Here is a 216,704-nt window from a genome sequence, read left to right as displayed (position 1 = left end):
CTATCCAGTGCGCAGTGCATGTTTACAAGAGTTCTGGTGAGGGGTGCCTGCGCTAGCTTCCTGGCTGCCTCCTGCTAATCTGGCTTAAATGTCTGCAGGTCTACAGGTCTTGTCAAGCTGTTGAGGGGACACCTCTCGCCAGGACAGTAAAGATCAGGAGAAAATGACCTGACTGTTGGCTTGGATTAGAAATAGTTTCTTGATAAATTGACCAAAAAAAAAAAAAAAAACCTGTGGTTTTTCACATGGATGCCAATCAGATAACTCTGTTTTGCTTTCGAATGTGAAGATAAACTCTTACTGATGGGATATCTGTCATTTTCACGATAACAGTTTAATTTTTCGTTGAGGAAACATAGTGGGGAAAAAACAAACACCACCCAGTCCCAGGTCTCCAGCAGACTCCAGGGCCACAACCCGTGTGATGCTCCCACCTTGAAGTCCACCCAGAGGATTTGGACTATGAAGGCAATGGCAGAGAGCAAGATGAGCTGTGCATCCACACTCCAAATGCAGCCTAACCCTGCACGTGGAAACAGCATGCGAGAGAAAAGGGAAACAGTAACACGAGGTGTACTCAAACTGTGGTCACCTGTGCCCACTCTGTTCTGAGCCCAGCTGGAGTCCGACCTAGAGAATGACCTAGAGAGAAATGCAGCCTCCTTTCCTGGGCTGCTTGGAGGCAGAGCTATACACACAGCTCAGGATGAGAGCAGGGAATTCTGCTTCCTAGTCTAAAATCTGCAACGGAGCACCCCGTGGGCTCCGTTTCTGATGAGCCTCCCTTTCAGGAGTAAGGCAACAGCTGTAGCAGCTGAGTGCCCAGTGAGGGGGAGAAACCCAGGACTTTGGAGCCCTTCCCAAATCAGAAATCTGCCGCGGATAACCAGGGGACTGTGGAGTTCTCTCATTAAGGCAACCAGCGGGGTCTCCAGATGCATTCTGGGTATGTGAGGTTCAGAGTGTGCACACTGTGTCCCAACCTTCAATGACCCAGAGAAACTAACTACATTTGAGCGGAGAGGGCCCTGGCCGCTGAGCTCCAGCACTTAGCAGCATTCGTTCCGTGCAGGAACATGAAGCCAACTCTGTGCATTTGTTATGCAAAGAACAGAAAGGAACTCTCCACTTTCTTCATCTTTCAACACATCCTGCATCCACAGGCCAGAAAAGCACGTGATGGGAGAAAGTTTGTAAACAGAAAGCAGGGCCAAGATCTGGGGAAAGGTCAGCTGTGACCTGGCCAAAAGCCACTGAAGTCACTGTGGGGTCCCGCACGTAGGTAGAAGAAACTCAGGTTGAACCCCCACATATAGTTCTCCGGGTGGTATTGCGGGCTTAATCAAGAGGCTTAACATTAGTGTCTTTTGTCTATTGTTTGCTTTCTTGAGATAGGTTCTTACTATGTAACCACCTTGAGCTTACAATCCCCCACCTCAGCCTCTCAGACAGTGGGATTACAGGCTGCACTTGGCTGGCATAGATAGATAGAGATGGATGGATAGATACATACATACATACATGGATGAATACATACATAATACATACATACATGGATGGATACATACATACATACATACATACATACATACATACATGGATAGATAGATAGATAGATAGATAGATAGATAGACAGATAGATAGAGCTAGAGATCTGACAGAGATCTGATATAGATCTATTTATCTATCTATATCTATATGGATACAGATTAGCTATATACCTAATATATGGATATAGATCTGATATATAGATCTGTCTATATAGATATAGACAATATAGATGTAGATATAGACATATATATGGATATAGATCTATATAGACATAGGCAGACATAGAAATAGACAGACATAGACAAATAGATATAGATTTTGTTTTTTTATTCCAGTTGGTCTTTCATTGAAAGCTCATACCTGCCTTGAACCCTTATGAAGTGTGCTTCATTGTTGTCTCAGACCACTTTCTTGGGCAGATCACGGTGTGCGCTCCTGTGCGCACTGGTGTGCACACTCGTGTCTGTGTGTCTGTGTGTGTGTGTGTGTGTGTGTGTGTGTTGGAGCATGTGTGCCATAGTGTGTTTATGGAGGTTGCAGGCCATCTTTATGGACTTGGTTCTCTCCCTTCCGTGCTAAGTGGCTTCTACATGCAGGTCGCCATGCCTGCACAACAGTACCTTCACGCTCTGATGAAGTGGTGATTTCTGGTTTCTTTGGAGACTCAGTTGTGTCACGCGATATTCTTCTGGAAACTGTCTTATGAGAGGATGTTTTACTGAGGCAGACACTTGAGAGGACACGTGATGCTTGGGAAGAGTAAAAGTAGAACCCAACAGCGCCGTCGCATTGGCTCGCCTTGCCGTGCTTTGCGGCTCTTCACTGATCTTTCCTTGCGGTGACTTCATGGAGAGAAAAGTGCCAAAAGGACTTACCATGGTCTTCCAGATGCTTCTTGCTGCTTCCTCTGATCGAGCTGCTGATTTGTGTTTGGTGTTTCAAACTGGACTGCTGAGATCCTGACAATGAAGATTGATGTCAACCCCGGATAACTACTTCTAGACATATCTACATCCCCCGTGTCCTATTAAACATCTCTCTCCCCTCCTTTGGTCGGTGGGCTAGAAGGAAACCTTTAAGAACCCTTATCAAGGTAGGTTTTGGAAACTCTAAGCCTACACTCTGATCTGTCTCGCCAACCCCACTCCTTCGTCTTTACCACCCTGTTATGTTTTAGCTGCTGAGATAACCTTTGGTTAGCAAACAAAGTGATGAGCTTCGTCCTGACATTTTCGTACATGTCTGTCTTTCCACTTTGCTCATAGTCACCTTCTGGAACCCTCTCCTGTTCCTACCCTCTGCCTGCCAGTCATGCCTAGAATGCCCTCTACTCTGATTTCATGTCCTGTTTGTTGTGTATATAAGAGAATTATGGATGCCCCCACCCCCATCTTTGCCCTCTCTTATTCCCACTCCACTTAGCCCACATCCATGGTCCCTGGAGGCCTCCCTGCCACTTTCATGACTCATGTTCTTAAAACCTGAATTCTGCACGTAAGAGAAAACACGCACAATGGTCTCCCTGGGTCTGAATTATTTTGCAAAGCAGGAGAATCTGCATTTCTATCTCTTCCCTGAAGATGACAGAATCTTATTCTTCTTCACAGCAGAATAATGTTCCCTTGTGTATGGGCCACATCTTTTCCTCCTCTTCTGTTCACACACATTCAGGTTGCTTCTGTATCTTGGGTATTTTACACAGTGCATCTGCAGACAGAGAGGTATCAGTATGTCTCGAGCTAACGGAGATCTCCTGGTGTGTACACCCAGGAGTGGAACACCTGGGTCATGGGGTAGGTCTGCTTGGGCTTTGTTGTTTTCGTTGCATTTTGTTTGTTTGGGGAAGCCCTCCATGTTGGTTTCCATACGGCTGCAGGAGTTTGCATTCCCAGATGCTGTGCAGGAAGGCCCCTCGTCTTTACTCTCACCACTGTCTGGGGAGCGAGATTAAAAGCATGTGCACCAGATAGCAGAAAGGTGTGTTTTAAAAACTGCCTCACAGACAGAAGACTGACAGAGAAGCTTGAATGGGAAGAATCCCCAGGCCTTTCCCACCAACCTCCCTCTAGGGTTCAGCAAAGCTTTTGCTATGGTAACTGATTTTCTCTCTATTCTAGGCAGAGGGCCATAAGTATTCCTTATCCAAGAGGAACCCATCCCAGATTCTCCAAGGGAGATTGTAACTGAATATAATACCAGACCATATATACTCATACACACACACACACACACACACACACACACACACACACACATGCATTTCTTCTATGAACATTCCTATGATGCAGCTTAACTTAAACTTTTGATGCAGTAAGAGATTCATAACAATACCTGACAATTATAGCGTTCTTGACGTTGCTACATTGACCCATCTTGGGATGATGGGATGACAGTCATAGGAAGGACCTGAACTACCAGCCCGACCACACTGACGCTTTGGAGCTATCACTAAGCAAGATAAGAGTTATGAGAGCTCAAACTATTGAGCCTCCAACTGGTGGTAGCACATACAGTGCAGATGCTTTAAACAAAGATGCAGCTCATGTCCTGGGTACAGCAGTGCAAGATGCCATTACCACACTAAGAACACCATGAAGCGTAGCAACAGCACCTCTCTACTTCTGGAATTTTCCACTTGGATCACACTACAGAAGTTCCTTTAAGCTTTTCTCTACCACCACTGCCCTGAACCTCAGCTACAGAGGCAGCAGAGTCTTGTGGGGGAAATTCCAAGTTTTGCTGGGAGTATGCATGGGACGGGGGATGGGGGAGGTGGGGAGTGATGCCTAAGAGGTAGATGCTTATAGGGCCTTAACTTCTGAACAGCTCATTTGGAATCATGGGTTTTAAGCATCAGAGAGACATTGGAGTGGCTCGAGGGTGAAGAAAGAGTTCCCTGGTACTGTCTACCCAGCCTCATGTTTGGGAGCCGAGAGCAAGATGGCACTGTCCATAGCGGCTGTCTATTTAAGACACCTCCCACAGACACTCTTAGGATATAGCTTGTCAGGATGGATGTCCCTGAAGGTCAATGCTGGCACCTCAGCCATCTTTAGCATACATTTGCTGGGGCTGTCCTTCAAAGTTCCCTAAGCTCCTCCTCTGCAGATCCAAGAGCAGGCAATCAGGCAAGTTGGTGGAGAGAGGCCATTAGGAATGAAACATTGTGAACATTCAGGAGGGGTCAGGAAGGACTGTGGTACTTCCCTAAGTGGGAAAGGACAACAACTCTCATGAATGTCAGGCAGCCTGGACCCTGCCTTGGAGAAGAGACACATTCCATAAACTCTAACTCTAAACATGTTGTCTCCAGGGACTCGTGTGTGTGTGTGTGTGTGTGTGTGTGTGTGTATGTGTGTGTGTGCACGTGTGCGTGCATGTGCACTTTAAAAAACTGGCAGAAGGTTTAGGATTTCCGGAAACTGTCAGCTGTCCCCAGCAAAACATCCAGTGCCAGCTGAGTGGCTGAGCTCCCTTCACGCAGTAACCACTTTCCATAACCACCAAAGTTCTCTCAGACATATCTAATCCATCTCTCTGAGTGACATGTTTGTCATGTCCATACTGCATTTCAAAATGTTTCTATTGCTTCAGGCTAGCCACTAAATGAGGGAAGTTGGGTAGTCATCTCAGCAGCCCTCCCCCAGCCCACCCCATGTAAGTGATGGTAGTGGAGTTGGCCCTGAAGAGACTCTCTTCTTCACACCCCCAGGCCCTGGGTCTGAAGACTCCTAGGCAGAAGCAAGGCTCTGGTCGATAGGTGAACTTCAATTGATTCCATGCTCTATGTTAAAGCTTTGTCTCAGATATGAATCCTGGTGTGATGGCTATTCCTGGCTGTCAACCTGACGATATCTGGAATGAACAACAATCCAGAATTGGGGGGGCACACCTGCAATCCAGATCTTGAGGCTGGGAGAGACAAGCCTCTGACCTAGTTCTTGGCATGGAGATCTTAAGGCATTAGTGACCATGAAAAGTTTAGGCCCAGGGAAGGTAGTACATGCCTTTAATCTCAGGAGATCTCTGAGTTCAAGGGCAGCCTGGGATAAAGCAAGTCCCAGATCCAGGCGTGGTGGTGCACACCTTTAATCTGAGCCACACCTTCTGCTGGAGACCTACATGAGGACATTGGAAGAAGGAAGATTCACTCTTCACCTGCTTGCACTTACCTGCCAGCACATCTGTTGGAACCTACTACTAGATTCTCGGGCTTCCCGTTCGCAATTGCTCATTGTTGAGTTAGTTGGACTACAGACTGTAAGTCATCACGATAAAGTCCCTCAGTATAGAGAGACATTCCATAAGTTCTGTGACTCTAGAGAACCCGACTAAGACACCCGGGAATCTGTGCAAACAAATAACAGATGCACAGCCTTACTGGCCACGCCCATCTTAAAAATCCTTAGCACTCTGGAAGCATCCATTTATGAAACGTCCACTCAGGGCATTCTTGATCCCTACTGTTAAATCCCTCATGGATGCATGAGCTATCAGATTGCTCACCGCTGGACAAGATGACACAGCGTGAAAGTCTTTAAACTTCCAAAGCTGATAGTGAGTGGAGAGAAACCAGAGAGGCCACAGCTATGTGCGTCTGGCACTCCCTTTCCGGGTTTTTATAGTATTAGCTGTGTAGTTCTGCAGCAACGGAAGCAAACTAGTGAAGTTAAAAATGGTGTTAGGTCAAATAGCAAGGTCAGGAAGCCGGAGGAAGGGAAACAATGGGGCTTGCAACTGAGTATGAGGTAGCCACACTAGGATAAGAGAAACAAGGCTGTTAGCAAAACAGCAAAGCTGTTCTTGGCAGGCTCCCACTGACCCTCACTAAGCCCCCATGAGGAAAATACACAGCAGCATGTCTTTACAACAGCAACAGACTAATTATCTGTAAGGGTGATTTCTAAAATGCCTCCACCTGGTCCGGGAAGGAGCTTCCCTTCAGATCACCCTGTGGACAAGGAGTAAATACAAGGTAGGTACCCCAGGAAAACTGCAGATACATTGGTAGCTTCAACAGGAGTTAGTTGCTAGTTCCCCGTGTCCAGAAAAGGCACTAGTCCAAGGTAAACTACCAGGTGGTCATGTAAAGGTGAGAACAAAGAAATCATGGTTTAATTAACATCTGTAATACCTAGCCAAGTTTCAGAGCCAGCAGGCTCTGCCAAGATCAAGGGCTAGCAAACTTAGCCAAGGTCAAGAAAAAAATGAAGGGCGAACATGACTTAGAATTAGTCCCTGTTAGGGTATCCAGCATATAATCATCACCTTGGTTAGGCCAAGGCAACATACAAAAAGTATGTAGGCCTACCATTGGCTCTGCCTATGATACACCTACAGAATTAACCAGAAATCACATCAATCTTTGCCCAGTTTCTGTCATGAGTCTTATTTAAAAACTCACAGGCAAGGAGCTTGGTGTCAACTTCCCCAGAAACCTTCCCAATATGGAAGCTTCAGTCTCTCCTGACTTATTCTTAATAAACCAGCTCCTGCCTGCTCACCACTCTGTTTCCACTCTTTTTGTTGTCTTTGTTTCTCGTCTACATAAAGTAACAAACTTGAGAGGCTCCATCGCTCTCAAAGATCTGCATGGTTCCAACCAGCAGTGGTGTCCTGGGCTGAGGTTTGGCATACCGTCCAAGAGATCTAAGCTAGTCATTGCCTCTCCACTCCAGAGACCTGTGCCTCCAGTTACTTCACTTCTCTGGGCCTCCATTTCTTCCATGTAAGCCAGAACGGATGGGACAGTGTGTGAGTATCCTTATCTTTTTCCAGTATGCACACGGCCGTGAGTATGAATAGACGGGGCCAGGATTCTGAACACAGCAGGAGACATCACAGTGGCCCTCTTATCTGTGGTCTCGTGTTCTGAGGTTTTAGCTGTTCACAGTCAGCAGAGGCATCGTCTCTTCTGACAAGTGGGATCAGGATCGATGAGAACAGAGAGTACACCACCACATAAATTTGTAACAGAATCTATTACTAGAAATATTTGATTTTCCTTTCACTATTGTGAACTTGTTTCTAAAGTATGCATTACATACAAACATTTAGAAAATCGTGCCATATACTGAATTTAGCATAGCCACGGTTTAAGGCACCCACAGGGAGGTTTTGGACCAACTCTACTGCTGATAATGGAGTTTTCTGTGCCCCAGTAGACTTGAAACTCATTTACGACACACTAGTTGGGGATCTCTAATAACGGATCAAACATAACTAAAACTCAAGGGGGCTTTTCCCCAATTAATCGTTATGAAGAATCCAAATGACTCACTTTCTGATCATGGCCAACCACTGAGACTCCTGTAAAAATTGTACCGTTACGTGTTTTATAAATACAACAGTAAAAGAGTTTGGGGTGTGGATCCTATGGGCATGCCGTAAATCTCAATGAAAGGCTGTAAGAACCCCATCTACCTCCAAGATGGTAGGCACTTGTAGGTTGCTCTCAAAAACAAAACAAAACAAACAACAACAAAAAAAAAAACCCTAAAACTAAATGACTTTTATCAAATTATCAGAATGGAGTCACTGTTGGAGAAAGTAGGGCTCACAGCTGTAGCTTGACCCTTGTCCAGCCCTAAAATATGGGTCTCTACTCTCACAAACCCCACATCAAAGCAACTGCCTACAAACAGGAGTGTATTCAACTCCAGAACCATGTGCCCAGCATTCAAACACGTGAGGTGACAACTCTATTGAGCAAAGGAGCTCTCCTGATTTATTAAAATATACTTTATTAAAAATGTCAATGTGCTAATATAACACACTCACATATTAGTGTGCATAATACATCTCCAATAAGTTTAAGCAAAAGTTTAAGACATGTTGGCAAGAGGAAAGCTTTCTGACCAAAAAAGACAATTCGGTTTAAAAAAAATCAGATGATCGGCCTCACAGAAGTCAGGGATTTCCGGGAAATATTTACTTCAAATGAGTTATCTTTCCTTTCTTGCGACAGCCTCAGCTAATAAGTGTGGCCAGAACAAGGGAAATGAACGCATCACCTCTAAAAAACACATTTTCTAATATTAGTGGTCACAGGTGTGTCGAGGAGAATCATAGAGAAGACGCAGGGTGATGTCTCCCTGCTACTCACGTTGCCTCATGAATTTTTTCAGAGGGAAATGACCAAGGAAGTAAGAGTCCAAATTTAAATGGGGAGAGATGCCCCCACGTTCTCACCAAAGGACCCAATGTTCATCACTTTGCTAAAAAAAAAAGTCCAGATTGTACCGCCTGGAAGTCAAACAGGCAGATAGGTTACCGTTGAGCAGAGTGGAACCACCCGGGGTGTCCTGGCCCGACTAGGCAGGCTCTGTGTCCTGAGCTCCAAAAAAGAAAGGCCAAGTCCTGTTAGTTGGCCCTGCCCCTAGGGTTCACCAGTACTGCTGGCAATTTCCAGGAATCAACCAGAAGCAAAAGCCCATGCAGGGTGAGGAAGACAGAAGAAGGAGCCAGTCGGTGACATCCTTGGAAGCAACAAACGCCTTACTCTACCTGAACCCCCAAATCCTCTGTAAGAAGCTTCAATTCCCATGGTGCAAAGAGAAACTGAAAAGCAAAACTTACAAGCATGAGATTGAAGGGGCCCTCAGTGAGCTCATCACCCTGCAGGCATGAAGGGAGTCTGTGCTCCTCTCCGTGCGCTCATGAGGAGGGGGAAAAAAATAAAGAGAAAGAAAAAAGAAGAGAAAGACAGAGTAGTGATAATAATAATAAAAACCAAAGGTGAGTCCGTGGATGAATCTTGAGGAACTCGAGGTGTATGAAAGAAGCCAGTAGTAAAATGAGAAATGGTGCACGGGTGTCTCTTACTCCAATTTCCTAGAATAGTCAGTTTCACAGGGGCTGGGAAGGAGGGAAACGGAGACCATTGGTCCTGATGACATCTAAGCAGCTTGTAGGGGCATCGTTATTGTTCCATGGTTTGGGGGATGTGGAGGTCAACTCTATGAAGGAAAAAGTGGGTGGAGAGTGAGGTGTCAAAGGCTCCTGCGACTCCTCAGAGTAATGATTTGCTGCACACGGCACTAGATCCAATGTGGCTCCTGGAGCATCCGTGAAGCAGCAGAAAAGGAACCCGGGTCAGGGCGGAGGCTGCTTCCTCCATCTTCACGGAAGTCCTAACATGTAATGATGCTCCCCATCCCTACTCCTTCTGAGTTACCTCATCGGGCAGGGCTTTCATTGGGGCATGGTGATGGTGTAGCAAGATATGATTGGCTGAACATCTAGGGCCTGGGATTGGCTCGAACGCTGTAAATACTACATAGTGCTGCGCAATAAACTCAGAACGCACCCTGATGCTAGTCTCCAGAGTCTGATTTCCCAGGATTCATCGCGTGACTCTGTCACCTCTTTCTTCCCCTCAACCCCCAGTCCTCGGTCCCGTTCCCACAATGGTGAGTTATCTAAATGCGATAGGAGAATGAAGGGGATTCAAATGCAGTCTACAGTGCCTGAGGACCAGAGCCTGGTGAACCCTGTACAAACACAGACATTGAACTACTGCTCTTTCTGGTCTTCCCCAAGGCTGGCCACTTGGCATCCTCAGACTGCCCAGCCTCCCATCCCAAACCAGGACTAAGCATCCTGGTCACCTGATCTGTCATCCTCAAGATCTCGCTGATATGGAGGCCCAACATGATAGCCACCCATGCTCAGGGGAGTCTCTGGGGATTCAGGAACCATGAAGCAAACAGGAGTAGTACGAATCAGCTATGACTAAAAGCATACAACAAACAAACAAAACAAACAAAAAATCAAAATATGACGTGGCTAAGGACGAGGTCGCTCACAAGCACAAAAGAGCAAGCTACGGGGGTAGATGATCCAGAGAGGTTGTAGTGCGAGCCACCACACACTAACCGCTCTTAAGGAGTTATGAGCCCCGTGGCGGTGGCACTGCACTAGCCTGGTATGCGGGGTGTGTGTCCTAGCAGCTGGACGGGGGGAGATGCCGGGTACCTCCTGGGTGGCATATGATATCTCACTTTCTTCCAGAATTTCGTCTTGGCGCACTGTGCCTGCTCTGTGAAGTCCCCATCCCACTGGATGGCCCCGTGCTTCTGTCGGATGTACTGAATGGACTCGGGCATGGTGCTGTAGTCCTTGACTCTCTCCAGTTCAATCAGAATGACCTTCATGCCGTCCTGGACGAGGGCATTGTAGACAGCGATTTGTTCTTCAGTCAAGTTCTTCAGAAAGCTGAAGCTGGATGTCTCTGGTGCCACGAGGACCATCAGCCTCCTACACAGCTTAATGTTTTCATCAATGACGCTGGCCACAGCTGGAATCGGAGAAGAAGGATTCATTAGACCCCGCATGGAAACACGAGGGCTGTGATGCTACCAGAAACGGGAGAAAGTGCACCAGGTAAAGGAAAGGGACTTTCACATAGACAGGACTGATGCTCAGAGGGATGAGCATTCGCTCCCATTGTTCTGCGCTGCATGTGCTCCAGTCCCCTGTAGTCAACTGTGTTAGCATTTTGTCTAAGCTCCACCCCACAGTTACCTGGCAACAGCCACGAGTGCCTGACTCACTATAAAAGGGACTGCTTGCCTCACCCCCTCAGCTCTCTCTTGCCTTCTTGCTCTCTCCTTGCTCTGTCCCTTCCCTCCTCTCTCTCACCATGCTCATGGCTGCCCTCTACTCATTTATTCCTCCTCCTCCTCCTCCTCCTCCTCCTCCTCCTCCTCCTCCCTCCCTCCCTCCCTCCCTCCCCTCCTCCTCCTCCTTCCTCTCTCTCTCTCTCTGCCTTTCTCTGTCTCTACTCCCTTCTCAACTCCTCTCCCCATTCCCTGAATAAACTCTATTCTATGCTATATATGCCATCGTGTGGCTGGTCGCTGAGGGGGAAGGGATACCTTGGAATGAGTCACCCCCTTCCCCCACACATGACTGCACATCCACCAAACTTACTCCTTCTCTCCCTTATCTTTTTATAAAACACAACAGTCACCTCTTGTTTGTTTCCTTTAGCGGCTCCGTGTGTCCTGTTACTCATTGTTAAGTCTCTTTCCCCAAGCCTGTCTCATTACACCGCATTCCTGGAGCAGCTGAGTCTTAGGTAAGCTACATAATAGGTGTAGTTTTAAAATTTATTTTTAAAGAGCAAAGAACGTCTCTTCTGGTTCTTTATAGTTAGTTAAATGTTCAAGGTTAGCATGGCTAATTTTGAAGACAAACAATGCACCATGATGGGAAGAGGGAGGAGCCCATTGGTATTAACTCTACACATTCTAGCTGGCTGGCAGTTGCCTCCTGTGAGGGGTAAAAGGAGGTGGGGGGGGTGCCATTTCTAAGGGCAGTTTCTTTTCAGTCGGTTTGTGGTTTTGTATTTCTACTATAAACTGCCCAGTATTTAGAGATAACAATACATATCCATTAAATCATATTAAAAATTGCTTTTCCTAGTGAGAAGAAAGGGGTGCTTATTTTAGTATCCAATTACTCTGCTGTGTGCTCTTCCAAGATGGAGAGCAAAGAACAGGAGGGGGTTTGTGTAAGACAGCCCTGTGATGGCATTTACAGGTCTTTTAAGCCAGGAAAACATCCATCTATTCCTGTCTCACCCATGCAAACGCTGCTGTTCGTGAACTGCCCTAAACTACATGCCTAGTGAACAGAAGTAAAACAACTATTTATCTTATTTAGTCAGTGGGTGCCATGGTTTGAATACGAGATGTCCTCCATGGGCTCTTTGTTTGAACACTGGTCCCCAGCTGGTGGCACTGTTTGGTATAATGGAAACTTCAGGGTGTGGACCCTGAATGGAAGAAGTAAGTCTTGAGGGGTGGACTTTTAGGTTTTTATAGCCCCACTTCCTATTCTCTCTCTCTCTCTCTCTCTCTCTCTCTCTCTCTCTCTCTCTCTCTCTCAGCTTCCCATGCAGGTATGAAATATGATTCGCTGGCTTCCTGACTGCCGCTGGCCTCTCCTTCCTGCCGCTAGCTATGCCTTCCTCATTGTGATGGACGCAGAGGAGGAGTGGTTTATACAGTCAGCTTTAAACGATAGCATTTGCATATCCAAACTAATGAGAAAATATATCGAAGTCACTCTCAGTGACTGTAAAGCGAAGGACTTGACTTTCTTCAGTTTTGACCAAGGCTGCTGCCTGACTGTTCCCATGACTGTATCCTGATGCTGAGGAGACGGACACTATTGAAACCAGGATTCCCTGACACTGAGTTCTAACAATAAAGCCTAATGAAGCAAAGACCTCGATTCTGATATAAGGGGTAATGAGACTGGGAGTCTCTCTGTGTGCATAGACATTAAGCAAACAATTATAACATAAAAGAGAGGAGAGGAGGGGGAAGAGGAGAGGAGTGGGGAGGGAGAGGAGAGGAGGGGAGAGATTTTCTCTTTTTGTTGTCGTCTGTTTGAGATAGGGTCTGTACGTACAAGCCCAACTGGCCGTTCAGCCAGTTCACCCTGGTTCAGCATTCCCAAGGCTCAGGTTGCAGGCCTGGTCCTTCTCTTTTGTTTTCTTTTTTTTAACCTTTCCCATTTATTGTATAAAAGGCTCAGTTAGAACATACCTTGTCCAGGGAATTCATCCCTGCCAAATATGAATAACTTATATCCACACTGTTTCTCCAGCACCTCGGGCAAGATCTTCAACACCAGTGTGTCCACATCATGGCCCTGGCTTTCTCTTGGGTACTTGGGGTATAAGACATAGGCATCATACAGCTTCTCGTCTGAAAAGGAAAAGAGACTAGCTCAAGAAATGATTCTACCAGATCCCTCAAGTTAACAGCGTGAAGCCTGGGCCACTGCTATGATATACTGCAGGCTGGGCCCAGTGACCTCCATGTGCCCTGCTGGTTGATGGGACATTCTATGCTATGTCAGTGCATTCTCACAACTGAACTGTGAGAGACATGCCAGTCCTCACTCAGTATAGAGGAATAAAACCAGACTGAACAGGTCTGCAATTCCTAATTGAACCCAAAGTTTCTCTCTACCTCTCACCAATTGCAGATGTGGGCAACTGAGACCTGTACTAACTATGCCAAGCAAGACCAGTTGAGTGTCTCCTAATCTAGCATACCAGAAAAGCCATCATTTTAGTGACTCTTAGTCTGTCCCATATCATTGAAAAGCCCGGCACTATAACACGTGTGGTCAATGTGTCCATCTGAACAAGACACACCATAGTACTGCGCATGCCACTCACATATGCAAAATAAGATGATAAACAGTATTCATAGAAGGTGTGTAACAGCCCCCGGGTGTGAAAGAGTGGAGAGATCAGGAAAAAAGTAAGGATCTAAGAGTAGAGATTACTACAGATGTGAGAAAGAAGCTAGCATACCTGTAAGAGAGAAGCCAGAATACATGTGAGAGAAAAGTCAGGATACATGCGAAAGAGAAGCCAGAATACATGTGAGAAGTCAGCACACATGTGAGAAAGAAGCCACCATACATGTGAGAGAGAAGCTAGCATGCACGTGAGAGAGAAACCACAAGTCAGCACACATGTGAGAGGGAAGCCAGCACCAGTGTTTCTGCCTCCCTGGCCACTGCCAGGCAAGGAAAGTGCTGTAGACCTTGGGACCTGGGGAGAACCCTGTCAGTGCTGACCAAACATCTTAAAGGAGTTTGACAATAAGGTCCATGGTACAGGAAGAGGAGGGGCTGGGTCACAGGCATTCAGTTTAGGGATCGTAAGTATGTACTGAGCGGGGAGCAATTGGTGTTTGAAGACAACCAAACCCAATGACTTTAATGTTAAAAGATGGCTTTCCAAAGTTCAAAAATATTTTATTGTTATTGTTGTTGTTGCTGCTGCTTCCTGAGAGTGAAAGAAAAGAATAAAGAGACAGACAAGTGGAGAGCTCATAAGCTCTTATTTCTTGGCTGATGGAGAAGGAATTGAGCCTTCCCATGTAAAGATTAAGACATGTTTAGATTTAAGTCCTCAGAAAGCCTTGATGGTCTGGTGCCCGGTTTACAGCAGGGAGCATCCTCCTTGGAAAGTGCAGCTCCCAGGTTAGCTAGCACCCAACCTTATACCCACGCCCAGCCCCAGGCACAGCCACCACTGGTATCTCTGCTCCCCGCTGGCTTTGCTTAAATAGAAAACAAAAGAAAATACATTTGCCAAGTGGTTTCTTTTTTGACAGAATCCCAGTCCTCTTTCAAAACAAGGCATCTGAGGACACAAGTTCTCCTTGTTCTCCAACTTTCTATACTTGGAACAGATGGAGAGAGATCTGGTAGCACAAAGCCCCACATATTCTGAAAACTCAAACAAAACAAACCCCCAAGTTATATGTCTTTTTTTCTTCTAAGCTTGTTTTCTTTCCTTGCTGGAGGCCAAACCCAGGCTGGTGAGCATGCTTGACCATTGGGCTCGCTGAGCCACCAACCCTCAGACTAAGATCTGGAGCTCGGGTGCAAAGGTATCTTTTAAGGACTTGTTCATCACCACTTTAGAAGACACATTTGCAACCCACATTTACCTTTTTTGGCAAAGCCCTTCAATTTTTAAAAATTATCATTTCATATGTGTGGACATTTTGCCCAAGGAGGGTCAGAATAGGGCATCAGACCCCAGGAACTGGAAAATATAGACAATCGTCCCCTGCAGTGGTAGTTTTGAGAATCAAACCAGGGTCCTCTGGAAGAGCAGTCACTACTGCTAATCTCTCTAGCCCCAAGTCCTCTGATGTTTTAAGGACAGGATCAGACAGTAGCATAGGGCGTTTTCAGATAAATCTCTCTCTCCCCTCTCCCTCTCTCTTCTCCCCCTTCCCCTTCTCCTCCCCTTGCCCCCATCTTTCTCCCTCTCCCTCCCCCCCCCTCTCTCTCGATGTGACATTTCAGAGCAAATCAAGCAGTTGATAGAGGAAATTTGAATTTTAAAATGTACTTTGTCATGTCCTTTGCCAAGTTGCCTGAGGACTGGTGCACCCGGCCACTCCAGCACTCACAGAAAGCATTGACGGAACCCACGTTACACACAGGGAAATGCTAAAGGCCCCAGACTCCTTACGTGGTAGTAGCACTACCGTAAACAGGGGACTCTCCACAGGAAACTGTCTTTGGAAATGAGCCCCAGAATGATCTATGTTATTTCACAAACCACAGAAACATGTATGGAGAAATACGAAATGAACTGGCTTGGCTTCAGTTGTGAAAGCAAATTTACCTTTAGAGACCAAGACCTCTCACCTACTCTGCACTGGTTAGTTCTAACCATTCTGGTCCATGTGCACACTGCGCTTAAGTCTGGATTGAATAAAGACAGCAGTGCACCTAGCTGTCAACCAACCTGTGGCTGACCATTCTTTTTAGTCTTGCAGATATTGGCGCACCTAACAGGCCAGTTCTGACATCACCTGGGCGCGGCATAGAAATATGAAACTCTGAGCTTGTGAGTGGCTGTCATATTGTATCATGGGGAGTCCATTATCTTATGTGTGGCAAAGCTTGACCAACTGGGTTAGGGTGAACTTCGCCAAGAAGGACATAATTTCTCCTCTCCCACATCCATGTTCACTATACTGTATATGTTCCAGAATATTCTCCCAAGAATATTCAGGCTGTCAGCAGGATTTGTGATCAACCTCAGAAGCTCCTCGCTGCTCATTTTAGACATGATGTTGATATCTGTCGAAGCTATCTGTCTAAGCTCCACCCCCACAGCTACCTGGCAACAGCCAGGTATGCTCCGCCCCACAGTTGCCTGGCAACAGCCAGCTGTGCCTGATACTATATAAGGGGCTGCTTGGCCCCTCCTCGCTCACTTGCTCTTGGTTCTTCTTTTCTTCTCTGCTCTCTTGCTCTCTTCCCTCTGTCCCCTCTCTCCCCTCCCCACCCCCTTCCCTCCACTTGCCCGTGGCCCCGCCTCCTTTGCTCCTCCCCTCTTCTACTCTTCTTCTCTCATTAAACCTCTCCGCTTGGAACCATGTTGGCTTGGTGTGTTCTGTCTGGACTCTGGCCGAGGTTTCAACCCCAACACACATCATTCAAAGTTCTAGCACAGGGATGTTCGAGTAGGTGGGGAGGTGGGGAGGTAGGAAAACCGAAGCACTCACTTTCCAGAATTAAAACACAACAGCGAAGACATGAAGTTCCCTGGCTGGTTGTCAGCACCAATCCCGACAGCCTCCACCCCTGGCTGTGCTGATCTGGGGGAAAGGGGTCCTGATGTGTCACCTGGTGGGTTCCCCTGTTCTGCAGAGTTGAGTCACTCCTCCTCTGTCTCTTGCTGACAAAACTCAACCTCTCAGCCAGTCAGCTCTATCAGACTGTGTAACTAAGGCAAGGTAGTAGTCACACTTCTGGGAGTTAGAGTGAGTCAGAGGCACGAACACCAAGGGGCCAGCGGGGCCAGAGCTTCCAGAAACACCACACGAAATAATGTCACGCTGTCTGAGTCAACAGAGAAAGAAAGAGGAGCACTCCTATCTACTCCAGAAGAAATAAGTGGTGTGGTCTCCTCACACAGGGTCAGCCAGGGAAAAAGGCAAGCACCTCAGAGTGTATTGGGCTGGCCAGGCAAGGACCATGGCTATACCTCACCACTGTTAAGTGTCAAACCCAGGACAAAGGGCTGAGGTACCTATCAAAGCTGGCCGTCAGGTTCTCCCTGTATCCCTCAGTCCCTACCTGTCGCAGGATTGTCCTGACTGAACTGGTATACCCTGCCCCCAACCTGAACTCTCCAAGGGGATGGACTGACCTCTCTCCAGCTACCCTTCCCTATAAATGCCAACTCTCTTGGTTACTTGGTCCCTTTGCCTACTCTCTTAGCCCACGCTGCCCTCTTGGTCAGCAGCTGCTCTCCCCTCTCCTCAAGGCTTTGGATTCCCCCTGATGTCCCTGCCTAGCCCCTCCCCCCACCACACACATTATGCTCCCCTTTTATCTACAATACATTTTCTCCTCCACCGTATGGAGGAGCTGTCACATTCTTTTCTATTTCTTTCTTCCTTTTCATTTAGCCATCAACACTGGGCTACACCCCGGCCTCTGAGTTACCAATTTTTGAATTCTGACATTTAGCTAAATACAGTTTGAATTATAGCATCTGTGTTTTATCAACCACGAGTACACAATAATTTGCGTGGTGACTTTTGGCACAAACAGCTGCTTAGAATGAACGCCTTTTCTTTTTCTTTTGATTAGCTGCTCTGAATGTGTTTGGACTCTGAGTTCCTCCATTCTCTTGCTCCTGTTCAAGAAAGATGTTTGGCCTAAAATGATATGCATTTACTCATCCCAATGCACATGTCATCTGTATAGATTTCTCTTGTCTTTTTTACTAGTCTTTACAGGCAAATAAGGGACATCAAAGCAGATTGAATGGTTTGTTGGGTTTGTTTGTTTTTGTTTGTTTTCAGGGCCTCACTAGATCCCATTCATTCTGACACTTTTTAAAAAAACTACATCGTGTTCCAACCTGAATGGAGAGAAATGCTGGTTCTGGAACACACGGAGACATTTCTGTGTCAAACAAAATGGTGGCAAGACAGAGACACAGTGAGGGCACCCAGCAGAGCAGGGGAAGATAGGTTTGACCTTCAGAGCAGGCTTTGACCTTCAGAGCAGCAATGAAGGGCCCCGTGGTGCCTCAGGTTCCTGCTGAGCACAAAGAAACAGGTTCCTTCCTTTCCCTTTGTCCCTCCTGTGCCTCATTCCCTCCCTCTCTCCTTTCCTTCCTCTCCCTCTTTATGACCCTCCCCTTCTGTAGCTGAGAGAAAGATTAAAACATCTTTCTCACCTCACCCAACCACCCAGTGGAGAGCTCTGAGTAAGTTCAGGCAGGTCTCATTTGGAAAATGAGATGTAAATTACCTTAGGTACCAAGTGCAAGTTTTCCCCGGAGGAGAGCATCCACTGTATGACCCATTGAACTTTAAGGGGGTTGGGGGATGAACAGTCTGCTCCAGCAGACATCTTACTTCTCATATGTATGCATCAAGGAGGAGGATGGCCCACTGGCTCCTAGAGCAGGGTGGGCCACTGACACCCTCTGCTGCCACCTAGTGACTATTTCCTGGGTGCTACCTGCATTCCAGCCTATTGGCGAAGGAGTCTGATAATCACAGGCAAATCTCTTCTCTGACACACATGAAGTCCTGCTGAGACACAGCACACTAAATTTTCCATCCAAGAAAAAGGATTACTCCCATATAACAGTAAGAGAAGAACATCTAAAGAGGTCACTCGGGTGGGAGGGCAGCAATTTTGCGGCTCTCCTCCCAAGGACCACCACACACACTTACCATCTGGAGCCTGGGCAGTGTGGAAGGTACTCCTATACCAAAGCACGATGTCGACCTTAAAGGTGTTGTAGATGTACAGAATGGACACGGCCAGAAGTAGGAAAGCCATGAGACCTCCTATGAGGTAAGCCCGGAAGTCTGGAGCTACAAATGACAGAAGTCAGTGGCCAAAGGTTAGTTTTAGCTCCACACTTACAGAGCTCTTAGTCAAAGTCAGGTAGGAGACACGAGGATGCTGTTTGAATCTGTCTCTAAGTTTCCTTGTGAGCATATGAGTTGGATAAGTTTAATTCCCACCATGAAGGTTGGGTCTCCTTGAAAACCGGGAAACCCTGGGCATTGATACAGGAACAACAGGACTCCGGGCTGCATGGGAACTGTCTTAGGGCGTGTGGGTCCAGGTACCTTCGTGGGGTACAATCTGACTGTATCTAGAATGTCCCCCAGGGATTCCCCCTGGAGAATCTGGATTTCAGTCCCACCATACTGCTTTCCAAGACCCTCAGAGCTGAGCAGAGGGACTCCTAGTAAAAAATGGTAAATACAAGTGGCCCTCTGCTCAGAAACCGGCTGGGCTGGCTCCACAGGACAGTCCTCATGCAGCCCTCCCCAGGGCTCCTGAAGTCAGGGCCACTGTCTGTCTGAGAGTTCCTGAAGTGGTGCTCCATGCCTGCCCTGCTATGAGAGTGTGCTGCACAGCGTCCTGATGACAGGCGAGGGAGCAGACCCCAGGGGGGAGAATCAGTTACTCCAGAAGGGAAGTCCTGGTTGCTTCCCGAACAGCTCCTGAATGCCACAGAGAGGAACCAAGCAGCACCCTAACAAGCCACAGCCCAAAAGGGAGCTGCCAGAGGAGCGGTGCCTAGGAATGAGGGAAGAGAAAAAGCGAACCTGCCACATAAACCACTTCCCTCATCAGGCCATTCAGGTTCTCCACTCACCCTGGAAGGGGGGTTGTGGGTTGGGTAGGGCGAGGGAGAAGTGTTTGAGTCTCCCATGGCGGAGAAGTGCTTCCGGTTTATAAAATCTTCAAGAAGTAAGTTATCAAATCCTTCTCAGGCCACACATACAGTAAACATCTGAGGGCCTAAGATTTCCTGCATATTGTTGCATTCCTTTAGATATAAGAGCATGATAGAATACAAAGACAAAAGACATACTTGGTACCGCCCCACCCCAAATCAGTCCATTGAGCAAGTCCCTCTGCAGCCAGTGGACACTGATCTGCAGGCCGTTGCCCAATCTGGCCCTCCCCCATCTTTATAACCTTTGTCATCTGCCTTCTAACCATGAGATGGCTTCTCCCCTGTGTCTATCCTCTGCTCATTTTTGCCAGCTCTTATCAGACTTGTGTGAGCAACAGTGTCTCTCCCTTTGGGAGGATCTAGTCTGGGAGAGTGTAAGCCCATGATAGCGATCTTGGAATTATAAACTGTGATATGACTATTCCATGACTAAGCCCACAGAACTTAATGAGATTCAAAGAACCCTTGGCAGCCGAAGTGTGGTCTGACTGTTCCTTGCACTGAGTAGTGTGGACATGTTTGGCTCTGTGAACGTGCTCAAAGATGATGACATGGAATTGTCTTATTAGCTAAGAAGCTCAGATGAGTAGAGACTTTGAAGTGGAAATAAACGTAAAGCTCACTGCTGGTATACCAAATACTCTTATTAAGAATAGGATTTGTATGGGCTCAAAAGATGGTTCAGAGGTTAAGAATACTGGCTGCTTTTCCAAAGGACTTGGGTCCAAATCCCAACTTCTTGTAACTCCAGTTCCAAGAGATCTGATGCCTTCTGATTTCCATGGGCACTGGGCATTCACATGGTGCATGTATATATGTGCAAGCAAAACATGCATACAAGTAAAATCTTAAATAGAATGGGATTTGTCATCTGAGCTCTCAGACCATCCATCAGCAGCCTCCAGACATGAGAGTGTAGGATAAATGGTGATTAAAAGACACAGAAGAAGAAGAAGAAAAGTAAAAGCTTTCACGGAAACCATTCTAGTGATCCAGCTCCTAATGAATCAAGTAAGACTCAAATCTGCAGATATCTTCAGAAGCAAAGAATTTGAGGAAGTCAAATGAAGAAGCCGCCAGCGTGCAAACCAAGTTTAGACTTAAGAGGGCGAGGTTCCTAAGAACTCAAGGCAAACAGAACAAGGTATGTGTGACCAACCACTGAAAAGCCATCACGTGGGGAGATGGAGTGAGCACCTGGAGAAACCAAGATAAATTTACCAGGAGTTTCCTAAGAAGGGTCCAAAGAGAAGGAAAAAAGAGGGCCTTCTGCTCCCCCATGACTGGCAGGTCCTAGTTTGGTTTTTCTTCTCCTTGTTGTTGTTTTTGTTGTTGTTGTTGTTGTTGTTGTTGTTGTTGTTGTTGTTGTTGTTGTTGTTGTTCCTTATTCTGCAGCTGGACATGATAACTGGGCCAATGTGAACCCTGACCACTGTGCCCTGGGCTTCCCAATGGCACCAAATAGACCTGTCTGGAGCCTGTCAGCCCCATCGCAGGGCAATTATCTTGCTGATACGGATGACATGGGAAGGGTGGAGCCTCACCCGGATATGAAGGCCATCCTCTCCACAACTTTTTACCATGTACTTGTTGCCACAAATCCGGGCAACCTCCAGTGATTCAAAAGAAAGCTCTTGCGATTCATCTGATGGTATGTGGCCACAAAGTGGGAATTCATCCACTTTTGCTTCCTTCTGTCCCAACTCAAAGACATGGATCTTAGCGTCAGGGACACCATGGCAGAAAAGAGACTTTGGGTATGGCTTGTTCTTACAATACCAGTAACATTGGACTCTTCTGGGGTGTCTGAAGATAGTGACAATGTACTCATATACATACAATAAATAAATTGCTCTCTCTCTCTCTCTCTCTCTCTCTCTCTCTCTCTCTCTCTCTCTTTCTTGCTCTAAGTGCTTGTCCCCCACCTCTTTCTCTCCATAATGACTTCCCTGGCCTCAATCCATGGGTCAAATAAACTCACCAACCCAAGAGCAGCCTCCCAATAAACTTGCCTATCCATATTGTATTTTTAAAATGCTCTTTTCCTCTGGTGTACTACTGATGATCCTACTGAGGTGTTAACTTGTTAATTGGTAACATTAGCCCCTCTGAGCCTGGACTTGGCCTCAAAATCCTCCCAACATAGTGCCTCCAGGTAGTTAGCCTGAACAAAGCCTGTCTTGGCTCTCTCGGGGTTAGGTAATGAGGGACCAGATCTTGGGTTCAGGTCCATCTTAGAGAACCTGACCTAAGGTTGAGCTCTCTAGCACCAGTTTCTAGGTTATTCCCCAGCAAACCTGTGCTTCCAGGCTATAAGCCCCACTCCAGGCACTTCACTTCCTAACAACCAACAATCAGGGGGGAAGCAGAGGTTAAGTTTATGGTTTGGCTCCCAGCACCAGCCGAGCAACAAGATTCCGTAATAGCCTCCCTATCAGATGTGTGCCAGGTTTGAGACTTCCTCACTTGCTTGCCATTTCCTATAAAACCTCGTTAGGTTAGAGCTTAGGCTGTCACCTTCCCTCTCTGCTATGTCAGAGACTGCATTGTGGCCCAAGCTGACTCTTGAAAAAGAGACCCTGGTCTGACTGCAACTGAGTCGACTCCTTAGTGGTCTTTTGGTGCTCGAGAGTGAGGCCCAAAAGTAATGGAATAAATAAGCAGTCAAGCTTACATATTAAATTAGATTGAGACTGAAACCATGTTAGATATCACGGAACGTCCCCAAAGTGTGTCCTACAGTGAGATTTTTCTCTCTTCTCTGGGGTTGACCCTACATCACTTTCTCTGACCTTTCTAAGACGGGCCTGTTTTTGGCTCAAAGCTGAGAACCTGGAATGTCTTCAGGTTCTTCTCTGCTTCTTGGCTGAGAAAACATATCCTTACTAGATTAAAGTCAGCTACCTCATCAAAATATGGCACCTTTGGAAGGGGCTTCTTTGGTCTGACTGTGATCTGCAGGGCAGACAAAGAATATGGCTGAGAAGCTAGTGAGTGGAGTTCTATAAGGAAGGCCCAGAATGCCAAGCCAAGAATGTCTCTTCTATCTCAGGAAGAAATTAAGTGTCTCTAATGTCGAGCCAGGGAATGGTAGGGTTTCCCCTATCCTCAGAGAAATAACTTATACTGGACTAGAGAAAGTTCTCCAGTCAAGGACATCATTTGGAAAACTAATACAATCATCCAAACAGCACACAACACAATAATGGCCCAAACCATACTAGTACCAACTATAGTAACCCATTATTTTAGACCTCGCTGGTTGCCTCGGTTTGCTTTGCAGAATTATCTCACTTGATTCTCTTACTCTCTGCTTTGTGGGGAGCGAGTATGAACTGGTACAGTTACCACGTGGCATGATAAGGCATCATATAGTAAAGCTGATGCCTGACCAGAGTTCATTGAGCAATTCTACTCTAAAAAAGTATCATAAGGAATGCTCCCACGTGGGGCACACAGGAACTTTCACAGTGTTATTACTTGTCCCAGTCTGGAAACAACCCAAATGACCACATATTTTTTATGCAACCGGTGAAAGGCGACCTGGTTGTTGAGTAGAGTAAGATTCAGATGGGAAAACAGTGACGTGCTACGTTATCTATGCACCAACATTTCCCAAGTATCTCAGGAAAGAATCAAGCCACAGAAGAAATAATGCCATCTAACACTCTTAATATAAAGCCCCTAAGCAGGCAAAAATATAAACTATTTTTAGGGAAATCAACAAATATCACAAAGGGGACAAAAAAAAACAACTTTCCTGCAAGCGGGAGGTATACAGGTCAAAGCAGGAAATAGATATTTCACTGAAGAAGTGCATGGAGTCCTTTCCAGCTCCATGTTCATCCCTTGTCCCTAATGCACATGGTAATCTCATTTGAATTTCATTGGCAGTGTAACCGTTGTGTGTATTTTGTGTGTATATTATGTTTGACAATAAAAAAAGAAAATTCCAATTTGTTCTCAAAACGTTTTCCCCACTGTCCAATTACAGGTAAGAGGACTCAGATACTGGGTGATCAATCACACAGTCCCCCTAGTGCTGAAGCCAGGGCTTAAACACAGAAACGTTAATGTTTATATCCTAGATTGGAAGCACCCCACCATCTAGCCAAATAGTTGAATGGGCATGTGGGACAGATGTAGCAGGCAGGCCTGTAGAAGATGAGACACATTAGTCAGCCATTATCACAAGAAAGGGTCAAGATGACACCAGATTCTGATCCTATAGTACATGGGAAATATGGGGGTCTATTTATCAAAGGTAAGAAAACAAAGTTAGGACGTTAAATATATTCTTCATCTTGTTTCTTAAATCTGTAGAGTAGTAAAGAGCAGGTAAGGCCACGAAGTTGCCATGAGGGAAAAGAGAACACAGTTGGATACAAGAATGTATTTGCATCTACCTTTGGGTAATGGAAGCCACAGAGAGAAGAAGGTTGCCAGGGGTGAGGATGGAGAGGTCAAAGGGGTGCTTGTCAGTGAATTCCTGAGAAAAGAGTATCTTGAAAAGCCAGAAGGACAAGTAGGTAGTGGACACAGACAGGCTTAATGCTCCTTCCACCCAACCCAAGCACAAGGGACCCCAAGAGATGGAGACAAGGAAGCCAGTACTGTATGTCTACTCATACTGATGTAACCAGAGAGAGAATGAGCCTAGCCCAAGGTCATTAGAGAGAAACCATGTATACTTTTCTGGAATTTCAGTGTGAAAAACAAAAACAAAAACAAAAACAAAAACTCAATGATGATGAAGATGGGTCAGCCTAAACCACACTTTGATAGAATCACAGCTTTATCCCAAGACAGCTATCTGACCCAGCACCATCTTAAATGAAATGGTGTGCCTGAGTTCTCTATCTTGACTATCAGATATTTTATTTTTAACGTAGGGGTGCACCAAGTTCTCTATTTGGTACCCCCTGTTGCCTCCTACTGAAGATATGACATCATTTGTCATTAGTAAGCCTTCCCTAGTCATGGATTTCAATGCTCTGAGCAGCAGGTGAGACACTGGGCTTTACCTGGGCGTTTCAGAATGATGTAGGCTGCGGACACGCCAGCGTGGCATGTGAAAGGATGGCCGTAGTCCTCCATTTTCACTTCTAAGAATGTTATGTTCACTGTGTACAGAATGTGATTCCTCAGAGACAGATTGGTTCTAAGGAAGAAAGCCATCCATTAATACACAAGCCATCACCCAACGTAAGGTATAGTTCATCTTCCACAAATAATTTGTTGGGTTTTTTCCCTTACAGAACTCTCTGGCCATTGTTTTACTCTAAGAATACGTATGAGAGTGACTGAATGCATAGAGATTCTGTAGATGTATTTGCATTTTCTCCTGGACAGTCATGAGAAAGGGTGGTTCTGCTAATGACAGCCCCATGTGCAGCTCTTACGGGCATGTTCTGTTCCCCACACTATATCCTAATGTGTCCACACAGCAAGCCTCACCCTGAGCACGCTGAGGACCTTAGTCCTGATTCTGTTGACATCACATATAATCATAGCACCATAATTTGTGCTTAAATACCACTGACTATGCACCGTCTCCCACAAGAAACTCTGCAGTGATCTTCATGTTGCTAACTCCTCACTGAAAGCCACCAACTCGCAATGTCATTGGATGGGACAGGCTGGATTTGAGTGGAAGCTGACACACATAGGCTGTTTCTCTAAGTTAGAGTTCATATTGCGCTGACATTGATTCGTTCAGAAACATAGACATCTTGCATTTGCCCAAACCAGATGCCTGGTGACACACAGCACACACTGATCAGTAAAAGACAAGAGAAGGGGCTGGGGATTTAGCTCAGTGGTAGAGCGCTTGCCTAGCAAGCGCAAGGCCTTGGGTTCGGTCCCCAGCCCTGGAAAAAAAGAACCAAAAAAAAAAAAAAGACAAGAGAAGAAATGCCAAGTCTGGTGGAACCGTCCATCAAAAGCAGTGGTACTGGCGTTTCCGTACAGGTAGAGTAACTCTTACACCTACTCGATTCCTTCCTGGATGCGTTTGGAGTCGTTGTAGTAATCGTCCACCAGGGTGTTGTTAACTCGCCAGCATCTGAGGTTCGTATTCTCCTTCGTGTCTGTTATATTGCAGTCCACAATGAGGGTGGAGCCTGGAGCGATCAAGTTTACAAACACTGACTGGAAATGCTACCAACTTCTCAAATTGTCAAGACTTCTCAACATTAACAACATCTTGTTAACAAATATGCTTTGTCTTTGAGCCTGACATATCTTAACTGCCATAGCATTCCCCCAGGTTGATGGCCATGTGGCTGATTCTCCTTCTGCATAAGATCCAGGGAGAGCAAGGAGAAGCCTTTGTGCTGCAAAGAGATCTGCACACACTGCCCAACAGCCACACCTCTGAGGAAAGTCTCCCACAGCATGAGACTCACATAATACTTCATCGACCCCCACAGACGACTGCATAGTCCTTTATTGTCTACCCAGTGTTCCCTGCTCATTTCCCTCCTGGTCTGTACTGGGGATCTTTGAAATAATTGAGCAAAGCAGAAAACTAGAAGGTAGTTCTTGTGTGTCAGATGAGAAACTCAGGTTCAGACAGACAGAGTAAATTCCTGTAAGGTGACACATGCTTTGGAGGGAGTCCCTTACCCTATGTCTACACACATCCCAAATCATAATTAATAAATTTAATAAATATATCATTCAGTTTAATGAGGTCCACTTCATCTTTCAAGAGGAGTTATTTTTCATATATGGTATTTTATAATTTATTCTAATGTATAACATGTTTAATAAGAACCATGATTATAGCTAAATATCTGTGGGTTATAATAAACTAAACATTCAGAAGAAAACTATATTTTGAGAATTCTGGAGTTTCCCACATTGCATTTCCTTCCTTTAGTTTGCACTGAATGCACATTTATCCCCAGATTCTGGCTCCTGTTGCTTACCATTTACCTTCACAGGCCCGTCTTTGCTGTTTCACAGTGGAATACATACTTTTCTTTATTTCTTCTAAAATCGAGATCTACTCATTTGTGTTGTATTTATTTCTCATATTTGATACTTGATTGAGAATCTTCTTGGAACTCTCTTATGCATGCTTCCTGAGGCTAACATGAATATATTCTGTGTGTGTGTGTGTGTGTGTGTGTGTGTGTGTGTGTGTGTGTGTATGCATATACTTCTGTGCATATGGTAGGTATGCATAACCTCCAGCATTGTGGTGGCTACATCAATAGTCAATTTCACAGGATTGTGAATTATTTTTATATTGTGTACTAGAGGGGTCAAGTTTCATTTTACTCTATATTAAATCTAATAGGCAAGTACTATTTATTTAAACAGTTTTAATTTCCCAGTTCAGTATGATAGTATACATCTATAATCCTAGCACTCAGGGAGATGGGGGCAAGATCAGGAGTTCAAGACCAGCCTGGGCTACGTGTAACTCTCTCCTTTTAAACATTATAATTTATCGACTTCTCTGTAATCTTTATAAAAAAAAAAAAACAAAAGCCTGGTGTGTGTGAGTCTACCTTTGATCTTTTTCTTCAATTATATAGACTGTATAAATGTTTTAGCCTCCTAATACATCTTGAAACCATTAGTCTTCCAATCTAGTTCTTAATCATTTAAAATTCTTGGATTCTTATAAAGCCAAAACAAGGTCAGAAAGTTATGGAAGAGAACACAGTAATCTGATTTTTTTAATCCATTGAGAGACCTATAAAAAGGTCAATACTTGACTGTGAACATTGTTCCTCTGTGTGTACAAGTTTTTTTTTTTTTTTTTTTTTTTTTTTTTTTTTTTTTTTTTTTTTTACCAGCCTTGGCTACGTAGTGAACTTAAGACCAGTGTAATTTTTTTTCTTTTAAATTAACTTTTATTTGATATTTTTTTTATTAACTTGAGTATTTCTTATATACATTTCAAGTGTTATTCCCTTTCCCGGTTTCCGGGCAAACATCCTCCTCCCCCCTCCCCTTCCTTATGGGTGTCCCCCTCCCAGCCCTCCCCCCATTGCCGCCCTCCCCCCATAGTCTAGTTCACTGGGGGTTCAGTCTTAGCAGGACCCAGGGCTTCCCCTTCCACTGGTGCTCTTACTAGGATATTCATTGCTACCTATGAGGTCAGAGTCCAGGGTCAGTCCATGTATAGTCTTTAGGTAGTGGCTTAGTCCCTGGAAGCTCTGGTTGCTTGACATTGTTGTACTTTTGGGGTCTCGAGCCCCTTCAAGCTCTTCCAGTTCTTTCTCTGATTCCTTCAACGGGGGCCTATTCTCAGTTCAGTGGTTTGCTGCTGGCATTCGCCTCTGTATTTGCTGTATTCTGGCTGTGTCTCTCAGGAGCGATCTACATCCGGTTCCTGTAGGCCTGCACTTCTTTGCTTCGTCCATCCTCTCTAATTGGGTGGCTATATATGTATGGGTCATATGTGGGGCAGGCTCTGAATGGGTGTTCCTTCAGTCTCTGTTTTAATCTTTGCCTCTCCCTTCCCTGCCAAGGGTATTCTTTTTCCTCATTTAAAGAAGGAGTGAAGCATTCACATTTTGATCATCCGTCTTGAGTTTCGTTTGTTCTAGGGATCTAGGGTAATTCAAGCATTTGGGCTAATAGCCACTTATCAATGAGTGCATACCATGTATGTCTTTCTGTGAATGGGTTAGCTCACTCAGGATGATGTTTTCCAGTTCCAACCATTTGCCTACGAATTTCATAAACTCGTTGTTTTTGATAGCTGAGTAATATTCCATTGTGTAGATGTACCACATTTTCTGAATCCATTCCTCTGTTGAAGGGCATCTGGGTTCTTTCCAGTTTCTGGCTATTATAAATAAGGCTGCGATGAACATAGTGGAGCACGTGTCTCTTTTGTATGTTGAGGAATCTTTTGGGTATATGCCCAAGAGAGGTATGGCTGGATCCTCAGGCAGTTCAATGTCCAATTTTCTGAGGAACCTCCAGACTGATTTCCAGAATGGTTGTACCAGTCTGCAATCCCACCAACAATGGAGGAGTGTTCCTCTTTCTCCACATCCTCGCCAGCATCTGCTGTCACCTGAGTTTTTGATCTTAGCCATTCTCACTGGTGTGAGGTGAAATCTCAGGGTTGTTTTGATTTGCATTTCCCTTATGACTAAAGATGTTGAACATTTCTTTAGGTGTTTCTCAGCCATTCGGCATTCCTCAGCTGTGAATTCTTTGTTTAGCTCTGAACCCCATTTTTTAATAGGGTTATTTGTTTCCCTGCGGTCTAACTTCTTGAGTTCTTTGTATATTTTGGATATAAGGCCTCTATCTGTTGTAGGATAGGTAAAGATCTTTTCCCAATCTGTTGGTTGCCGTTTTGTCCTAACCACAGTGTCCTTTGCCTTACAGAAGCTTTGCAGTTTTATGAGATCCCATTTGTCGATTCTTGATCTTAGAGCGTAAGCCATTGGTGTTTTGTTCAGGAAATTTTTTCCAGTGCCCATGTGTTCCAGATGCTTCCCTAGTTTTTCTTCTATTAGTTTGAGTGTGTCTGGTTTGATGTGGAGGTCCTTGATCCACTTGGACTTAAGCTTTGTACAGGGTGATAAGGATGGATCGATCTGCATTCTTCTACATGTTGCCCTCCAGTTGAACCAGCACCATTTGCTGAAAATGCTATCTTTTTTCCATTGGATGGTTTTGGCTCCTTTGTCAAAAATCAAGTGACCATACGTGTGTGCGTTCATTTCTGGGTCTTCAATTCTATTCCATTGGTCTATCTGTCTGTCTCTGTACCAATACCATGCAGTTTTTATCACTATTGCTCTGTAATACTGCTTGAGTTCAGGGATAGTGATTCCCCCTGACGTCCTTTTATTGTTGAGGATAGCTTTAGCTATCCTGGGTTTTTTGTTATTCCAGATGAATTTGCAAATTGTTCTGTCTAACTCTTTGAAGAATTGGATTGGTATTTTGATGGGGATTGCATTGAATCTGTAGATCGCTTTTGGTAAAATGGCCATTTTTACTATATTAATCCTGCCAATCCATGAGCATGGGAGATCTTTCCATCTTCTGAGGTCTTCTTCAATTTCTTTCCTCAGTGTCTTGAAGTTCTTATTGTACAGATCTTTTACTTGCTTGGTTAAAGTCACACCGAGGTACTTTATATTATTTGGGTCTATTATGAAGGGTGTCGTTTCCCTAATTTCTTTCTCGGCTTGTTTCTCTTTTGTATAGAGGAAGGCAACTGATTTATTTGAGTTAATTTTATACCCAGCCACTTTGCTGAAGTTGTTTATCAGCTTTAGTAGTTCTCTGGTGGAACTTTTGGGATCACTTAAATATACTATCATGTCATCTGCAAATAGTGATATTTTGACCTCTTCTTTTCCGATCTGTATCCCCTTGATCTCCTTTTGTTGTCTGATTGCTCTGGCTAGAACTTCAAGAACTATATTGAATAAGTAGGGAGAGAGTGGGCAGCCTTGTCTAGTCCCAGATTTTAGTGGGATTGCTTCAAGTTTCTCTCCATTTAGTTTAATGTTAGCAACTGGTTTGCTGTATATGGCTTTTACTATGTTTAGGTATGGGCCTTGAATTCCTATTCTTTCCAGGACTTTTATCATGAAGGGGTGTTGAATTTTGTCAAATGCTTTCTCAGCATCTAATGAAATGATCATGTGGTTCTGTTCTTTCAGTTTGTTTATATAATGGATCACGTTGATGGTTTTCCGTATATTAAACCATCCCTGCATGCCTGGGATGAAGCCTACTTGATCATGGTGGATGATTGTTTTGATGTGCTCTTGAATTCGGTTTGCCAGAATTTTATTGAGTATTTTTGCGTCGATATTCATAAGGGAAATTGGTCTGAAGTTCTCTTTCTTTGTTGTGTCTTTGTGTGGTTTAGGTATAAAAGTAATTGTGGCTTCGTAGAAGGAATTCGGTAGTGCTCCATCTGTTTCAATTTTGTGGAATAGTTTGGATAATATTGGTATGAGGTCTTCTATGAAGGTTTGATAGAATTCTGCACTAAACCCGTCTGGACCTGGGCTCTTTTTGGTTGGGAGACCTTTAATGACTGCTTCTATTTCCTTAGGAGTTATGGGGTTGTTTAACTGGTTTATCTGTTCCTGATTTAACTTCGATACCTGGTATCTGTCTAGGAAATTGTCCATTTCCTGAAGATTTTCAAGTTTTGTTGAATATAGGTTTTTATAGTAAGATCTGATGATTTTTTGAATTTCCTCTGAATCTGTAGTTATGTCTCCCTTTTCATTTCTGATTTTGTTAATTTGGACACACTCTCTGTGTCCTCTCATTAGTCTGGCTAAGGGTTTATCTATCTTGTTGATTTTCTCAAAGAACCAACTTTTGGTTCTGTTGATTCTTTCTATGGTCCTTTTTTGTTTCTACTTGGTTGATTTCAGCTCTGAGTTTGATTATTTCCTGCCTTCTACTCCTCCTGGGTGTATTTGCTTCTTTTTGTTCTAGAGCTTTTAGGTGTGCTGTCAAGCTGCTGACATATGCTCTTTCCTGTTTCTTTCTGCAGGCACTCAGCGCTATGAGTTTTCCTCTTAGCACAGCTTTCATTGTGTCCCATAAGTTTGGGTATGTTGTACCTTCATTTTCATTAAATTCTAAAAAGTTTTTAATTTCTTTCTTTATTTCTTCCTTGACCAGGTTATCATTGAGTAGAGCATTGTTCAATTTCCACGTATATGTGGGCATTCTTCCCTTATTGTTATTGAAGACCAGTTTTAGGCCGTGGTGGTCCGATAGCACGCATGGGATTATTTCTATCTTTCTGTACCTGTTGAGGCCCGTTTTTTGACCAATTATATGGTCAATTTTGGAGAAAGTGCCATGAGGAGCTGAGAAGAAGGTATATCCTTTTGCTTTAGGATAGAATGTTCTATAAATATCCGTTAAGTCCATTTGGCTCATGACTTCTCTTAGTCTGTTGACATCACTGTTTAATTTCTGTTTCCATGATCTGTCCATTGATGAGAGTGGGGTGTTGAAATCTCCCACTATTATTGTGTGAGGTGCAATGTGTGTTTTGAGCTTTAGTAAGGTTTCTTTTACGTATGTAGGTGCCCTTGTATTTGGGGCATAGATATTTAGGATTGAGAGTTCATCTTGGTGGATTTTTCCTTTGATGAATATGAAGTGTCCTTCCTTATCTTTTTTGATGACTTTTAGCTGGAAATTGATTTTATTTGATATTAGAATGGCTACTCCAGCTTGCTTCTTCTGACCATTTGCTTGGAAAGTTGTTTTCCAGCCTTTCACTCTGAGGTAGTGTCTGTCTTTGTCTCTGAGGTGTGTTTCCTGTAGGCAGCAGAATGCAGGGTCCTCGTTGCGTATCCAGTTTGTTAATCTATGTCTTTTTATTGGGGAGTTGAGGCCATTGATATTGAGAGATATTAAGGAATAGTGATTATTGCTTCCCGTTATATTCATATTTGGATGTAAGGTTATGTTTGTGTGCTTTCATTCTCTTTGTTTTGTTGCCAAGACGATTAGTTTCTTGCTTCTTCTAGGGTATAGCTTGCCTCCTTATGTTGGGCTTTACCATTTATTATCCTTTGTAGTGCTGGATTTGTAGAAAGATATTGTGTAAATTTGGTTTTGTCATGGAATATCTTGGTTTCTCCATCAATGTTAATTGAGAGTTTTGCTGGATACAGTAACCTGGGCTGGCATTTGTGTTCTCTTAGGGTCTGTATGACATCAGTCCAGGATCTTCTGGCCTTCATAGTTTCTGGCGAGAAGTCTGGTGTGATTCTGATAGGTCTGCCTTTATATGTTACTTGACCTTTTTCCCTTACTGCTTTTAATATTCTTTCTTTATTTTGTGCGTTTGGTGTTTTGACAATTATGTGATGGGAGGTGTTTCTTTTCTGGTCCAATCTATTTGGAGTTCTGTAGGCTTCTTGTATGTCTATGGGTATCTCTTTTTTTAGGTTAGGGAAGTTTTCTTCTATGATTTTGTTGAAGATATTTACTGGTCCTTTGAGCTGGGAGTCTTCACTCTCTTCTATACCTATTATCCTTAGGTTTGATCTTCTCATTGAGTCCTGGATTTCCTGTATGTTTTGGACCAGTAGCTTTTTCCGCTTTACATTATCCTTGACAGTTGAGTCAATGATCTCTATGGAATCTTCTGCTCCTGAGATTCTCTCTTCCATCTCTTGTATTCTGTTGGTGAAGCTTGTATCTACAGCTCCTTGTCTCTTCTTTTGGTTTTCTATATCCAGGGCTGTTTCCCTGTGTTCTTTCTTGATTGCTTCTATTTCCATCCTCAATTCCTTCAACTGTTTGATTGTGTTTTCCTGGAATTCTTTCAGGGATTTTTGTGTCTCCTCTCTATGGGCTTCTGCTTGTTTATTTATGTTTTCCTGGAATTCTTTCAGGCATTTTTGCGATTCCTCTCTGTAGGCTTCTACTTGTTCTCTAAGGGAGTTCTTCACGTCTTTCTTGAAGTCCTCCAGCATCATGATGTGTACAAGTTTTTAAGGCCACCCTATATTAAGTATTTACATATTCAAAAATGAAATTTTGTCATCACACCTCTACTGGCCTAATAATAAAGCTTTTGCCTTAATATCTGTCTTGATATCAACATATTTATACCAAAATTCTTGGAAAAGGTGCTCTTGGTGCATCAGAGATGGGTGGCAAAGGGGAGTGCCCAATGGGACAAACATTTGCCAACACGTAATCCTCTGTAGTACCTCTGTCCCCAAGAAAACAGTCTGGCAGAGTCATTTACACAACAATATCGTGTTAATATCAAGATACTAGACTAGTAATTCAAAGGTGTAAAACCGGCTTTGAAGGTTTTATTGTATCAGAAGAGTCTTAAAGTAAAAATACTAGTTATTATGGCATTTTTAGATCATTTTCTTAGAATAGTTACATAGAAAAAAATCCTTCAACATGATTATGCTTACCCTCCTTCTTAAAATCTTCACTATTCCTGCCTCTCATGTGCATAGTGTGTATATGTATGTACATTGTGGGTATAGGTATGTGTTTTGGTAAGTTTATATGTATGGGGGATGTGTTTGCATGTGTGTATGGCATGTGAAGGTGTCATCCCTCAGAAACTGCCCATGTTATTTTTTTTTTTTAGTTAAAATTTCTCATTAGCCTGGAACTTACCAAATAAGCTAGGCTAGTTGACCAGTAAGCCCCAGGGATGTACATGTTTGTACCTTTCCTATAAGTATTTGATACCACACACTGCTTTTTTACATGGTTTCTAGCAATCAAACTCTGGACTTCATGCTTACTCCACATTTTGCCTGCAGAGCTGTCTGTCTAACCCAGTAGTTCTCAATCTTCCTAATGCCGAGACCCATTAATAGAGTTTCTCAGGTTGCAATGAACATCAACCATATTTTTTTTATTTTATTGCTACTTCATAACTGTGACTTTTTTCCAACTCTTATGAACCATAATGTAAATATCTGATATGTGACCCTCCCAATGGAGTCACAACCCACAGGTGTAGCCCACTGCTGTAGCCCCTGCAAGTTTTTTAATTTTCTAAATATATTGGCTACAAATTTCAAAAGAAATGGAGAGACAAAGTTGATTAAATTATTAATAGCTAGTCTTCGTAGGTGTCTGTGAAGTCTGTGTGTGTCCACATGGCAAGGAAGTCAGTACACCAGTGTGCTGTTAAGATTTCAGAGCTCTCCAACCATTTTAAAGAGCGTCTAAAAACAATCTGACCTGGGCCTTTCAAGCAGATTTGTTTGTCCTTAGCACTGTTTTGCAGATGTTCACATTTCTGAGTCTGCTATTTGGTGTTTGAATTCCTTGGAGGTTTAAGTCCTTCCTGTCACAGCCACCGGCCTTCCTCCTGAACCTGCTCTGAGACCTGTTCCTCCACTACCACCATTAGCAGAAGCAGTAAATACATTGTTTCTACTTTCACCTTTGTTACTTAGTTGCTGTTTAGAAAGAAACCTAAGTGTTTTGATTATTCCTGCACTTAATTATAATGGTATTAAAAAACCAATATCTTTTGGGAGCAGCACTGGCCGCGTGCCACTACATTTGATTGGCAGTGTCTCACTGGCAGTATTTTGTGAATGGACTCTATGACTTTACTTCTAACCAAAAAAGCTAATAATTAGAAAATGTGGTTTGTTTAACTTTTCTTTCTTTTAGATTTTTAAAATTCTAATTGAAAAAAATAGGAATGGTATATTTTTAAACAGTACAACATGATGTTTCTATGTGTTTATGTGTTTACGCTATGGAGTAACTAAATCATGCTATCCTGGCTGGTTTTGTGTCAACTTCAAACAAGCTACAGTTACCTGAAAGGACATAACCTTAATTGAGAAAAAGGCCTCCATGAGATCCAGCTGTAGGGAATTTTCTCAATTAGTGATCAGTGGGTGAGGACCCAGCTCATGATGGGTGGTGCCATCCCTGGGCTGATGATCTTGGGTTCAATAAGAAAGCAGGCTCAGCAAGCCATGAGGAGTAAGCCAGTAAACAGCGCCCCTCCATGGCCCCTGCATCAGCTCTTGATTTCATGTTCCTGCCCTGTTTGATTTCCTATCCTGATTTCCATTGATGATGAACAGTGCTATGGAGGTGTAAGTTGCACAAACCCTTTTCTCCCCAACTTGCTCTGGTCATGGAGTTTCATTGCAGCCATTGTAACCCAACTAGAACAAAGCTAAGTAACTAATGGGCTATCTCACATATCTAACGGGTGGGCTTTTCATTTGTTTTGAATTTAGTTACAGGTTCCCAGATGCTACACTGTAACTGTACAATGTCCCCTCCTCAGGTGGCGTCTCCAATCCATTGGGTTTTCACCTGCCTAATAAACTTGGCAAAGCTTCAGTTATATCAAGGTTCCCTCTTAGGTAGAGACAATTGTCCTGCCATGTTGTATTCTTGTATTTTCTAAGACTTTTAGCTTTACATAGTTGACACATGGTGGCATAAAAATTCTATTTTTCTAGGCCTGGTAGAGCAGTACGTTGGGAAACTGAGGCAGGAAAATGAGAAATTCAAGACCTGCCTGGAATAGAGAGTGAGTTAAATTTAGTCTCAAGACAAAGAAGTGAAAGGACCCAGGATAAACCCCTGTGGTACACTGCTTGTCCGGTATGTGTGAGGCCATTGATTCAATCACCAGTATCAACACCAAAGCATTTTGAAAGGCACTGCAGTGAATAAAGTGACTCACTTTGTTATTTTCTCATTGGGGTCTTTCTTGAAAGATTATCAGATTGAAACACCCAGACTGTTTTTTATGATGATTTTTGTAAATCATACCTTCTTAGTGTTATTTTTAATCTTTTGGGCCATGAACTTTTACATGTCTCTTTTGGAAAAGGATGCTATTGGACCAATAGAACCCTAACTGAAGTATGACATTGACTGAGTCTGAGGAAAGTGCTCTCAGTACGTTTATCTATTGGCACTGCCTCTACATTAAGAACATGTGAGGGTCTCTGTTCTGAAGCATTGAATTTTTGGTCTTTTACTGTGTACATGAAGGCTGTAATGTAGCTATTTCCCTTACTCCTTGAATGTACTTTCCTGTACAAGATAACGTAATCCAGAATTCCCGATCTAGATTATTTCGTAGCTGGAGTTTCACACTTCATGTCTGTTCTCATTGCCTTTGCATTCACAGAACTCAGTGAGACTCCCCTGGTGAGCTCAGAATCACCCAAGTTGGAAATTAGCCTTGTAGAGGAATTGTCTCTACCTTGATCTTTGAATGCATCCACTGAAGTAGTAGGTGCAGCGAGCATTACCCATGGTAACCGGACAGCTCCAACAGCTTCTCACTTACCAAGTTGAACTTCAATGGAGTTGTTTTTTGGATACGTGATGTTAGGGATCCTTCCTCCAGACCCAACTTCCTCTGATAAGAAATCACACCCACAAGAATTGTGTCAGAACCACAAAAACCTAATGCATGGAGAGAAGACCTTCAAAAACATTGGTCAAGAAAAGTTAAGTGTGTGACATCAGGATGACCGAAATATCACCACGTTCTATAAAGCTCTTCAGTTTACTATTCATGAGTAGAGCCAGGTAGCCAATGATCACCATCTACTAGGTCACACACATCAAACCAGGAGATCACTCCAGTCAACCACTCTCTCACTGTCCTCCTGAACTTCTACCCCACACAGCGTAACACACTTAGCCTTCTAACGCTTCCCAATCTGCTACTCAGTCTTTACTTCTGAACCATCTGTCTTCTGTTCTCTACTCTATCTTATCTGCTCACAGCTTGAATTGCCTTCCGAAAGACAGTCCTCAGGAAGTCTTAACTCCAGAACTCGCTCTGAGTTCCAGACCGACAGAGGTTATGACCTATTCCACTTTCCCTGCATGCCTTGTGCTCAACTTGCTGAAGACCAAATTCTCCAACACCTACTTTCCCCTTGAGCTGTCTCGTTTCATTGGCTAATGTCACCTTCCACCCAGCAGCATATGCCCGAAGGCCTAGAACCCAGGACCTCTCTTCCCTTCTGCTGAAGTAACACTAAAAGGTGTTGGAGATGCTTTACAGTAGCTGTATCTTCCCATCATCCATGTTACCACGTGCCTATGCTTGCATGATGTCTCACCTGAACATCTGCACCCGGCCCCTAACCCCTGTCCTGATGTTCCCTCTGGGGGACAGCCAGATACTTCCAACATTAAAAGCATACCGAACTGGCGGCTCTCAGGCCATCAACCCCACTGGGTGCTCACCATTGTTCTGAGAGTCTAGATTTCAAACTCCACCTACTCCTCACTCCTGACTGAGTCTCTAACCTCATTACCTGCCATGATCTCATCAACCCAACCCAACCTGTCTGTCTTCTATCCCTCAGACACAACATGGTTCCTCTTATCCTAAGGCCTCCACAGCTTCTTGTCTTCTGTCTGTAGGCACCTAGGCTGTTTTATCAATCAATATACTACTTTGGAATATCTGCAAGCAATTATCTCCTCTGTAATGACGCGTCTCGTAGTGGATTGTCTAACATCTGTCTCTGATTCCCCCGCCTTCAGACGGCAAGCTTTGTCATGGCATGACACAGCTTTTTCCACCCCCATCACTTCCTCTCTACCTGGCATAGGGCCTGTTCCCTAGGCCCTCCATGAAGAGTCACTAGATAATCACTGTACTCAAGCCCAGACTATCAACACTCTTCTGGATTGCTAATGTATCCTAGGGGGTCTACCAGACCCTAGGCTTGCTTCAACTTCTCTTTCTTCAAAACATCCTGTGGCAGGTTTCTCCCATCAGAAACCAGCCTCATACCTCATGACGGTACATAAATGTTGATTCTATTGATGTGGCTTGAGGACTCTTAGATTCTACAGCATCGCATGAATTTAACCTTTTAAGAAACATCCTTAGCTACTCATATAAGACTAAGCATTGTGGTGGTCAACTATTCAGTCAATGAATGGATCTGTTCCTAGGAGAGAGTGGGGGCTCTAAATAGGAGCAAGGTGAGGGGCTTCCAGAAGATGCCATCAACAGGAAAGATCAAGAACTGGACTATCACAAAATCAGCTACAACCTGTTTTCTTAATGACAATGACAAGGTAGAAAATCAAAAGTGAAGAGTATCCAAAAGTATTTAAATATTTATATATTAATTATATATAAAATTCTAAACATATTATATACTTACATAATATATGATCATATATTATATTATATAATATATAGTCATAGATCATAGATCATCATATATCATAGATCATATATATCATAGATCATATATTATATGATACATTATATATTATACATTATATCATATGTCATATGTTATAATGCATATTTATTTTATTATATTTATATATTAAATATTTTATTTTGAGTACTCATTATTTTATACAGTATATTAAATTATATAAAATATTATATATTAAAATTATATCTTAAATATTTAAATTTCATAATTTCAGCTAAGAGCAGTGCAGGATAAGCCAGAAAGAACTGTGATACAGGAAGAACAAGGCTGAGATACAGAAAATGGCAGGATCTCTGACTATCCACCCTGATGCTTTCCGGAGCAGCCCAGGTAAGCAGCAAGAAACCACCAAGGGAGCAGATGGTCCAACGGTACAACTCCATTAAAGAAAAAAGAAAGCTATGTTGTGGCTGGAGAGATAGTAAGATGGTAAGACGCAGCCACTAACTGACAGACCCTGGGTTCAGTTCCCAGCACCTACATGGTGACTTACAAACATCTGTACTCCAGTTCTAGGGTATCTGATGTCCTTGGTCACAAGGCATGCAAGTGATACACAGACATGTATGTAGGCAAACATAGACACATGTAAAATAAAAATAAATCTGAAAGAAAAAGAAAGCTGTATTTCCTTAAGTGTAGTAATAAACATGAAGGCCCTAGTGGAAGAACCATCCAATAAGAGATGAATTCTTCACTCAGTGTGTAGAGAAGAAGGAAAAATATTTACCTGGGTATCAAAGGCCACAGTTCTGACCCTGATGATGCTTCTAATGATCTCTATGGTTGTTGAAAAGTCGCTCCTTCTGCACTATGTAAGAATTTGCTCCAGCTGAGTATTTGAAGCTTTTTCGGCTTCATCTAAGGCACTCCCTTACAGTCTGAAGACTATTATGCATTCAAAGACAATGGGTGGCGGTGATAGGGCAGTGACATGACTACTCCCAAAAGGACTGGCCTGACACAGTAGGTTATCTAAGGACCCTATCCACAAACCCTGAACTCCAAAGATTCTGAGGCTGCGGCAGGACCAACCCTGGAAAGATCCAGCACAACACTCACCCAGCAGAGATGATGGGAAACAGTGTAGTATTAGCACTATCTACCTTTTGTTGAACGCCAACACTTTGCTAGGCAGCCAGGAAATTCCCCTGTTACACGATCTCTTTCATGATCTCCAGCTAAGAGCTTTGAATGTTCTGTTTTTAAAGTAAAGTCAGCTGTTTGTGCCCAGCCATTTCTGTCCATCGGTCTTAGTCTCTGGCCCTCTGATCTAACACGGCTGGGGCTCTGCTACTCTTCCGCAAAGTCAAAATCCAATCTCCAAAACCTGAAACAGGAAGTCATCTGGCTCCCGTAAAGCTGAGAACCAAGCAACCATATTTGAAAAAAAAAAAACTTACTGGTATTCACAGCAATGTAGTTTCTAACCGTGAAGATTCTCCCCAAGTGTGTCAGTCTGGCTGAGCATGCATAGCTCCCACTATCCTCCACGTCGATGTTGTTAACAAGAAGCTTTGTTCCTGTAGGGCAAAACTTCTTGCTCACTTTAATCTCTTCACAACCCTAAAGGCACACACACAAGAAGGGAGTGAGTGCTGGCAAATTCTAGTCACTCTGTTAGCATCACCCCATGAAGTGTGGGGAAACACGTCTATATCGCTGTTTCTCAACCTGGGGGTTGCAGCCCCTTGTGGTCATGTATCAGATATTCCCATTACATATGATTTATAAAAGTAGCAAAATTATAGCTATGAAGGAGCAGCAAAATAGTTTTATGGTTGGAGGTCTTCACAACATGAGGAACTGTCTTAAAGGGTCACAGCTTCAGGAAGATTGAAAGCCATTGCCCAATATCTACTTAGTCACTTACAACCTAAATCTTAGATATTAACCATCTAACCAGAAGATAATGCATGAAATATGACAGAGGTGATAGATAGATAGAAAGGTAGGTAGGTAGATAGATAGATAGATAGATAGATAGATAGATAGATAGATAGATAGAATAAGTGACAGACAGATACATGGATGACTGGATGGATGGATGGACAGTAACTGGATTAATGGACAAAAAGATGGAGGTTACTGTGCTAGTCACATTTTGTCACTTTATCAAAAACACTTGACATGAACAACTTAAAGAAGACATGATTTAATGTACTTGTGGCTTCAGAAGTTGGAGAAGTGTGGGGCGGGGCATGGGAGAACATTCCGAGGCCAGGATTAGAAAGAATGACAGCAGCAGGCTTTCTCTTTTGTCTATTTGTTTCATCTGGAGCATAGACTATGGGACGGTGCCACCCACATTCTGGGCAGGTATTTTCCTCTTATTAGTCTTCACTGAAAATACCGTGACAGACACACCCAAAGGTGTTCTTTAAATTCTTTGGTACTTCTCAATCAATTCAAGTTGACAATTGACATAGAGAAAAAGGAGTGTGGACACTCATCACTTAGTCTCTCTCTGTCTCTGTCTCTCTGTCTCTCTGTCTCTGTGTGTGTGTGTGTGTGTGTGTGAGAGAGAGAGAGAGAGAGAGAGAGAGAGAGAGAGAGATCTTTTATTTCTATCGCAAGAAGACTTGGTAAGGAATATTTTACACACTAAAATGGGTGATACAAACACTAAGTCCAATAGGAGTTGAGAAGAATGAAACATGTGTAGTTTTGAAGGTTTCATGGAGAACGGCTACAGCTGAGGAATGTTCTCCACCTCAAGTCCCATCTCTCCCTGCAGACTCCCACCCCATGATGCCAAGTGCCTTTGCCAGCATCACAAGCCCAGGTGAAATGGATAATGACTGCTTCAACCACACAAGAGACTCGACTCCCCACTCATGAGAGAGTTTGCTTTATAGAATCCAGGGTATAACAACTAATAGGAGACCTAAGTGACCAAAGAGAGCATGCATCAGTCTACAATGAGAACACCTCATAGAATTTCTTCAGGACTGACACAACTACCAATCATTAGTCTATGAAACACCTTTCTCTCTTGTCATTCCAGCAACCACAGACAATGAAAAGTTCCCATTTATGTGTCTTAGAAAAGGCTTACACACCCCTCCAATGTGTATGTGTGTGTGTCTGTGTGTCTGTGTCTGTGTCTGTGTGTGTTATGTGTTTCTGTGTGTGTGTTGTATGTGTGTATCTGTGTGTCTGTGTGTGTTGTGTGTGAGTCTGTGTTGTGTGTAAGTCTATGTGAGTGTGTCTGTGTATGTGTCTGTGTGTGAGTATATATGAGTGTGTCTCTGTGTGGTGTGTGTGTATGTGTGTGTGTGGTGTGGTGTGTAAACGAGACATAGACATCAGGTGTTTTTCTCTGTCTCTTTCTACCTTGTATTTGGAGACAACACTGACTTGACTGGGCTGACTGGCCAACAAGCCCCAAGGATCTGCCAGTCTCCTGTGCACCTCCACATCCAGCCTTTTTTATGTATTTATGGGGAGAAAACAAGGTCCTCATGCTTTCAAGACAAGCATCTTGCCAAATGAGCCACCTTCCATCTACCTTCCCTGCTCTAGTAACTCACTGTATCCAGCTAATCGCCTTTACCGCACACACCCACTTCTCACACTTGTCAAACCTGTCCCTTCCTTTGAGGAACTCCACTCCACGGTGAGACTGCTTGGCTAGTCGAGTACATTTTTTATTCAAATATCTGAGTTCCTATCTTTTCCAGCACAACGAGAGGCTTTGGCCATGCAGGAATTAGATGCATTTACTGTCCTCATGAAGACCACAACTTAATAGTTAAAACAGATAAAATTCTAATTCAATAAACATGTAACCAACTCAGTGGTACATCCTCTCATTACTTAGCCTGTCACAGAGGAGTGAGTCCTAAATCTCCACCCCAGAGAAGGAGAATAAATCCACTCTGCATGGGCAGGTCATGAATAATGTCAGAATGCTCATTTACAACTTGTCTTCCTAAATTTCTTATAAATTGCTTCAATAGATACTGTGTAAAGAAACAACACTAGTTACCATCTGACAACTGCTCACCAGTAGATGGGACCTTCTATTAGGGATTGGGTGGATAAGGTATCACTCCTCACAATAAAATTAGCATTTTGAATACAAGAGGCATTCAGAAGAGTGTTGGAGAATGTATCTTCAGAGTTAGATATATCCTATAAAATAGGGGAGTGGTGAGACATATAAATTTATATGGCACCTTGGGCTTAGATTATTCACAGTATGTATTCATTAGACACTTTAAGGCTGACCTCAGGAGTACCAAAACGTGTCTGTCACATTAATGGAAAAAAATCCAGCACTTAACCCTTGGATTGATTTGACCCAAAGCAAACTCACATCTGAATTCTCTTCTTCCCACCTTGTTTCTTCTGTCTACCTGTGTTCTATGGTGTGGGGTTTGTCTTTAGTTTGCTGTTGTATGAGTTTCATGATCTACTTCTTCAGGGGTTCAGAGTCACAAGGCTTGAATCCTTAGACTTGGAAAACTTCTCTCCTATGGGCTTAACTGAGAAGTTCCCAGCGAGGCACGATCTGTGCTGTGCTTCACGGTTGAGCAACTGCAACTCTGACTCATTGCCTCATCCAATTATCCACATGACCAATCACACTAACACCGACCTTGCTGTATAAGAATCATCCCGCCCCTTGCAAGGACCGGAAGTGCCATTTTCCCAATCTACTGGAGGGTACAAACTTTCCACTGGTTTGATTTTTTTTCTTTTTTTAATTCCAAGTGGGGATAGCTCACCATCGAGATTTAAAGCATAAACAATAACAACGAGGGCAGCCATCTATAGCTTTCCAGTTAGATTGTTATGGAGAGGCATTATTACGAAAATGGGTCTTATTTCTGAGAGACTGGAACTTCTGTTAGGCCATATAGCCAAGTTGCTATGCACCTTAAGATCCTCTCAAGACTTATCCTGATCTCTTGCTGTGTGCTCAGCCTGGTTTTAACCTACCTTTAAGAGAATCACACAACAGCCAACTTTACTTGCCTTGGATTCCCCATGTGTCAGTCCCAACGTAAGTTAGTACATACCTGTAAATTTAAATTACATACTATTCCACTTCCCTGCTGCAAAGAGGAATGTGTGCATGTATGCATGTTATGGTAGTAGATCCCGAAAACATCAAATGGGTGTAAGGTGATCTTACATACAACCGTCTACCATAAATATTGGGTACAACATACAGATATAGTTTGAAAATGGTATACTTTTTAGAACTGAGTGCTTTGGGATCAGTTGGAGTCAGTGACCTAATCCCTTGTAAAACTCTGTTGAAAATTTGTGTAAAGTAGCCCTCATTCCTGTCCCATGGGATGCTACAATGTTCAATAAATACAGAACAAAAACACTTAGTTAGGGACACAGAGCAAGAGACAGTAAGTCACCAAACAGGTACAAATAAATACAGGCACAAGGACAGATTGAGACTCAGCAAAAGACAGACCAATGAACAACCCCCAAACCACAAACTAAGACAGACAGATGGACAGAAGACAGACTCAGCAACAAATAGACTATTGACAACCCCCAAACCACAAAGGGTTTCTGAGGGTTAAAACCTGGCCATTCCTGAAGACCAGGGGTTTAACAGCAGTGCAGGGGACTTCCTCCATGTCTAGATGCATTATGAAAATGACAACTACAAATTACATGAAAACATGAGGACCTTGCTTTCTCCCCATAAACTCATAAAAAAAAAACCGCTGGGTGTGGAGGTACACAGGAGACAGGCAGATCCTTGGGGCTTGTTGGCCAGCCCAGTCAAGTCAGTGTTGTTTCTAAATATAAGATAGAGACAGAGGAAATCACCTGTTGTCTATGTCTCGTTTACACAACACACACATACACACACACACCACACAGAGACACACTCATATATACTCTCACATACAGACATACACACAGACACATACACAGACACACTCACATAGACTTACACTTCCCTCCTCTCCCCTCCCCTCCCCTCCCCTCCCCTCCCCTCCTCTCGTCTCCTCTCCTGAGTAGCCGGCTCGGTGCTGTAAGTGCTAGCTCCACAAGCTTGAGGGCCAGAATTTGGATCTGTGGAAACCCAGCTCAATGCCAGGTGAGCACGGCCACCACCTGTCATTCCAGCTTCAGAAGGCAGAGACACGGAATCCACAGAGTTAACTTACTCGCAACGTTGGCCACATGGTTAAGTGCTGGGTTTAATTAAGAGACCTTCCCTCAAGAATGAGGTAGAAAAGCAATTGAGGGTGAATCTGAACAGGCACCAACTTGCTGCACACACTTGCACACATGCCCATACACATGCAAAAATATCCACAATACACACATGCAAAGTGGGAGAAGAAAAACTACGCAGAGAATTGAAAATTACAATAGCTAAAATTAAGCGAATGAATGGATTTAATAGACAGTTTTACACACCCAAGAATAAAAGGTTGGAAAGCAAGCCAGGAAGAAATTCCCACTTAGGCAAATGCACACAAAATCCTAGAACAGGAAAATGCATGTGAGAGTCAGAAAACACATTTCTTTTTTAAAAAAAATAAAGGATTTAATATGTATTTAATTAGAGTTCCAAAGAGGACAAAAAGAAAATAAGTATTTACGAAAATACAAAAGAAAGGAGTAACTAAGAAATAATGGAGAAAAACACAATACACTATATTTCAAAAGGCATTCGCAAAGTGGATGAGAAATCTCTCCTAACTCATCAGAGTAATACTACTAAACTCCAAAGTCAAGGAGGGTAATTTTAAGGAGTTCATAGGTTCAGGCATATTACCTTCAAAGGGGGCAGAAAGACAGGAATGGAAAAGTCCACAGAGCATGAAAAATACAGGAAATACTAAACTCTTGAATGGCTTGAAAGCGCAGAGCAAAAATAAACGTCAACCCATGAAGATAGTTTACAAAAATATCAAAAAAAATACAGGTAGGACAAATAAAAACATTTTCAGAAAATGAGATAATTTGCACTAAGAAAATTCATAAATTTTCTAAGGGATGTTAGTTGGGCACATGAATATTACATGGAATCATTCCAAGGGCTGGAAAGAGGCCTCTCAGGCTAAGACTTAGGAGCACTTGTCGCTCTTTCAGAGGACCTGGTTCAGTTCCCAGCTCCCACTCGGGGACATAATCATCTGTAGCTCCTGAGATCTGATGTTCTCTTCTGGTCTCCGTGGGTAGTGCCTCTGTTACACACACATTCATCCAGAACACTGACACACATAAGCTGGAAATAAAGAGATCTTTAAAAAAAAAATGATTCGAGACACAAGCTTGGAGATAATGGCTGGACTACAGAAGAAGGTAAAATTAAATGTGTAAAGAAAAGCGAGAAGAGTTTCAATCACCTGTAACCAGAATGCCTTTGGTGTTTCCATCGTCAGAAAATTAAAATCAACAGCTATAGTAGCACATAAGCCAAAATCCTGCTAGAGAGAGTTTAAAACTCTAAAGCCCCTCATTTCCTCAGAAGGCAATAAGTACTATTTCATATAGAACTGCAGTAAGTTGAGGTTGACTGTGGATGAAGTAACCAGCCAATAGTAGTTGAAGATATCCATCGTGAAATTCATAAAAATAAACATGAATAGTAAATGCTTGATTCAAAGCAACAATAAGAAAAAGATAGGAAATGAGTTCGGAACCAGAATGACTGATGGGAAACAGCAGCAAAAGGGTTAAAAGGTCACAGAGAAAATACGTGGAGTAAAGAATCCCAGTCCAGAGCTTTTAAAAACCCAAACACCTTCTACTTAAAAGTAAATATGCCCCAAGACTACACAAATACAAAGAAAAAAGTAAAGGTAAAAACAGAGAAAAAAAAAAAGATTCTGCATCCCACCACCTACCACAAAAAAGCTGGTATTACTGTATCAGTACCAAAGGAGGCAGACTTCTAGAAAAATCAAAAAGGCTTCAGAAGCTCAATGCAGCAGGAAGCCAGGGTAACTTAAAATATCCCTGTAAAGAATATCTCAAAAGCAAAGTGCAGACATTAATAATGTCAGATGTACAGCGAAATGAATAACTACACTAATTTACGTTAACACTTTTCTCTCACTGGCTTGCATAACACCATCTACGAGCCCGACTTTCAGTGTTTACATTCTCTTCAACACACAAGACACGTTTACAGAGGTTGAATACGTGCTAGTCCAAAAGCCAGCCTCAAATTTCAAAGTTCTGAGATTATTTGGAATGTGTTCTCTGTCATGCTGCCATCTACCACAAACAGGAAAGTTATTTTTAAAAATACCCAAACACTGCTACATTGGCAAATAAAGAAGTCCTTCAAAAACATCTAGAGTCAAAGACGAAATTACCAGGAAAATCAGAACGACTTGAGTGGATTGCTTATGGAATGATAGATCAAAACCTGCAGAGGTCAACCAAGATGCGGCTTAGAAGGAAGCCATGACCTTAAACCTATATATCAGAAACTTGGGTTTAATGAGAGAAGATTCTATCTCACAGTGTTCATAAAAATAATAGCAAATTAAAACCAAAAGTCAAACAAAGGAGTGAGAACCAGACAAGAACAGAAATTGATAAATCAAACAACAAACTAATAAAAACGGATTTATAAGGTCTTCAGTTAATATTTCCACAACATCCTTAAGATTCACAAACTCCTGGAAAGAGTAACAAACTAACAAACAAGACAGGAAGTTGAGCTGCTAGACAGGTAGTCGAGCTACAAGACAGGAACCCTCCAAGGTTATTAGATACAAGGCCAATGTACAAAAAGAAATTGTATTTTCCTATAGTAGCAACACACAGAGTAGGAAAACACAACCACACTGAGACAGTAGTATCAGTAAACACCAGTTCACCAAGAATAAATTTAGCACTAGCAATGTATGTACACAAGTAATTTTAAATGGGAGAGAATGATATGTCATAGCTTAAAAGACTCAAAGTTGTAAAAGCTATCAATCTTTGATACATTTCTGAGTGCCACCATTTAATTAAAATCTAAGATATTATACAGTTTGAGCAGGTTATATTTAGGAACATATGTATATACATATACGCATGGATACATATACATCTACTGATGCAATAGCAATTAATGAAAGAAGAGGCCAGGAACTTGAGGGAGGGCAGGAAGGTTATATAGTCAAATTTATAAGAAGAAAAAATAAATGAGAAAAATCCTGTAATTATATTAATCTTAATTTATAATTAAAAACAACCTAAGATTATTTTGTGAAAGTGAATGCACTGATTTTAAAATCCAGGTAGGAACATAAAGTACTTCAGGAGACTAGAGGGGCTCAAAGGAGAACACGGAAAGGAACCCTGCCATATTTTCAACACGGTAAGTCCAGCAAAAGAGGAGCTAAATTCCAGAAAGCTTGCTGCAAAAACAAGCGATTTGATTATGAAATTGTGTACCCATGCAGGTGAATTTTTACTCTTTATCACAGGAGAATGTTAAGGCTAGAGGGTTTGTAGAGAACGGTCCAGATGGGACTACTGTCACAATAAGTAAAAGGTAAAGAGAGCGTGCCACACAACAAAGTGCTCAGAAACAGGGGTTCACACAAATATCAGACTGACTAAAGGCACAGTGGGCATGCAAAACGAGGAAGAGAAGATAGGTGAGCCATGAACCCACATAGAGGAAAAAGTAAGTCAAATGTGGCCCCAACGAACACTCTGCTCTTTAAAGAAAAACCTCAACAAAGGACTGATGATAAGGCTTATCAGTAAAGAGGCTTGCATCCAAGCGTAGAGACATGAGTTTGAACCTCAGAACCCACATGGTGAAGGGCAAAAACTGAGCCCCGCAATTACCCTGACTTCTACATGCATGCCATGGTAGGCAGGAGTACACATACACACACTCACACATATATACACACATATACACACATATACACACATACACACACACATACATACACATACACATATACATACACACACATACACATACACACACACTCACACATATATACACACACATACACACATATACACACATACATACACATATACATACACACACACACGCACACACACACTCATATACAATTACCAACAAGCAAACTCAAGAGGTACCACCACTATCAGTCATCAGGAAATGTAATAAAGACAGAATGGGACAGTCTATTCTCTGAAAAGCCAGCACTTCAAGGAACAGGTTTCTAGGGAGCTGGGCTGCAGTGGCTGGGCTACAGGGACTGAGTTGCAGGGAGCTTAGTGCAAAGTCCTTTCTCAAGTTTCATCCCCAGCACTGAGGGATGACGGGAAAAGAGGGAGAGTCAGTTGACTACATCCTTCCCTATCAGATACAGAAACATTAGAATTCTAGCACTGACCATATTCTCTATGACCCAACTGCTCCATTCTTCTGCAGAATGTCCTACAAAAATCTAAGCATGTGTGACCCAAATGGTGTGCCCACAAAGTGGTGTGCCCAAGAAGTGGTGTGCCCATGAAGTGGTGTGCCCATGAAGTGGTGTGCCCACAAAGTGGTGTGCCCACAAAGTGGTGTGCCCACGAAGTGGTGTGCCCATGAAGTGGTGTTTGCATGAAGTGGTGTTTGCATGAAGTGGTATGCACAGGAAGGTTCCCACCAGCTTTACTTGTAACTGGAAACAGCTCGAGAGTCTAACAGTGAGAATGCAGTGCTACATACCAGTTCACATGGACCATTTACTGGAAGTACAGACTGCAGTGTGGATGGTTCTCACAGGTTCATTATTGGTACAAAGAGGCTAACCACACACAGATAATTTGAACATGAAGTTCAGAAACAGACAGAACATCCTCTGAATTAGGAAAGCAGTGATCTGGTGATCCAGTGATCCTGGGCATGAACAAAGCACAGGTCTGGTTGGTTGGTTGGTTGGTTGGTTGGTTGGTTGGTTGGTTACAGTTATAGAGGAAGTGTTTGGAGCTATTGGTAATAGTTAATCTAGACCTTGGTGGTAACTGCAATTAAACATATGTTCACTTTCTGACGATCCTTGTCTACCTATAGGTCATTGATCTATTTTCTACATATACATGTTAAGCGTCAATAAAAGTACTTTTAATGCATGTCAGTTGTTTCTTAAGGCCTTAAAGAGATGTGTAGAATCCCCTATAAGCTTGCAGTAAAGCAGGGAGAAAAGTTAACAGAGAAATGCAGCCAAAGACATGGGTCCATCTGAAGAGGATTCAGAAATGGACAATCAACTCAACAAAGGGCAAATGGTCAATCCGATAGCTAATCACAGAGGATAACTAAACTGCCCAATTCATGCTCACAACACTGATTTGATTTCATTCTGGCTTTTGTTTGCTTGTTTGTTTTTTTGTTTTGTTTTTTGGTTTTTGGTTTTTTGTTTTGTTTTGTTTTGTTTTTGAGACAGGGTCTCTCTGTAGCCCTGGCTGTTCTAGAGCTCTCTCTGTAGACCAGGCTAGCCTTAAATTCCTAAAGATCCACTTGCTTTCCTAATTTAGACAATTTCACATTAGTTCTGCTTCCCAGGTCTAACTGATTTTGTTTACATACAAAGTTATCTTAAGCTTGCAAGAAATAGGTGATAGTCCTCCTGAGTCGAACTAATGTAAAGTTTTGGGACCAGTCTGTGACATCAGTGGAACCGTGAATTCTTTATTTGCATCTTTAGCACCTGGCAATTCTAGGGGGTGGTGATCAAAGCACCCTTGAGAGCCTTACACTCTGTCACAGATGCACAAGACAGGTGTTAAGGATGCTCCTGCCCACACGCGCCACACAGAAAGGCAAAGACTACAAACACAGAGCAGATAGAGATGATCACCAAGAGCCGAACGGGCTTTCTGAGAAGACAGAAGACTTTGTCTAGAAGGACAAGCTGCTTGTGCAAAGGGGCTTGGGTTAGGGAGACAAAGATGAGAGTCTACCCTGTATTGAGAACCAAACTCGATCTCCTCCGAGGAAGTAGACAGACAAGAAGAGATGAAAAATAACTTACAAGGACATGTGTCATCCCCTAGGAAACGAAATCCTACCGAAGTTCAGCACAGGAAAAAGTAAGAAAGTAAGACTGTTGACTAATCCTGAACCACAGAAGAAATGGGGGAGGGGAGCAAAACCCTTAAAGCAGCAGCAGGGGTTCTCAACCTGGGGGTCACGACCCCCACAAGAGTCACAAATTACATATTTGTGTTATAATTCGTAACAGTAACAAAGCTACAGTTATGAAGTAGCAATGAAAACGATTGTATGGCTGGGGCATGTGGAGGGGGGGTCACCACAACCTGAGGAACTGTATTGAAGGGTCACAGTGTTGGGAAGGCTGAGAAGCACTGCCTCAAAGGAAAGTCAAGGCTGGACTGGGACAAGGAGAGCTCTAACTGTGCCTTGTGGAGACAAAGCCAGGTCAGAGTGAAAACACGATGAAGAAAGAAGGAGCATGGGAAGCTCTGTTTACATTTCAATGGGAACGGCTGGGATACAACTGAGTTTTCAAATACAGCCTATGTGAGACTGTGTGTGGCAGGAGTTGACAGCAGCAGCCTGCCATTGCTGGGGTAAGGTTTGGTGAGTAACAGAACAGAGACCCCAGGAGTCTTTCTTAGGTGTGAATTTGTGTCCTTTGTAATTTTCAAAGCACCGGATATCAGAGCCATTCTAACAAACCAAGGTGAGTGACAAAAAGACAGCAGGAGCTTGAAAACTGGGTAATCGTGGGTATAGGGAAGGTATAACCACATTTCAAAACAGTAAAATTGTTTAAAGTAATTATCAGGATTACTAACACTTGTCTCAGGCCACCTCCATACCAAACCTGCCCTGAAGGAATCTGGCTACCCTTGGGGTGGGAAGGTGGAGAAACACTATCAAGAGAGGATTTGGCTGTCGTTTTGTTTTTTAGCTTTTTACCTTATACCACTTTATTGAATCCAAAACACAGCTCTCTGGGAAGTAGAGATGGCACGTCAGACTGCCCGATTTTCCTATGGGTAACCATTGCTGGTACTCATCTGAGGAATTTATGGAACTCTCTTCGTTGGAAGAGTCGCACCAGTGTTTTCTAAAAACGGTTAGGTTTATAGCTATTCGGTAACAGCTGTGGGCATCCCTGGAAAAGAGGAAAACAAGCAAAACAACAAACAAGCACAGCAGGACACAGCCAATGAACTCTCAAGCAGTCTCAGAACTCGGGTAAGCCATTTTCACATCTTTTCTAATTATTTTCTAGACACTGTACAAACCCTTTGCCTCCCATGAAGTAAAGAGTAACCTGGAAACCATGCATTACCCAAGGGTCAGTGGTATTCATACAGAGTAGACACTGGCAAGGGTCAGTGGTATTCATACAGAGTAGACACTGGCAAGGGTCAGTGGTATTCATACAGAGTAGACACTGGCAAGGGTCAGTGGTATTCATACAGAGTAGACACTGGCAAGGGTCAGTGGTATTCATACAGAGTAGACACTGGCATCTCAGCATGGCCTAGGAGGAGCTGAGGGTCTCCGTGAGCCTCATGAATTATTTTTTCTGGAGACTCCATACAGTGCTTACACTTCAGTTTGGCTATAAAAGTCACTTACACCTTCTCACGAAGACACATCTGATAAACCAAAGGGTTGGTGAAATACGAAACGACTGCCTGTGTCCCTTAAAACGATCTTCGTGATACCTAAGGGCTGAGAGCTGCTCCAGATGAGCAGAGATTAAAGACTGATGCAGTGTGCCCAATTTACAGGTGGAAAAGTCAAGATGTAGAGAGATCACATAATAAATTGTTGCCAGTCAAGCCTGTGTGGAAAGTCAGAATTAAAATTCTCTGGCCAAATGTGTTTTACAGGTAGGTTTTACTGGAGTCTTGAAAAATCTTTAAAAACTGAAAAGGAGAAGGAGAGGAAGAGAGAGGGGAAGGGCGAGGGGGGGCACTAGAGAGAGACAGGCAGAGCAGCAATATACATATACACACAGGGGGAGGGAGGAAAGAAGAGCCTTTGATGGGATATGAATTTTCCAGCAGACTCTAGTACCCTCCAAGCAAAATTGTTCTCCATGGAAATAGCTCACTAGTCCACCATCACTCAGAAACATTACCTCTAGCACAAGGATTCGTGTAGACTCTAGAACATCTCCCAGATTTGCTAGCTTTTAAAGGTCTGCTTTAAGCAGATTCCTTATCAAAAGTGTTCGAATAATCCATTTGGGTCTGGATCAGCCAGTTTAAAAACAAAAACAAAAACAAAAACAAAAACAAAAAACAAGCATCTTCAGGAAATGGCAGCAATCCGTATGCTGGTCTGGCCCAAAACTCTTCTGCTTCCAAATGTGCTCGCCGGAAGCCATCTCACAGCAGTTTAAGGCCATCCTGCATTTGTGTATCTGCTGGTTGTGGTGGTTCACATCTGTCATTTCAGTACTTCAGAGAACATTTGGAAACTTGGTCCAGACTATATAACTAGTCTCAAAATTAAAGGTCAACAATACCCATCTTCTTAAAAGACATGTTTAGAAACGGAGTCGGAGACACGGGAATTAGTTCTACTATAAATGGAGGACTTACTTTATAACACATTGATAGATGCCTGAGTCCTCCAATGCCAACGGAAGAAACAAAATCCAGGACTGGTCCTGGTGAATTCTAACGTGTCTGTTGATGGAGATTGGGCTCTTACTGGGTGTTCTATGCCATGTCAGATTCACTGCCCCGTTTGTTACTGGAGGGTATGTGCAGTTGAAGGGGAAAGGCTGGCCCTCTGAAATCATCTCATGGTGCATATAGACATCAGTACAGTTACCTAGGGAAGGAAAGCAAATAAATAAATAAATAAATAAACAAACAAACAAATAAATATAATTTTTAAAACAAAAAATCACTATTCTTCTTAGGAAATATTCTGCTCTGGGCAATGTGAAATTTTATTTAGTGGTTTACTTTGGTCGTTTCCTCAAATGTGTCCACTCACTTAGAAGCATAATACTAAGACCTTCATATTTATATCGAGGACAAGGCTCCCCCAGGTCCCTCTGCAGAACAAAGGCCCATGTGTCTGAATCTGTCCACTATTCTGCCCTTACTCTCTGTCCCAGCACAGATCCAACCTGGTCATTTACCTACCTATAGTTGTGGTCAGATGTCCCCTCATCCCACACAGTCCTTGGTTTTAAAGACAGTTTCTTTTTAAAGCCCATTTCTACCAAGTTAGTTTTCCTTAGAAACGTGTACTCTCTGGTAGCTTTGGACCATAAAATAACCCTTTGTATGAAATAGATGCCATTAATAACCCTTCTGTTTAAGCAATGGAACTGAGTCTGCTGGAGTGAGGACTTCTCTGTACCACCTAAGTTAGATCGAAGTTCCAAGGTGACTTTTGGGGTTCCGAGAACTTGGGAAGTATTTTTCCTATTCCTCCCCCACCCCAATCCCCAACTCCCAGCCACGCCCTTTTGACTCACCCTGCTGGATCATCTAGAGGAAGAAGTGACTTAGTTGACACCCCTGAAGGTGAGCCAGGGGCATGGAGAAGAATGACAAAGGATGCTGCCAACAAGGCAGTAGGTCCCTGGGATGCAAGAACTCTCAGACCCACAGTACTTACCTGCTGCCACAAAAAGTGGAAGCACGAAAGACACCCAACAGAAGAGCAAGGGTGGCATCCCCATTTCGGGCTACATGGGAAAAAGAAGACAATGGCAAAAGTAAGGGATGCTGTGAGGCTAACACCTTTTGCACACAGTGGGGCACACAGTGGGACTCAGACTTCTGAGAACCCAGAATATCAGTTCCAATCCAGGTCACGGGACTTCCCCTCTGCATGGGGAGCCCTCCACATCCGCCTCTCCATTTCAAGGCGCCTCTCCCCATCCCCACTCTATTTTGCTTTTCTGCCCAGACCCTCAGAAGCCAAGGAACTCAGTCTGGCCTGTGAATGGGGACTGGTGGGGAGTCGGGGAACAGGGCCAGATTTAGTGGCGCTTGGATCAAGCCAGGGCCAGGAGATCCTACCGAAGCCGGAGCAGGCTATGGACCCGCCCAGCCCAGCGTGCGTCTGGGACCGGCCTGGGTCTGAGGGGCTCCCCTGAAATCCCAGATGCCCGCTGGCTTCATGGTGAGCGCGGGACCACCTGGGAAGGGCAAGGGTGAGCAGGAATTCCAGAGTTTGACCCAAGTCCCAGCCCACTTTCCAGAACAGAGTCGGTTAGCCGCCCAGTGAAGATCGCTAGCTCCCTCCCCCTCCCCTAGCAAGTATGCCGCTCCCCAAGGCTGCTCCACCTGTCTATGAGGTCTCAGAGCGCCGGGTCTCCTAGAGCAGAGCTGGAACCACGCCAGGGACCGGATTCAGCAGCCTGGGCATCGCCTCTCCGCCACGGGCGGGGCAGACTCACCTTCCCCAAGTGGAGCTGTACAGAAAGAGTCCGTCCTTAGAAAGGCGTTCAGCCTTTTCTTGCCTGATCCTAGGCCAGCACGTTCATCTAGCAGGAATGTCGGCTTAAATATGCCCCAGATCATCGCTAAAAAAAATTATCATTTCTTTCCAAGCACTGTTTGAGCGGTTCTTAACATGCCCAGCATTGCCCTAATATGGACTATTCCAGATGTGGAAGCCATTCCACATGGTTTAGGATTAACCCTCTAGATCTTCAGTAAAGCGGACTCCCGACAGGTTGAATGCTGCAGTTTAAACTTGCCATAAAGCGATGCTAGCCCGGACCTGTCTTCCTGCCCCAGAGACACGGGAAACCCCACTGGGCACTAGGAAGTGCAGAGATAGCAAATGCCATCAGACCAGCAGCTTCTAAGTGGGCCTTCCTGGTGGTCTTTGTGGATTAGAAACTGTAAGACTTTCTAAACAACCACAGGGCCAGTCTGACTAGCTGTCCCAAGTTCACAAAGTTAAGATGGATAGGTGTCTGTCCGGGCACTGTCCCTTGACAGAAGCACTCTGCCTTACGCTTCCGGGATGATCTGTGTTGAGGAAACTTGTTGATGCATGAGGAATCAATCATTAGGTTTGGATACAGAACAGATTTGAGGACTGTGAGCTTTTCGGTTACGGGGTTGGGGGTGGGGACACGATGCTAAGCGGAAGAAGAAACAGAAGAAGCATACATAAAGTTCTGCCTGTACGGAAATTAAACAAGAAACTAAGATGTAGAAGAGAGATTACAGGGGGTGAGGGGGTGGAAGAAGCCTGTAAAAAGAGGCTGGGTTCAATCAGTGCACACCAAACCTCAGTAATGTATAAAATTAAGATGAAACTGATAAAAGTTTTAAAAATTAAAATACAAAACTATCACATATTTGCACGCAGAACCTCCCAGAGAAACTAAGGAAGGAACTGAGCATGTACTTACAGAGAGGTCCGTAGGACAATTTTAGCTTTGTTTGGAGTAGCCAGAAGAAACCCTGCTTTGGTAGAAACTTAATGACTTCATTTTCCTTGCGTGAACCCCTCTCCTTCTCACTTTCGTATCTTTAAGTGCATGCCACACAGTTGTCAAGGGCTACATAATTCCAAACAAACTATGTCACGTAAGCAACAAACATCAGAAGGAATCTTCTCCTGGCTTCCCGTGTCTGTCCGCCTATACCCAAACTCCCAGTCTTAAACTTGATGCTTATTTTCTTCCCTCCCCTCCCTTTGTGTGTGTGTGTGTGTGTGTGTGTGTGTGAGAGAGAGAGAGAGAGGGGGGGGGGGAGAGAGAGAGAGAGAGAGAGAGAGAGAGAGAGAGAGAGAGAGAAAGGTCAGAGAGGGATAGACAGAGGAAGTTCCTTAAGCAATATAAGGTATTACATAAGTTTTCTTAGTCACTGTATAAAATTTACTATACTGTGCACTTATAAAACTCACTTTTTAATAAAATCATTATACTTTCGGGATTTAAACATTTGAAGTGTTGTCCTTCTCAATAAAGGCTTGCTGCTGTAGAATGTCCCACCGTGTGAGTCTAAGTAACCGGTGTGTCTCCCTTAGCCATTTTGGTTGCTCCATTTTTAGATTTTGCTATTTATCATACATAATGTCGCTTTGGCAATTCTGACAATGTCTCTTACGTGTTTAAGAACAGCTCCAGGATCATTAGGTAAGCGTGTCTTCTCCTGCATTGGCAAACCTCTGATGGATTGTTTGCGTGATACCATTCTCTGGAGAAGGATTTCAGTGCCCTGTGTTCTTGCCAAACACTAAAGGCATCTAAATGTGTCTGATGACTCACTAAGTGTTGTCAAGGCAGCTTAGAGACATGCACCCTTCTACAGCTTATGGCCGTTGATTTTCTGGTAAATAACTTTTTTAAAAAAAGAAGATATTCAACTATTAAGAAGCACAGAAAGTATCAAATGCAGCGACAGAAATACAGATAGACGGAAAGGTTGTGATAAGGCACAGCCTTTCTCCTGAGCAGTGGCCTGGAGCCCAACAGGCAGATGTCTGGGAAAAGAGCTCTCTCTTTCTGCTTTTTAAGGTTTATTGTTATCATGTTTAATTATGTGCATATGTCTGTATCAGGTATGTGCATGTGACTGCAGGTGACCAGGGGTCTGGAAGAGGGTGTCACTTCCCTTGGAGTTGGAATTACGGGTGATTATGAGCTACTTGATATGGGTGCTGGGAAGCTCGCTCTAGTCCTCCACAGCATCCTCTTACACTTTTAATTGCCGAGCCATCTCCTGTAGAATAAACAGGATAGAGTTTGGGACACTCAGAAAAAAAAATACTGAAATGAAGGAAGAGTTGTTGCCACACAGCAGAGGGGAGAGTTGGGTAAACTGAGGTATGGAAGTGGGTGTGGCTAGATGACATGGGGCCTGGGAACGACAATACAATGGCTGAGTTTATTATAGGCAGAATTAACAGGATTAGAATATTTAAATCAGGAAAAACATAATCTCACACTCATTGTTTCAATGGCACCCTTACCACTAAAGAACTCCCGAAGGGCTGAGGACTAATGGACTCCATAGGTTTTCAAAACCAGGAGCATGTAAAGTTGGGGAGGAATGGTAGGGTGGAGGCATAGGAGAAGTGGGAGGAGGAAAGGAGTAGAAAAGGAGTAGTCAAAGCCAGGGATGGTCAGTGCAAGCGGCTGAACTTTGGAATGGTGTGTTCCCTCGTAACACAGGGAGTGGGGCTTGGGGTCTAGACCAGCAAGTTCTTCTTCAGTAACAGGGTCCTGAGATAGAGAAGGGGGGAGCAGGAGATCAGAAGGTGAAGAGGAGAGAAGGTTTTTTAAAAAGTTTTAATAAGTCAAGCAGTCTTATTTTTAAAAAAGTACAGCGTTTTATATTCTATTTCAAGGGGGAAAATGAGACTGTCCAAAGAAGCTATCCTACAGTGGGACAACAGAGTCAGCAGGAAGCTAATTAAACAATGTTGCGTGAGGGGAAGGACATGCATACAATGGCCTTTGAGACTGCTAACATAACAGCTCCACACAGTGCTAAGAGTTGAGCTCTCAGGATCTGACTTCACAGCTCCCCCAAGGCCCTGGCCCCAGACCCTTACTGGCTCTGCCAAGGTATTTCTGATTTAAAGAAGGAGCTCTGGGTCCTGCTAAGACTGAACCCCCAGTGAACTAGATTGTTGGGGGGAGGGCGACAAGGGGGGAGGATGGGGAGGGGAACACCCATAAAGAAGGGGAGGGGGGAGGGGGATGTTTGCCCGGAAACCGGGAAAGGGAATAACACTCGAAATGTATATAAGAAATACTCAAGTTAATAAAAAAAAAAAAAAGGAGCTCTGTCCTTTTCCATACACTAAGGCCTCAGGGAAGTCTTGGTTGGTCAGTCAAGCAAGCTCTTCATAGATACCAGAGGGAGATGCTCCCCTTAGGCCTCTCTGATTTGATCTATATGCTTTGATATAAGTCTCAGCTCTCTCTCGGTTTCAGTCTAACATGAAATTCAGAGACCCACAAACCATGCATCGGAGTAGAATGTAAAGTCTGGATATACGTTGGGTAGAGCAGCAAATGCATAGGGTGCTGCCTGGAACAATAACCAGCACCACAGAGCCTCAGAAGCTAATAATTTACTTACTGTGTCATTATTTAGATTCACAGCCATGCACGCACACATTCAGGAGTCCTTCCACTTGGGCTTGAAGAAACCCACTGCCTCCAAGAGACCCCACTACAAACTTCCCCTTCTAGAAAAAGGAAGCCTCGTTGTGAGGCTTTGGTTAGGGACTCTTGTTCCTCTGGGCCCATAGAAAAAGGAAGCTAGTTTTCAGGATGGCTGTTTGCCTACCTAATCTTGCTATGATTCCTCGATGACCCTTCTCTCCAGATCAAGAAATTAGAGTTAGAGGTGCAAACAGGTCTTCAGGACACTCACCTGGTAGTTGGTAGTTGATGTCTCCTGGTCTCTCCAGCCTGGCCAACAGGGAGCCATCTGTCCCGACACTCTCCAGGTGGTACTGACTCCTAATCACGGGGCCCAGGAACTGCTAGCAAGTGTGGGCTCCACCCAGCACCGCCATTCACTCTGCTTGTTCATTAATGCCCTGAATTCTTTCCCACTCTTGATAACCCTGGGCCACATTTTCCAACTTAGCTAAATGGACTTGCATTTATCCCTCATCAATGTCAACTAGAGAAAGTGGGTGGTTGGGAAGAGGAGCTAGTCATCCGGGAGTTAGAGGACCTGGCTCCTATCTCAGCACACTTGGCCATTAATGAGGGCTGGCGTGAACCTGGAGCAAAGGCCCAAAGCCCAGGCACTCCTAAGTAATACTTTACCGACAAAGAAATGATCATTTCAAAGGATATCAGTTTTGACTTTCAAATTTGCAATGATTCCTAGATGAGTGACCATTCCCACTGCGGCCCTCCTGTGAGAGAGCCGTGCAGTCTCTGCAGAATGTAGTTAGCCAAGAACAGGAAGAGCTCCTGCCTCTCTGCAACCATATGTAGTAAGGGGAACAAATTACTTTGGAGAGGGTGGTTTGGCTCTGCCTATCTAAAAACTAAGGGGGATGGGTGTGGGTCTAGACAGCCAAGAGAAACAGAAAAACTATCCATTGACAGCCTGAGTATTGACTTACAGAGCATTCTTCAAATACAGTGGCATGAACAAAGATTTGTCCTAAGTTTTGTACGTGGGTGGATGTGAATGTGTGTGTGTGCATATAGGAGTGTGTGTGCACATATGTGTATGTGTGTGTGTGTGTGTGCATATAGGAATGTTTGTGTGCAGATAGGTTTGTGTGTGCATGTAAGGGTGTGTGTGTGTGTGCATATAGGAGTGTGTGTGCACATATGTGTATGTGTGTGTGCATATAGAGGTATGTGTGCACATATGTGTATGTGTGTGTATGTGTGTATGTGTGCATATAGGAATGTTTGTGTGCAGATAGGTTTGTGTGTGCATGTAAGGGTGTGTGTGTGTGTGTGTGTGCATATAGGAATGTTTGTGTGCAGATAGGTGTGTGTGTGCATGTAAGGGTGTGTGTGTGTGTGTGTGTGTGCAGATAGGTATGTGTGTGCATATAGAGGTGTGTGCCCACAGGTATGTATATATGAATTTGTGTGTGTATGTGTGTGCACATGGCATGGCACACAAGAAGTCAGATGATAACTTTGGGGAGCCAGTCCTTTCTTGCCATTTTAACTCATTTCTTTGGTTAGATAGTTAATCGTCATCATCATTATTATCAGTGTGTGTGTGTGTGTGTGTGTGTGTGTGTGTGTGTGTGTGCGCGCGCGTGCGCACACGCACACACATATGCTATAGGATGAAGAGTACATGTGCCAAGACACATATATGAACATCAGAGAACTTTGTGGGGTGGGTTCTTCCCTTACATCTTTACAGGGTTCCAGGGATTGAACTCAGGTCCTCTGGTCTGCAGGAAGTCCCATTAGCTGCTGAGCCGTCTCACCAGCCAAGCACCTTATTTTGAAGCAGGATTTCTCTGATATTTTCGCTCTTATGTAAGCCAGGCTAGCAGGCCCTGGTGTTTTCCCCTATCTCCCTGTACTCTCTCCTTTAGAAATGCCAGGAGTACAGCTATGTACCACACACCCAGCCTTTACATGGACTCCAGGGCTGAACTCGGGTTGTCGGGATTGCATGACAAACACTTTGTCGACTGAGCTATCTCCCTAATCCTTATGGTTTTGAAAGGTAGAGTATTAAGTTATATATATGATCTAAACCACCTCACGAAATGGCAATAAAATATTAATAAGTAACCAGGCTGTGAAGTTACAGGTGACTTTTTCCTCCTTACATATTTCAAAAAGTTCAGCACCTTTTCAAACAGCATTGCTTCTACAAAACAAAGGGGATTTTTCTAGTTTATTATGCAATGAATATTTTTAATTCTATCTACTCACAGAAATTGCCATGGTCACTGCCTAATGGCTTTTATCGCTCAGCATTTGTTGTCTTAAGCCGGAGAAGAGAGCCTGTGCCTACTACACAAGCACACTAGCGATCCACTCACACCTCCACCACGTGGTTTCTCTAGTGTCATCATGCAACCCTAACCAATGGCCTCTGACCAAACCTACTCCATAGGTTACAGTGAAAACACTTCAGGAGGAAAAACAAGACACTTGATCACGCTGACATGGTGAAGGGGAGCCCACTGCTCGTTTTGGCACTGGTCAAATCTCAAAAGTTGCTATTGGTGTTGATGCTGGATTTTTAAGATCTTATGGCAAACACCGTAAACACTCCTGATGAGTTTCCTGTAGGCAAGTAAGGATGTTTAGGGAGAGGTCATGTGACTGCCTGATTTGCTACAACTCCATCAGTGCTGTTCTGGCTGCCTTCAGGAAATGGGCAGTCGGTTGCACAGTCAGCCTGACTACGCTTAGGACAACATTGGTCATTTCAATTGCTCTGGCGGATGCTTTGAGGAAGCCCTCCACGTTCTCCACGGACTGTGCAAGCTCTTGAAGTCATAGTCTCAGCGGGTCAGTTTCAAACAATCCGTACTAGATTTGTTGCTGCTTTGGGCCTCAGTGAACTCCAAAGAATGTTGCCCACTCTCCCACCCAGGCCAGAGAGGGAACACATACCCTGGTGGTCTAGTACAAAGATGGCCTTCTGGAATACAAGTGATAAATGTCTGTAGAATCTACTTGCATGTGAAGTGCTCTGATTGGAATCGACCCCTTTTTCAGCTGTCTTAGCATTCTGATCAGACTCTCAGCTGGGGCACCCTTCTGCCCCTCTTCAGTTGCAACACTAGCTCACTGAAAGTGGCAGGGCTGGCTGCATGACAGGAAGAGGAGTTCCGAGCCAGTGACAGGTCAAAGCCGCCCAAGTGGAAAAGTGCCTGTTTGTCTAACTGTTGTACAGGAGGGGAGAGATCACATCTCCTGTAATTTTCCCCTTCTCTAAAACTTGTCTGGGTACACATACATGCACACATACGCACACACACATGCACACACTCAGGCATGCACGTACACACTTAATTCTGTCTTAAAAAAACAAACAAACAAAACAAAACAAAACAAGTATTCTTGTATTCTGACACCCGAAGTTCAAGATAACAGCCAGGGGAGGAAGAAGGATGTCAGGAGACAGGATGGCCACTAGTGTTGACAGAGGGAAGACTCCTGTACAGAGGCAGGGAAGACAAACTATGGTTTTGGTGTCTGGAGAGTGCCCGGAAGCTCTCAGGTGTTCAAGGCCAAAGAGCAGCGGTGTCAGACACCTAGGCCTGGCAACTGTAATGCTGTCTGCTGCCAAGAGCTGAGGAATCCTGGTGTCCAGCCTGCTGGTTGCTATGTAAGAGCTGTCATCCTGGCGAAAGCAAAGGCTGGACCCTGGCTGCCTGTGAAAGAGCAGCAGCAGGTGCCGCTCTGGCCCGCCTGTGCCACGGACGCCATCAATCACACAGGGCTGGACAAGCATCTGAAGGCCAGTACATGACACGACTTTTTCTTCTTCATAGCCTTCTCTCTCTCACTGGATTCAAGCTTCTTCCTTCCTTATTTTCTCAGCTAAGCGCAAGTTTAATACTCCTAGAGTATCGACTTAAGCTTGACAGCAGACACATTTCCTCTGCATCGAAATCCAGATGGGGTTTATTTTTTAATCCACTTATTATGAAGAATTTCCAAGTTAAACATACATATGTACACACACACACACACACACACACACACACACACACACACACACAGCTAGATTGTCATGGCAACTCACACAAGCCCTGGCCCAGACCAGAGGTCTACCGGTCTGAGTGGCCTTCTCTACACACAAGAGTTGCTCTGAAGCGCACCACTGTGGATTGTACACCTTCACTATCAATTGCATTCCTGTGCACTTAGCCACCCCAAGGAAATGAGAAACCCGTGACATAACTAAACTAGACAATTAGCCTTATATTCTCTTTTATGACCCACGCATTCGGTCCTTGCTCACAACCTGATATTTACCCTTTGCTATTCTTCTTATTGAATATTAAACTGTACACATGCATGCTTTTATATGTGCATATAATATAGTACAGTTATATAAACCTGTATATGTTAAAGGCTAGGATTAGCAGCATTCCTTCCAAGGATCCTCCCAACAGTTACCTAGCAACCACTTGCTATCACCTAGCTTGCTATAAAAGGGACTGTTTGGCTTCCCTTTGCTCTCTCTGACCTCTATCTATCTATCTATCTATCTATCTATCTATCTATCTATCTATCTATCTATCCATCTATCCCCTTTCTCCCTCTCTCCCTTTCCTGCTCCCCGTGTGTTCCTGCTAGCCTCTTCTCTCTCTCTCTCTCTCTCTCTCTCTCTCTCTCTCTCTCTCTTTCTCTCTCTCCCTCTTTCTTCCTTCTCTTTCTCTGTCTTTACTCCATTCTCAACTCCCCTTCTCATGTCCCCAAATAAACTTCATTCTATACTAGACCTGTCCTATGGCTGATACCTGGAAGGGGGGGGATGCCTCAATATGGGCCCGCCAAGGCTCCTCCTCCCACAGCACCACACCATGCTCTACAAAGCACATCATTAGCTTTACAAAACACATCAGTTAGGATCTGTGTATGAGGGAGAACACAGTTTCCTTCTCTCTGAGATTGGGTGACTTTGACTAAATGTTTCATGTTTAAGTCCATTCATTTTCCTCATAATTTTGTGACTTTGCTTTCTTCTTTAGGACCGAGTAGGATTTCTTTTTCTAATTTAAAGCACATTTCTTTTTATTATTCACCCATCTTGATGGACAGCTAGGTTGGTCCCATTTCCTTGCTATGGCAAACAGAGCAACAGTCAGTACTAGGGTGCAAATACCTCTGTGGAAAGATATGGAGTCATCTGGTCAATGCTCAGGAACAAAACAGTTGGGTCCCATGAGAGTTCTATTTTTCAAGTTTCAGGGACCTTCAAACTGATTTCCATAGTGACTGTATTAAGTTGTACTGCCCCTGGTGTAGAATAAGGCTTCTCTTAGCATCTTCCCAACATTCGGTGTCAGATTTGTTAGTGACAGCCATTCTCATGGAGGGGAGAGGTTACATCTCAGAGTACTTTTAATTTTTATTTCCCTGATGACTAGGGATGTTGTACACTTTAGAAAAAATATTTATTGTCCCTCTGTGTTTCCCTCTGTGAAATCTGCCTGTTCGACTATTTGCCCATTTGCTGACTGGCCATCTTGCTTTCTTAGTGTTTGGTTTTCACGGTTCGTTTTAGAGTCTGGACATTAGCTACGTGGATCGAATTGTGCAGGAAGCACAGGACTCGGGGACACTGAAGCAGAATGGAAACTCGGTTAACGACTGAGTGTTCAGGAGGGACTTCCGCTGGCTGTCTGCAGCCCCAGGTAAACGAGGGGCTGAATCTGACTCAGGTGAAGCAGAACGAGTAAAGATGGCTGAGAAGGGGGAAAATAATCAGGAGCCAGACAGAAATAAGCTCCTGACAAAACCAGAGGTGAGAAGCAAGCAACACCTGCATCAGAGAAGTCCAAGGAGTTCTTCTCAAGACACACCGAGTGACTGACAGACAGACAACCAGCAAGCCCTAGACTCTCCCTAGACCAGGAAACAAGCCCAAGTGACACCAGCAATCCATTCTAGGTAAAAGGTCCTTAAAAGGTTAAAGGGATCTGGCTCCCAGCTGGCTGGGATCCTAGCAGTTGTCAACAGGATCCTACCAGTCTAGCAAGACAGGCCCGACTGGTCCAGCAGCTCCCCGGCTCAGAGAGGTGGTGTTGGTATTTCATCTTCAGATTTAAGATGAATTAATAAACAGGACTTAGCTGCCTGAACCAGCTAAGTCTTCCTCAGCAGACCAGTGAGCAGCCTGCATCAAGAGGAGCATGCCTTTGTTTGGAAGACTGGTGCTCATTTTAAATGGGTGTCATCCATTTCCTGTAAGGTTTCCCTTCTCCAAAACTTACATGGCATGTGTTCACACATGCAAACACCCACTCCACCCCCCACCCCCCCCGCCCCCCCCCACCCCGGCACACAGAGGACTTAATTCTGTCTGTAAAGTAAATATTATGACACCCCCAAATTCCTCTCCCATCTCATCTTACCCGTGGTTTCTTGCATAGACTCTCCTCTCCCATGAATCTTTGCTGCTGTATTGTTTCATCTCTGCATTTTATTCTAGTGAACGTGAAAAAGACTGTTCAATGTGTCGTTCACTAGCTGCTAAAACTGAGCAGCTTTATGGCAGATTTATTTCAGCACCTCGCTCTTTTGTCTGAGAGAGATGGATGGTTACCCATAAAGGCTAAAGGGGTCAATTATAGTAACAGTAATGGTAACAATTACAGAATAGAAGAGTTACGTGTGTTTATCATCCGTTTAGTGCCGCGTTGGAGATCAAGCCCAGGCCCTCAGCTAGGCAACTGGTTTACCACAGAGCAACAGCCTAGCCCTTAATCCACACCATAAACAAAGGAACTGATAGGTCTAAGTAAGGGAAGTTGGGGTTCACAGAACTTCCTGTTTGACCATCAACCTCATACCTTGTCTTAGTTGGAGTTATCATGGTTGTGATAAACACCATGGTCAAAGGAACGTCGGAAGAAAGCTTTATTTGGCTTTTTGGCTTTTATCTCCATATCACTGTTCATCATTGAAAAACTCAGTACAGAAACAGGGCAGAAGCTGAGGCAGAAGCCATGGAGGGGTGCTGCTTACTGATTTACTCCCCCACGGCTTCCTTTCTTATAGAATTCAGGACCACCAGTCCAGGGGTGGCACCACTCACTATGGGCTGGCCTCCCCCATCAATCGCTAGTTAAGAAAATGTTCATCAGGCTCGCCTGCAGCCCCAAATCATGGATGCCTCTTCTCAACTGAGGCTCCGTCCTTGCCCATGACTCTCACGTGTGTCAATCTGACATAAAACTAACCAGCACAGACCTCACTCCCCCACTCCCAGAACACCCTGCAAAAGGCCACGTCCTTTATAGCAGGCCTTGAACCCATGTGAGACGAAGAAAGGACAGAGAAACCAATTTTCAGTGATACTCCAAGGAGGCTTTAACAATTTATTAGAAAACAGGTTCGGTTTATTGATCCGTCATAGGCACTGTACATAAATTATGTGGTTTGTGATTACATAATATTTGGCATCTGTTGCAGAACTATAAAATCAAGTTCTTCAATAATAAAAAAAACACCCTTCATTATTGACCAGTATAAATATATATTATTTTTAAAAAGTCACTAAAAATGGCTCAATACTTTCTCTATCATAAAGTAAAATTCAAAAGGCAGGAGAGAGAAAAATATAAATTCTGCTAAACCAGTTTTAAACACTGGCAATTAATACACGGTTGCATGTGCAAACTTCTGCAACACTTGGCCTTTTTAAAAAAAACACCACCAGAAAGTACGGTGAAATCTAAGTATTGGGCAAAGCGTGATCCTCAGCTGACACCAGACACTTCTGGGGTGGACGGGGAGAAGTCTCAGAAAGTTTCCTCTGCCCTTACGTGATGTCTCATCCTCTTAGATGGCCCCTGGGAACCAGCAATGACCCTACTTTCTTGTTGAGGGGCTTTCTCGGGACAGATTCTATTTCCCCCTCAGTGTCACAAGATCTGTGGCTCTCTGTTCTTCCTCTCCCCCTTATACTTTCTGGCCAAGTTTCCATTAACACTCATTCACACATAATAGACATGCACGCCAATACATTTTCTGGGTGACAGACAAAAACATTATCAGCAAGCTTAAACCTTTAAAACATCATGAGTCAGGATATCACCTCGGTCCATCAGACTTCTGGCTGCAGTGTGGGGCAACCTTTCTTTCTCTACCCCAGCAGTCCATTGATCAATCTGCTGTAAGGTTGGGTCTGTGAGAAATGAGGTCAAAACTCAAGAGTCACAATCCCAAATTGTGTGTTTTTGTCAACTTTTATGTAGGTGAGAAATGCCTTTAAATAACGTTTGTCCCCGCCCACAGCAGACGTTCAAAGTCTGATAGACAGATGGATATCCCCGTATATACAACCCTTAAAACTGGGTTTGTTCTTGGCATGTGAACTCGGGTTTTTTCAACCTTCCAGAACTGTGAGGACTACTCTGAAGACAGTCATCAAGTTAAAAATAAACAAACAAAAAACTTCTGTACCACAAAAAATTTTTTTCCTCTTCTTTCACTTGTAGTTGGGAGAAGAAATGTTGACCTTTAGGGAACAAGTATTGGAAAATCTAAAATATCTAAGGTAGGTGTTTATAATCCCAACACTGAAAGGGACTGTGGGTTCCTGTCAAAACATGCCTCCACTCAATTACTTCCCAAAGAACACCCAGGTCTCTTCCCATGAGTATTGAGTAAGTACTGAGTACTGAGTAAATACTGAGTACTAAGTACTGAGTAAGTACTGAGTAAGTACTGAGTAAATACTGAATACTAAGGTAAGTACACAGGGCTAGACCTGAAATCAAAAAGTCAGAGCATACTGAAAAAAAAAAAAAAAAGTCAGAGCACAGGGACAGAAACCAGAAAGTTCAAGGTCCAGTAGGGTTAAAAGTGTCCTTTTGTTAAATGGGTCAGTCCCTTTCTATATAAAATTAGAACAATTTCAAATTTAAATATGATTATCCAAGATGACTTTATAATAAAGGCCTTAGGAAATCTATACCATCTGTTTCCATTTCGGAAAGCAATGAGCAAAGAGACACTCACTACTTCTCCCTCAGAGGACTGATTTATGCGAGTAAAGAAACAACCTTTTACAGAGAAGCAGCAGAGATGGACTGACAGACAAGGGGGCTGGCAGCTTGAGTGGAAAAGTCTTAGAGTAAGCAGAGATTGGGCGGATGGGGTTTAGCATTAAAATGAACTTTAAACTGTAGCAAACTCCTTGTCAGGTGGAGAAAACGCCAAGAGCGAATTGTGGGCACAGGAAGTGGACAAAGACAGAGCGGCGGCACTGTGTGGAGAACAGGTACAGAGAGGATCCAGAGGTCCTTCTGCAATCACACAGCAGGACGGTGAAGAGGGGGCTGACTGGAGCCCTGGGACCAGACAAGAAGGGGAGGAGCTTAGATTTCTGCTTCTGCGAAAGAAGTATTACAGCCCTAGCCTGGCAGTGGTGGGTGGGGTAAGAGCAGAGTCTCTTGAAGGTAAATCTTCAGACTGTGCCTGTGACAGGACGGAGGGAGGAGGCACCGCATTTATTTCCAGAGAAGCAATGAGCCCTGCAGAAGGAATATGGTGTGAGAGCCATTTAAGGGTGGAGACTTGAATAGAAGAACCTGGAGGTGGGTGGCTTCCTCCTACAGTTGATTTAAAATCCAGAAAGCTTAGCTGACTGCAGGGAAGGGAATCCCAGAGAATCCTTCTCACTGAAAAAGGCGGTTTTCAAGCTCTACACAATAGAATTTAGTCTTTGAAAACTATGTTTGACAGCCGAGTTGTCTGGAAAATTCAGGGAAGAAATGCCTTCCACTGATGGGTACCAGTAAACTTCACCTGCACTGAGGCTTAGGGGAGGCACTTTTTTGACAATGACCCCCAAAGTGTCCTCAGACAACCATAATCCCTCTGTGAGACTCCACAGAATCTAATTTAACCACCCACACATGTGGCCATTTCCTGAAGCTTCCTCCTCCCAGTTCACTGCCTCGATTGTTCCCCAAACATCCTGAGTAACGTCCCAGAGCAACTGTTACTCTGGGGCTTCCCAAGCTCTCTGCTCAGGATGGCCTGGTCACCAAGTCTTGTTCTCTTCAAAGCCAATTCCAGGTGACCTGGGACAAGGGACTGCACTGGTTTGTTTCATGACTGTTTTACTGGGAGGCAGAGCCCAGCTGCAGCATCTGACGACAGGAGGCACTCCAACAGTCTTGGCCCGCCCGCCTTTCCCACACTAGCCAAGTGGTAAGTGTGTCTCCGCCTGCAGTTTCTCCTTAGTGTCCAGCACAGGATCCAGGGTTAGTAAGTGATGTTTAGACAGTGGTGATCGCCGTTGGGCTGGCATCTGGTATCTTAAGTTTTTCCAGAACCTGGTCTTGGCAGACTGCGGTCTTTCTTTAAAGTCTCCTGACCAGCAAATGGCCCCATGCTTCTGCTTAATGAATTGAATAGATTCTGGCATTTTCTCATAGTCTTGGATTTTCTCCAACTCGAGCAGGATGATTTTAATTCCTTCCCGGATGAGGGCATCGTATATTGCTATCTGCTCTTCAGATGACTGGCCCAGACAGCTGAAGCTTCCCATATCTCTCACTAAAATGATGATCAGCCTTCTGCTTCTCTTTACGTTTTCATTAGTAACCTCGATGGTATCTGCAGGATACAGAGCACAGTGCACTCAGGCAATACATTGTTTCCCGAAGTCAACACACAAAGAAGCTCTTCCCAGACTCTTTCCTATGTCTTCTGTTGCTTCTTCCTTGCCTTACTTCATGTTCAAAGACAATTAAAACTTACAAACTTACAGACCGGCTCAAAAACTGGCCCACGAAAGATAGACTTTGCTCTGGGAACCTGGAAAACCCTCAGTCAAAAAATTTTAAACTTCTTGGTAAATTGATTGATCTATAATATTCCCAGTCTATTAAAGCGGTTGTTGCGGATGATTTGATCTAACTAGTCATTTAAATTTTCAGAATAATAAGTCACCATTGACCCAACAAACTAAGAGAAAATTAATACTATACACCCCTGAAGATATTCTTCTATCTTCAAATATGTACAACGATGCCAACCTTCCAGAATCAGAACTCAGCAACTAACTTCACAAGGAGCATTTACGTACCTTCCCCAACATAGTCATCCCTTCCACAAATGAACAGTTTGTATCCAAACTGTCCCTCCAAGACCTCCGGCAACAGCTTAAACACAAAAGTATCCAAGTATGCAAAGGATCCCTCTCCGTAGGTCTTGGGATAAAGAACATAGGCATCATAGGTCTTTCCATCTGAAGCTAAAGGGGAAATAAAATATATTTAGAGCCGCGATGGAAAAGGGATTTGAAAAATCAATACCACAAACATTCATGGCTGATGGAAAGAGCAGTACAGAAAGTCTAAGGCTGCTTTAAACACAAGAGAGATTGTAGCTTTCGTTTCCATACTCCTTAGAGAACAACTCGCCTTCTCACGTGTTTTTTAAGTATGCATTTAAGTTTTCCTCATATATTTAAATAGTCCCCACATTAGTTTTTTATCAGCTTGACACGGCTTGTTGTTTGAGAAGATGGAGCCTCAGCTGAGAAAGCTCCCACTAGACAAGCAATAAGGCATTTTCTTGACTGATGACTGATGTGGGAGGGCCCAGCCCACTGTGGGCAGAGTCATTCCTAGGCAGGTGGTCCTGAATGGCTTTAGAAAGTGTGTTAAGCAAAGTGTAGGAAGGAAACCAGTAAGTAGCAACCCTCCATGCTCTCCTGTCAGTTCCTGCCTCCAGGTTCCTGCCCTGATTTCCCAGTTTTGGACTACAAACTGTAAGGTAAAAAGATACACCCTGGTTGGGGATTTAGCTCAGTGGTAGAGCGCTTGCCTAGCAAGTGCAAGGCCCTGGGTTCGGTCCCCAGCTCCAGAAAAAAAAAATACATCCTTTCCTCAACCCTTGGTTATGGTGTTTTATAAGAGAAATAGAAACCCTAACTAAGACAAATACTTACAGAGGCTATAATAGACTGTAACTTTTGACTATTAACAAAAACCTATCATTCTATTCTTTTGAATGTATAAAATATAACCTAAATAACAGAATTTTATATACACTAGCATTAACTTTTAAAACACAAATAATCTATTTCAAAATTATAATTTATCCATTCCTTGTAAACTTCATACATGTATTGAGCATATTCTGATCATATTTACCTGTCTCTACTCTACTCTAACTCCCAGAGCCCTCCTCTGAGTCCTCCACCCCCCACTTCATGTCCTTCCCTTAGATTCCTCTGAATCCAGTTAGTGGCCTTTGTACCTGAATCAGCATAGAGCCATCTTCTGGAGCACAGGCAGCCTACCAGGGGACATAGCCCCAAAGAAGACTGACTGTCCCTAGCAGTCAGCAGCCATCCAAAGCTAGGGGTGGAGCTTCATGAGCTCCTCACTCTCCATGGCTGGATCTTTGAAGGTAGCCATAGCTTCTTTTCTACCATTAGCAACATGCAAACTGATCCAATTTTCCCTTGAACTTGTACATTTTTTACTTCCCCTATAGAGTATTGTTTGTTACATTTGCAAGTTTAATTTCACTTCCTGGAAACAAAAGTTGCATGTTGAGATTTCTTTTTAATGTCAGCTTCTGTTTTCAGTAATACATGTCAACTCTAAAATAGCCATGTGTTTCTTTGTGACATTTTCACCTATGTGTATAATTTACCTGGGTCAGCCTCGCTACTCTTTCTTTTTGCTCCCCTCCCACAATACCTTTTTAAAATCCTTATGTTTTACTACAAACTTGCCCTCATGTAGCATTTACTGCCCCCTATCTTCACACAGTATGACCAAACCTTTAATACCTTTGTTTATCCTAGTGTCTAAATACCTCGAGCACTACATTCTACTTATTCTTCTTCCTATATTCGTTTGATATGACATTGTGATGTTATACAGAAAAGGGGACTTTCCTCAGGCACGAAAATCTCTATTTCATTTAAATGTGGGTCACAGAGTCCATAGGGCACATGCAGCATAGAGCATGCCCCAGTAATGGATTCTGGGTAACTAACTTACAGACAGGTGCTCTAAATACCCGCATGTCCTGCCAATATGAAAGCTAGGTTGGTAACTTAGCTATGAGTGGTACCATGGTTTATCAGTTATGAAACTAAACAAGAACAAATGTTCCTCTTATGCAAACCAATGTCATCGTTAAGAGCCTTCAGTACAAATATTATTCATCATCTTCAACTGCCCAGAGAAGACATTTCGTGGAATGTAAAATCATACCTTTTGGGGGAAGAAAATCAGAGCAGGAGTCCCTGTACCAAAGCACTATATCAACCTTGAAGACTTTGTAGATGCAAGCACAGAACACGGCTGTAGCTGTGAAGATGGCAAAGCCCCCGATGAGGTAATTCTTGAAGTCAGGAACTACCACAGAAAAGAGGAGAGAGAATCATTAGAACTAAGAAGAACAGAAACTCTTGGCACAGCAATTTGAATGAGTTTACCACAAAGTGTATTCAAAGACCACTTTGCCAGACCCACGACTGTCTGTTTAGTATAATTGATACCAATGGCCACTAATGAGCTGGACAATGAATTCTATCAAAAATTAAGGTGCATTCTTTTACATTTCCACCTAAAGCATGATGTGCCGTAAGAGAAAACCCAATGGAAACCACAGAGACAGAGTTCATGGTGGCACAACGGAAGTCAAAGGCCTGCAGGATTCTTTGAGTGGGGAGAGCTTGTCAGAAAGAAACAAAAGATGGAGGCTAGAAAGGCAGGAGTGTGGAAAAGAATCCAGGAGAGGAAAAACAATGAAAGCATCTTTCCACAGCCAAGACGTGGGTAGTATCCAGGGAAAACCTAAACTCTTAATGATTTTACTTCTCTGTTTTATTTATTTTTGTTTACATTTGCATACATTTTTAGTCAACTACAGAGTAACCAATACGTCACATTTGTACACATGCCCTGTTTTTCTTAGCCAGCTTTAGAGAATTTAAACAATATTTCACAATCATTGTCAGGTTTTTTTGACTGCCAATTCTCGAAAGCTAGTGGTCTCAGACATCCTTGTTATAAGCAGGATATGTGTGCTTTCTATACATGGCCATCTTGCTTGGTCATGTGTGCTTAAACGTATTCATGGGGGGCTTTCAATGAAGAAAATATAGGTAGCTATTGGCCAAGGAGAAGAAGCAGAAAGAGGTGGAGAAGAAGAAAAAGAAGAGGAGGAAAGGGGGAAGGGAAAGAGGGGAAGGGGAAGAAAGGAAGAAGGGAAAGAAAGGGAAAGGGAAGGGGAAGGAGGAGATGAACAAGAAGGAAGAGGAGAGAGGAGGAGAGAGGAGGAGAAAGAGAAGGAGGAGGAATAAAAAGGAAGAAGCAGGAGGAGGTGGGAGGGGGAGGAGGAGGAAGAGGAGGAAGAGAAGAAGAAGGAGGAAAGAGGAGGAGGAGGAAGAAGAGGAGGAGATAGTGGTGGTAGTAATAGTAGTAGTAGCAGTAGTAGTAGTAGTAGTAGTAGTAGTAGTAGTAGTAGTAGTAGTGGGGGGGGGCTCCTGTGCCTGTGATATAGCATGTCTCTGAAGTGATACCCAGGCAGAGGCAGGCAGAGAGGTTCAGCCACTGTTTCCAGCCACTGGGATGGAAAGATCAGAGAATTCAGCACAAGAAGCAAAGTGGATGGGAAGTCATAGCTGAAGAAGGGGTGAGGGACATTCCAGGTAAAGGAGCACACACTGGAATTCACCAGGCCATGCAGCTGTCACGTTAAGCAAGTGTGCATTACTCACCTGGGTATACTAACCGTACGTGTGCAGTCTCCAGAATATGAGTGTTCTTAACGAAGCAGATGAACGGATAGCGATAAAACTGGCTTTTGACCTCTGAAACGTTAAGTGTTGTAATGAGAGTGTACTTTCTTTTGGCTGAAGGGTGTTCCAAACTGTTCAAGAGAAGGGGTTGGAGAGGGGGTTAATAAAATAGAGTTGGTAAAATGCCTCAACACGGAGTAAGACCTACAGGCCCAGTTAACTGCTTTATTTGTAACATATATTATTACAGCTCACATAATCACCTTCCCAAGTCATGTGTATAACAGTTGTTGTCAAGATAAATCTGAAACTGTATAACCTCAAGGTCAGGATCACTCAGTAGCAAAGAAATCAACATGAATTAGGAGTTTGGAAGGAATAAAAAACAACACCCCCTTCTCTCTTTCACACCCCCCCACACACATTCTCTCTCTCACAAACACTCTGTCTTACACACTGTCTTTCACACATACACATATGCACTCTCATACACGCACTCATACATACATGCACATACAGTCTCTCTCACACACACAATTCTCTCTTTCACATACACACATAAACACACACTCTCACACACACACATGAAAGCACACTCACACACGTACACACTCACACAAATATTCTCTCACACACACTCTTTCATTCAGATATACTTTCACACATACACTCTCTTTCACATACACATATACACCATTTCTCACACACAAATATGCACACTTTCTCATACACATTCTCTCACACACACTCTGACACACATTCTCTCACACACACACATACATCCCCTCTCTCTCTCTCTCTCTCTCTCTCTCTCTCACACACACACACACACACACACACACACGCCTGTGACAGGTGACAAAGAGTGTTGCATATGAAGGAACAAGAAGGAGTTAACTGAAACCCCAGAGATCTTCATCCATCCCATAGAGACAGAGGCCGAGCCTCTGACTCTTGATTCCCTCCACGGACCTTTGCAGACTCTACTTAATATACATGAGTAGCACCTCGCCACAGTGCTGTCGCAGCACAAAACGGAATGGAAGAAAGGGGCTTTATACCAGTATGGAATTTGTACAGTGACATGTATTTTTAACAACAACAACAAAAAAAAAAAAACCAAAAATACAAATTCTCACAAAATTGTCTATCACTTAGCAAAGCTCAAAGTGGGCAGCAAAGGGCTAGGAGCAGCCAACCTTCATCTCTCCATCTTAGAGTCAAAATGAGCACAGGTGTGTCACAGAATGTAGCATCAAAATTGATTGGCAAACTCACAACTGATAGTCTTCGGCTAGGATTGGATCGTCCCATTCAATTTCCGACCCATTCCACTTCCAGTAGACAAGGTCGGTGAACTGGCCCGTGACGTTGCAGATCAGTTGTATCGTGGATCCTGAAAAACAATGTGTTTGACTTCCAAGGCTGTTGCCTTTGTTACAATCTGTCTATGTGTGTGTCACTGCTGAATAACAATGTTAAAGTATAGAAAAGCAGAATGAAAAAGGAAAAGTGCCCTAATCCTCATCACCCAGAGATGATTCTTGGGTTCTTTACATACCCCAGTCTTGGTCTTTCTCTTTAGACAACACCAATCTGTGAACAGGATCTTATTGTCTAGTAATTTGTAATTATTGTGGCTGGAAGCTTCAGCCTCCGTGATTAATGCTCAGAAATACCCCGTTGCTGTGAGACAATTTAGCGTTTCACAATCTCATTAAGCACTAACCGGCATGGATACTGTTGAATGAAATTTCTAAAATTTCATTCTTATGATTAGTATTTTAAGGAATATCCCCGCTTATATATTACGGTTTTCACAAATCTGCAAGCATCACTTAGAATGAGAACCCGGAAGCAGAATGTTCTTGTAGTGGTGGGACTCAAACCCATGCCCTTGCTGCATCTCCGGTCCTCACAAAAAGATATAGTTTCAAATCCAAACTCCAATCAGGTAAGGCTCTACCAGAGCAGCATGTGAAACTGTCATCTCACATGGACCCCAGAAAACAAGGGTTATTCAGTAAGCATTGTCCACCAAGAGAAGAAAAATCAAGCTCAATTAAATATTTTTTCTTCCATGAGTGCTCTGGAGTGGGAACTGAGGGCCCAGAGTACACTAGCTATGGTCTTCATCACAGCCCAGCCCACATGCATCTCTTTTTTTATTACTTACTTTTTTATTTATTTCACACGCATGAGTGTTTTGCCTGCAGATAGGCACCATAGGCCTGGTGTCACAGAGGCCAGGGGATGTTGGATCCTCTGGAGCTGGTGGTTGTTGTGGGCTGCCGTATGGTTGCTGGGTACTGAACTCAGGTCCTCTGGAAGAGCAGCCAGTGCTTTAAACCACTGAGCCATCTCTCCAGCCTCTCCGGCCTATACTTCTTGAACTACCCAGGTTTCCTAGGTTACTATTCACTGGCCTCTAGATGCTCCTCACAGGTAGGATACATTGTTTAGGCCACTCCATGTTCCTCGCACTTAAGATACATTGTTTAGACTCTGTGAGAATGAGCTCACTGAAGTCTAGCTGCTCTTTATCAATCAAAGACACCGCCTCGTCATAGACAAGAAAACTTCCCGGAAAGATTTCCAGGCTAGCTGTCTTTAACTTTGTTTATGAAAGTTCATTGATGTTTATTGTTTGTCTTTTCATAGCCAAACTTTACAAGAGGTATTCTTCACAGTATCTCTCTTCATTCACATTTGTTTTCTAAAAGCCCTCTCCACTACCAAACCAGGGAAGAGTAGAGGCACAGATGTGTGCAGGCATCTGATAATTCCATTGCCTTTTGATCCTGAAGCCTTCTGGGATGCAATGCACTACCTTCTGGGCTATCTTGAACACAAAGTATTGATCCAAGCAGTTGATTTAATTCCAGATCATTGTTGATAGGAAGTTTCTTTTTAAGTTATGTTACCTTCATTGTAGGGTAACTTCTCTTCTCATTTATCCTTTACTTTCTTAGTAAAAGTAAGTACATGTGCCTATATTCATCACCCTCCTTGTTTGTGTGTGTGTGTGTGTGTGTGTGTGTGTGTGTGCATGTGTATGTGCCTGCATGCCTGTAAAGGTACAGGTGTACCTATGTATGTATGTGTATAAGTATGCAGGTGTGTGTGTGTGTGTGTGTGTGTGTGTGTGTAAGAGTTCAGGTGTATCTGTGTATGTGTGTAAGAGTATAGGCATATCTGTGTGTGTAAGTGTGCAGTTGTACCTGTGTTTGTGTGTGTGTATCTGTGTATGTGTATGTATATTAGAAAGAGTACGGATTCATCTGTGTGTAAGAGTGCAGGCGCATCTGAGAGTGTGTGTGTGTGTGTGTGTGTGTGTGTGTGTGTGTGTGTGTGTGTAAAGGTGCAGATGTATCTGTGTATACGTGTGTGTGGAGGCTCAGCAACAATCTTAGATGTCCTTTGAGATGGGTTTCCCAGGGACACAGTAGAGTTCACCTATCACTCCAGACTGGCTGGCTATCCAGCCACATGTCTGCACTTGTCTCTACCTCCCCAGCACAGAGATTACAGATGTTCATCGCCACACCCAGTTCTTAATATGGATGATGCAATCAAACTCAGGCCCCCACAAGACTTTACTGGCAGAGTCACCCCTCCTCTTCCTGTTTTATTCTTTTTAAGACAGAACCCATTTGCAGTCAAGGCTAACCTCAAGCTCACAATCCTACTGCCTGGACTTCCTAAGCTACTGTGCACACCACCAGCTTAACACAGCTCTCTCTCTCTGGAGGCTGCAAAGACTGGTTCATACATGACAGGAAGGGACACACATTACTGCAATGATCAAGGTGGATCTTCATTCTTGATTTTTTTTAAAGGCTGACTAGCTAGGAAAAGCATTTTGTAGAACAATTACCATTTTTGACCTGTATACCTACCTCTTACTGCCTAAAAGGTTAGCTCTAACTATAAAAACATTCTGTGGTGATTAGATACATTAGGTATCATTAGCATGTGGCTGCTGTTTGCACAGATAGTGAGGTTTCATTGGAAAGTACGAGTGGGAGAATCTGGAGTCTGATATGGCTAGACTTCTGCCTTAAGAGGCAAAAACCTTTAAAAACTTTTAAATTAAAACCATTTAAAACTCATTTAACTATGCAGTGGACAGCAGACAATGCACCACCATCTCTCTCTGGCTTGTGCTGTGTGTTTTGTGAAGGTGCACGTTATCTTCATCTTGAGTCCAGGGTTAAGGGCTTCCCCACCCCGTACCGGAAGCCTGCTTACCTGGGTCAGCTTCCATCGTCTCATTCCGTGGGCTCATAATCACAGGTCTGTCCCTCTTGCTGTCATCTGCAAGAAGAAACCCCACAGCACTCCTGAGGCTTTGCCCGGACAGATCACAGGTGATAATAGCACTGGACCAACACTGAACTGGATCTGGCCAGACAAGTACAGCAGGAGATGGGAAGTGAGGAAGAGGAGGGGAACTGAACACCTGAAGCACGGCTGGACCATACACACCACAGAGGTGGACTATACAGGTGTCCTCCAGCCTACACATACATACATACACACACACACACACACACACACACACAAACACTCACACATACGCCTGCACTCTTACATACATGTATGAACACACACACACACTCACACATACACCTGCACTCTTACATACATGTATGCACACACACACACTCACACATACACCTGCACTCTTACATACATGTATGCACACACACATACACACTCACACATACACCTGCACTCTTACATATATTTATGTACATAGACACATACACACACACATACATACACACACATACACACGAAGAGAAACAAGTATAAATACACACATCTCTACTAAGAAAGTACAACCATTAATGAGAATATATTCTGTACGCAGCACCTATGTGCAGAGGACCCTGGGGGTTGGAGGGCTCTCCTCTCGTTGCACAGTGGAAAAGGCAGTAGCCGAAGGGCCAGAGCTGGGCCCAGCGTGCTGAAACAACAATATGGAATGTGGAAAATGCAGCTCTGTGTATGGTGATCCTATCATGAGCTTGCCCGGGATAGCTGCAGCTGTGTCCGAGAATAATTACTTGAAGCATTACTCGAGCTCCCCTGTTCCCCCAAAAGAGTCCTGGTTAGGTCAGCTTCTTATTTCTGAAAACTACATTTACAGAAAGGTTGACTACTCTGCCCATTCCTAGGTAACTTGTAAAGGTTCAATCAGTTCCTTTGTATTGTGAAACCGTTTTTAATGTGATATACAGGTATGATAGGGTTGGGAGGCCATAAAACATTAAAACGGTCTTCATGTGCATACTAACTGTGCATCTGTTTCATGGCAAAGGCTGATTTCATCAGATATGTGACCACAAACTGAGCTTTCTTCATGTCTAATCTTCTCAAAGCCTTACAGGCTACACTATCTTCTTATAGAAGAGGAGACACAAAGATTAAGCGATCAAGGAAATCAAACACGGTATGTACTAGGTGTGTAACATCTCCCGACTTCTGGGAATCTACTCCACTGCATGACCACTCTGTTGTACTTTTGGGTTTGTCTGGTACAGTCCTGGGAGCCAGATCCAAAGTTCCATACATGCTTGACAAATGCCCCACCACTGTGCTATATCCCCAATGCCAGTGACTCCTGTAGAGTTAGACTCAGCCAGGGCAGGCTCTCACACAGTAATAGACCTGCTAAAGGGAGTCCGAGAGCTCCTTGGAGGGACTGCCTTCTGTGACATCTAAGAGTTTTACAAGGCCCCATTGGAAAGGGTAACCCATAACGTGTTAGTCTCATCAGCTTTGCATCAGAAGCAGGAGTGAAAAGAATCCGGGTACCATTTACTAACAAACAATGAAATTAAGACCACAGGACTTTCATTGTGGTTTGAACATGAAATGTCCCCCACGGGCTTGTGAGTTTGAACACTTGGTCCCCAGCTGGTACCACTGTTTGGAAAGGCTGTGGAACCTTTGGGAGATAGAGCAGAGCTGGAGACAGGATGTCACTGCGTGTGTTGGGGGGTTGAATTTTAAAGTTTTATAGCTGACCCCACTTCTGACTATCTATACATCCACCCACCCACCTATCTATCTATCTATCTGTCTGTCTGTCTGTCTGTCTGTCTGTCTGTCTATCTATCGCTCTCTATTTCTAGCTCTATTTCTGGTTCTATATACCTAACTATTCTCTCTTCCTCCCCCTCCCCCTCCCCCTTCCCCCTCCCCCCTTCCCCCTTCCCCCTTCTCTCCTTCCAGTGTGCCCAAGAAATAGTTTCATCCTGCTTCCTGACTGCTGGGCCATCCTCACACTCCAGCTGCCTGCCACGCCTCCCTCACCATGACCAACTGTCTTCTCTTGGAAACATGAGTCAAAAATAATCTGTTTCTTCCCTATTTTAGGTTTTTGTGACCCATAGCCCTTGTGAGTCACTGGTCAGTTCCTAGGTCTAGTTCCTATTTGGACAACGGAGCAATGATATCAGAATGATGATTCCCTAAGGCCCGTTCCACACGCCAGTGCTGGGATCGGAGCTGCGACTCACCTATTGTGATAAATGTTATTACTCGTGTGACGGGATATTGCTTCCCCTGGTATGTGTAGGACGTGCGGCAAGTATAGTTCCCTCTGTGCTCTTCAGCCACATTCATCACCATCAGTTTATTCTTGAATCCAAAGAAGTTTCCATCGTCAAGAGGCAGAGGTTTACAGTTCTAGACAAGAAGAAATAAACAGAGGCTTGGGACAGTCGGTAACCCGCCCTGCGCAACGGAATAAGAACGCCACTTTTCACCTCTGAAAATTCAGGATTGAGGGGGTGACTGAAAGCTCAGATGTATGCAGCATGTTTTTATCGCTATGTTTCTTTCAGGGGTTTTTTTTTTCCAGGGCGGGGGTGGGGATGGCTAATTACATTTCAAATTTTCAAGCACAGAGGCTTATGCCCCAAAGACGAGTGAAGACAAATTTATAAGCTTGTGCACATGAGTGTAGTACCCTAGGAGGTCAGAAGGGGGCGGCGGGTGGAGCTGTCAGAGACAGTTGTGGGCCGCCTACTGTTCAGCTGAGGAACAGCTTACAATTCTGTGGGAGAGTGGAGCAGACTCTTCATCACTGGGCCTTGCCTGCAGCCCCAGAATGTACATTCTTAATGAACCCCAAAATACTATGTCATAAAAAGTTACCTCCAAAGATGTTCTATTTCTTTTTTTGAAACTGTGTCTTACAAAGGCAGATAGAGACAAGGGTTTTAAGGTTTTAGGTTAAATTATAAGAATCAATGAACGTAGTCCTACTTTTTTTGGTTTTTTGTTTGTTTGTTTCTTGTTTTTGTTTGTTTGTTTGTTTCTCTATGAAGTTGCACCACTACAGAGAAAACAATATTCAAGCGGGCAAATGCTTTTGCAGACATCTTTTATCATTCATGATGGAAAACTGCGCGTAAAAGTAAAATATCACGCTGAAGACGAAATTACCTTATACCACTGAACTTTGGGTAACTCGTTATTTTCATCTTTGAAAAAATCCAGATAAGGGCACACAAGACTTCCATCCCCTGCAACATGGAGCCGCTGTATGAAGCTGGCTTGTGTGTTATAGCACAAGCCAGGGTCATTCTCTAAGACACTCATGGTTATTTTAGTTTTGAGGCAGTATGTTGAGTTTCTGAAACAAGGCAAAGCATGGAAAAGTAATCATTACTAAAGTGTTTTCTTTGTCCTTAGCTATCATAGAGCACACGGCCGTGTTAATGCGTTCCTTTCTTACCTCATTATACAATAGTAATAGCCTGAATCCTCCATCTTGGCGGGAACAAACCAAAGATGTTCATTCTGCTGATGAATCCTGGAGTCCTTGTCCGCTGATATGGGGGTCTTGCTGTCATTTTTATACCAGATTATGGTGCCGCCATGCATTTCGTTTGGAGTAAGAGGACAGCTGCGAATGTCAATTTCATTTACGGATGAAAATGAAATGACCTCATTTGGATACTCCGTGCATTTGTCTTTAGAAGAGAAAAAGGAGAAGCAATTTCAGGAAACGTTTCCAGCATTTCTTGGTGGAATTTATACATCTGGACTCGATGGTTAGTAGAAATACCAGTTCCTGCCATATACACAGTTTCCAGCTGTGCACTCGAGAACACGGTCTTCAGAGTTTGAAGTCATTGACAGTCAGTTCCAGCTCTGTCATGTGTCCCCTATGGGCTGTACCCTGGGCAGGTTACTTATCCCCTCTTACGTTCTCCTTATTCGCGTAAAGGTAGGAATGACGGAGGGGGAGACAGTGACTTCCGTACAACGGAGAATAGTGAAGACGGAATGCACCCCCTCCCACTCAAACAAACCGCGTGGACAGCCGTAGGATGCAAGGCTGTTCACGGCCTGACATACATAATACTGTCTTCCATTTGCTCGAGATGCTCAAAGAGATGTAAGAGATAGTCAACAGAGACATAAAATGATTAAAAAGAAAAAGTCTTCTAGTGACAAAAAAAGAAATGTGTCGCCAAGTTGAAGATACACTGGGAAGAGAAATTAAGAAAACCTGAAGACATGACATTAGAAAATATCTGAGACTCAGTGACAGCTAAAGCAGCTGGGACATGATGACTATGAGTTGCTAGGGGAGTGTGGGAACACAGAAGTCGTGTTTGAAATACATGCTGAAATTCCTCGAGATGTTATAATGAGCCTGAGCCCAAAAAACACCAGGAACACCAAGAAAGGGAAAAGGGGACTCACACCAACTGTCTAAAACAAAATTATCAACACCAGAGACAGAAAGAAAATCTTAAGTAGCCAGAGATATTCTATTTTAAAAATGTATCTGTTTACTTTGGTTTTTTTTTTTTCAAGACACAGTTTCTGTGTGTAGTCTTGGTTATCTTAGAACTCACTTTGTAGACCAGGCTGGCCCCAAACTTATAGAGATCAACCTGCCTCAGCCTCCAAAGCACTGGGATTAAACGCACCTGCCACCATCACCTGGCTGCTTTTTCATTTTTAAGTAACAATAGTTAACAAACAAAACCAAAAGGGCTACAACCATCCTTCTAGGGAGTAAAGCTATTATCCAGCTGTAATTCCAGTGAAAATGCCTTTCAAAATCACAGAGAGGATTTTAAAAGCTCTAAGAACCCCTTCTCAGGGGACCTGTACTCTCTATAAATAGTCAAAGAATTCCTTCACAAAGAAGAAAACAGTACCAGACAAAAATGCCCTGTTAAATATTTCATTCACAGTGAAACTTCACAGTGGCAGGTACTTAGCATATGATGGGGGAAATTTTAATCTTCAAACCTTAACATCCAACCTCTGGCCCTCAAAGGGTCATGACTGTTTACATCGCAAACTGCTTTTAGCCCATCTGTAAGAATCTGTACAAGAAGGTCCTTAAAGTTTTAACTGTGCTCAGAACTCTAAGGCCATGTCTCTACTGAGGCTCAAGACTCTCTCTTACTATGGGCACCTGTACAATAACAAAAAACGTTATCTTACTCACAGTGGGCTGGGCATATCAAAAAATAATCAGGAAAACTTACCACAGGGTCCAGTTTCTCTAAATGATCTCTCAGGGCTGCCTACGGGGCTCCCAAGCCTGTTACAGCATCTGTATACTCGGGAATTCCTTTGGAAACTTACATTTTTATATCATGAATGCTGGCATGGTATGGCTGACACTAGGGTCTGCTGCTAGCTTCAATGTTAACTGTACCTCCTTGAACCACTGCTGCATGGCCTCTGAGTGCCTGGGGAGACACACTTAAGAGAAACAGTGCTTTTTCCTTGGGCAAGTGGCCCTTGGTAATGAGGTGGGCATCCCAGAGATGCACTCATACCCTTGACACGAACTTGTAAAACACTCAACTTCTTCTAAAAGGCACCAATATCTTCGGACACCACATCTCTTTAGCTTCAGCTTTCATCTGGCTTTTTCTGACCAATGGCAAGTCTGTAACTCCTCCGCTCTGCAGCGAGACCCCTAACCTCACTCTAAACCTGACAGAACACAGCCAATAACAACCATGCTGCAGTCTGAATGCTGGACGGCCTTGATCCCCTCCGTAAAATCACCAGTCAGCTCTAAATTCAGCTCACACATAGTTTCCAGACACGGACAACACCAGACAAGTTCTTTGCCAGAAGGTGGTATCTCGTAATGGCCTCTGAATCAACAGAGAACTATCTTAAATTTTCACATTCCTACTGGCATTCCAGTCCGAGCTCCCACCAGAATCACAAAGAAGTTTCTGATTGCAAAATTCCAGCTCTTTCTGACTAAAATCTCTCTTTTTCCCTTAAATTCCTCAAAAATTTTGTTTCTTTTTTCCCCCCCAAAGATGGTTACATTTGTCACAGCAGTAGGGTCACTTCTCTGGTACTAACTTTCTTTATCAGTCTTTTTTTTGCTCATTGCTGTGACTGAAACAACTAATGAGCACTTTAAACGAATGAGTCTAAACGAGTAAGTTTCAGCTTTTGGTTTGAAACCCTCAGTGGCCAGCTCAGCTGTTTCAGAATCCACACAGGGGGCAGAGCACCCATGTGGTAGGAGCGATCACCACCTGGCTGGCTGTGCACTAATTTGTAGCAGGAGTAAAGCTGGGTGTGGGGGTGAAAGGCTGATGGTGAGGGGTCTGGAAGCACAGCTCTGGGCCAGCCATCACACCAAAAGCAGGTCCTAGGAGGCAAACTGTCCACAAACCCTAGAAATTACTAGGCCTTGCGGGCACAGCCATCCTGGGTGTGAACGGCTCCGGAAAATGGTAAGCTAGTATACCATTTAGAAAATACCAAACTCAATTAATCCAGCAGCAGAGTAAGTCGGTAGTAAATAATACCTGGGAAGAAAACGTTGAAATAAAAAGAGAAGAATAAAGAAAAATGAAAGATTCCAGAAGATATACATCTTTCATAAAAATTAATAAAGATCTAAAACAAAACAAGATCTGAGAGGGTAAGTAAATCTCTAATCAGGAGAAAAAAGAAGTCTCGAAGGTATCTTAGAAAGGTAAGAGGAGTATTATGTTCAGCCTTACTGTAATAAATCCAACATTATAAATAAAATGGCTAAGATTTTTGAAAGACAGAACCTATTGAAACTTCCCCAAGGGGAAACAGATAGCCTAAACTGTCCTGTGCCTTCTAAGAGAACTTGTTGTAAAAGATCCTAAAAGAGAACATTTCAAGTCTGGATAGCTTCACCTTCATGTCCTTCCAGATGTCAAAGACATGACTGTCAGTTTTGAGCAAATCCTCCCAAATATTAAGGAGACCGTGATGCCTCCAGACTCAGTGTGATATCAGTGTCACATGTTACCCAAACCAATCGCGTTACGACAAAACTACAAACCAAACTCTTATAAATACAGGTGTGTGTCTTTCAGATATTTTACATAATTGAATCCTATAGAATATAAAAGATATGTATTGTAAATTTATATTTGAAAAACATTAAAGCTTTAAATATTCCCTATATGCTAAGAGATTTATTTAAATGATACGAAAATCTCAACAGATGAAAAAAGAGGCATTTAATTAAAATTCTGTAAAACTCTCAGCAAACTGTGGTTTTTGGAAACCAACACTACAGTGGTACCAAAAGGTATTAAAAACTGAGGTTAAATATATAAAATCAAATTATAGACTGAAAATCGGAAAATTTCGCCTCAGTAAGTCACAAACAAGTGGATAAACCCTGTGTGTGTAAAACAGAAGAACTGCTCTTGTTAAGCTGTTTCTGCTCCAAACATATTTATATTCAATATAATCCCAATCAAAATATGATCAGGACATTTCATACAAATTGACAAACAAGGCATTTGGTTTCTTATCTCTGAGCACCACAAAACTCAATACTAAAATCTTATAAACCTGTAAAGCTTTATAAAGTTACCAAAATTAAGTCAGTGTAGCATCGGAATAGAGACAAATATGTCACCAGAACAGCCTAGAGACCCAGATAATGCACACAAACATATTGAAGTGTTTTTTTTTCTTTTTGACAAAAGTATGAATTAGAAGAAACTGCCACCTCGCCAACTTGTACGTTTGAAAGAAAAATAACTTAAGGAGGGTTTCTAAACTATGAGCCCGTAAGTCTCTGAAAATCATTCGTCCCTAAAAGCAGGGGAAGGGCTAGATTGGGTTCAGGTCTGTCTGGGTTCTCCCTAAGCCAAAGGCTTCTGACACTCAGAGAAACATTTATTAGAAAGAAGAGGAGGGAGACAGGGAGAAAGGACAGAAGAAGGAGGAAGGTTCAGAAAGTCGCTGATAAAAATGGAACAGCGTGTTTTATTGCTTCGTGAATTAGCAACCACCCCTCTCTCCTCAGTTCCCTGATATTCAAACCAGGACCTGTGCAAACACCATGTCTCTGAAAACTAGCAGGCAGAACTGGTCTGAAGTTTCTCAAACATCCCAGGTTGCTGACCTGACAGCAGAGTTTCTTCAGAAGAGCCCTATCCTCAGGGTATTCTGCGAACAAACGCAGTGTCAACTATTTAATAAGGCAACAAGTGTTTACTAAAGCTACAACATCAGTCAGAGCATGAGGGCCATGGCCTAAGGGAGGCCTGAACACTCTGGCATATATCCAGGGAATGAAAACCAGATTCACACACACATAGCTGTCCACTGGATCCAGAAAAGGTTTCAGACTCACAGCTGAATAACTCTGAGGTCATATATAGGCGGGAAATGAAGGCTAAGGCAGAGCTGTAAACAGCCCTCATGCTGCCCCTGGGCAAACGGTAGAGAATAGCCGGCCTCAGATCTTCTGATGGTTAGCCAGCCACTATATTTACGGATGACTCCAATGGACACACACAAGACTCCACAAGGCTGGTTCAGAAAGTCCATCAAACGCACTAACAAAAACAACAGCAACAACTTACAGAATGTAAAAAATAATAGAGAGAAAGGAAAGAGAAATCACCTAACAATGGACTGGAAGGTTAGCCCAGTGCTAAAGAGGGTTTACTGCCCTCTCAGGACCAGAATTCAGGTCCCGGCACCAACATCGCCCACCACAGATGCCTGTAACTCCAGCACTATTGTGGGTTGTCCTGGTGCTGTTTGAATTCTGACGTTAATTCTGCTTCCTCAAGAGGGCTGGCCCCTGTACAAGCTAGGTGATCTCATGTGAACCTTCTCCCCATTTACCGGTCAATAAAGGCTGGAGCCCGTGATTGGGCAGTGGGGAGGAAAGGTGGAATGGTAGGTCTTTGAGGGTGGGGCAGATAGAGAGAGGGGGAGAGGAGGAGAAAGAAGCAAAGACGGAGCAGAACCACGTGACCTGGAGATGCTGCAAGTAGCAAGGGGCTCGCAGCTGGGAAATGAGTCAGCACAGCGTTCGCTCTGCCCAATGTAGGCAACTGTAACTGGACTGTGTGGGCTTTGGATGAGATTGCTGTATGGTGTTGGAAACTACGGCCACACAGCTCCAAGAGTTGAAAGAAGGGAATTTCTGCACTTAATGAGCAACAGTACACACACACACACACACAGAGAGAGAGAGAGAGAGAGAGAGAGAGAGAGAGAGATACTTTTAAAAGAACTCGGTAACAACAACAAACTATGGGGACATAGAAGGAAGACACCTGATTTCCAGATTATACATTATGCTAACAAAAATGCCCAATTTTCAGCAAAATACTACAAAAAAAGGACAAAAAACAAACAAGAAAATAAAAAAGAGAAAAAATAGGAAAGTTGGGTCCATACAGAGCGTGAACAGAACTGCCAATGGAAATTGTTTCAGGGGAATGTGGGGGTGTTACATTTACCCTACAAAGACTCTGATCTTTCAAAAATATATCCCAAACTACTGAAAAACTATTACTAAAATATAAAAGAACTACATGACAACGATGTCTTACCAAGGAGAATGTTAATGAAGAAGAAAGAGGAGGGGGGAAGGGAGAAGAAGGGGGAGGACATGAAGAAGGAGGACGATAAGGAGGAGAAGGAGGAGGAAGAGGAGGAGGGGGAGGAGGAGGGGGAGGAAGAGGAGGAGAAGGAAGAGGAAGAGGAGGAGGGGGAGGGGGGGAGGGGGAGGAGAAGGAAGAGGAAGAGGAGGAGGGGGAGGAGGGGGAGAGGGAGGGGGAGGAGAAGGAAGAGGAAGAGGAGGAGGGGGAGAAGAAAGAGGAAGAGGAGGAAGGGGAGGAGGAAGAGGAAGAGGAGAGGAGGAGGAGGGGGAGGAGGAGGGGGAGGAGAGGGAAGAGGAAGAGGAGGAGGGGGAGGACGGGGAGAGGGAAGGGGAGGAGGAGGAAGAGGAGGAGGAGAGGAGGAGGGGGAGGAGGGGGAGGAGGAGGAGAGGAGGAGGAGGAGAGGAGAAGGGAGAGGAAGAGGAGGAGGGGGAGGAGGAGGAGGGGGAGGGGGAGGAGAGGAGGAGGAGGAAACAGCCATTGGAATCCGAAATTCTGGGGTGGAAAAATCCCATAATTAAAGACTGTTTCGCTAGAGAGTCTGAATGTGGATTGACAGAAAAAAAAATGACTTGCAAACAACAATTAATCAGCTGAGAGTCTTTGGTTCCTCTGAGAACAAATGACTTGTGCATAACAGGAATCCCAGGAAAAAAGAAAGGGCCAATAAAAAAACCATTACCTACACATTACCTCCCAAACACATTAACCTACACACCTTACGAGCTTTAAAACCGTTAAGAATAAGTAGAAGACACATCCACCCAGGTACTTCAGAGTTCGGTTGTATGAAGGAATGGAACGTTGACTGTGGTGAGAGACAAATGTCTTGTACTGCACACAAGTTTTCAGTAAGTGCAATTGTTTCCCAGAATCCACCAGGGCCAGGAGGATGGCATTTCAAAATGAAGGAGAACTGAAGATATTTATACACAAACCAAGACTAGGTTCATCAGAAACTGAGACTCTCCTATTAATGAAAAAAAAATGCTAAGTTCTAAACCCCAAGGTCTGGTATACCACCCTTTATTGTGTAAACCTTGCTCCCCCAATTTAAAGCTATCAGGTAAATAAAAGTGGCTACAGGACATTACTGGGGAGAACAGAGTTGGGCGGAGCTTTAGAGGAGGGCAGGGCTTTTATATGTGGGTGGGACTTTGTAGGTAGGCGGGCCTTGGTTACTGGGCTGCAGTGAGAGGGGGGTTCAGTAGGGATTGTGAGAGACAGAGATAGAGACAGAAGAAGACAGAGAGAGAAAGAATAGGAGAGAAGGAAGACAGAGAGAGGTGGAGGCAGCCATGAAAGATGGACCATGAGCACATGGCCAGGAGAAGTGCATCCTGAGGACAGGCTGATGGAACAGGAAGGCAGCCTGGATGAGATTCGAACACCAAGTCACTTGGGAAAGGCAGCTGGGACTTAGCCAGTCTAGCAGAGAAAGCAGATTAGGGATAATCATCCAATAATTGTACTAAGGCTGACTTAAGAAATCAGTAGGACTCAGTGCGGGTGTGGGGTAGGTCATACTAAGACCTAATGGAACTGATTAATCACAATTACAACATTATCAACTTGAACTTGAGAGTGAGGGGCAGGGAGGGGTTCAAAGGAAGGAGGGCGGGAGGAAAAGGAGGAGCAAATGGACATATTTCTATTAAAATCATATTTAGAAAAACACTAGTAAAACCATAGTGTACATTGGTACATAAATGAATAAATAACTGTTCTGTGCCCATAAAACAGAGGGTTGCCAAGGTCATTCAAAAATAAATGAGTACAACATGTGCAAGCCTTACAACTAATCTGAGGGGTTTAAAAAAAAACACACACCATATCCCTTTCCCTCAGAATGAGCACATGCTGATAAATCTGTTTATTTAACATTTTAGAGAGTACAAGACCATCTATGGTGACAGGAAGTAGCTTGTCTGGGGATGAGGCAATGGGGAGGGATGAAGAGGAGGCTGAGAGTGGTAGATACACTTATTATCTTGTCTTTGATTGTGATTTCATAATATGTGTGTATATTAGTACTTCAAATACTGGCTAATCTTAGTAAACCTCTCAGGAAGTCAGCCTGAACTAGGGGTGGGTCAGAGCCTCACTTCCAGGGCTCCACCATGAAATAGTAGCAGAAACAACAACAGTAGCGATCTGAGTGTCTGAGGGTTGGGCCCACTCCAGTAGGAGGGCAACTTGTAAGTTGCTACATTAAATAACTCACAGCTGTCATCTCTCTCGGCACACCTGCATCAACATGTTCTTATTTTACACACACACACACACACACACTCATTCATTCATTTATTCATTCACCCCAAGACACTTTCTCTACTTAGTTCTCCAAACCTTCAGGTTAGACTTTTACTAGTTCTCTGATCACCGGATGCCTGGCCGTCAATCACCCTACAGGAAGCGGAACTCAGTTCGTGATACTATCTTTCTTACTGCACTCGGTGACCTTGATTGGCCTCAGCTCACACCAGCTGCTTGCTGGCTGCTCTGATTTCGTATTTCCATCCTGTCTCTCAGTCCCCACGCTGCCTTGTCACGCACGGAGAGCATTCACATACCCAGAACACTTATCAGTCTGCACACAGTACAGAACGCACACAGACGCACACGGGATGCACACAGGATGCACATAGGATACACTGGGACGAACACTGGACACACAGAGGAACATTTGACCTTTCCATAGAGCATCATTGGCAACTCTGCTTTGTATTTGCTGAGACCAAAGCCTCAGTCTCAGTCCTACACCCCATATGGGCTCCATCTATGAATCCTCAACATACACCCCAGCCTTGGCTGACTCTCCTCTTCATCTCTGATCAAGTCAATATCACCTCCAATCCAGGACACACTGGTATCATGGCTTGCCTAGATCGTCACAATGACCTCTGAACGGCTAACCTCTTTCTGCCTCTGTCTTTGTCTCCTGAGACTCTATTCTAACAGAAAACAAAAAGGAGTCAGATAAGATACTTTAGATAGTCTCTCCGGGATGTTACTGTTGTGGTTGTTGTTGCAATGGTGGTGGTGGTGGTGGTAGTGGTGGCAGTGGCGGTGGTGGTGACTGTGGAGGCGTGTTGTTAACAGTGCAGGTGATAGTGTTGGTGGTGGTGATGATGATAATGGAGGTGATGGTGGTGGAGGTAATTGTGGTGGAGGTGGTGGTGGTAGGGGTGTTGGTGGTGGTGATGATGGTGGTGGAGGTGATGGTGGTGGTGGAGGTGTTGGTGGTGATGATGGTGGTGGAGGTGATGATGGTGGAGGTGTTGGTGGGGGTGGAGGTGTTGGTGGGGGTGGAGGTGTTGGTGGTGGTGGAGGTGTTGGTGTTGGTGATGATGATAATGGAGGTGATGGTGGTGGAGGTGATTGTGGTGGAGGTGTTGGTGGTGGTGATGATGGTGGTAGAGGTGATGCTATTATAGATGGCAGCAGTGGTGGTGGCTCCAGATAGCCAGCCTAGTTCTCCTCCTGTGTCTGACCCCCACAGCACTAGAGTTACTGTCCCTTGCATATGTGATTTTTTTACCTGGGTGCTACAGATTTGACTCATGTGGTCACTTTTCTGTTAGCACGAAGTCACCTCCATGGCCTCAACCTCTCTGGTTTTGAACAAAGGATTCAGTCCATCCAAGTCAGAATTCTTCAAAAAAAAGTCTTCAAGGTTTCCCTCAATCCCTCTGTCATCTCTCTCTTAACCTAGTAGCTTTGTATCTTCTGGCCTCTCACCTCTCTAAGTATGGAAGTGCTAGAATATACCTGACACTTTAGACCTTTGCACATGCTGTCAAGGAAACTTTTCTCTCCCAGCCTGGAATTCACATGGTGTCTTTTTTCCCCTCCTTCAGCTTCTGGTCAAAATCGACCTTTCAGTGAGATATCTGTAAAAACTGAACCTTCTGTCTACTCCCATTCACAAATATTCCATGTTTTCCTCGTGTTTCTGACTACCTTATCTACACTACTGCTTGGCATCCTGTCTCTCCTAGGAGGAATGGGACCAGCCAGCAGCTACCTGGGTAAAGATTGTTCACTGCTACAGTTTCAGTTCTCACCAGTTGATACATTGTAAAGGTGCAATGGACATACGTTGAGAAATGAAGAAGAAGGTAAGAAAATGAAGAAACTGGATGAGACTATGGAAAGTAGCAGGGGCTTGACACCTAATCCAGCACAGGCAGGCGGCACACCTTCCCAACAGCCCTGAGGTGTCAGGAGGCCTGGACCAGAGCCAGAGACCTAGAAGGGAGCTCTCATTTCAAATCTAGAGACATCAGTCACCCTGAGCTCTTAATCTCACTGCCCTCAGTTTCCCAAAATACCAGGCAGAGAATGAGAGTTAAAAACTCAGAAAAAAGACTTTCAGGTGGGCAGTTCTGGGGCCAAGAGACTCCATGTCCTAGGTGTAACTGAAGTAAAAGTCTCCAAGAGAGGAACAGGGCCAGGGGTTCTCCATCACCTTTGTCTGTGGACTAGAGAGGAGGAAACATCCGACTTACCGGTCTCCAGCGACAGCAGAGGCACAATGAGACAAATGAACCCAAGTAGCACTTTCATATTCTCCTGGAGAAACAGAAGAAGGGAAGAAAGGCAGGGTGTTACCAACCCAGCGAACATCCCCATGCCCTGAGCCCTACCTGTCCTCACCCACACCCCAGGTCACACTGAAGAGCTTTCTTCACCATTCCAAGTTATGCTAGGCTTCTGGTTAGGTTGGGGCGTGTGTAACTGAATTGGGGACACACTTGACAACTTGAGATTCTAAGCATTTCTGGCATCTTTCTCCAAATACGCATCTTGTCTAGCACTCCACTAGTGAATCCCCTCAGAACACATTGACAACCAAAACAGACCACACCCAGCTCTCCACACCCATGAGAGCTACATCTGCAGATCCAACCAAACTGCTGGACTAATTGACTTGAAAGAATATGCTTCTGTGTTGAAGATGCACGGTTTTTAGGATGTTAACAGTCTCTAGGACACAGGGGAACAACTGTTGACATGACACTCCCACTTGATTAGATACCATAACCAACCAGGAAATCATAAAAGCTCATGGGTGGGTGTAGAAGGGGCTTGAGCACCTACATATTTCTTTATCTACGGTAATGGAACTGGCCACCACAGGAAAAGGGACAAGCAGACCCATTAAGCCCAAAGTCTCTGCCTTTGTACATTGTTGTCTCTACTTGGAGAGTATTCCCTACACCCAACTCAAGTCAAACCTTCATTTTAAAATCCAATATTTAATTGCCTATACAGCATGATACATGGAGATTTACCCTCCCCAAAAAGACTAAACTAAATCATGTCGACACAGTAAAGCTGAGTTTATTCTTGTGGTTGGGATGGATTTCCCTTCGCTGGGGATTTTAATATTTTCCAGAAGGTCTCTGGTGAGCATATATGAACACAAAGGAGACCTTGGCTCCTGTCAGTGGCATGACGGTAGATGGTGCTTAGCGTGTCAGCTCCATGTTAAACTGTGTTCCTGGTGATGGGGTCTACTTTTAAAATTCTCACTGCTATGCCTTCATTTTACAAAATGTTGAGTTTTGTGACATTTTCATCAAATGTATGATGTCCGTCGACCTTATTTACCCTTCATTGTCCTCACCTGTTTCCCTTCCACCCCTTCTCCCCCCCCCAAGTCCCACCTTCTCCTGACATATCATACATGGGTTTTTGCTAGGTTCCACATATGAAATAAAACACATGTGCCTTTCTCTTGGATAATACGGTCTTCTCCCATTCCACCCATTTTTCAGAAAATGATGTAACTTTGTTCCTTTTTCACGACTGAATAATGTTCCACTGCATCCATGGACCACATGTGTGTTAGCCATGTTGATAGACACCTAGACTGATTTCATACCTTGGCTATTTTAATTGCGTGGGCCTTTGTCTGTGTATATGGCAGGGAGTGTGGCCAGATTAAGCGCTTGCCTAACCTTTTTCGGGACATGCCCATTACTCCATCCACAAACCAAAGTCCCTAAAACACTGTCAAATTAATGCAAAGAACACAAAGCTCTCAGTTTTGCGTGCCACCCCTCAAGTCCCAAGCAACGTAAACTTACATTACCGCCTCCTCCCTCTATTTATTCTGTTCTCCTTCTCAGGCCCTCATGATGACATTCGGAAAGTTCTAGCCTTCTATCTCCAGCAAACTTTTATAGAAATTCACTCAGGAGATCCCCAAGAGCCCCAATCCCAACAGCTCAGTGAGTATTCTTGCTACACCAAATTACCCTATCCTGGAACTCCTCACCCCACCCGGCTGTCGTCCCCACAGGGCTCCAGACCTACTAAGCATGCATTCAAAAGAGACCAGGGCTCTGTGATCCTGAGGCTGCTACCGCCAGGGACACTCTCTCCCTAGACCCTAAGAGTTGGTATCCTTCACCACCAACACACCCAATTTATTCATGATCCTGTTATGCTGTCCATACAGCCACCTCCAGCCCCTGCTCAGATCGATTATGACACTGAGCTCCCTATTTGAATCTCTGCCTGTGGATTTACATTTTCTAATAAAGTCAACTGTTCAACAATCCACCTAGGTTCCCAGTGCACACAGAAGAGCCCAGCTCCCTTGCCAAGTATTGGGCTACTCTGTTCTTGACTCTTTCAGCTCCCTCCCCAGCTCTCTCCACAGCAGCCCTCACCATGGGCCCCAGCCTCTCAGCTTTGCACTGAGCTTCTTCCTTTTTAACCCATTCCTCCTACTGCACCGGACCTCAGCACCTCGAGCTGGAAGCCCCAAAGAGCTTTATCCTCTGGGCTCCCCTAGCAACCTGGGACCTGCTATGTCCTCAGCATAATCTTCCACTTAGCCTGGGCTTAGAATCCTCATGAATCCGGAAACACGGCCTGCTCCTTCCTGTCCCCAAAGCGGAGAATCTGCGCTGGAAACCCAGAAGTCTGTACTAAAACCTCTTGAGGAACGAATGCAAAAAGAACGAGCAAAATAAACAGCTTCCTCTTCAACTCAGCAACAAGCCCCATCCAGAGAAGGCTGAGACTCTTTGATTTCATGAGACATTCAATAGGCCTGTATTCTTACCTGTGGCTGTAAAAGTGTGAAACACAGTCCTTTAACTAAGATGACATTCGGGAAGACTGAGTATGGGAAGGATTTACAAATTTGCTGGAAAATGTTCTACTTGAGAAATTGCATTAGAAGGTATCCAAATGTTACATGCTTTTGAAAATGAAGATTAACGGGAGGCGGGTTTTAAAAGAGGCTATGGGACACGCCCATTCAGATCTTGTGGCTGTAACCCCAGCATCAGGATGTTGACTCTTATGCCTGGCTTAAGACCTGAAACCTACCCTTAGACATACCCTAGAGTTGTATGACTACATTCCTAACATGCTCTGTAACTCTGATCCTTTACCATAAAAATCGGGCCATTCACCACAATGTAGGTTAATAGCACAGTTGCTGTATTTACTCTAAAGTAGACTCAGAACAAGCTAGGGGAACTTGAGGCTTCCGGCCAGCCTTCTAATGACCTTCTGTGAGCATAGGACTTGTCTGTCAAGTCTTTACAGCAGAAAGGAAGAAAAGTACCCACTCCCCGCTCCTCAGTCTTTTTAATATCAACAAGGGTGTTTATAAATAAGTTGCATGGACACTGCTGGCTGCAGGTTCACTCAGGTACAAGACTGGGCTTGTTTGATTATTAGGCAGAAAAAGAAAAGCATGCCAGGCTGCCTTTTACGGCGTGTGGATGGCCAGTTGGAATTCTAGGTTAACTGCAGATGAACCATCCTTTAATTATTTCAAGACCGTGGCCAATGACCTAAGATGAGATTCTTCCCTAATGTTTTCTTAAGTAGTGGGGGTAAGTTTTCCATCAACACTTACCCTGCTGTAGGCAAGATGTGAGAAAACCCTTTGCCCTCAATGGCAGCTTTTCTAGGTCCTTATCTGTCACCAGGACCTGGGGGTTGAATTTCCATACCATGCTGGGAAGGGTGCTTGGCCCAGGGAGTGGCACTGCTAGGAGGTGTGGCCTTGTTGGAGTAGGTGTGTCACCGTGGACGTGGGTTTAACACCCTCATCCTAGCTGCCTGGAAGTGAGTCTCCTCAGAACAGCCTTCAGATGAAGACACAGAACTCTCAGTTCCTCTTGCACCATGCCTGCCTAGACACTGTCATGTCCCCACCTTGATGAAAATGGACTGAACCGCTGAACTTGTAAGCCAGCCCCAACTAAATGTTATCCTTCATAAGACTTGCCTTGGTCATGGTGACTGTTCACAGCAGTAAAACCCTAAGACAGGTAGTAAAGGAATGAAGAGACTAGAACAGAAGCTGTAAAACAAGCCGTTGAAATAACGCCAACTGTCTACAGCCATACCACCCTGAACGCGCCCGATCCCGTCTGAAATAACACCAACTGCACTCCCAAGAAAAACAACAAATGCTGGGCGTGGAGGCACATACATCTGTAATAGCACCCCAGAAGCTAGGCAGGAGGAGCATGAGTTTGAGGTCAATCTGGATGACACACAGCCGTTGTGCCAGAACAAATAGGCAAAATAAACAGGCAAAGAAGCAAACAGACATCCCCAAATACACTAACCTCTTATATCTACAAACAACATAGGCTCTAGGGTAGAGATGTCTAAAGTAGACGTTTCAGGGTCAGCGGGTAAGACTGACCAGGTCAAGTCTCCACCAAGAGGTGAGACATTGGAAAAGCTCAGTCCTGCCTCGGTTTCCCCACATGGCACATGGAGCTGGTAATGGTTATTTGTCCCTGAGTATTGTGAGGAGGGTAAAATGACTTGGCACATGGGAGCCATGTGTGGCAAAGGTCCCCTTCTGCTGTCATCACAAAACCGCACACTGAGATGACACGCTTTGAAGGAAGACTTTCTGTTTCCATCGTTTCTTTCTCTACCCATGGTCCGCCTGAACAACTGCATATTGAATTGTCAACATTAATCCTGGGCACAGAAATGGGAATAAGGACCATGGAACTTGGTGGTTACAGGGGAAATGAGTGTATCTGTACTCATTCCATCAGGCTGTGAGACCCTCCCCTACACATGCACACACATGCACACGCACACACACACACATGCACACATACACACACATGTGTACATACACAAGCACACAAGCACATATGCACATGCACACACATACACACACATGCACTATACACATGTGTGAGTGCACACACACATGCACACACACAAACATACATACACATGTGAGACACACACATAGGAGAAAGGGGGAGGAGGGGCCCCTAACTTGCCTATGAAAGGGAACGAGGATATTAAGCAATATCTCCATTCTGGAACATAAACAAGGCAGCTGCCAGGAAGTGAACGTGGAAAGGTGAGGCTCACAATGGCTATGACAGGAGGGCCTCACTGAGGGTGTCAATTTGCTGACGGCAAAAAAAGTCACTTAGAGATTTTACATATCGGGATGGGGTGTGGCTAGATGTTCATTTTCTGTAGAGGTTTTAGCCACTGTGTGCAAAATAAGCTGGAGTCAAGAGCAACAACATGGAGAACAGATTTCTTAGAGGTCAGATGAGCAGAAGAGGGACTGAAGTGTGGTTAATGGTTGTATTCCTTCAGGTGGGGCCGTAATGGCTATTCTTGGCTGTCAACTTGATCTGGAATGAACTACAGTTCAGAATTGGAGAGCACACCTGTGATCCAGATCTGGAAGGCACAAGTGTCTGACCTGGATCTTAGCATGGAAAACTTAAACTCAAGCGAGGTAGTCCACACCTTTCATCCCAGGAGACTAAGGCAAGGAGATCTCTGAGTTCCAGGCCAGCCTGAGACAAAGCCAGTCCCAGATCCAGGCGTGGTGCTACACACCTTTAATCTGGGCCATACCTTCTGCTGGAGACCTACATAAGGGCATTAGAAGAAGGAAGATTCACTCTTCTTCGCCTGCTTGCAAAAACTTGCTAGCACATCTGTTGGAACCCTAGTTCTTCAGGAGAGCAGCTGGAACAACTAGCCTTGTGGGACTGAGCAACTACTAGATCCTTGGACTTCCCATTCACAGCTGACTATTTTGGGGGTAGTTGGACTACAGACTATAAATCATCATAATAAATTCCCTCAATATAGAGAGACATTCTATAAGTTCTGTGACTCTAGAGAACCCCGACTAATCCAGGGGTCAAGGAGGGTCACACTCTGGTTAGGAGGCTGAGATGAATGCAGCGTGCTATGACATGTTTGGAGTATGTTTCATTCAGCAAAAGCAGCCCCATGCCCCTTGCAAGGAGACCATCTGTGTTTTCTCCAACAGAAGTTAGGAATTAGAAGGTGTAGAAAAGAGAAGAGGCCCTGAGCGTTCTAAGACGGTTCTGATCCGCTACACTGGGAGCTCTCTTCAATCAGGTGGCCTGGGGAAGAGGTTCAGCAATGACCTGCAGTAGGGCAGAAGAGCCAGGGACCACAGACGCCTCGACAATCTGACAACACCTCCGTCTATCCCTCTGTCCTTCCAGTCCCAGCCTCCAGCGCCCGTCACCATGCGCTTCCCTTCTCTGCCATCAAGTGTTGGAATTTGCTTCCCCATACATGGGATCCGCACGGTCCTTGTCTTAGTCTATCAAGCCGTGTGTCTACCAGTCCCATCCATCTCCCTCTTACTGTCTCCATTAAAAACAGAAACAAGAATTGATGTGATAAACACACAACTGCCCCCCAAGAAAACTGTGGCCAGCAAGCGTCCTTGTGTACAGGGGGAGCTATCCCAAGACTACCTATGGCCGAAAGGAGAAGACCCTTAATCACCCCTGAGAATAGACTGAGGAGCCCTGTGGTGACCAGGCCTGTTACCTTGGAGAAGGCCTTATAGGAGTGGTTCTGCTTCTCAAGAGGGAGTGAGCATCTTTAAGGGGCGTTGTCTACCTGGGGAAAAAGAGCACAGGTCTGTTGAATGGACAGGCAGAAATGGCCCCAGGGCCACCAGCACCTCAAGACAAGTCTAAAGGCATTATCCACTCATGACAAAGCCAAGAGGAGCTCACTGTCCCATGGTCCTTTAGGATTTAGGAGACCGAGGCAAAGGAGTCAGGAGTACAGAATTTGACACACAAAGGGTTAAATGGATTAAATACATGCACTATGTGTTCTGTCAGACAGAGAGACTCAGAAATTGATAGGAAAAAAAAACCCCTGGGGGTAACTGTCTCTCAGTACTGATGAAATACAAAGCTAAGTAAGGATTGGAAACTTGGAAAAGTCCCTTTTAGGAGGAGGCATATTAGTTTCTTTGGGAAAAAAAGTGTTTTTTTCCTTAAACTAAACATCTATATGCCTGGTTCCCATATTCAGAATTTAAAATAATTTCCAAAGAGCCATGTGTGGTTGCCTTGCTGGTGTGTGCTGTAGGAATCTCACTACAGGTTAATTTTTCTGCAGTTTCCTCTAGCATTTTGGAGTCTGTTCCCCCCCCCCCCATGCCTGAGTCATTTCCGTATGCCTATTAAGAGCTGGTGGGACCTTTTAATGTCGGCCTCTAAAACAGACTGAACAAATCAATGCTAAGCATTTGCGGTAGACTAAATACACTAAATCCAAACTATGAGTCATGCTGGACTTGGGAGGTAGAACTCAGCATCACACTCACTGCCGGGGAAGGCACGGTGGCTCATCATCATCATCATCATCATCATCATCATCATCATCATCATTATCATCACCTGCCGCCACGTTACAGCACAAAATCAAAGGGAACAGTTGGGAGCTTCTGTCCCCTCAATCCCCAGGAGCCTCAAAAAAAAATGACTATGGCTGATGGGAATCGCAGAGAAAATACCACAGGGAGGCTCGCAAAATGGGAAGCAGGAGAGATCGGAGGATTGAGTGCATTGGGGGACCTTCTGCAAAGAAGACTCCCCGTTCACTCCAACCCACTCCGCTTTCCACCTGAAACCCCCTTTAAATGGCTTCACCCTTCTGCTTCTTACCCACAACTGGACCCCTAACACACAATTACACCCTCACTATTCCTGGGAAACTGTTGCCCAAGCGCTCCTTACTTATTCAGACAAAAGACACTTCAGTCTCCAGCTCACAGCACCTGGCTCACCCCCACCTTTGTCTTGACTCTGGGGATGGATACAGAGTATCCAGACTCCGGTGTCCCGTTACAGCAACAGATGCAGCCTAACACAGTGCTAGACTCAGACTGAAAAGCATCAGTGTGAAATAAACCCCGGCTTCACAGCTAGTGTCTTGGCTGCTGCTCCTAAGTACCTGTGCCATTCTGCCCCAGCATACATCTCTTCCCTAGCAGCGGTGAGGCTTGTGACAGCTCCGAGGTGTCCCATCAGACACTGGCCTTGGGCACTCACACACACCCCTTCCCCATAGCCAGGGACAAGCTACACAGCATCTCATGGTACAACATACAGGTGCCTCAGACAGTTCAGACAGCTCCCCAGCAATTGACCTTCCCTACCTAAGATGGGAGAAAGCAGGACAGGGTCAGCTTCCCCCCATCCCCCCATTACCCCTGTGAGCAGAGAGCCATACTCCACAGCGTACTTAGGCCAGGAACTCTAGTGGAAGAGAGGTGGGGGATGGAAGGAATCCCCCACCCACCATCTTTGAAGTCCACATGAGAAGGCTGTTACAAGGCCAGGCAACCTCTTACTCAGTTTCTTCCACAAACACCCACCTATCTTTCCCTCTGCTGCTTAGGAGGCCTCGCAAGCCCCTCCATCGATGTAGCCACCTCAACTAAATAAACAACTGTTTACCTATTATCCAGATTCCAGGGTTCTGTTACAGCAACAGATGCAGCCTAGCGTAGCACTGGACTCAGACTGAGGAGCATCAAACGGGAAGAAAATTATAAAAGAAATAGAAAATCAGTACAAGAATCAATATGACCACTATTGACTCCCAACAAAAGCCCCTTCTCAAAAGGGTGGTGGCCAGGACAAGAGCCGTGAAGGAAGGACAAGCTAGCAGCAAGTGGGAGTGAGCTGATCCTCATCCCAGGGTTAGCAGGGAAAGAGGCAATGGCTTTCTGTCATTCTGCAAGATCTACTTTGTCCAATGAAACCACAAGAAAAGTGACAGTTATAGACCCCAGCACATCCCTCAAGGCAAGTTCAGGACTGAAGAGAATATTTTTCTTGTAGGTGGTCATACTGAACCTATTACAGAGTTTCTTATGAATGAGAAGTTTCCCAAGAACTTGAAGAATTCTCTTCCTCTTCCTGAGGAATTCCCCAAACACTGTGGATCCTGCCTTCCAGAACAGAAGCTAGGCAGGGTGCTGTAAGATATACTTCGGACACTCATTGTGTGGGTCCACCTCAGAGGAAACTCCTAAGTGGTCCTGGGGGAAGCTTGTCCCAGGCCTGGGATCTCAGTGTGGAAAGACAGGTTGTGCTGGCCATATAGTAGGATCTGTCCAGAGTAGGCACAACAGTAGCTCATAGTTTCCCCCAAACCCTCTCTCCAGCCAGCCCTTTCCACATTATGAGGGGGTCTGAGTGTATCACAAGTTGAGACTCTAGTCCATACGTGTAGCTACATTCCCTTCTATAAAGGCCTATAAAGATTCCATGGCAGACATATTGGGGGTAAAGTCCCCCAAGACCAAACAAGACAGACTGTAGCAGCCATGGAATTGGAGTGGGGAGTTGGGGAAAGAATTCCAGGGTACCTGAGACCCTGAAGCATGATTAAGAGGCAGGTGCTGGTGGTCCAATCTCTAGTGGGCCTATCCGTTTGCACTCATAGGCTCTTTTCTGACACGGACATGCTGGTGAACTGCAGAGCTGTACAGATCATGGACTTGAGGGAATTCTAGAGGAAGTTCTAAGGAAGCCACACCTCAATAGAAACCCCGGAAGGCTGGGGGAGGGGGAGTGAGTGTAAATCAAGAATAAGTTCTTCCTCCTCCCAGGGAGCTGATGGAGCCAACCTCCAAATCCGAAATTTATAAAGGAAATCTTAACCTTGTTTATCTATCAATCTATCTATCTATCTATCTATCTATCTATCTATCTATCTATCATCTATCTATCATCTACCTACCATCTATCTGTCATCTATCAAGTGCCTATCATCTATCATTATCTATCTATAATCTACCATCTATTTCTTTCATCTGTCATCTATCTGTAGTCTATCATTTATCTATCATCTATCTATAATCTATCATCTACCTATCTATCATCTATCAATCATCTATCTCTAATCTATCATTTATCTATCATCCATCACCTATCATCTATCTATAATCTATCATCTATCTATGTATCTACTTACCTACCTACATTACCGCTATGACAAAATGCTTGACCCCAAGCAACTAATAATGAACAGAAAGTAATTTGGCTTGTAGTTCTGGAGTTTGAGATCATGGTGCCAGCATTTTTTTTTTGTTTGTTTTTTTTGTTTTTTTGTGCTGTGTCATCCATGGAAGAATGTGGAAAGCAGAATGTGGAAGGGCAAGAAAGGGCAAGAATGAGCAAGCAGGCAAGGGCTGCACTCTCTCCTGTAAAACCCCCATTCCTGCGAGAATGAACTCACTTCCCAATACTGACATTAATCCATGCATGAGAACAGGGCCTTCGAGACCTAATTGTCTCTGAGGTTTGCCTAACATAACTGCACCGGAGATTATGTTTCCCACCTGTGATCTCTTCTGACCACACTCAAACCACAGCACACACATTCCACATCTCTGGCCTCACCCCTACATGCCTACCGTTCAAAGCAATGCCTCATAGTGCTCCAGCATTTGTAACACAATTGTAGCCTCTCACCCCAGAAACACACATGCATGTGTAAATTTAATGTGTGGAGAAATATTTAGAAAATTCAGTTTCCATTGATTTGGTCATAATTGAGAAAGATCGAGAGTTTGAGCATGTACTCCCAGCTTACAAAGTGCCACAGCCTACTTGACTACTAGAAATCGGTGGGAATGTAAAGAATGGGATTTGGTATTGAACTAAATCCACCCATGGCGATGCTCCCTGGGTGTCCCTCTGTTATACACAGTCAACCAGCTACTCACCCGTCGACAGCCTTAAGACCAAAGCTGTCAGTGTGGGGCTGGAGAGATGGCTCAGAGGTTAAGAGCATTGGCTGCTCATTCAGAGGTCCTGAGTTCAAATCCCAGCAACCACATGGTAGCTCACAAACATCTGTAATGACATCCAGTGCCCTCTTCTGGTGTGTCTGAAGACAGCTACAGTGTACTTATGTATAATAAATAAATAAATCTTTAAAAAAAAATGTCAATGTGACAGGGAAGGCTGAAGGAATACATAAGGCTACAAACCCACATCACTATAGAAACTGCTTTATAATTCTGTACAGGAACCCTTGCTTCTGAAACCAAAATAGGCACATATCCAAGGAGATCTAGGAAGGGAGTTGTTTTTATATTGAAACAAAGGTGAGGGTGTCGCTGAATGGAAAGGAAAGATACCTCCAAGATCTCCTCGAGGGAAAAGTAAGAGGCGTCAGAGAAACGAACTGCAAGGTAAGCTACATTGTAGAGCCAGGGTGGGTGTTTGCTTTTGATTTCTCCTTCAGTCTTTGTGTTGAATGTCTAAGTGATGCTTTCTCAGTAAATGTCCCTTATCAACTCGTGATTCCCAGTCATGAGAACCGGAAGCATCAAGGCCACAAGCTCAAACCTTTGGGATAAGATAGAGCATCTAACACTAACTTCTAAAAAGTTCAGGGGCCTAGGAACTTACTAGGCTCAGGAAGGAGAGGGTAGGGACGATGCATGTTTATTCGGCAGAGATTAGCAACACACAGTGGCACACACAGACAGTCTAACCGTGGGAACCACTAGAGACAAGGCTCTAGAGAACTACAAGCAAGAAAGCCTCAGACACAAAAAGGAACTGAAGAGACCCACATCTTGGAAACCCCAGTGAACATCGAGGCCTTCAGTTTCCAGTCGTAGTACATTGATTGTGCCTATTTACCCACACAAAGAGGGGAAGGAAGTATCTTTTTTTTTTTTTTAACCACAGAGGATGCATAGAGATGAAGATAAGGTAAAAACACTGCCAAACTGGTTTCATGTGCTACTATGGAAAAGTCAGTCCTCAGCTATATCAGGCTTAAAGCTACAAGATGGCCCGTTCCAACGAAGGAACACGGGCTTAAGGGCAAAAGGGAAAACTGAGACAGAGATGGGGCTACTGTTGCAAGAGACTACAATCAAGACTAGGCCAGTGGAGTGAGAAGAGCTCTGACTCTTAGGCTGAGGATCTACAGAGAGTCAAAGGCTGTAGCAGTGTTCTCCCTCAGAATCTCCACTGCTTTCTCTTCTATAGTGTTTAACTGAGGTAACATATATAGAGTGGGACACAGAAGCCTTGGGTGCTCAGTTCCAACAAGCTGCAACAACTACAGGTGCCAGGAATAACCCGATATTTTCCACTCCATCAAAGTCCTTTGTGCTCCTCACCAACCGCCCCCATGAAGGTGATACCCAGCATTCTGACCTCTACGGCCACCTCTACATATGATGCCATCCGAGGTGGTTAGCTTCGATACCATCCACCCCTACAGCTTATCTACTAGTGCATGGGCTACGCCAGGCTCCACACCCACACAAATGCTTTAATCACTGCTACCTAGTCATGCAGTGAAGCCAGTGGTTGTCAACATGGTTGGCAGGGCCTCTGGGCGAGCATTCCAGAAACTATACAGAAGGGAAACAAACATAAGGAGCTAGTGAGTGCTTGTGGTTGACATTGTGTCAAGAATCCCAGTGCCTTAGATCCCTTCCCCAGGCTGGGCTCCAGAAAAGCCTTCCCTTGTGGGTCCGAGTGTGGCTGTTGACAGTGTTTGTAGAACATGTCCGTCATAGCTTTGCCCCCTCTGGAGCCTGAAGACTGCTCTCCTTCAGAGACTGATGGTACTGAGATCAGTGCACCTTGCTTTCTTGCTCAACTACATGCAATAACCTTGTATATCTGGATACACTAATCCTGCCTCCTTGTACAGCTGTATACGGTAACCCCGCCTATCTGTTCAACTCTATACAAATAAACACACTGAGCTTCCAAGGCACCGAGGCCTCTCCATCATTGGAGAATACCAGTCTGTATATGTCTGTCCCTTCTCCATCAGTTTCCCCAGTCAGGTCAAGTCCCTAATGACATGAAGGATGTGGCAGGGGACACTTTGGGTGACAGTCAAATTCTAGAGTCTGGAACAACGCAAGGCAGTCCTGTTCATGAAGACTTGACTCCTTGTCCTTGATGAGAACCAGGTGTCCCCCCAGACGCAGCAACAGAACATGTTTTGCTGCTTTGAGCTTAACCCCTGACTCCGCTCCACATCTATAGAAATTGCAGAGTTGGCGGCCTCCCATATATGCTGAAAGGCCTAGGGAGGTTTGTAACTGCTGTTACTCAGCTCCGACTACAGTGAGGCCTTGACTTGAGTCAAGATCAGGTCTGCATGTGGCCTCCAGCTCCTCTGTTCCCCTGAAGGCTTGTGTTTGCGGCCATGCTATAGTCTCGGGTCAACTTATATAAAAGGCCACATAGACTTGCCCTAAGCACTGACGTGTCGGAATAAGTGCGTTTAGTAGAAGTGATTTCATGTTTTCCTTGCATTCAGACATTGCATTGCTGCTTAAAAATGGTAGTGCAGGGGTTGGGGATTTAGCTCAGTGGTAGAGCGCTTGCCTAGCAAGCGCAAGGCCCTGGGTTCGGTCCCCAGCTCCGGAAAAAAAAATGGTAATGTAGCTAAACTTTACAGTATCATTTTGGAGCTGCAAACAGGTGGTTTAAAAATATTTATACAAAAATGTCCTGTGATCAACAGGGTAAGAGTCCCTGACTGAAAGGGACAGTGAGCCATCATTCCCTTCATTCTCTAGAAAGCACGGCCGCACTTTCAGGAGGCCTGGCTTCTTGGGCTGAGACATGCAGAGCCAGCCTCTGGAGGCCCTTTCTGTCAGCATGATGCTGTGCTGTGGTTCCTAACCCGCACTTGTGCAATGGGCAACTTCAGAGGCCAATGCCTTGCTCTTCCTGCCCCTTTAATGAAAACCAAGTAAAGGTTTCTACCTGACTTTACATCAATTTTACCTTCCCAAGTATTACACGTTTACAGTCAAGACACTGAACTGGGGCTTTCTGGGTTGTTTTTAACATTCCGTTCTCTGTTTTATCTCTCATTCTTTTTAAATGTATGACATCTTATAGATTCTTTTCAAAGCAGGTGAGGTAGAAAAATGTCTCAATCATTCTGTCACAAACGTGCGGATGGACATAGGAGGAAGAGACATAGGAGGAGCTTAGAATCCAAAGGGAAAAATCTCCAGTGACTCTCCACACTTGGTGACAGCTCTCTTTAGCAGGGCCCCTCTGCCCACTCTTGCGCCGGGTGTGGCTAGGAATCTGGCACTTCTGGAGGCCCAGGTAGGCAAGCAGAGGAAAGTGAGGCTGCTAACTCTGCAAGATCCTTCTCCTGCGTTGCTAACCATCAGTCACAACCACAGAGAGAGGGGAACGCATCAGCTTTAACGACACATGGGGTAGGTCATGGCCAATGAGTCAGGGCCCTGATAACCTCTCTGCTCTGAAGTGTCAGGTTCACAATAGATCCACCATACAGCATAAGACTCTTGAGGATCTACACTCCTCCCCATACCCTATGCTATGGCTCTCCCACTGCAACATCCCAGCTTTGCACTGCTCATCAATGAGCTGTTCCCTCTCTAGAATTTCTGACTGCAGGTGATTAGACACTCCCTGTTGGTCCCTCCCATCCGCAAGTTTTTCAATCCATCCTGGTTCTCTCACACAGCTGGCCCGTGAGTATATCTATTCCTTAGAGAAACACTGAGCTGCATGTATGACCACTGTTTCCACACCCTTTCTACTGGAGATGCTCCCTGTGTCCTACAGGCCACCCAGACACACATGTTTCGCAAAGAGATAAAATTTAAACTTTAAATTTTAAAGTTCTGTCTTGGGGAAAAAAACCAAAGAGCCCATCCCTCTAGTATTCTAGGACTTGCCAAGAGGGCCTGTGTACGAGAAGACGGGGATTTTCACTTCTTTCCCGCACTTTCCTTAGTACTTCCCCCAGTGCCCGCCGCATAGAACTGTTCAGTGAATATTTACTTGGTAAAATGAGCAAAGCTAACGTTAAGCAGAGTCTCACCAGGATGGAGGATTTAGCCGAAGATGTCACAAGCCTCGGCAGCATGAAGAGTACTCTCCAGCCACATTACGGCACAGGGCTTCGGCAGAGCCAAGGCTGTGTGAGAATTTAGAACAAATGGCTTTTACTGAACTGCACACTGGCCACCCAAGACCAAGCCTACTGGCAAGTACTTACTGTGCACCGGAACGGCAGTCAGCCCAAGACTGAAAATAAGTCATATTCCAGGTCCCTTCCCCCATCGGATCCCATCTCAAGGGACAGGATGTTTCCACTGAGCTCAGGAGTTAGTTTAGGGTATGAGTGTCGATTATTAAATAGAATAATGTGGAGGATATTAAGAAATTAGAAGGTGTCAAAGAAAAAAAAGGATGCCAGCAGCTGCTTGGTAAGTTAAGAGGGGAAAGGGATAGTACTTGTCCCCAACACCAGGCTGACTCCTGGAGCTTACAGCCCTGGGCCTTATATCCACCACCCTGAAGACTGGCATTGAGCCAGGGTGAATTGGGAACCAGTTCCAATGACAGACGGACTTCAGTTCCTCTTTATCATGGCCCAAGTAGCCTGACTGATTAGATTCTATTGCCTCGGTTCCTAGGGTGTTCCTTGAGGTCAAAATGATGGGATGTGCCCATCTGGTGAACATCCGAAGCAGTACAGAGAGCTAGCCCTGGCATGAAGGTGAGTGTACCTGCTTTTCCCCAGAAGCCTCTCTCCCCTCCCGCCAACTCCCTGAGGCTTTTGACATGGGGATTTGAAGCCCAGAAGGTGCCAGTCCTCAGACAAGAGAGACTCTAAGATTCTGATACAAAGCAACGTGGTCTTGGCATCTCACTCACAGGACGACTGAGAGGACAGAGGGCAGTAAGAATAAGGGGGCCTGTAAACAACCAAGCGCTGTGTGTGTTTGTAAACAGTGCAGCTACATACCCCAGTATCAAGCTGTCTGGAGAGAGGAGACATCCAACCACAGTGGTTAAGGAATCCACCTCTTGCCTCATTAAGACCTCTCTTCTGAGCCCAAACCTCTAAGAGGAACACTCCTGAACAATTAGTTACATTTGGCCAGATCTCCAGGTCTGGGAGCAACTTTCACAAGGAAGACTCGTCTACCTAGAGCAAAACCGAAGAGAGTTGGGCACACACACACAAACACACACACACACACACACACACACACACACACACACACACACACACACACACTGTTATCACCTTTAACCTTCATCCACAGAGAATGCTGACCTGCTGGCTACTGAGAGTAACTTAGAAGAGCATTTGCCAGAGTCAAGGCAGCTGTGAAGCCTGACCACCCCAGTTCAGGAACTCTAGTTTTCTCCTACCTGGGCGTGCCCGGGTGCCCCAGTGGGGATGCACAGCAATCCAGCAGCTCCCAGCTAAACCCGGAGCTAAACCCGTCCAGGCCTGAGCAACCGGAGCCCTGGGAGCCACGCGAGGGGTGCTCCGGCGCGCGCTCGAGGGGTCACATTCCTGCCGTTCGTGGGACAGGCGGGCACCAGCGGGGCTCCCGCCCTTCTCTATCCGGCGCCGCGGTCCTAGGCGGCTCCCGGCGCCCGCACCAGCTCTGTCCGCCTGGGCGGCACGCTGTTCCCTCTCCTAGCCGGCCCGCGGGGGCGTGCAGCAGGCGGAGACTCCAGGCCGGGCGTCCTGAGCCTCTGGCTCTAGCGAGCTGGCCTGGTGCCCATGCCCCGCCCTGGGAGCCGGATAGGTTGGGCAGTGGAGTTCCTGCACCGGGTCCCAGAGTCTCTACATCCCTGCGGGGCATTCCAGGGTCTCTGTATCCCCCTGGAAGTGAGGGCATTGGAGGGTCGCTGCATCTCCCTGGGGGCATGGGAGGGTCTTTACATTCCCTTGGGCATTCCAAGGTTCCTGCATCCTTGCTAGGTGTTCCAGAGTCCAGGAAGAATGGCTCCAGTTCCCAAATGGCTTAGCTCCTCTGAGCAGCCTCTGTGTTCCCACCAAAACCAAAATTATCTGGGACAACTCACCTCTACATTGAGACCAAGCTGTGCCACCTAATTAAGATCTGAGCTGGTGACCTACAGAGCATCAGATCCCGAGGCAAACACAGTTCTATGCTCAGCACAACTTCTGGAGCCCAATACTGTGTGCCTCAAACTGGGTTTGAGAACTTAGCCGAGTCACCAAGTTTGCAATACTTTGATTTCCTCTTTTGTTATAAAGGCCCGCGACCTTTCTAGGTAGGAGGAGTTAAATTTAAAGAATGCTAGCAAAGAGCTGATACTTCATAGGTTTTATACCTTGTTGCGTTACTGCTGTACACCAGGCAGAGAAGCAGGTCCTCTCATAACCCAATTGATTGTAGGACTTGCTAAGCAAAGGAGAATTCCAGAATTCTCAGAATGCCCAGAAGGAAAAAATATCAAGAAGAAAAAAAATCAAGAATAGCCATGTTTTAGGACCGGGTACAAGGAGGACTTTGTGGTCCCAGGAACGGCACCAACCATTCCATGTTCCCCCGGCTTCTTTCCCGGTCAGAATGGGCCACCCTGCAATACAACTGCAAACAAACAGGGATTACTTGTTCCTTCTAGATAGAGCGCACAGCCATTTCCTGTATGCCTGCCAGGGTGGACAGCCCTTGGATTCTCTGCCATATTCGTGTATGCAGCACAGAAACCCAAGGTTTAAGTAACACGGGGACAACTCTGAAATGCATGAAAGCTTAAAGGAGCAATATCTGCCTAACAGGGCAGAAGTTCCTCCCTCGTTTCCAAAGGTTTGGACTGTTCCTTTTCCTCAGAAAAGCAGACCTAAGCCTGGCAAGGATCTGGTACCCTACCCCTAACCCTGTCCCTAGCCCTGTCCCTAGCCCTGTCCTTAGCCCTGTCCCATGAGTCTGTATTTCAGAGGTGGTTCTCACAGCCTTGAATACAACTAGGCACAATCACAGCCAGATTTGACCCCCTTAGCAGTCAGAAATGCCATGCCATAATTACTGAGGGCTGCCTGGTGTCAGGATTTTTAAAAGCTTCCAGCTCGATTCTGCTGTGCAGTTCTCATCATGATGCAGAATAAACAAAGTCTTCTACCTCAAGGCTGTCTGGACAGATGTGTACTGTGGTAGTCCCCATGCAAGTTCCTTGTCTTACTGCTTATTACTTGTGCTCAGTAATTATGTGCGGTGATTATGCACAGGTTAGATGTGGCCCTTCACACATCCATACAGTTTGATCAGATTCACCCCTATTACCCCCCACTTCTTCATCTCTAACAGTCTCCATTCTGGGCCATGTTATATTGCTTCACACAATTATTATCAATTCCATGTACTGTCCTAAAAAGTTGTGATTTCATCTTGACTGTATTTAATTCCTTAGAGCTGAATAATCTCAATGATATATATATACATACATATATACATATATATACACATATATACATACATATATACATACATATATACATACATATATATACATATATATGTATATATATGTATATATATGTATATATATATGCTGTACTTCCTTTATCTTTTTATCTATCAAAAGGCTCCCAGACTGGTTCATGATTTGATAGGGGTAAATAGGACAGCATCGAAGACGGCAGCCATGCCGAGCATCTGCATGCTGACTTAGATGTTTTCTAAGGTCAGATCCAGGAGCATTTGAGAAGGATCCTGTTAGAAGTGGTATTATGTTGAATGCTAAAAGCAGGTGGGCCTAACTTGAGACTGTCATTTGGTGACAGAGCACTTGCCTAGCATGTACCAGGTCCCAAGTTTTCTCCTGACTGTCACAAACAAAATAACTATATATATACAAAACAGCAATCTGGAAGCTTTATGTTGGTGAAGGCAAACTTGCCGGGACACAAATACTGACTGAAAGGTTGTCAAACAGTTTACAAGTAGCAAAATTGATCTGTGCAACAATGTAGACATAACATTTATTTACAGAGTCTCGCTGTGTTGCCTAGGACAGCCTTCAAGTCCTGCGTTCTTATGATCTACCTACTCAGCCTTCCAAGAAACAAGGCATGCACCGTACGGCTTTCTTCTTTTTAAACACTGACCTGCCCCTTACCTATACCCTAAATGGCCTCGAGACACATGAGCCTCTGCTTGCAGGAGGAGTTCTCGGATTCACATTCCAAGTGCTAAAATGTACAGACCTCTCCTCCTCACCTTACAACCTTACCCAAGACCCGGATGTCGCTTCCTCCGTCCCTCAGATGTGTTGGGTGTTTCCCCCTGTGTTCTTTCCTTTGGCTTCTTTTCTTATGGGGGGAGGGGGTAACCTATGTGTGGCTGCTTTACTCAGATGATCACCTGGTATCCGTGTGAGCTACAGGGTGCTCTGCTCAGTTCCCAGCACCACACAAATGTTCTGAGTGTGTTCACACGTTTTAGGGTAAGACACACGGCTAACCCTGCTGTCACACGCTGTTGAGAGCCCTGGGTTCCATTAGTATCACAGCCAAGTCTGGCGCTCAGCGTGGCCTGAGCCAAAGAGAGCCCAGTGCTCAGTAAAGCATCCAGGAGTCCCAGACCTTCCTAAGGAGCCAGGGACTGAGGAGCCAAAACCTCAAAGAAGCCACAGAAAATGAGGCTGGAAGATAGAACGCTAGGCTCGGTTATAGTTTTTAAGACCACAGGATGACTTGTGGATCAGCAATCCTCCCTGGAGATCAGGCAACCGGTAATCTCCCTCATCTTCACTACCCCCAAAGCCTTCCAGTTAGAAGCAGATGGGAGAATCGTGAAGAGGAGCCTGTTATGACTGGCAAAGTTCCTGGGTCTCAAATCGGTAAACACGAAACAGCTCTGAATAAGTAAAAGAAAAAAAAATGTTTTTTCTTGATCACCAGAAAGAAAGAATTCATAAGGATCGTGCAGAGAAACACGCGGGCAGTTGTTGGCCATTATGTTTTGACAGGCAGGCCCTCTGGGTCTCTTAACTTGTGTACACCTATTTGGGCCATGTGTGGAACTTCCAGTAACCTGTCGCAGAACCGCAGCACAGACTGGAAACCACTGTCCCAGATGGGCTTCCTTGCACAGCCCAGTTCCTCTGCTCCCGTCACACATTTTCCATCTACCGACCTCCAAACAGGGACCTTTGAACCTGTGTCTGTTCTCTCTGTGACATCTCAGTTTCGATTGGTTCGACGTTCCCCCTTTCTCTAAGTCATTTTTCGGGGGGCTTCTGGGAGTGCCTTCCTAGTCAACTGTACTATGGGCTTGGTTTTTTTGTTTGTTTATTTGTTTCTGTTTTTGTTTGGTTTGGTTTGCTCTTCAGCCCTTTACCGGGCAGAAAGCCACAAGTGAACTTGGGGTGACAGCTGATAAGAATGAATAGCAGACATCATCAGAGCAATGAACCGTTTTGTTTTAACTTCCTTCATGCGCAGAGGGAAAAGGGAACAGATGTGACAAGCCAATCATAAGCGTCACCGCAGTTGTCTTCCTCCGTCTTCCCTGAGCAAACAACTAAAGGAGGTGCATGCCTGGCTGTGCTTGTTTTAACGGAGAAACATGTCCTTGTACTGACAGGGCTAACGGAACCAGATAGGTGGGGAGCTCTCCTCTCTCTTCCTTCCCCTTTCTCTCCCCATCTCTCTCAACATTTCTCTGTTTTGTGACCGCTTAAACATGAGACACTAACAGCACTGGTCACAGAACTTTTGTGACCCACTAGACTATTTTTCATAATTCCCCATTGCCCCAAGTATGCCTATTGAAACTGTCAGGCCCAGTCATATGCCAGACAAGAGCATAGCCTTCCTTAAACCCCTCTTTATCCACTCTTTATGTCTCTATACTGTATGTGTTCATACATGTTTCAGTGTGTTTTGTGTGTGGAATGATTTCTGCCCAGATGTCAAGGTCAGAGGACAACCTCAAGTGTCATCTCTCAGGCTCCTTCCACCTGCCTCTGCCTCCCCAGCATGGAGATGGCAGGTGTGCTCCACCATGCCTGGCGTTTCTCACGTGAGTTCTGAGGATTAAACTCAATCCATGCACTTGCAAGACAGATGCTATACTGACTGAGCATTCTCCCAGCCCTTAAATTCACCTTTAAACTGAGGTTCTCTCTTGCTCTCTTGCCCTTGCTTCTGCTTCTTACCCTCTCCCCATTCCCCTCCCACCTCTCTCCACATGCTGCTCCTGCCTGGCCTCTCCTCCTCCTCTCCTTCCTTTCTCTCTCTCTCTCTCTCTCTCCCTCTCTCTCTCTCTCTCTCTGAATAAACTCTATTCTCTACTTTAAAAAAACAAAACAAAAGAAAAGAACAGGTTGAAAGAGTCCCTCATGGAAGTGTGGGTTTGAAAGATGCTTATAGGGAAAAGGAAAATAGACGTAACTTAGAGGTCATCTGTAGAAACGTACAGAGACAGCAATGGCAGGGCCATTTAGGAACTCAGGTTGTTTTTTTCTGCATATAACTGACAATGTAATTTCTGTAAGTGGTTTTCCTTTCATACGACCACTGTAGTTCATTAAAGACAATACTCTTTCAGTTTGAGGAGCCATATTGAATTGCTCCCCACTGAATGCGCACACGATGTCTATTTACCTTCCCTTGAATCTAGGTGGGCTTTAGTGATTTATTCGACCAATAAAAGGAAGGAAGTGGAAATGACTTCTGAGGTCAATCAAACAAAATTCTTATGTCCTTTCTGGAACTTTTGAATACTCATCCTTCAGGCTCCGAGCTGCCAGGCAAGAAATAGTACTAGCTTCAGACTATTGTTCCAATGGAAAGCACCAGCCATGTGTAGGTCACATGCAGGTACCCTGGTCCTCAGCTGTCTGTCCAAATCAGCTCCAGCCATGAGAGCGATCTATCCTTGATGATAAGTCAATTAACTCGAACCTGATGGGATCTATAATGAACTGCAAGTAAGTATCCCTGAGCTGGCCCAGAATCCTCCAGGCTACATTGTTGCAGGGCACAGTTACAGGGTGGATTAAATGGCCAAGCAAATCAATGACCACACTCAGGAACGTGTTATTGTTATCTGTGGCCCACTGGTACCATGAAAATTAAATCTAGCATGACAGATCTCCCAGAATCAAAATGGCACACGTGTTCTCTTCTTTATCATCTCTGAATGCTACATGTGATAGAGGATTTCCTCAAGATTATCATATCACTAAAACAATCTCAGCAGCAAACTAAATTAAAATGAGACCTTTCAGATGGGCAGAGGGATCCAGTTTCAAACAGAAATTATTTTGAATAAAAGAATTAGCCCTGACTCCATAGCATTATGTGGATTATTTTACTTCCAGTGTTGGTCACCGATTTTCTCGGAAAATTGCAGCCCATTAGAACTCAGGCTCTCCAATGCCTTAAGAACTTCAGCTTAGGATGGTGAAGAGTAGGTGGCCATTTCTACCACCAGCAGGAAATCTGGCAGATGATGGTGCACGGTATCTGTTTGATCATCTTGTTAATGCTCAAATGTGTTAACAGCCAACTGTGTCTGATACCCAGTAGCAGAAAACTACTATCCAAGAATAATTATCATTATGTACGACCGCCTTGAGGCAGAATGGGAGCTAGAAAAGTCATCTGCTTTGTGTGTAAGCAGAAAAGAGGCCTCAGTGCCATGGATCCTTCTGGCTTCTTGTGCAGTCATAAGTCAACCAGTCTTAAGAGGCAGGACTGTGCTGAGCTGATCTCTGTTTTCTTTCTTCCATGTATATAGAAGGCATGAAATTGGTGCTCAAGACCCCGGAAAAGGCAGTTCGACCTTGAAACAGACTCCTAGAAAGGGCTTAAACCAGTTCTGACAGTGCAGAAGAAGCCATCAAGGGCACCATCAGGCATTCTGTGGGCTTAGATTGGCAGGTCTGTCTGCTGTCTCTACCACCTTCCTGTAGATCTTAGACATTTTGTTAAATTTATATTTAACTTTTCATATTGCTGATGCTCCTGTAGAAGATATTACTTTACATGCTACTTCCTGGATGTTCACCGCTGATGCACAGACACACAGCTGATATTTTTTTATATTGATCTGTAAACTACAAATCTGATTAGATACACTAAATATTTTTATGTATTGAGTGCTGTAGGATTTTTCTATCTAGAAATCTATGTTGTCTCTAGATAGTTTCCTTTCTAAAATACATGCCCTATATTTAATTTTCTTTATTTTTTCTTTATGACCCAGCTAAATGCTGTAGCACAGGACTGACTAGAAGCGGGGATACAGGCATCGCTGTCACACTGGTCTCAGTGGGCGTTTTCATAAGTATGAAGTATAAGTGGGTCTTTTGTTAGCTACACCTCTATTAGGCTGAGAAAGCCTCTGTCGTAATTCTCAGGACATTTTTATCAGGAATACAAATTGGAGTGTGTTAAGTGCTTCTGCGGCATCCATTTTTGAGTTCTGTCAATATGGTGAACTACATACATCAGTTTTCCGGTGCTGAGCCGGTCTTGCTTTGTGAAGATAATTAGTCATTGTGTTTTTGCCTTTCTAGAGATTGCTGGATCTTATTTGATAGTAATCTGTTTAGTTATTCTCATGTCTGTGTTCATGAGCAATAATGGCCTGTTGTGTTTCTGTATGTATTCTCTAGTTTTGAGGTACCAGAAATGGCCTTAGAGAGTTGGGAAGACTTCACAAGTTGAGAATGGCTGATTCCCCTTCAGTTTACTAGGAGAGTCCAACTAGAACTGATGTTGGGTCTTCTTTAATGGCCAGGTAGAACTGTTTGGAGCTGTAGTTTTCTGTGTGGGATAGGTTGATATAAATACACTTCAAATCCTTAGATTTCTCTGCTCATCTCTTGAAGCCCATGCAATACAGTTATAATAAACTTTAGTGCTCTTATACTCTAACCCTGACATTGACACAAATTTCTGTTAGTCTCTTGTTGATTTTTCCTTCCAACTTTGTACATCTGGCAATTCTTAGGTGGGCACCAAACGTTCCAGATGTTTACTTTCTGGATCCTTCTGGACTCAGGATACACATGAGTTCTTGAATACTGTTTGCTTCTTTGGAGTCTTGTTTTTAATCATTATGTAGGAACACAGCAAGCAGCAGTTGGTCTTAGACATGGTTTCCCAATAGCTTGTCACTTCTGAGTCCTCTAAAAGATACTTTTAGATCTGGACATTTTATCCACCTTGTGACAAGCAACAATGGTCATTCCTGAGCTTGTGCAACATCTTATCAAGGGTTTTCACATGATTCCTTTCCTGGACATGGTAGCTTTCTCATGCAAGTATTTGAGTCCCTACACAGAACCCTGATGGTCTCTAAAATGTCCATTTCCACATTTGTTTCTTTATGGTTACCACCATGGCCTTCCTAAGCTCCATCTCATCCAGTCAGGAGTTTGCTGAACTATGACTGTTTGTCTTCTCCTTTACTATGACAACAGAAAGAGTCCAGGGCTCACCCATTTGTTTCGTGACTTGTAGGACGATGGGCCATCTCCACTGATATCTAATGTCTTAAAACCCTGCGTGTTCTCTCTTGTTACTTGGTGGTTTCCGGTGAGAAAGTCTATCTAGGCTCTATTCCTCAACCCCTGGAAGCTTAAATATACCAACAACTTCTGAAGCTCACCAGTGAAACTGACTAGGATTCTTTACTCATGCCAAAATATTTATTTCTTTCCATTTAACCAGAAAAAGCACTTGAAATCTTCATAAAACATAAAACCATAATGCAGAATTGATCAGCGCTGACCTAGGGCAGGAATTTTGGGAAAGGAAGTTAACTGTGAATGTCACTTAGGAACATTTTAGCTACTGTTGTATCCAAGAAGCAGAGAGACAAGTTGTGAGGCTCCAGCCAGGGAATAAAATCTCCTTAGGTTTGTCAGCACAGATGGAAAAGAGAGAAAAGCTATAAAGAAACAGAATAAGAAAAAGGGAGAGAGAGAGAGAGAGAGAGAGAGAGAGAGAGAGAATAGGAAAGAGGGATATGTCTAAAGAGACACCTATCTACTCTTTTGATCTGGCAAATCCAAGAATTCTGAAAGAAGATCACTAGCAGGTGGTATTTTGAAGCAGGTTACAGAAGAGCGAAGCTGAGAGGGGATTCTCAGATGATTATAAAAGTCATTAAATGTTGTAACACGATTTCCATTAGTTATGGTCAGTCATATTGAAGAAATCAACCCATGCATCCAATGATGGATGAAGAGATAAAGAAAACATGCACACTGTATGTGCATGCATGTACACAGCAAGGTCCTATTGAGCCCTAGAAAGAAGTCCTGTCCTTTACAGCATCATGGGTGGAAATAGACAACTGCGCTAAGTGAAAAACAACCAGCACAGAAAGGCAAATATCATGAGCTCTCTCTTAAACACAAACTCTTGGTTTCGTAGAAGTAGAGAACAGAATAGGTAAGGAATGGTGGGCAGGAGGGGTGGTGTAGAAATGATGTCTAGTGGTTCTGAGAAGACTGGTAAGAAGAACGAGCCATGATAATCTATTAAAGGTAGCTATGATTGACCATAACTAATTGTACAATTCAAAAGAGCTAGCCAAGAGGGTTTGTGATTGCTTCTGAAAGGAATTTTAAAGGTCTCTGGTGACAGATAAGTTATTGCATTCTTACTCCAAAGTATATACAATTCTCATGTGTCAACTAAAAATAAATTTTACTTTCGTAAAGAGAAAAGGATATTCTATTTTAGTGATTCTCAAAAGGTTCTTCAAGAGCCTCTCAGAAGAGCTCAAGATTAAAAGTGCTTACATAGCAACTCAAAGAAGCTTTTATATATACTTTCTCTCAGGGCATTCCATAGTTTTCCACAAGCTACATGGCAATTACCTCAAAGATCAAATGCAGATGCAAATTTTAAAAATGTACTCTGTCTGAGGTCCACACCATTAAAGAAGAAGAAGAGGAAGAAGGGGGAGGAGGAGGAAGAGGAGGAAGAAGAGGGGGGAGGGGGAGGAGGAGGAGGAAGAGAAGGAGAAGGAGAAGGAGAAGGAGAAGGAGAAGGAGAAGGAGAAGGAGAAGGAGAAGAAGAAGAAGACAACGACGAAAAGAAGAAGAAAATGTACTCTGTTTTGTGAAACCAAGCATAAAAGAACTTTCCAGTATAGGGTACGTATTGTAAAACAATGCTACTATTCTTATTTTTTATTTGTTTTAAATACACATGTAATTTATGAGAGACATCATGCTACTGACATTGACTGTCAGTCGGTTTATTGGGGATTTGAATGACCCACAAAATTTACTTCTAAAATGGCATAGTTTTAGTTTCTAATATAGTTAACATAAGTAGAATTAACCATGCAGACAGAAGCCTTGTAACATTACCAGTAGCTTTAAAGCACCCTCTGCTAATCTCTTTGCACAAAGCAGCCCAATGAGATCACTGGGTAGGTCGGAGGAGGAATTTCTGAGACAAAGAACAAAGGGCAAAGATATTGGGAGAAATCTCCCTTGGAACTAACTGCCTGACTTTGGCTTTGAAATGGTATCTTAAGGATATCATCCTGATAAACCTCACCCATGGGGACTCAGTGTAACCCTCACAGAGGTATTAAGTCATCAGGTAGAAAAACTTCTATCCCGAATACCCTAAAAGGTACACGGAGTCACTACATCATCTGCAGTTTCCTTGACCATACACACAGTCACTTCATCATCTGCAGTTTTGCTTGACCACAGCTTTTTGCCTTACTCTCCTCGAAGTTGTGACCAAACACCTCACAGAAGCAATTAGGGGTGGTGTGGGGAGCAGGTCTGGCCTGTGCTCAGAAATCAATTAGATATGTAAGATCCCAGTTTCAAAAGAAATAGTCTACCATGGAAAGCACGGTAGCTGAAGTTCAAAATGGAGCCATCCAATATGGTACTGACTGGGAGGCAGGACACTGAAGCAGATGTCACCCTTAAGGCCTTCCCTGAGTGACTTCCTTCCAAGAGGTAGGCTGCAGTCCCAAAGGTTCCAACCTCCCAACACAGCACCATCTGCTGTCTGTCATGAACCTATGTGGATTATTTCATGTTCAAACTATAGCAGTTATCTTGATTATCCATCTGGCCCGCACCCAATAATCAATCATATATGTAGGAAGAAAATGTCTAAAAACCACGCACATGTGTCTGACTGCAAGTGAGATGCTATAACAGAGCAGCAGCATAACTACCCATATTTTATGGACAGACGTCCTAAATGGGAGTAGGAACTTGTCTAAGGATGGCCCAGCGAAGAGACTCACGGGTGAGGATTCAGCTGACTGTTCAAAGCTGATGCTGCCTCCCATCCACATTGCTGCACTTTACTGCCCCAGTACTAATCACTGTGCAGGGGAAAAAATGTAAGGGAGATGGGGGATTCATTTTTGGAACCAGGGAACGCATGCCATGAGGGTTACTAGCATAGAGAATAGAAAGCAGCATCCCAGCTCACTTTCCATTCCTACCAGGACTAGCTGTGGGGCCAAGGTTAAGTCATGTCTTTTGTGTCTTAATGGTATGTGGCAAAGTCATGCAGCAGTCCTGTGACACATAATGCCATTTTGATCGTCCATGGACCATGTGTACAAAGATAGTCCCATGAGATCATAGTACCTTGGTGACATTATAACCATCTCTGCCACATAACTCAGTCATACACAATGCTCACACCATGACAAAAATTATCTAAGGATATCAATCTGGTAGATATGAATAACTCTACCTTTGTGCGATCAAGGCTGTGAACTCAGTCAACAACCATGAAGAAGCGATCAAAATTGAAATCTGAATGATCTTCAAGTGATGGCATGTCTCAAGTCACTGTGTTACTGTGAGGACGGAAAAAGTTAACTCATAAAAGAGTTCACATTGGGGTTGGGGATTTAGCTCAGTGGTAGAGCGCTTGCCTAGCAAGCGCAAGGTCCTGGGTTCGGTCCCCAGCTCCGGAAAAAAAAAAAAAAAAGAAAAGAAAAGAAAAAAAAGAGTTCACATTGCCTGGTGTGCAGTAGGTGACAGAGATGGTCTTTAACCACCTTATAGAAGTTGTATTGATTCAGGCTTTTTTACTCTAGAAGATGGACGCAATCATATCTGTCCTCCTTTATTAGAGACTTACTGAGATTGAAGATGCTTAGCATGCCTGGGAGTGGGGGTGGGGGAGTTAACGGAACAATACTATGCAAATAAAGTATATTGCTGGGACTTTCTTGGGTATGAACTCAGTGATGTCTTTTTGGAATAGGGAGTTTTCTGGTAGGGAAAAAAAAGGCCAGTATTGCTGGCCGGAAGGCCAGAAGCTAGTGACCACAGCTGATAGAATCCCCATTCCCCCAACACCAACCCAAACCACATTTGAAAAGCAGAGCATTTCTGCATAACCAAATCTGCTAGATGTGATTAACTCCAGCTCTGTGGGGTAAAGGCCTTGAACTTGGCCAACATCCTGAAGAGGCAATAATAATTGGAATCTCAATGATCTTCAAGTTAAATAAAAGCTTTAAAAGCAAAGGGTAGCCTATCCTGAAAGCTTTCACAACCTTCTTTACGTAAACTGAGACATTTAGCTATTGCTGAGTCCAAGTGGTTCTCTTGGGCTCTGTCTTTTTTTTTTTTTAATTGTTAAAACGTTTTAGCCAAACTTGAATCACTTCCTGTCTTAACGACTGCAATATGACTTTCTTGTTCCTCTTACATTGTTAGAGTCCAAATCACTACTGCTGAAGAAAGCCCCCTTGCTTGTTGCCAAACATGTGTCCCAAAATATAAGATGTCTTTCGCTAAAAGTTACACGTGTGTATGAACATGTGTGTGCACAGACACAGCCCTACGTTACTGAATCCCCATAATATTTGTTAGTACATGTAACCACTTAATTTGACCTACCTAACTCACCAGAACGTAAGACCCATGAGGGTAGACTTTGGGTCCTTTTATTCACTGTTCTATCAGCATTATGTTAAATAAAATGTGACAACATATTACATCCTGGTTGACTGAATGAATGGATTGCTTAACTTTGTCCATTAAAAGTGCCTTTGCCTGGTTTTAGTGCTTTTCAATCCATGTGTGTGTGTGGGGGGGGGGGGGTTATGTTTTAATATGCTCCTTTTCTCCCTTACAACCCTTTTCTACAATGACTTACAGTCTTCCCACCATTTCTGTTTCCTCTCACTCTGTGTGTTTAGGAACACAAAAGCATTAATCCTAGGCTTTTCACCTGATCTCTGAAGTCCATAGGAGCAACCTTAGCCAAGAGCTCTTCAGAGTTTTGAATAATGGGGCCAGGTGCTTCTTATGCTTGAGTAAGAGCACCACCACGGTGGGCAGGAATGAGAGAGAACTCTACTGGAGTCTAGGTTCTCAATAAGTCACTAGGACTGTGTGGTGGTTTGGATATATTTGGTCCAGGGAGTGGCACTTAGGAGGTGTGGCCTTATTGGAGGTAGTGTGTCACTGTGGCATGGGTTTTAAGAACCTAAACTGACAGTTAGTCATTCTAACTGCCTGGAAACCAGTCTTCTCCTAGCAGCCTTCAGAGGAAGATGTAGAACTCTCAGCTCCTCCTGCATCATGCCTGCCTGGATGCTGCCATGCTCCCTCCCACCTTGATGATAATGGACTGAACCTCTGAACCTGTAAGCAGGCCCAATTAAATGTTGTCCTTATAAGAATCACCTTGGTCACGGTGTCTGTTCACAGCAGTAAAACTCTAACTTAAGACAGACTTATACTAGAACAGGCCTCCTGAGGTGTGTGTAGCTTCTTACAACAATTACATTGATGCATGACTGCATGTGGCCTAGCAAGAGAGCCACTGTATCAAAAGGGCTGGGAAAAGATACTATGACAACCATACACTGGGAATGGCTCCTTCAAACTCTAGAAAAAGGTCGTTTATCATAGTTGGGACCCTGGGCCATAGATGGCATGCTATAGACTCCCTAATGTCTTCTTCTTTGCTTTTGAAGAACAGCTAACTACCCTTCCCTTGAGGTCTTGATTTTTTAAAATTGCTGTTAGCCCTAATTCCAAAGCCATAATAGGAATTAACCCAACCACATCAGTTGACATCTCAACAGCGAGAGCCGCGGTGGGGCTGGGAAGGCCTGGTATTTTGTGTCTTTCTCTATTCCCTTTGTTATCTCTTTTTGTATATGCCACAGTGGACATTCCTGCTGATGACAGTAACAAATCTTCAAGTCTGCCCATGATGTGACCTATGCCAGAAAATCTTCCCTTCCCTCCCTTGGAAACTCAAGAAACAGTTACAGAGCTACCAAGGTCATCAGCGACAGTTCCCAAGGAGAAAGGGAACCAGTGTGTGTGTGTTGTGTGTGTGTGTGTGTGTGTGTGTGTGTGTGTAGACACATCTAGAACAAATTTTAGCTAAAAATAATTCCTTCTCTTTCCTGTTCCCTCCTCTAAGTCCACCAAAACTCAATCCCACCTATTTCTCTTCTCCCCAGCTATTGGCTGTAGACATCTCTGTTTACCGATCACAATCAACTGGGGACAGGGTCCTTCAGTGTCTTATGTAAGGACTTTCTTGTCTTTGGGGCAAATGGCTTTGCTCTCCTCAAAATTAGCATTAGAATAAAAGCAGCATTAGGCCAACCCACTATAAAAGGTGATACTGATACCCCTCCCCCAGTACTTTATGCTGGGAGAAGAAACCCCATGGTGTGCAATCTCTGGGTTCTAGATGAAGGTGTGGTAGCTAAGAAGAGAGCAGCTCATTGTCCCCAGCTTTGAGAGCCACGAAGGAGGCTTTTCCAGCATGGGGAACAGTGTGGTGGTGTGAGGGCTCTTATTTGGAGGATCTCACCTAGAAGAGTCATTTTTCTTTCCTTGTCCCCTTTCCAACTCCTTCCTCTCCCTTCCGTCTCTTCTCATATCCCACAACCACTACAAAGTCCTCCAAGTCTTATTCTTTGCTTTTTGTTAACCGACAAGAACCCACATAGGACAGATTTCCATATGTTCTTAGGACATCATTAATAGGCAGTGTTTTAAACTGCCATGTTCTATTTTTATTTGTGGACTATTATATTGATGTTCAGAATTATTTCTCTTAGCCCTTTACCTGCTAGTTCATTAATAAAGGTTGTTATTAATATTAACTTTTTATTAAAATACAATATAAATTTTGCTTTGTTTTACCCAACTATGTTTCAAGCATTGGAACTCTAGGAATATCTTATTTTGAAAAACTAAGCCTTTATAAGAGAGCTCAGTTTGCTTCTGGAAGTGCATGTATTGCTTCTACAGCACAGCCTCATGTGTGCTTGAAACTGAAGAGGACAGCGTTGTTCAGCTCTGGAACGCAGAATGGGGTTTAAGTCCACAGCAGGACAAAAGTCCAAAGAAAAATATCATGAGTCATATATATAGCCTGTGCAGTCAGGAAGAGGCATCTGTGTTAAGAAGCATTTTAACTTTAAAATCCTGTACATTAAGGTGAAGTCCTAAATAAGTTTAAATGAGTTGTTAAAATAAGTGAGTCTTTGTTAAAAGACAAAGTAGATGCTTTGAGCCGTGGGTCTGCTTGCTGCATGGGAATGCTAAGGCCTGCGGTGGATATTCTGTATTTTCCCCGGGTTGTTCTTCATCTTTAGCATTGAGACAGACTCTCTCAATGAATCTGAAGCTCACCAATTCAATTAGGCTGATGATTGATCAATCAGTTTGGGGATCCTTCTGTTTAAGACTTTCCTTTCCCTACATTAAGGCTAGGATTACTGTCATGTACTACCCAAAGTTTTAAGGGGAGCAGAATGCAGGTCCTCCTGCTTACAAATCAGGCACTTTATTGACTGACCCATCTACCCATCCCCAAAGTATACAGTTCAGCCTCCTCAATTCCACCTTACACCTCAACAGTCATGGAGGAACACTAGACTAGTAGATCGTGAAGTGGCTCACGAGAGCTGCCTCCCACACAGCTCTCCAGGAAGGTCCCTTCCCAAGTCTGGCAGGAAGGACTCACAGAAGGTGGGACAGAAAAAGAAGGCAAGAACTCAAATCTCAGAATAGGTCCCCATCTCCAGAGCTGACACCTCTTCCCCCAAAGGAAGAGCCTGAGAGACTCGAGCCCTCAGAGAAGGCCAGTGAGACCAGTTACAGCAGGCTAGCTGCTGCAGCTAGTTGGCTGAGGGAGCTGCCTTCGGTGGGTACAGAGATGCTGCTGCCAGAGCTTCTGAGTCAAGGATGGAGATGGAGTGCTGTGAAAAACCAGAAGAGACCTGAAGAGAGATCATAAGACTGGAGGCCAGGGCTTAGGAAGGGCCATGGTTATGAGCATTTGACAGCTTGATGCCCAAACTCCTAGTGATACCAGTTGTACCAGATTATACATCCTATAGAAGAAAATTGTGGCCTTTTGATCACTGTGAACCAAATAGGATATAACATCCCACTAAAGCCAACTTCGCAATCCCTTCAAGACTAGATGGATGCTCAACAAAAGGGGGAACTGTTGAGCAAGATATTACCGATGTTCTGAGACCACCTTCATCTGGCTAAAACCCTTGAGACATTCTGGAACTCATTATCCTCATTTTTAAACAAATATTTTTATTATGCATATGACCCATATCAAGCAGCACCCTTGTGTTTGAAGCATAACCTGGAAATATATCGGATAAAATTCCCACTTTCTGCAAGGTGTGGACAAATAACACACAGCCAACAGGATAGAGAAGGAATTACATGGTGAGTGAAGAAGTTAAAGTAGAGAAAAGTAAGAGAAAGCCCAAGCTCGAGAGCAAGGACATGGGTGATTACATACAACAGGTCTGAACATGTTGGTCACACCAGGGCTGCCTCCCTCTGTCTGATGCTGAAGACTGGGAAACAAACACAAGTAGGTCTTCAAGAAACTAACCAGCCATCTGGGACTGTGTGCCCTGAGTCCTTTATGGATGATAGCCTTTCCTCCATCTAACAAGTGTCTGCCAAGCAAATGGTCAAATATGTCAAACATGTCCTTTAACCAGGCCCTCATACAACACACACTACATGCAAAACACATGCAACGCAAGAGACACACTCACAAAAATATTCCACACACAATATACAGAACACATCCTATGTGTGCAACATACACTACACGCACTCATCAAGTATATATTATATACTCAACATATAGAATACATATGACCCATACTTCACACATTGAATGCAATCATAAGACATAAATATACACTACACACACAATTCCAATGCATGCAATACAATCATTTGTACAACAGATGCATATAACATATACAAAGCACTTACATCATACACTCATAAGACATACAGCAGGCATACCTGTAGCACACACAATACTCTCATTGGAGTACATGCAATATACACAGAATGCATGTTTTAAAAAAACAGCATGCAATAGAGATGTTCACAATACACACAAGAAATATACACAGCACATATGTATTAACACAATGCACACAAAGTATATACCATAAATGTAACACCCCCACACACATACATATTCATACAACACATACCTCAAAGCCTGAATACGAAAGTCCTTTCACTTTAGACACCACTGAGCATTGTGGGCTGATGCAGCCAGACAAGTATTGAAATTATTTGGTTCAATGCATGGGGCAGTAGATGAAAGATTTGATACCCAGGGGAGGCTTTGGGGTTGAGCTGTTCTATACAATTTGCCCATGTCAGTTTGCACAGGGGCCACAACAGAACTCCCACACAGGGCAATGAGCACAAGAATGATTTACTGAAAGCAGAATGGTTATTATAAAGATCTGGGTGGGGGAGACAATGGGATGTGGGTCAAAGGGTATAAACTTGCACTTATGGCAATCTGATATACAACATGGCAACTGTATTTGCTACCTTTTTATTGCTGTGACACAATGGCAATAGAATCAAATCAAGGAGCCATATGTGGCTAATGGAATCAGAAAGTTCAGCTCATTTTGATGTGAAAAACACAGCCATTGTGGGGGAAACCTGGTTCAGAAGCAGGGTTTATACCTGTATGCTGCCTTGTAAAGTTGGACTATTTGCTATGGAAACCCAACTGCAGCTTCTTTGAGCTGCCAACATTAAGAGAACACATTTGTGCAGTCATAAACTTCAAAGGCAAGCCTTTAATGACAAAAGTCAAAGGCTGCTCTACCTACAAACTAGTACTGTAAGGGTGGAGGAGATGGTTCAGTGGGTGAAGTACTTGCTGGACAAGTCTAAGGAATACCTGGTCCAAACCCCAACACTCATGTAAAAGCCTGGTATGGAGTCACAAAACCCCAGTGTTGGAGGAACAAAGACAGGTAAAGACAAAGCGTAGCCAACTGGTCTACCCACAATGGCAAGTTCTAGGTTCAGTGAGAGAGCGTGTCTCAAAAACTAAAGCCGAAAGTGATAGAGGAAGACACACCACATCCACTTCTGGCTTCTAAACATGCATGCCTGGGTGAATACATTCACTCTCACACATGTGCACACAAGTGCATATGCACATTAAGTATTTAAAAATGATAATTAGGAAAATAACATCACTAATTGTAGCTTTAAAACATGAGCCTGTGGGTGACTGTCTGGATTTGGGGGTTATAAATGTTCTGCCCACAGACCAAAAAAAAAAATGGTAGTGCCTATAAGGCTTATGATAAGCCAAGTGACTTGATTTCTGGGCTCATTCTATACTAAATGAATTCATCATGTCACCACGATATCTACCTTCAAAAGATGCAGCTGTTATTTGCCAATCATATCTCAATGTAGCTAGGAAATTAAAATAAATAAGATCTACCTATTCCACCCAATGCTAACAGCCTGGGTTTGTCATGTAATTTCCGTGAAGTCTCTTCAAACTAAATCCCTGTTTGGTAGAGAAGGCCATCTGGCTCCAGGCTTGCCACATAGTTCCCAGTATATTAAATGGATGTGAAATCTCTCTGAGATCATGTCACCAAGTTGCGGATCCAGAAGTTAATCTCACACACTCAAGGGAGGTTAAACAATAACCTACAGGCGGCACATGTCTTCTCTGGGTTTTGGCTCTGATTTCACTATGGTTTCTGCCGTGAACAGCCAGGCTTCACCAGGCAGCACAGAGTGTTTTAAAAGGAAAACCACCCACAGGCAATGGAGTGTTTGTGAAGCCCAGTAGGATCTTATGTTTTAACTGTATGTAAATTCTCCGAAGAAAAATATCACCTATGCTAATGTCAGCATGGAAATGTTATACTTAGAGTCCCTTAAATACTTACATTTCTATTTGCAGAGTTGGCGCTATATTATTTTGATAAAGTTAGATGCATATAAAATTAGTTTGTTTTGTTTTGTTTTGTTTTGTTTTGTTTTTTGTTCTGTGTGTCCACATCCAGCCTGGGTCTGTGACCAGATGTATGGATGTATTTATCTCCCTGCAAGGATTTCTTAGACGCCAGCTGGGTGTTCGACAATTCAGTTCGATTATGATAATGACAAATGTTAATAATGACTCCATAAACAGAGGGCCCCAAAGACACTGTCACAAAAGACAGTCCCCTATGCTGCAAATATCAATTTCCAGAGCGAGGTTGTCACTCTCCTCTACCCCAGTCTAGGACTATATAATGTCTCACATTCTATAGTTTTCTAGGATAACCTTGGAACACAGGGGAGCTGTTCACTGATTTCTCATACAATAAGGTATGTGACAAAGGACATAATATGCAGTGCTGAGATATAAAGGTATGTGGAAAGGGGCTTCAAGAGTCCATATCAGGCAGGCATCCTATGACATGTTCAACAACCACAGACTCTCCCAACTCCTAGTTCATGAATATTCATATAATCCTCACTACTTGGGGATAACCAATCAGTAGCCCCCTGCCAAAGATGAGCAGCAGGCTGAATGTTTCAAATTTCTCAGTATGTCTTAATGTTGATGGTGACCAGTCCTCACTTTTAAGTAGAATGAAGGTGTCTGTTTATGTCTCCTAAAAATAAAGACGCTTCTATCTGCCAAGAAAGTCTAAGGCGTTGAAATGTTGACTCAATGCTATGAACAGGGAGAAACTGTGTTAATATGTACTTGTGCACATGTAGAGATATAGAGAATTTCTTTGGAAGAAATGATACATGACTTCAGGTCTGATCTTGATAAGAAACTCCAGGAGGTAACCACTTTGGTAGTTTTCCAAGGTCTTAATAAAAGAGGCTGACTCTTGAAACAAGTGCTTGCTTGGAAGGTGGGTCTGAGTAAATGTTTTCTGCCCAGCAGTATCCACACTCAAAGGCCATTTCAGAGAAATCCATATAACCCTTTCCTAAGGGGACTTTCCAGGCTTGGAATAAATGTAAATTCAACTAAATAAATTAATAAGCATGGAACATGCAGGAAAATTGGGGGTGACATGTCACAAGCACCTCTTTGGGTCATTAATAAACATTGACAATGGTTTCATGATTCAGGAAATCCAGAGAAATTAAATAGCACATGCATTTTATTTTGTGATGTCAACAAAACAGCAAAGCACTAAATGCTCCTGGGTGAGGAGCCCTTCAACTGCCTGAAATTTTTGTTGGAGAAGCCTGAGGAAGTGGCCAGAACTACCCAATGTGCCTGCTCTGTCTGACCCAATTCATCATCTGATCATGTGAATAGCAATGGCTTCCCTAGGTGAAGGCAAAACATAGATGGAGTGCTGACCATGGAAGATGTTACATAGTAAGTGGGTTTGAGCTTGTTTGGGTTTTTTGTTTTTGTTTTTGTTTTTGTTTTGTTTGTGATCTTTTTTGGTTACTCCAAAGACTGGCAGGGAAGGTGCTATGATTCCAGGGGTGCTCTAAAGAGGAAAAAAGTGAGTATCCAAAACTGGTCATAGAGCTTGATGAGGGGGAACAAAAAAAGTTAATGGGAACTAGGGAGGCTCAAGCAAACATAGGGACCAGAATTCCATCCCTAAACCCATGAAAACACTCAACACAGTCATGGGAATTTCAAGGCCTGGGGATGAGGAGTCAGCTAGAAGCTCTCTGGTCAACAAGTCTGCCCAGGGTGTAGTTATGGCAAAGTATTGGCCAATATTTGAAACCGCTGCATTAAAACTACAGCCTTCCAAGAGGAGAAAATACCTAAGACTTTTCAGTATTTTGTTTCCTTACGTAGATGGGTTTCTACGATTCATTGTGTGGTGAAAGGCCACCTCGTTAACGTGATTCTTTTTTTCTTCCTCATTTCTGTGAGATTCTTTCAAGTCCAGCCAAATGTGTGTCACAAGGGAATTATGAATTGACAACAGAGCACAAGGAAGCAGAAGTGAGAAGCTATCCACATGTAAATTATACATAGAAAATGTCATAATCCCCAGGACCAATCAGACCAACAACACAATTCACCCTTTTTACCGATGAAAAGCAGCAAACCTAGGCAGGAGAGAGGGTTCCCGAAGCCTCTTTGTTTTCTTGTATCCTTTAACACTTTTAAAACAATGTAATATGATCAATAACCATATCTAGCTAGAGAGGAGAGAGACCACACCAGGAAAGCCTGACCCTTTCTCTGCTCCCCTTCGCCAACCAAGCACTTTCTTAGAATTAAAATCCTCACAATGCATTGAGAAATGCTTTTCTGCTCATGCTGCAATTTGACTGACCCTTATACCCCCCCATATTTGGAAAATAAAATAATAGTCATTCCTGTATTTCCCAAAGAATCAATGGCCCAGCACTCGTCAGTTCTTTTGGGACAAACCACCCAACCTCCAAATCACTCTGCTCTCTGTCTTCAGGGTTTCTCTGCCATTGCTAGCAACACCAAGACGATGCAGGGGCAAAAGGCCCTTCTGCTTCTTAGGAGTGGACTTGAGAGCAGACTCAAGTATTAGAAGCTAGGAGATGAGAGGGGCTATCCAGCACTAGAAGCCAAACCACCCACCTACCTTGTCCATGCAACACTAAGGCTGTCCCAACTGTGTAAGCTCCATGGGCTTCTTTTTCTCCTGCTAAAGTGAAACAAAACCCTCCATTTCTCCTAGCAACCCGGATTAGCCTAACAACTACCGTTGAGCAAATGCCACTTGTTATTTGTCTCAGCCTCCAAAGTGGGAACCGACCACCCTGAACTCCCTGAGCCTCCCAAACAGCTCACACCACTGATCTAGCATGCTGGACTCGCTGGCTGCATCTCCCTTTACCCTTCTGCTTTAAAACACATTTATCACTCTCTCTTCTCTCCCCCTCCCTCATCCCTCTCTCTCCTTTTCCTTGTCTCCTCATCTCCCTGTCTACCACCTGTGCACACGTGCCTATGGAGGTCAATCAATCACCTCGGTTGTCAATCTTTCCTTTGCCTTGCTTGTCGCCAGGGTCTCCTGTTGCTCACAGTTGCAGACTCTATGCTAACTGGCCTGGGAGCTTCCAGGGAGCTTCCAGGGCTTCTCCCATCCTGCTGTCCGACCCTGGGATTACAGAATTGAACTACTGCTTCTGTGAGTTTATGCGAGTTTTTATGAGTTCTTTCTGTGAGTTCTGGGGATCTCAACTCAAGTCCTTACACTTGAGGCTTGGCAAGGGCTTTACCACCCACTGAGCCACTCCCAGCTCTGTCCCTTCCTTTTTGAAAAAGTCCCTCAAGGACAAGGAGATCTGAGCCTCTTAAGTGTCTTGTGAGCTTCCTCAGCATCCAGCTTTTGTCTTACCAATTCCCTCTTAGAATATCCTCCCCTTCCCTCTCCCTCTCCCCACCCTTCCTCCTCTTCCTCCTTCCCTCCTCCTCTTCCTCCTTCCCTCCTCCTCCCTCCTCCTCTGCTCCCCTCCCAGTTCTCCTCTATCTCCTCACCACTGAGACCAACCCAAACACCCTATCATATACCCCCAAGGTGTATTCAGGGCACTCTCCAGCTCTGTCCTCTGCAACACTGCAAGGCTTATCACCCCCACCCTACCCTGTCTGTGGTACTCAGCAACCCTACTTTACTCTGCTTGTGCTCTCTCCCTTACCCTGATGCTCATTTAAGACACTAGTCTAGCAGATGACAGCTAAGCGAAGCAGATGTTTCAATATTTGTCAAACGAATGAAATTAGGCCCTGTTTACATGCCTGATGCCCACAGTTCCCAAGAAAGTGGGACGCACACTCAGCAGGCACAGGCCCTCCAGAACTTCCAGGCACAAGGTTTTCTGAGAAAAGGACTTAAATATCCCCCAGCAGGCAGTATTTGGCAATCCCTCTACACACGCTTGATCTAGCCTGCTCCTTGTTTATGTGGGTAATTGACTGGCTTAATAGCTGTGGCTCCCCAGGTCAGTGATTCCCAGCCAGCCCATACTATGTAGTAGTGGTAGCATAGCATAACCATCTGGAGAGTCCTGACACCAAGGCTGCACTCAGGCCTACCATACCCAAAATCCCCGGGGTGAGATCCGGGCATCAGTATTTTCAAGGCTCCCCATGTGAATTCCATGCACAGCCAGAACCCACGACTGCTGCTTATAACCAAGATGGGTGATGTTAGCAGAATCTTGTTCCAACTGTTTTCTATCCATTGCTGCAGACTGAGGCCAAGCAAAGAAAAGAGTTCAGGTTCCCTAAAACAGCTGAGTGCGAAACCCACCCTAAAGGAAGCACGCACACACCCATCCTACGTCCTACCATAGTGTATACTTTCCTGTGAATCTAGTTTCTAGGTACATGGCCTTACGAAATTGTTAAAAAGCTTCACTTTGGGGAAGTAAGCACAGGAGTCGGCTTGTACGATGAAACTAACCTCAGTTTGAGGCTGATGGTCTGCATCCAGTCAGTGAGAGGTGCTGCCTGTCATTTCCCTCCCACCCACAAGAGCAAAACCTGTCACCTTCCTTTGTCCCTCTGAGTCACCTCAGAACTAACGTAGAAAAGTGCTTAAACCTTGAGGGAAATTGATTCAAACAGGTAGTTAAAGCGGGTTCACATAAGATTTTATTTTTAAGTCAAAGAAGTTTCAATATGCATCCTGTCAGTGTGAGTGCAATCACTGAGCAGAGCATAGATTCCTCCCCCACCCCTACCACCCCGGTCTAGGGAAGAAATCCTGAGAACATCTGAATAGGCTTTTATAGAGGAGTTAAGAAAGAGATGATGCTGTCTGAGAGACCAGATTTCCCCCCACCCACTTCTAGCAGAATCTGTTTAATTATTCCATGGGAACTGCTAGTGGGATGCCATGATGATTGGATGTATACTTTGTTGTTAAATGTATTTCATATGTAATTCTTTTTTTAACATAAAATGTTACCAAATTCCTCTGAACACTTTCTCACAATCCTTCCAGGGGCTAAAAAAATAAAACTTTTGCATGACGTCCTTTTTTAAAAACTAACTTATTCACAGATGCCAGTGTGGGTCCTATCCCTCAGGGTCTGTGCTAAGAAACTTGAATCAACTCAGTGTTAGTGAGAAATGTATGGTCCAGACATTCATGTCCAATGGTAGACTGACCCAGATTCTTCGTGGCTCAGCTTGTAGTTTACCTTATGACGGTCCGAGAGTGAGGCTCTTGCAATGGAAACTGTACTTTGTGTTCTGAATTTGGATTTTTTTTTCCCTGAACTGCTGTATTTTACTCGATTACTGCTGAGCAGTTACAGCGAAGTTTCCAGTCAGCCAGAGAATCACACGTCAGACACTTGACAGTACACTGTGCTCCAGGCAGCAGTAATTGGCAGGGTCAGTAGGTTGCATGTACTGTCCAATGATATGTTCCAATTTATGTTCAGTTCCTCACGGTGCAGCCCCATTATAAATCAATCAAAAAGCTCTAATACCCCTTCTTTAAAAAACCTTCACAGGGCCTCAGTAGGTACGAGTATTGCTGCTCTAACAGAAGGGGTGGATGCAGTTTCCAGCACCCATGTGGTGGCCACTCACAACTCTCTTTACTTAGGAAAGAATTCAATACCCTGTGGTCACACCAAGAGCAGCAGGCACGTGTATTAATGCAGACACTCATGTAGAGCCATAAAACAAAAGTATATAAAATCTTTTTTTAAAGACTACGTTCTTCCTTGAGTCACTGTTATCACTTTAGCAGTGATGGAGAAAGAAGTTTGAGAGTCCAAAAATCTAATGTGCAAATCCGAAGTCTTCTGTGGACTTGCTACAGCCCAAGAAACATGACTCCTAGCACTAAATCTGTTTCCTTAGGAAGAAACTGAAAACTACAAAACCCACAGGAGAAACGTGGTAATGCCTTTAAAGCTCCCAGATGTGACATCAAGGGGATAGATGCCTGCTAACTTTTTGTTCTAGAACTTCCAGGAAAGGTAGTCCCTAGGCAAAGAGGCTGTGCCCAAGGTACCGCTCCTAAGACTGGGTGACCACTCATCCATCTCAAGAACACAGAGAGGTCAAGAGGTGAGCAAATAAAACCATCGGCAAGAGAGCATCTAGGAGGAGTTGACTCAGAGTTTCCAGTCAAGTTCTAGAATTATGGAAGCTACATGAGCCTCTCGGGGTGTAATTATGGCTTTGGAATGTGTTGGCTTTGTGGTTATGCTGGGCTGTGTTTTTGGTAGCAATGCCTAAGCAACCCCAACGCTGACTTCAGACAGGAGGAAACCATCTTAGTGCTGAGAGGTTCAGTGTCTCCACAGAAAAGACATGTTCAAGCCCAGGGGTTCCTCCTCTGGTAAAACAGTCCAGTAGCCCACTAAGGATGAAGATGTGCTGTTGCGGTCCTAGAACAAAGCTGCCCTGTTCTTTCACTGTCTGGCAGTGTTCAGACAAACACTGGCTGAAATCGCTGCCAAGGCTTTTTAAATTTAAATCTGTTCACACCATCGTTGTGAACTGATCTGACATAGCGCCTTAGTTTGTTGTGACTGCTATAACGAGCTACCAGGAACAGCATGGTTTAAAAAAAATGAATGCCTATCTCCCGCAGTTCCGGAGACTGGAAGTCCAAGGCCCAAGTGCCTGCAAACCCACTCTGGTGACAGCTTACCTCCTGGTTTTCCAGAGCCTGCTTCTTGCTGTGTGAACACATGGCAAAAAAGAAAGCTAGGCAGCGTCTGATAACCGTGCTGATCTTATTGTGCACAAGGGCCTCAGAACCTAAATGTCTCCAAGAGAGTCTACCTCCTGATATCCTCACACTGGGATTAAAGACTGAACAAGCAGTCCACACGGGTATAGGAAAACCAAACACCTAACATCCCTGAGTCCTACAGCGTGTGCTTCAGTTTCCATAGATATGTGTCAAAGTTTATGACCCTTGTTTTGTAAATCATTGGCTTTTCATAACCATCCGTTCCACCTTGACGAGTCCAGACAGTCTAGTGTACAGTCCAGCATAATAAAATATAGAGAGTAGAAATGGCGTGCAGAATACAGAAGGTTTTAAATAGATAACATACCGTTTTGCATGATGCCAACTAAAGGCTCAGAAGCCAGTCCCATCCAGACAACCAGAGGCGACTTCGCTTGGCGAGCCTTTTAACTTCATGCTTTCGCTGATACGGCGCAGCCCCTGCTGAGTCTGCCTTGAGGCAGCTCTGTGCGCGTCATATATTTGGAATTCACATATGGAGTCATTTCTCAGAAATAACCCTCGTCCTCATCCCTGGACCAGAAGGTAAAGCTGTTAGGATGTTAGCTGACCTGACAGCTCCCCCACTTCCTGTCCAGGTGCGCCTGGCTCCATGGAAACCTGATCTATCACCACTTCCCTGGGGTCATATTTACCAAAAGCTGTATCCCAAGGGTTTCCACTCCTGTGCACGTACACATTAACTCTGCTCTTCTCTGGCCACAAACAATCACCTAGGACAGTTTAGCCTTAGAGATGGGTCTGGGTGTGTCTGATCAAAACTGTGTTTTCTCTTTCCTCTTTCCTTCCATAATGAGAGTACATCTCTACACTTAGAGCCAGTAAGAATGGAAGCCACGGTCCAGCCCATACTCAACTCATGAGCCAGTCGGCCCACAGTAATGGACCAGAGGGGAATATGACTTGCAAGAGGACACTGTCTCGCTATCGTTATGGACTGCAGGACTACTGGAAACTTTGTTCAGCTCCCTGGCACAGAAGGCTGGTAGTGTTCATCATTTGCTGAAATCAGGAAGCCTCAGCCCCTCTCCCCCACTTGTCCATGCAGTGGTGCTGAGGGAACTTCCTATCCCTATCTCTAAATATGACTGTAACCCATCTGCAGCCATAGAGAAGGATATGTAAGACCCCACCTATAGCAATCTCCAGGCAGAGCCTCAATGACATTTGGTGACCATGCTCACTAGACCTATTTTTATCTTGTTCTCCAAGGTAGCTGGGCCTTCCTCACTACTTCCTCTCTGCATCCATTTGATAGTCAGCTGATGTGTCTCAGGGTGGACTGACAAATTCTCCCCAATTAATGATTGTGCTTCCCTCTCTACCCACTCTTTCTCTCCCCACCTGTAGGGTCTGGAGCAATGCTCAGCACAGAATGACATTTGAAACTTGGAATTCACCCAGGGAGTCGCTTCTCAGAAACGCCCGAACCAGGAGGCGAAATGGTCAGTCCGTTGAGTAACAGATGGGAATGCTTTTCCTAAGTGGAGTTTTGCTTCTAGGAAAGATAAAATGTACTTTGTGTTTAAAAGTCTCTGTGGCCATTCCAGACAAAGCTTTTATTATTTATGTCCTGCTGAGGTCGGAGCTTGGTAAAGCACAGGTCCTTCACCCAGTGTCAGCCCATCATGATCTCTTGAGGCACAAACAAAAGATGCTGATGCATAGAGCCTCCCCCCACCCCCGCCACCACAATGTCACACACTGGAGCAGGTACCGTCAGCAAGGTTCAAGCACGGAGGCTCCAGTTCTGCCTTCCTACTTGACAACCTAAGTCTATCTGATCCAAATTCCTACCTCTGCCCCAATGCCCACAATGATCTGCCCTCAGTCTCTGTGTCCGGTTCATCTGTTACCCTCCCCCAGTCCCTTCACCCATGCACAGACATTCTGATGCTCAAACAGCCATTGCTTGATTGCTGCGTTTGAGACTGGATCTCCTCTCATTCTATAGCCATGTTGGCCTTAGATTTGTGATCCCTCTGCCTCAGCCTTTGGAGCGCTAAAATATGGATATGGGCCACTGTGCCTGATTCTTCAAACACAACTTTTACGACCCTGTGCCCAATCTCTGAGTAGCTCCATCTCATGTCCTGAGACGCCCCTCCTTTCCCCTCAAAAAGTACCAATTATTAGAGTAAGATAGAGCTCAGCCATTTGTTGTCTAAACAGCCCTTTTAGGCTTTTATGGTACTCATCACAGGATTTTCCGGTAGTGGCCAGGTCCCCTTCACCTGTCTTGTTATCCCATGGCCACACACAAAGCAAGTCCTCAAAAACTAACTGGTAAGTGAGTGGAAGTAATGATATGTAATTATTTAAACCAAGAGAATGGATGCCCAACCTCATTCACATTCTGAGACAGTTTACAACACACTGAATTTTAAAATATTAATAGTAAGACACTGAACTCACCTTTTCTCCCCCTCAATAAAAACTAGCTTGGTGAACTTGGGAGATGGCTCAATGAGTCAAGCCCTTGCTCTGTAAGCATGAGAACCACGGATTCAAATGTCCAGGAACCATATGAAAACTAGGCTTGGCAGCATGTGCCTATAAGCCCAGCCCTGAGAGGGCAAAGCCAAGTGGCAAGACAGTCGAGTCGAAGCAGCATACTCTGGGTTCAAGGAAAGAACTTGTCTCAAAAAGCAAAATGGAGAGCAAAGGAGAAAGTCACATGCTATCACCATCTGACCTCCACACATGCATGTGAGAGTGAGAACACACCACATACACAATACACACAGGCACCACACAGAGGTACAAACACACAGACACAAGCACAAGACACACAGAGAGACACCACACACAGACACATACAAATACCACTCACACAGCGATAACACAGAGACCACACACACACAAACACACATATAAACATCACACATACAAACACCACACACGTACATATACACACAGAGACACCACACATAGAGAGACAACACAGAGAGAGAGAGAGAGAGAGAGAGAGAGAGAGAGAAACCACACACACACAAACACATACAGAGACAATACACACACAAACATCACACGCACAGATATCGCAGGAATAAACTTCACACATAGACACAGAAACATACAGAGAGACACCATACACACACACAGACACACACAAACACAGACACCATATACGTACACATAAACATACAAGTACACACACACACACACACACACACACACACACACACACACACACACACACACTGACTGGCTGACTGGCTCGTGCCTGGGAAGGAGTACATTGGGAAACAATGTACTGGGTATCTCTGACGGGGCTGCTCATTGGTATCAGCTGGTGGTGTGGATGGGAAGTGATTTGTTTATCTGAGTCACATTCAGCTTACAGGCATGGGTGCTTGAACATCTGCAAAGTGACAGGGGCAAGCTGTTATCCACTGCAACACTGATGAACACGACAAAGGACTACAGATGCCTTCAGGGACCTCCAGAGAGTTAAGGCAGCCCAGTAGACACAGAAATGCACTGTAATGACTGTAATGGACTGTTCACTGTAAGGAAGAAGTGGACACCAACGAACAGTCCTTCAGAAAAGTGCCTGTTGTGAAAGACCAGAAAAAAGAGGATACTGCGCTGCAGAAAGGGAGGGGAGAGACACATCCTGGACAGTCCTTTAAGTACAGACATGAAAAAGCTGTGTGTCACCTACTTTAAAAAAAATCAGTGACCCACAAAATATCTTACCATCTAGACCCCTGAAGTTGTATGTATGAAGAAGATGTATAAAGACAGACAAACCATGTACAGTTAGTATTTAACTATCCTCCCTTCAAATTACAGGGTTAGGGCTGGGAGTGTAGTTCAGATATACAGCTGCTTGCCGGATATGGAAGGCCCTGGGTCCAATCTATAGCACTGCCTGTAAGTTAATTACATTTAAGACTGCAACAGTTTATGGAAAAGTTTAACCAAAAGTAAATAGAAATCCCTCTGTAATTGTATGCATGACCATTTATAACCAGGACAGCTAAGCAGAGGGAAGACAGAGAAGTGGCTCGTGAGAAGCTACAAGTGACCTCTGTTACTGAGCCTGCAGCTCATCCTAGCCTTCTCAGGGACAGTCCCTGAGCTCCCTAGGTAATGACTTGAAGCCTCAGCAGGTGAAAAGTTGAAGAGTCTCTGCCCATTTCAGGCACCAATCACCGTTAGATTGACAAGATAAACGGAATATCCAGCCAGGGACAATGTGGTCAGAACATTCAAACCAGGTGACATTTTCCACTGGCCCCTGTAGATTCAGAGAGATTAAGAATCTCTGATAGAGCTTGCAGCCTCAGCATCTCCAAAGGCATCAGAATTGACATCTCAGGACATTTGATAGAAGAACCACGGCTATTGGCTCCCAGCTGGGGAGGACCTGGTGGTCTGTGGGCTTAGAACGAAGGGCATTTGATGTATACTGGTGGGTTTCGTGGTGGGCTTTTTACTGATGCTCTGGGTCTTGGCTTGCTCATCTGGCCCAAGAGCAAGAAAATAATGAATATACTTTGTCTGAGTTAGGGAAAAAAGTGTCTAAGATTGTGGGCTTTTAGTTTTTCACATCTTGGAATATTTGTATGAACATAAAGAGAGAGTGAGATCCATTTGCTTCACTTAAATCTCCTGCACACGTATCTGATATAATGTTTTTGCCTAATCTTGGGCGTGAAGCAAAGTTTTGTGGCTGTAATTTTCCACTTGTGGCATCGTGTGAACGTGGCTCAAAAAGTTTCAGCTTTGGGATCTTTGCGAATGCTTAAGGGTGACACTTAGGCTCCTGGGAAAGAAATGAAATAATATGTAAAATAAAGCAAAACAAACAAAGAAAGACATAATTTTTTTTTCCTCCTTAGGGAAGATCTGGCAGGATGTAAGGATACACTCAAGTGAACCACACAAAGTTCTCTGTAAGCCCCCTGGACTCCAGAGTCAGGCTGTCTGCACCAAGAATCCTGCCTCCACAGCAACTTCTGCTGTGACTTCAATAGACTCAGTTCTCTATGCCTCCGTTTCCTAATCTTCAAAACAAGCTAGCGAAAATGCTCCCTTCTGTCGTGAATGTAAACGGGACCCTGACCTGACCAAGTATCAGGTGTACAAGTGTTGCTCTCATTGGTCAGAACAAACATCAGTGTAGTCCTGATCAGCAGTGCTGGAGATGGAGTAAATCACTCTGTCCGTCTCCCCTTCAGTCATGTTCTCAAGCTCAAACTCCGAGCATTCACTTGCTTAGGAGCTCCCATAAAGAATGTTACCACACACTGAGTAGAAACAAAAACCAGCCTTCCATTCACCCCAGAAAAGCTCTATCTGGGTTCTTTGTTAAATCTCTGTTTGTTTTGGAATACCCCCTTCCTTAAAGAGTCGGGTAACAATGTTTCCAGCTCCCTTTTACTGGCTTCTTCCAGATTTGCTTATTGAAAGCACAGTAGGTGGTCAACCCCCAATTCAGGCAAGGAGAGAGAGAGAGAGAGAGAGAGAGAGAGAGAGAGAATGGCCATGGGAGACCAAAACAAAACTCACAGGTGGTGACAATCCCTGGAGGAAAGTCACCATGCTGTCCTAAATGCAGATGGATTATGAGCTGTTCCTAAAGGCAGATGGATTAAGAAATGACAAGTGGGGAACCACTTTTATCTACAGTATTCCACACAGCAAACAGTGCCTCTGAATCTAAGTCAACTTTAAAGGAGAGATAAAACCTGTAATGAGGTTTCCCCCCAGGTAAAAGTCAGAGCAAAAGAAGTTAACCCCGCCCCCTCAGCACACTTTCTGAGAGACATCAAAGGAGGTCACAGACCTCTGAAACTAGGTTGGCAGAAGTTACGGTAAAAGGGCACTTTGGTGTTAAAAAAAGAAAAAAGAAAAAGATTTAAGTTGAAACCAAAGGGCAGGGAAGGAGTCAGAAGTTTCCCAAACTAGTACAATTCATCATTATACAAACAAACAAAGGCCAGGGCCAGTGAAAATGTTGCCTACTTGTGATGGACACTTATGTAGCGCACTCCTAGGATTAATTCAACAGTGGATTCCATCTCTGGGAACTTATCCCAAGACAAGACTCATGAGAAGATGCAAAGGCTCACTGTAACTATTTATAAAGTCTATGTTGCTAACAATAGAAAAGAAAACAATGTCTCATCCACCGATACTATTTAATAAGCTATGTAAGGTGTTTTAAAAGCCTGTAGGGCACACCTGTGCAGTAACATGGGCATATGTGGAGGCCAGAGGTTGACCTCTGGTGTCTTCCTCAATCACTTTTCTACCTTTTTCTTTTAATTTTGAGACAGGGCCTCTCATTGAACCGGGAGCTCTCCAGTGAGCCAGACTGCCTGGCCAGGGGCCTCCCCAGATCCGTGTGTCTCTGCTCACCTAGTACGCACGGTGACCTCTCTCCCCACAGAGCCATCTCCCCAACCTCTAGCGCCTTGATTAAAAGAAACTCGTTGCTATGAAAAATTGCTCACACTATATTTCTAGAAGGTAAAACCAAGTAATAAAACACGTGTAGTATGATTATATTTCTTCAAAATGCAAATATATTCAGGAGACAAGATATTCATCCATGTTATGGGTCAACTCTCCCATATCTGAAATGCTAGGGACCAGAACTGTTCGGATTTCAGAAAATGTTTGATTTGGGAATATTTACATAGTCTTCATTGCATCTCCATAGTTCAAAACTCTGATGTCTCCAAGTCCATGCAGAAACCCTCAGAGTTCAGAGGAAGGATGTGCAGAGGCACAACGGCCCACACACAGGATTCATCTTGCCAGGATGCAGAATTTTTCTCTTCCTTTCACTATCCCTGTGCACTCACTTACCTTTGTAACAATGAACCAGTGCTGTCTCAATTTTTGAAAGGCACATTCTAGAAGCAGACCTTCACCATTCCTTCATAATGGCTGTCACGTCTTTCTTCTCATCAAACTGTTGGGCTTATGCCAATAAGGTTTGTGAACCCAAAGTTTTTAACCAGTGTCTGTGCTGTCGAAAATGACTTCTAAAAATGAATGACCCGATTAGAAATACCATCTTAATCTCAGAAAGTATTCCCCAATCTTCTGGCTAATTCTCATATTGTCCCTTCCCGGTAGATCAACGTGTTTACGGTGAGCATGGAGAACAGGTACTGAGCCTGCAACCCACAGAGGGCAGCTGCTCCTCCAGCACATGCTGAGACTTACCATACGCTTTGGTTCCTGCCTGGCTGTACCTTTGGGAGAATTCATCCCCTGTGTTCTAGCAATCTAGACAATCACTAACACAGCACAAAACTACTGTCATGCATGAAACAATTTGGAATCTGATTGAATTAAATGGAAGTCAGGAAACTTCATTTTGTCCCCCACCTTATTTTCCTTATTTCCTGTCTTTATTCTTTCTGATTCTGTCCCTGTTGTTGTTGTTGTTGTTTTTACCAGAAACACAGCTGATGGGAACTGTAACAGTTAAGCTATCCAATGAGAAGTCAGGGCAAAGTTTACAATCCTCATTTGAGTGCATACACAACCTTCTCTATTGCTATGTACAAAGCCTCCAAACAGAGTGTACAGCGAGACTCTGTCTCCAAAACAAAACAAAAAGAGAAGGCATGCACTTGGTTTTTAAGGCTGCTTTTTTTTTTAAACCCTTATTGAAGGAAGTGTGTGTGAGCCCGCGTTGCCTGTCAGGTTTCTCGATCACTTCAAATGCAACCAGTGGCTCCTGCTGATAGCAAGGCTCTCAGCGCACCCTCTAGTAAGAGTGTCCTGTCTGGTGTGAACCTTGCAAAAGGCTCACCTTACAACCCATCCCATTGATGCAAGAGCCACGACTGTGATAGCTTACAAGTAGCACATCGTAAGTGACGTTAACAAGCAAACAGTATGCTTAAAAGGAGTCTACAATAAGCCCTAAAAGTACTTAAAAATACAGTTTCCATGCATTTCATAGTGAATCTCCCACACAGTGAAACTTAACTGCAGGCGATCTTAATACGCTCATACACACGTCTTCATGTTAAGTGTGCCTGTAGGGACGTAGAACAACACCAAGAAACTCTGTGTCTTCTCTGAGTGAACAGCATAGTGCTGCCTTTACTCGGTTTCCATTTGTCCTTCCCAAGTAACTCTTCCGTGTGTAAGTAAACATCTCCACACACCCCAGACGAAGGAGAAAATCGAGACAGGAAATTCTAAATTGCAGCAAGCCATCTTACCATCTGGGTTGTTCACGATCGTGTACTGGGAACTCGGATGACATCCAGCAACCTTTCTCCCGGGGAACGAAGTCTGCTAAGCTGAGGCTGGCTGTTAAAACCAAAAATGCCTCCTGCAGTTAGGCCAGGACAGCATTACTTACTCTTTGCTTTGCTTCCTAAAAAGCACTGGACTGGGTCTGGGGTGCACGAGACTGACGGAAAGCTGACTTCTTGTGAGTCGACCCAGCGAAAGTGGGCTCTTCATGACGCCTGTGTCAGAGCCTCTTGGGCTTTAATCCTGCAGTGACACATCTGGGGAACTATGAACAGGAAACTCAGAGCTGGGCAGTAAGCCAGAAGCATTCGGTAAACGTGCCAAGCCCTTATGAAATATTAGTACCCTGGCTGCACATGAGCTTTCCACATTTTCCAATGAAGGCTTTCTCCCCTTGTCTAACCTTACATTACATCTCTATAATGCCACTGATATACACCTGGCCTAGAATTACAGTCCTGCCCTGATTCTTCACAAACAGAGCCTGGCCTGGGATCTCACCCCCAACACACACTGCCATCACCCAGTCTATCAGAGGGTCCCCAGGCAATGTCACAAGACTTCATTCAGTTCTACAAAGAGATCGGATCCAGAACCCTGAACCTGCCCAGTGACCCCTGGGGGTGGGGGTGGAGGGCTGCTGCAGGGCTCTCTCACTACTGCTTCTCCTGGGCCCTGGATGGTCATTCCTGGTTGCTCTCAGTTCTCTTCCTAAGACATCTTCATGCAACTCAGAATGGCTGTCACACTGCCTATAGAAAACAGTGGGTAAACCTTTTTTGAAAAAAATATTATTAATTTAATGGATATGAGCACAGTGTAGCTACCTTCAAACACACAACAGGAAGGCACTGGATCTTATACAGATGATTGTGAGCCACCATGTGGTTGCTGGGAATTGAACTCAGGACCTCTGGGAGAACAATCAGTGCTCTTAACCACAGAACCATCTCTGCAGACCCAAACCTTGATTCTTTTTTTTTTTTATCTTTATTAACTTGGGTATTTCTTATTTACATTTCGATTGTTATTCCCTTTCCCGGTTTCCGGGCCAAACATCCCCCTAGCCCCTCCCCCTCCCCTTCTTTATGTGTGTTCCCCTCCCCATCCTTCCCCCCTTGTCGCCCTTCCCCCAACAATCTAGTTCACTGGGGGTTCAGTCTTGGCAGGACCAAGGGCTTCCCCTTCCACTGGTGCTCTTACTAGGATATTCATTGCTACCTATGGGGTCAGAGTCCAGGGTCAGTCCATGTATAGTCTTTGGGTAGTGGCTTAGTCCTGGAAGCTCTGGTTGCTTGGCATTGTTGTTCATATGGGGTCTCGAGCCCCTTCAAGCTCTTCCAGTTCTTTCTCTGATTCCTTCAACGGGGGTCCCGTTCTCAGTTCAGTGGTTTAATGATGGCATTCGCCTATGTATTTGCCGTATTCTGGCTGTGTCTCTCAGGAGAGATCTACATCCGGTGCCTGTCTGCCTGCACTTCTTTGCTTCATCCATCTTATCTAATTGGGTGGCTGTATATGTATGGGTCACATGTGGGACAGGCTCTGAATGGGTGTTCCTTCTGCCTCTGTTCTAAACTTTGCCTCCCTATTCCCTCCCAAGGGTATTCTTGTTCCCCTTTTAAAGAAGGAGTGAAGCATCCGCATTTTGGTCATCCCTTTTGAGTTTCATGTGTTCTGTGCATCTAGGGCAATTCAAGCATTTGGGCTAATAGCCACTTATCAATGAGTGCATACCATGTGTGTTTTCTGTGGTTGGGTTACCTCACTCAGGATGATATTTTCCAGTTCCCTCCATTTGCCTATGAATTTCATAAAGTCATTGCCAAACCTTGGCTCTTAATTTGAGTGCTTAGATCCCTTTTCTGCTACTTTCTTTCCAAGAAGTACCCCACACAGAATGTCCTCCCTCCTCTTTTTCCTTGTCTTCTAGTATTTTCCACCATTCCCTGAAGAATAGTCCCTTTGGCTCTCAGGGATGATTTCCCTTGATCAGAGAGACTTTACCTTCTCTCTGCAAGGTGGGGATCTGGATTGGGCTCTTCTTTTGGGAAATGTAAAAGTTTAGATCCATTTTGAAGATGAAGAAACATGCTAGATTATGTACCTTCCCAAGAGGCCTTAGCCAGGCAGAGGTAGGGCCCCATCTGCTGCAGCTCTTTAAGTCCTAGCTGGGATCCAGATGATTGGTTTGGGAGTGGGGTTGGTCCAGTCAGGAACTGTGTGGTTTCCTAACAGTCTGTCTCATCCTTCTGAGTGTCCTTTTCTGGAAGGTTTTCTTGTGCTAGGCAGCAATCCTGCATCTGTGATAACCTGGCAATTAATGAAAACAAATGGTTCTATTCAGGCCCAGACAGGAACGGCAGCAACCAGTGAGCTGCCACAGGGGGCTGGGGGCTGGCTAACTTTCTTGCGATAGTTTTGTGGCCATTTTGAGGTGCCCTACGATGAGGGATGCTCTGGTCTAGGCTACACACACAGTGAATGTGCACAAGCTAAAAGGTGGGACTTTCCACCTTTGCTCCCTGTGGAGCAGGCTCAGGAAGAAATGACCTGTCCCAGACCCCGGGTGCCTGAAGGTCTGAAGAAGAGAGGCCCAGGGGCAGACTCACAGGAGGCAAATTCATCAACCTTCTGCCTGGTGTAAGCCTTCAGGGCCAGTCAAGCCAAGGGGACTTGAACCTAGTTCTCAACAATAATGGAAAGTTTATTCTGAAAGGGCCACTATCAGTGGGGTTTTTCTTTAATTTTTTGGGAATATCAAACATGTTTACAAAGTATTTTGGTAGAAATCCAGTCCCCATTCCCTCCCCCTACTCCTCCACACCACCCTTCCTTCCCCTGTTAAATCTTCCTAAGACAAGGACTGAGATTATCTTCAGGATGGAGTCCACCCTCAAGGGAGAGCTTTCCAGGGAAGGACAGAGAAAGTGCTCCTCACCAATCCAACCCAGACTATCTCTGCACTTTAAAGAGATGGAGCCAAGGTATCTTTCCATTACTTAAAGATAACCCAGGAGAGTATGGGGTTTCAATGATCGGAACCCCAAGCGTCCCGTCCCGTGGCTAACACACAGAGCTTACAAGAGGGAGTACTCTGCAGAGAGGGAGACTCCCTGCATTTCCTCCTCACAAACAGTGCGCCTGTTCCAGTCACAGCTCCTCCCCTCCTGACCTCTCCTCCCTTTCTCCAGTCCTTCCCTTTACATCCTTCCCAGTCCTTCGAATCCTCTCACTTCCGCTCCCTCCTCAGCTCTCATTTCCGCCCCTTACTCCCTCCTCCTATTCTCTCCACTCCTGTTTCTCTTCCTATTTTTTCTCCCACTTTTTATTCTTCTCCTATAAAGAGAGGGGGAGGTAGCAAGGCTCTGGGTGGACCTGAAACCACCAGACAAAGGAGAGGCTGCCTCTGGGGTGCCTGCAGCTTTCAGACAGAAGCCTGCTGGTGTGCTCACAGCCAAGTTAAAATACTCAGAAATGCAGTGTCTTCCACCGACTTAGTGGGTGGGTAGAGCTTCATTCCAGAGGTGCTTCTGGCTTCCTAGGGAGGGTAAAGAAGGAGGAGGGGGAGTAGGATGTGGGGAGGAGGGGGAAGAGGAGGGGAGGAAAAGGGGGAAGAAGGAGGAGGAGGAGAAGAGGAGGAGGAATTAGAAATAGAAATAGAAATGACAGGACACCAACCCACACAAGACTAAGCATCCTCCCAGGAATTTGTTACCCATACTTCTCCATCTAATCAGTTTAGCCTTTTGTTTGGTTTTGTTTTGTTTTGTTTTGTTTTGTTTTTTATTGAGCAGCAAGAGAAGAGGTTCTAGCTGAGGGATGTTTCTGGTCCTCTTTTTTACTGCAGAGAGTTTCTTCTCTCACACTCAACAAGGAGTGCCCTATTACAGATACACACACTTAGCTAGCAAACAGAAAAGCCACACATACACTCCCATCTGGGCTTTGCCAGCTGTCTAGTCACCCACAGAGTTTAGGGAAAACAAATAGTCATGGCTGACAATAAAAATTCAACACAAAAAGCTAATGGACACTTTCCCAGACTTCGGTTTCTTTCTGAGTGCTGCAGTTTGTAAAAATCTGAGCCGATTCCAAAGAATTTAGTATTAAAGGTTTCAGATGATGTGGTTATAACACAGTGTCATTGGCACACATGTTCTGGGAAGAACACTAGATTATATGTGACTTTAACTTTTTTCAAAGCCTATTTTTAATGATGGTTCTTAAATGCTTTCACTGCCCTTGTAGCCCACCACCCACCAGAGGTAGTGCTAAAGAAAGGATACAGGGGTTGGGGTTGGAGGGAGGGGCGTCTGTGCTGTCTGGGCACCAGCAGTAGTTCGTTTCACAGGTCAGCAGGAGCAGCTCCGTCCACTCCCAAACATTTCATGGATACACCAGCAGCCCAGTTCAGAAGAGTCAGGATAGCAAACAGGAATCCTACATGTGAGAGGAGGACAAAGACCCATGGACAACATGTAGTGCATGATGATGCATGAACATGTGTGTACACATATGTGCAGTCTGCTGCTAGAAGTCTATTCTTGAATCTATGGGCCACTAAGAAAGAATAGACTGCCTCTGTTTCTCCGGGTCTGGAAATTCTATGCTTAAACTGGCTGACCTCTAAACTGCCTTCCAGTGACACATTCTGTTGGTTTAAACTCTGTCCTCTTACACAAGGGCAGCTACCACGCCATGCCCAATTGCCCTTTGTGACCTCTGTGGTCAGCCCCAGGAGGCCAAATTTGATTGCTTGCCTGAAGATTTTATTTTCATTCCCAGGTAATGGCACAAATAATTCAGGCCATCTCCTGTGCCTCTTCCTAACTTATTCTCCTCAGGGAGACTGTATTCCTTAATCCTCCATCCTAGACAGACAGTCTTCACACCCATGACTGAGTTTCAGGGATTTTTTTTAAAGCCCCAATGAAGAACATTCAAGTAAATTACTACGCGGATCATCTTCTGGCACTTGAAGCCAGGCTGCTGAGAGAAATCATGAATTGACCAAGAACAAGTCAAGTCGGGTGAACCATCCCCTCCCACCTCATTCAGCCTTTCGATTCATGGGGTTTTAGGTGGAGATTAATCAGAATTTAGTGAAGGAGGACTTTTCTTGAAAATAATGTGCAGAGATCTGCCTTTTGAGTAAAATGTGCAATGTGGTTAGTAGGGCTGGATACATTCAGAGATGCCCATAAGTGGGTCATTTTGAAGAGTAGGTCGCCTAGCACTAGGCTGTGAGCTCTGCAGTTGGTCCCTTCTTGCCCCCTAAGTGTACAGAAGACAGTCTCCTCCCAGGAAGGAAGCAACCAAGCAATGCATAGACATGCTCATGATACCCTTCGGTTGTCCAGAGCCAAAGGTCACAAGAAAGGGAGATTAGCTGAGAGGTGGCATTTTTCAAAGAGCAAATTCAAAGCACTATGATTTGATTATAATTTGTCTCTGAAAGTTCATGCATCAGAAGCCTGGTCCCCTGGAGTAGTCATGCTAAGAAGTAATAGGACCTTTAAGAGGTGGGCTTTTCAGTGCAAGGTGGTCGGTTCATTGTCTTCAAAATAGAGTTTCTAAGTTAGAGTTATGAGGAAAGAGCAAAGTTGGCTCCTCCCACCCCAGGCTTCCTTTCTCACCATGTAATCTTTCCCTCATGCTTGTGCAGCTACCGTGTGACACAGTTAAGGGACCAGCAACAAAGTCAAGAGTGCTGTTTGAACTGTAAGCCTCCAAAGTATATCTTTTCTCTTGAAATACCCAGTCTCAGGCATTCTGTTACAGCAACAGAAAACAGTCATAAGGCAGAACTTCAATCTGAAGTAAAAGTATCATAACACTGGCTAAAGTAAAGTATCATAACACCAGATGGTATGTCAGTAGATTATGGTAGACTTCCTGAGGCCATGGATAAAGAATGGAAAGTTTCTCAAGGCCAAGGCAAAAGCAAAGACAGGACCTGGAAAGGTCAATGCTGATTCTTGTTGCACTCTGTGGGGCAAGGTGCATAATGGCAAAGTCACTGGATGATCCCATCGGAGTCCCTGAATAATCAAACCAGAATTCTGAAAGCATGGAGTCATACACTAAATGAAGCACTGTGAAATCAGCACTGATAAATCTAAGATCTGTCTTACTTCCTGGACATAGTCTTTTAACCACAAGTCAAGACACATATCTATAAAAGCGAAGATATGGGTAGAAAAGAAAACCAACCATCTGGGTTGCAACTGACTAGCAACACCTAGTATGGACCCTGTATAAAAGTAGACTGTGTGCTCAGCTGCCCTGGTAGACTTGTAATATCTAACAGGAGACATGGTAGTCATCATCAAGGCTGTCTTCCAGACCAGAAAGAACACTGTTAAGGACTGCTCATAGCCAGAGAAGAGCAGTGGGGCCATTCCCCCGCCAGAAGACTACCAGGGTGGCTCTGTACACACAAAATCACCAAACTGAGGCAGAAGCCATCTAGAGAGATGTAAGTATTAAGGGAAAGGAGCCCATGGTGAAACTGCAAATTGTAGTGGAAATGATTCAGGGGTTAAAAAGCAGATGGAGGGTTAAGATGGCAAAAGGATTAAGATGGCTGAAACACTGAAGACGATAACGAAGAGGGCATGAGGCTGGGTATGAGATAACTAAGCTGATAAGAGGAAGGCAGAGCTCTGGGCCACTGCCAGAGACCAGTTATCTCCTGCCCCCCAGCCTCCGAGGAATACATATAAGACAGTACTTTCTCCCACATGCTCCAGCATAATGCAGCCAAGTGTAGCAGGCGAAGTGAAGAGAGTTACAAAGACATTCTTTCCCCATTCCAGGAAGGAGACCCCAGGCCATCCTGTAGACCAGGAGATGATTAAGAAGAGAAGTGGGGGAGGAGGAGGAAGAGAAGGAGGAGGAAGAGGAGGAGGCCAATCCAGAAAGGAGACCCCAAGCCATCCTGCAAATCAGGAGATGATGTAAGAAGAGGAGGAGGAAGAAGAGGAGGAAGAGAAGGAAGAGAAGGAGGAGTAGGCCATTCCAGGAAAAAGACCCTAGGCTAGCCTGTAAACCTGGAGATAATGGAAGAGGAGGAAGGCTGGTGAGGGGGAGGGGGAGGAAGAAGAGGGAGAGGAAGAAGAACTCAGTGCCACTGTCTCAGGATGACTTCTGACAGACATTGAACTTCTGGTATGATAGGTGCCTAAGTCAAGTACAACTGAGGCAAAAAGGGCCCCAGCGAACACAAAATGGCCCCAAACGGCTTGCTAGAGGGTTCAGGAGATTAATGAAGCAAGCATGGGTCAGTGCAATGTGACTCTGCAATGTGACAGACCAAACCAAAGATAGTACGTTGCTGTCCTTGAAGTACTCAGACAAGGTCTTTGTGTTGTGTGCAACATAGTTGCTTCTGGGAGCTCCTTGAGGCCTCTGATCTGGTCTGTTCTTCAGGTTTCTTTCTTTTTATTTTGCTTTGCTTGCATGACAAATCAAGATGTTAGAGACGGCATGTTCACACCAAGTGACTTGAAGTAAGACACTAAGGTTGGGAGGTGCAAATGTTATAGCAGAATTTTGCCTCCTTTTCTCTCCTCTGTCCATGCCTAGATAGGACTACATTTCTGTAAACTTTGGACAGCACCTTCAGTTCTAACAATGGCTAAGGAACTTACTATTTTTAATTCTGTAAGATAATCTGTTTCGGTATTTATTGTGTTTAACCTCAAAATATGAGTCACTGACCTATAAACGTGTGTAAATCGCTGTGCTTCTGAATGTTAGTGAGACTTGCCCTTCCTGGCTGTTGTCTGGCAGGACTTAAATGGTGTTACTCCATTTTTGAAGTGATTCAAAAGTAGCATTTCAGACTATCCTTAGTATATAAAATGTTACCACCACACTCAGACTATCTTTAGTATATAGAATGTTACCACGGGGACACTCGGAGTAGCCTTAGTATATAAAATGTTACCACGACACTCAGAGTAGCCTTAGCATATAAAATGCAACCATGACACTTAAGATATGAAAAATAACTAAGGTAAAAGGAGACTTAAAAGTCATTTAAGAACTTACTGCCTGCTCTCCATTGATCTTATTTGGCATTTTGAATGTAAATCACTTTCTTCTATTCATGTATTTCTGTCATGTCAATTTTCCTATTTGCCCCAAATAGGGTACTGGTAGCAGACCAAAGAATGATTCTATCTTGTTTACTGGGGTAAGTCATGGGAGTATGAGTAGGGTTTACTTACAGAAGCACAGACAATTTATGCAAGGACATCTATCTGCTAAAGAGCCCAAGCCAGTTTTGGTGAAACTCACATTAGCTGTGTCTGTGGAGCTCCAGCTTAGCTTGTCAGAAGCTATGCTAGGCAGAGGAAAGTCTACTTTCCCACCAACTGGCACCTCTTGTGTAACCTCCCGGGGACTGGCTTCTAGCCTGCAAAAGCATCCTGATATTTGAGAGGAGGCTTTTGTTTCCTTCCTGAGCCAGTTAGGGTCAGTGTTTGTGTGGTTGTTTTTTTATGTTCTGAGACTTATTAAGCCTCTGTCCAGGAGGGAATGATTTAATTAAAAGGAAATTTCTATGCAATACTTTCAAATCTCTCTTGATAGGATATGTCATACATGGTGTTTCTTGGTGTGACAGTGGCTTCATACTCAGTTTTAGTTCATGGCATGGACTATGTGTGCCATTGAGTAGGAATTCAACACAGTACAAAGTAGTCCAGAATTCTAGCCTATCAGCTGTCCCCTAGTTTCTAAGCAAAGACACCAGGCAGATATCATTCTTGACTGCCCATCTGAACTTTATGGTAAGACTATTGCTGAAGATAGCACGTGTGTTGGACATGGGATAGAGGAAAATCAAACTGAAATTTACTTGGAAACTTCCTTCCTGTTGGTTAGCTTTCCTGGTGCTGGAAGGTCCTACACAGGTTACAGAAAATCATAAGACAGTCTTACCCAACATGAACCCTATGAGCTACAGTAACAACCAATCTGTCAAGATACACTCATTTGGCAACAGTGGTATGAATGTTATGGTGGTAACCAATTGCTTTTTTATTGAATTTGAGGCCCATTTCAAAGAAGATAACCCATAATATAATTATATATGTATGTGAATATATATGCATACATACTTATATGTACACACACACACACACACACACACACACACACACAAATATATTAACTTTGTCAAGAACCTACAACTGGAGCCCTAGAAGAGAACCAACTACTGTTTAGCAAAATGAACTGATAGTTTTGATGAACAGACATGGTATCAAATTAAGATACACACACACACACACACACACACACACACACGTGCTCTCAGTCTTCATCAGAGAAGCTTCTTTTTGCCATGGACAGTGGTTAAGACTGACAGCTGGTCCAAGAGTGGAGAATAAGTGAAACTTCAGGATCCTGAATAGGACAACATGCTATCAAGCTCAGAGTACCTTGGAATTGAAGGTGGAAAGAATTTAAGAGCCAGAGGCTAGGGAGAATTGCTGCAAGCAAAGTCTTTTAGGCATGATACTACATTGCATGCATGAACTTTGCATGAGACTCGGCCTGTCAACATTTCATCATAAGAAGGGAAGGGCTTGTAAGGCCCAGCCCTCCTTGAGGTACTACTGACAGTTAATGTTGACTGAAGAAGCATGTCTGTCTTCAGTGTTGTATCTACTGATAAGTTGTTTATGATCCAGGAAATAACCTCCCAGCCATTCTCATGCAGGCAACTCTAACTAAACTCACTTGGTCACACACAAAAAAGATGTGAATGTATGAGGGGATTTTTGTAGGAAAAAAAGGCTTCACTGGGAAAAGAAAATAGAATGAGACAGGGTAATGGGAGATGAGACAGAATATATAGATAGATAGATAGATAGATAGATAGATAGATAGATAGATAGATAGATAGATAGATACTGTCAACAAAAGGACAATTTTTAACAAATGACCAGAACATATATTCTTCACGGTTACTTACTCATTACCTGGAGATGACAGCCAATACTGCAACATCTGATTTGGACATACCTTCCGTTTGCTGAAGACTTAGCTCCCTTTATGATTTTTGTTTTCTATTTTAAACAGTACTTTCTCTACAACAGAAGAATCTGAAAAAGACACCTGCAGCCTTCTCGGTGAATATTTGAGAATTGTTGCTAACATAGGGTTATGTCCTCCTTCATCTTTGTTGCATATTTTATCCAAAGTATAAGTCTCAGCTAAAAAGAAAACAGAATTCTACAAAGTATGAAATCAAAGGTACCATCATTTCAAATTTTACCTCAGGGTGTTCGCAGCCTTTGCCACGCCGCCGCCGCCGCACTCCAACGCCAGCGCTGCCTATCGCTTGCTGAGCTCCAGCTGAAGGAGAAGGGGGGTAAATAAGGAGGTGCCCACGCCATGCCTCATACAAAGCAGTCTGTCCGCAAATCCACCGGTGGTAAAGCACCCAGGAAACAACTGGCTACAAAAGCCGCTCCCAAGAGTGCGCTCTCTACTGGAGGGGTGAAGAAACCTCATCGTTACAGGCCTGGTACCGGGGCACTCGGTGAAACCAGATGCTATCAGAAGTTCACTGAACTTCTGATTTGCGAGCTCCCCTTTCAGCGTCTGGTGCGAGAAATTGCTCAGGACTTCAAAACAGACCTGCGCTTCCAGAGTGCAGCTACTGATGTTTTGCAGGAGGCAAGTGAGGCCTATCTGGTTGGCCATTCTGAAGATACCAACCTGTGTGTTATCCATGCCAAACATGTAACAATTATGTCAAAAGATATCCAGCTAGCACACCACATACGTGGAGAACATGCTTAAGAGTCCACTATGAGGGGAAACATTCCATTTTCAAAAAAGAATTTTTTCCTCTTCTTCCTCTTATCAGTAGTTCTGAATGTTAGATATTTTTTCCATGGTGTCAAAGGTACCTAAGTCTATGCTTGCGAGTGGAAACATAGGGGACAGAACCAGCTATTGGCAGTTTCTCCACGTTCATTCGTGTGTGAATTTTTAATATAAATGCAAGATGCAAAGCATTAATGCAAGCAAAATGTTTCAGTGAACACAGTTCAACAGTTGAACTTTATAACAATTTTAAATAAACCTGTTAAAAATTTCTGGACAACGCCAGCATTTGGAGTTTTTTAAAATAAGTAAAATTCTTATTGACGGCAACTAAACGGTGTTTGTAGCATTTTATCGCACAGTAGATTCCATCCATTCACTAGACTTTTCTAAAGGAGTTGTCCTTCATGCAAGTATGTGCTTTTAATGTTGTCTGTCTTCTGTGCTGTTCCTGTAAGTTTGCTATTAAAATACATTAAATCATAAAAAAATTACCTCAGGAGTCCCCTTTCTGTAGCCAGCACTTGGGGGCACAGGCTGCTATTAACATCAAGCCTTGGGGTTGGGGATTTAGCTCAGTGGTAGAGTGCCTGCCTAGTAAGCGCAAGGCCCTGAGTTTGGTCCCCAGCTCTGAAAAAAAGAAGAAAAAAACCTAACAGAAAATCAAGAACTTTTCAGTTGCTTGATGCCTTTAATTTAGTGTTACTATCATAGAACTCTTGGAAGTAGGCAGTACAGAAAATGGCTTTTTCACATCTAGTGAACCTCTATCCATTTAAATTAAGATTTCCTGAGAAAGATAATTTCTTTTCCAATGTCCTAAAAATATGATTTTAGTTGCAGAAGTCACAAAAATCAATCAACAATCTACAAATGTTCCTGGTTGTTAGTAGAAGACTCAGAGACCTTGGTCTTTTCAGTTACTCAATTTTCAAACATCTTTGTTCTCTTGTAACAAACAATCCCTGTTTAAAAAAAAAGTTACCCCCTTTAGAGTCAAAAGATCAAAAAGAAAAGCCAAGCTCCTACCATTTAATCATTAGGCCCAGTCCATTTAGGGCCTGACCCTCGGTGGCCCAATATGTCTCATGTGTGTAGGTTTCTGGAATCTAAGTTCTAAGGACCTATCCTGCCTTCCAAAGATTGCCAGTCTCGAGAGAAACCACTCTCAAAAGTTACCAGAAATATAGACAAAGAGTAAGCCAGTTCCTCCTTCAGACATCTTGATAGGAGAGAGAAGCCACTGGCCGTGAGTGCCCTGTGACAAACACCACCACAAAAAGCAACTTGACAAGGAAGGGTTTGCTTCATCTTAGAGCTTATAGTTCACTGAAGGGAAGTCAGGGAAGGCACTCAGACAGAGCAGGAAGAAACTGAGGCAGAGACCACCAGGCAACGCTGTTCCCATGGCTTACACAGACTGTTTGACCATAGAACCCCAGGAACACTTGCCCAAGGCAGTTGATTACCATCCGACATCAACCACCAGTCAAGAAAATGTGTAGCAAGTTTGCCTAAAGGCCAGCCTATGGGACCAATCCATCGACTAAGGGTCTTTCTTCCTGGATAAATTTAGTCATCTCACCAGCACAGTGAGCTTGTCAGGAGGAAACATCTGCAACCTGGAAGAACCACATCCTGATGAAGTCTACACAGAGAGCGCAGAACCTGAACTCAAAGCCCGTAAATGTAGCTCGATCGATAGCTGTGAGTTTAACTCAGGAGCTGCAACTGCAAATCTTATATAATAATAATTTTAGCGCTCTCTCTCTCTCTCTCTCTCTCTCTCTCTCTCTCTCTTTCTCTGTGTGTGTGTGTGTGTGTGTGTGCGCGCGCGCGCGCGCGTGTTCGCACGAGCATTTGTGATGCCTATGGAGACCAGGAGAAGGCATCAGATCCCTTAGAACTGGATTTATAGGCACTGAGAATTGAACTTAATAGCCTCTGCGAAAGCAGCAAGCCCTCTTAAGTACTCAGCCATCTTTCCAGCCCTGGAAGCTGTGAATTTTGTAAAGCCCCGACTTATCAACATAATAGCTGACAACTTGTCTTTAGTAATGGCTGGTCACAACCCTTGCTCGCCTCACTTCCTAGTTCTTCATCATCTGGGAGCTTTGGGCGGGTTTCTTCCGCTGGCAGGTTTCCCTGAGGCTCTGCTACTTCATCGCTCACCAGCCGAAGTCCTCATTCAGTTCAGCCAAACTGACGCCTTGCAACTGTCTCTAGTGTGCAGTCATGAGCCACTCGAAGCTAAGGAGCTGGGCTGGCCATCACTTTCCAGTCCCCTTTCTTGACGCAGGGAGCTGTTTCTCTACTCAGTCAAATCTTCCCCTTCCACTTACTATCATAGCTCTTCGAAACTGCGAGACAAGGAACGTGGGGACCACTGGCATTCTCGCCTTCCTTTGGTGCCTGAACTCCCCAGGGCCTCCATTCACCAACAATCCACAGAGCCAATGAAAAGCCCCGGCTGAATCTGAGGGGCGGGGACACAACCAACAAAGCGGCTGGAGTCCATTGAGCATTGTGAACTTGGGTAGGAAGAGTGTATACAGAATCTCCTTCTGTCCTGCTACGGCTATGGTGGGCTCACACCGAAGGCCCTGAGCAAAACAAGGGCATGTGAAGGCGGCTGCTCCTGCTGCCATGGGCGCTGTACGCGCTCATGTGAACGTTCCTGTTGCCTTTCTCAAGGATAGGCACTGGCCTCAGGGTTCTAGCCTTCTAATTATATCTAGTGCAAACGGAGGCAACACATAAGCTGGCCAAGACTTTCAAAGTAGGATTCACTGATATTGACAATTTGGTTTCTAAGGACTTTGGCTCAGTAACGCAAAGAGGGATACTGTCCCATTTTTTATGTCAATCCAAGCCACCGGAGTATAAGGTAGTGGGACAATATCTCTTCCACGAGTCATCTCCTCTCTCCGGGGGCTTCCATGTATCGCTTCCCCATGCCTCCCAGTTCTTCCATGGGTTCCTGCCTCATCAGCAGAGACGATCAAGGCCTGAATAATGACAAGGGACTTCCTTTTTTTTCTCCACACTCCTCTTGAGTTGCAGTGGAGAATGAACTCCACTGTGCCTGAAAACAAACATAAGGGCTGTTGGGGCCAAAGGCAACTCTAGGGGAATTCCCACAAACATTCATGAACGTGTGGGTGGGGTCACACCACGGCTTTATCAGTGAACAGCTAGCTCTCTATGAGGGGGGATGTAGTGATGTCAGTCAACAGCCCTCTGCTGGCATTGATATTTCTCCTGTTCCTCCTGACTTGGAGCCATCAGTGAGCCATGAATGGGAATCTCCCTCCACACCTCCCTTGGCAACCCTGGAGTTTGTTTCTGTCTACCCTCTCACTCCTCTCTCAGGCTTCTGTGGCTGCAGTTCCTCAGCAGAAGGGAGCAGAGCATATGTACTGTGTGTGTATGCCAGCTGGTCCCCTGGCATCCATCTAGATTCCCTGATTTGAGAACTTAACGGTGGTCATGTTTCAGTGACCTCGGGGTCAGTCTGGCTTTACCCTGGCAGACAGTCAAGTCCAGTGGTGCTGTGGTTTCATGTTCACAGTCATGAGGTTTCTACTCAAAGGATATTCCCCAGAATTGGGCATTGCCTATTCTTCTGTGGCTAAAGGGATGAGTTCTTTGCCCATTGGGAATGCCTTCTGGGTAAACAGTACACCTTAGAAAACCCACAGTGGGTCACACACCGTCCGTCACCCCAAATCTGCTTTGGAAAGTGCTCTAAAAAATTGCTCTAAATTTGATGGGCAGAGACGGCCTACTTGGTAAAGTGCTTGTCTTGCAATCATAAAGATCTGAGTTTGATCCTCAAAACCCACATTAAAAAAGCAGTTGTTTGAGGTTGGAGAGATGATGGCAGAGGACCCAGGTTTGACTCTCAGTACCCAGGTGACACATCATAACTACTAGTCACTCCAGTTTCAGGGGATCTGACATACTTTCTGGCTTCTACAGGTACTGCATGCACATGAAGACAAGACACCCCCCCCACAAACACACAAAATAAAAGTAAATAAATCTTGAAGAAAAAAAGAAAAGGACAGGTATGGTGTTATGTACTTACCTCTAATGAAGGGCTCAGACTGACAGACCCCTTAGGCTCACTGACCAACCAGCCCAGCCAACTCCACAAGCTTCAGACCAGTGAGAGACCCACCTCAAAACTAAAAAAAGAAAGAAAGAAAGAAAGAAAGAAAGAAAGAAAGAAAGAAAGAAAGAAAAGAAAGCTGAAAAATGTGGACAGAGAAAAGTGTGGAACACATATATATATACATATATACACATATACACACTCACACAGGCTCACACACACAGAAGGAGCAGAGTCTCTCAATTTGATTCCTAAGCTTTCAAAAAGAAACATTTTTCTTTTACAACACTCACAGTATATGTAATCCCAAACCAGAACAACTTGGGTTTTTTTTCCTTTTCTGTCAAAACTTTGAGTTAAGGATATTATAAAAGAAAAGGTAACCATTTGCTTCCTCCTCTAGTTTCTCTGGAAACCACATGTCCTTAGCTACCCACACTACAACTACAAGGTTAACATATAAAGACTTTAGACTCTGTGTTTTTTTTTTCTTCCTTTTCTCTCCATCTTGATACCTAATATCAAGAAAAGTCTTTTTATTGGGACTTTTTATCATGAAATGTAACATTCTAAAATGCCTAGATTCTTTTTTTTTTACTTTACTTATTACTTTTTTACAATCTAGATTTTTTTTTTATTAACTTGAGTATTTCTTATATACATTTCGAGTGTTATTCCCTTTCCCGGTTTCCGGGCAAACATCCCCTCCCCATCCTCCCCCCCCTTGTCGCCCTCCCCCCAACAGTCTAGTTCACTAGGGGTTCAGTCTTAGCAGGACCCAGGACTTCCCCTTCCACTGGTGATCTTACTAGGATATTCATTGCTACCTATGAGGTCAGAGTCCAGGATCAGTCCATGTATAGTCTTTAGGTAGTGGCTTAGTCCCTGGAAGCTCTGGTTGCTTGGCATTGTTGTACTTACAATCTAGATTTTATCCCCATCCTGGTCCACCCTCTGATTTCTAACTGTAACAAAACAATGGAAGCATTTTTTTTTCATTTCTGTGGAACATATCATAGAAGTTTGTGTAATCAATTTACAGTGTGTGTTGGGAACTACATCTAGAGTGAGTTATGATACACATAGTATTTCTTAACTATTCACAACGTCCACAGTGGACTAGCAATCTGTTTGGTGTACAAACCAGGGACAAGGGATTGAGATGCATATTTATTTTATGTATCAATCTGACTCAAATTGGCTACTTCACAAAATGCCTAGATTCTTGTAAGACTAAGAAGGTCAATTTGGAAAGAGTCTTAAAAAAATTGAAACAACCATAATGCCCACCTAAGACTGTAAGACTGGCAGCAAATAGAACCAAGGAGTTTCACTATCTTAGTTTGTTACATTATATCATAATGTAAATTAGGTTCAATTCTTTTACTAGAGATGACCAGTAAGTAAGTAAGAAAGAAAGAAAGAAAGAAAGAAAGAAAGAAAGAAAGAAAGAAAGAAAGAAGGAAAGCAAAGAAAGGTTTTTTTTCTACATAAGGAAAAGATTTTGCATGGCAAAGTAAGGTTTTGTTGTAACAAAATTTTTAGATTTCTCCAAAATGAGAAAAGATGAGAAACAAAAAGAAAACAAAATTCTTATGCACATAAGAAAAAATTCACAGTAAGTCACAGAGGGTTTGCCAAAGGTAAAAGCAAGTTTGTATACAATTACATTGTTCAAATTCCAAAGGCCAAAATTCAGAACTATTATAAAACTAAAATCTAGTCCTGCCCTTAAAACCATAAAGGTCATAATGATGAGAATAAGAGACAACAATATGTATTCCTAAATGGGACATCCCCTAATCCGCACACTAAGGCTCCGGGAACATTGTGCAAGAGATGGCAGAAAAACACTATTGCATCAGAAATTCCCATCAGCCATTGCAACAGTACAAGCCACACACGAGATAACACCAACTTAAAGTCTGGCATAGATGTAGAGTGATGCACTCCGGTGGTTCTCAGTCTGTGGGTCACAACCCCTTGACCCTTTCATAGGGGTGGCATGTTAGATAATCCTACAAATTAGACATTTACATCACTATTAATAACAGTAGCAAAATTACAGTTTCAAAGCAGCAATGAAGTAATTTTATGGTTTGGGGGGTCACTACAACATGAGGAACTGTATTAAAGGGTCACAGCATTAGGAAGGTAGAGAAACACTGCTCCAGTAGATAACCTCACATACAGACAGCATTAATTAGTTTACTGGGGGAAGTGGGAACTCTGGGTGGTAGCCATGAGCATATTTCAAAGTACATGAGTGCGAATTCTCAAAAAATGAAAACCTGTAATGGAAAAAAAAAATCAGGTTCTCTTAAAACACTGATCTGTTCCTAGTAGCATTTATAAGAACTGGCTTTAAAAAGCAGAGTTTATGTGCTATCAAAATAATTACTTTTTCTACCAAGGCTTTTAACTGTTTTAAAAACACCGAAGTCATAGCAATGGCAGGATTTATTTGTTCTTTTACCAAGGTTCTGTCTGAAGATGGCACAAAAATTTAAACTAAAACCTACCACTTCCTCTTCCAGATGGGTAAAGCCATTTCCTGTGTGTTCATCAACCAAGGCTGGGAAACCTAACACACAAAGGTAAATGACTACAATACTTTGGTCCTTGCTCTCCAAGGTCAGAAAACGAAGACTCTTTCCCTCCTCTTGGCAAGGGGCCTTTGATACCCCTGAGGTTGGACTTTAATATGTCCTCAAAACAGACAATTATTAGAAGGGAGAATGTCCATGGACTTTGAATTGGAGCCACATGGTCAGAGAGAACCTGTCTTATCCCAGCAGGTGATACAACTTATAGACATAAAAAGTTAAAACACCAAGGAGTTCCTACTAGATTCTTAACTATGATACCCAATGAGTCTCAAGTGGCCTGAAAAATGGGAGGGAGGGGGCATGGTGTGCCATTTCCATTCTCTCAAATACTCAACAAGAAAGATAATAAGAACTATCACAAAACTATATTTTATCTACACCTGGGCAGGATTCCCATCGTGCCTTGTCCAGTTGGGGACATTTTGCTCCAAGAGGCTGACAGAGAAAGTCATTCACACAATCTCCTATGGCCAGTTTACAAGAGACTTTATATGGTCTTATTAAATTCTCCAATGGCCAAACACCAGAGCAATACCTTAGCTCACCTATATTGTATAAATCCACACTTTCCAGAAAGAGCATAAGGTGAGATACAAGGGAGCCCTTTGGAACATAAACCAACCAAGGGTTCCCATTTTTCTCTTCGAAGGGAACTCAAGGGACAACTTCAGGTAAGTGAATCTGGGACATATAACCCTGATTTGAGGAGGATTCAAATGGGAGATGCCTTGATAACATTTATCCCTATCCCTACCCCTTTGATTCACTAGGCAATCCTTGCTTGATGGCCCAAAAACCTTTTAAAGATATTCTAGTCTTTTACCAAAACTAATTCATTAAGCTCTGAAAAAAAAAAAGAAGAAAGAAAAGAAAATCTGGTACTTCTCTATTTAACTCTTTTATATTAGGAAAAATATCTGTCTCAATAGACTGATTACACTAACCCCAGGGTTCAACATACATTACTTATACCTTACCCTACTCTTAAAATATTTCCTTTAACTCCTATAACATAAATCAGGACCCAAAGGACCCAAGCCCATCACTAGACACCTCATGCACACCAATTATCTGTCTTTTACCTTGACTCTCTCCTACTTCATAGAGACTACCAGAAAAAATAAGACCCAAGTCCACTGCTCTCCTGGCACAATGGGCTCTCATCATTCAGCTGGGAGAGAAGTTTGAGTCAGAGCACCCGAGTTAAACCAACCAACAGAGTTCAGTGAGAACTAGAAAGGGTGAGCTTATTCCCCACTAAGTCTCAGAAGCTGCAAACATTCTAGGCCTAAATAAGATTATACAGAGGCTAGAAGCTTCCAAGACTGGGCCTAGGTTGGTAGACGGAGGCAGTAAGTCTTTGAGAAAACAATTACACTCAGAAGAATAAAAGTTACCCTTACATAAGCTTCCTAAGGTTTTGTGACAGAGACATGGTCTTGGTCGGTCTCTCCCAGACTAGATGCGGAGATGTCCCATCAAACATTGGACTAAACAAGACCAAACTCCTGCAGGATCTTCCAGTAAAAAATATGCAGTTATATTTGCCAATGGGCTGCTCTAGATCCTTCATTGAGTTTGGAATTCTGCTTTATGAATTTGGACCTTGCTTTCTTAACCTTCTGTATAACTGATATCTTCCAGATTAAAGGCCACTGTGTGTCTCAGGAATATCAACAATTATCCTCAGTATTTAATTCCATCTCCTGCCATCAAGGACCTCTCTATTCCCAATTAGTGTAAATCTAGCTCTGCTCTCACATGACCTCCCCTCTGCAAAACTTACAGCAGAGACTTCTCAGTTTTATAATTCCCCTGATCCTCCGGTGGATCAGCAATGCCAGTGAGGACCCCTGTGGTGCCTCTACTCAGCCCTGAAGCAGCTTCAGAGACACTTCACTGCCACTTGTCAATGCCTGGGCTTTGCTGATCTGTCTGGGAGTAAATAGGAAGACAAAAATGAAAACCAAATCTCCACACTTTGATAACCAGGCCAAGAACAGTTGGTCCCTCGTGACTAACAGTGTCTGTCTTTCTTTCTTCCTTTCTTACTGTCTTCCTTCCTTCCTTTCTTTTACTTTTTCTTTTATTCTTTTGAGTTTAACATTGTGCACCTCAATTCCACTCATCTGCTCTCCTTCCATATCTGCCCTCTGCTCTTGCAACCTCCCCGCCAGAAGAAAACAATAACAAAATAAAACAAAAATCTCGATGTAGAGCTACAATGTATCACAATGTATCATGGTGCGCCACACAGTATATACCCTTTTCACCAAACAGCATTACTTGCAAATGTTCATTGCAATGAGTCACTTGTCTGGTTTGAGGCCTCTGGCTTCTGCTACACTATCCATACTGGATCTTCACCTAGATGCCTCTTGAATATTCTGCTGTTGCCTTGTGTCATGGAGATCCTACAGCTTTGGATCTATAGGATCAAGCCCTTCATGTGCTCTAGCAGTTCATAGATGGGACAGATGCTGGTGGGCCAACTCCAAGCCCTGAATCTGGGCCTGGGTGTTAGCAGAGCTGGTCAGCCCACCAGTTCTTCTGCACCTGAGATACAAGGCTTAGCTCACGTGAGGGACAGTGACAGCTCTCCTGCCTGCAACAGCAGCATATGGACAGGACCAGCTCTCCCACACTCATGCTACCAGGGCCAGTTCTCCAGCACCACTGCAGCAAGGGGTGGGACCAACTCACCTGCCTTCACACCCTATGGGCCACCTCTCCCTTGACTACACTACCAGATCCAGCTCTACCACACTGCCCAGGTGACATGTGGGGTCTACTCTAAGACACCCAGATCCTAACTCCTAAAGGCTCACTGATGCCCTATAGGCATAGCCTGTCTTGAGCTGAACAATTATGAATTTATTCTAACAAGACAATGAATTGTCCACTTATCTACCCAGAATCCACACAGATGTCCCTTGAGATAAGGCCAAGTAACTTTTGTTGTTATGAAGGACATCTACCCTCTCAGAATAGCGATTCCCTATCCATGACTATGTCCACCATATTAAGTTTTCTTCAGCTCCATTGATAGCACATCCCACCTACCTTTTCCCAGTCACCACTTGTCTGCTTTTCTGTGACTCTTAGATAGCTGGCATTTTTCTAGAATTTTGTAAGAAGGAAATTATACATCTGTATCCGCTGAGTATGCTTGTATATGGATATATATATATATATATGTTTCAATTTATATCATGTTCATCTCACATGGAATATATGTAAGTATAGAAAATGTTGACAGAAGATTGTGTGTGAGAGATTGTGTATGTGACTGTGTGTAAGTTTATTATGAATGTGTGTGCCTGTGTTTGTGGTTGTGTGTGTTTTGTGATTTTTAATGAGTGTGTATGCATATATGTGATGTGTATGCGATTGTGTGTAGCTATATGTATATGTATATGCATAGATGTGTATTTGTGTATGTTTTATGTATGTGAGTGTGCATTTTGTATTTGTGTAGGAGTATGTGTTTTTGTGTATGACTATATATGATTGAGGGTGTATGTGTGTGTTTGTGCATTTGGATGAGTGTATCTGTGTTTGTGTATGGGATTTTGTGTCTTCTACCTTGTCTGTCTACCTTTCTGTCTATATTTTAGGATATCAGGAAATTGACTGCTTTTTCTGACCAAGCCAGTTCAGTCAGTCAACAGGGTCTCAAGGGAGGGAGAGAGGATTGAAAAAAAAAGACAATTAGACAACATTATAGCAAGTCTCCAGCCAGTGCTGAGGCTGAAGCACCTTTATTTTATATCACTCTAGGTACATCAAAAAACATGGTCCCTTCTTAGATCAAAGACAAAGTAATCAAGCAAAGGAGTAAACAAAGCCCCATGGTCACTGTTTCTAGGGGCTCATCAGTCTGACCAAGATAATAGGAATGCCACACATTCCTAGGCCAAGTTTACCTTGAGCTTGGTATTAGCCCAAATGTGAATATTCTTCCTAGCCCAAATGCGAGCCTACTTCCTTGTCAGAGCCCAATGACAAACACTTGCCAAATTTCTAGAAGTGGCCCCAAGAGCTCTCCACTATTTCTTTTTTTTTTTTTTTTTTTTTTTTTTTTTTTTGGTTCTTTTTTTCGGAGCTGGGGACCGAACCCAGGGCCTTGCGCTTCCTAGGTAAGCGCTCTACCACTGAGCTAAATCCCCAGCCCCTCCACTAGTTCTTTGGGAAATAAATCTCTTTGCTTCTCCTAGAGAAGAGTCTATACACCACCATTGCTAAGCCTTAAAAATTGTCAGGTCAAATGTCAATTAAGTCTTCCTTAGTAGTCACACGTCACTTCTAAATACAACACGTGCTCAATATCTACCAACAGGAAGATTCCATTAGGGAATTAGTGAGCGCTTTTTCTGAATAATTATGTGGTTTAAGAAGTTTGGCAAGAAATGAAAACAAATACCAACATAAGATTGTTGGGGCTGCAGAAATGACTCAGTATTTAAAAGCCCTTGCAGCTCTCCCAAAAGATCCAAATTTGTTCCCGACACCCACATTGGACAACAGAACCCCCTGTAGATCTGATGCCCTCTTATGCCCTCTGAGGCTACACACACACACACACACACACACACATCACACACATGCATGCACACACACACATACACACATGCACACACACGTGCACACACATACACACACATGCACACACACACACACCTGTACACACTCCTAAATAACAGGTATAGGATACACCAGGCCTTGCCACAACCACTGTACAAATGAATGAATGTCAGAAGTGCGTTGAAAGCATCAGAAAGCTGCCATGGAGAAAGCTCAGACTCAGAAAGCAAAGTTCAGCAGATGGGCAGGTGAGGACGCCCTCTGATGATTGCCAGCGCCACCCACCCAGGATATTTTTATCCTTAGAAGATGCTTATCAGTTCTAGTTGCAAATGGAGTATTGGACTTGGTCAAGACAGACAACCTTTGCTGAAGTGATCAGTAAAGATTTCAGTCTTCATGCAGGACTATTTATATGAAAAAGAGAAAAAAATAAAAACAAATGCATGGCTATTTTATAAAACAATGTGTCTGGTTGGACGAATCCACGACTGTGATGGTAGCTGAGGAGGAAGGCCAACACCTTCAAATGCAGGAAACCTTGGAGAGCTTAATTATGAGTTAAGAAAACCTGCCGAAGGCCTTGCCTTAAGCACTTTCTGGGTTTTCACTCAAAGCCTCTGCCGTCTGTTTTACCTCCTTCACAGACGTGTCCGAAGCATGCCCCTTAAAATCTAGTCAGGCTGATCAGCCACCACACTGCCCTTCAAAGATAAATACATTCTGTTCTCCTTGTACAGTTTGAGGGTCCTGCATCCCCTAGTTCCTCCCCAGCACTCCTGTCAGCCCATCCCCATCCTGTCAGTCATCATCTTTGGTGACTCCCTGTCACCTCACAGAAGAGCACTCTACAGGGACTCCCATCTGCCCTACTTGTCTCTTCATTGCGTCAATGCTGGAGATGGAACACAGGCCCCACTATACACTAGGCAATCAATCACTCTGCTGAGAAAACTGGACTCCAATCTCTGTATTTTAATTTTTAGAAAATGACTTGCTTAGTTTCATCCTCCTCCCTCAGTTTCCTGGGTAGCTACAATTACACTCAAACTGGAAACCACGCCAGTAACCCTCAGCAGTATTCTGTAAACACAGATACGCTCACAGAAATCTTACTGCATGAAATCCATTGAGTTTTTCATATTGACCCCATTTACTACACTTCTCTTAGAAGGATAGTTTGATTTGTGCAATACAAAGACTAGTTAGGATATATAGGACAGCACGCTCACATCTGCCTTAAGAACACTTCCTTACCTAGGAGCTGGAATATCAAGTCTTTACTGTTAACACCTAATGTCCGTTTGCACTGTAAACTGCATTTGGTAGTCGTTATTTACTGGGCTTCTGTGTCTGTAACTGGTGTCTCCTTCTCTAGAACTCCTGGAAACCAAAAGGGAATGTCCAAACCCATCAAGGGTCCAGGCCTTCGCAAAGTGGCCTTGTTTCAGTGTGATCCCCATATCTGATCTTCACTTGGCCTCCTCAGTCATGCCTCCAGTTACAGATGCGCTGTCTCTCTTCCGGTGACAAGGAACTGAGGTTCAGAGTCTCGGTAAGACCATGGCCACACAGCTCAGCAGAAGAACAGAAACGAAATCTAGTAATTCAACCAAGTGCACATCAATGCTTCCACTTCCGTGTGAAGCCCAAAGCCATTGTGATCCATTTAAAACAACAACCGACCATCTCAGGTGCCTAAGGAGAAGACCTTTACGCTTCATCAGCCATGTTCAGATCAGTGGAACTGCTCTGGCCTTTCAAACTTTTCAAACAGTATGACCCATATCAGCTGTGACAAGACCCTTCAGAGCTTCACTCTGTTCAGAACTTCCAGATCTTCCCTAACCCTAGCCCTAGCCCTAGCCCTAGCCCTAGCCCTAGCCCTAGCCCTAGCCCTAGCCCTAGCCCTAGCCTTAGCCCTAGCCCTAACCCTAACCCTAACCCTAACCCTAACCCTAACCCTAACCCTAACCCTAACCCTAACCCTAACCCTAACCCTAGGAGGATTTTGACAAGGAGGAGGGGGTGCATTGAGACTTACTTCACCTGAATCATGCCTGCCCTTTGGGAAAAATCAACCAACCAACCATTAAGGAGGAGACAGTCCCCCAAGGGAATCAGGAAAGACTCTATTCTATTCACTCTCCATGTAAGTCATTAGAACATTACATCCAGCTTCCAATTTCTTTCTAAGTATTCAAAGAACACATCTTATAAGTGTGGAAGTGAGTCAGTGCATAAAACTTACTTTCCTAAGGCAGCAGCAAAGCTTTCCAGACTCTAGGGCAGGGCTCATTGTCCTCAGGAAACCTATCGGTGTGTCACACTACGTACAGAGTGTCCCTTTCAGAAGAGCCCCTGGTGGTGCTGGGTCACATTCCTGCCCTTCTACAAGGTCCCCTTCTAAACCCCATGACCAGGAATCCTGATGTTTCTGGCACAATTCGGCTTACTCAGAAATTTGGCTGGAGCCCAAAACCCGGCCCCAAAGTCAGTTCCTGGGAGGAAGTTATTCTTCAAACACTGAGCTCAAGTTTCATAACTCTAGCTGATTATTTGAAAATATTGGCAAACTCAAGTCCCCAGCCAGCCATTTTTGCCACCTATGCTACCATGTCTCGGCTGGTCAAACAACTGTCTGAAAAATCTGCCAGTGCTCAATGTCCTCTGTGCAGACAGTCTTGCTGGAATGCCCACTTGAAGTATTACAGGAAGAGAAATGGCTAGACACGAATTCACAGAGATAGTAGGGCTGGTCGCTGGGTGTTCTCTTTAGACGATCAGATTGGATGGGAAAAGTAAAACCAACATCTCTGCACATGGTTTGGAAATTATCCGTGTCTACCAAAGTTCATCATTTAGAAGCTTCATCTGCTCTGCAAGTGTTGGAGCACTTGAAAAGCAAAGGACGCTGGGAGGTGACCAAGTCATCAGTAAGAAGCATCGCCTTTGAAAGAAGCTGCAGGAATTCTTGAGGGGCACTGGCTAGTTACCAGGAGGAATGTTATAGAAGGGTGACTGTGACCCCTCCTACTCTCCAGCTTCCTGATTCACCATTGGTTGTTTGCACACAGGATTTATGCCAGGGTCCCATCTGCCGTCACATGATTCAGCCTGGGTGAGTCCCTACTAAAGCCAAAAAGAAGAAGGAAAAAACTCAAAGCCGTGAGAAAAATGAACCTTTTCTTTTCAAGTTTCCGTGATAAAGTTACCCAGTTCACTTCCAAGGTTTTAGACTAAGAATAAAACAATGTTAATATTAAAGGTGGGCCTTTATCGTAAGCATCCCTTTTAACGTCAATAAAACCTATTTCAATAAAATAGGTTTGGGGGAGCTAGAGCATTTAACTCCTTAATCGAGAGCTGACAGACCTTTCCTGGTGCTTCGGCTAGAGTGAGCAGAAAGTATGAGCCAGAGAGTATGGCAGGCCACCTTCTTGGAAGCCAGGCCGCCATCTTGGAAGCCAGACTACTATCTTGGAAGCCAGGCTGCCTTGCACAGACCCTTGGGAGAAACAGCACTGCAACCCCACCTGCTTGCTTCTGAAGTGTAGCTGTGGTTCCAAAAGTCATTGTCCCAGCTATAGCAATTTCATGTGCCATGTCGTTTATGGGCATAACAGTGGGGTAACGGCTTTTGGTTGCCTCTCTCCTCTGGAATCTTGCATGGTGTCCATGTGGTAGAGTCCTCAGGAAGGTGGCATCCGGGTAGTTATAGCTCAGGGGCCTCTGGGTCCTATTCCTGGAGTACACATTATCTTCCACATCTGGAAATAAACAAGAACAACCATTGTAGGCCTCATGTTTGGGGATTTGAACAGCCCTGACCAACAATTCAAATCAGGGCTTCTTGTGTCTGGTATTGGAGTCATTGTCAGTGATCTTTGAGTCTTCAAGGGAGCATTGCCAACCAAATAGGAGATGCTTATTTAAACCATATATGTATATTTATACATGGATTTATGTATATTATACGTTTTTACATAGTTAATAATGTAACTTACGACATTTTAGACATCCTTATTTTATTTCACGTTTCTCCTCCTTCCTTTGTATTTACCTCCTTCCCCCATCCCTAAAGAGCCTTTCATTCCCGTTTCCACTTGAACTCTGCTAGCCCCCTTTACCATCAAAATAACAATGCATTATGGGAATATCTGTAGAAGAAAAATGCACAGTAGCCCTGGTACAAAGATGAGAGAAATGAAGGTTATTAGTGATGAAACATTGTTATACCACGTACACCATAGTATGTTTCCATTGCAATAGGAATTTTATTGCAATAAAGCCTGTTGGAATGGGTTTGTAAAGTATGGGATAAATCACTTCATGGGACAGATGAGTTAGTCAACTCCTCTTGCATAAGCAAACTATTGGTAATTTTAAAGCCAATAGATGTGTGTTTTATATTAATTATAGTTTTATATCTGTTCTCCTAAGCCTCAGAGAATAAATTCCTAAGAATGATGGTTGTATCCCAAATACCCTGTTTTTCTTCTACCCATTTATGTGACCTGTCCAGGTCTTGGATGTAGTCAGAAGGCTGTGGTGGCTGGTTGAATGGGACCCTCAAGCTACAGCAGAGGACACATCCTTTATCTTTATTCTCATTCACTCCAAATGCATACATCTTTATTAAATCTGTTAATTGGTTTGCTCGAGGAAGCATTCATTCAATAAATGTGTAGCATGTATAGTGTGTGTGTAGCATGCACAATGTGAGTGTGGCATACATAGGGTGTGTGCACCATGCATAGTGTGTGCACCATGCATAGTATGTGCAGCATGCACAGTGTTTGTGCATCATGCTTAGTGTGTGTGTAGCATGCATAGTGTGTGTGCACCACACATAGTGCATGTGTAGCATGCACAGTGTTTGTGCATCATGCTTAGTGCATGTGTAGCATGCACAGTATGTGTGCAGCATCCATGTTGTGATTTTGGTCTGTGTTAGACTTGACCTTGAATACAACCCTCCTCTATGGCTCATCCATCTTCTCATAAAACACAAGCTTTATTACATCCAGGAAAGGCACCATTGGCCCTAAACTGATGGTGCTTCTCAGTGGTAGTGTTGGTTTCCCTCTCTTCTCTTTGAACTTATGAGAGGCATTGTCCAAGACCTTCCTTTGGCATTTTAAGAGTACGGTAACTCTCCTCAGAAAGGCATAAACATGAAAGTTGGTTTATTTAACAGGCACTATTTGTTTGGCGAGACAAGTGCAGGACCCTGCAGGGATGCTCCTGAGCTTGGAGTCTTAAATAATTACATTAACAGCTGCTAATAATTGGGGTTAAAGTGAGACAATGTCAGTGCAAGTACCTCACGAGCTCCTGCGAACGTCATTCCCATCCTGTAATTGTCCTCAGTGTCTGTTGCAGTAAATATTTTAAAAATATCTGACCTTTTATCCTGTGCTAGAGCTAGCACCAGTGGGGCCACAAGGCACTGCCGGGTACTTTTATCTCAGCGGCTCCACGCTGTCCCCAAGTACTCTCAGACCCAGGCAGTCCACGAGCCATTCCAGTATGGCACCTTGCCACTCTGGTCTCGAGAATTAGTTCTGGTACCGAAGGGCCATATGGAACTAACCATAATTTATCTCTGGTTTTGTCTTTCCCAGTGGCTCTCTGCTAGCTTCGAACTCTCTGGTTCCAGCTACCTGGTAAAATCAGAGCTCTAGAAGTCCAGCATGAGCTGGCTTATTGCAGATCCCTGCCACGGACTCTGCTGACACTCCCAACCACCCAGTGAAATCAGGACTCATTAAACTATAATTTATCAATCAGATTTATATGTTAAGTTCTCAATCCACAGTATATCCACATGATAAACTCACAACCAATTGATAAAGATATAAATCACCCACCTAGATAAGGTAAACTGACCTATAGAAATCTTCCCTTAAAAAACATTCATAACTACCTGTATCTATGTAGAGATGCATGGCCATGGGTCGTTTACATCTGCCTCCATGTTGCCTCTCCCTCTCCTTCTAAAACTTTGTTCCTGCCTCCCTTCCTTCTCATCCAATGACAAGCCTCATTTTATCTTGTGTCTGCCTTCACCTGCATAAAGACATCAACCTACGAGTGTCCTCTAAGCTCTATCATCTTGGCAGGATAGATGATGAAGGTGAGGAGGGAGCAGGGGCATGCTTTGCCTGTCTCTGTTCCCGCTGATCAGTGCCGTGCTTCCTTTGTCCATCTCAACTTTTGTCCGAGTCACAGCTTGTCTCCTGGATGTTTTAGTACCCAAGCAAGCTTATTCAATTATCTGCCCCTTTAAACGGTTTTATTGCGCTTACTTATTTTTGGGCGCCCGATGCAGACAGAGGACAACTTGCAGCTCTCTCTTCCCCCCCATGTGGGTCCTGGGGATTGAACTGCATCAGACTCAGATGCGAGCACCTTTATGAAGCTGGATCATCTCACCTAGCAACCCTATTTTTTGCTTCATATCAACCCTGCCCTTCAGTAGAGCCTGAGGTATATGTCTAACTATACCGTGTTCATAACCCCCATGCTGGTGGTCTGAACACCCATTTAGCATCTGTGAAATAAGCACAGAGTCTCTCACATGCTGTAGTAGACCTACTGCATCTGGAATGGGGCTGGGGAGATTGTCCCTTACTGACCGTAGTGAGCAGCTTATCTTGGGGCAGGCACTTAAAGTTAAGAACCACTTAATCTGACACCTGAAATAAACACTGATACTGAGGGAAATCACCATGGTATCTCAGACATAACAGAAAGAAAACTCTCAAGGGGTTTTTTTATAGCATCATTCTCTCAGTCCACTGACGCAAGCTCCAGAATGACCAAGAAAGTCATTTGGTCAGTGAGCAGTGCAGACCTGCCCCGCTGCCTCTGAAAACTGTAACCAACACTCGCTGGGTCAGATTACAAGCTCTGACCTTATGACAGGTAAAACAATGAGGCCTGCCTCTCCCAGTCGGAGTGTGTGTGTGTGTGTGTGTGTGTGTGTGTGTGTGTGTGTGTGTGTGTGTGTGTGTTTGTACTGTCCCGTCCCGTCCCTGTCCCTGTCCCTGAGTGTATCTGTTTATCTATCTCTGTCTCTATGTGTCTCTGTGTGTGCATCTGTCTATCTCTGTTTCTGTGTGCCTGTCTGACTGTTTCTATCTGTCTGTGGGTATATGTCCATCTATCTGTTTCTGTGTGTGTCTCTGTCTGTGTCTGTGTCTGTCTTTGTCTCTATGTGTGTATCTGTCTGTTTCTGTCTGTGTGTGTGTGTGTGTGTGTGTGTGTGTGTGTGAGAGAGAGAGAGAGTGAGTGACAGAGAGAGAGAGAGAGAGAGAGAGAGAGAGAGAGAGAGATGCTTATGTGTAGCTGTAGAATTCTATGGCAGGAATGACAGAATGACAGGATGGTCCCATCTCTGGGACCCTTCAAAACTGAACGTCAGCAGCAAAGAAGACAGTGAAGAAAATGGAGCTGGAATCTACAGATGAGTTGACCCAACCTCTACTCTGACTTACTTCTTATAACATGAATACCTTAGATAAATCAGAGTCTGGGATGAATAAAGTCACAGAGAACATTCCAGAAGATGTATGTTATACAGTCCTTGGTAAGAGGACATTTCCGCATGATCAGAAGGCAGTAAAGGAGAAAACATGATTTCAGTGACCTGAAAGTAAAAAACACATACAGGAAAGACAATCTGGGATAACAAACATTTGAGAAGGGAAGGAAATCCTAGAGGAAACATTGGCAACAGGCATCACCCATGTAGAAGCAGCAATGAATCTCTGCAGAATGAATTCAGCAAAAGAGGCAGATGCACTATTGGCAGAAGATGATATGAAATTATTGATATAAAATATACATTCAGTATTGCTGATACCCAGTGAGATGTAAGTTAAAATTTAGGAAATAGCACAATTTTTTTCAGGGACCAAAAGTGTTCTAATAAAAAGTGTCCAGGTAAGTGAATTATAAAAGACTCAAGCACAGCTATCATATGCACATTGCCACGGCCCCCGGAACTGCTGATCCACGTCTTCCAACTACATCCCACCCCTGAAGAGTCAATCAGCTTTCAATAATACCTCCAAGTGACAGATCTGTCACTAGAATAATCCACTGATTATGATCAGAGACAGTCCTCATGGTCCAGTCTCCTATCAATGATTATGTCCATGAGTTGGGGACCCCAGCCTCTGAGCCTACAGTATACTTGCATAATTGTGCCCTAGAATGGTGGAGCGCTCTTGATAATATCCATTAAAAAATGACCACAGCAGCAGCTATCAACATAGTCGTGAAGGCTGCTTTGTCGTATAAGATCAATTCACAGAACATTATGTGGTCTGTCTGTTTCTGTCTCTGTGTGTGTCCATCTATCTGTCTCTGTCTGTGTGTCTCTGTCTATCTGTTTCTGTCCCTATATGGCATCTGTCTATCTGTCTCTGTATGTATGTATGTCTGTTTGTCTGTCTGTGTGTGTGTGTGTGTTAGCTTTCAGTCCTTAGAGAATATGTGTTTGCATTTAAAAATTAGATAAAGCAAGTAAGAACTACATCTCAGATGTGCACTCTCCATAGCCACATCTGAGATGTACACTCTTAAGCCATGCCTCATGTCTGAGAACCCACCTAGGAAGTAAATTGGTGTGATGTGTCAGTGTGGTCTCATTGAGAGGACCCAGAACAGAGCCTGGCAGAGTCCAGCACAGAAAAGCTCGCCTGAGATGGTTCTTGTCAAGGGTTCACTTTTTAGAACAAAAGGACCTCTGATGTTTCTTTAAGGTTGGGGTTCCTATGCCTCATGCTCTGGAGTCATAGTTCTCCAAGTGTTGCAAGCAGCAGTGGTTCCCAGCTCTGGGTCATCGGATCCCAGAAATGGGAAGACGGAAAACCGTAGCCGCTACAGGGAAGTCAGGAAGCTTGTCTCCAGCCATCCACTTCCCTGGAAAGGACTCTGGGGAACTAAACGTCCCGTCTTCTGATTTCTTTTTCACAACTAGTCAAGACATTGGCCTGGAATTTGTCCTCAATTAGTGTTACAACTCATTTTCCAGTAAGAAAATATATTGTCTGGGGGTCACTTGCTCTATGGGGCGTGGGGGGCGCTGGCATCCTCTGCCTCATGCTTGGTAGTGGGGCTTTTGTTAGTCTGTGGGTTTTGTTGAAAGCATTGCCAGCCCGAGTGACTTAGGTTCCTTTAAGACATGTATACTATATTTTTATGTCAACTTGACATGAGCTATAGTCATCTGAGAGAAGGGAACCTCGATTACGAAGATACCGCCACAAGACTGGGCCATAGGCAAGCCTGTGGGATATTTTGTAAAATTATTGATTGATTTTCGAGGGCCCAGAACACTGTGGGCAGAGCTACCCCTGGTGCTGATGGCCCAGGGTTCTAAGAAAGCAGGCTGAGCAAGCCATGGGAAGCAAGCCAGTAAGCAGCACCCTTCCATGGCCTCTGCATCAACTTCCTCCAGGTTCCTGACCTGTTTGTGTTCCCATCCTGACTTCTTCAATGATGGACAAATGTAAGCCAAATAAACCCCTTCCAACCCAGCTTGCTTTTGGTGATGGTGTTTCGTCCCAGTAAGAGCGACGTAATCAGGACAGTCCTTTCACGCTGTCCTGGCTTCTGCTGCTCCTCATGCTGAACACTCACATCTGAGGATTCGGGGCTAAGAACCACGATGAGAGCGTGTGGTGTTTGTCCTTCTGGCTCTGGGTTACATCACTAAATATAATCGTTTTCTAGGTCCATTTATTTGCAAACTGAATTATCTTTAGATCAGGATTATCAAGGTAACCCTTCATTACTGCTCTGCAGTCGAGGGGAGGCTCCTAATGACACTTCACCCTTACGACACAGGATTTGGAGGATTCAAGCAGAGATGGAGATGAGCCTCCTTCTGGTGGTCCAATACAGAGCAGCCATCCCTGAAACCATACATGCACCACTGCTGTGGATTGCCCTCAAGTTGTCCATACTCTCACGTTAATTCTGCTTCCTCAAAAGGGGTTGCCTGACATCACATACTCGGGCGAGCTCATGTGGACCTTCTTCCCATTTTTAACTTGTCAATAAAGGCTACAGACTATGATTGGGCAGTGGAGGGGAAAGGTAGGACGGGATGTTTGAGATTAGGGACAGGTAGAGAGGGAGAAGGGGATGACAGGGGAAAAGAGAGGATGGAGGAAGAGGAGGAAGAGGAGGAAGCCATGATGGACCAGATCCACATGGCCAGGAGAAATCGCAAATAGCAAGGGGTCTCATAGCTGGGGAGTAAGACAGTATAGTGTTGTATCTGCCCAATCTAGACATATAGCTTATAATTTTAATAAGTGGATTGTGTGTTTTTCATACGGGCTTATTGGAGTTGGAAATTCCTGGAACATACCACCACCAAAAACAGATTCAGAAAGTTACACACACACACTATATGTTTGTATATATACATATGTACACACATATATATGAATAATAAAGAAAAGAGACTGTAAGCTGAGGAAGGTGGCATGAGAGCATCTCAAAGGAGGGGGCTTGAAGGTGCCAGAGAGGAGGAAAGGGAGTCAGAGAAGTGATGTAATTCTATTTTAATTCAATAACTATATTTTAGGAAAAAAAATGCAAGCACAGAGGGGCCAGCATGTGATGTCTTGTGCCTAGTTCTCAGGAAGCTCCAGTGGCCAAGAAGAAAGGAACACAGTGAGGGCTGAGTGATCCTGGAAGCCAAAAACTCTGGCTTGGCGCCCCACTTCTGGGCTGCCTTCCATCTTTCCCATGGCTCTGTTGCAATTTGCAATAGTGAGTGTCATACACATAGATGCACACATGCACATACACACGAGCACACACACACATTCACACACGCTGTTGATGTCTTAAGAGGCTTTACTCGGGGCTGGGGATTTAGCTCAGTGGTAGAGCGCTTACCTAGGAAGCGCAAGGCCCTGGGTTCGGTCCCCAGCTCCAAAAAAAAAAAAAAAAAAGAGGCTTTACTCAATTGTCAATTGCGGTTTCTTATCAGCTCTTCAGCTCTATGGGAAATGCAAACTAGAGGCCCAGCTTCCTAAGAGCCTATAGTCGTCCTATCTATCTACCGAATATCGACTCCTCAGACTGCCCAAATCTTCAGAAGCTCCAATCTTTCATACAAAACAAGTACACTATTCTACACAACCTGCACACTCACCCCCTATATTTTGGGTCATGTTTGAGTGACTCTAAGTACCTCAGACACTCTAAATGCTACAAGGCAGGGGGAAATGATGGCCAGAATCTGTGTGTGTCGAACATACATGCAACATTTAAAGGCTACTTCCCATCTGTGTTGGGTTGAAGCCATGGTTGAGGGGCCCACAGACACACAGGACAAAGGAGCCCTATTACTAGGTATACAAGTGTACCACAGAGTCTTAGGAAAGTCTCGGGCTTTTCGGTTAAGGAGGCGAGGTCATCATGTTGTTTTCAAACATTTTTAGACATGAATGTTTGTAACGCCTCGGTGGATAGACGCTAAAGGACAAATGCTTTGCTGCTGTTGGTTTGAAGAGTCTTATTTTTCTCATATTTATTAGTTCTTTGAAAACTTTGAGAATATTTTTAATCATATTAACCCATCTCCCCAGACTCCCTACAGATACATTCCCCCTTCCCAACCCACCCAATGCTATGTCCTCCTTTTTGAAAATACACCTTACGTACAGTTTGTGCTGCTCATATACTCTTAAATATGTAGCATCCCACCGGAGCACGACTGACCTATCTGGAGCCACACCCTTAAAGAAAACTGAGTCCCCTCTCCCAGCAGCTACCCGTTGTCAATAGCTCTCCATCTATGGATGGGACCTTGAAGACAGGTGGTTTATGGGATGAGGAATGAGAACAACCCTTTCCTTAGGGGGTCTAGCAACACAATCTGTCTCTGTTGGCCACAGTTTTTTACTGGGACTAATTCTGCCTGCTCCACAGGGGGTTGTTGAGACTGGAGGGAAGAGAAGGGAGCTGCTTTGGCAAGTAGCTGGGCTATCGGAAAACGCTCCAGGTTCTGAGATAAATTACACAAGCTCCACAGCAACTTTCCTCCAGTCTTATCTACCCAAGAACACACATCCGCCCGTGGTGTGATTGCTGGGCCATTGGCCTGTGCATCATGCTGGGGCAATTCATGCTCTGATTCATTCCAGGCTCCCGGTCTGAAAGAATTTTCTAGCTCCCAAACCCTCTTTCAAAACCTTGCCCCTGCTTTAAAGTCAACCTCCTGTCTCTCCTCTCTAAAGAGTTCCAAACCACTGGCTAGCGTTCTTCTTCCTTCCTTCTTCCTCAATCCTCCTGCTCCCACTATCCCCCACCTCCTCTTCAATAAGGACAGGCAACATACCTTGCACATTACCGTTAGGAGGGAAGGGACAATATTGTGTCGAAAGAATTTAACCACAGCTGATTTTCAAAACTCAAATCTTAAAAGCCTTGACTTTTAACTGGCTATCTGGAACACAAAGGTTTGGTTTTAGTTTTGCTCTTGTTTGTTGGGATACGTCCCTGTACATCAAGAGTCAAATATCTGGTAGTCATGAGCCTAGTTTAAACAAAGCACAGTTCTTGTTTCAAAGAGGCACACATCAGACCTGGCATGTAATCCAAGTACCGTGGGAGTGTCTCTGGGTTTGAGACCACAGTGAAAGCATGGATGGAGGAACTGGGCCTCCAGTTTCAGCATGTAATCCAAGAGACCGCAGACCTCTTATGGAAGCCCCTCTTTCACAATGGAGACAGTTGACTGGTGTGATGGTTTGCATATGCTTGGCCCAGGGAGTGGCACTATTAGAAGGTGGCCCTGTTGAAGTAAGTGTGTCACTGTGGGTGAAGGCTTTAAGACCCTCATCCTAAGGGGCTGGGGATTTAGCTCAGTGGTAGAGCGCTTACCTAGGAAGCGCAAGGCCCTGGGTTCGGTCCCCAGCTCCGGAAAAAAAAAAAAAGACCCTCATCCTAGCTGCCTGGAAGCCAGTATTCTGCTTGCAGCCTTCAGATGAAGATGTAGAACTCTCAGCTCCTCCTGCACCATGCCTGCCTGGATGCTGCCATGTTCCCACCTTGATGATAATGGACTGAACCTCTGAACTTGTAAGTCAGTCCCAATTAAATGTTGCCCTTACAGGAGTTGCCTTTGTCATGGTGTCTGTTCACAGCAGTAAAACTCTAAGACAACAGGTAAGGATGAATGCCTGAGCACGTGAACTTTAGACGTAGCCCAGAACTCAAAGAACTGAGCAGGCTACAGGGACCTCTGAAAAGTTTCTGGGATCCTCCAGTAGAGCAAGTCTCTCCCTCCAGAGAGAGTTGGTGCAAGACATAAGGGAATCAAGGGCACAATGTCCAGGACACAAGTTTAACAGCCACCACTTGGTAGCTACTATATGGGCACTAGTGAGGGGTGGATCGAAGGGCAAAAGGTGGGAAAGAGGGAGAGAGAAGGACGATGGGAGAAGGGAGGGAAGGAAGGGTGGGGGAAATATTGAGCTAGCTTCAATCCCTGATTGGCCATGTATAAGACTGAAAGGACCTGCATTAACTTGAACTGGTGTGCTGGATAATTTTAACTGTCGATTTGATAGGGCCTTGAATCACCTGGGAAGAGAATTTCAACTGAGGGACTGTCTAGATATAGTCTGTCTGCGGATATGCATGCTGGGAGAGGGGAGGGGGAGGGGGTCTTGATTGTTGATATAGAGAAACCCCACCCAACCTGAACAGCACCCTTTCCTCATTTGGAGTCTGGGACTGTGTGAGAGTAGAGAGAGCTGCTGAGTGTGTAACAAGCAGCCAAGCACCCACACATTTTATTCTTCCTCTGGTCTCGACTGTGGGCTCAAACCCTTATGTTCCTCTTCTGAGTCTGCCACAGTAATGGAGCTAACCAGAAACAGAGAATCAAATGAACCCTTTCTTCCCAACATTTCTTTTTGCCCGGATGCTTTATTACAGCAACAGAATAAAGGTAGAGCAACTGGGAAGGAAATCTGGACGGTTTCTCCTACCATTCTCAGAAGGAGGGATCCATAGTCACGTTACAGAGAAATCTAGTTACCATTTTGGTAACTAGAAGTCGCCCTGCTTCTTACTCTCTCAAACCTTCTGGCTGACTATTAGTGTGGTGCTGTGTCACTTTATGCACCAGCTGTTCTACAGCCTGAGAGTTCCTCAGTCCCAAGCAAGCCAAGATGGTTTGACCACTCTACCCGCTACGTGTGTAGCATCTTTCCACATGTTCCATTTCGGTTTTTAGTGGAGTGAGGACAGTAAACACTGTGCTGCTACTTCACTGAATTATAGCGACCAAGAATGAAATCTAACAAATAATTAAAATACAGCAGAGAAGACAGAGTGCAAGCTAATGCCACCAGAGAGCTCTGTGCACCCACTAAAATGACTAAATTTGGATAGACAATAATAAATGTTAGCAGGACTATAGGGACAATTTTGAATTTTTGATCTCTTTTTAAAAAATTACAGAAGTACTAGTAGGATATGTTTTTGTTTTAATCCCAGTCGTGGGAATAAGGGGCTGCTTCAGACTGTCTGCGGCAGCTGACTGTGATTTTCCTCACGACTCTAGCATAGGCGTGGTTTTACCAGCTGTACATAGTTTCTGTGGATGTGCGCTGTTTGGAATGCTGGGAACTTTTCAGAGGGTGTATAAGTGCTAGGTTGGGTTGTTGGTCAGTGTTGGTTGTTGTTGGTTGAGATTTTTTAAGAAGCCACACACAAAGAAGAAACAACAAGAAGAAAATAGATATCCTGACAGCAAAGATCAAATTTGCCCTAAGGAACTCAACATCCCTAATCAGCAGGAAGTGGTCTAATCATAACGTTGCCCCCTTTCTGACCCATGAGTTCATTCAAGGATCTCCTTCCTTTCCTCTCCTTTTTTCTCTCATGTCTAGTGTTAGGGGGTTGAAAGAGTGGGAGAAAAAGGGTGGAGAAGGGTGGAAGAAAAGAAGAGCCCACAATGTAGCAAGGACAGCCACACAGAACCATGAAACAACTGGAACTGTAGTGCACCTCCCATGCTGGTAAGAATATGCATGTGTGTACCCACTTGGGGGGAGGCGGTGGTCACTTTCAGAAAATACAAACACATACCTAGTCTTTGACCTAGAAATTCCATTATTAGGAATTTACTCAGGAAAAAAAGATGTGTGATCATCCAAGATCATACTGCATAGTAGCTTTAGGAAAAGTAGTCAGAAACTAGCAAGGATCTAGCTTCAGGTGATCCAATAATCGTGTGTTCACACAGTGGAACTATCAGACACTAAGATGATCTACCATGCATGTAGCACACGGAGAACCTTAAAATGAGGGAAGGAAGTCAGATCAGTGGTCCCAGGGTTGAGAGAACAAGAATGACCCAGTAGAGTATTTGGAAATAATTTCTGTCTTGCCCTGCTAATTGTTAACAGGAATTGTACACACATCAGAATGCATCTAGATACAGCTTCTAAAGAAGCACATTTTCTTGTTCTTAACCTAGATTATTAGTAACAAAATTGATTTTTAAAACACCAAAACAATATAATTTACAATGTAACAAGAAAGCATGGATGAGCCCAGCGAGTCAATGAGGACTTCCCACAGAGGCTGGGACTGCCTAGCCAGAAAGAGACAGAGAAGTAAAGGTACTTTGGACCACCCAGGTGACTAGTTTGTGGGACAGATGCTGAAGGAAGAAATGTAACTGAGAGGTTCAGGGATGGCATGAAGAGAAGATGTGGAGGAGAGTGGAAACCACATAAAAACAGAATGAAGAGTGAGGTAGAGATTGGGAAAAGCCTCTTGTATCCTTCTCGTGGACTCTGTCTCGGACCTCATGTTGCCCAACTGTGACATCTGGATCCTCTACAAGGACATCTGGGCCTCGTGACACAGGTAATACATTACTAATTAGGACTTATAGAGGTGATCCCTGCAGTGACCCAAAGGTGGCTACAAAGGGTCAGAGAACCACGTCAACAATGGGTTGTTACCTCTATTTCCTCCTCTTAAAAATCTGTCTGGGAGACACACATGCTTCAGAAAAAAATGTTTTCCGAGCAGGTTGGAAGAGTCTCACGGCAGCATAGAAGCAAAAAGGCCAGTCAGTGGTCACTGTCAAGGGAATGAACGGGAAGACAACCAGCCAACTTGGTGCCTGCCTACCGGCCTGCATTGTGTCCCAGGTCCCCAGCTCTGTGAGCCTCCACCCATGCTGGGGTGATGCAGCTGTCTTAAGTCATTTCTGTGCCTTTAAGGAACCCCTCACCAATATTCCCGTAAACCACCCAAATAAAACGCATTGGTTCACCAAATCGGACCCATACTTTACTCTGTCATGGGTTCCCTGTCTGGGTAAGCAGAGATGCGTATACTGTCTCCCTAGGAGAAGTCTTGTCAACAACAGAATGACAAATTTGAAAGTTAAGGTAGTGTAAGGTCATGAGCACCTGAATGCTGGAATAAACCAGGAAGCGTTGTCTTACTGAGAGCCAAAGTCATGACAAAAATCCAGTGGACGGTCCTGTCGAGGATCAGGTTCACGGTAAGCAATTCTACCAGAGCTCTGCCTCCAACTCTGCGTGGCTCCTCCCACAGCACCACGTCCAGCTCTCTGCGTGGCTCCTGTGCATTCCTGCAAGATTCCTAGAAGCTCTTTGAGATATTCCCTCTTACCATCCTCCTCTCTACACCCTGAATTATGAATCGGAGGCTGGGGAGGGAGCTGTTTGGAGCGAGCAAGGAGACCACTCTCTGACCCGAGAACCTCACCTCTCCAGTCTATGCTGTTCAGAACTAGCCCAATGCCTCTCAAACAATCCGACTTAAAGGACCTTTAAAAAGCAAACGTAGTGATGGGCAGCGAGTCCCAACAATTAAAACAAGCAATCCTGCAGGGCATTAAAGCATGTGGCTCTTGCCACAGGGTGTGCCTGAACAAAGCCTGACACAGTAGGATGACAACATCACACTCTCCCGGCGCAAGTTTACCAGAACTCGGATCGATGTCCACATCCACACCGCTGTTTCCCCATCAGTGAGAGACAGCCCTCCCTCCTGGAACACAGAATGATCGAACAATGGGATGTGGCCCGTGTACAACCTGCTCGACATATTGGTTGAGTGTTTGTCTTTACTGTCTATTGTAGTGCTAAGTGTGGGCCCCCAAGACCCGGAGTCTGTAGTAGCCCCTAGGACCCTGCCCCCAAGTTAATTCTGATTGGCAAATAAAGATACTGACAACCAATAGCAGGGCAGAAGAGACATAGATGGACATAGAAGAAGAGATCACAAGGAAAGGCAGAGAGAAGCCATCATGGAAGAATATGCGGGAGGAAAAGTGAGGAGCTGGCATGGGCTACGGGGCAAGAGAATGTGGCCCAGAGGGATGCCCGAGCAGCCCAGACGGGACAGAGTAAATAGTAAGATAATCCGGGCTTATCTTTAGGAAGGTAATCCTAACAACATGGAGGCCAGACAGCTGCCCAGCTACTGTGCTGCCTAAGGCTTATTTAGAAGTAAAAAGAATGTGTCTTTCACCCAGGAACATAAATGGTTTGAGGTGGGGAAGAAGCCCCATGCTGGATTTTTATTACTTTTTACCACACATATTTGCAACAAAATTAAGTTCTCTCTCAGTACAATAATACAGGCATCAGCGGAAACCCGCAACTTTCAGCCAGTAGAATCTAGGGAAACCTGGAACCTTGCCACAGAGTATACACAAAGTGCACACTAGGGAGAAAATTCCAAAAGGAGATGGACTTCTGGGAGTGGGGCAGCTAAGACATTAGGCTGGCTGTGCTTAACTCCCAGGCTCAAGCCTGGCAGTACCTCTGGCAAATAGCCCCAAACTGACATGAGTCACCGTGTAGTCTGGCTTCTGAGAAGGCTGTAACTCTCAGTCCCCTTGACTCACCCCTATTCTCTGTAGAGCTTCACCTTGCAGCCACCCAGGGATGCGGGACACAGAGGAGACTGTCACAATCAGCGCCTCTTACCAAGCCACACATCCTACGCTCTACTCTGGTGGCGTTTTAGCTCCTGCTGAGGAGACTTCCTAGGACATCGGGGACCAGATACTCTTGGGAGTGTAGGTCCACAGTTGAGCAGTGTCTGAAACTCAGATACTTCTGAGCCTTGAAGAAGCTGCCATTCCTTCTCTGTGGGGACAGACTCTCTGCTTTACTGGTCACAGAAGGAGGTGGGGGAGGCACTAATTAAGAAAGGGAAACTTCAAACTTCCTGAGTTAACCTTTCAGGTGTATCTGTTGGAAAATAATTGCTGGCCTCATACTGTGAGGAAGAGAAAGGGAAGTAAGATTTCCCAGCCACTTAGGGCCTGCCCACTCATCATGCAACTAATTGTTTAAAATGTATCCACTGTTTTGCTGGGCTGACTGTCTTCTAGGTAGCCATAGCTTCTCAAAGCAGTGCCGACGTAGGATCTGGAAGTAGTTTATGGGTTGCAAAACTTCAGACCCAGGTTTGAGCAGCCTGGGATCCTTGGGCAAATTATTCATCCTTTCTGTGCCTGTTCCCTTTGCGCAAAAGGAGTCAGACCGTGAGGACTGGTTTCCTCTAAAGAGCTGGCCTCCTGACACACTCACATGAACACTCTATATGCTGGCATAACTCTAAGTGTCTCAGGCTGTCTGCTGCTGTGATGAAACACAGCAAAAGCAGTTTAGGGAAGGAAAGGATTCATTTGAGCTTACAACTCTCAGGTCATAGGGTTTCCTTAAAGGAGTCCAGACAAGACAATATACACAGTCGCCCAAACGTGCTTCTTCTTCTAAAGAACTTGACCATGCATCGACTATGGTCATCCAAATGGGTCCAACCACTAATATTTATGGAGGAGTGGATGGCCACTATCATCCCCATCCATAGTAAAGGAATTAGAATCTCAAGATTCCATTTCAATCTTTTAGGTTAGACAATACAAGTGACATTTTAGCTGCATTCTTGCCCCTGCCCACAAATTAACTGTTACTAATAGACATGTCAATGTGTAGGAAAGATTGACTGTCAGCATAAGCCCTGTCTAAGAATGCATATCCCTACAGGTCCAATAGTGGCATGAATGATATGGGAGTAACCAATGGTTTTCCGATTGACTCTGAGGCCGTGAGATAGAAGCCACTCCTAAGACTGATAAAGGCCTCAGGAACCTGCAGCTAACTCAGCCTCAGGCCTTGGGGGAGAAGCCAATTGTATTTCCTGCTAAGTAATCATAGCATATCTAAATACAAATGACTAATAGATCAATGTACCTCTCAACCCTCATCAGTAGATGGTGGTGAGCGCAGACGCCTTCAAATTGATGAGTCAGCAGAGACTTGGAAATGGTCAGGCTTGAATGGAATGTGCAAATCCCATCCCTTGCCCCCTAGCAACAACATCCCTAGTGGCTCTTCATGGAAGAGGGTTTAGAAAGATTCCAAGAGACAACTTCAAGGTGGCCAATAACCTCAAGGAAACAATATTTTCCAGACACGACCAAACCAGGCAGTTACAAGGACGAATTCACGGTGATTATGGGGCGTACACAAGGCCGGTGTGGGCTTCAGATAAGCAAAAATTCCCAGCATGAAGCTGGAGAGGTGAGCAGGAAATCTCAGCCTAGCTGAGCTGCTGGCATCTGATAGCTTCTTTGGGAAGGAACGGCTGTTAATTATGTGACTCCTGGTGGGGCAACCACTCTTCAGAGAAGGTTGGACGCCCTAGTTTTTGGGAAGCAAACCGAACTTAGTGGGGGGTGGGGGTGGCAGGAAAGAAGAGTCAGAGTTGGGTGAGTAGGAAAGTGAGTGAGGTGGATACGGAAGGAGTTGGAGGAGGGTGGATTTGATCAATATACACCGTGTGAAACTCCCAGAGTACTTATAAAAAATGGTGTTTCTATTTTAAACGCAATATGCAAAGTGGTCACGAGTTTTCAAAGCCTGGTGTTGAGCCTCTGATTCCTGCAAACTGCACAGAGCAGCACAATCCTACATGGTGCTTCTCAGGGAGCTGAGATTGCTCTCTCCCGGATGAGTCATGGGCAGGCAGGACTCAGCCCCTGGAAACTGAAGGCTGATAGCTGTGGTATGATCTCCAAACTCACGCAGTGAAATCTAGGAGGAAGTCTCCATTTCCAGAGGGACGCTCGCCAGCTACAAAGGAATGCTTGACACAGGGAGTCCACACAGGAAAGGCTCTGAAAAAGACATGAGCTCCTGGCTGCAGTGTTCTCACGCAAAGCCTTAATAATTAAGAGACCTTGGCGGAAATCCCAGTGATCTCATGAGACCGGAGGATCCCAGTACTGCCTGGTGGCTCTGGAGTGAGAGCATCTCCTTCAGAGGCTGAGGACCAGAAGCCACATCTATTGCCAGGGCCAAAAAGGAAGTCTGTCATTGACAGTCTTTTCCAAGTTGAAAATTCCCACTTTGTTATTTACTAACAGAGCAACCTCAGGTAAATAAATCACAGAACCTTTCTGAGTCACAAGAAATAATAGCTGATAATTTGGCTGTCATTGGAAAGTGACTGCCTAGGTATGCAGTAATTATTCCATTATGATACTGCATCAGGGTAGACAGACTCTGTCTATAGAGCCCAATGACAAATATGCTAGACACTGTGAATCAAGAAGTGTATTAAGTATGCAGTGCATTTATATGTGCAGTGTGCTACATGTGCGACCATCAGTTGTCCCTTTTCTGCATGTTGTCTAAATTCTGCATCTGCAGAGTCACCAATATATTTTAAAATATTAGAAAAAGGGTCTTGGAATGAATCTGGGCATCAAGCACCAGCTTAGCATCTACAAGACCCCGGGTTCAATTCCCACAGCAAGAAAAATGTTGGTGAAAAAACTGTATCTGTACAGATAATTTTTTCTCCTCATTTCTTAAGCACAATTATTTATATAGCATTATAGCATCTTACATAGTATGGAGATTGAAGAGATGTTTGAAATAGTATGGGAAGATAAAATATAGAGAGAGAGAAGTATGTGTGCGTATATGTGTGTTCTATAGAATTAATAAACCATTTCATCTAAGAGCTTTGAACATGTGCAGTTTGGGTATTGAGAAAGAGGTTCTGGGAAAAACACCATGTTATATTTCAAATATATGTTATATATAATATATTATATGTGTTATATATAATATATTATGTATGTATTTGGATATATAATATATATGTATATATACATACACAGTGTCTATATATACACAATATCTATATACATATATGTGTATATGTATATATGTATTTCATTGGTCCCTTTATAACAAGAGAAAACACTCCAGCCCCTCCCTGCCTTTCCCTGTCTGCTTCAGTAGGCCTCTTTATCCTTCAGACAGCTAACTGGAAGTAAGACTCCAGTGTCACCTCTTTCCATATTGATATTCTGAGGTTAACAGTTGCAGCAGGGTTGGTAGGCAGGGAGTGTTCCTCAGGAGCCTCAAACAGGGGCAAGATAAGCCTTCTAGGAGAAAAATCAAGCATTGGATGTTGAGTATTTCTAAAGTATCTTCTCTTGTGGGGACATAAATCTCCTCCCTCTTCCGGGAGCCCCAACAAACCAAGGTAAAATTCCACCAAAGTTTACTTTGGAAAACTCTTGAGTATTTTGGACTCTTTTACAGGGCAATGTGTAAATGGATCAGAACATGGGTGGCCTTAGAACAGCCATACTGGAAGGTCTGTAACCAGCATGGGAGATTCCACCATAGCCGTGCAGACAGCATTCTCTCCTGTGATTCCACCTCACCTCCATCCTCTACAGCCAAGGTTCTCAACGTTCCTTACACTGACCCTTCAGTACAGTTCCTCATTCTGTGGTGATCCCCAACAATAACATTACATCGTTGCTACTTTATAGCTGCAACTTTGCTACTGTTAGGAACCACAATGTAAATATTTTTGGAGGTAGAAGTTTGCCAAAGGAGCCACAACCCATGGGTTGAGAATCATTACTCTAGTCCTTCTCAGAGACTCCACCGTCTCTTGCAATTAGGGAAGCATTGCGCACAGCTGCTTGAAGAGGTGGTCCGGATACTCTGGTAAGGATCTACAACCCCTCCACACCTCTCCTTCCAAGACAGAATATCAACAGTTAAGAGCCAACAGACACAGCTGTGGTGAGAGAGTAGGCCCAGTAGAACTCCTGAAGACTGCTGAAGTTTGCTCAGTATATATATAGCCCTACCTATACAACAGTAGAGAGCAGGAATTTCAGGTTGTGATTCACAGGACTGAGCCTAAGCCCTTGAGTCACGCAACCAGTCTCAAAGAGGTAAGAATGGAAACTCAGTTCACATTGACTTTGCCAACCTGGATCGAATTCTGGGGAGTCTCATGTCAGGTGGTTTATTGACAGCATATTTAAACACAATAGAATTTGGGAGAAAGTTTCCAGGCAACATTAATTCAAGTGCAAATAAAGATTAAGTATGACCACACAGAAACTCCTTCACAAAGTACATGTGACCATGAAGGTAAGTTCTATAGCTAAAAGGCCTAGAACTAATGTTTTCTCTGACACAGGTCAGCAGGCTATAAAGTCCACGTGACATCCCCTGGAAGGATGGGTTCTATTAACTGGGAGCTAAAGACAAAGTTTAGGGAAGGAGCATCTGGGATAATCATTATGGGGGTGCGGATTGGGTGAGGCCTGCCTCAACAGATAGCAAAAAGTCACCAGGTAATTAACAATATCTACTCCCAGCCTTCTGGGTGGAAACACCCTGGCATGGTTAACATTCCTGGTTGCCCTAGTGATCTGTGGTCACAGGACCTTTGTGCCCCCAACAGTTACCTCCCTCAACAATCTCTGTTTGCTAACCCTCCAAGTGTCAGGAGTGCCCAGCATGTGACCCTGATCATCAAGCAGAGTGATAGAGAATAGTCCCTCTGTGCACCCTAGAGCACAACTCACGAGGTCAGGGTACTGCCAACACGTGTCTGAAATTAAACAGGTGCACCCACAGGTCTCTTCTATGCTACTTCCAGGTACCAAACTTAGTACCCAGACTTCTTACTTCTTCCTCCAGTGTCTGGCCTGCTGAGTCTCCCCTACCTCCCCCATTCAAGCCTTTTGTTCAAACCACCAAATCTAGCCTAGGTCTCACATCCAGTGCTCCGGATTTGTCTGGCCACCCAAGTCTGTGCAGCCTAAGACCATCCACACATCCCTTCTGCACAGTTTCCAGACACCCCAGTTGGTGTTTGGACTTTCCATATCCTTCCCTGGGGTCTTGCTCGGGGAATCAGACTGTCTTACTCAAGGTTATATTGCTGTGATGAAACACCATGACCAAAAGCAAGTTGAGGAGAAAAGAGCACACTTTTGGCTCACACTTCCACAGGAGCCCAAACAGGGCAGGAATCTGCAGGCAAGAGCTGATGTAGAGGCCACAGCAGGGTGCTGCTTAGTGGCTTACTCAGCAAGGCTTTTTTAGCCTGCTTTCTTATAGAACCCAGGATACCAGCCTAGGAATGCTACCACCCACATTGAGCTAGGCCCTCCCCAATCAATCTCTAATTAAGAAAATGTTCTAAGGCTTGCGCTTATTAAGACATTTTCTTTAACTATGGTTCCCTCCTCTTGGATAACTTTAGTTTGTGTCAAGTTGACATAAAACTATCCAGTACAGGCTGGAGAGGTGGCTCAGTGGTTAAGAGCACTGACTGTTCTTCCAGAAGTCCTGAGTTCAGTTTCCAGCAACCACATGGTGGCTCACAACTGTCTGTAATGGGATCTGATGCCCTCTTCTGGTGTGTCTGAAGAGAACAACAGTATACTCACATACATTAAATACATAAATACATAAAGAAATTATTTTTGAAAAAGAATTGACCATGTTTAAAAATTAAACAAACAAACAAACAAACAAATACTATCCAGTATACTCTCTGACATATCATATCTACCATTTCTCCTGAATCAGCTAGATCTAGACAGGTCCCACATACAGTGCCCTTTCTTAGTCAAGCTTACCCTTCCTTCATTACAAAGGAAGTCTAAGCTCTGCCAGGACCATTCCTAGCTATCTCCCAACTCACAGGACCCACTCATACCAACCAGAGTCAACCAGATCTACCCTACACTCCAGGCTTGGACCAGGAAGCATACCTTGTATACCAATCTAGCACCCTCTGTCCACCTGACTTTCTTCCACTTATGTCATTTCTAACCTCTAGGCCAACCCTGCCTGCATATCCTCTCTTCTGCCTCAAACTACTCTGTTCATAACAAAAGAAGTCACCATGCCCAGATCCCATTGCAAAAATGGCAACAATATAGAAGAGGTCGCTAATGTCTTCTCTCCAGAACCCATCAGTCCTGTAGAAATGCTTGACAGTGAGAATTACCTAGATGAAACCCAGGAAAAAGATTTTAAGAGAACAACCACAAACTTCATTCAAGACATTTATAAAAAAAGCAGTTCTGTGGGAATTTTCTTTTCTGGTCTTGTCTATGAGGTATTCTTGTGATTCTTGTAGTTTGCTTGGGTGTTTTTCCTTAATTTGGGGAAGTTTTCTTGATTAAATCTGGTCTATGGTGTTGACTTGGATTTATGTTTCCACAGTGTTGCACACTTCCTGTGTGTTTCTTTTCTATGTTATTATTTGTGGCCTCAGTGGGAGAGGATGCACCTAGCCCTGCAGAGACTTGATGTGCAAGGGTAGGGAATTCCCAGGAGACCCCACTCACTCAGAGGAGAATGGGAGGGAAGAGGAGAGAGGGAAGAGGATTATTGGAGAGATGACTGAGAGGCTGGCAAGGATCAAGATATAAAGTTAATAAGTAAAATACATTGTTAAAAGAAAGAAAAAAATCCCCACAACATAACATAGTTACAACATTAAGTATACATTTTTTAAAAAAATAAAAAGTATACTGAAAGCTTCAAGAAAAAATATATAAGACAAATATAAGGAAATTCCATCAGAATAACAGCTTATTTCTAATGGAAACTTTGAAAGCCCAGGAGAGCCTGGAACAATGTATTCTAAAACCTAAAAGACTATGATGGCCAACCTGTACTAATATACCCAGCAAAACTATCTGCCATAATTTAAGGAGAAAGTAAAACTTTCCACAACATAAACAGACTGGAAACTTTATATCCAGCAAACCAAAAGTAAAGAAAATACAGGAAACAATATTTTAGGCTAAAAAAAGGGTTGAGTCTAACAGAAAGACTATGGAAAGAAATAAAAAGTCATAATTACTCAAAGGTAAAATACTACTGAGAACACAAACAACACCACTGAAATTCGACAACATAGTGAGTACAATTATCACACACATTTCAGTAATAACTTTAAACATCAATGGCTTCAAGATTCCCCAGCCAAAAGGTTCTCCATTTAAAATAATCTACATCATGACCCAGCTGTACCACTCCTTGCATAAGCCAAAGGAGGTGACTCCCTTCTCAGATACTTGCTCCGCCATGTTCAAGTCTGCTTTAGTCACAGTAGGAAGGAAATGGAAACATTGTAAATGTTCTTCCACCAATGAATGGCTAATGAAAATGTGCTGCGTATACACTGTGGGATACTATTCAGCAGTGAAGAAAAACAGAAGAGTGAACTCTACAGATAAATGGATGGAAGTCCAAACTGTATTGAGTAGGGTAACCCAGACCAAGAGACCACTGTCTCCAGATCTTCAGATGTGTGTATGTTACCTGGAGTAAAGCAGGCAAGCAAAACAGGATCATTGCCAGGATATGGAGAGGAGATAGCAGGGTACGTGTGTGAGGGTGTTTAGGGTGCCCAAAGAGTTAAGGTTAGGGTGCCCCTAACCTTATGTTTATGTTTTCTTTTTATATATTTTGAGGCAATGGAGAAATTTCTTCTAACAAAATAGAACCAAATTCTAGATCATTAGACAACAAAAAAAGTAATTTTATTTTGTCCAAATCATTTTCAACTTAGGAAAAAATAATCTAAAATTCCCATGAAAATACAGGAGTAAAATGAGGTGATCAGACCTGGGTGTCTCCTCCGTCCTTTTATGTCACTGTCATGACACTGGGTGGGTGGGTTCTTCTCCATCTCTCTTCATTTTCTGCTTCTTTGTGATCTCCGGGAACTTTATGTACTTTATCTCATTTTATTCCCTCAAAGGTCAAAATTATAATGATTCCATTAACTCCTCTGTCTCTTAGTCCCTTCCCCTTGTCTGTAGGGCAAATAAATCTTTCTACTGAGAACTTGGTCTTGGGGTGTCCTGAGCCAACTTGGAGGTTCCCTATCATGACACTTGTCAGATAATGAGGGGGTCTGAACATCCCCAACCTCACAGACAGCCAGCTTGTATTCAACACCAAGGAGAGAGAACCCACTCCCAGGGAAGGGGCCCAGAAAGTTTTGTGTCAAACCAACAGACTTGGAATTTTGAAATGTATACTTCTGGAAGATCCTCACATGGGAAGCTATGGGGAAGCCTCCTGCAGCCAGAAGCCAGAAGCCCATGTCCACATCACTGTCCGCAGCCCACGTGTTTATAGGTTGGCACTGACACAAAGCCAAGAACCAGTTCCCACCAAACTTCCAGTAAATGCTGCTGGGAGCCGGGGTGGGTGGGTGATGACAAGCCTGCCTTTCTGTCACAAGGAGCAGAACTTCAAAGACCTTTTTGGAAGGGAAAACTGATAATGGACTTTTAAGAGGTCAATGTCCCTTGAAAGGAGGTCAAAGGACATTTGAAAACATGGGAGAGACTGTTTGTTCCTAAGCGGACAGGGGTGTGTGACCAGGAAGATCTGCAGAAAGATACAGACCTGGATTAGGGGGAGAAAAGGCCTCAGATCTCTGCTTTAGATGAGGTCTAAGCCTCAACCCTGAGGGACAGCTCTGTTGATAACAGAGCCCTGGACTGCTAAGGAGCTGAAGAGAAGTCCCAAACTGAATTTGGATAAAAAGGCATCTATGGTTACAACAATCCAAGCAGTCAGTCTTAGACTCCAACTAGCGTGAGACACTTCAAAAGACACTTCAGCCTTACTACTGCTGCCACAGTCAGAGACTCTCCCACTTCAGTCAGAGACTGTCCCCCACCTCAGTCAGAGGCTGTCCCCCACCTCAGTCAGAGGCTGTCCCCCACCTCAGTCAGAGGCTGTCCCCCACCTCAGTCAGAGGCTGTCCCTCACCTCAGTCAGAGGTTATCCCCCACCTCAGTCAGAGGCTGTCCCCCACCTCAGTCAGAGGCTGTCCCCCACCTCAGTCAGAGGCTGTCCCCCACCTCAGTCAGAGACTGTCCCCCACCTCAGTCAGAGGCTGTCCCCCACCTCAGTCAGAGGCTGTCCCCCACCTCAGTCAGAGGTTATCCCCCACCTCAGTCAGAGGTTATCCCCCACCTCAGTCAGAGGCTGTCCCCCACCTCAGTCAGAGGTTATCCCCACCACAGTCAGAGGCTGTCCCCCACCTCAGTCATAGGTTATCCCCCACCTCAGTCAGAGGTTATTCCCCACCACAGTCAAAGGCTATCCCCCACCACAGTCAGAGGCTATCCCCACCACAATCAGAGGCTATCCCCCACCACAGAGGTTCACCCCCCACAGGCTCCAATAATGAAGGCATCCAATTATTCATTTTTCCTACCAATCATCTTTATTTTCTCTTGTTTTCTAAGGAAAAACCTTACAGAAAGGGGAATTCCACCTAACAACTTTCATAGAACTCTGTATAAGCCCTCTTTTCTGTAGAGGAAAAGCAAGCACCTACCTCAAGGTCTGTGTGAGCAGACCTTCATCAAGTGCCACAGTGGTAAGTGTGTCAAGAGTGCTAAGAGCAACAGGTCTGTCCAGACACCAGCCACAGCCCACAGAGACACGAGCCAGGGCCTCAGGATCTCCCAAGGGTGTGTTCGAAGCTTCTCTTTCCCAACTAGTTTTGAATTTCAGGTACTTTTCCATAAAGGCAGACACCTAGACATTCCTCCTAGGGATGCATGGTTCCCCAGAAGGTCAAGCACGGGAGAGATGAAAACAATCCCAATGACTTCCCTACATGGTGGCCCACTGGGACACGCCACTCCAGTGTCATCGATGAGATATGACCAGCCCCTTGGCTCTAGGGACTAGTCTAGAGAGGAATATGGTGTATGGGTTGGGTTCTTGTAGGCACATGTATTAGGGAGAATTTTCTATTCTCATGTGGGTTGCTGTGTAAACATAAAGTCTAACTTGAGCGACCATGACTACTGTGCCTACCATCTGAAGAGAGCCTGCCAGAGAGACATCAAGGTGTGACCCCCAGTGACCTACGCATGCCTGAGTTGTTCCATTCTATCTCTGAATCTCCCACTCTAGATGAGGTAAACTGTTGTTAAAATTAACAACTTCGCATATGTGAATATTCAGTTATGAGGGATTATAACTCTAGCTAGAGTCACGTGTGAAAGTTTACGTGTTTATTCCTCTGCAGATTCTGACTCCTCTGAATAAAAAGGTACAGAAAATGCCTAAATGGAAATGACACAAAATATTACTTTTCTAAATATGTTAATAAGAAAGTTGCCTGCTCGTTGGATCTAAATGTGAAGTCCATCTTTAGCAAAAATAAATAAATAAATAAATAAATAAATAAATACCAGAGTCTTTACAAAATCCTTTTTCTTTCTAGGCTAAATATTATCCAAAAGAAACAAACCCCAAAGGAGGGTATGTTCCATGGGCCCATAGCCCCTTCGGTGCTCGGACAGAAGCACAGTAATGCTGTGGTATTAAAAACCACAAAAGTGCATTTAAGAAGCTGAAGACAAAGATTCTCTGGAAATTCTAATTGCTGCTACGGACTCTCTGGTATGCTGATCTGTGACTCTGGGCCATGACTCCTGAGCGGTGGCCTAGATTCCCAAGCCATTCTCAACTTAATCTGAAGCCTCTAGAAAGAACCATGGCCGTGGGGTGCCGGTCACAGAACAACGCTGTAAGCCAGACATCATAGCCCTCCTGTTTCACAAATTGGTTTAAAGTTCTTGGTAAACACTGCTAAACAGACCATTTTTACAGCTGATATTAAATTACTATTTTACTTGTGTTTATATGCTACACGTGTGTGTGTGTGTGTGTTTGTGTGTGTGTGTGTGTGTGTGTGTAGATGCACAGACTTGAAAGGAAAATAAGATCATATTGTAGGAAATAGTATCTTAATCTTGTCCTTGTCTGCAGCCAGCTCTGACCTGCCTGTTAAATACTGCTTACATTCCTTCCTGTGACTCATACTGAACACGTGCGGCAGTCGCTTTCCCTCAGTGTGACTGATGGTTTCCATACAGTGTCTCCCTCAAAATCGGAAGCCTGGTTCCCAGGGTGGCGGTAGCCATTGATGGATATGGACACTTTAGAAGACAGAGCCTGGTGGGAAGTCTTTTAAGGACTAAGAGGGTCTCATTGGTAGTTCACGCTCAGAGTGTTGCCATGGAAACCAAAGCTCATCTCTGTCCAGCTCTCTGGCTTCCCAGTCTGGGCGCAATCACTCACCAACTCAGAGTAACAACGACTGTGGTGGGAGCTCTTTCTTGTCAGGTCCTGTGCCATGCAGTTCAGACTTCCTACTTCTCTGTGAGCTAGAGTCCTTTCCTTTATATGGTTAGCCTGCCTGAGCTGTTTTGTTAGGAGGATGCAAAGCTGACTGACACTGTCCTAGATGTTTCTGGTGGGGCTGGAGGAGGGGCAACATTGCTATCTCTGCGAGCGTGAGCACAGACCAGCCAAATTTGAAAACTCCCTTCCAGGATTTCTGCCCCCACCCCCGGCAGGAGCTTTTAAGTAGCTATAAGCTTATAGTTGGGAGTGGGGGTTGACAAATAAGAAGAGAAACCAAGAAACACATCTGTCTTCATGTGGAAAATTAAAGAAGTCAGGAGTGGCGAACTAGCCAAAAGCAACTGGTGAATGCTATGGCCTGTTTCAAGCAACAGGCTCAGAAGGGTTTTCTAGAACCATGAGAGATCTACCAACACTGGAGCAAGTGAGTTATTGAGGCCAGCCATAGTTTTATAGGCCAGCTCCACTTTCTGCCTACCTTTTACTTCCTGACCATGTGTACAGTGTGAAAGTTTAACCTTCTGCAGCATGTTCCTGCTGTCATAGCCTCCTCGCTGTGACAGGCTGTGCCTGTATCCCCTCAAACTGAGAGTCAGAAAGAAGCCCTCCATTCCTGGATGTGACTTTGTCACCCACTGTCACAGGAAAAGGAGGGTCGTTAATGCAGAGTACACAAGGAGGGACTTAAAGCTTAAGTGTCCCTCTGTGCTTAGCACTGAGGAGAAGGAGGGAGAAATGAAACCCCAGTCTCCACGTGATGCAAATTCTTGTTTACACTCTGCTAAGGCAGAGGGAGAACACAGAACAAGCCTGAAGGTCTGAGCTACACAACCTACGCAAGGGTCCAAGGATCCTTCCTCCCCCGCTTCCTCAAATTCTCCAGAAGAGTCTCACTAAGTCCTCCGTCAAATAAGCTCTTTCCATTAAAGAGGGCAAAGGCAGGTGTGGAGGGTCAGCTCAGAATACTCTTTGCCCATATCACCAAAAGACATGTTCTGTTGTGACCATCGAAATCTAGAGATGAATGTTTGAGCAAGCGACCGTCTCTGAGGCCACTCCAAGTGATCTGAGTTGTGGACTCCAAAGACTTAAATAAGGGAGGGCATTGAGGTGGCTTGTGGGTGTTTGACACCTCAGAGACGGAGCTGCAGAGGTTTCGCAGTGGTTAGTGTCGTCTCCGTCTCCGTCTCCGTCTCCGTCCCGCAGAAAGGAGCGACACCACGACGTTCTTCTCAAAGCAGTTTATTCAGGAACCTTTCTTTCCGCATGCAAGCAGCAAGCTCTTACCCCCAACCACACTCCCTACTAAAAAAACCATAACCACGCCCCATGTCTACGTAGTCTCTGTTCATAGGTCCATGCCAAATGGCCTGATCTTGTGTCATGGTGCGCCTGCGCAGCTCTCACGATGGGCGTGGCTTACTTTTGTGTGTGTGAGGAAATCAGGTGCTAGTCATAAGACTTGGCAGCAGTCCTGGGTGCCACTCCTGCCACACTTAGAGAACGGGCTGCTCTTACAGAGAGGCTACATTCAACTTCCAGTGCTCAGATAGCGGCTTACAACCGTCCGTAACTCCAATCACAGGAGATCAGATACCTTTTTTCTGGCCTCTGCATGTGATACATAGACATGCATGCAAGCAAGACCCCCATAAACATAAAGAAATAAAAGACCTCACACTAAAGATCAGTTAACAGTGAAATCTTGTGGTGATCCATCCGGATAGGAACATTAGGCCCTCTCTCTTGTCTCGTCTGTATTAAGAATTAAGTATTACTTCCATAGTTTCTTTGCTCTCCCTTTCAGGTGCCTAGAACATTTATTTTACTTTTTTTCCTGAACAATAATTGTTCTAGAAAAATAACAGTACAATGATTGACACAAGGAGCCAGCCTTAAAAATCTGCCTCCATTAGTAACCGGAAGAGAGCAAAGTAAGGCCATGAGCACGGAGGTCCCCATCCATTTCAAAGTGGGGAAAAACAAACTTGGGACTTTGCATGTCTATGTCACTGCTGCACGCATGGACACACACGGACAAATTACGAATTAACCCGTCACCGAAGCATGTCTTCTCAGTCGAGACTATACAACTGACCCGTCAATCACAGCAGCTTCATACCACCCATGTCACAGCAGATGCACTCAAAAACTAATAACTACCCAAGAGATGGCAGCATTGATAAAGAGACATTAAAGATACACACCCTCGAGTCTCATTTCCTCCCCTTGCTTCAATAGCGTTCCTGGAAGCTGGCTCCACTGTTCTGAAGTGATTCGATTGAATATGAGGCCACCACCCCTGTAAATCCTCCTCTCCTCGTCCAGTGTTGATCCTGACCAGAGGATAGCCACCTTTGCATGGCTGCAAGGTTCCCTGTCACCAATTCTGTGTGGAGATTTACAAATGTGGGATCTCTCTCTAGGGACCATGTGTCCTGGTACATATAGATGCTTTTGTTCACCCTCAAATGCTGACAGTGAACATTCTAGGGACCACATGGCTCTCCCGTTTGTCTGAATGCCGCCAGAGGGCCGTACTTTGAGCGCTTATTTCTGATTTGTGGACTTTTCTTCATTTATCCGATGGAGTATTCACATAACTGTCGCTGTCTCTCTGCTCCCTTCCAGCAGCTCCTCTGTTTTAGAAGAACTCTTTTTAGTCAACTCAGGATTGGGAAGCCGAATGAATGAATGCCAGGGGACCAGACAGTTCTTCCTCTGTGAAGAAACCCAAGAGTCAGGAGGGAGACAAACATCCCTTGGCAATTGCAGCCTTCGGAGCAACTGCCTCTGAGAGGATTTGGGAGCATGGAGCACAGCAGAGGAGAGAGCTGTGCACTAGCATGAGGAGTTTTCTTATAGGATGGGTGACTTTTAAAAGATGTATTTCGATATAGATGTTTCTCTTTCTGAGGTATGGGGCTTGCCATAATGTCCTCTCGCCTTTCTATAGGCTGCTCTTGCTCCAGCCATTGCACTCACTATCTGTAAAGGATGCTCTCAGTGGCGGCCTGCTTTTAAGCAATCATTTGTCCCCTTGTCTGGGGTGTTATTGAAAAGTTAGAAACATCCAACACTGACCACTAAGGTCCCTTTGGATATATATTCCAACCTTCATGACTTCTTTTTGAGCCCTCACTACAGGCTAGCTCTTGGTTAGGAGTGCATGTCCCCAATTCTCACACAGGTTGTGGGGATGCAAACTCAAGCGCCTGTTTGTGCAACAAGTGCTCTACCCACTGGGTACCTCTCTACCCCAGCCTCACATCTGTTTTTAGAAATAGAGTTTAATAGGAAAACAGTCATGACTGTCACTAATATGTGGCTATTTTCAAGCTGTTACAGCCAAACCGAGTAGTTTTAGAGAAGACCGCGTGGTCAGAGACGACAGATTTACTATCTGACCTTTCAACGTAAGAGTTTGCCAAGTTCATGGTGCTGGTAGTTCACTTCCAAGGGTTTTACTTGCAATATCTCATTCAGTCCTCTCCCAGAACTCTCAAATTATCCAATAAAATCATGTCGATTTCATAGATAAGGAACAAAAGGGAAGTTAAAGGAAACTTCTCCAATATCAACAATAAAATTAGGCTAGGACTTTATCCAAGAACCACACTTCTCAGGGTTTTACCACACTGGCATTATATGCCATGGATATTAATCTCTTGCTCCCTGTGGTGTCTGTAGATGATTAAGTAACCCCACGGTGATTGTCACAGCCAATGGCAAGGCAATTAGATTTTATAGGATTCGGTAGCCTCTTGAGTTTGAATTCAATGAGCTTCCCGTAGGAATCCAGCCATCTCTTATCTTCAACCAAGCTGAGGTTCTTTCTGGCTTCAATTCAAGGTTCTCTGAAGATCCCAATACTGGGTAGGCCCTCTGAATGTTCAGACTCCTTCTTCCTGGATTCTTCAAACCACAGTCCTGCTGTGTTAGTTGGCTATTTTTTGTTTTGTTTTGTTTTACTTTCCAACTTGACAAAAGCCATGGTCATCTGAGAAAAGGGAAACTTCCACTGAGAAAATGCCTTCATTGCTTTAGCCTAAAGGCAAGTTTATGAGGAAATTTTCTTGACCAATGTGGGAGTTCCCAGTCTGCTGTGGGGACTCAACTCCTGGGATGGTGGGCCTAAGTTGTATAAGAAAGCAAGTTAAGCAAGCCTCAGAGAGCCAGCTAATAACCGATGCTCCTCCCTGGCTTCTGCTTGAGTTCCTTCCTCCATGTTCCTTCTTGACTTCTTGCCCTGAACTCCCTTCAGGATGAACTCTAAGCTGTAAGAGTTGCTTTGGGTCATAGTGTTTACTGAAACAATAGAAAAAACAAATGTGGGGAGACTAAACTTTGAGCACACACAGCCACAACAAGGACAGTGCTTCCCAATACTGACCCAATTTGGTCTGTGTTCCATGTAACTGGATGTTGACAAGAACCCCTAATGCATTTAATTCCTCCGAAGAGGAGAAATGGCAAACTAGTTGAACTTTTTGGCCTCGGTAATGTGAATCTTCCTATCCTGAAGTGTTTATTAAAGAATGCAAATCAGCTAGTCATCAAGACTGGATCTCAGAGTGTTGGCGGGTGTCCACCCCCAGCAAGAGGAGAGTGTCTGTTGATAGAAGACTGAAGAAGGTCCCATGTGTCTGAAAAATAAGCAAGCTGCTAACATCTATCAGCTGTTTTCCCAAATCTCAGTTTTTTCCTTGACTTAGAAGACTGTATGATTTCACTTGTCCCCACAGGGGATCTGCTGCATCTGTTGTATTGGAAGTAAAGCTCTGCCCTCCCACTTTCCCAGGGCCCAACAGGGAGTGTTGTGTCCCTCCAAATGCTGGCTGTTATTAGCTATGGGAAACAGGCTTTCCCAGGGTGAAAAGCACCTTACAGGTGCTCACTTAAAACATCTCAAATGGAACAAGTCATAAATACAAACAAGAGACTTCCCGGAGTATTTTAATCTTTAAAAAGTTATCCTGAGATGTTTAAAAGGTCTCCAACTCCAATCATTGCTCTGCAAGTCAGAAACTTGGCATTCTAAAGCAATATTTATTATATTATAATAAATATATTATGGTGGTGGCTCATTCCTCACTACCCACCCCAGTGTGTTCTCAAATGAAGAAACACACAGTCTTCATATTTTGATATGCCTCAATGGTTGGGCCACTTCCTAACCTCCGAATGGCTAACCCAACTCCCTCTGATAATCCTGAGTTATTACTTACTAAATCCGATATTGGCTTTCCTGGACCATGGTGCAGCCCTCTTGGGCCACTCTCCCCTGGCTCCTACATGGCAATGGTGGCTATGTTCTCTGGCCCACACCTTCTCAGACTTGGCATCTCTCCTCCTCCTACTCCTCCCCTTCCCCCTCCTCCTCCTTCTCCTCTCCCTCTTCTTCTTCCTCCTCCTCTTCCTCCTCCTTCTCCTTTTCCTCTTCTTCCTCCTCCTCTTCCTCCTCCTTCTCCTCTTCCTCTTCTTCCTTCACCTGGGAATCCTAAAAGTCCTGCCTCATCTCCCCTGCCCAGCCATTGGCTACTAGCAACTTTACTTACCAATCAGAACCAACTGGGGGAAGGGTCCCTCAATGTCTTACATGCAGACATGCATTCTTGTGCAAAAAAATTGGGGACCCAAAGAAACATAAGAATATAAGTAGTATTTGGCCAAACCCACTATAGCATTCAGCTATGTTATTATATGTGACCAAGATTATGTAAAATCCCTAAGAGAGCAAAAGAAATCTAGCCTGTTCATCTAAATGAAAAGGACATGCATGCAGTTGGCTAAAACTCTGTGAAATGTACTATTGTACCTAACCCAGAAATCCCTCTCTTCCAGTTTCCTTCATGTTGCTCTGATAAGTGCCCTGATAAAGAGCAACTTAGAGGAGAAAAGGCTTACAGTTTCCACTCAAAATCCATCATAGCATGGAAGTTAAAGTAGGGGGAGCTTGAAGCAACTGCTAACACCACATCCACAGTGTGGAGCAGGACGCAGCTGTTCACACCACATCCATAGTGTGGAGCAGGACGCAGCTGTTCACACCACATCCATAGTGTGGAGCAGGACGCAGCTGTTCACACCACATCCATAGTGTGGAGCAGGACGCAGCTGTTCACACCACGTCTGTAGTGCAGAGCAGGAAAATAAATGAATGCATGCACGCTCCCTTGCTCCCTTCCTTATGCTCAGTTCCAACCCTTCACTCCCATGTAGCCCAGATTCCCTGCCTAGGGAACAGTGCCACCAACAGTGGGCTGCGTTGTTACACATTGTTTCTGTACTTTGATGTTAAAATGTGACCCAATGATACTATACTGGCTGGTTTGGTGTGTCAACTTGACACAAGCTGGAGTTATCACAGAAAAGGAGCCTCAGTTGTGGAAATGCCTTCAGGGGACCCAGCTGTAAGGCATTTTCTCAACTAGTGGTCAAGGTGGGAAGACCCAGCCCATTGTGGGTGGAGCCATCCCTGGGCTGGTGGTCTCTGGTTCTATAAGAAAGCAAGCTGAGCAAGCCAGGGGAAGCAAGCCAGTAAGTAACATCCCTCCATGGCCTCTGCATCAGCTCCTGCTTCCTGACCTGCTTGAGTTCCAGTCCTGACTTCCTTTGGTGATGAGCAGCAATGTGGAAGTGTAAGCTGAATAAACCCTTTCCTCCCCAACTTGCTTCTTGGTCATGATGTTTGTGCAGGAATAGAAACTCTGACTAAGACAAATACTTAGGTGCTAAATACCGACAGCCTAACATGCATGGTATATAAATAAGCTGTAAACCAGTTTAGAATATTAAAAAACTCAGCTGAATCTCAGTCAATCACAGCACTAAAGTCTATAACTGCCTATCATCCCATCAGACTGTCCCTATATAAAGCAAATAAAACAACCCAAAGCAGTTGTTTTATCCACCTGTTCCTTTTTTCTGGCTTTCCATGAATAACTTACACATATGGTAAAAAAGAAAAAGGCATTCTAGACCTAATTTTGCCCAGAATGTTGCAAAATTCTAGAACGTTTTCCTTGCTCCACTAAACTGGTTTTTTTTTTTTTTAATTTAACTGGTGTCTGATTTTCCAAGACCCAGAGCATCATCATAGATACACCCAACAACTAACTTTTTTTTCGGAGCTGAGGACAGAACCCAGAGCCTTGAGCTTGCTAGGCAAGCGCTCTACCACTGATCTAAATCCCTGACCCCAACAACTAACTTAAGAAGCCTTTCTTCTGTGACAGACACTCATTCTGTACCTCCCTTCATCTGTTTAAGGATTTACTGCTGTGAACAGACAATATGACCAAGGACAACATTTAATTGGGGCTACATTACAGGTTCAAAGATTCAGTCCATTAGCATCAAGGTGGGAGCCTGGCAGCATCCAGGCAGACATGGGGCCAGAAGAGCTGAGTTCCACCTCTTGTTCAGAAGGCACCTAGGAGAAAACTGGCTCCCAGGCAGCTAGGACAAGGGTCTTAAAGCCCATGCCTACAATGACACACTTATTCCAACAAGGCCACACCTACAACAATAAGGCCACACCCACAACGATAAGACCACACCTACTCTAACAAGGCCACACCTCCAAGTAGTGCAACTCCCTGGGCCAAGCATATTGAAACCACCACACCACCTCAAGTAACTTTGTGAGACAGGTGACAGGCAGCCTTCTCTGGGGTTTCAACAGACACACCCTAGTCACTGCCAGGCCCTACATGCCCGAGCAAGCATTTGAATCTACCCATCCTGGTTGCAATCAGTCACATACCACCACATCACTTCTAGCCTGATGCATGCCATTCCGAAAAGCAATTGGATACTTGGAGATGAAGAATAGGTTAAAACTGTTGCGACCTCTTATTTTCACAAAGATAAAATGAATTTAAAATAGAGGAAACAGATCATTGAGGAAAATGGCACCCTTGACTTCCCTAAACAATCACCTCCATTAAGAGCTTGTAGTGGAAGTGCTACTAAGGATAATTTCAATTATTATTGCAACTCCTCCTGTCTGAAATTTTGCATTGCTTATTTAAAAAAGACCTACAAATATCTGGGCTCTATCCTTCTCTTTTCTTCGCTCAATTCAAATTAATGAACAGATTCTCTCATATAAGTGAGATCACAGAATGTTAGTCTTCTTGTTTTTAGCTTACTTCTCAAACCATATTATTCTGTCACAACTGACAAAAGCCCTCCTTTTTAAAGGCACAGTAGTATTCCACCACATAGAGATATTATATTTTTACTTCTCCATTCATCTATGGAAGAATGTTTTTATTTCCTTTGGATATATGCCTTCTGTTAAGATGACTGCATCATGTGTTCCTGTAATTTAAAGATACCTAATGAAAAACAACTCCCTAATTCCAATAAGAGATTCCTTATTTATGAATGGCCTGTGACTAACTCAGACCCCAGGTGGCACATTAGTGCCTGACAATATGCCACGTCACTGTGAGCAATTCTCACATACTTCCTTCATACCAACAAGGCCACTTTATTTTTTTGATCAATGTCAAACAAAGTTTGAGGGGGGGTGTTGTAATAACAGATCTGATTTAAATACATCACAATTTTATATAAACACATGCATATACATATACACATATACATATATGATACATGTATTACAATTTCTGGTTTGCCTGAGAAGAAGATCCCAAATCTTGATAAACTACCCTCATGTGGAAACCATCCCCTCTCTAAATCAGGGTTCTGATGCTACCTCAGAGACATTCCCATTCTAGCCTGAGACTCCAAACTGGAATCAATAGGAATGCAGGCATCTAGTAAGCTGACCCAGGAAGTTTGGGAGCTGCCCAACCCCCAATAAATGAATACTTCTCCATGGTCTACAGAGGGAACTCACAGGGAAGTCCGACCTGAAGATGATTCTCTTGTCTTGCAGATAACACGATACCAAGCTGATAAACTCTGGGAAAGATCTGAAAGTGGAATAATAGCCAATATGGAGGAAGTGGTAGCTGTGCTTCTGTGAGAGTTTGCTATGATTCTAGTTTACCCTTACATTTTCTTCCAGAAATGTCATCTGCACTATTTTTGTAAGATAAAGGTCCCCACCCTGTTGTTGTTAAACTATAAAAATTTAAAAAGGCTGTCTTTTATCCCCACTAGGCCCGGCACCATGGTGCCCCAAGATATCTGCTAGATATCTTGGCAGAAACGCATCCCAACTCCACAGCATCAGCCCAGTGTCTCCAGCCATGGCACACTTTCCTACACTCAAACCGTCACGTAAAAGAACACACAAAACAATAATCTTTGACCCAATTGGTAAAATACAATTGCCCACCTAAACATACAAAGCCCAATACACATCCATCCCTTAAGAACATTAATAACAACCTGTAAATACACAGAGCGGAATCTTAACATCAGCCTCCATTGTTGTCCCTCAGTTCCTCTCTCTCCCCCTCCTCTCTCTCCCCCTCCTCTCTCTCCCCCTCCTCTCTCTCCCCCTCCTCTCTCTTCCCCTCTTCGTTCCAGTCTCCTCCTCTTCCTCCAAACTTCTCTCCCACCCATCCTTCCCTCTCCTCCAATGACAGGCCTCTTTCTATCCTGTACCTGCCTCTCACCTGTATTTTACAAATTCAATGGAGAGAAGGTTCTGGTGAAGTCAGCTGAGTCCTGAGTACATGAATGTCCTTTGACGCAGTGTAATTAGCATCAAAATACAAATAACTCCAGGGCAAACCACAACAGGGCCCTACTCTTTCCATCCCAAAAACAGACCTGGAGGTAATTGAGGTGGTTTCATAGAGACGGTCCCCCAGCCCTAACTCCAGTCAAGGGGCGGTAGAGGCCTCTGTCAGACAAAAACCAACCTGCTGTGCTTCCATAGACCCAGCTTTGGCCATATTTGGGAAATTGTGTGAACTTTAGTGGACCACATTAACGAGACTGAAAGAGATTCTCAGAAACACAGTGAAAGACTGCAGGGTATGCACACAGAGAATAAATAAATCCCAAGAGACAGAGGACAGAGAGTCTACCAGAACTCTACCCCTGAAGGAGACTTTTGCCTCCTTGGCTTCAGCTCCTTCCAAAGCCAAGATTACAGGGGTAACAGTCAGTTGTGGGAAGGTTCTTTGTGGCAATTGTGTGTGTATGTGCGTGAGTATGTGCATGTGTGTGTGTGTATTCATGTGCATGTGTGTGTTTATGTGTATATATGTGTCTATGCTTGTGCGTATAAAATGTGTGCATGTGTGTTTGTATGTCTCTATGTGTTTGTATATGTGTATGTGTGTATATGTGTGTATATACATGTACATGTGTGCATGTATGTGTGCATATGTTTGTATATGCATATGTGTGTATAAGTATATGTGTACATACGTGCATGTGTGTATGTTTGTGTGTACATGTGTGCTTGTGTACATGTACATGTGTGTATGTTTGTGTGTGTATATGTGTGCATGTGCATATGAATGTGTGTATGTTTGTATATATATGTGTGAGTGATAATTACAATTAAAGAAAAGAACACATGGATTTGAAAGGGGGTGGGGGCATGGGAAGGGTTGTATGGAAGCAGGCAAGGAGGGGAATGAATGCTGTAATTATATTTGAACTAACAAAATAAAAAAAATTTTAAAAACCATTTGCTTTTGCTAGTCTCTTGAACGTGGTGTCACAGAGCAAGGGCCTTGTTTCTCACATCCACAAGCACACAGCAGGAAGTGAAAAGGGAGGATTGAACCACGTGACTAAGGCATTAAAATAAATGGGGTAGTCTTAAAATCAGAAACAGACAGTTCTGACAACCCAGCATTACTGAAAAGTGAGAATGTTAAAAGAGGGAAGGGGAGAGGGAGGGAGAAGGGTAAGAGAGAGGGAGAGAGGGAGAGGGAGAGAAACCAAATAGCCTTGTGAGAGATCCCCACCTGGATAAAGGACTCATCAGAAGGAGACTAAAGTGAGCCATGTCATTCATGCCTGTGCCCAAAGTGGTAAGCTACTTCATTAAATCATAATAACCAATGCAAGCAAAGTTTCTCCTCACAACGGTACACACACAGAGACAATATACATATGTGTGTGTAGATGTGTATTATATATATATATATATATCCAGCTGTATATATGTATGTATGTACATAACACGAGCATCACAGTAGCCAAATCTTATCCTGTTGCAAGGAACAGGAACAGATATAAATATATAGATGTATAGATATAATAGATTTATACTTCCCTGCTACCTCGGCTATAACTTTGGGTCGTCATAAATATAACCCTAGAGGGCATCTGAAAGGTAGAGGCAGTGACCTCATCTTCACTCCTATCTCTTGGATACCTTCTTGCATGGGACACCAATGCCTCCTCTAGAGACCCTCCTGTTCCAACCTCGACATGAGCTCTGCAAGTCTCCTGTCCTCCCTGCCTCTTTTACTGTGGGAATCCCCTCAAGTTTGGTTCCACTCTCTCCTTTACATCCTAGAAAATGCATTATTCTTACTGTTTTCCTTCCCAAGAACTCACGGAAGCTGCTCACAACAAGGACAGTTTAAGTGGACTTTAAGATGTGCAGCCACCAGTTAGAGCCACATAATAAGAATGTGGATTAATAATAAGATGAAATGTGCATCCACCTGTCTACAGGACAAGTCGTTCAGGTGCCTGGTCCAAAGATCCAGATGTGGGACCAATCATAGAGTGTTAACCTTGAGTGCACACTAAATGCAGTCCTCGACATGGCAAAATAGTAAATAAGTAAATAAATCAATCTAGGCACCATTTAGAGAGATTTCCAAACTCCCCCAATGGTTACTAAACATATGGACACCACAACTTAGTCCAAATAAGTTTCAAGCTAGCATTAGGCATAAATGTAAGTATGGTCTGTATCTTCCTAAGACGTGAGCTATGTCAGCGAGCAGAGGAATCAGGAAGGGGAGCCATGTTGTATTTACCTATTATTAAATAATGACCACAAAGCTTGGAAGCTTAACATAACAAGAACATTGTGAGCCTCTTCTTTCTCTGGATCAGTAACTCAACGGGCCTCAGCCTGCTTGATTCATCTATTCTGTGTGGCATCAACAGTGGTTACTATGCGGCACGTGGCTGGAACAGGGTGGGCTCTGGAAGACCTCTCACACAGTTGGCACACTGCACAGTTGGAAAGCTGGAGAAGGTGCTGAGCTGGCACCTGCTGAAGCATTGAGCTGGACCTTTGCAACATGGAGCTTCTGGATGCCAGGTATCTTCAGTGACCACTTGTCACTCCAAGAACCAGTGTTATAATATTAAAGAGGGCATGGGTCCTACACTATGTAGATTCCTATGGAAATACCCTGAATATCCCACAGACTCACCGTTAGGTCCAAATCAGAGTTAAGCAAAGGAGGTTTCTATTCTGCGTTGTGTGCATGTGACTATGTGTCTCTGTATGTCTCTGTGTATGTGTATTTCTGTTTATGTGTGTATGTGTGGTGCTAAGGAGAGAGGACCCAAGACCTGTGTATGCTAGGCAAGTGCTGTACCAAGTCCTGCATCTCCTGGCCCTACACCCACTTCTTCATGGAAGAAGTAGCAAGAGATTCGTGGGCATCTTATATCCTGGTTATTGCCATTTGATCAATATCCTCATTACAGCCAATCATCTACCCCAGTGCCTCTCAGTATCCCTCTAACTACTGTGTGCGTGGGAGAAATATTAGCCATGTCCATTCATCCCAGTAACTCGACATCTCCTTCTTTCAGTACTGTAGCCGAGCCAGAATTTTACCATCATTTTTGTGGTTGGAAGAACTAAATGACCACTAAGAAAAGACCAGAGAAGTGTTGGTTTGAATGTCCGTGTGTGCCTTGTTAGATTTTTGTGGTTGTGTTTTAATATATAATGATAAGGCCTTTGGAATGTGACGGTAAGAATGTGAGTTCTGTAGTCAGAATTCACATCCGTCATTAACTGGCCATGGAAACTTGGACAGGAGACTGAAGTTCCCTGTCTCTCCTATCAGAAAGGAATGTGACACCCACGGCAGGTGCTTCAACCACTGGTCGCTATTTCTTTGTCCAGGTCTTTGAAAAAATTGAGAAGTTCTCAGTATAGGATAAACCCTTGGTACCTGAGGAGGTCTGTTTTTGATTGATATTTCGTATCACCAGGAATGCTGCATGTTATGAGTGTTATTTTGTATCCTTTGGGGAATAATGATGTGTGCTGCCATTGTTAATGTGTATCGCTTTGGGGGAATTATCCCAGCAAAGCACTGTCCTTGCTCTGCACTTATCAGAGGTGGCCCCGCCTGTTTTTTCTCTGTCTTTGGTTGAGTCTATGATGCGGTGTGTATGACAATAGTCTATGTGTCTATGAATCTATGATGATTCAGGGACACCAAGGGCCAACTGTACTGTCTAAAAATGCCAACAGACAAGAGCTTGGCTGCCACAATCAAGGACCTCCATCCATCACCCTTAATCACCTTCTGTTCAGGCCCATTCACCTGTTTTTCCTTTCTCCTGCCTTTCCTCAGTTGCCCCTTCCATGACTCCCAGCATCCAAGTCTTTGTCTCAGGATTTGCTTTAATCTTTGGTCTCAGGGACTTTTCAGGACTGCTCTAGGCATAACAAAAGTCTGAACAGAAAAGGCAACAGGCACAGAGACTGGTGGTGCTGATACAGCTGTCTCAATCCCCCTCTCCCCCATACATTACATCTCAACTGCAGTTTTTCCTTCTTCACTTCTTCCAGGCCCTCCCTTTCCCTCTCCTTTCCTGCAGATCCACTCCTCCTCTGTTTCTCTTCAAAAGATAAAAAAGAGCAGGCCTCCCAGAGGTATCATTTTCAGATATCCAGGGCATCTGCCTCCCCCATACCCTGTTTGCCTGTTAGCCATTCCCGGCAGCCATGTGCACTGCTCAGCCTGTCCCTTCTCATCAGAATCCTCCCTCCTTCCCCATACAGACATCTATCTCGATCACCTTTGAATGTCCTCTGACCTCTGGAGGAGGTGGTGAAATCCTTGATTCTACCCGGTAAGCACTGAATTCTCCTTCCCAGTGTTTTCCACTTGAGGGTCATGCTGATATCATTGCTTGGGAGACACAGGCAGAACAGAGGACAGGTCCCTTCTACAGGACAGGAGCCAAGGACAAAAACCTTTATATGAGATGATGGATGGGTGGATGGATGGATGGATGGATGGATGGATGGATGGATGGATGGGTGGGTGGATGGGTGGATGGGTGGATGGGTGGATGGATGGGTGGATAGATGGATGGATGGATGGGTGGGTGGATGGATGGGTGGATGGGTGGGTGTATGGATGGGTGGATGGGTGGATATGTGGATAAAGATGTTCTTTTTCCTGTGGTGCATGCATTGGCCTCCTCTTCCCACTCGACTCCCTTTACCTCTGAGTCACTTCTCCCTGTTCTTCATATTATGGTGACCTCATTTGTCCTGTGTGTCTCTGTAGCATAGTTATCATGTTTGGGCTTGTTTTTGTGCTCTCTCTCTCTCTCTCTCTCTCTCTCTCTCTGTGTGTGTGTGTGTGTGTGTGTGTGTGTGTGTGTGTGTATGTGTGTGTGTGTATGTGTGTGTGTGTGTGTGTGTGCGTGCGCACACGCGCGCATCTGGTCTGTGTCGTCTGTGTTTCCTCTTTGCTTTCCCTATCTCTTTCTTTTTTTCCCCTGTCTCCTTCATTCTTCAGTCTTTCCTTCCTCTTCCTCCCCTTCACTCCTTCCCCTTCCCTCCCCTCCCCTTCTTCCCTTCTCTTGCTTTGCTCCTTCCTTTCTAGCATAACAGGAATTCCAACCTGTCTGGTCACCCTAGCCATCCCACTCTTGAGTCCCCTGAAGCTGCTGAGCTGCTCACTGGTTTGATATCTACCCTTGCCCAAGATTCATCTGTCCCCAGACAGCCCATAGTCTTCAAAATAATAGCCTCATAAGAAAGGAAGCTGCTCCAAGAGGAAGAATGTCAGCCTGGAAACCAAGCCTGAGGCTCTCAATTGATTAGTGAGAGCAGGGGACCTACAGAAAGCCACATGCTGCACAAGACACCTGCTGTCTCCATATGCAGCCTCCAGGAGCTTTACCACATCACAGTCATCTCCAGATTCTCAGAACACCCAACACGAATACAGGCCTTGTAAATAGTTGTTATGACACATTGCTTTGGGAATAACGGCAGGTCAACAAACCATAATGCCTATCCATCATAGACGGCCCCAAACATTGAAGGCCATATGTGCTTGGAAACTAAAAAACTAAGCCTATAAAAAATGAAAAGCAATGGCCTTTGGAAAATATGGGAGGGAGAAGGGAGCGGGAGAGACTGAGATGAGACTTTCCTACCCTCCCTTGGGAGAAGAAAAGCCTAAGACAGAGTTCTAATCAATGATACATAAGCAGAAGTCTGCTGGGAGCTGAGGGAGAGGCTATTCGGAATAAGTAAAGATAGTGGTCCCATCTTTGGTGTAGACACCATGACACCCCAATAGAACCCCCCATGGCTATGACACCCCAAAGTCCCCCTACGGTCTTTAGGAAAAGACTGTTGAGAGTGTCCAAGGCCCTGACATGGTTAAGCTGCTAAGTGCCCAGTGGTTGAAGAGAAGGCAGCAGGTCTGACTTGTGTAAGTGACTCTCTTTAGTTTTCTTCTGCTCTCCCTAACTGCTACAGACCCGGAGCTAAGGAAGAGGTCATCTGCCATTCCTGCATCTTGGGGAAAGGGAACCAGCCTCCTGTGGGCTGTCCTGCCCACTCGTGGTTACGAAAATCCACACAGTCCACAAAAGTGTTTCCTTCCAAGCCCTTGACAAACAGGGCCTCCCACCCATGTCCATTCTACTTCTTGACAGGAAGAGACAGAAAATTACCTTTGGTTATTTGGGGGGTCAGGGGAGAATGTGATTTAAGCAGTCTCTCTGTTAGAGTCATCACCTGTGCTCAAGAAACTCCCCATGCTGCCCCCTAGCCCACCACCACATGGTCTGGATCTAGGAGACAGCAGGCTACAGAAAAGTGATGGAAAGTTCCTCTGTGGGTTTTCTCCTGACAAGCTGACATTACAAGCACAAGCTGGAAGTTTTTAACGGGTTTAAATGAAGAGGCCAATGCACAAAGACAGAAAGCAGGGGCAGCTCCAGGAGCTGTCTTCTCAGGCCTGTTATCTATAGATGTCTGAAACTGACTCCCACTTTCGGCTTTGAAGCTCAGTATCCTGAGTTTCCTCAGGATAGGCGTGCTGAGCACAAGCTGACTCAGAAAGTCGGGCAACTCCAAGTGTTTACCGAGAAAAGCGCACTCGCTGTTGGCATGGCTCCCAGAAGAGTCTCCTAAAACAATATTTTTATTGGTGTCTGAAGGATTTAATCAGGGGCTGTATTTAGTCAGAGTTCTGCAAGTGCTCTGTGTCCGACTCTGATACTCTCTCAGGCCCTTTCAACAGGAAACCCTTAGTCCAGAGAACAAAAACACTTAGAACCATGCCAGGGGTGGCTGGGAAAAGCTACACACCCTGATCACAGCAGACTCGTGGCATCCTTTGCTCCACTGTGAGATATGCTCAGCCTGAAACCAACTGGAAGATTTTAGACCTTTTACATGAAATGAAGGATTCACAGCAGAATCTGGCTCTCCCTTCTGAAAGGGGGAGAGACTAATTTCCGAGGAGCAGTGTTTAGTTAAAAGAGGACTCACATCTCCATCGCACAGAGCAAGCTCTGTGGTAGTTCTCTGAATATGGTGCCCCATGACTACCATGTCTCATTCATCCATTCGTTCATGCAAATACACATCTTTGAAGTTAGGAAACCTGTAACATTCCTTTATCCATATTGTCATAATGGACCATTTGATTTGGGGGAGGAGTTGTAATAATGCCTTCCACCCAGTATCTTTCAGTCCCCTCTGCTTGTTCATTCATGTACTCCTTCACCTTGTGTCTGTTGAGTGCTTAGAACATGCTAATCACTGTCACACGGTCCACAGGGACAATCCAAGAGGGTGTAAGATAAATCCCCAACTCCAAGAACCTCACAGTCCAAGAGAGACAAACAAGAACACAAGTAATGTCAAAAGAGCACACCTGTGCAAAGAATGCACTATCCAGGACCAAGGTGACAGCCCAGTAAGCAAGTGCTTGTCGTGCAGGCATGGCGACCTTAGTTCAACACTCATGTAGGAAGGCTGGCATTTATAGTCTCATTGTTAGGAAGTTGAAGATGGGAGGAGTCTTAAGGCTAACTAGCTATCCAACTTAACCCAATCTGCAAGACTCAGGTCTACATGAGAGACTCTGCTGCCAAAAATAAGACAGGGTATGTATAGTTCGGTGGGAATGTGTATTTGCTATGTGAGCTTGAAGACCTGAGTTTGACTTCCTAGCATAGATCTAGCAGGTTCAGTGAGAGGTCTTGTCTTGAAGAAATAAGGTAGAGCATAATGGAAGAAGACAACTACCAGACTCTTGTGGCCTCTATGTAAACACAGGAATACATATGCACACACTCACACTTACACCCACACACACACACACACACACACACACACACACACTCACACACACAACAAATGGCTCTAGAGAAACAACACTCAAAGTTGACCTCTGGCCTCTATGTACATGCAGATACACATGCATGGATTTGAACACATATATTTACTCATCCCTACATAAACATATATGCAAACATATAGACACAAATTATGTGCAGATAAATATGTGTATACACATATATGTAGTATCTGACCAGGCTGGCCAGACCTGCCATCCCAGTACTTGGAAAGATCACAACTTCAAGACTAGCCTGAGCTATGACATAGAAAGAAAGACCCTAATTTATAAAAAACAAACAAATGCAAATAAAAACCTCAAAAGAAAGGAGAAGAAGAAGAAGAAGAAGAAGAAGAAGAAGAAGAAGAAGAAGAAGAAGAAGAAGAAGAAGAACCACAACAACAACAACAACCAAAAAAAATGGCCTCTGACATCACATAGGAAGAGTCTGTCTGTCGGTTCAATAGAGGGTACCTATTCTAACTGAACTATGAACTTAATGTTGCCCATGGCTTGTACTTTGGAGGCATGGTCCCAGTTGGTGGCATTATGTTGAGTCTAGCTGGAGGACCTGAGGATCTCTGGGTTCCTAGTGAATATACTATCCCTGGCTGTCTACTTCTTCCTTGTCTGCATCCTCCTGGGCCATGAAGTGGACAGCTCTCTTTCCCCACATATTCTAGCTACAATGTCTGCCTAAGTACGTGGGGCAAAATGACTGTGGGCTGACTCTCTCTGACACCTTTTCCTTTTCAATCTGTGTCATTGGGGTCTCAGTGACAAGAAAATAAGCCAGTGCAAGCTGTAGTCACTGCTTTGTGCTCTGAAATCCAATAAGAAGCCCTCTCTGCCAGCTAATGGGAGGGTATCCAGAAAGACCTCCTGAGTAAAACCTAAACAGGAATGGGAGGGTCAGCCAATGGACAGAATGGTGAGTGACTCTCCAAATGCAAGTGATACATTTTCTAAGGCCCCAACACAAGAAAAAACAGAGACCCAAGGGGAAGCACTGATGCCTCTGTGTGCCCAGCCACAGTATGGGGGAGAGAGTGGGGGACGGTGGCAAGAGGTGAAGCCAAAGAGCCGAGAACTGACCTACGCATTCAGGATGTTCTCATCACTAACTGGATGGCAAGGATTCTCTTCTAAAAGGTGAAAGACATCAGGAAACCTTCCTTGAAGTTGACACTGTAAAAGAAAAAGAGTGGACGAAATACATGGGCTAAAGAAGAAACAAGGTCTCTTCATCTTAGCTAGACCATGTGGACTACTAGAGTGCAACAGCCGTCTGTAGGCAGATAGCAGAGGAGTGGTGCTATCGGGTGTGAGATTGAGAAAGAACACTCTAGTGCCCTATGAGAGAAGCTACAAAGGAGGAATAAAGAGGGCAAGAAGGAGATAGGGCCATCTGGTAGACCACGGAATTTGTGAAGATCTGGGAGGCCAGGGAAAGTTTGAAGCTGCACCACAAGTAAACCCAAAATGGAACAGTGAGACAGTTCTCAACAGCACTCTACAGCTGTATTTGTGTGCTACCCACAAAAGTCTCTAACCCTCTGCCTTTAGAGTAGTGGTTCTCAACCTTACTAATGCTGCAACAAAATACAGTTCATGTTGAGGTGATCCCCAATCATAAAATTACTTTCATTGCTATTTCAGAACTGTGGTTCTCCTACTGTTGTGAAATATCTGATATGCAGAATATCTAATATGTAACTCCGATGAAAGGGTTGTTTGGCCCCAAAAGGAGTCATGACCCACAGACTGAGAACTGCTGCTTTAAAGCATTCAGACTCCCAGGAGTGCATCTGACTAGTTGAGATGATCATCTCCATCCCCACAGGTTGCCTCCCTCATCGAAGACCTGTGGCCTTACCAGCTTCCTGGCTTCCTCCTATTGAGTGTGGCAGGCCAGAAGGAGTTTGTGTCTTCCAGCCTTTTCCTGTGTTGCAGCACAGCACAAAAGACTCTCTGGCAGTTCTCAGTTACTCTCCCTCTTCCCCTCAGCTTTTACACTGTCCCACACCTTGCCTTTACCCTGTGAAATCTCACAGGATGGGTTCTGAAGCAAAGATCAATCAAATCTTGAATCTGCTCTGAACTTGTCTACACTCCAACTGGAGCTGAAGGAGGAAAACGAAACCAACAGCATAGGAAGTAGGAACCACAAATGCTATAATAAGATTCAGATGAGGAGGAGTTCAGTGGGAACCTGACCCCAGCCTTTTCGGGAGAGCCAATGGCCAACGGAAAGCTATTTCTCATCATGCCTCCTTCCCTCGGTTCAAAAATAAATCATTGTTCATGCATGCAAGCATCCAATAAGTATATGTTGATTGCCTACTAAGCCTCTTTTCTGAAAGTATAAGAGATAAGACTATCATGCTCAAGCACAAATGCCCTGTGGCATGAAGAAGATGAGGCCACATAACATGGAGGACAGGAGCTTGAAAGATTCCTGTCCTACTTCCAAGTGCCCGGACTCAAAGGAGATGACTCAACAGTACTCCAACTTCAAGACAACATGGCAGCCACAGATGTTTCTGCGTCCTGGGGACATGCACTGTAGTAATGAAGAAGGGAACAGGACCAGGAAAGCTATGACACAGCTGCTAGAAATAACTGAGAAATGCTTAGGTTTGAGGTGGACACAATTGTTCCCATTGCCTGATGTTTGCTTCTATGTGGACACTCCTCCAAGAGAGGAGTGTGGTACCTTATTGTGAGTTTCACACAGGAACTAAGGATGTGTGCTTTGCTCTCCTGCTGATATGATGTTCATTAGGAGACAGGGAGTGATTAGGAAACCAGATGCTCTTGGGATCCTTTTGCCTCCCCACCCAAAATCTTTAGGAATTTTCTGTCAGTCCTGAACTTACTGATTTTATATCAGTCACACTGAAAATCTGTGTATAAAATCAAAATCCAGAAGAATATGTTAGAGTAAGTAAAGAATGAAAGGGTGGATGATGGGTGGGTGGGTAGAAGGATAGATGGATGTATGGATGATTGGGTGGGTGGATGGGCAGATGGATGGATAGATAGATGGACAGATAGATAGATGGATGGGTAGATGGATAGATGGGTAGATAGATGGATGGATGGATGGATGGATGGATGGATGGATGGATGGATGGATGGATGGATGGATAGATGAATGAGTCTATTGTATATAGCAAAGGACAGGACAACAACCCACAAAAATTAGAATGTCAAAGAGGTTAAACTGAGCCAAGCGAGGCTTCCTTCAAAGCCATTCATCAAATGCTTGCAAAGTCTTGACAACTTCCAGAGTCCAGACTCCCGTAGCACTATCCCTGGGGTGATCTGGATGCCCACCTTCATCTCCTAGTGACCTCATTCTATATCCAGGGCTAGGAATCTCTCACTTACTCACCACACAAGCACAAGGGAAGTAAGTGATCCTTCCACTTCTAAAAACTGATTTTGAGGAAGAAATGTGATGCACTGTTCTGACCACTCAAATGCCCAAGGCGAGCCAAGGAGCTTACCATGATAGGGCCATTCTCAATGGAACCTGGGGACACAGGTGGCAGAGGTAGCCTGCTCAGGGTGATGATGCAGCTGGAATGTAGCTAAAAAAGAGCCATTTCCTTGAGGAAGTGCACAGGTCTAGAAAGTTCCACAGCAGAATGGCTTATAGTAATTGCCTACTACTACTAACAAAAGGGGGACCTATGCCATCAACAAAAGCCAAACTACTGGGTCACAGATAAAAAGCATGGTGGCAGGGGGCAAGAAAGGCACCCAATAAGGCTGAGCCTGGAGATAGATGTTTTACCCTAGGTGTGTAGTATTGAAGACAGCCCGAGCCCTATGTGCTGAGAAGCAAGGTAGAAACACAGTCCTATCACTAACCTATGCTGAGAAGAAAGGACCAAAGAGAACCTCCATCCCAGATCACAGGTTCTAGGCTGACCACAGAGACCTGGTGCTCAGTCTTGCTGTACAAGCATTAATAGGGGTCAAGGAAGATGTCGGGGGCCAGTCTAAGTTTCTCAACAGCAGTTCTACGCTAATGCTAGCCTGGAGATTATGCTGCCCGAGAAGCAAGAACTGGGTTGTCATCCACCTTCGCTCTTCCCTCAGAAACTCCCCAATCTCTGCTGTGAACGGTGTTGACACTCAACCAAGACCTAGAAGCTACATGCCCCTGAGAAATCTGCCCCGAAGCTAGAGGAAGGCTTGAATTAAAATTTCATAGGAATAGAGTTGGCGTGGCACCAATCTTGCCGAAGGCTGCATAGGAGAGACTGCTCCTGAGGCCAAGATCTGTAACTACAGGCTTCCCAGGAGGAGACGACAACCCAGACTGCACTGCTTCTTGGCAAGAAGGAACTATGGAATAGGCTCTCAGGCTCTACTGGTTACGCTACAAACCCAAGACCACATGTCTGTGCAGCAGCCCTCTGCTGCCTGTGCTGGCAATGCTTCATTGTGCGATCTACTGTGCTTGGTAAATGATGTTTGGTATCCGGGACATATTTGTTTAGTTGACTTTCTTTTCTCAGCATTGGGGATGAGACCCAGAACCTTGCCTAAGCTATGCAAAGCTCCACCACAGAGCCCTAACACCCACCCAACGCTACATTCGGCCATTTGATTTCCTAGTCTTGCTTCTCATGCACCATCTCTGAGAAATGCTAAGGGTTTGTGTTTCCTTCCGATGACTCGACACTGGAGAGTTGCTGACCCTGGAAGGTCTGCCTCTCCCAAGTTCAGTCAACTCTCATAGGTAATAACTTACTTAGAAAAAGAGCCATTCAAATGCACACCAGCTAAGCCTAGAACAGAGTCTCAAATCTCCCACTGTGGATCCACTCCCCTGCATGACCAGGGACCATCCAGTCCCCAACTCCAAGGACCACTGAAGCTATTCTGAGGTGCTGGTCCTGAACTTGCCTCCAGCTGAGCTCCTCCCAGAGAAACATTGCAAAGTCTGATGCCTGCTTCTCCACCGTGCTTCCCTAGCTGCCTGACCAAGCCCCCAGCCTCCATACCTTCTCATACTACACATGTCCTTACCTTTGGGTGACATCATTGAATCCTCTCCAATGGCACCTGCCTGCTGATCTATTGGCCTAACCATGCTGGACAATAATGTCTATATTTAAAACAGTAGTTTGAGATAAGAAATACAGCGTGGCTCGTCAGCCTCCGGGGTGACATGGTTTTGATATTAATTTAGTTCACATACTGTTTTAAACAGTTCAGAACTTCCTTACGGTTAAATCCAGAATTCCTTCTCAATGGCCTCAGAAATATCTCAAAAGGGATACCTGCACTTCCCTGGGGAAGCAGGCTGCAAAGGTCATAGCCACGCTTGACTGCCCACCGACTGGATCATCGCCACCCCTGCAGACGCAAGGGTGTCTGGCTCAATAAATCGTAGGTTTGTTAGGCCATCCGCCCAGCTTAGAGAACCTGAAGTATAAAATCTCCACAAGGCAGAACACTTAGTTCCCTTTCTGATGCTTCCTGCTCCAGGGAGGGATCTTGGTTAGCCACTCTGGATTCCACACATCTGCTGGTGAGTTTGAGGGGAAGCAGACACCCGCACTCAGTCAACTTCCCCTCCTTGGGAGCCAGCTCCCCCAAGAGTGAAAACGTTTACTCTGTCCCCTCTACCTGTAACCTGGACCTGGGCCAACTGTTAGGCAGCATTTACCAGATTGTCACTGCTACTCTAAGCCATGTTATGTGATGTAGCTGTCAAACT

At 44.3% G+C, this 216,704-nt stretch overlaps 3 protein-coding genes and 1 long non-coding RNA gene across 17 annotated transcripts; 2 read left to right on the top strand and 2 right to left on the bottom strand.

The window, feature by feature from the left end:
* Positions 1-8,274: 8,274 nt before the first annotated feature.
* On the bottom strand, positions 8,275-55,229 carry Il1rl2 (interleukin 1 receptor-like 2). 2 transcript variants are annotated; one of them, XM_017596259.3, is made up of 11 exons: positions 54,757-55,229; positions 54,083-54,152; positions 53,047-53,281; positions 51,401-51,599; positions 39,948-40,110; positions 36,633-36,704; positions 25,827-25,956; positions 24,859-24,995; positions 18,810-18,953; positions 13,110-13,271; positions 8,275-10,849 (listed from the first exon to the last, which is right to left on the bottom strand). In XM_017596259.3, exons 2-11 carry the CDS (start codon positions 54,144-54,146, stop codon positions 10,470-10,472), a joined length of 1,686 nt encoding a protein of 561 aa, XP_017451748.1. In that variant the 5' UTR covers positions 54,147-54,152; positions 54,757-55,229; the 3' UTR covers positions 8,275-10,469. The 2 variants fall into 2 exon arrangements, with proteins under 2 accessions (XP_017451748.1, NP_598259.2); NM_133575.2 differs by having other exon boundaries at positions 10,198-10,849; positions 54,870-54,948.
* A 10,691-nt stretch (positions 55,230-65,920) lies between these two features.
* On the bottom strand, positions 65,921-141,942 carry Il1r1 (interleukin 1 receptor type 1). 13 transcript variants are annotated; one of them, XM_006244750.5, is made up of 13 exons: positions 107,807-129,288; positions 106,464-106,559; positions 98,124-98,195; positions 91,784-91,847; positions 81,110-81,347; positions 80,818-81,007; positions 79,887-80,055; positions 77,608-77,673; positions 74,635-74,752; positions 73,336-73,487; positions 71,825-71,968; positions 69,676-69,843; positions 65,921-69,203 (listed from the first exon to the last, which is right to left on the bottom strand). In XM_006244750.5, exons 4-13 carry the CDS (start codon positions 91,839-91,841, stop codon positions 68,785-68,787), a joined length of 1,722 nt encoding a protein of 573 aa, XP_006244812.1. In that variant the 5' UTR covers positions 91,842-91,847; positions 98,124-98,195; positions 106,464-106,559; positions 107,807-129,288; the 3' UTR covers positions 65,921-68,784. The 13 variants fall into 13 exon arrangements, with proteins under 13 accessions (XP_006244812.1, XP_006244811.1, XP_063122811.1 ...); XM_006244749.5 differs by lacking the exon at positions 107,807-129,288 and adding an exon at positions 100,052-100,117 and having other exon boundaries at positions 106,464-106,535; XM_063266741.1 differs by lacking the exons at positions 98,124-98,195; positions 106,464-106,559; positions 107,807-129,288 and adding exons at positions 133,754-133,959; positions 134,791-141,942.
* A 9,803-nt stretch (positions 141,943-151,745) lies between these two features.
* Positions 151,746-152,505, top strand: H3f3al3 (H3.3 histone A like 3). Its single transcript, XM_346041.8, has one exon. The coding sequence runs from the start codon at positions 152,095-152,097 to the stop codon at positions 152,503-152,505; it is 411 nt and encodes a 136-aa protein (XP_346042.2). The 5' UTR covers positions 151,746-152,094.
* Positions 152,506-176,627: 24,122 nt separating this feature from the next.
* Positions 176,628-180,160, top strand: LOC120094675 (uncharacterized). Its single transcript, XR_005489115.2, has 3 exons — positions 176,628-176,958; positions 178,779-178,907; positions 179,932-180,160. It is a non-coding gene; the product is annotated as an uncharacterized LOC120094675 (long non-coding RNA).
* Positions 180,161-216,704: the final 36,544 nt, after the last annotated feature.

The sequence above is a fragment of the Rattus norvegicus genome, chromosome 9 (assembly GCF_036323735.1).
Source record: "Rattus norvegicus strain BN/NHsdMcwi chromosome 9, GRCr8, whole genome shotgun sequence".
Lineage (NCBI taxonomy): Eukaryota > Metazoa > Chordata > Mammalia > Rodentia > Muridae > Rattus > Rattus norvegicus.
This window is presented reverse-complemented; position numbering and strand designations above follow the sequence as displayed.

Excerpts from the sequence above, each read along its gene's own strand:
- Il1rl2 (XM_017596259.3), bottom strand. The coding sequence starts at position 54,146 with ATGGGGATGCCACCCTTGCTCTTCTGTTGGGTGTCTTTCGTGCTTCCA. Across the intron at positions 51,600-53,046 it reads ATCTATCAATGTGTTATAAA|GGATGCCCACAGCTGTTACC; the intron begins GTAAGTCCTCCA and ends CCTCTTTTCCAG. Across the intron at positions 18,954-24,858 it reads CATCATTCTGAAACGCCCAG|CTCCAGACTTCCGGGCTTAC; the intron begins GTAAAGCCCAGT and ends TGTCATTTGTAG.
- Il1r1 (XM_006244747.5), bottom strand. The coding sequence starts at position 106,508 with ATGCTGCCGAGGCTTGTGACATCTTCGGCTAAATCCTCCATCCTG. Across the intron at positions 69,844-71,824 it reads TGATTTTCTTCCCCCAAAAG|CTTCAGATGGAAAGACCTAT; the intron begins GTATGATTTTAC and ends TTTCCCCTTTAG. Across the intron at positions 69,204-69,675 it reads GGATGACTATGTTGGGGAAG|ATACCATCGAGGTTACTAAT; the intron begins GTACGTAAATGC and ends TGTATCCTGCAG.
- H3f3al3 (XM_346041.8), top strand. The coding sequence starts at position 152,095 with ATGCCTCATACAAAGCAGTCTGTCCGCAAATCCACCGGTGGTAAAGCA.